The 288,358-nt window shown below is 42.8% G+C and overlaps 2 protein-coding genes, 1 long non-coding RNA gene and 1 pseudogene across 11 annotated transcripts; 2 read left to right on the top strand and 2 right to left on the bottom strand.

The window, feature by feature from the left end:
- Positions 1 to 60,969: 60,969 nt before the first annotated feature.
- On the bottom strand, positions 60,970 to 121,858 carry LOC103793609 (uncharacterized). 4 transcript variants are annotated; one of them, XR_013536626.1, is made up of 10 exons: positions 118,208 to 118,356; positions 105,729 to 105,811; positions 96,944 to 97,093; positions 80,411 to 80,526; positions 78,101 to 78,192; positions 72,470 to 72,626; positions 68,741 to 68,908; positions 65,117 to 65,255; positions 62,209 to 62,263; positions 60,970 to 61,574 (listed from the first exon to the last, which is right to left on the bottom strand). XR_013536626.1 is itself a non-coding variant. In XM_078375997.1 (8 exons), exons 4-7 carry the CDS (start codon positions 96,977 to 96,979, stop codon positions 68,790 to 68,792), a joined length of 363 nt encoding a protein of 120 aa, XP_078232123.1. In that variant the 5' UTR covers positions 96,980 to 97,093; positions 105,729 to 105,811; positions 118,208 to 118,354; positions 121,440 to 121,858; the 3' UTR covers positions 65,117 to 65,255; positions 68,741 to 68,789. The 4 variants fall into 4 exon arrangements, 3 of the variants coding, with proteins under 3 accessions (XP_078232123.1, XP_078232122.1, XP_078232124.1); XM_078375997.1 differs by lacking the exons at positions 60,970 to 61,574; positions 62,209 to 62,263; positions 72,470 to 72,626 and adding an exon at positions 121,440 to 121,858 and having other exon boundaries at positions 118,208 to 118,354; XM_078375996.1 differs by lacking the exons at positions 60,970 to 61,574; positions 62,209 to 62,263; positions 72,470 to 72,626.
- Positions 117,545 to 131,517, top strand: NR2F2 (nuclear receptor subfamily 2 group F member 2). Of its 5 annotated transcripts, none has more exons than XM_008998346.6 (3): positions 117,545 to 117,606; positions 125,391 to 125,918; positions 128,631 to 131,517. In XM_008998346.6, the coding sequence occupies exons 1-3, from the start codon at positions 117,564 to 117,566 to the stop codon at positions 128,903 to 128,905; spliced, it is 846 nt and encodes a 281-aa protein (XP_008996594.1). In that variant the 5' UTR covers positions 117,545 to 117,563; the 3' UTR covers positions 128,906 to 131,517. The 5 variants fall into 5 exon arrangements, with proteins under 5 accessions (XP_008996594.1, XP_002749136.1, XP_035159625.1 ...); XM_002749090.6 differs by lacking the exon at positions 117,545 to 117,606 and adding an exon at positions 122,002 to 123,846; XM_035303734.3 differs by lacking the exon at positions 117,545 to 117,606 and adding an exon at positions 123,760 to 123,920.
- A 14,266-nt stretch (positions 131,518 to 145,783) lies between these two features.
- LOC118154439 (uncharacterized) lies at positions 145,784 to 185,045 on the top strand. 2 transcript variants are annotated; one of them, XR_008481985.2, is made up of 3 exons: positions 145,784 to 145,945; positions 152,474 to 152,621; positions 184,322 to 185,045. It is a non-coding gene; the product is annotated as an uncharacterized LOC118154439 (long non-coding RNA). The 2 variants fall into 2 exon arrangements; XR_013536624.1 differs by lacking the exon at positions 184,322 to 185,045 and having other exon boundaries at positions 152,474 to 153,914.
- On the bottom strand, positions 159,363 to 182,429 carry LOC144576764 (tubulin alpha-1C chain-like; annotated as a pseudogene).
- Positions 185,046 to 288,358: the final 103,313 nt, after the last annotated feature.

Genomic DNA, 288,358 nt, shown 5'->3' with positions numbered 1-288,358 from the left:
GTTACGTATATGGCCCTAGGTTACATAACAAGTGAAAGGTCAGAATCCTAACATCAGTATTCTGACCACTTGTAATGTCTTCTCTAGGCTTACGATAACAAATTAAGCAAGGAATATGTCTTTTTATTTTTCCCTTTTTGTGTTTGTTTACCTGTTTTTTCTTTACTTATTATTGTTGGGGTCTGGCACGTCTGCCGGGGGGCTACTGACCTGCGGGAGTCCCCGAGACCGCCAACGTAGATGTCTCGTTCAACCTGAGTGGGAGAGTGTGCGGAAGTGAAAGAAAAGAGAAAAGCGGAGTCTGGAGGGCTGGCTTAGGCTATGTCCAAGCAGCAATTTTATTTTTGCAATACGTTTCATTATATACTTTTCTGAAGTCGAAGTTGTTTACACCAGATCAACATACTTAAGTTACAGTAAGCAAGTTACGCCCACTAAGTTACGCCCAGTAAGTAAGTTAAGCCCAGTAAGTAGGTTACGCCCAGTAAGTAGGTTACGCCCAATAGGTCAAGGTAAGTAAATTACAGTCACGCCCTATAAGCTATGGTAAGTAAGTTACAGTTACGCTCTGTAAGTTAGAGTAAGTTACAGTTATACCCAGTAAGTTACAGTAAGTAAGTTACCAAGTGTAAATACTTTAAGTTAATATTTTACAATGAAGGTAACAAGGGTCCAAAATGAACACAATCAAGCAATAAACCATAAGAAGCCGAAAGTGGACACATTGCCTCCCAAGTCCTCATATCCATAAAGTAATGTCTGTTAATTATTTAGAATAACGTAGTCCCTCTCTCGGTTCCTGCTTTCCCTCAGCTTGATTCCCCCACCCAACCAGGGATCTGTGTCTGGGCTCAAGCTCACCGTATGGCGAGGCCCATTTCCCAGGGGCGATCCCCACAGATTCCCTCATATTATTGCTATACTAGGCACACGTTAGTAACTCAATGAATAATTCATATTCAGCTTCCTATTAAGCACAGCTCTCTGTAACCTGCATTGGTATACATTTATGGTCAAACAATACTATGTTAATTATGATGACCCTAAGATATTGCAAGATAATAAAGTCACTTGAAGCATCACAGAAAGATAAAAATACATTTATTTGTGCCCTGAACTGCAGATTAGTGATAAGGACCAGAGGCAGGGAAACTCTGGAGAGAAGAGGGCAGGTCCCCATCAGGGGTTCCACCCTAAAGCCAAAAAGCCTAATATTGCAACCCAAAGTGGGAGTACATATCCCTGTTGTCCCACTTGAATGTTGCCTTTTCCAAAACTACACATGGCTTTTATGGGCACCATCTGGCTCAGCCAGCAGAGAAAGGAGAAGCAGCTGGATGCTGGAGTCTATGGTTGGACACTGGAGAGAAGCAGCTTGACTTCAGATGGACAGATTAACAACATAGCCTTGGAAGGAGTCCAGCTGGGGATGACTGGACTCCAAGGGAAGTTCACCCTCCCACTCTTTCCCCTTTTCAGCTCCCCTTCCAGCTGAGAGCCACTTTCATCATCAACAAAATCCCCCACATTTACCATCTCCAATCCCTTCATGTAACCTCATTCATCCCGGATGCCAGGCAAGGATGCAGATGCCACAAGTGCGGGTGCAAAAGGCTGTCATCCTGACCCTCCATTAGCTGTTAACACTTAAGCCATCCACAGACAGGAAAGCTAAAAGGACACTGTAACACACTTACTGAAGCTTGAGAGGTAGTGGGCTCTCCCCTAAATGCTGTCACGAGGCCCACACAAAGTTTTGTTCCTGCCAGTGCCCAAAAGCACTCACCCCAGCTCCTGCACCCACTCACCTGTACTCCCCCTCCCGCAAGGGGTAAAACGCAGCAGGACTGAGAGATTGGAGTCTACCCCTGCCAGCACCAATGTGGCCTGCTAGCTCTAGCACCTGTGTACTCCAATTCCCATCCATGAAGAGGTGAGGGAAATGTCTTGCTTCATTAGTATCACCTGTTGCTGGCTATGAGTTGACCATCTGTGTCTGTATGTTCCAAATTAAATTATTTTTCATCTTCTACCCAACACTTCTCTGTCCAAGCTTCCCAACTAGAAACTTGGGATTCACCTTCAAGTATTTTTATTCTCTCGTCCACCATCCTGTGGTTATAGAGTATCCATTCCACCTTCTAAGTCTCTCTCAATTCTATCTCTTCCCTTCCATTTTCACTGCCTTAATTCTGACCCTCATTTTCTTTTGCCTAGAAAATTTTAACAGCCTCATTACAGCGGGACTTGGGTCTAGTTTCCCACCATTGGTGTTTTTCTTCCCAGGTGCCCAATGTTACCTTTCTGAAACAGAAATCACTTACTTTCTAAAGACTGCTGGCAGCTGCCTCTGCCCTAAAGAAGCACTTTCCATGCTGAGATCCTTGAAACCCTACATGCACTACGAAAAGGGAAAGACAAATAGCTACAGGGCAAGCTCTTGAAAATTTATGATGCAGAGTAGCATATTAAAAGACTCTGAGAAGTCCTGCAGGAAAGTTAACCCCAAGTAACTGGCCTACCCAGTGTTTGCCACATTACTTGGCCTCAGAGGCTCCCTGTATTTCCAGACAACACCAATCAACACCTCGAGGAGCCAGTATTTTTCTAAGGCTAGTTTGAGAAAACACCATGCTACAAGGTAAACTGAGTGTAGTGCCTGCTCTTCTCCACAGAGCATAGCCTTCCTCAACCGATTACACCATGTTTATTGCTACTTTCAAGGCAAAACATACTCTCCTTTTGTCAAATTGAGTAGGAAGTTCCTTCAAAATAGGATAATATATTTCCCCCAACTTTTTCATCCAAGGAACTCTTACTAATAACTTCAGGACCCAGGCCCAGTGTGATTACCTGTCTGATGCCTTCCTTAGGTCATTCTTTGTGCTTGCTGCCAGTCATCTTTTTAATTTTGCAGGCATTTGTTCATAAGTCCACCTTCCCTACAAGATCATTAGGCCCTTTTGTCTTTGGAACTGTAACACCTAGCACAATTCCCAGCATTTAGTAGACACACAATAAAACTGATAGAAGATATACTTTATTGTATTCTAACACAATTGCTTACAAGTAGTTGGTGTTGATGCATATTCATAGAAAATTCCTACAGAGAGGTAAAAGTGACTTAAAAGAACACATAACCTGTTTTCTCACTGCTGCTGAAATAAATGGGGTTTTCCAAAGGTAGATACACATCTGGCCCTGTCCTGTCTCAGGAGGCAGATTCCTCTGGCTAACCCATCTGGTTGTTAGGTTATAACTTTCCAATACCAGCTTTGTGCATACCATCCTCCATCTGTACTTCCCTCGAAGAACACAACTGTCTCCAAAAGAGGAAGAGATAATTTTCAGCCACAGATCTGATTACTCAGTGAAAGGCATTGGTGAGTTCAAGGTATGGTCCTGGACACTCACTGAATGACAATCCATGCCCAGAGGTTTATGGTGCCCTGTGGTCCCCAAGGCTTATCAGCATTTACTGTCTACTGACAGGACAAGGTCTACTGAGAACCAGTTATTAGCTATATGTAGCCCTGAAGAAATTAGTTTTTAAAGGGTTGCATCCAAAATTTGTTAATGATAAGGCAGATCTGTAAATGACTCTGCCCCTTTCCAGCTAGCTGGCGATTTCACGTCTTTATACCACCTTTTCCTCTGTAAGATGAGGATAGATAAATGAGACAGCATTTGAAAACATTTAACACCTTCCTTGACACATAGCAGGCAATAAATAAAAGTGTATAGAATTTGATTCTGATTTCTACTGAATTTTATAGTGTATAAAAATAAAAAAAGAGCTGCTTATATGAAATTAATAACAACTCAAAAATCTGTTACTAAGTATATTTTAGACAGATCGATTTGTCTTTGCCATGTTCAGTGTTAAATTAAAATCAAAACACACTCTTTAAAAAGCCCTCCTAAACAGCAGAACAGCATTCAGAATTATGCATCTGGGCCACACGTTTTAACACTGACTGACTCAATTTGTCACCCAGGGTCTAGCAATTTGAGACCTCAATGTCATTCAGGGAAAGTCTGGATAAGACATGTGCATCAATGGTATGGTTCTGTTATTGAAGAGTTGGAGATGCTGCTTAGAATTGAGTAGAATGCAAACATTTCTTTTGTAAGGTTGGAACCTTTCAGACTACTCCCCTATTATTTTGTAAGGGAGGAAAATGCATGAGGCAATTTAAACAGGCCAGGCCGGGAACAATCCACAGCTCCCAATGGGTATGGGCCAAGTCATACACAATAAAGTCCTGGGCCACCATGGGGTAAAGGCACCAGCTCTCAGGAACGTGGGTCCCCCTAGCACTGGAGTTAATGAGGCCATTGGTTCACTCATTTTCCTTTCCAGAGATTATCATGATCAATTTGCATGATGATTATGGAAAAATTAAAACACTATTCCCAAAGATCAAGTTAATAAAGGCCTTTGAGACTTCAAGCTTCCTGGAGGAGAGAGGTATATTGTTCCAAAAAGGGGGAAATAATTTGAGATAAACTGTAGTTGAGTTCAATGCACCAAGGTTGACTTCTTCCCCTGACTAACCTTTTTATTGGTAGCATCCTCCCCACTCTTGAGAACCTCTCTCCCTTAAGAGCGTGTAACAAATTTAATACAAATTCAAGGGGAAATAAAATGAGCAGGGAAAACCAAAAATGAGTCAGAATGAAGAGAAATGAATATGAATTTGTGAAATAGTCCTGTGGTTGAAAAGCCATGTGCTCCTTGTTCTGCCCAGTGACAGATTCTGCACTTTCTAGATTCAAATTGACAATCATGTCTCCTTTCATACTTCAAGACAGGCTAAGAGATGAAGGACTTCAGGAACTCCTCCTTAGGAGGGACAAATCTAATCCCTAGCATCTGACTCAAGCCAGTCGCTTCATTTCCAAGGAAATTCCTGTTTTCAGTCTGCACTTTACCAACAGAGTGAGATGGGTCTCGCTCTGTTGCCCAGGCTGGTGTGCAGTGCTGTGATCTCAGCTCACTGCAACCTCTGCCTCCCAAGCTCAAGAGATCCTCCCATCTCAGCCTCCCAAGTAGCTGGGACCACAGGTGCACACCACCATGCCTGGTAAATTCGTGTATTTTTGGTAGAGACATGTTGCCCAAGTTGGTCTTGAACTCCTGAGCTCAAGATATCCGCCCTCCTCGGCCTCCCAAAGTGACGGGAGTATAGACGTGAGCCACCACATCCAGCCCCTTTTTAAACATAAAAGGAGAGCCTGCTGTTTTTTCTTCAGGGACATTTCTACTCTACTTCTTAGGAAAAGCACTTAAAGATGTGGGTGAAGGGGAGGAAGACAGCCGATCACACTGTCATGTGTGTACCTATGCAACTATCTTGCATGTCCTGCATATGTACCCCAAAACTTAAAATGCAATAAAAAGAAAAAAAGAAACAAACAGAAAAAAGACCTAACCAAAGGATTTAGAAAGCTACCTTTTAAGTCTGTGGAGCAGAACTTTTAGAACAGGTGCCAGGCACGGTGGCGCATACCTATAATCCCAACATTTTGGGAGGCCTAGGTGGGTAGATCACCTGAAGTCAGGAATTCGAGGCCAGTCTGGTCAACATGGTGAAACCCCATCTCTACTAAAAATATAAAAATTAGCACGGCGTGGTGGGAGGTACCTGTAATCCCAGCTACTCAGGAGGCTAAGGCAGGAGAATTGCTTGAACCCAGGAGGCAGGAGTTGTAATCAGCCAAGATCATGCCTATGGAAGACGACAAGATGACCAGATAGGCATCACAATGTTCAACTTCAAGGTTAGATATTGAAAAACCCAAGAATATGACGACTCTAAGCTGACTTTAAGTCCAGCCACTAGAAGCTTTTATCACTTTTTCTCCCCCCTGCCATGTATACATTTGAAATATTTCCTTGCCAAAATTTTAGACTTGAGTTTTCTAGTGGAATACAAGTGAATTTCCATATATATATAAAAAAAGAAAACTCTTAACCACTTTGGAAGTTGGTTTGGAGGATAAAGCCTATGAAAATAGCTTACATCCCACGTCCCTCTGACAGTTTCTTCTTTTTAGGTGAAGCGGTCAAAAGCCCAGTTGATCAAGGGAAAAATGGCAAGTAAACAAGATCTGCATTCTAAAGATCTCCCTATTATACAACCACAATATGGGAAAAAACAAAAAATCCGACACAGAAGACTGTACAGCTCTCCCATTTATTAAAGATTTTGTTTTTACCATCTAGACCACCTTTAAAGGATAGGCAGAGGTTAAAATAGTTCAACCAACCAATATTCTATATTAAAACCAGCATTTTCTGTGAGCTTTTCTTGGTTTCTCTATTACAGCTACCTCACCTTCCTGGGAAATCCGATATATGTAAAAATGTGAATATTCTTATTTTTTTATTTTTTGGTTTTTTGCAGCGATAAGAGTCTCACTATGTTGCCCAAGCTGGTCTTGATCTCCCAGCCTTGTGATCTTCCCACCTCAGGCTCCCAATGTGCTGGGATTACAGGTGTGAACCACCAAGCCCAGTCTAAATATTTGTCTTTAATTATGTGTGCTGCCTCAGTTTCTTCAAGCTTTTCTCATAACTGTAGTTCATGGGCACCCCAATCAATTTAAAAACACACAACACCCTTGATGGCCAGCAAAGCCAGAAGGAATGAAATACTGTATTCTTTCTCATGATGGACTCAAAAAAGAAACATTTTAAGAGTATGAAAGAATACTGTTGCAGTGACTTTTTACATTTTATCCATAATTTCTGTATTATGCTTTTCTAATAACTAAAGTAATCTCTCTGAAAACATAATGCCATCATTTTATGCACAACAGTGACTGTAATAAATGGAGCTGGAAAACACTTACTGACTATGCACTTTGGGCTTAGCTGTGCCAAGGGCTCCCGGGGCCACCACAAACAGTGGTGTAGATTTTGCCCAGACATGGGAGCCTGGCTGAAGGGGCAGCTGAAAACCATCATGTTCTCCTCTCACCCAGGCCAACACTCTGGTGCTGACTACACCAGCCTAGAGAAAGGGTGGCTTTTTGTAATCCATCTGTCCCAACGGGCACAGTTTCCTGCTAACCCTACGTGATAAAGGAAGCTCAGGGCATAAGAATACAGGGAGCTTATAATCTAATGGAAGATAATTTCAGTGAAGGGCCACATAAATTACCCAAAAACCAGTATTATGAGATGAAAGGCAAACAGTTCAGTGGTCGTCATTACTTGCTTTATAGTTTCTCTATCTGACCAACTTTTTGGTGGCCACTTTCTAAACAGAGAGTGATTCTCTCTGCCATCCCTTCTGCCCCCTCAATTTAAACCAAAATCATGATATGTACTTCCCATATTGTAGAAGTAAACCAGAACTGGAAGAGCCCAGTGAAGCGCTGTGCGTTGGACACACTCAAAACAGATGGGCTCCTGAACCTTCTTTCTCACACCCACTGTGGGTCAAGTATAAGGGCACTGTCTTTCTCAGCTCTCCACTCTATAAGGCAGGTCCTCATCTCCTTTGTCCAGTTCAGGGAAATGAGGCTCAGAGACATGAACACACTTGCCTCAGGCTCCCAGCAGCTAGTAAGTGACCCCCAAGACATGACATCCTCCCAGGACACTAAGGTGGTTTCTTTCCAGAGTAAGGCAAGTGTGGACTGGAGCAGGGAGCCTGCGTATTCAGCATTCTTCTCTAATGCCCAGCAGAGCTCTTGGTACATGGCACTGATACTTGTTAAACTGAACTCAAGAAGGAAGATTGGAGAACAACCCTTTCTAGAGCAGGCACCTCAGAGCAAACAAGTGAGGGCATGCTCTATCTCAGGTGGCCTCACCTGCTTTAACCTGGTCCCCTAACTGCTCATGTGGGAGCCGCCCTGTTTCCCCTCTTTCTACCCCATTTTCCATCTACCTTCAGGGACTTGGGGACTTTTGTTTCCAAGTCTCATGGGTAGACAGAAGTTCAAACTGCTTCCCACAGTCTTCACTCTCACCTGCCTACTGGCCTTTCTCCAGGATCACTGCTGCACCTGCACCAAGAGACACGAAACCCCTCAAGGAAAGTTTCCCATCCATCTTCCTGGTGGTCTTTCATTTCTTTGCCAATAAGGCAATCTGCTTCACAACACACTTCGATATATTTGACATCTGTCATAAAACCCGGGTCAGGCAGATCTGTCTTCTGTTAAAATAAGCCATTCTACAAAGACAGTTCCTCCGCTGTTAGGGCCCCACCAGAAATAATTATTGACATATTGTCCACACGTCCAGCCAACTCTCTTAATAGAAGCCATAAATTTCTGGCGCTGGTTTCCCCTACTCCTATCAGAGAAGCAAGGTAACACTTAGACAGCCAGAAGGAAACCTGAAGAGGAAGCTCTGGCGGAAGTGACTGGCTTTAGACAAATACCTTCCTTTAACATCTTTCAAAAGTTAATGACTGTGGCAACACACAGCTGTTTCGTAGTGATAGAGCATGAATTTTCTCCTACCATTATGCTGAAATGAGTCTTATGTTCACACAGCACAGAAGGGAGCTGATAGAAGTTTCTGCACAGTGGTGATTCCTCTAGATTTAGGGTAGGCTCAACCTTCTAGCAAGGTCCTACTGTACGTGCGGCAGAATTCTGGGCCCTCAGAGTTCCAGAAATGCTGTGAGTATGAGAGAAAGCATTGATCACTTCCAGTTCTTATTGATCCCTTGAGAGGCACCATACAAGGGGCTGGTCTCAGTTTCCCAAAAATCTGCCAGTTGGAAACCCTTTAGAATGGTAATGGTTGGCTGTGTCCTCACCCAAATCTCATTTTGAATTGTAGCTCCCATAATTCCCACATGTGTGAGAGGGACCCAGTGGGAGATAATTGATCATTGGGACAGTTTCTACATGCTGTTCTTGTGGTAGTGAGTAAGTCTCAAGAAATCTGATGATTTTATCAGGGGAAACCCCTATCACTTCGTTCTCCCTCCCTAATCTTGCCTGCTGCCATGTAAGATGTGACTTTTACCTTCTGCCATAATTGTGAGGCCTCCCCAGTTATGTAGAACTGAGTCCATTAAACCTCTTTTTCTATATAAATTACCCAGTCTCAGGTATGTCTTTATCAGCAACATGAAAACAGACTAATACACCCTGTTACAAGATTACTAAGATCACTGCTATGCTCAAAGGTGTTTTAGCCCTTCTGAGCCTCTGCAAGTCAAGTACATGGAGGACATGGAGATATATATATATATATATATATACTTCTTATTACTGATCAGTTAGAAGAACAAAAGCTTGACTTTCATAAAGGAAGGAAGATTTTACAAACACATGTGCTGACTTGGCTATATTTTTGCTGGAGTAAGGGATGAGGACTTCTTTTTGAAGATGTTTACAAGTGTTTCCTTGAGGAAATATTTGACATGGAAGTGACATTTCAGCAGCTCAGATGTGCCACACTGAACAAAACATGTTGGGTGAAACAAATGTTTTACTTAGGGGAAAGGAAAACTTTCTGGCATAGATGAAGCTGCAAAGACTTTCTGGATTCAAGGCTAGCTTGACCATGTGAGCAGCCCAGCAGGTATTTGGTGGAGGAGAGGATGGTGTGGAAAGCCTAGAGCTTCCCAAAAAGGACTTTTAAGAATAGAGATTTGTTCAGAGAGGAGAGAAGCCCCCAAATATAAAATGGCAGTTACAATAAAGTAATAATTTCTAGCTGTAACATGTTTTCCACATCCTTCTTTTCACCCAAACCTTGAATGGGTGCCAGATATTTTTGTTTGCACACACATAACCTGCTTGCTCCATATTTAAATGAGAAATCAACTGTCTTGTTCAAACTGGAATAAATTACTGAAAGAAATATAAGTAAGGCTGGGCATGGTGGCTGATGCCTGTAATCCCAGGAGACTTTGGGAGGCTGAGGCCAGTGGATCACTTGAGGTCAGGAGTTCAAGACCAGCCTGGCCAACATGGTGAAACTCCATCTCTACTCAAAATACAAAAAATTAGCTAAGCTTCATGGTGGCTGCCTGTAATCCCAACTACTCAGGAGGCTGAGACAAGAGAATCACTTGGACCTGGGAGGTAGAGGTTGCAGTGAGCCAAAAATCACACCTCTAAACTCCAGCCTGGGCAACAGAGTGAGACCCTATCTCAAAAAGAAAGAAAGAAAGAAAGAAAGAAAGAAAGAAAGAAAGAAAGAAAGAAAGAAAGAAAGAAAGAAAGAAAGAAAGAAGAAAGAGAGAGAGAGAGAGAGAGGGGGCTTCCCAAAAAGGACTTTTAAGAATAGAGGGAGAGAGGAAGGAAGGAAGGAAGGAAGGAAGGAAGGAAGGAAGGAAGGAAGGAAGGAAGGAAGGAAGGGAAAAGAAAAGAAAAGAAAAGAAAAGAAAAGAAAAGAAAAGAAAAGAAAGAATATAAGTGCTTAAATGTCTTCTTCAGGACCAGGAAATCATCTATCACTTGGACTTTGAGTTGGAGCATTCTAAAGAAACTTGTTCTTTACAGTGGTGCTGCTAAACTAGGAATAAAGACCACTGTTGAAAGAGATGTTTTAGCAGTATCTGGATGAAAGATTAACTCCACAAGAGGCCGCGGAAATCACCTATTTCCCGTTGTCCAACCCATTCAACTCAAACCACCTAAAACTGTCAGTGGATTTGAAACGAGAGGAAGCAGCTAATTTTATAACCAACAACAACATTGATGGTTAAGGATGTTAAGATAAGGGTCATTTAATGCATGTTTCTAACTATGAACAAATCAGTGGCAGGAATCAGAAAAGCATCAGCAATGGCGATTGACTTGAAATGATCAATCTTGGATGTTCCAGACCACAAACTTTCAAAGCAAAGAGTAGTTCATTTTCTCTCAAGTGGGCAGGCATCTCACCATGCAGTCAGAGTTGTACTTCTTCACCAAACTTTAAGCTAGACAAACACGTCAGTGCCAAGCAAGACTTCCCAGCCTCCCAAGACACAAAAGGGCATTTATTTCTGAACTCAGCAAAAGGACTATCATCCATTAGTTGGTCCCGGGTAAATGGTTGCTAAACAGCAGGCCACTAGCAGGCATTCTGAGAGCTGTCGGAGCCCCTCATGTGGGCTCACTTTCCCTTTCATGCATAAAGTACCTCAATACGATGACTGCAGTGAGTTCCGTGCCAGTGGCAATGGAAGTGATGCCAGGAAGGTTGTTCATTTTGCACAGAAGACAGTGGGTGATTGACATACTGTAGAAAATTAAGTACTTTTCACACGAAGGTTTTGGCATGTTGCTTTCTTTGGGAGTTGGGGAGGGGGCACCTTTTTCAGTCAATGTCATCTACATAAACAGATGTGCTATGGAAGAATTCTCTCACCTTCTTGCCAGCTTTTGACATGTTGCCTGATGCCCATGTTTGGAGGGAATCAGTGGCTCTTTCCTTATGACTGAATATAAGGCAACATATCATTGCTCCTTGGGAAATGGCTCACCTCCCTTACAAAGGCGAAGACTTGGGTTCTGATCCCAGGGACTGCTCTGATATTTGCTGCCCAAGTGCAATGAATGAAACAATTTCCTATCTACAAATGATGATTCCTCTTGTTTCAGTGGGATTGATTCCCAATGAACCTTGGCATGCCCCTTGGGTATTTTCAGTTCTGCAATTGTGATTTTGTTTTCATCCTATCCAGCACAAAAAGCAAATGACACATGTCCAGGTTTTAAGTCCTTCCCCTTGACATGCTGATATTTAAACACTCTAAGACTGCACACATTCAGTGTGTTGTCTTCATCTGCTTAAGCCTAAATCTTGTGCCCATAGGTGGGGAATGACTGGATATTATTACCCTGATAGCTGATGATAATATTTCTGCATCCATTGCTAAGCTTCTTAAGTTTCTTCTTCACTTTAGCAGTGTTTGGCATATCATTTTCTAGAAACTGTACTCAATGTGCCTTAGGTAAAAAAGCAAGATTTGATACTCTGTTCATGGGAGATTATCTAGGACTGAGCTGCTGAGCGAATATCTCAGCCTCACTCATCCAGTCTCTCCATAAACGCACCTTTATATGCCGCCTGGGGGTAAACCGGGTCACTTGATGTTGTTTCAGAACATCTGGAAAATAGTCACTGGGGTGGAAGGGCTGTTAAAGCTCTTTGTGCTAAGACTCAGGGGATATAATGAAAACATGGATGTGACACATACCAAATGATTCTAAAACATCCACTTGTTTGTAAGTACCCAAACTACTCATTATCTGCTTTTACTTCAAATAAGAGGGGTTTGGCAAGGTTGCTCAGTTCAGACATGTATTATTGCTCCTCACAAGCTTAAAATCTCTTTTCTGGCATTTTGGGGCAACCAAGAAGCTAAGAGCAACTGAATTGAATATTTTCAGTCCTAACCAAGGCAAGATCCAGAGGGACAAAAGCATCCAGATGAAGAAACTACGATGATAGTGGCCAGGAGATGCCCGTGGGGCGGGACGCAGAGGGGTTGGTGAAAGGGTACAATATTTCAGTAAAGCAGAGTGAATAAATTTTGGAGATCTAACGTACAGAAAGTAACTTAGCTATTAATAATGTATTGTATACTTGAAGTTTGCTAGGAGAGTAGTTTTTGTTGTTGCTGTTGTTGTTATTGTTTTGTTTTTGAGATGCAGTCTTGCTCTGCCGCTCAGGCTGGAGTGCAGTGGCACAAATGTCCACTGCAACCTCTGCCTCCCAGGTTCAAGTGATTCTCCTGCCTCAGCCTCTCCAGTGGCTGGTACTACAGGAGCATGCCATCGCACTGGGCTAATTTTTGTATTTTCAGGAGAGACAGAGTTTCACCATGTTGGCCAGGCTGTTCTTTAACTCCTGACCTCAAGTGACCCACTTGATTTGGCCTCCAAAGTGCTGGGATGACAAGCATGAGACACTGTGCCTGTCCTGCTAAGAGAGCAGATCTTATATGTTCTGACCGCAAGGGAAGGAAAGGTATGATGTGACATGATGAAGATGTTAACTAGCTAGATTGTGGTCATGATTTCACAATGCTTATCAAGACCCCACATTATATGCCTTAAAGTTATAACCCCCTTTTTTTTTTTTTTGAGATGGGATCTGGCTCTGTAGCCTAGGCTGAAGTGCAGTGGCTCAATCTTGGCTCAAGGCAACCTTAGCCTCCTGGACTCAAGTGATCCCTCACCTCAACCTCCCCAGTAGCTGCCACCAAGCCCTGCTAATTTTTGTACTTTTGTAGAGACAGGGTTTTGTCATGTTGCCCAGGCTAGTCTCGAACTCCAGGGCTCAAGCAATCCATCTGCCTCAGCTCCCAAAGTGCTGGGATTACGGGCATGAGCCGCCATGTCCAGCCTAAATATACAGTCTTTATTTGTCAATTACACCTGAATAAAACCTGAGAATAGTGAAGAACAAGCACAGGACAGAGCCATTAAAAACAAGAGCCGACAAGAGACCAGCAAGTTTCTGCACAATGGATCTGACATTGTCTCTATTTGTAGCCATTTCCAGATCAACTGGCAAACATGACCAGTATTAAAAGCGGCCAGCAAATTAACAGCCCTTTCCTTCTTAAGCCACTTCATTCACTGGCTATAAGACTTTTTTCTAGGTAGAGATTCAAAGTTTTCAGGTATGGGAAGTCTTTCCTGGAGCATTTTTAATTCTAAGCGGAGGAACTTCTCAAGTGATTGAGTAATGGGTTTTGTGCTTCTCACTTCCCTTAAAATATTAATTAAGAAAACAAATGAGAGCTTCTCCTTAAGGGGTGAACTGTGAGTTAAACTGGCCTTCAATGCTAGCTAGCCATACTGCACTTTCTTTCCTGATTAGCATGGGTGCCAGGCGGTTCCTACAAATTAAAACAATATGCTTATAGTGATGAGCCGTATTGGCCATCTATCTTCCTTTTGTGATCTGGCTCTCATCGAGCTGAAATGAAGCCATTTCTTCTGCCTGGGGCTGATGAAACACAGAGTAAACCCAGTTCTCTAAGGAGGCTCTAATGATTCTCTGCAGAGCGTGTGTCAGCCCAGCACCTGCAGGCTTCGGCTTCTCTGTTTCCATCATAAAATGAAGCATCTGTTTCAGGGAGGTGATATCTTTTTATCATCCAGTGTATCGCTCTGGTCGGAGTGGATGCAGCTCATTTGGTACACAAGGCTGCTGCACCACAGGTAACAAATGGTCCCCCAGGAAGTTCTGCTCTCATCAGGGGTGAAAAGGGCACAGCTTTGGGCAAAAACTTTTGGTAAAAGTCTTCATGCCTTACATCAAGTGGCCTTCTTTTAGTGAAAACAGGTTAGGAAGCATAAAGGGGAATCCTTGAAATTAGTCCTTTATTCATCAACTCACATATTCATTCATTCAATGAATATTAATCAAGCACCAACTAGGAGCGATGCCCCATGCCAGTATCTGGGGAGAGAGAATAAAGTTGGCAGATGTGGCCTCTGCCCTGCTGGAGGTCAATGCTGGTGATGGACACAGACATTAAACAATAAATGATGAATTAAGCACTTAATTACCACTAGGGAGGGTATCCCAAATCAAAAGGCACCCTGGGAATTTACAAGGGGGGTCTGATGCTTTGGGGGTTCAGGAAAGACTCCCCTGGGGAAGTGACATTTAAGCTGAGATCTCAAGGACAAGAAAGAAAAGTGAGTGAATACAAGGGAGAAAGATTATTTTTCAGCCAAGGAAATGGCATATTCAAAGGCCCTGGGGTGGAAGGATGACACTGTCCCATATGAGAAATGAGAAAAAAAATTCAATGAAAAGGAAAATGGCTAAAGATGGGGTGACATGGACAGGAATCAAATAAGGCAGGCCTTTAGGGTAGCCTTTTATCCCAGGAGCATTGTACACATGGGTGCTTTGTAAGTAGGGAAGTGAGAGGATTGTTACTACCAAGAGCTTTTCTACCACTTATCCTGTAGGAGCCATGTAGCACTTTCACTGCCAGGCACTGCACAGAAATATTTAATTTATGATTTGCAATCAATCTAACATTTTTTCAACACAGATATTTTAGCCACACCTTGTAGGTGAGGAAATTAGGATGTAGAGGGGTTAGGGATGAGCCAGGTGCATGTAGCCAGTAGTATGGGGTGAGGTCTCCAACCCAGCCCAGGCCAGTCCAAGCCCTGACTCTTTCCTCTCTGTGCCATGCTGCCTTCCCACCCATGGACCAAATAATGAACTGCTAAAAATTTGTGATGTTGATGCAACATTGTACTTTTTCCAATTGTTTGACTCTTTTGGGAGAGTTTCTAAGTTACTGACTGATAATATTAAAATAATAATAGCTTTATTTATTTATTTAGACAGTCTTGCTCTGTCACCCAGGCTGGAGTGCAGTGGTGCAATCTCAGCTGACTGCAACATCCACCTCCCAGATTCAAGCGATTCTCCTGCCCCGGCCTCACAAGTAGCTGAGATTGCAGACACATGCCACTGGGACCAGCTAATTTTTTTGCAATTTTTGTACAGACAAGGTTTCACCAGGTTGGCCAGGCTAGTCTTGAACTCCTGACCTCAAGTGATCTGCCCGCCTTGGCCTCTCAAAAGTGCTGGGATTACAGGCATGAGCCACCACGTGCAGCCTATTTATATTATTATAGAACTAAAGAGAGTACAGCAGATTTACATTATCTCTTAGAAAGAATTTTTGACAAGAAGGGACTAAACTAGCACCATTTAAAAAGTAAAAGCCTGAGATTTGGAATTCGATTGACCTGGGTTAAAATCCCAGCTTGTCCAGTTACTGACTGAGTAACCTAGAGCAAGGTGATTACAAATATTGAGACTCAGTTTCATCCCTGTAAAATGGATCTATTCACATCTACTTCAGTTTGTTGTTGTGAGGATTGAATGAAATCGCTATGCAAACCAATTTTCCAAGTTCCTGAGCCACGCAATCCACATTCACACCTGTCATCACCACCTCCACTGCCATCATCTTCATCCCCACTGTTAGTTAACGAAGTTGCCAGGTCAGTGGGACATGGGACATCAAACAGCTGATCTCTTTCCCCTGGCAAGTGTTTTTGAGCCTATTGCAAGTGTGTTGTCCATTTTCCTCATTATTGAAAGGAATGTGAACTCATTCCTGGCAGATAGCTGAGGACTAAGACTACCTAAGAATGCCGTGCAGCCAATGAATTTAAGAACATTTGAATATGGCACAAAGCAAGGACTTAAATGATTCTGCAAAAGGAGATGTGGATGAACACAGCTGGATACAGGGCATTTGCAGGTACCGTCTTTTAAAATAAATGACTATACCAGGTGGGAGGACTTTGTTTTGCTTTGAAAACTGCTTTTTTGTCATTAGAGTTTTTATGCTTTTAAAAAATTATTTGAGGCATCAAACTGATCATTTTTAAATTGAACAAAGAGTTCACATCTAAATATTATACAAGCATAACATAGGTGTGTATAGATGTGATGTAAGTTCCCCTGAAAAGTATATAAAAACATCTAAATTGAGAAAGATACCTAGATCAGGCCATCTGCTCCCTTGATGGTTATCTGGATTTCACCAGAATACCTGCCACACCTCTCCTTAGGCTGCTTGTAGCCAGGTTTACACAAAAAGATCCATACAAATCACTTATTAAATGAAACAATTCTCATAAGGGCTCCCTATCTGGTGCCTGACATATAGGCATTCTTTGATTAATGTTAGCTATTGCAGTAATACAACAATGATACTTTAGGATTGCAAAAGCTTTTAAAGTCCTCCACATTAATGTCTATGTTTCACAGATGATGAAACTATGGTCTCAAGAGGTCATGAAACTTGCACAATATTTCAGAGCTACTAAGACCAGAGCCTACCTGTAAGGGCATGAAGAAGTTTAAGCAATCTGAGATCCGAGATAACCAGAAAGTTTCAGAATGCCTAGCACTCTAAAAGAGCTATAGGTCCTATCTCATGGGATTGTTCTTTCATCACACTAATTCCACTGGCATTCCTTTCCTCTCATCTGTCCCCACTAGGTTCTGTGAGGGCAGGGATGGTGCATGCCTCATTTCCCACCATCTCCCCAGCAGTGGCACAGTCACCTAGCATATAATTATATTCAGTCACCTAGCATATAATACACATTCAATGAAATGTTTGTAAATTGGATGGAGAGTCTCAGCCCATACACAATGCCAAAGGACATGCCAAACTGTCTCAATGTCCATCCCAGAATGACATGCAGGACTTGTCCCACTGCACAGGTTAAGTGTTAACCTGTTATGACTTTGAAACTTAAGACAGTTTTGTTATATAAGAAGGTGCTGAACAGAAACACAAGGTAACGTGTGCCCAGTGAGTAGTTTGTTGTGGCTGGTCCCTTCTCAACACAACTTCCTGGCTATCAGAGAGAGAGAACTCTGTCCACAATAAACAAGACCAGGTTTAAAAAAAAAAAAAAAAGAGGGAAAGCTGAAGCTAGGGATTTAGTAAAGAACTCTATACACTATAGGCATGCTGGTGACAACCTTCAGGCAGAAGATCAACCCACTGGGAAATCTTATTGCCAATCCCACTGAAATTTGTTCACAGTTGTCTTGAATGTGGTTTGATCCTCACCCTGGTCCTAGAGGCAAGGTGCCAGTAGTGATGGAGAAGTCCTGTGTCTCTCTGTAGGAAGGCTTCTATCAGCTCTCACTAGCCCAACCCATAAATTCAAACATACCATTTGTCAGCAGCCCCTTTCCCTGCCAGACTTGCAGGGTAACACTCCTTTCCCTCAACATAAAGTGTCCAGCAGTGGGCCACAAGAAATGGATGGGGTGAAAGATGTGCAGGGAATCGCAAATCGCTCTCTCTCAAATTCACATTCGTCATCTGTAAAATAAGGACTGTAAAGCTTGCCCAATCCACCCCACCAGATGGGTGGAAGGACCACAGAAGGTCACTGACAGACATCTTCCAGAATGTAAAGTTGATACAATGGTAAACCGGTTTTCATTTCTTGAGATCCTCCCACTAGATGTTACAAGGCTAACAAAATTAGCCACATGGCCCTTCCCTTCAAGGAGATTATAGTATATAAGTATGGTAAGTTGAAAAACAGAGAAAGAAAATTGTCACAACCACCACAACCTTCAGCAAACGCCACTCTGATCCATCAGCAGCCATCAAAATCGAGGCAAGACACTCCATCAGCAAGAAGATGATGACTCACTGAAGGCTCAGATGATCAGTAGCATTTTAAGCAATAAAATATTTTAAAATTAAAAAAAAAGAAAAACATAGATAGATACACACACACACACACACAAACACGCACACCTGTTCTTTTATCAAATATTCTTGTAAAGAAATTCAATATAGAATACATTAATGTACATATTAAATAATCTTTGATTGATAAACTACTTTCAATTTCAGTCAAATCAGTATATAAAATTTTACATCTTTTATTTAGAGGAGGAGAATTAAAAAAAAAAAAAAAAAACTTATAGAGTCCTGTATGTGAAATCCTATAAACTCAAAATCAGACATTATTAAAATGGATGAGAAAGCTGTTCTGGAGTACATATCTGCCTCTTATTTCCTGTATAGGACCTTTATTTTCTGACAAGTCTACAAGACCAAAGACTTGATGGACGGAAGTCATGTGTCTTCAATACAGGTAAAGGACTTGCATTCATGAAAAGTTGGGGGTTTTCTCCCTTATCAAACAGACAAGCACACTTGATATTTTGCCAAAACTGCTTAAAGTAGATTATATCTACACTTAACTTTCCAGTAAGTGCAAAAACAAAATCTCTAAAATTTATAAACAAAAGTTTCTTTCTTGCTTCAGGGTTCAAGGCAGAGAACAACTTTCACTGACTCTCAGACATACTACAGCTTGAATCTTATGGGGACATAAAATATATTTATTGTTGCTCTAGCTCAAAATTTCCATCCCACTACATCTGAACACTGATTTGGGGTTTACAAAAATAGCATCAGCAACATTGCCAAGGAGATCCTATAACTTTAACACAAAGTAAATATGAAAGTAGAAAAGAAATGTAACCTTTTTAAAGTTCTCTCTATGCAAATAACATGCAGAAGTCACTGACTACTGAACACTCCCACGCCTCTCCAATATCTGAACCCCCCTGAAAAAACATCATGACAATCTTGTTATTTTGATCTTCCACAGATTTCCTTTCATTCTTATTCACTCTCTGTGTTGGTGTCCGTATCTATAGCCGTCATCTATAGGTAGTAAATTTCTTAGAAGTCTAATACAGTCATCCCCACAAAATCACAAAAGGAGCTTTTTATAAAACCTCTGGGTCTATTTACATTTTCAGATCAAATTGTCACTCTGTGCACGAGTCATCCATTAAAATGAAATATATTAATCGTAGTGCAACATGTGCTAAGACTCATGGGGCTACACACTTCCTACCATGCTATCCCCAAAACACGTATCTGCGTGAATTTACGTCCAACGTTGCTGGGGGTTTGGACTAAAAAGAACTTTGGAAGACAGGGTTCTGGGAAGACTTGGGAAGGCAAGATGGAAAAGAATGCTGTGTGCTTCTCAGACAGTGCCAGAATTTCAGTCTACAGAGAGACACTGCAGATGACACGCAAGGGGATACTTTCATAAAAGCCATTGTGAGACTCAGGTCCAAACTGTACTGCCTACAGGCTGAAGTGACGAAGTGAGACACACAGACAGAGGGACCTGCCCCACACACTCCACCACAGACTTCACAGCTACTCTGTCTTCCCCCAAGAACAGCAGTAGAGAACTGCTGAGCCCAATGGAGCCCAGAAGAAGCAACAGAAGGGACCAGCCATGACGGATGATCTTGCTGGGGACCATAGGAGGCTCTCAAGGCTACTAATGTTTACTTGGCTTCATGTATTCTCATAACTGAGACCTAGGAATATCCAGGTGCCCTTTGCATATGGAATGTTGGATTTAACATGCATTACCCACCTGAAACATGTACATAAAATTTGCTAAGTGTAAATTTAAAATTTGAGCATCCCTTCAAGAATACTTGGCACTAAGGTCCCTAAAATGCTCATTGATAATATGAAGCTGAATAAGAAAGCCTGTTTCTTGGGTTCCTTTCTCTAAGACAGACACACCACCAACACTGACATACCTCTTTTGTGTATTAGCAAACAATTCTGTTAACGTACCTTCATACAGCTTCTAAGAGACCTAATTTATTAATACTCATTTAGTGTAATTGCATAAGCACTGGGAGAATCTGGCTTTTAAAATGCATTCAATATTCATAAACCCTAAGAAGTATGGCTCACCTTCACATAATGATTGGTGTTCATAATTGTGAGTGTCAATATATGTCTAGAATTTGGCATTTACCTTGTAATACACAATGAAGAAAATAGAACTAAGTACTCTTGAGAACATAACAAAGTAACCAGGTGGGGAATAGATTAGTCCCTCAAGGATACAAATGAGGAACACTTACTAACTTAAAATAAAATGTTACAATATCAGAAGCCAATTAGTAACACAGTAGCCTAAACAGAATTTGAAGTTAAATTGTTTCTTCCAGCTTCTGGCCAAAGCTCTGCCAAAAAGGAAACCATCTAAATACAAAAGAAAGTTTCATTGTATATACTTTTTGGTTTTCCTTTTGCTATACAAGAGATTATTAAAATTTACACTTGTAAAATTATATGAATCTTTCCTCCCACACCGTCCTTGTCCTCTTAGCAGTTAATGAAGCAGATGTGTTTTCCCTGAATTGCATAAAATATTATCAAGGTCCAAGATTAAAAGATAAGGCCAGGTGTGGTGGCTCAAGCCTGTAATCCCAGCACTTTGGGAGGCTGAGGCAGGTGGATCAAGAGGTCAGGAGACAAAGACCATCTGGCCAACATGGTGAAACCCTGTCTTTACTAAAAATACAAAAATTAGCTGGCTGTGGCAGCGTTTGCCTGTAGTCCCAGCTACTTGGGAGGCTGCGGCAGGAGAATTGCTTGAACCCAGGAGGAGGAGGCTACAGTGAGCCAAGATCACGCCACTGCACTCCTGCCTGGGTGACAGAGAGAGACTCCATCTCAATAAAAATAAATAAATGATAGAATTACTAACGAAGTTTAATAAATTCTAGAAATTGATATAAAAGAATAATACCGTAGCATCTCCTTAAACAAGGCTACTGAAAAAATTTACCCAGTTAATTCAAAGGCATTTTCCTGTGGGGAAAAACAAATCTTTCTATGAATGAATATTTTAGCATTTTGAAAGCAAGCCTTTGTGATAAAATTCCATAAACAAAGAAAACTTTTAGATGTGTCAAATTCAACAGTCTGCTTATGTTGGTAACATGAAATGCACTAAGTCTTTCAGGAGGTCCAATGTTAAAAATATTTTAAATGACCAACGACATAAAAGAATGAATTTGCTTCAAGCTTTTCTTTTTGATATCAGTGATATGTTAAGGAAAAGAAAATGTAACTTTTAACAAAATAACATTTTATCTCCAATGATTAGTTCTGTTTACAAATGTGACAGTTATAACCAAGGTTTTATTAATTTAGTTAGACTTTAATCTTTATTAAAGATATTCAGAAGCAGGTCACATTTGTATTTTAAATGTTTTTGTTTAACTTCTCTGCAGAAAAATAAAAAAGTATTCTTCTGTCATTTATATGTGATACTAGATTGAGTGAATCCTGCAAAATATTGTGTAAACATTTGAAAAAAACTGCTCTTACCAATTGCAAGAAGCCAAACTGCAAAATGTATGCTGTGTGGCAGTACAGATTTACTGTCTCAAATTGCATGATGCAGACAAAGTACTTTGTAAATGGTAGAGAAAGTTCTGCATGTTTGCAAATTATTCAAAGGTTCCTACATGGAGGTGATGGTGGTGGTGATCATTAATAACAATAGCTATTATTTCCTGAGGGAGTGTGCCAGCCACCATCCTAAGCACTTACATATATTTGCTTATTTATTCCTCACAAGAATTAGTCAAAGTTTGGTTGAAGTAGATACTAACATTGTCTCCACTTTATAGATAAACACGGAAAGTACAAAGAAGTTAGTTTCCTTAGGTCATACAGCTCATCAGCTTATGACTAATAAAGCAGTTATTCCTGCCTTCATGCAAATGTAGTCACAAATGAAAGTGCTGGCACAGAATTTATGAATTACTGTCTAGTTAGATTATATGATCCAGGTAACCCAACCCATGGCCACGTTCCTTTTTGGTTATTAAAGTAAAAGCATACACGCAAACTTATTTAGATACCCAGAGATAAGGCAGGCATCTTTGAACTAAAGCACAGACTTGTTCTCTTTGTTTGAAATTGATTCAAATGAGTCACATGATCTGTGCAAATGCTCTTCCTGCTCTGGAGTAAGATGTGCTAAGTGTTTAATAAGTGAGTGCATGCTTCCCAGTGCAGCAGTGTTTGCCTTTTTACTTGGTGTCTTACTCAGAAATCTGTGGTTTGCTATGAGTGAAAAGTTAACTAAAACCAGCTAAAACCAAAAAGGAGGAACGTATTAGTTCCAATAAGTGAGGAGTCTAGAGAGTTCAGGTTTCAGGTGTGGCTGGATCCAGGTACTCAAGTAATGTCATCATGCCTATCCCACTATTGCTCCTGCTTTGTGCTGCTCTGCTTCTTTCGTCATTGGCATCCTTAATCAGGCACTCTTCGCCTGCAGTTAATGGTTTGTATGTGGCTATTCTAGGAGTGAGCACACTTCTTTCCTCACATCTCCAACCAACATCTCAGGCAAGTCTTGGATTGGCAGAGCCCGGTATCCTGTACCTATCTCTGAACAAATCACTTCCTCTGGAAGAATAAGGCATCTGACTGGCTAATCAAGAGGTGGGTGAAGGAGAAAGGGGAAATAGGAAAATAACATATAGAAGATGATGGTGATAAATGGATGAGTGACAGAAGAGTAGCCTCTCATAGCCCAGAGATGTCTCGCTGACTTTTATCTTCAATGTTATTTCAAAAATTTAGCTTCCAAAAAACAAAAAGAATGGACCATTCCAACCTCCTCTTTGGGTTATGTTCTTTATTTGTGCCTTATTTATTTTATTTAAAAGAAAATGATACAGAGCAGCTTTGAACAAGGCAAGGCTTATATGGATGGTGCCATTTAGGAGGGAGATGGTTTCTTTCTCTGCTTCATTGTACTTGGTGATAATTATGATCAGTGCCATGGTGACTCTTAATTGTATCATTCCAACAAATTCACATTCATATTTAAAATCATAAATTAAGAAAGGTTACTATGAAGCGTGCCTGATTACGCATTTATAATTTCTCAGACGCAAGGAACATAATGGGAGTTTCCCTGCAGTCATTTGTCACATAACAATATCCTTCTGGCCTGCTGCATACAAAGGTTCCACTGATTGGAAGAGCGACTCTGTGTGCAGGGCCAAAGGACTGGGGAAGTTCTCAACTGGTTTAACAAGAATGAGCACCACACCTTCTGAAAGGTCTGCACTGAGAATTGGGAAAAATTAGGGAAGTGCCTTTAGGCAACTAGAATCTGAGAGATCAAGAGTTCAGATAAGAGCAAATGAGTATCTTGGGCCATGACTGAAACTTCTCCCACTGAAACTTCTTCCCACTGTCGAGCGAGAGAGAGAGAGAGAGAGAGAGAGAGAGAGAGAGAGAGAGAGAGAGAGAGAGAGAGAGAGAGAGAGAGAGGAGAGAAAGGGGGGGAGGGAGGGAGGGGGGGACAAGGGAGAGTTACTCCATAGCCACATAAGTGCCTGTGCTCACACCCAGACCCTGAAACCCCCATAGCATTACTGTGAATTATATTCTCCCCCTTCCCTTGACTTTTTTGTTGAAATTTTCTTTTTCTTTTAGACCCAGGACAGAACAGCCCTACTTCTTAACTCATGGCATGCTATGTTTATCAGTTTGTACCAAGCCCTTCACTCATTTGTTCAATAACTTTTATTCCCTTTCCCCTTCCATTTTCCTCTCACAACCCATAAGCAATAGCATTATTGTGTTCAATGGCAGCCTTTTGTATGAGAATTCATAAGACACCCAAAATTTCCTTGTTCTGTCTGTATGTGCACCTTGTATACATATATATGTGTTTATTTACGTAAACCAGACTTTTTTCTGGTTTTCCTCCCTCTCAGTCAGTTTTTAAGTTTTTGTTTCCGTCGTTTATTTTTATTTATTTATTTATTTATTGAGACTGAGATTTGCTCCTGTTGCCCAAGGCTGGAGGGCAATAGCATGATCTCTGCTCACAGCAACCTCCACCTCTCAGGTTCAAGCGATTCTCCTGCCTCAGCCTCCCAAGTAGCTGGGATTACAGGTGCCCAATACCATGTGAGGCTAATTTTGTAGGTTTCTCCATGTTGGTCAGGTTGGTCTCAAACTCTCAACCTCAGGTGATCTGCCTGCCTCAGCCTCCCAAAGTGCTGGGATTACCAGTGTACGCCACTGTGCCCGGCCCCTGGTTTCTAAATTTTAATCAGCACTGCTTCAAATCACTGTATAGCATTGTATGGTGAGCCTCCCCAACATCTCATTACCCATCTTCCTAGTGACAAACACCTGAGTCACTACCATCCTCACCACCATACCCAGTGCTGGGATGGGTTCCACTCCCAGGAACAGGACAGCAGGGTCATGGGACTCATGGATTGGTTTCCATCTGAATTCCCTGCCTTGACTATGAAGCACCCACCATGATGACAGTATCAGGTTCATAGCATGTCAATGGAGGAATCTGGGGCTCTAAGTGACAGGCCTAACTTCACATAGCTAGTTAAATGCTGGAGTCCGGATTCAAAGCCATGTTTCTCCGACTCCCAGGCTCACATCCTTCCAGGGTACCACACCTTCTGAGACGGCCTAGCATAAAGGGATCCCAGAGAACCTCTGACTGACCCACTCACTGGGAGGAGTGTGCACTGGGGTGAAGCCTCGGAAAGTTCTCCTCATTTGCAGGAGGAAGGAGCCTGGCTCCTCCTCTTGGTGGTACCTAGGATTCAATCTGTGAAGTGGGAAGCCTATACCTACAGGACTCTCACTATGCTGAGAATCTCTGTTTTCCTTTTGCCCAATAAATTCCATTTTTCTATCCCTTCAAAGTGTCTGCAAGCCTAATATTCCATGATTGTGTGACAAGATCCCATTTTTAGCTGAACTAAGGAGAAAGTTGTACAATACTCCCATGGAGATCTTATAGTTCAATACTCTAGGGTATAGGTAGCAAAAACTTGGTTAGGAATCTTTCTTGTAAGAAGGCCAGTAAAAGTGTTTCTTCCCTTCATCTGGCATCCATTCCCCGCCAGTGCCTTCAGGCCTGCTGGAAGGCCATTGGATAATCAGAGGTGAAGGAGGGCCCCACTGGCTAGGGGCCAGGGGAACTTAGGCCTTCTCACACCCCTGAGGCAAGCAGATTAACAGCTGCCATCTGGCAAGCACAGCTTCTCCATGCAAACTGCAAACCTCACCCCCGGAGTCAATCACTGGTGTGTCCAATACCAGTCAGGCCCAGTGAAAGTCTGATGGCTCTATTAATGAAGATGAAAACTTGAGATATGCCAAATACAGATTAAATGGCATCTTGGTAACATGATTATCTCTGAATTACTAGCTGCAGAGTGAGATGGCCAAGTGACTAATCTTGGAGAAGGCCGAGTGCTTGGGAGAGAGGATTCCCTACTCCAGCCTTGGGGGCATCATTTGCTGTATCAGAGTGGTATTTTACTATGGGGGACACTCAGGAGCAGTGGTTTCCTCTGCAATAGAAAGTCACTTTGATTTCAGAGAAGATTTAATTTCTTGAAGTTCAGAAATAACAAATGCAGAATGGTCTGAAAGAAGATGACTAGGGCGAATGTCAGGAAAAAACGAGGAAGAATCACAGGAATCTGGCACATATTCCTGTCAATAGCATTGTTGAAATTAACAGAAAGGGAAGGAGAGAAATGATTCAAGGAAAGTCTAAAAGTTACAAACCAAGTCAAGTCATTTTCTTCTGATTTCTTTTGACTTCTGTCGTTAGCTCTCTATTGTTTAGCAAGCTTTTCTTTCTTTTCTTTACTTTCTTTTTCTTTCTTTCTTTTTTTTTTTTAAGATGGAGTCTTGCTCTGTCATCCAAACTGGAGTGCAGTGGCACGATCTTGGCTCACTGCAACCTCCGCCTCCCAGGTTCAAGCAATTCTCCTGCATCAGCCTCCTGAGTTGCTGGGACTACAGACACGCACCACCACACCTGACTACTTTTTGTTGCTGTTATTGTTGTTGTTGTTTTTCCTGAGACAGAGTCTTGCTCTTTCACCTAGGCTGGAGTGCAGTAGTAGTGTGATCTTGGCTCATTGCAACCTCCACCTCCATTGTTCAAGCAGTTCTCCTGCTTCAGCCTCCCAAGTGGCTGGGATTACAGGCATGTTGCCACTGTGCCTGGCTAATTTTTGTATTTTTAGTAGAGACGGTGTTCCACCATGTTGGCCAGACTGGTCTTGAACTCCCAACCACAAATGATCCTCCCACCTCAGCCCCCCAAAGTGCTGGGATTACAGGCGTGAACAACTGTGCCCAGCCTTTTAAGGAAGCTTTTCTATGCTAGTGTTTTCAGTCCATCAGCACATGTCATCTCTGTGAGGTAGGCATTGTCATTTCCATTCTCTATATAGGAAAGCTAAGACTTAGAAGTGTTCATAGTGACCTGGCACAGGGGCTCACACCTATAATCCCAGCACTCCAGGCTGAGAGACAGAATGAGACTCTCTTAAAAATAATAAATAAATAAATAAATAAATAAGTGTTACTGACTTGTCTGACATTACACATCAGCTTGAAAAGGGAGGTTAAGAAAGTTTCATAATCTTTTTCTTTTTTTGAGACAAAGTCTTGCTCTGTTACCTAGGCTGGAGTGCAGTGTTGTGATATTGGCTGTCCACCAATATCACGTCCACCTCCCAGGTTCAAGCAATATTTGTCTCAGCTGGGATTACAAGCACCTGCCACCACGCCCAGCTATTTTTTGTATTTTTAAGAGAGATGATCTTGGCCAGGCTGGTCTTGAATTCTGACCCATCTTCTTTAAAACAGATGATGGGGACTTGTCAAGTGATGGTGATGTTGAAGGATTGGGATTTTAAGTAAATATCTGTAAATAATTTGGGACTGGTACAGTGGCTCAATCCCAGCACTTTGAGAGGCCAAGGCAGAAGAATTGCTTGAGTCCAGGAGTTCAAGACAAGCCTGGGCAACATAGCGACATTCTGTCTCTACAAAAGATAATTTTTTTAAATAGCCAAGTATGGTGGCAGCTACTCGGGAGGTTGAGGTGTGAGGATCGCTTGAGCCTAGGAGTTTGAGGCTGCGGTGAGCTGCTATCACATCATTGCACACCAGCCTGAGTGACACAGTGACACCCTATCCAAGTAATAACAATAATTTGACAACGTGTCTTTTTATTTAACTGGAATTGTGTATGAAAGGCTTCATCCAGCAAATATGGCATGGACTATGAAATCTCCCAGAATCTTAGCCCCTCAGTAGCTATAAATCTCCTTAGAGTTTAGCCATGAGAGGCCCAAGACATGAATTGGTGACATGGCTCACGGTCTAATGTGCATATCGGGTACAGTTATCTAAATACGTCTTGAGAGAGCTCACATTTTCTCCATTCTTCCAAAGTACATTTCCATGCATGGCAGACAAATGAACAAAATGCTCGTTCTAAGACCTCTGATATACTGTACCTGTTTCAATCAGATGCATAACTGGGGCAGACCTGTTATTGTTTACTTTTTACACTATCGCTAGCAACTTTAATTTTTGGTTATGTTCTTGAAATCTCTTTCTGGAAAAGCAAATGAGATCACATTCTCCATTCTCCTGGTTAACAGTGTCATTATCACGCTGCAGAGTCTCAAACAAACAGCTAAATTCCATTGTCATTCTGAATCCCTTCTCTTTCTTTTGTAATGCATTCACAAACGTATTCAGTCTTCTGCCTTCTCAATGGAGAAAATTTTATAGAAACTGCCATAAGCGGTGCATAATTGTAAATGGCTTTAAAAAGCCATATGGAAGGATGAATAATCTTCCTTCTTGTTTCCGCCTTTCCTAAATATTCTTTTGCTTTGTGTTTTGCAATACCTTTTGCACCCAGCTTTGGTCAAAATTGTTGTTGGCCATTTGCCAGTCTGAAATGTCCTACAAAATGAATTGCTTCTTTTGTAAATAAGAAACATCTTGGTAACTTTGGAAAATATTGCTTGGAAATACCATACTGGAGTTATAGCTAGCTGTGAGCATTTTCTGTGGGGGCAAAGGAGAGCAGTGAGTTTATTGTCTGCTCAGCATGTATAAATCATGATCCAGGTAATATTTTGTGCTCGCCTTCATATCTTCTAGCGGCTGTCGTTTGGGACATCGCAAATATTCTTTCAAGAAAACACCACATATTTCCTTCTTCAGGATGGCCTTTCATTTTGGGTTAAATTTTCAAATGACACCAGTACCAGATGGAAATTGGGACAGATTTTTAACCACTGATTTCTTGGCTGAGACTTAATGAGGACACCATGATATTCAAGTGAATAAGCTCACCCACTTGTATTGGCTTCCTTTTCTTAATTTTTACATTAAGAAGTTAATTTATTCATCCTACAATTTAAATGCCAACCTCTTCTAATATTATTCTTACAAGGTAACTTCTGATTTGGCCACTTTTTATCTTTTCTCTTTCTCCTATCACCCTGTGCTTTTCAGGGTAAAATATCTTTAAACGGCACATCGAGGACATATATTAGAGTTGTGAGCTCAAACCAAAGCAGATATCAAAATTAACCCTATAATGCACTGCAGGGCACTTTAGGGTACATTACCATATAGCAAATTATGTCTATAATTTTTAGGAACTTAGACAAAAGGACACTAAAGGGGAATTTATTAAAGTTCACATTTTAAAAGAGAAATAGGTCTCTATTTTTGCCCATTGAAAGGAATTATATACATCTATACACTATGAATCACTGTATAGGATTATTAAAATAACTTTCAATAGTTTTCTTCCCAGTATATGATTCTTCTTGAATCATCAAGCTTAATATAATATTCAAAATTAAGAGAATGACATTTTGAAACTTTATTGAAATGATGGACTCTTTAAGGCAGGATTAGATTAATGGTCACTTAAAACTGTATCTCTACACTATCATTCATGATGAAGGTTGTTTTTTATTTTGACCTCTGAAAATTAGCTAATATGAGATATATTATGCCAAGATATCTGGACAGGAAATTGCCACTAGGTATGAACAAGAGACATCCAAGATCTCCATTCTAATGAAAATGCAATCAGCCATATCTATACTTAGAAGAAAAGACAAAACATGCAAAAGACTTGGATATTTAAATTGCCATTAAAACTCAGCTCATGCATAACCCATAGAGGGACGCATCTAATCAATGAGAGGGAGAAAGTATCAAACGTTGGTCATTTTAAGTCCCTCTCCCACAGACTTTTAATACCATATTAAGAAAAAATCCATTTAAATTTCTACCTAAATTCAGAAAAAAAAATCACATGTAGATATAACATCTTGAATCTCCTTAGACACACTGAAGAGAATACAAATAAAAGCTACTCGGAATCACTAAGAGAAATAATGCAAGTGCTTTATGAAACACTGGGTCACATCATAGCCACATACTGAACAAAATACGGTTAGGAGAGTCTGTTGGGTACAAGACATGGTAATTCTTCATTTTTCCACATGATATCTCACATGGTGTTTCCTCCGAAAGCCGAGTTTTACTTGGGAAAGACTTCATTTTAAAGACCGAAGCCCAACATTACAGAATCTTAGGATTCAACAAAAAAACAGAGAATATAGTTTTAGTGAACATTTTAATTGAGACCAACCTTTGCTGATGTCACTACAAGCAAATACACTATGTCAAAAATTATTAAAATACCCAACCCTCAGACTTTATGTCTGCGTGCGTGTGTGTTCATGGGCACGTGTGTGTGTGTTAATGCACGACGTTTCTACAAAGAGAAGAACTGGCTGCAGAACTTCTCCTTTTTTGTTTTCATATGTGGCACCGTACAGATTTCTATAGTTGTGAACAACTACATTTGATTAAAATCTGTCAGATTTATCTTTTTAGCAGGAGAAAAGAAATATGTGTTTCTCCAGAAAGGAAATCAATGTGTCTTTATGATAGATGCAGAGTGGAAAGCTGGAGACTGTCGCTTTAAGTGATGAAGCAGAAAGACAGGATAGCTATCACAATTGGCTGCCGACAAAATTGTCATGAGGCAAAGCCCTGTTTAATATCATAATCCTTATTTATAGGGTAGACTTACATCCACTGACTTAGTAGTTATTGCTCCAACTTGTTAAGTAACAAAATCTTGCATCTGAGGTATCCACAGTTTGCTTTGTTTAAATTTCTTTAGCAATATACTTTAGCCAGAACTGTGCTCTGTTGCTTTTCTGTAGTGCAAGAAAGATGATTCCCCTCCTCCTAGGAAGGCACCAGGCTTTCAAGGCCCTGTAAACGCACCAAAGAATCTCCCTTCTCAAGGCAAACAGGAGGCACCCAGGCTATGCCAGAGACAGATGAAGCAGGAAGCATACTCAAGGAAGGATAGGAGGCTACTTTATGACAAAAATATGTCCAAAGGGTTCTCCCTTCTGCTGGAAACTGCCTTCCTCCCCAAGAGCTCCAAGGTCTTCAGATAGAGCTATACCAGATAGAAAAGAAAGCCTCTGCGCTTGCATTGTGCAATTAAGAGATTCCCCATTCAGAGATGGTACAACCAGCAGACACTTTATCAAGACAGCCTAGGAAAGTCAGGTGAGCACTGATGCCTTTGCAGCAGAAGTATGTATGTTTCTATGGTTATAGCCAGAAAAACCATTCTGATGAACTTGTAAATCAATGTCCAGATCTATGAACTGGTACATCAGTTCAAATTGCTGTACCTCTTGTCTCATGACATATCTACAACCATACAATTTTTTATAAACCCAACAAAAATAAGCAATGGGGAAAGGATTCCCTGTTTAATAAATGGTGTTGGGAAAACTGGCTAGCTATGTGCAGAAAGCAGAAACTAGACCCCTTCCTGACACCTTACACTAAAATTAACTCCAGATGGATTAAAGACTTAAATGTAAGACCTAACACCATAAAAAACCTACAAGAAAATCTAGGCAAAACCATTCAGGACATTTGAGTAGGCAAGGACTTCATGACCAAAACACCAAAAGCATTGGCAACAAAAGCCAAAATAGACAAATGGGACCCAATCAAACTCCACAGCTTCTGCATGGCAAAAGAAACAGTCTTTAGAGTGAATCGGCAACCAACAGAATGGGAAAAAATTTTTGCGGTTTACTCGTGAATGAAATCTGCCTGCAAAGTATTTAACATGTTTATCTGCAGCCAATTTCAATAATCACATTCTATGCATAAGTCCCTTTCATACCTAATGTCTTTTTAAATGATATGTTGATTTTTGGTCCTCAGTCAATGAATGTTTCTGGAAGGCATTCTATTAATATGAGTGTGTGCTCAGCATATTCCCCCTGACCTGATTAAATCATTAAATGAAAGGACATTGTATGCAGACCTCCCTAGTCAAGGGCTTGGAGCATGATAGGGACTCATCACAGGCCCACTGCTTAGTCACTACTCTTCTCTCTTCAAATTGCATCCTAAAAATTAAATTAATAAGCAGAAATAACTAACACATTTGCCTAAAGCCAAATGACTCTTTTTTACCAATGTCTACTCTCTACCCTTTACCTCACTCCTGTAATCACCAAGTTATTCAGAAATCAGGATTTAAGGATTCATTGATCACCATCACATCCATTACAACTAATTGGAAGCCTTTTATAATTTACTAACGAATTGTAATAACTAAGATACATTCTTGAATTCTGGCAATAGACACTATCTACTAGTGGTGTCATAAGCTTTCAATACACTGGTGAATTTAACTTGCAAAAATCTGTTTATAATTCTTTATTGAAATTGATCTTCAAATTCTGTACTGTCTTTCCAAGTTATCTTCATAAAACAATTTTAATGTCATTCCTTGTTGTGGTCAAATGAGGTTTATATAACACTGCAATTGATTTTTTTAAGAAGACTCTAATGTCATCTGTAAAACCATCTGAGCCTGGTGCCTTTTTAAATGGAAGTTCTTTTACTTTCCAGCTTCTAATAATTGACTTATTTATATTTATTTAATCAACTAATAATTGATTTATTTATATTTCCTATCTTCATGCTAGGACTGATTTCCAGAGTCTGTATTTTTATATTAAAAAAAAAATTCCATTCACTCTAGGTTTCCAAATTTGTTTCTGTGGAATTGCACATAATATCCACCAGTAAATTTTCTTATCTTCCTCGTATCTGTGGTTGTAGTTCCTTTATAACAGTATTTTTATTTCACTTTCTCTCTCTTGATCTCTCCCGCTCTCTTTAGTCATGCTAGACAGAATTGTACCTAGTTCATCAATATCTTCGAAGAGCCTAATTGTGTTTACTTACATCTTTTTATGTTTCTTTTCTATTTTGTTAGTTTAAGCTTTTATCTTTATGAATTCCCTCCTTCCTCATTCCTGTTTCATTGTTACTTTTGAATTTAAGTTCAATATTTTAAAATTTCAGTCTTTTTTTAACCAAAAAAAAAGGACAATTTAAAAATATAACTTTTGCCTCAGTGCAAAGTTGTATGAATGTCTTACATAGTAGGAAATAGTCTTATTTTTATTACTCTAATTCATAACTTTAATTTGCTTATACTCTGATTCAAGGATTACTGAAAAGAGTGCTCTTTAATTTTAAGAACGTTTTCTTGACTTTTTATGCTCACATCTAGTTTTATTACATTATGATCAGATGTTTGGTTCTGGACAAGGAGAAAGTACAAACTGGTAGGAAAGTTTCTTTTCCTGTTACCATCTGCTGAGGCGCTGAAAAGACTGATGGGACACCCAACCAACCAGAGGCAGAAGCTCATCTGCTTGTTTCTGCCTCACTCTTCCAGGGCTACCATGATAAGCAGAAGTAGAGGGTCCTTCCATGGACCACATCCTGATGAACCACATCCCGATGAAGATGCATGAAAGGTCTCCTTCAGGAGGTACACAATCTGCTTTCTTTGCCTAGACCTTGAAAAGAGGCTGGCTTTCTCTTTCTCTGCTCCTTCACCTCTAACTCAACCCTCAGATGTCTCAGCATCCCCCTTAGCATCGGGTTCACTACCCCATTGGTGGCCATGGTACCTAATGACTTAAAGGGGCTGAAAAGGGAAAAATGTCAGGGGTATAGACACTCAGGCAGTATCCCCGAAAGAATCCCCCAACCCTGGCCATGTTTTTCTTAGGTCCTTTTTCTGATGTGCACTGGCCTCATCTTCCCTTTCAAATGGTAAGTTTCCTGCTAGCAGGATCACACCCCCTAGACCACTGCATTTCTCTCTGCAGCTACAGCAAATGCTAAGACACTGTAGACACTCAATAAACAGGGGATGACCTTGACAACAGATCCTGTGATTCTATTTGGTACACTTCATAACCTTTCCGGATAAAAGTCACAGTCGCAATGGCCGGAATACCATATGTGAAACATGCCAGAGTATCTAACTCAGGGAGGCCCATGCTTATCTACCCACTTATCTTCCAAGAATCAGGTGATGCTGGAAAGCTGAATGCTTGGTGGAGTTGGTGCCAGTACCCTGGGGGATAAAGAGAGGATGTGTGGCATTGGATACAGCAAGAGAGATTGGAGCTCCAATTCCAGTCTTTCCACTTACCAGTCAAACGATTTATCTTCTTTGAACTTCAATTTATTCACATAGAAAGTAAGTCAAGAAAATAGTTTACTTCTTTGCAAGGCTGTTACAGGGATTAAATGAGATCATGAATTAACTTGCCTGGTACATAACAAGATTTCAGTAACTGTGAGCCTGTAGCATTCTTGTTATCACCATATGTGACAGTAGGAAGAGGGAGACGGGCTGGTTAACAGTTGAGGGGCAGAAAACAAGGGAAGGGGAGGAGAAAGAGAATGAGAAAGGGAGGACCTTAACTCTGAGTCTTCACCCAGAGATCTTGGAAACCTTGGTTATTTAAGGAGATTTTAATTCCTTTTCCAGCAATAGTGACATTTCTACAGGCTGGGTCTGTCTTTTGTTTCCATTTTCCTAAATAATGTCACATCAAACCTCTTAAGAGAGTGGCTTTCCCATCCAGTTACCTCAATATGGGAGGGAGGAGATGAGCTACGGCAGAAGTCATGCAGCCCCCAGCTGGCCAGCAGGTGCCCATTGTTGGAGTTCTTTAGCTTTAATGGCCATTCCCATTTCTCCCATGGAGAAAGGCAGCACCTCCTTTGACATTCTTTGTAGATAAGGTGAAATCAGGGTGGGATGGGGCGTGGGGGGGCACACAGCCCCATCACTCTCTGAGTTGGCCAGAGAACTCTCAGGGACAGGCTGGGCTGCTGTGCCAGATGGTAGGGGTTCTAATTCCACAACATTGAGTAGTTTTGTGACCTCAGGCAAGATGTTTAACCTCTCTGTGTCTCAGTAAAAGGATTGCACTATTTTAAGGACATTACAAGTACAAATTCATTTAGTTCTTATAGCCATAGAAGGTAGGTTAGGTTTGGGCACTGTGGCTGGTAATCTCAGCACTTCGGGAGGCTGAGACTAGCAGATTACGTGGAGTCAGGAGTTCGATGTCAGCCTGGCCTACATGGTTGAAACCCTGTCTCTACCAAACAATACAAAAACTAGCCGGGCCTCATGGTGTGAGCCTGTAATACCTGGGAGGCTTAAGCCGGAGAATCACTTGAACCTGGAAGGCAGAGGTTGCAGTGAGCTGAGATCATGCCACTGCACTCCAGTCTGAGTAACAGAGTGAGACCCTGTCTCAAAAGAAAGAAAGAAAGAAAGAAAAAAGGCCAGACTGAACAGGCAGAATGTGGTAAAGATTAAATGGTTAATATATGCAATGTGCTTAGAAGCCTCTGTTTGGTATATGGTAAATGTGGCACGATCTGGTGTTGTCATTATTATTACAAATGCTATCTGTTAGCTGCCATCATTATCTTCTTCTCTTTCATCTTCCAAGGGTTCTGCTGCAGTATAGCATTTGAGGACATTTTTTTTTCTCTCCTCATTCCACCACCAAACTCTCCTCATTTTGCCGGGGGTGGGGGGGGTGGGGGCATATCTAAGTTTATTTATTTATTTATAGTATTTATTTTTTAGCAATTTCAACTTTTAGATTTAGGGGCTACATGTGCAGTTTAGTTAAGCAGGTATACTGTGTGATGCTGATATTTGGGGTACAGATGATCCCATCACCAAGGTACTGAGCATAGGACTCAATAGGCAGTTTTTTAGCCCATGCCTCCCTTCCCTCCCTCTCTGCTCTAGCAGTCTACAATGTCTATTGTTTATGTCCATGTGTACTCCAGGTTTAGCTCCCACTTACATGTGAGAACGTGTGGTATTTGGTTTTGTTTCTGTGTTAGTTTGTTTAGGATAATGGCCTCCAGCTGCATCCAAGTTGCTGCAAAGAACATGATATTCTTTTTATGACTGCAAAGTATTCCATGGTGTATATGTACCACATTGTCCAATCCACGGTTGATGGGCACCTAGGCTGATTCCATGTCTTTGCCATTGTGAATAGCTCTGCAATGAATATAGAAGTTTATGTATCTCTTAGATACAGCAATTTATTCTCCTTTGGGTATATACTCAGTAATGGGATTGCTGTGTGGAATGCCAGTTATGTTTTTAAGTTCTTTGAGAAATCTCCAAACTGCTTTCCACAGTGGCTGTAATTGTACATTCCCAAGAGCAGTGTAGAAGCATTTCCTCTTCTCCACAGCCTCGCCAGCATGTTCTTTTTTGACTTTTTAATAATAGTCATTCATACAGGTGTGAGATGGTATATCACCGTGGTTTTGGAGTTACATTTTTCTGATGCTTAGTGATGTGGAGTGTTTTTTCATGTTTGTTGCTTTGCTTGCATGTCTTCTTTTGAGAAGAGTCTGTTCCTGTCCTTTGCCCATTTTTTAATGGGGTTGTTTGTTTTTTGCTTGTTGAATTGCTTAAGTTCCTTATAGATTCTGGATGTTAGACCTCATTGGATGCAGAGTTTGTGAATATTTCCTCCCATTCTTCAGGCTGTTTACTCTGTTGATAGTTTCTTTTGTTGTGCAGAAGCCAACTTTAGTTTAATTAGATCCTGCTTATGAATTTTTGCTTTCGTTGCAGTTGCTTTTGTGGACTTAGCGGAGAATCCTTGCCAAGGGTGATGTCTAGAAAGTATTTCCTAGGTTTTCTTCTAGAATTTTTACAGTTTGAGGTCTTACGTTTACATCTTTAATCCATCTTAAGTTAATTTTTGTATGTGGTGAAAGGTAGGGGTCCAGTTCCATTCTTTTACGTATGCCTAGCCAGTGACCCCAGCAGCACTGAGGGAATACTCTCCCTGTTTTGGAGACACAGTCATTTTAGTATTTCCATCACTTTCTTGCCTCCCCTTGACACTGCTTACCTTTACCATCCTTGTGTTTGGAATCCCTGCTTCTTCCAGCTAATTTCAATGGTTCCGACTCTCCCCAGGCCCACAGTACGCCAAGCATAGTGCTAGATATTCTCACCTACACATAGTCTAGGGCTTGGGGAAGCTGGGTGCAAACATTCATTCATCTCCAAAACCCAGTCCCCACCCATTTTACCAAATTATTTTAAATAATTCGGTAAATTTAAAATAAAGATTCGTGCTAATTTAATGTATTTATGTATGATTCTCAGTTGTCTGTATCTTTTAAATTTTTTAAAAAGACAGTATGTGAGCTGCTACGTATCATGTAATATGTCTTCTTGACAGGCAGGAGGTTCTTATTCAAGCACATAACCCTAAATAGATCTAGTGATATGGATATATTTGATATGTTAAGAGGAAAAGCTGGCTACAAAACATATGTAGAATAGCATCCTATTTTATACGATTGCAAAGATTTATGCCAATGCAATCACAATGGCTAACTTGTAGAAAAGCAAAAATTCTTTTTCAGGGTATTTTTCTTAGTTTTGCTTTTTCCTCCTCTGTTCTGAGTATGCAGTGGTTTTATAATATCACAAAGAAGTACCAGAAACCATATTTTGGTGGGAAACATGGATGGCACTTAGCCAGCTGAAACCATCCTCAATGAAGGCTTTTATTTTTTGTTCGGTTTTATTTTTTTAAGATAGAGTCTTATTTTGTTGCCCAGGCTGGAGTGCAGTGGCAAAATCACTGCAGCCTCAACCTCCTGGGCTCAAGCTATCCTTTTGCTTCAGCCACCCCAGTAGCTGGGACTACAGGTGTGTACAACCATACCAGGCTAATTTTTTTGGGGGGAGGCATGGAGGTGAGTAAAAATGGAGTCTTGCTCTGTTGTCCAGACTGGTCTATAACTCCTGGCCTCAAGCAATCCTCACACCTTGGCCTCCCAAGGGGCTTGGATTACAGGCATGCATCACACGCCTGGCCCCATTAAACCTTTAATCTGCTGTCTCATAAGGCTGTGCACCTGTGTGAAAGACGGCTCTGCTGCCTGTGTCCTGTCATGTTGTTAATTCCTTTGAACTCAAAACATCTGGGTGGCAACGTCTATAGCTATTTAATATTCTTTTTTCATATTTTGAATATATAAAAAGGTATATAAAATATTTTCTGATCATCATGATGAAATCAAGAAAAATCAATCCTATGTGTTGAAGGCAAAATTGACTTCCCCAGCTTGGTGCATAAAGAAAAACAAAAGCTGACCCAAGTCCTCCCACTCTGCCCCATCAGCAGCATCCTAGGATGCAGGGAACACTGAAGGTCGTTGGCCATGCTACAAGCAACCTCAGATGGAGGGTACTTATGCTCCCATCCCATTTTCTTCCTTGTATAACTATGCAGTTTCTTAAACTACCCTTAGCCTCAATACATATTTTAATCACATTCATTAATTTTGAAAGTGCCCGTTTTTCTTATTACTCTAAAAGCACACCTCATGTAGTGAAAGCTAATGAGCACATGTTCAGAAAACAGTGAAGAGCTAAATTTATATTTTTGTTGAATTTATATTTTTTATATTTTTTCTATTTACATTTTTCTGATTAGAAGTATGGCTGGTATTTTGTTTATTTCTACAGGAAACAAGGAGGGTGGTTATGCCTACACAAAACCAAGCATGTATCTGAAAAGTTAAAATTTCAGTTAAATATCCATATATTATATCTTTTTGCTTTTTGTTTTGTTTTGTTTTTTGAGACAGAGTGTCGCTCTGTCACCCAGGCTTGAGTGCAGTGGTGTGATCTCGGCTCACTGCAACCTCCGCCTCCCATGTTCAAGAGATTCTCCTGCCTCAGCCTCCCGAGTAGCTGGGATTACAGGCATATGTCACCATGCTCAGCTAATTTTTGTATTTTTAGTAGAGAGTTTCACCATGTTGGCCAGGCTGGTCTCAAACTCCTGGCCTCAAGTGATCCACAGGCCTTGGCCACCCAGAGTGTTGGGATTATGGGCCTGAGCCACCGAGCCTGGCCCCAGCTATTATTTCTTTTTAATAACAATACATGGACAACTGGGTTGGTGTGTGCTTTGCTCTTTGTTAGGTTGGTTGGCATTATGTAGAATGCCACAGTGGAACTGAAAAGCTCCCTTCTACTTCAAAAATTAGAATAAAATGAATTTAAATTTTTTCTTATACTTTTCTCAGGTGCTTTTGAAAAATATTAAGGGCACCAGGTTAAAGCTGTTAAAAGGAATATGTATGTAAGTAAGAATTGCAAGAACTGACATAACTGAATATTAAGAATTACTTTAAAAGCTAAAAACTTGTAAGAAACATTAGCCTGGAAAAGTAGAGAATAAAGGTAACTTAACAATTAGTTCCAAATAAATAACAGATTGGTAGAGGGCAGGCATCTTGTTGCCACTCCACTTAAGGACAAGGACTCTTGAGAATTGCCTTTAGATTCTGTCGTGTCTTTGATCAGACATAACACAGTGCTAGACATGTGGTGAATGTCTTTCAACACCTCCGATTCAGCATACCTCCCATATGTATGCAGCCACTGTGTGACCACCTGGAGCAGGTAAACAGAGCTGTATCATGCCGCGATAGAGCTGAACCCAAAGTGTTCTGAGAAGAGTCCACTAATAACCCAGGCAAGCATCAAGGAAGAGAAGCTGAACAGAAAAAGCAACATCTGTAGGAGTAGCGTTTTACGGATGAAGAGAGATCGTGCAAGTGAAGAAAAGAGAGAATGCCAGGGATTCCAGGCAAAGGGAATTGCATGGTCAAAGCCTCGAAGGTATAATGTGCCTGGCAGATAGCAACTGCAGGACTAGAGAGCTGGATTTGTGGCAAGCGATAGCATAGTGGAAGCAGGCTCAGGCCACGTTAGCAAAAGTTTTTCTTGTACACCATGTTAAAAGTCTAGGTTTTGGCCGGGCACGATGGCTCACACCTGTAATCCCAGCACTTTGGGAGGCCAAGGCGGGCGGATCACAAGGTCAAGAGATCGAGACCATCCTGGCCAACATGGTAAAATCCCGTCTCTACTACAAATACAAAAATTAGCTGGACATGGTGGCATGTGACTGTAGTCTCAGCCACTCGGGAGGCTGAGGCAGGAGAATTGCTTGAACCCAGGAAGTGGAGGTTGTGCTGAGCTGAGATCACACCACTGCAATCCAGACTGGTGACAAAGCCAGACTCCATCTCAAAAAAAAAAAAAAAAAAAAATTATGAGTTTTGTCTCCAAGACAATTGTAGAACTCTTATAGTAAGGACTTTCTGCAGAGAAATAACATAATCTTATTAACATTATAATGTTTAAAATAATAGCAGCAGTATGGAGAATAGGCTAGTAAGGAATTAATACTAGATGCTTTTGCAAGATTCTAGGCAAAAGAAATTTTAGGAACTGAATTAAGACTGTAGCTGTACAGGTAGGTATGGAGAGAGGGAAGCAGAGTCAGGCAATGATAAACAGCACTGGCAGAACTTGTGAATCACCTTGATGAAGGGGAAAGAGGAAAAGACTCGTCCAGAATAACCTAGGTTCTTGCATTGAGTGACTGGGAGGATGGTGGCCCATTTTCCCCAAACAGGCAATACAGGAGAAAATATGGATTTTGGGGGCTACCAAGGGAGAGATTCCGTTTAGTTTCGTAGTTGTAGAACTTAATAGTACCTCTAAGGAGGCAGTTGCATTTACTAGCCTGTAAGAACCATGAGAACAGGGACCTTGCTGGTTTCATTCACTATGTCTTCAGCACTTAGCACGGTACCCATGATAAATTCTGGTATATCTAGTTGAATACTGGACACATTTTTGGATCCAGGTCTCAGCAATTATTCAATGCTCTTATTTTCTTGTGCAGAAAATCCTGGGACCTCCTTTGATGTCAACCAAGGTCATCTTACATCCAGATTCTGCTCCATGCTCTCAGTACTGAGTTACCAAACAATGACTAAGACTTCTAATGGTTCTCTGACTCTTCGTTAACACATATAAGCAGGGTTAGTTCATTGTTAACTAAAAGAAAAGCAAAAACTTCAATAATAAAATTTGAAGTGGTCAGACAGAAGAATTAGTCACTGGAGTGAGCCTCTAATAGTGTAACAAGACATGTGGCTTTCAAGTTGTCAATGAAATGATGAAGAGGTGAGGCACAGTGGTGCATGCCTGTAATTCCAGCACCTTGGGAGACTGAGGTGGGAGGGAGGACTGCTTGAGCACATGAGTTTGGGAGGTTGAGACTGCAATTAGCAGTGATTATGCCACTGCACCCTGTTCTGGATGACAGAGTGAGACCCTGGTCTCAAAAAAAAAAAAATGGGGGGGAAACTAAGTATAATTGTTAAGAATGACTATGAGCCAATTTTAATTTGATCTTAGAGTACCAAAAACTCTAAAAGAATTATTGCATTAGAACAAAAAAACAGTAAGAAGTACATAGATAAGTAAAAACCTGGAAAAAACTTTAAGAAAAAAGAAAAAAATCTAATAAATGACTCTGCTACTTGGAGAAGTTGGAGAAAATCTTCCTTGCCAGGGAAGCTTGAATTACCTGCCTATCCCTTTAAGCATTTTCATGTACAAATCAAACACAGATGGCCCATTACATTTATGACCTCACTGTCGATTACTCTAGATGGAGCGTGCATTAATTATTGAAATATTTTCATAGTGTACAAGTTTTTAGTGGGCTACATTGCCACAGATAATTTCAACTTTCTGATTAGAAGCTGGTATAAACAATTTTATTTATGAGAATTAATCTTTTGAATGTAGTAAACACTACAAATACAGTAGTGAATTTTTTTTTACCTATTTAACGAAGCCAAACTAGAAATCCTGGCCTCTATCCTTGAAACTCAGCATTATGTTAGCATTGCATACGATACATAAACTCTGCCAAAATCTATTACAGTTGTAGTAAATTTTGATTACTGGAGTTGTTTGCTATTTATGTCTACAAAATAAAGTTAATATTGGGAATAGCCTTCTTCTATTCAATGTATAAATTACTTCCATAAAATATCTTGTTTTGTAAACAGTAAAAAAAAAAGGAAAGAAAGAAAAAAGAAAAAAAGACTAAACTTGATTGAAGCTTCAAATTGTTGCATCTACTTTAGTTCAAATCAATAAACACTTTAGATGATGTGAAAGTCTGCAGAAGGTTTTAGACTTTTGATGGTGCCCTGGTTTATCTCTGGCATAATAAACAAAATGCTGGGGCCATTCACTGTTAAGGAACAATAAAAACATTCCTGTGAAGAAGTGCTCAGAGAGAAGGCACATGAAGAAACGTTTTGCAGGACCTTAAGGAAGACACGTATTTTCTGTCATTCTGGAAGAAAGCTATTCATTCAGCAAACATCCACTGGACACCTATCGTGTGCTTGGGACTTTTCTAGGCATTTGTAGGTGCTTTGGAAGGAAAAACAAAACTCTGTTTCTTCCAGGTATGGATTCCAGCAGAATTGATTAACTCCTTTAGTCCTCTTTGCACAGAGAAGGGAGGCGAGGCTTAGCAAAGTGAGCTAACTTACTGAAGTTGACCCACACAGAAGGCAGTGAAGTCCTAATAAGAGCCTGGGCCATCTGGCTCCAGAGCCCCTATTCTTCACCTACCATAGCTCAGTTGCCTTCACCATTTTCAACCTTTTTCTGGCTCAAAGGTCTATTAATCTGAGTCATTGTGAATTTATGTTTAAATGTAGGCAGCTGGACTTCCTTCAGTCTAGATCTTCATGTTGGTCAGCTAACTTTAAAAAAATAGTTATCTTTATTTCTTCTCTCTGAAATTCACCATAGGAAAGAATGTTCCGGCAAAGAATGGCACAAATAACATAGGCATTGCAGAAATGCCGATTTCACAGCCCAGCGGGATAAAATGCCCCTAGAAGTAGCAAGTAAAGTCAACATGCAATTATTGGTTTCTTTCTCTGGCCAAAGCCAAACGGGTATAGAAAATTATACTTCCAGCAACACACACCTAGAGCACTGATGGCACTGTGCTTTCACAATGGGTTTGCACACACGAAAGAGAGAAATTCCTGCCTACCTCGGGGACAACTAAGGCTGGAATAATATGATCCTCAACCAGAATTGTGCAAGAAGATGGAAATTTATATTAGGTGAGACTCCTCTACCAGTGAGTAATGCTTACATATAAGACACCTCTAGCAAACATTTATAAGACAGACTGCTAATGGAGAGAATTCATGTAAAAATTAATGACATATTAATTAATTTAATGCTGTTCAATTAATTTTGGATATTCATTTCATTAAATTAAAAAGTAATGCATTTTCCTACTGCTTCTAATAAAACTCAAGTTTGTTTAGCACTTTATACATTTAAAAACTCTTTCGCTATTGGTGAAAGAGAGAGGATCAGAGACATCTGACAGCTTGTCTGAGTCAAGTCAAATTCGGCAGGGAACAGCCTAGAACCTAGAGTTACTGATTTACAAGGTCAGTCCCTGGACATTCTTTCCCGTTATTCTTATTTGATGCCCACTAAAGTAGGTATGCTCATGTTCACTGACCATATGAGGGCCTGAGTCTTAGGGATGTAGAATAAGTCAGTGCTCAATTCCATTCCAAAAAATCTAACTGTGCATACAAATTCCATTAAGGGTATGTTGGAAGAGGGCATGGCTATCGGGAGCCAAGGTGTGTAAGAATAGAACATAAAATATGCAGTCATATAAAAGGTGAAGAAGCTGTACCCTAGTAGACATAATTAATATTATCTGGGATTTTTTTAAAAAGGTCCAACCAGTTATAAATACAACTGACTGTAAAAACTATAATGATATTAGCCAGGCACGGTGGCTCACATCTGTAATCCCAGCACGTTGAAAGGCTGAGGCAGGCGGATCACTTGAGGTCAGGAGTTTGAGATCAGTCTGGCTGATGTGTTGAAACTCCGACTCTACTAAAAAATGCAAAAGTTAGGCTGGCATGGTAGTGGCTGCCTGTAGTCCCAGCTACTCAGGAGGCTGAGGCAGGATAATCATTTGAACCTGAGAGTTGGAGGTTACAGTGAGCTGACATCACATTACTGCACTCCAGCCTGGGTGACAGAGCGAGATTCTGTCTTAAAAATAATAATAAAATTAAAAAGAACTATAACGATATTGTGTATTGTGACTGGATATCCAGTGTCTGATGCTATGTTTCCTTATGAAATCGTGCAATACAATTACCTTGGACACTTGAAAACAAGTAGAATCTTGTAGCTATGGACAGATAGTTTGGACATAGACAGCAGGAATACAGTTTTTGACAAGCTGTATTAGGGGCCCACGGTCTAAAACCTTGTCATTCAAAGTATGCCCCATGAGCCTGCAGCATCAGTGTCATCTGGGGGCCTTTTAAGAATGCAGAAACTGAGGCCTAACCCCAGATCTACTGACTCAGAATCTGCATTTTGTTAAATAACAAGATCCCCTGGCGATTTCCTCTAGACCTCCTCACAGTTGGAAGAGACTATAGTTTGCTGGTTGACAGAGTCCCTTTTCTACCATACATTCACCTTATCAGAAACAAAATAAGTCAGCATGAGTTGAGCTGTTTTTAGTGAATCCATGAGGGATCTAAGCGAACTATTTCTATTTCCAACTTCCTTCTCAGTCTAATGTTCTAGATTTCCATCATCCTCTGATATAGGTTTACCAAATATCCAACTAAAAATGTATCCTAAATTCTGTTGAAGCTCAACATCTAATTCATGGGCCATCAAGTGTTTCATTTCCAAAATTCACCCTCAGAATGTTTTTTAAAGTAAAACACCATTTGCACATCTCTCAATTTCCACTAATTCTTCCATTTCTTTTATAGTTCCTCAAAGACTAGTAAGGTACAATGGCAATCCCATTGGCCAGTTTTCTTCATGCCTTCGTAAGATAATTAGTCTATAAAAATCAGGATACCTGGGTGTGTTTTTAGTAGCAGGAATAGCTATGATGAATTCTACCCTTATACTGAGGCTCCAGGTGTCTCTTATAAGAGTTTGCTTAAACTAGTCTCCTCAACTGAAATCAGGGTGGGTTTTTGTTTTTGTTTTTTTGAGATGGAGTCTCACTCTGTCACCCAGGTTGGAGTGCAGTGGCACAATCTTGGCTCACTGTAACCTCCACCTCCTGGGTTCAAGCGATTCTCCTGCCTCATCCTCCCCAGTAGCTGGGACTACAGGCACACGCCACCAAGCCTGGTTAATTTTTTGTATTTTTAGTTAAAGATGGTTGTTTCACTGTGTTAGCCAGGATGATCTCCATCTCCTGACCTCACGATCTGCCCACCTCAGCCTCCCAAAGTGCTGGGATTACAGGCGTGAGCCACTGCACCTGGCCCATCAGGGTGGTTTTGAAGTTGGTTCATCTCAAGTTCCTTGTTGGCAATAGCAATGTATGTTCTCCCCTAGTTTTGGGGGAACCCCTCCAGCTGCCTTTTTGTGGCTAGGAAAAGACCGAATTCTCTTTCTCTGATCCAGCTCTCACCACTCAACTAGGAGCAATACGGCTACTGTAATGCTTAGATTGCAATGTTCATTTAATATAACATTATTTTTTTTTTTTTTTGAGATGGAGTCTCACTCTGTCACCCAAACTGGAGTGCAGGGGCACAATCTTGGCTCACTGCAACCTCCACCTCCTGGGTTCAAGTGATTCTCCTGCCTCAGCCTCTGAAGTAGCTGGGACTACAGGAACTTGCCACCATACCCAGCTAATGTTTGTATTTTTAGTAGAGACAAGGTTTTGCCATGTTAGCCAGGCTGGTCTTGAACCCCTGACCTCAAGTAATCTGCCTGCCTTAGCCTCCCAAAGTGCCAAGGTTACAGGTGTGAGTCAATGCTCCTTGCCCACATTTAAAATTTTTTTAAAGAAATAAAATAACTTTTCAATCTACCACCCTGACAAGTTCACAGACAATATAAAGCTAAGTTTAAACATGGGTTTGCCTTTTCACTGTCCTTAAGATTACCCTAAAACCTTTTTCCATATTAATATAGACTTTATAACATTTTAAAGCCCATATATTTCAATACTGATATGTGTATGGAATCAATCTAGTGTTCTTGGACATATAGTTGGCTTCTAATTATTCATTATTATACATAAATTCTAGAAGCTAATTTTAGAGATTCAATTCAGTATTAGACAGTTATCCTTAAAGAAAAGAAAAAGCTGGTACAAGACCAGGATTCCATGTCTTTCACTATGCTTCTCATAAATGTGTACCATTAGTTACAGGGAGCACAGGCAGAAAAGTGTAGAGAAAACTTTATCAAACAAATCCTTTTTGTCTTAAAAATCAGCTGAAAGTACATGTTCTACTAATAGACTCAAAGTATCATTTTCATCTCTGAACTGGTATACATAATATAGTCTAAATACGTTATTAATATATGTGGGGTTAGCTTCATTGCACTTAAGGGTCCTGAGTTACAAACATTCCATGGGTTATATGGGAGGCCATTTCCTGATTAGATGCCTGCACTAGAGTAGAGCTGAACAGAGGCTTAACTGCAGCATAACATCTTCACACAGCTACAATTCGATTACATTCTCACATTCTGCTTTAGACTATGGAACGGAAAACACATCCATCACTCAGAATGTGTGGAACCCTTGCTTAGGTTATATTGGATCGAGCCATTTCATTTAGGACTGAAGAGGTTAGCCCAACCTCTGACTTCTGGTTTCCCTCTTTCATTTTAATCCCTATCATTGTTCCATTTGGTGGAAAATGAGGAAGACAGAAAGAGCCCTCACCGAGCGGCCTGACTTTGAAGGCATGGATTTCTCTGCAATTGAGAAAAGGGCATTCCAGCCAAGGAAGAGCAAAGAGGCAGGAAAGTTGAAGGAAGGGTAACCATTTTGTTTTGCTAAGTAAAATATCGATAAGGGAGAAGGAGAAAGGAAGTTTTAAAAAACGAATTTGGGAAAAAATCATGGAGGATTTTGAATGGCAGGTTAAAGAGTACGGGCAGTAAGAAGCTAAGTGAAACAATAGCCAATCGAAACCAGATTGAGGCCAGGAAGGAGATTCATGCTTACAATCCCAGCACTTTGGGAGGCCAAGGTGGGAGGACGAATTGATCCCAGGAGTTGGAGACCAGCCTGGGCAACACAGTGAGACTCTATATCCACAAAAAATAAAAAATAGTTAGCTGGGCATAGTGGCGCATGTGCATGCTACTAGCTACTTGGGAGGCTGAGCTGGGAGATCACTTGAGCCCAGGAGCTCAAGGCTGCAGTGAGCTATGATTGTGCCACTGCATCCAGCCTGGGTGACAGAGGGAGACCTGTCTCTCAAAAACGAATAAACAAACAGAAAAACTAAAAACCAGATTTGTACTTCATGAAGATTTAGCAGGGTAAAATGGATGGAAGAAAGAAGAAAGAGGAGAGACAAATTAACATGAAGCCACCAGAATGATGTAAAGGTGAGTCTGAATGAAGAGGCAGCAATCAGATTGGGAAGGAGGACATGGGTGTAAGATATTGTGCAGAGGATCAGAGAAACACCGGGTGAAAGGGACAAGGAAAGTTGTTCCCTAGCCAGGCGCAGTGGCTCACGCCTATAATCCCAGCTCTTTGGGGGGCCGAGGTGGGTGGATCACCAGGTCAGGAGTTCGAGGCCAGCCTGGCCTAGTGAAACCCTGTCTCTACTAAAAATACAAAAATTAGCCGGGGGGGGGGGGTAGTGTGCACGTGTAATCTCAGCTACTCGGGAGACTGAGGCAGGGTGAATCACTTAAACCCAGGAGACAGAGGTTGCAGTGAGCCAAGATCGCATCACTGCACTCCAGCCTGGGCAACAGAGCCAGACTCTGGAAAGGAAGGAAGGAAGGAAGGAAGGGAGGGAGGGAGGGAGGGAGGGAGGGAGGGAGGGAGGGAGGAAGAAGGAAGGAAGGAAGGAAGGAAGGAAGGAAGGAAGGAAGGAAGGAAGGAAGGAAGGAAGGAAGGAAGGAAGGAAGGAAGGAAGGAAGGAGAGAAAGAGAGAGAGAAAGAAAGAAAGAAAGAAAGGAAGGAAGGAAGGGAGAAAGAAGGAAAGAAAGAAAGAAAGTTGTTCCCAGGAGCATCCCCTTCCTGGGTCCTAAATCCCAAATAAACACCACAAATCTCATTAGAAGTCTTCCTACCTTGCTCCCAAGGTTGTCTTTGAAAATAGTAAAAATGTGGAGGCCTTAGCTATAAAACTGGCTGAGACAATTATTTGAATGTGGGCATCAATGTTATGATCAAAACAAAAACGTGTCACTGCCTTTACTGATGCATTTTAAAAAGATGAATAGGCTTTGTTTACTGACCTGATGCTTGCCAGTTTCTGAGTGTCTGGTCACCTCAATGGCCCCAAGCAGCCCCGTTTCTAAACAGCTGGCTATGTTCCTGTGATCAGGCCACCTGGCCCCAGCTTGCCCTAGAAAAGGGAAAGCCCAATGGAAAAGGCATTCTGGATGGTTTCCATCTTCTTGGAGAAGCAGAAACAAAGTGATTAACAGAGAATAAGACTGGCTGGAGCAATGTGTAGGTTTCAGTAGAGTCGAGAAAAGCTATACCAGAGATTATAGTAGGACTTTCATTTAAAATTAAAATTGTTGGAAATGTGGCAGTAACTAGTAAAACATAAAATATACATTCTTATGACCCAGCAGTTTCCCTTTAAGTACCCATGCTAGAGAAGTACTCATGGCATAAAAGTACTGTATTATGCATATGAGCATATGAGAAACACTAGAGCAGGTAAGGAAGTATGTACCAGGATACTTACTAAAGTGCTGTTTGTAATAGCGAAAAGGTAGAAGGAACCTACGCACACATCATAGGGGAAAAACTCAGAGAGCATGGTCTAGCCACATCGTGGGACATTCCCAAAGGGATTAGAAAGAATGGGGTATACCTGTTTCTCCTAACCAGGTACAATCTCCAAGACACTGATAAGTGAAAATAACAAGTGCAGAATGATACATATGATATGGCACATTTTGGTGACTCATTTGGACAGAAAAGGGACTGGCGAGATACACATCCTTGGTAACATAAGTCACATCAAGGGAGGCAGAGAAGTAGTAGCAAAGCACATTTTAGCCTTATCCTCTAATACCTTAATATTTACAAGTAGAATAAGTATGTGGTAATTGTTTAGTGTTTCAAAATTTATTTGAAAATTTTAAATTTCTTAGTTCTAAGGAGTCCCTCTGCTCATTAAATATCAGATGTTACACCAAAGACACCTTTCTTTCAAAATGATTGTTTAAAAAAGCCAAGGAGGCACTGGTGTAATGCAGGACTCAATAGCTGACTAACAATAGAAAGACAGAATGATAGAATGGTTGATATATAGAGAGATAGAGAGAGAGACAGAGAGATAAACAGATCAGCCAAACTACTTGCATAGCCGGTTTCCCTGAGAACTGCCAATTTTATGCAGTATTATCAAGGCAACTCTGTTCAATATAATGATGGGTCCCCCACAAGTTAAATGGTGTGGCAGGATAAATATCAGTGGCATGCCACAGAACTGCCAATACAGGCCAATCCTTGCATATGTCGTATTTAAAAGGGAGACTGAAATATCAGGAGGCTGAGAGGTGGTCCAGGAATGGACCCCATTTAAAATCAAAACTAAAGAATCTAGACTGGAATTTATTCATTGGAATCTCTCTCTCTCTCTCTCTCTCTCTCTCTCTCTCTCTCTCTTTCTTTTTTTTTTTTTTTGAGATGGAATCTCGCTCTGTAACCCCGGCTGGAGTGCACTGGCACTAACTCAGCTCACTGCAACCACCACCTTCCTGCAGCCTCCACCTCCCAGGTCCTGGTTCAAGCAAATCTCCTGCCTCAGCCTCCCAAGTAGCTGAGATTAAAGGCAAACGCTACCACACCAGGCTATTTTTTGTGTGTGTGTATGTGTGTGTGTGTCTATATATATATATATATATTTTTTAGTAAAGACACAGTTTCACCATATTGACCAAGCTGGTCTCGAACTCTTGACCTCAGGTGATCCACCCACTTCAGCCTCCCAAAGTGCTGGGATTACAGGCATGAGCCATCACACCTGGCCTCACTGTAATATTTTTCTAAATATTCAAAAATCAGTGGAAGCAAATTATTTTCTAAATTAGAAACTATGTCTGCAATGCCTTTATACGGGCTCCCAATTTAGAGGACAAAAAAATAGAGCTAATGCAATTTTAATACCGTTTAGCAGATAATGATTATTGGGAAGATCGTCTTTTGCTCCCTTAGGACTTTTTCACTTAAAATCTTGATGGTGTTTGGGGTAAAATGTCATAAGAGACCTTCGAGCACATGACAGAAAAGAAAATATTAACTGGCTATGTAGCCGAGAGATGGATTAATCTTTCAAGCAATTCAAAAAGAGAATTGGAACATGAACTCTAAAAGGCTGTGCAAGTATTCTGAAAACTGCGAAAACAGCTCTGCTTGTAATAGGACCCTTTGGTGGAGCTCAGGTATTTGATCACAGCCCTTCAACTCCTTAATTCAGAAGTTAAGTTTTAATGTGAGTCGTTGTAGTTTTCGTGTATTTAAAAGTCCTAACCACTGAAACCGTTTTTACGAAAATACTTCTTTGAGCCTCATGTTGAACACAGTCTGCATTGCCGAGCATGTGAGAGTCACTCTGGGAAAAGGGTGTTTAATGAATAACTTTACAGTAAAAGGCCTTGAAAACTTCCTCTAAACATTAGACCCGTGCTTTCTTTCTGAAATACATTAACAGCCTCCAGAAGTCTCATAGATGGCTGGCGAGCCCGTTATGCAGACTTTAGAAGTCCCTGACATTTGTGCGCAGGGAGAGGTGCCTGCCTACCCTTCACCCTGCCCCCAGGCCCTCCCCCACTCAGGCAGTGTTTGGAGATCCTGTTGACTTAGAGTTTTGCTGGAGAGAAAGATTGATAAAGCAAAGCAATCGGAGTTATTTCCTATGCATGAAATTGATTAAATGCTTCACTAAATGGCTTATAAATTTGCTTCTCATATTTCTGTCACCCACTGAAAAGATTACAGAAACTCTGCATATAACCATGTTGTATACAATACCAAATTACAAAAGGTTGTAAAAACTAATGTTTTGTTTAAAGTTTTGAGCAGGACCATATGCCTTCAGTGACCTTGAGTAAGCTATTTTAATTCAAAACATTTCAAAGAATATAAAGGGGAGAAATATTCAACTACATAACAAACCAGACCAGTGGTGGGTAGACCTCCGTTGACTGTGTTGAACTTCTGCTCTTTTCTACGAGGGTGTAGCATGAATCCCGTCATACAAATGCCTGTGTCTGGTAAGCTTGGAAGCACATGTGGTATCCATGGGGATATATTTACAAAGGAGATGAAAAAAAGGGCTTTAGGACCTCCCAAAGTTGAATGTGCTCTATTATTTTTAGCTGAGAAACACATCCTAATGAGTTCTGAGTCTTGCATAGACTTGTAAAACTATGTAGAAAAGATGACAAATATTAGCAAGGGTGGTAGCGTTGTTTTATTTTGGAGGGATTTTTGTTTGTTTGTTTTTAATCTTTATACATCTTTCAAACGTCGGCTAAGTCCTATTCTTTCTACCATGTGACAATCTCTTCTAAACTATTGTGTAACAGTTGGAAGGGATGTTAGCATAGAGGCGATTTATAGGCAAGCAGGTGACCTGCAGATGTTCCTGGGGAAACTAACCCTTTTCTTAACATGGCCTTAGAAGTACCTGCACTGCTATAGGAAAAATGATAGTCTTTCATAACATTTATAAGACATCATGTCCCCAGCAAGAATTAACATTTGGTATTAATGCACAGTTCTGGCCATAACTTCAAGAAAAGAAATTTTACAGCCAGTGATATGCTTAAATCCCTCTTGGCCTGACCTCTGTAATACACATCCCCAACCTCCTCTCACCTTCAGAAGTAGCCAGTGTGGGACAAAGATGGCTACCACAGCTATGGCCATCTGGAACCCGGTGTGCTGGAAAAGACCAGGGCAGTATGTCAATGGAGGGGGCAGATGTACTTTCTAACATCAGGCCCAGCCCAAAGCCCATCTGCTTATGCATCCAGTTTCTGGGTACAGGCAAAGGGTTACACGGGAATTATTCCTCATATATGAAAACACAATGTAATCTCACTAGTAAAACCCTGGTTGGTTTCTTTCTTCTTTCTTTCTTTCTTTTGAGTACCTGTTCTGGGAGATATGCCAAAATTTCAGGGATGATTTAACCAAAGCATCAACAACTGGACAACTTCTTTAACTCTTTGGTGGGGGTGACATGAACCTTTTGGCTGGCATCAAGCCACTACATAATGAATCCTGATGCCAGATACAGAGGGTTTGATAAATTAGAATAAAGAAAGAGGCTCCTTACTATACAACACATAAAGTAACTGGCCTCTACCAACGGGTATTTGCCATCCTAGAAGATAAGAATCTGTGTCTCTTCAAAGTCTATTCCTTGAGCACCAATGCTACAAGCTTGTCTCTTATGAAACAGTTTGGGTAATTAAATCTAGTGGAGACCAAATGTCCTGGGGACTCACAGTGCATAGTGATGTGCTGAATGAAAGCTTTGGGAGTCTTGCAAACAATCCTATTTAACTCAGGTTAATCTACTGTTTCTCACTTGACCCCAGACATTTTTTTAAATCAATATTTTGAGCCATGGAATTCTTCTTTCAAATGTATTCTGGAGAACACTGATTTAAATCTACTGCATGGCTGACAAATGAGTCCACCTCTTTTGAAAGTTTAGCTGCCTCCTCAGGAGGACTCTTGGCCGAATAAGGTAAATCCCAACCCAACTGCAAGAGGTCTTTGCCATTCCTCTTCTGATGATATGCTAATCTTGGGCCATGCACATATGCACTTTCTCTTCTCTTTATTTATTTATTTATTGTTTGTTTGTTTATTTTTTTGAGACAGAGTCTCGCTCTGCCGCCCAGGCTGCAGTGCAGTGGCATGATCTCGGCTCACTGCAGCCTCCACCTCCTGGGTTCAAGTGCTTCTCCTGCCTCAGCCTCCCAAGTAGCTGGGACTAAAGGCACCTGCCACCACGCCCAGCTAATTTTTTTGTATTTTTAGCAGAGATGGGTTATCACCACGTTAGCCAGGATAGTCTCGATCTCCTGAACTTGTGATCCACTCGCCTTGGCCTCCCAAAGTGCTGGGATTACAGGTGTGAGTCACTGCACCCGGCCTCTCTTCTTCTAATTAAGACATATTGCATGTTCTGTGGCTACTAAAGACAAAAACTATTAAAGACAAATTAGTAGACCTCACTAATTTGCTCATGAGTTTCATAAATGGCCCTGGTTGCCTAGATAAATATTAGTCATACCTCAAATAAATGCTTCACGTACATTGATTTTTCTTATGGACCCCTTTTCTTTTAAGATTATGTACAAATCCTCTTTCTTTCTACTTCAAATAATAGTCAAAAGCTATGTTTATTCTTCCTATTCTGTAATCAAAGTCACTCATACATCAAGATCATTCAAGAAAGCCTAGCAGTATGCAAGTCAATAAGAGTGGCGGGATTGTTAAGATAATCTTGGATCTACTCTAAGTTTTTTAAGTAAGTCATTTGCAAACTCCAGCACTCAAACTAGTCTAAATAACAAATTGCCCATGAGAAGCCTCAGAGGCTACAGATGACAGTCCTGTGTTGCAATCCCTTGGCCAGGATCTTTGTTCTACAGCCTTAGTTCTCTAACTGCAGAGTGCATCAGATTCACCTGTGGGCTGTGTTAAAACACAGATCTCTGGGCCCCACCCCTAGTGAGTTTCAGTTTCAGTGGGTTTAGGGAGGGGCCCAAGAATGTGCATTTCCAACAAGCCCCCAGGTGATAGGGATGCTGCTGCTCTGGCTGGGGGAGAGCACTTTGGGAATTACAATTGCACAGCAGTTCCTAATGCCCCAGGCCAGGATTACCTGGAAACTTTGTTAAAAGCACTAACTCCCACCCTTAGCCCCAGGCTCTTGAGATGGAATCTCCAGGAAGAAAAGTCAGGAATCTATTTTTATTTATTTATTTTTTTGACGGAGTCTTACTCTGTCGCCAGGCTGGAGTGCAGTGGCACGATCTCAGCTCACTGCCATTTCCACCTCCCGTGTTCAAGCGATTCTCCTGAGTCAGCCTCCCAAGTAGCTAGGACTGCAGGCACACGCCACCACGCCCAGATAATTTTTTGTATTTTAGTAGAGATGGGGTTTCACCATGCTGGCCAGGATGGTCTCTGTCTCCCGACCTCGTGATCAGCCTGCCTCGGCCCCCCAAAGTGCTGGAATTACAGGCGTGAGCCACCACGCCCAGCCAGGAATCTGTATTTTTAATAAACTCGTCAGGGGATTCAAATCCTCCAACTCGGGACTACTTCAGCCTAAGAGGGGCTTGCCTTTTAGATCCGGGCCTGGGGTCTTGACCCTTTGCCTGCCTCCTGAGCACAGGGACTCTCCCTGATGGAGGCCCCTTCAAAGTGCAAGCAGGCTGAAGACATGTGAATGCCTTCTCCAATAACTTGTCCAGTAATTGGTATATTGATTGCTAATGTCATCATGTTTTAGTATATATAAACCCCTCACTCTATTACACAGCCCCCAACAATCCAAAAAGTCATTGTTTATTCATTGTGACTCCCAAACTGGCCCTTGTCAGCTCCTGCTGGAGGGCTGGCTGATAAAAATCAGCAGATGATTGGACGCACACATTCTTAACATGACTGACCCATGACATCTCGGAGGCCAGCTCCAGAGCCTGTCATTACAGTACAATACTTTCCTTTCTTCCTCCTTATCTAGCCCAGATGACTTCGAGATTTTTATTAACTCATTAATGACTGAAGATGTCATTAGAACCAGTGGGAATGGTTTTTTTTTTTTCCTTTCTCTCTCTCTCTTTTTTTTAAGTGGGAATAAGTGTGCAATTTGCTGGGAAGGCGGGAGGGGCTCCTTGATGAAACAGCTAAGACAAACCTAAGTGGAGAGACTCTTGGACTTTATTAGAATCTGAAATCTGATTGACAGGTCCTGGGCCTGAAAATCTGCAGACAGAAATACCGACTTGTTTCAGAAACACATTGGGAAGAATGGGAAAATCTGATCAAGGAAATAGTGACCCATGAAATTCAGTGATTTTTTAATTGTGTTGTGGATCCAATCTTTCCACAAACATAACAGCTAAAGAAACAAACAAAAAAAAAGAGTAAAGCTACTGAAACCTCTAAATGTTTCTTAACCTACACATTCATTTAAACTATATCATTTTTCTGTGTGCCTTTAATTTTCACATCTGCAAAATTGCTTTTAGAAATCAAATTAGATCTTTTGAAGGCACTTACATTGCAGCAACCTTATGTTTTTTTATATACTCTCGGGTTTCAGCCTTCTCATCTGGGTTGTGTGTCCAATTAATGGGATATCTCACGGAAGCACTAATCATTTTGAAAACTTAAGAATATAAAAAGTAAGCAGACTATTTTCATTATAACTGATTGGATTGAGAATAAGCTACAGGGGAAATGTTCAATAATTATGATAACTTTTTTAGAGGAGATCACAAAAAAAGTCAGTCACAGAAGGTGTTTTCATTGCGACAAAGGCTTTGAAGTCCAGTTTCAGTAGATTCCTCTTTGGGGTTCAGCCTCGGGCATGTCAGAAGGCTGCTCTGAGAGTGGGTTTTACACTGATTTTTATCAGCTCCAGATAATTCACTTGGCAAAGAAAACATCTATTACTAGATGTATCTCATATGTTACTGAATGTTTACTAAATTTTACTACTGTCAAAACACATTGTAAATGAACAGATCCTTATAAGACCCAGGGAAATCTATTCCTCCGAAGAGAAAACGATTGTCTGAAGACCTAAAAAGATTTTTGCCCAAGGAAATTATTTCCAGTAAACTATGACCAAGATTTAAATAAGCTTTAAGCCAAGTTTTATGCTTAAGTCACCTAATTATGTCTTTCTTTACTTATTTGCCTAGTGAATAATGTTATTAATTACATGTTATGGTAAATAGATAGAATAGTTAATATTTATAGATTAATTAAATACAATAATTTTATCTAATTCAGTAATAACAGTGCTGAATTTTACTTTTTTGCATTTCTGAACATGATGCCAAACACCCAGATCAAACCTGGGGAGGAGAAGAGAGTCAAAAATCCAGATGTTATTAAAGATCCAGATGTATGGTATTAAGTAAACAGAACATCAAGGATTTTTACTTTGTTTTTCCATTTTCATCCAGATGTTTGGTGTCATATAGACACAGTCTTAATCTGTTCAGTCATAATCACAGCATTCTTTAATATTGTTTGCCAATATTTGACTCCCTTCTTCACAAAATGATCTCTAAAAATACTATGTAATTCATTCATGAGGAAAACAGGGATATTTTCTTCAGAAACAAATATATAATGCCCAGTGGGCTCATAAGACAAGATAACCATCCAGTATAGGGCCCATCCAGGATGGTGCCCATCCAACATTTTCTTTACGTTGGAAAATATTTCATATCTGCATTTTAAAATGATGAAAGTAAATTCAACTTAAACGGTTGGAATGGCAACTTAATTTTAATTGACATGCACATGTGAATTTCAGTCCTAGTAAGTAGCTTTGAAGAATAACAGACTCTAAGTGTAAATGACAGTCATCTTTTCAATGGGCTCCTTTCCCAATTCATTCACTTATCATTAAATCCTAAAATAGATGACCTGTCATTTTAAGAATAGTTTCTGCTCTGCAAGTTTGGGGACATTAAAGCACTGACCCAGGGACTTCAGAACTTGATGTTGAACTCCAAAATCTCATTTTCTGTGTGACCTTGAGCCAGTCACTTAACCACTGAGCCTTAATTTTCTCTTCCTTAAAAAAGAAATAAATAATAGACCTGATTCTAGTGAATCCAAGGATCTAAGAAGAAGAACTTGGGGAGGGCAAAATCCTTTATGAGTACAAAATTATCATTAATACACAGAATATTTTATCATGAGTATTACATATCATTATTACATAAATGGTCTTACTATGTAAAAGTGTCATTACGGTAAAAATGAAATCCAAGAGGGCACAGTAGAGATGGTCATGCTGAAAAGACCTGGTCAACTATTTGCCGTTTACAAATTAAATACAGGAATGACTATAATCCCTGGATGTGCAAAGCAATACCAGATTCTTTTTTTTGAGACGGAGTTTCGCTCTTGTTACCCAGGCTGGAGTGCAATGGCGCGATCTCGGCTCACTGCAACCTCCGCCTCCTGGGTTCAGGCAATTCTCCTGCCTCAGCCTCCCGAGTAGCTGGGATTACAGGCACGCGCCATCGTGCCCAGCTATTTTTTTGTATTTTTAATAGAGACGGGGTTTCACCATGTTGACCAGAATGGTCTCGATCTCTTGGCCTCGTGATCCACCCGTCTCGGCCTCCCAGCAATACCAGATTCTACTTCCTTGTACTGCTGTGCTTTACCAAGCCAAATCTGAGAAACAATTTTAGTGCTACGCGTTTCATGGCACTAAAGACGAATCATAAAGCACACTGTATCTCTGATTACAATAGGACACTTCCGCCAATCTAGGACCCTACCCTTGGCTGACTGGTGGACTTAACTTTGACGGACACATGCACCCTCCTCCCTCTTGGCCAATGGCAAAGACTGAAGCCTTCGCATAGAGCAAATTGTTGCAGCCGAATATTCAAACAGATCTCATGTTTCTATTGTAACAGATTTCTACCTGTTTCATGATAGAAACAGATCTCATGGTTTCTATCATGGGAGATTGCATCCACTTTTTTTCCCCCGTAAGTAATATGTACACCCTAGGAAGTTATCATCAAAGAACAAGCTCTTAGCCAACATTCCTCCCACAATATAAGAGAGTTTCCGAGCGAGAAATCAACCCATGCATTTATGAAATGCTAAGCACTAAAAATCTCTGAAACACTTTAGTTGTATGCTTTTTTTGTAATGGTTCCAAGATTTTGGGAAGAAACATGGAAACTTTTGGGTTGTGCATTTAAGATAGTAAAAGATTCAGGAAGTACAAAAAAGGGAATAAAATAAATTGAAAGGAAGATAATTTAGTTAATTAAAAAAATTTTTTTTAAATCTGCAGTGTCAAGATGCTATGGTCAAAAAAAAAAAAAAACAGAAACAAAAGCAAAAACTCACACATCACGAAATTTCTTTCAAAGTTTAGTCCAACTCTTTGCTCAATTATATGACTATAGAGAAGACAGGATGAATAATCAAGTTTTAGTTCTTCAACTCTGAAGGCACAAATCACTCATTAGCATGTTGCTCTGTTTGATGCAACTTACTTTTGAAGAGCCAGAAATCAATACAAAAGGAAACAATAATAATAAAAGGAAAGATTTCTACTGTCATAATAGGGAAAGGTGTGTGAGCTGGAAGGAAGTATAGTACAGAAGCCCATGACAAGTCATGATAAATGGGTCGTTATAAAATTCATGTTTAGGCAGCACCAGGCCGGGGATAATGCCATTCGTCATGGCAACACGAGGCCGCTAATGAGCCCTCATTGCATATTCATGTTTGTGGCGTTTCTTCCCTCCCTCCCACCCTCAACTAGTGCCTGGAAATATCTCTACCTCAAGCTGAAGCTCAGCTTAGGCCTTCTTCTTTTTCTTCTCTCTCTCTCTTTTTTTATTTGTTATGTTGCAGCAATTACACTGTAAAAGTGCTGCCCAAGATTGATTGCTCTGATCTGTAGTTCAATTGTAAATTAGAATACACATCCCCCCAGGGACACACGGCCCCTATTTGTGATTAAGAAAAAAGCCCCATAATAGACTAATAGCTAAAGTTCTCTCTCTTTTACTTTCAGGCAATTAGCTTGATGAAATGGCCTCTTTTTGTGTACCCTGGAAGTGTAAACCGATATCATAATGAAGTATATGATGTTTATTCTATTATTTTCACCTTGCTGGGTATGCAGGAATGCATAAGTAATGGCTGCTTTGTCTAGTACGTTTACTGATTCACAAGTAAACTATTTCTTAAAGATGCAGTGTATGCTTTCTGAGGCTTGAGTTAAGCAACTCCTAACTGTGGATTAACCTTCACACAAATGCCTACTGCAGGGGAGGAAAATGAATCCCCCAGGTCGGGGGACAGCATGATGCTGATATTCAAGAGGACTCCAGTCAGTGGGGCTGCTGTGGGATGGATGTGGTGACAAAGTACAAGTGCCAGCACTCAGGATCAGTGAAGACAGCAGGAAACTTTGGAAAAGTGTTCGATAGTGGCTTTTTGCTCAAAGAGACTCCACCTGACTATAATGTACCCCTCATCTCCCCCAGTTACTTGTGGAACACCAACTCACTTTCTTTTCTAAGGTGGCTGAAACTCTTCCTACACCATGGTTATACAGTTGTCGCTTTTTTTCCCCCCAGTGGATTGCACCCTCACTCATCCACCACCCAAAAAAAAAGTCTTGTAGTTTCAAGGTCCAACGCATTGGCAAGAAAATATTCTTCAGCTTCTTATATGCACCAGATGACAGAGGTTTTGACCACAGAACCAACGAATCACTTGCAGTTGGTGCATTACCAAAGCCATTTGTGTTCTTCCTCTGCAATGTCTTTTTTTTTTTTAATTTTGAGACAGAGTTTCGCTCTTGTTACCCAGGTTGGAGTGCAATGGCGCAATCTCGGCTCACCCCAACCTCCGCCTCCTGGGTTCAGGCAATTATCCTGCCTCAGCTTCCTGAGTAGCTGGGATTACAAGCACGTGCCACCATGCCCAGCTAATTTTTTGTACTTTTAGTAGAGACGGGGTTTCACCATGTTGACCAGGATGGTCTTGATCTCTTGACCTCGTGATCCACCCGCCTCGGCCTCCCAAAGTGCTGGGATTACAGGCTTGAACCACCGCGCCCGGCTGCAATGTCTTAATATTTGTTCTGTTTTCATTCATGAGGATCTCAAAATTAGAGGGAAAAAAAAGGGTGTTGTGCATGGCAAGATAGAAAAAAAGGAAAAAATAGAAAAGAAGTAATATAAATAGAAGAAAAAAGAAAAATAAAAATATATCTTGGTCTAAAGCATTTTATGGTGGGTAACTTAACAAGATGTTAATTAGTGTTTCAATTCTACATTCTAATTCCCTGCTGTTCATCAGCAACCCAGTTTGTTTCACCCCCCACAAATCCTTTCTGGGTTTGTATTGTCTAAACAAATCCATCCTTGTCTTCTTTAACATGAATTTGATTTGAGTTTCTCGAAAATATAAGGAAATCATATTTATGGCAAAGGATCTCATAATTTTTAATGCTGAGTTTGATGGGCACTTTTAGATGTCTTATATTTTTAAAGTAATACGTGAGATACTCGTTTGTCACATATAAAATGTGCTTGCTTTTCCTCCAGGTACTTCAGCTCCTTCTTGGTTAACTAAAACATTTGGGGGAAATTTTGTTACTATATTCTGGAAAGCAATTCTACTGTTATATCATTTCCAAAATCCTATAAAGTGAGCTGCCAAAAAATATTTCATGAAAATTCACTTTATGTCTTCTTTTCTAAAAATCAAAAGTTTTTATCAGGTCTTATTTGGGGTGCTGACTTTCTCTTTAACTTGTACAACATTGAACTGCCTTCTAAGTTATAAACCTGCAAGACAGTAAATGTAAATTCTCATCCCTCTCAGAAACTTTTGAATGGCTAGCCATGTTGCCGTATTTAAAATATGCTATTTTCAATTTTCAAATGATATTGAACTGGGTAGGTCTTCTCATTCACTTATATAACCTGTCACTTTTTCTTTTCTTGAGATGGAGTCTTGCTCTGTCACCCAGGCTGGAGTACAGTAGCATGATCTTGGCTCACTGCAATCTCCACCCCTGGGTTCAAGCGATTCTCCTGCCTCAGCTTCCCAAGCAGCTGAGACTACAGGCACGCGCCACCACGCTAAGTTTTTGTATTCTTAGTAGAGACCAGTTTTCACCGTGTTAGCCAGCATCTCCTGATCTCGATCTCCTGACCTCATGATCCGCCCGCCTCTGCCTCCTGAAGTGCTGGAATTACAGGCATGAGCCACTGCACCCGGCCAACCTGTTACATTCTTAAGTACACTTTTTCTAGAATAAGAATGCCTCCTATTTACAAGGTGCTTTATAATGTTTAAAGTTTTTTCAAATAGATTGCCTTATATAAATAATTCTATGAGATAAATGAGCCAAATAACACCTTATTATTACCCCAAAGTTAGAGGGGGAAAATTATGACTCAGAGAGGTATGTGACTTGCCGAGTCATAGGTTAGTAAATGCAAAGTTGAGGCTTGTCCCCAGGTGTGTAACTCCAAAATAAGAGCTCTTTCTGGTACGCAATGCTGCCTCTTCACTAGGTGTACATTCCAGAAGCAGCAACTTGCTGAAATCTCACAGCCTCAATATAAACAAGGTTTGTGATCTTTATTCATACGTGCTCAGGATTAACAAATGAGTTGAATGACACTTATATGCATGCACACACAAACACGCACACACACCCTCCTTGACAAATAGGGAAAAAAGTAATAAAATTCATACTGCACTGTTATCTACCAAGCTAAATTTAAGATAATCTATGTTAGATTATAAGCATATGCTTAGACTGGGTACGTACCAGGCACAGAATTGAAGCAATTATCTACGTAATTCAAATTTGAGGGACAGGGGGATTACCACTCTTCTTACAGTCGATTGATTGGGTTTGTATGTTTAGAGATTTGGTCGAGCCTTTTCACCAAACATCTCTTCAGACCTTTGCACGGCTATTCCCTCAGCCCACCCCTACACCATCTCATGTATTTCCATCTGAGTGACTCAACCCTGACCACCAATCTAGATTCAGCTCAAAAAGCACTTCTCCCTGGAGACATTCGCTGACCTCTATCCATCCCTTTATCCCTGTTCCAAATACCTCTTTGGTTTCCTCTCCACTAAGGAGCCTCCTTCATCCCAGTTTTGAAGCCAGTGAAGACAGGATTCTTGAAGCCAGTGAAGACAGGATTTGGATCTAGAATTCAGCAGATATAAACATTTTAAAAGGTGTGGTGGACCTGTCTGCCAAGGTGGCTCCCATGCTCCAGACCCCCTGTGTACCAAAGAGCCGTGCTCAGAGCACTGGGATTAGCAAAGCAGCTGTAGGCTGTTCTTTGCAAAGTAATGGCCACCATTTCCGTCAGCAGTGGGCACCTAACTCGTGGTCTGCCCATTGTTGGAGTAGCCTTGAGATGATAACTTCACCAAATAAAACATCTAGAGCAGAAACCACTGAAGTAGGCAAAATCATGTCGGCCACGATTTTTATGAGAAATTATTGCTGCCTGAACTTGAGAAAGAAATGAATCCAGAAGTAATCCCTAAACACTGTATAGATACTTCCAAATCTCAGGTGTAATGTTACCTAAACATAGGAGAAGTAAGGGTATGTGTCATTATCTCTTCATTTATTCATGTTTTCCTTCATTCAACAAATGCTTATTGAGCCTTGAGGAGATAATCATAAAAACGACATCATTCCGGCTCTCATAGTCATGGAACTTACAGTTTAATGGGAGAGATAAATATTATATAATCACACTAATGAATAGAACATGGCATACAACAATATATACACAAAGTAAAAGTAAGAATAAAGTGGAACTTACAGTGAAGCCTTAATATAAACAAGTGCTTCAGTATAGAAGGTCTTGCAATAGAAACCTGAAGAATGAAGTTATAGATAAAGGTATTAGAAAAAATAAAAGGATTTCCAAAAACATGTGGAAAGGTCCAGGAGTAGGAAACAGCTTGGAAGTTAAAGAAATTACCAACAGGCCATTGAGCTTGGACCACTAGTACCTGGAGATAAAGTAGAATGTGATGAGCCATAGGTGAGCAGAGCCACATCACAGAGCCTTGTAGACCACAGGCTGAGGTAGGAATTTTGGGAGCCACTTTTAAGTCCAGTGCAAAGCACCTGAGGGGTTCTAAGCTGGAAAGGCCAATGATCAGACCCACAGCAGCTGAGAGGGTGATAGTGTTGTCCCATTTTGAATAAGAAACCTCAATTTGTTAGGAAAGAAACACACAACAGCTATATTTTACCAACACCAACTAACCAATTATGTCTAGAAAAACACTTTACCTTCCCTGGGAGAAAACAAACCCCTCTTCACCCAATAAGAGGGAAGCCCAGTGCCAGGCCTGTCAGCATTGAACGGGGATGATCTGATACCAGGTATAATATCAAAGAACTTTTTTTTCTTTTTTTTTTTGAGACTGAGTCTCACTCTGTTGCCCAGGCTGGAGTGCAGTGGTGTGGTCTCAGCTCACCACAGCCTTTACCTCTCAGGCTCAACTGATCCTCCCAACTCAGCTTCCTGAGTAGCTGGGACCACAGGTGCATGTCACCATGACCAGCAAATTTTTATGTTTTTTGTAGAGGGTGTTTTCACCATGTCACCCAGGCTGGTCTTGAACTCCTGAGCTCAAGCCATCCTCTCGTCTCAGCCTCCCAGCATGCTGAGATTACAGGGGTGAGCCACCATGCCTGGTCTTCGAAGAGCTTTTGAGTCAGTTCTGAGAAACACTGACTGCTCTTGTCATAGGAAGCCATCTGCTAAAATGCGATAGTACAACTAGAAGATGCCTTATGGGGTCTGCATGAAATACAGTCAGAGACTGGTTCAAAGATCTCATAAAATAGTCATTCTCAGCGTCTTGAAATGCTGGCCTTGACCTCATAACATGCTCCTGAGTCACTTTCCTACACCCACTGATCTGGTTAGGACCCATCCACGCCAAACCACAGATCCCTGTTAGAGCACGTTGCTGTCATTGCTTGCTAATGGTCTTACCTCCTGCACTCAGCAGTGAGCTCCACAGAACAGGAAGAGCATGCATCTTACTTGCCCCTTTCTCCCTAATGCCCAGTACAGTGCAGGGCACTTTTAGATGCTTAGTCATGTTGATGTGTTTCATTTGTGTTACAGTATGCAGCACTATGTGTTGTCATGGGTGATTTGTTTTTCTATCTGTTCCTGTGAGTTCTTTGCGAGTAGAATCCATGCCTCCATCTTTGCATCTCCAGTTTATCAAAGAGGCTGGCTCATTGTTGGCACTTGATTAGGATTGATTAATTGATCAGTTAATTAACATATGGATAAAGCAATTAGGTATAAAGGATCTTCCTAAATGCAACCAACTCTACCTCTCTTTTAGTCAATCACAGATGCATAAAACCACATTGTCTGAGAATCTTACATGTCTTCAGTATTCATTGGTGAGAGATGTGTTTTATGCTGCTGTTTTATGCATTTCTACATGTGATTATACACCCCAGAAAAGAGTGCATGTAAAACTGCTGAAGCCTGAATAAAGCCTCTAACTGAGTTAACAATATTGAATCCATTTCCTAATGTTTAGAATGTGCTGTGGTTATGTGATATGCTGTCTTTCAGGAAAGCTGGGTGAAGGGTACAGGAGATCTCTCTGGATTATTTTTACAACTTCAGTGAGTCCTTTACTATTTCAAATAAGATGTGGTAATTTTTAAACACTTTCTGATTTTTATGTTTATACTTTTACATATATTTATATATATTTCTATAACATCGAAAATAGTTTAAATGTCATAAATAATAATTAAATGATATTATCATATATTACACTAGCATACAGGAAAGAAAATTCCCTAATGTGGGGATTTGGGGCACTATTCTTTTTGTCTGGCTAGGTTGGCATTTAAAATATACTAGGAGAGGAAGGAGATGCATTACTTTTGCCTGATTCAAGCATATTTTCGAAATGATGTTTTCATAAGCAAAGTGCCAACAGCTATGATCTTATCTTCTCTCTTCTTTGTATCCTAATTCTGGTCAATAATAAGTATTTCTGCTCTCTTCTGCAGATTTTAGGTTTTGGAAGAGAGGATGCAATTATAAGCAACGGGAAACTGTTAGCAAAAAACTCACAAGAAGTCAGAGAGCCTTTAAACTTTTTTCTACCCAGTGTTGTCCTTTTAAGAAATAATGTCAGTTTTAGAGAGTGATGCTTTAAATAAATAAGGCTGGTGTTTACAGTATTACTGGAGTTTTAAATGACATGTTCAAGATCCCACTGTTGGTTACATGGATAACAATGTAGGTCATCATATCTAAACTCCGAAGCATGGTAGGCAATTCTTCTACTCTCTGAGAGATCTGAAAGCCACCCACAAAAATTCCATATGGCAGATTAAGGTAAAATTTCAATATCTCTTAAACTTCTTAAACATGTAAGTTCAGCAAAAAAAAAAGTCTTTTAGCATAAAAAGCTGCAGTTTCCAATACTATTCAATTAATTAGCTTCCAGTAGTAAATCAAATAAACATTCTGAAATAGCCTGTAGATGTCATAAACCTAAAGTCAGGTTCAAAGGATGAATGCCATTCTCCCATACACTTTCTCGTTTTTCAGGAAACTGCAAACTTGTCAGTAGGTACATCTAAGCAGTATACCCTGTAGTTTTATGATAACATACATACACTAAGTTCAGCTCAAGGTATGGCATGGTAGCTTCATCTTACAGACCCACCGGTTTGTCCCAGAGAGATTCTGAAGGAGACAGTATAATAACCAGGTGCAGGAACACAGTGCCTCTCTGCTTGCTGGAAAAGCTCATTAGAGAAGGGCATCCATCTTTACTTCTTCAGGATAGTAAAATAGAGTTTAACCTAGTAAAGGAAAGGGAGAAAAAATGCAAGAATGTTCTTAGGATCTATCATACTGAATCATGAATCAAAGAAGAAGAAACTATAATTACCTCTCATTCCATCGAACAGAGAAATCTCTTCCACACGATCTTTTGTGTGGCAAGAATAAAGCTTCATTCCAAAGAAAATCCAGTTAAAATATTCCAAAAGAGATAAAATACAAGATCCCGCAGCTCTTCAATGCTTGCTACTGGCCAAATCTTGCAATTAGAATCAGTCACTTTAAGTGCTGAAGTTGTATGATGCTAATAGATCACTTTATAATGTGAGCAGTTTTTAAAGTCGTATTTAAATTTCCATCGTTACAGTACTGAATGCCGGTTGCGTCTGTCCATTCTGATATAGGTTCTTAAATCTCCGTAGGGTACGGACTAGTGCTTACCTAGGTATTACTTGATTCTGGCTTTAATTCTCAGAGGCCTGAATTAGAGCTGTAAAATGGACTGTATTTCAACTTTCTCCCTAAATGTGTTTATGTTTATTTTCAAGCCACATGATGAGGGCTCCCTTTGATTTCATAATTATTTTATTTCAAAAAATAGAAATTGAGGTGAGGTGTATATGTCTGAATGTGTGTGTGTGGTTTTCTTTAAGAAAATGAAATGAACCAGAAAATAAGCCCTTAGCAGTAACCTAAGAAATAAAACAAAATCATTTACAACACATGGGATGTTGCAGGGTATGTCAAGATTAGATGGTTTTAAGGGAGCTATCCTGAATGTGGAAGCAATTATAATGAAATTCATGAGTCATTAGCAAACATTCCATATTGTGTTTCTCATTTCTGGGTCAATGTTACTAGGAAATACAGACTTAAGATTTAGATGTTTCATTGACTTCAGCGCTACATTATAGACAGTTGGACTATACAACAACATAGGGCACAAGCTCTAGGGTTTTAAAGTTCTTCACTTCTCAGATGGAGGCAATTTGATCCTAAGATACCTATGAACAAAGTAACTTCAAAAATGTATTAGTAAGAATTAAGTTGGTGATAGAAGGGTTGTCTGTACATGTAAAGAATTACATGGTGCAAATGCATACTGGTGAATGTCGGTGGGGATTTTGCCTGTACGCTGCTTGGTATGCAAAATGGCTGGTGAACTCAAGTACCCGACACTGTAGGTAATGGGAACCAGATGTCTAACAGAGAGAGAAAAATATTTTATAGCAATAAATGTGACATTGACTCTTAAAGGGTTTGCTGTTGTTAAACAACTTCCCATTCTTACTTTCCCTCATATTTTAATGCAGTTTCAAGTAGATTGTGTAAGGAAATTATTTTCATATTTTAAAAGAAAAAGTATTCAACTTACCACTAACTTATAAAATGCAGATATAAGGAGAAATGGTTGGAATAAGATAATTTTGGAATTCATTCATTTACCAAAGCACTGTCCTCAGCAATGTAAAAAAATATATGAAGGTAAATAAAGCATAATTCCTCCTGCCCTTAAGGAACTCAAAACATACTAGATGTGATAAGATTCACACAGCTGGATGGGGACATGGCACAAGCAAGCCCTGGGAAAGACGCACAAAGTGTTCCGAGAATTCCAAGGAGGAAAAGAAAAGGTGATGGCCAGCAGGATCCATGAAGGAGGGTCCTGCTGATCCATCCTGCTCAACGTCTCCCCCGTCCACCCCCTCCTCTGCACAGCACTAGGCCACCTTGGTGAAGGCCCTCCTGCTCTCTGGCTAATGCAGGGGTCTCCAGTAGCTCGGCAGCTTTGCTCTCTCAGCATTGCCACAGTCATGCCCCGTGCAACCCTGACTTTGCTGCCAGGATGGTTGTCCAAAAGCACTAATCCAGCTGGGAAGTAGGGTGCCCTGATGATTAAATTGCAAGCTCTGTAATAAAGCTTGGGGTTCACTTCCTGCTTTGAGGTTTTTTGGTTGTGACCTTGGAGAAGTCACTTAGCCGATCTCCCTCTGTAATAGCAAGTGTCTTATAGGCTTGGAGTCAGCATTTCATGAGGTGCTGCACACAATGTGCTTTGCACGGCACCAGCATGGAGTCAGGGCACTGTTGGAAACTCTTTTAGCTGTGACATCGAATCACGCTTGTTTGTTTGTTTGTTTGAGACAGAGTCTCACTCTGTTGCCCAGGCTAGAGTGCAGTGACTCACTGCAACCTCCGCCTCCTAGATTCAAGCATTTTGGAATTCATTCATTTACCAAAGCAGCCTGCCTCAGCCTCCCATGTAGCTAGAATTACAGGTGTGTGCCATGACACCTGGCTAATTTTTTGTTGTATTTTTAGTAGAGATAAGGTTTCGCCAGGTTGGTCTTGAACTCCTGACCTCAAGTGACCACCAGCCTTGGCCTCCCAAAGTTCTGGGATTACAGGCCCAGTCTAGTTTTTACAGAGCAGAATCCAAAGCCTCTATTTTTGGCATGCCAGACTGTTCATGAGCTGGCACTCACATACTTCTCCAATTCTTTTTCTTGATCCCTTTCATTAAATACTCAACTCTCTTGCCATCCTTGTCAGCTTGTCTTTGTCCAAGCGGGCCTTCTGTGCTCCAACCCCATGCCTCTGCACATGCTGTTGCCGCTGCCTTAGGTGCTCCACTTTCCTTCCACCACTCTGCATTGCAAATACCTGCTTAAACTGCAGGTCTCCCTCTCCCAGATCTTTCTGACTCTTCCCTGCTATCCTGTGAAAGAACAAAGGCCTTCTTCCCATAGGCTATGGGCCTTAAACTCACAGGGCCCACACACACAAATAGCATAAATAAATGAAGTCATACAGGATAAGACTATAGGGAGTGGTGGGGCTGTAGTTGAAAAGGAGAATTCATATCTTTGCTTTTTGAGATGGAGTCACATTCTGTCACCCAGACTGGGGTGCAGTGGAGCAATCTCCGCTTACTACAACCTCTACCTCCTGTGCTTCTCAGGTTCAAGGGATTCTCCAGCCTCGGCCTCCTGAGTAGCTGACTGCCATCATCCCTGGCTAATTTTTGTATTTTAAGTAGAGACAGCATTTCACTATGTTGGCCAGGCTGATTTCAGACTCCTGACCTAAGTGATCCACCCACCTCAGCCTCCCAAAGTGCTGGGATTACAGGCATGAGCCACCACTCCCAGCAAGAGAACTCATTTCATTCCCTGGCTAAAAGATCAGCCATGCCTCACTGTTGCCATGGTGGAATAGGGGCTCGTTATTGCCAATTCTCTCATTTTCTCAAGGTAAGACAGAAATATGTATTTTTACCTAAAATCTCCAGTGTTTTGTTGGTAACAACTTTAGAACAACTGAAACCCCCTGGGGACCAAGTGGCTAACTGCATGTAGACCTTGGCTCTTGGAACGCCTTATTCTGGGATTTCCTTACAGGTATCCACCACCAATGTGGTGAACTTAACTTTGCCCTTTAATTGTTTGCACATCTACTTCCCCAGCAAACTATGCTCTTGAGGATAAGGATCATGTGGGGTTACCTTTGTCTTCCTAAGGATAACAGCATAGGGGGTGGCTCAGTGAAGCATCTCACTCAATTTCATATTGATATTTTCCAGAGCCTTGAAGCCAGGGAAGGGTCTGCTGAAGGGAAGTCGTTCCAGGGGCATCAACAGATAAAGATGTCCTTATTCCAAGTGTCCCTGTCTCTAGAAAAGAAAGATTTTACAGATATTGTAAGCCGTACTCTACATTTGACTTCCTTAGGCCCATCTGGAACTCTTCCTATGATGGCTGCAAAGCCCACTCCATCATTAGCAACACTCCAGCCAGCTCTCCAAATATAAACCTAATCCATAAATCTAGGCTATATATAAACTTAATCTATACCTGACATGTGAGTAGATAGCTAAATGAATTAATTAAATTTACCCCAAAGAGTTTCCAACTCAAATGTCAGATGTGACGTTTTAATTTTGTTGGAAAGTGAACATAGACCATATCCTGGACTCAGAAAAAAAACATGTTTTCTCCAAATCTGAGGCCAAGAAGAAAATGGTTAAGACAGGGATGGTAGATAACACTGAAGATTCGGAGACAGCCATCCTAGTGCATGGTTTTGGTTTGTTTGTTTGTTTGTTTGTTTGTTTGAAACAGACTCTTGCTCTGTCACCTAGGTTGGAGTGCAGTAGTGCAATCTCACCTCACTGTAACCTCTGCCTCCTGGGTTCAAGCATTTCTCCTGCCTCAGCCTCCCGAGTAGCTCGGACTACAGCCGCATGCCACCATGGCTGGTTAATTTTTAATATTTTTAGTAGAGACAAGGTTTCACCATATTGGCCAGGCTGGTCTTGAGCTCCTGACCTCATCATCCACCTGCCTCGGTCTCGCAAAGTGCCAGGATTACAGGCGTGAGCCACCACTTCCGGTCCCGAGTGCATGTTTAAAAAAATTTTTATGTCCATAATCTTTGATCCAATAATGCAACTTCTCAGCATTTTTCTCAAAAAATTATCATGAACAAATATTTGACTGTAAGGATGTTCACTGCCGTTCTGTTTATAATGTTGAAAATAGAGGCAGGGCATGGTGGCTCATACTTGTAATCCCAGCACTTTGCATGTCGAGTTGGGTAGATCACCCAGTGTCAGGGGTGTAAGACCAGCCTGACCAACATGGTGAAACCCCGGTCTCTACTGAAAATACAAAATTTGCCAGGCGTGGTGGCGCATGCTTGTAATCCTAGCCACTTGGGTGGCTGAGGCAGGAGAATCGCCTGAATCCAGGAGGCGCAGGTTGCAGTGAGCTGAGATCACACCATTAAACTCCAGTCTGGGCAACAAGAGTGAAACTCCACCTAAAAAAAAAAAAAGAAGAAGAAAATAGAAGGGCTGTTACAGGAGCAATAGCAGAGTACTGGATTCATGATTATAAATAATGACAGGTGAAATCTACTGAACCCTCACTTACATGACAGAAAATTCTGCAAGCTTTAAGAATCATTAAATCATTTAAACTTCTTGTTGTGCCTATCTTACAGAGGAGGGAACTGAGGCACAGGGTGTTTAAATAATTTGCCCAAATCACATAGTCAACAAGTGTCAGGGCAGGCAGTTGAACTCAGTACTGTTTAACACCAGAGCTCAAGCTTCTCCTACAAATTGCACTTCTCCCATCAATATTGAGACATCCACAATAGTCACTCCAAAAAAAAGATGATGTATTCTTCAGTGAACAAAGCCTGTGCCTGTCATCCTGCCTAGACATTACTAGATGAAAATATCGGAATACCATAGACACTGCTTCGTTAAAGACAATGTTAGGTAAGGATGCAAAGCCATTCACAGAAATCCCTGCAGGGATCGGTGCTAGGATATAAGAAGTCTCTGCCCCTAGAACTCCGCCATCTCTTCCTCTGCTTCTCACTGCCTCCTCTGCTCATCTCTTGCAAACCACCTTCTCCACTAAAGCTTTAACTTTCAAGGTACAAATCCTTTTTTTTTTCTTGAGATGGAAGTTTTGCTCTTGTTGTCCAGGCTGGAGTGCAGTGGCGCTATCTCGGCTTGCCACACTCTACCTCTCAGGTTCAAGTGATTCTCCTGCCTCAGCCTCCAAGCTGAGATCACAGGCATGTGCCACTAAGCCTGGCTAATTTTGTATTTTTAGTAGGAATGGGGTTTCTCCATGTTGTTCAGGCTGGTCTTGAACTCCCGACCTCAGGTGATCTGCCAGCCTCAGCCTTCTAAGGTGCTGGGATTACAGGTGTGAGCCACCACACCCAGAATTCTAATCCCATGTTAATATGGTTTAGCTGTGCCCCCACCCAGATCTCACATTGAATTGTAATAATCCCCATGTGTCAAGGGCAGGACCAGGTGGAGATAATGGAATCATGGGGGCGGTTTCCCCCATACTGTTCTCCTGATGGTGCATAAGTCTCATGAGATCTAGTGGTTGTATAAATGGGAGTTCCCCTGCACAAGCTTTCTTGCCTGCCACCATGTAAGACATGCCTTTGCTTCTCCTTTACCTTCTGCCATGATTGTGAGGCCTCCCCAGCCATGTGGAACTGTGAGTCCATTAAACCTCTTTCCTTTACAAATTACAAAGTCTTGGGTATGTCTTTTTTTTTTTTTTTTAGCAGTGTGAGAATAGATTAATACATATGCCAATGTGATATTATAGCACCAGTCCCCCATACAATCTGGTTTAATTCCAGGGCAAGAGCAGGGACTAGCCCAGCTGGGCCAGATGACCACACCTGTTCCAATCAGCTGGGGCCAGGGAATGGAGTTCTGCAGAACTGGCTCAATAAAATAGGAAGTGGCTTGGATGAAAGCACAGACCATCTAAGTGATAAGACTACTTTTTTGGCTACAAAAAAACATAATTAGGCTGGGTACAGTGGCTAACGCCTGTAATCCCAACACTTTGGGAAGCTGAGGCGGGTGGATCACGAGGTCAGGAGATCGAGACCATCCTGGCTAACATGGTGAAATCCCATCTCTACTAAAAATACAAAAGATCAGCCAGGCATTGTGATTGTTTTACAGACATGCCTGTAGTCCCAGCTACTCAGAAGGCTGAGGCAGGAGAATTGCTTGAACCTGGGAGGCGGAGGGTGTAGTGAGCTGAGATCACACCACTGTACCCCAGTCTAGGTGACAGAGAGACTCTGTCTCAAAAAACTAATAATACAAAAAGTAAAAACCATAATTAGAAAGAAAAACGTTGCAAAGGGTCCACATGAAGGTATTAACGATGCTTCTGTCTACAGTGTTTGTTTTCTTATTTTTGCTTGTCTGTGTGTTCTAAATTTTCTAAAGTGGACATATATCACTTTATACTAAGAGGATAAAAGAGACCCAACCAAGGGACATCAAAAATGAATGTCCCTTGGCCAGGCACAGTGGCTCATGCTTGTAATCCCAGCACTTTGGGAGGCCAAGGCAGGCGGACTGCTTGAGGCCAAGAGTTCGAGACCAGCTTGGCCAACATGGCAAAAATTAGCTGGGTATGGTGGCACAGGACTGTAATCCCAGCTACTTGGAAGACTGAAGCGCAAGAATCACTTGAACCCGAGAGGCAGAGGTTGCAATGAGTCAAGATTGCACCACTGCACTCCAGTTGGGACAACAGAGCAAGACTCCATCTCAAAAACAGAACAAAACAAAAACAAAGAATGTCCCAAATGGGTGCTATTTGGAGACTAAAGGTCCAGATCAAGAAAAAAGTAATTTCAGTGATGATGGAATGTAGTAAATGCTTACCAAAGAAAGGTTAGCAACTGAACAGCAAACTCTGCCTGAAAGCCTTTGGATTGGAGCAAGCTTCATCACGAAGATCTCAAAGCTGTATCTGGTGGAGATGCCGGACATGTGACACCAGGGCCCACTGTCCCATGACACTGTGCTGGACAACTGGCTCCTGGGATAAGACAAGTCAGAGCAGAGAAGGGCATGAGTCATGTGAAATATAAGATAGGATTTGAGGAGGCAAGACAATGGCCATAAAGAAGGAAAACAAAATGAAAATGTGTATTTCAAGCAGCTGAGGAATGAGACAAAGCAGAGAAAAGTTCACTGGTCTGAAAAATTGCAATAGGATAGCAAGTAAGTAGGGAAGGAGAAGGGGGCGTGAATCTTTCTCATGCACAGAAAGGAAAAAGTCATGGCAGAAGAACAAAAAAGGGAAGGTTTTTGGACCATCACAGAGCCTGTAATGCCAGCACTTTGGGAGGCCAAAGCAGGCAGATCATTTGAGGTCAGCAGTTCGAGACCAGCCTGGGCAACATGGTTAAAACCCGTCTCTATTAAAAATACAAAAATTAACCAGGCCTGGTGGCACACACCTGTAATCCCAGCGACTCAGGCGGCTGAGGCAGGAGAATCACTTGAACTTGGGAGGTGCAGGGTGCAGTCAGCCAAGATCGCACCACTGCACACCAGTCTGGGTGACAGAGTAAGACTCTGTCTCAAAGACAAAAAAAAAAAGGATCATTCTCAACCTGATGTTCTTTTGGGACACTCATCTTTGGAGTCCTGAGTGGCCATCTAAGAAGTGCCAGGATGAGATGCTGTGAGAAAGTTCGAACTACATGGAGTGACCCTGTGAATGGGTTCCAGCTGAGGTCGCAGCCACGGCCAGCATCAAGGAGCAGACATGAGATTGAAGCAGCCTCAGCGATCACTTCAGCCTTGGCCACTCCCAGACCTCATTCCTATCCTCATGAAAGCCTGTGTGGGAACCACCCAGCCATCCCAGTCAACACTCAAAAGAATGACAGATCATCATAACCTGATTGTTGTGGTTTTAAGTTAATAAACTTCAGGGTAATCTGTCCTGCAGAAGTAGACAACTGGATTAGAAATAGTTGGTTCTCAATAAGTTTCTATTAAATTTAACCCAATAGCAGATAAGGGAAGGCAACATTGATCATTTTCTCCCTTTTTCTTTAACTCCCTGCGATTTTGTTCCTTGGCCAGTCTCTCCTTACTTCATCTCTCTCTTTCTCTCTTCTCTGTCTCACTTTCTCTCTCTCTGTCTCTCTGCAAATTCAGAATTCTCCCATTTGTTGTGTGTGTCCAGGGAAGTTGGAGAAACCAGAGCTTCCATCCAGACAGCCAGGGCTCTCTCTATATCTATAAAAGGCCTCTGTTTTCTCTCTTTTGACATAAAGAAACTCAATTCTTTTTTTTTAACTGCTCCCATTTCTCTGTTCTGTACTGACTTTATTCCTCCTTCCTGAGTGATCTTTGAGTCTTCTGTGTACTTTTTAGGTTGTAAAACAAAGAACAAGACACCCTACCCCAGGGATGATATTGGCTATGACACTACCCTCATCTGGAAAGTGCTGTTATTTTTGGCCACCTTTGGATCTTCTTGTAGCTGTTCTACTCCTCTGCTGCAGCAGTTCCGACTCACTTCCCCGGGCAGTCCAGGGAGTCTGCAGACAGCAGCTGCATTGGGAGCCTGAGTGGGAAGATAGCAAACTGGGTGGTCAGAAGAATTTCTGTGAGGATGCGGCTTCAAATGAGGCAGTGTAGGCGGGAATGCAGGGACCCTGTGGCCTGCAGACAGCCTGGCTCGCCTTGCCCAGAGAGGGAGTGACTCATAGAATGGTGGCTGAGCAGCTGATAAAGTGTGGAGGCTGAGGGAGACCCAGAAACTGGACCGGAAATCTTCCCCCACACCCAATGTGGAAGGATGTCTGCTCCATCTGCGCTGCCCCTCAGAGGTGGCAGGAGTGTCAGCCTGGGGCAAGCCTAGGTGGGCACCCATCGACTGGTTCACACCCTTGTTCAAACACACGGTATCATGTAGGAGCACAGAGCTGTTTGCCAGAAAGATGAAGAAGCCAACCCCCAGGAATGGCAAACACGTTCAAAAAAGGACCACGTGCAAGGTTGGCCGGGCACACTAGTAGCAGGCCAGGCAATATCATCTCAGGTCAAGGAGAAAGCCCCATGGCCAAAAATAGCTGCCCTTCCCAGTTGCCGCAGTATCTAAAATTATACCGTTGGAGATTTATTCCTTTGCACACCTCACCTTTGCTACAGGGCAAGTCTGGGGAGGACCCAGGAAATGTCTTCACATTAAGGTGCAAAAGGCCTGGAAGCCCCACAGAGTTATTTGGGGGCAGGAAAGGAGGGAGGTGTTACAAGGGCAGTGAAAAGGCGGAGGAAGTGCTGGGGAGGGACACCACAGGGCAGCTTCTCCTATTTCAGAGTTTTACCCTGACGGAGCCTAGCTGGCAGCTACATCATAAAACTGAGGCCTAAGCAATTTGCCAGTAAATTTGAACCATGCATGTAAACAATTCTAATGATTTACTCCTTGAAATGCTTCGGATGATCCATTATCACACAGAGCTACACGACTCTACTTCAAATAGTCTAAACGCTGAAAAAATGTACATTAAGGGGCAATTAATAACAAGAGGCAACATGAGGAAACTGTGTATGCAAAAGCTAGTCCTGCTGGAACAGAGGGAAGCTGAGGGCAGCCACTCAGGCCACTGCAAGCAAAGTCTGGGTTTCTAGGGGAAGATTCCTTCAGAAATTCAGGCAAGGGCTGTCTTTATATGTAGAAGTTTGGATGACCTGATCCCAGAAGATCAAGCAATAAACAGAATAAAAGAGAACAATTGCTATTAGAAAGCTACATCCAGTCCATTGCATCAATACACGATGGCTCTGTTTTAAAAGTTCCTAAGATGTAGATAAGAATTTCAGAAAAGCGTGTTCACCCTGCTGAAGCCCCGCTCTGGGACAGAAAGCTAAGTACCGTGGATGCCGCTGGTGAGCTAGGCAGGGGCAGGGATTACACAGGGAATAGAATAGAAGGAAACTGTCAGCTGAAATCCCTGCACGGGGTCACTCCATGTAGCCTGAGCTTCCTCACAGCATCTCATCCTTGCACTTCTTACGTGGACACTCAGGACTCCAAACATGAGTGTCCCAAGGGAGCAAGGTTGAGGCTGATGGTTCTTTTTTTTTTTTTGAGATGGAGTCTCATTCTGTTGCCCAGGCTGGAGTGCAGTGGTGTGATCTCGGCTCACTGCAACCTCCACCTCCCAAGTTCAAGCGATTCACCTGCCTCAGCCTCCCAAATAGCTGGGATTACAGGCGCCTGCAACCATGCCTGGCTAATTTTTGTATTTTTAGTAGAGATGGGGTTTTACCATGTTTCCAAGGCTGGTCTCAACATGAGGAAGGGAGAAAGGAAGGAATGAAAGAGCAGAGCCTGACATTGGGAACAGCTGGTTCCCTCAAGAATAATCACACCTCTACACCATTTGGCAGTTTAGAAAGAACTTCCGGGCCGGGCACTGTGGCTCACGCCTATAATCCCAGAACTTTGGGAGGCCGAGGCGGGTGGATCACGAGGTCAAGAGATCAAGACCATCCTGGTCAACATGGTGAGACCCCATCTCTACTAAAAATACAAAAAATTAGCTGGGCATGGTGGTGCATGCCTGTAATCCCAGCTACTCAGGAGGCCGAGGCAGGAGAATTGCCTGAACCCAGGAGGCAGAGGTTGCGGTGAGCCGAGATCACGCCATTGCACTGCAGCCTGGGTAACAAGATCGAAACTCCGTTTTGAAAGAAAGGAAAGAAAGAAAAGAGAAAGACAGAAAGAAAGAAAGAAAGAAAGAAAGAAAGAAAGAAAGAAAGAAAGAAAGAAAGAAAGAAAGAAAGAAAGAGAAAGAACTTCCATATTAACTTGGCCTTGAGGCCTCCAACTCCATGAAGGAAGGAAGTTTACTCTGATTTTTATAAAGGAGGATTCTTTGGATGAGAGCATTTAGGTAAGTTGCCAAAGGCCACACAGCTGGTAAGCTGGGGACCATCGTTAGGTCTTGAAACCCGGTCTAACAAACTACTGTCCCTCTTTGTTTATTTCAACAGCATTGGGAGTTACAGAACATGAAGATTCAAGAAATGATCCTCCTGGATCTACTGAGTAACTTCCTGGTGATTTTGGTAGCTAAAACTTTCCTCCTTAACTTTAATTCATGTATGCACTTAACAAATAATGATTGAGCATCAAGAACTACTGGGCATTGTTCCAGAGCTTGAGTTCGCCTGCATGGAGATTTTACCTAGGGGGGACTCCTTGACAGCTGATGGCAACTGTCCCCATTTCAGAGAGCCATTCCCTGACTGTGCAATGCAACGAGTTTCCGGCCACTCTTTCAATCTTATTGTCATACTTAATACCATCTAAAGCCATGTGGTTCGCAGATTCATTCCCTATCTTACTGTTTATCTCCTTTAGAAAAGTAAGTCCTTCAGAACAACGACCCAGTCTTATTTGAAGCGGTCTTTCCAAAATTAGAACACTTCCTGTACATAATAGGTGCTCAATAAATATTTGTCCAATAAATGGCATTGAATACCAAGGACAGCTTTTTACCAGTGCCTACTATGCTCACAAAAGAGTGTGAGCCTACTTCCATAAATCATTTCATTTAATCAAGATTATATATGCCAAAATAGGAACTATATGAAGAAAATAGTGTTTTAATATTAGTGAAGAAAGTGCTTGTACGAAATAAGGGTCAATTTGAAATGTTTCTATTCTGCACCACTTAATACAAGAACAAGGGCTATTTTGTGACATTCAAAGGCAACAAATTTAAAGCTAAGAAAAGGAGATACTTTTTAAAGCAGCGTATAATCTACCTGTGGAATTCAGCGCCCCAGGATATTACTGAGGCAAATAGTCTAGCAAGATTCAAGAAAGGATTAGACATTTTTATGAATAGAAATAATATTGGCAGTTACACTAACTAGGTTAAAAAGTTACAAGGCATGTCCGTCCTGGGCTCCAGGGCATAGCTGTTCACCAGCTGGAGTGAGGAAGGAATTTCCTCCTGGGATGGAGCACTGCAGAACTGGCCAGATGCACGATGGCCCGTATTTTTGCCGACTTCTGTGACATAGGCAGAGACCATTGCCAAGGGGAAGTTTCTAAAGTAGATGGACCAATGGCCTCTAAACCTGGTCTTTCTGTCTTCTCCTTGAACTGTCCTGAATAGGAGATGGAGCGTGCACGTAACGCCTTTTGGGATTCGTACCTGAGAACTTTTCAATTTCACAAAACAGAAATGGTAAAAATAACTTCCCCCTTCCCAATGATGAAAATATTACACGGAATGAAATCATGTCCTGCCTGTAATCTTATTAGCAACACAGCCAATAATGCCGGGAGGCTGCCTGAGCTCTTCCAAACCTCAAAGCAAGAGTCCTTGTCAAATCTCCAACAAGGACATTATCTACCCATGTTTTACATCCATCTATTACTGTGCCTTATGCACATGTGCTTAACACCTGCGTTTAATGAAAATGTATTTCTGCCGATGTGAAAAAAAACCTTTCATAATGCTGTCCACTCACCTAGCGAAGCTTCTCTCTTTATTACAGAGTCAATTATACTGCCAGGCACAACCTTTGATTCTTGATGATGTATGCCATGTATTTTTTTCATTCTAACGTGAAAAATCCAAAAGGTAGTTGTTAGCTATGCAACCAAATACAAGTGTTCACAGTGGTATGGTATCATATTAATGAAAACATAGAAACTAAGTTATGCATTATTCTTTCTTACTTTACTGACTTCAGTTTTCCAGGTGTAGACAACACTCTGAAGAAATTGTTTTAGTATTTCATTTATTAGAGATACAGGCCAGGTGCAGTGGTACATGCCCGGAATCCTAGCGCTCTGGGAGGCCCAGGCAGGTGGACCACTTGAGGTTAGGAATTCAAGATGACCAGCCTGGCTAACATAGTGAAATCCCCATCTCTACTAAAAATACAAAAATTAGCCGGGCATGGTGGCGTGCACCTGTATTCCAGATACTTGGGAGGCTGAGGCAGGAGAATCGCTTGAACCTGGGAGGCAGGGGTTGCAGTGAGCCAACTTCACACCACTGCACTCCAGCCTGGGCAACAGAGCAAGACTCTGTCCCCGGCCCCTCAAAAAAAATTATTAGAGAAAGGGCTTCTTTCCTCCAAACTGAGATATAAAGAACATTCTGCAAGCCAAAGCAGAAAGGAAAATTTTAGTTTAAATCTTCAAACCAGCAATAAACCTAAAAGTTTTCAAAGTTTCCTGAAAAAAAAAGATAAAATATATACAGCAAAATGTTGTATAAATGTTAATATATGTGTTTGTCTGGAGAGAGAGAGAGAAAGAGAAACCATAGATTCCATTAATATCTTCAGATGCATTCTCACACAATATAAGACAAGAAAGTTAAGAAACACTAATCTAGGTCCCCAGTCCAAAAGAAAATTCTCACCCAAGTCTGGACGAAGTGCTTTCTGGACAAAGTCCTTTGCAACTATACGTAAGACTTATTCCCTTGAACTTTCCTTAAATTAGCAGAATAATATCAACTGATTCTCTTGGTCAAAATTCATTGATTTAGTGCCTAGATCCCACCCAGAGAAGAAAAACCCTTCAAACATTTAAGTGTTGAAGGCCGCTTGCTATTTTATTAACTGGTTGCAAACAAGCTTTTTTAGGTTTGGCCATTTTCTCATGGTCCAAGCTTTCCTAGTTATTTTTTCATGTGGTTATTATAAGAGAAGAGCTTGTCTGAGTTTTATATGTTGGTGTGGGATTTTTTGAATTTTTTTGGTTGTTGATGTTTGTTTTTCACTTATAACCACATATTATGAGAAACTGTAAGGTATAAATTAATAGTGTAAGCTCTGTAGTCAACTAGGATGGGCTGAAATCTCACACTAGACTCCAAATAAACCAATTAGCCTTCCCAGTCCTCTCTTTTTTAATCTGTAAAATGAAGACATAATAATATCTACCACACCAAGTCTGTGTACAAAATAAATGAGACAATGCCTATAAAACATGTGGCATTGGCTGGGCACAGTAACTCACACCTGTAATAGCAGCACTTTGGGGGACTGAGGTGGGTGGATCATGAGGTCAAGAGATGGAGACTATCCTGGCCAACATGGTTAAACCCCGTTTCTACTAAAAGTACAAAAATTAGGTGGGCGTGGTGGTGCATGCCTGTAGTCCCAGCTACTCAGGAGGCTGAGGCAGGAGAATCGCTTGAACCCTGGAGGCAGAGGTTGCAGTAAGCTGAGATCTTGCCACTGCACTCTGGCCTGGGGACAGAGCAAGACTCCGACTCAAAAAAGAAAAAAAAAATGTGGTATTGTGCTTCTCATATATTAAGTGGCTAATAGATATTGCCTATTAGTATGATTATGCATATTTCACCTCTGTATTTATGAGCATAAAGAGTGCATATGCTGTTTCCTGATTATCAGATCATTCTCATACATTTTTATGGCCCTTGATACATATTGCAAATCAATTTCCAAAAGGGTTTTGCTAATATATCCCCTCACAGCAATATCACAGTGTCAGTTGTACCACTCCTTGGTTAACAATGGGAATTACTGTTAACCAGGTATAAAAGAAAAAGGAAAAAAAAAAAGATGGAGAAGAAAGGAAGCCAAAAAAGAAAAGAGAATTTAAATTTCTTTTTTGCCTGTGTACATGTAAGCTATTGTGTTTCTATATCTAGGAAAAGAAATCTGTGAATGGTCAAATTTCCATTCAGCATCAGCCAGTTTCTTTCCAAACACTTTCTCAAAGTGTTGTACTTCACCTTTCAAAAAGCCTCACCCCACAGCCACACATCTTGTAGTTTTCCAGCTGAGTAGACTCACAGAAGGGAAGAGTGGTTTTCTGGTTCTCTGCCAGATGTCCAGTGGTCCCACGAAGGCGAGAGATCCACCCTTGTGAAGATGTGGTGTACAGGATGATTCCCAGAGGAACAGGGGACCTGGTGAGGCCAATATACAAATATTTTCTTGTAAGGTAGGATAATGCAGAATGGCACAGCCCACATCTGACCACAAGTCATGGAAGGTGTAACCCAAGGAGGCATATCACCCGAGCTCTGAAAGAGATAATCTGGGAGGAACAGTTGGTTTGTGAAGCCTTTCAAGCGACTTAAATAATACCTGGTTTTGTGGAAAGAGAAAGAAAAGAAAAGAAAGAAAGAAAATACTTTAGTCTTTGGTATGGGATTTACTGCATGTCAGAGTGAGGAGACTGACAATGTTGACCTGGAAATATTCTAATTCTAGGCAACCAAATGGAGCCTTTTCCCCACTCTCTCCACATCAACATCTGGCTGGCCCCCTCTTTCTCTTAAAACAGTTCCTGAGGAGGCCCAAAAGTTCATTTGATGTCTGTGTGGGCACTGTTCTAATAAGAAAACTGGGACCTCCCTGCTTATTCACACAAATCCCCTGATAAGAACTCCCTTCTAGGTGGACGTGATTAATAGGGTCGATTCAACTGCTTCTCCTACTTCAATTACCATGAAGGACTCACATTAAAATGCTTAGGAAAGATTAGAGTTGGGTTCTTTTGACATTTGTTGGGGGTGTGGATCATCTTCTATATTCCTGATTCTGGTCCTGGCTAAAGAGGTTGAGAGGATTTGCATTCCAAGATGGGGACCACTGGTATGACCTTTTCCTTGGCTCTGTGGTCAAGCCACCCACTGCTCTGCTTACTACCCGAGTGACCCTGGGCAATCATTTAATCTCTCCAGACTTCTGCTGCTAATCCAGTATATAGGGATAGTCACACCTGCCTTGCAGCGTTATTGTGAGGGAAGCACCAGCTCCTGGTACATGGAGATTTTATTTATACATGAACACATATATGTGTGCATACATACAGATGTATACTTCAGTTATTGAAAATTATCTCCATCTTTATAGCTCACAAGGTGATTTTTGAAAAGTCGATCAAGAAAGAAAGAAAAAAACCATTTTCCTCTCCAACAAGAAAAAGCAATTAAACGTCAAATATTAACTGTTCCTGGGAGTAAATTTTTTTAATGGGTTAAAGGCTTGGCCATTATAGACCTCCAATATGTAATTTCTAAGAAAGGACCAGGTAATATATTTTTTTAAATTAAGTGGAAGACAAAATGCTGGAACCAGTGAATCCATTCAGAAAGCACTTTTTTATCCATTTTCAGTAGCTTCCCAATTGCATCATGCCTTTTAAGAGGCCCAATTTGTTTAACAGCATTTTATTTTAAACCTTCACTTGTGAAAAGCATTGATTTATGATGGGGCTGATTAAAGCAATGGTGTCTTAAGCAATAATGATTTCAATTACAGGACTTTCACCAGTGTGCATTATTCTGATTTGCTCTCCATTCTTGCCACATTTTTATTCACAATGGAAGGGGTATGGATAGGTGATGTAATTTTGAAAAGTCCCTGGACAAATTTAATATCAGAAAGGAATGTATAGACAGATGGACTGATGTACCTTTTTGGATGATGTGAATGTATTGTATTTTAATATGCTCTGACAAACTCTTCAACAGCTCCCTGATGAGCTCCTACTTGGTATCATTAAGGTTATTTAGTGCTTGGATTCTGCTCTATTCCCACTGGAGCCTGCACTGAGGTTGCTGAAATGTACACACTACAGATTCACTCCAAGCTTACCACTTAGAGTCTTCTCTTCTCTTTTTGTGAAGCTGGAGAAAGCAATTAAGCTCACACTTAGATCTTTAACTTGTTTGAAGCCAACAGCCGTAGAAAGACATACCAAACTGGGCGTGATGGCTCACTCCTGTAATCCCAGCACTTTGGGAGGCCAAGGCAGGTGCATCACTTGAGGCCAGGATTTGGAGACCAGCCTGGCCAACATGGTGAAACCCTGTCTCTACTAAAAATTAAAAAATTAGCCAGATGTGGTTGTGGGCACGTGTAATCACAGCTACTTGGGAAGTTGAGGCATGAGAATCGCCTGAACTCGGGAGGGGGAGGTTGCAGTGAGCTGAGATGAGATTAAACTACTGCATATAGAGACATGGTGAAACCCTGTCCTCCTGACCTCGTGATCTGCCTACCTCGGCCTCCCAAAGTGCTGGGATTACAGGTGTGAGTTACCACACCCAGCCAAAGCTTCTTGATTTTAAAGGGTGGATAAACACTGGCCAAATTCGGCCTGCAGGCTGCCGGTGCAATGCTCCCTAGTTGATGCACAACTAGGCAGTCCATCAAGTTATCAGACAGAAGACTGGCCACAAAACAGTCCCATTCTCTGCAAAAGCCTTTTTTTTTTTTTCAGAGACGGAGTTTCGCTCTTGTTACCAGGCTGGAGTGCAGTGGTGCAATCTCGGCTCACTGCAACCTCCGCCTCCTGGGTTCAGGCAATTCTCCTGCCTCAGCCTCCTGAGTAGCTGGGATTACAGGCACGTGCCACCATGCTCAGCTAAGTTTTTGTATTTTTAGTAGAGATGGGGTCTCACCATGTTAACCAGGATGGTCTCGATCTCTTGACCTCGTGATCCACCCGCCTCGGCCTCCCAAAGTGCTGGGATTACAGGCTTTAGCCACTGCACCCGGCGTGCAAGAGCATTTTTAAAAATTGTCAAAGTATTTCAATTCTTCTACTGTGCAAACATTTAGTGGAAATCTATTATGTGCTAAGAACCATGAGTGGAGGACTGAGAACACAAAAAAAGAATAATATCCCTTATCTGCCCTCAAGGGGATAATAATCTATCATTTACATATATGAACTATAAAAGATTTGGGGTTTAAAAAAACTAAGGAGGCTGTGCGTGGTAGCTCAAACCTGTAATCCCAGTACTTTAGGAGGCTAAGGCGCATGGATCATGAGGTCAGGAGTTCAAGACCAGCCTGGCCAAGATGGTGAACCCCTGTCTCTACTACAAATACAAAAACTAGCTGGGCATGGTGCCAGGCACCTGTAATCCCAGCTACTTGAGAGGCTGAGGCAGGGAATTGCTTGAACCTAGGAGGCAGAGATTGCAGTGAGCTGAGATCGCACCACTGCACTCCAGTCTGGGCAACAGAGGGGGACTCTGCCTCAAAAAAAAAAAAAAAGAGAGGAGAAATGTAGTCTAATTTTGAGGCCCAATCCATCACATTTATTTTTAGTTAAGAACCTCCTTTGTTACCATTTAGGTAAATTAGTTTGTTCCTGTGCTGTGCTTTAAACCATCATTTTAATTTGAGAGCTAGTCCTGTGAATACCAAAGTCCGTGTAGGATATATTTCTCTTAAAATCCCCAGCAGCAGTTGGAAGGTAAAATTCCAATCACACCTTGATAGAATTTTCCTCCATCAAATCAACTTTACAGATTTCTTAATTAGGCGCTGATATTAACTCAGCCCTCACATGATTTAAATCTAGCTTTTAATCTCAGCTATTCTATGCTGCCATAGTTTTTATGAGAGCTGACCAGCAAATGCTTTATGCTTTAATCTCTCTGGAAAATCACCTGAATAATTTTTTAAACTTTTGTGGGGCAGAGGGGAGGATGTGGAATAGAAGTCCCAAGAAGCAAATGAAGGCATCGGCTATTAGAATTTGTGGTTTAGCATTTGAAAAATCATGTGCTAAATTGCTTTACAGAAGAAAATCAAATCAAAGTTAAGATCCTCTCTGTTTAAAGTTTGTAATTATTTCTCAGACTCCTGTTTGAAATGCCTTAAAAGTGCCTCCATTGAAATGTGTATGAACTTGTTCTCTCTTCCTTTCAATATGTTGTTGCCGTCCATTTCCTTCTCTGATGGCATGGCCTGAAGAGAAAACTCTCACACATCACCACTGTGGGCAGGATATGGAAACAGCCAAAACAGGTGGAGCACTGTGCTAAGAACTCAGCACTGAATTGATTTAAACACAGTATTTGATACATTCTCTACCTTAATAAGAGGCAATTACAGGAGACCTCATTTCCTTTGTGGCATGAAATTCCCAGCCAAACTGGAGCATACAGTTCCCTTTTCCTTCCTCTTCTTCTCAGCCCATCCCTGTGAAGTTCTTCCCAGCGAGCATTAAGTCATAGGAAACGTGTTGTACCTGTTCTCCACACTGGATATTACAGAGCATTGGAATCTTTTTATTTGCTTTACAGGGATGACCATTCTCATGGGGCATTGACTTTCTTAATTAGCAGCTACTTTGACAATTCTTCTCCAAACCCTTTATGTGACAAGTAAAGGAGAAAAGACTGGGAGAAATGAAGTGACTTGCCCAGAGTCATGAAGCCAGATTCTGTGGCTTCATGGTCTAGCATTCTCTCTACCTCATCTCTCAGCCATCATAGGGATAACGGTTCTCAAACTGGAGTTTTACGTAGGCTTCACAATCAACACTTACTTATTATAAAAGTATGAATGGGCCCTTGTTTTATGCCAAGTGCCATGCCCATCTTCAGAGACTCAACAATGAACTAGAAGCATTCTAATTCTGATCCAGTCCTGACCAGCTAATGACTCTTTCTCGCTGAATTGCTTAACAGAATTGGCTGAATATTGCACAGAGTGTGAACGTGGAGAGGAAACTTGGAACTTTCATCTCAACTCCTCCTCATTTTATAAAGGGAACACTAAGGCCCCCAGAGGTCTTAAGAGTAAGTTCACGTTAGAGGTTGGTCTAGAACCCACAGTGCTGACCACTCAATGAAGCTCTTTTCACTTGAGTACATTCATCTAATTCAGAATGTATCTATCATGGGGCCCACTCTATTGCATTTATTATACAAATGTCCTTTGTCATCTTTCAGGTAAGTTAGTTTCTCCCTTTGGTCTGCTTGAAAGCTCCATTTTATTTTTTATTTTTTGAGACAGAGTCTCACTGTTGCTCAGGTTGGAGTGCAATGGTGTGCCGTCTTGGCTCACTGCAACCTCCGCCTCCTGGGTTCAAGGGATTCTCCTGCCTCACTCTCCCGAGTAGCTGGGATTACACGTGCCCACCACCACACTCAGCTAATTTTTGTATTTTTAGTAGAGACAAGGCGTTGCCATCTTGGCCAGCCTAGTGTTGAACTCCTAACTTCGTGATCCACCCACCTTAGCCTCTCAAAGTTCTGGTATTATACGTGTGAATCACTGCAGCCAGCTGCAAGCTCTATTTTAACCTGAGAACTAGTTATTTAAATGCCAACATTGACATAGGATACATTCACATTAAAATCTCTAACGGCAATAGGACGATGGTCCCTGGGACCCAGAGTTTAGGCACTACAGTGACTAGCAGTATCCCCGGCAATAGCACACACTCATACCTCTGACAGATTCAGGGCAGATCTGAGGAAGTGGTGTCATAAGCTGTGGTCAACAGAGATACTATGATAAGTGTTTGGACTGTCCTCATACTAATGGATTGTTTGGACTCACCACAGATATATTTAAAATACTAGCTACAGTTTATATATTTTTTCAATGATCTTGTAATTCAATCACGTTCAATAATCTCAGCTGAAACAATAGATGGAAACTGGACCCATTAAAGAAGAAGTTAGATCTTCTATTTTTTTTTTTTTAATGTGATCTTCCAGTAAGCTGCCTCTGGACATAACTACAGAAAATTAACACTATAAGTAAAACATTACAGAACAGCTATTAACTGATTATGATAATAAAAACCAAATGGGGGCCTTAATTCTGCCCCTCTGGGAAAGCAGGACAGATAAAATAAACAATAGGGGAAAAAAAGCATGGAGTAAAGGATAATTGATTTTAAACAATAATAACACAGATACCTCCCATTATGTTTTAAAAAAATACAGATCTCTATCTTCATTTTGGGAATGATGGGGGTAAATTCTTATTTCACCTCATTAAAACTTAAGTTTGATACTAATAGGGGTGCTTTCTAGGCTAAGAAACCAGAAAAATTAAGGGGTGCTGACAAGGAGATTCTTCAACGCCAGGCACATGGCTATAATGATCAAATTTACTGTTTTGCCAAAATTAGGAGCCCTTCCAGTCTCCCTCAGAGGAAGACGGAATCTAAACATTCACAGTTCATGCTCCATCAGGGTGGAACAGGAAGTAGGGTCCAATAAACTCAGCAGTCAAGGCAAAGGCCAACCCTGACAGAGGAGAGAAGAGAAGACAGAGTTTTCGCTACCTTAGGCAGAGGCTGGGGAGCCCTTTAATGGCACCCCAAGTACAGTAATGCCTGTTGGCTAAATCCTAAACTTCCTGAGCATGTTTGGGGTTAGTTCTATGCAGGAATTCATAGTAAAGTCTTCCCATTTGTTATCTAAAACGTGGGCCATATTCCTGCCTTCAAACCTGGCCAGAACCTAACAGCTTCTCTTTTTAGTGCCTGCTCAGGAGCCAAGTGTCCAACTATTTGCCTTCCAGAAGTTGTCTCTGATTCTTACATTATCCTTGCAGGAGAAAGATACTCAATTTAGAGTTGAAAAAATGGAAGCTCAGGATGATGCAGAGATGTGTTTGAGATCTCACAGTTTTTAAGCCTTAGCTCACCCCAAAGGCCACCTCTCCTTGGAGAGGTTCACCATTCTACCATGTCTGGTCTCCATGTATAACCAGACACTCTTGCTAACTATTGCTGTTTTCCCCCCAGTCTATTTTCACATATTGTTCTAACCAGTCTAATCCATGGAACCAGTTCTTTTTGCATGGCATATGCAAAATCCCAGGTTATTTTTACTTTTCCCTGGCAGGAAGCCAGCATAATTCAAATGAAATGACCATTTCTATGTGAGAAAAAAGTTTAGCATTTTCTTAAAATGGAAAAATAAAAACTCTTATCCAAGACACTAACTTTTAAGGTGGCAGAAAATAGCAAGTAATTTCTTGTGATCTACTAAATGAATCAAGGGTGATCCCAATTTTTATTGTTTTGGTCCAAGAATTGAAGGAGAGCTCTCCTACAGTGAACCATGGGTGTTCTGACTCAAAAGAAGCAATAGTAACTAAGTAATGAGGCTGTGTGCATAGAGATAGAACAGTCTTGTATACGAAAAGGGTAAGATTTATTCAGCACTGAGAAGATAGGACTGGGAGCCATACATTGGGACTATGGTACAGAAGGTTAAGAGTTGAAGCCAAAAACACATCTAAGAGCCAGAGCTTATCAAAAACACAATGTATCCTTAGCAGTGAAATATTGAAAGCCTTCCTAAGGAAGAATATTTTTAAATAATTTGGAAGTTCTAATCCTTTGCAATAAGACAGGAAAAATAAAGAAATTACATAATTTTGGGAAAGGAACAGAATGATCATTAATTGCAGATAACAATGTTATCTACCTAGATGATTCAAGAGAATCGAATTGACAAATTATTTGAATAAGAAACGAGTAAAGTGGCAAATATAAAATAAAAATGCTTAAATAAGTAATGTTGCTCAGCAAAATCATGAAATCAAACAGGGAAACTGCATGCACAATAGCACTGAATAAAGGTGAGATTGTGTTGAGAAACTACCTGGTGGAACAACAACTTTATAGAGGTTCATATGAAAAGATCAATGAGAAGGCATGGTTTATTTCTACATGAGAAAACCCAGTTTTAAAAAGACCTTGGCTGGATGTGGTGGCTCACACCTGTAATCTCAGCACTTTGGAAAGTACAGATGGGTGGATCACCTGAGGTCAGGAGTTCAAAACCAGCCTGACCAACATGGTGAAACCCTGTCTCTACTATAAAAAACAAAAACAAAAAAAATGAGCTGGGCATGGTATGTATCGTATGTCTGTAATCCCAGCTACCTGGGAGGCTGAGACAGGAGAATTGCCTGAAGCCCAGAGGCGGCAGTTGCAGTGAGCCAAGATCATGCTGTTGTACTCCAGCCTGGGCAACAAGAGTGAAATTCCATCTCAAAAAACAAACAAACAAAAAAGACCTCAAATACACATACATTAATGTATAAATTGTACTCTCTTTCTCTCCCTTTTTTTGAATCAGAATCTCTCTCTGTTGTTCAGGCCGAAGTGCAGTGGCTATATCATGGCTCACTGCAGCCTTAAACTCCAGTTCTCAAGTGATCCTCCCACTTCAGTCTTCCAAAGAGCTAGGATTACAGGAGTAAGCCACCAGACCTGGCTTAAATTGTATGTTCTAACATTTGAATTTGATGTATTCTTATGGAATAAGAAACAAAAAAGCATCATCCAGAATACCAGTCTTAAAGAAGAAGAGTTTAGTTCACTTGTCATAAAAAAATATTCTTGAATTATAATAATAAAAAGGGAGAATTTTGGCAAAAATGATGGAGACAAAAAGATAATGAAATAAACATGAAAACACAGAAACAGGCCCAATGACATAGATTTATATCAATAAAGAAAGAAATTTTATTAAATAGATTCTTATCACATGGGCCAAAAAAAATTCCAGATCAATAAGAGATTTAAATGTTTTTTATAAATGAAAGGAGGACAGAAGCACTAGTAGAAAATATAGGTTAATACTGATTTCACTCTGGGGTGGGCAAAGCCTTTTAAAACACAAAAGAAGAAAGAATAAAGGAAAATATTTATGTACTTAAATTCATAAACATATCCATTACAAATTAAAAACCAAATGACAAAAATGGAGAAAATGTTTCCAATATATGATAGTGAGAGAGTTAATAAACTTAATATGTAAAGAACTTTTATAATTTAATAGAAAATTAATGAAAACCTCCTTGGAACCACAGGGCAAATGTCACATAAACAAAAAATTTAAAAAGCACGTAAAACCACCTATACACAAAACAGACAAATAGTCAAGAAACATAAAGTTAGCATCACAAATAATCAACATAATGCAAAACACAATGGGATGCTATGTTTCTTATCTTTTTTGGGAAAGAGTTAATGATGGTTCCTGAAATTTGTGTTCCCATATACTGAGTGAGAATATAGATCAGCAACTTTGGAGGGCACCTCAATGTAGCCAAAAGTAAAACAAAAAAAAAAAAACAAGAAGAAGGAAAAGAAGGCTTTGACCCCTGATTTTCACATATAATAATTTATCCAGAGGAAGCGAAGATACACAGGAAGATTTTATATGGCAAAAAGTTACAAATGGTATCAATATCTAACTGGAAGTTAGAGGAATAAATGAGTTACAGCCCCTGCAAATAAGGAAATGCAATGCTGGCATAGAAATCATGTTTTGGAGACCGGGCACAGTGGCTCACACCTGTAATCCTAGCACTTTGGGAAGCTTGAGGTTGGCAGATCGCTTGAGCCCAGGAGTTCGAGACCAGCCTGAGCAACATGGCAAAACTCCATATCTACAAAGCAAATAAACAAACAAATTAGCTGGATGTGGTGGTGTAGGCCTGTAGTCCCAGCTACTTGAGGGAGCTGAAGTGGGAGAATTGCTTGAGCCTGGGAGGTCAAGGCTCTAGTGAGTCCAGATCGCACCACTGCAATCCAACCTGGGTGACAGAGTGAGACCTTGTCTCAACAAAAATAAATAAATAAATAAATAAATAAATAAATAAATAAATAAATAAATATGTTTTGGAATAGTTTTAACAACATGAACAAATATTTACTATGACATCAAATGGGAAAAGCGGTCTGCAAAATAGTACACCAGAGCAGGGCCTTCACTGTAGTTTCTAAACACACAAATATATGTGTGTAAAAAAAGTAGAGGAAAAAGATTAGAAACTGTCTATCAAAGTATTCACCATGATTATATTTAAGTGGTGAGATCAGAGGCAATTTTTATTTACTTCTTCATGCTTTCACCTAATTTCCAAATGTCTTACAATGGCCATGAATGGTCACTCTTAACCACCGTACCTTTTTGCAACCAAAACCCAATATTTTCTTGTGTTTGTTTCAGCCTACTTTGACAGAAATGTGCAGGTATCAGGTGGACTGCCTGGAGAACATGCTGCAGGAGCAAGGGAACCTGGACCATGAGGCCTCTTGAGCTTGTGAGTCGATGCCTTCACCTTATTCTGGCTTTTTTCTTTTCTTTCCTTTTTAATCTATTCTCACAAAGTTGGCAGCTTCCAACACCATTTTATTTGCTCCTCCTGTGAGTGACAGACAGGAGTGTCCCAAGAATACTTAATGTATTTTGTGTCAGGGGCCTGTGGGTCAGTAAGGTTATTAATAAACATCGCCTCTTGTTCTAATTTAGGTCCCTCCTCTCCTTCATGCCTCTCCTCCTGCCCTGCTTTTCCTTTTGCTTCTCTTTCTGTCTGACCCTTTTCCCCTTCTCCCTGATATAAAGGATTCGGCCTTCATTTTAGCTCAGCTTCTGGCACTTCTCCCATTATGCTTTTTCTATGGTGGTGGTGGTGGTGTGCTGTTATGTTTTCATGGGGAATTTAATTTTGGAGGAAATGCTTACTGTCCTAAATCAATTTGATGCCGGCTGATATGATGCTATAATCTGACAGGCATGGGATGGTGGAAGGGTAAGTAAAATCAAGGCAAAATGTGGATGAGGAGGGAAAACACCTTGTTTTTAAAAGAAATTTCTGTTTGACAAAATTTACTGACCACAAAACTAGCCCAGAACTTGAGAGGCCAATATCATCAGCCCTGCATAGAAAGAAGTGAAGTTAGAAGGCAAATGGCATATTTGAATTTTGGTATTTTAAAATTATCTTTAATAAGACAAAAATAATTTAATGAGTTTATCATGTATATTTGGATATATGCATATCAATTTTATGTTCTATTTAGAGTTTGATTGACCACCTCAACTTATATTTAGATAAGACTTGTTTTATTTATGCTGATTTTATTACACAAATGGAAGTAGCTACATTGCTACTATCACTACCAAATTCTCCCACACACACTCTTCAAAGTCCCCAAATACTGTCCAAATCCTGATCAATTTTTTTTAGCTCCTATCAGTTTCCGACTGCAACTTTAACCTGGAGATTGCTTTGTAAACCGAAGAAAGTCAACTCCCCACCAATACACACATACAAAAGAAAACTGCATGTGCGTGTGCTTTTCTCAATTTGTTGAACTTCATTTGTTACTTCCTTCTAAAAAGCACAGTATTGCATCTCTTATATGGGCTCTAAGGGAGTTACAGGTGCCAATGGGAGTTGACTTAAAGGAGGAAATATTTTTTATATAGGAAAATATGTAAAGAGAAATGCATACTTTTGTATGCATTTATTATTTATACTTTTCAAATTAACCCATTGTATTTTTTCATATTCAAGAATACATTCATTTTTAAATGTGACATAGACTACCATTTTCAGAATGAGTGGAGTGACGTCATGTTTTAACACATAATTAATTTGACTTCAAACTAGGGTCCTCATATTGTGAACTACTTTTTTTTTTTAATGAAGAAATGACAAGAAATCTACATGTATTAAGGAAAAAGATAGCTTTCTTTAAGCTCATTATCATGAAACATACTAGTTTTATAGAATTAACAGAATTGCACCTAATTTTTCCTCTTTCCACAACTGAGAAAGAAAATCTATGGGAACTCTGAATGAATCCGGCATTCAACTTCTCAGTGGTCACCCTTAACCACTGTACCTTAACAGCCAGAGAGGCAGGATCCTAAACTCAGCTAAAATCTCCCCTGGAAATAGCCATTAATCAGACTTGACTGAATGTCGAATTTGGTTCTTTGTTTACTCTTTATTTTTCCATGTTTCTTTCAATTAGGTCATTCTTACCTATTCCATACCAATAATCAAAGGGTGAGTATAGCTTTAAGTGTGTTCTGTTAATGCATAGTCATTTGTTATTCATGAAATAATATTTAAGTTTTTTAAAAGGTAGTATTTTTCTTGATATTAAGAGGCTTGCATAATAAGCACTATTAGGATACTGTGGGGAAGAAAAGATGAAAAAGAGGAAGGAGGCTGGGCACGGTGGCTCATGCCTATAATCCCAACACTTTGGGAGGCCGAGGTGTGTGGATCACAAGGTTATGAGATCCAGACCATCCTGGCTAACGTGGTGAAACCCTATCTCTACTAAAAATACAAAATATCAGCTGGGCTTGGTGGCAGGTACCTGTAATCCCAGCTACTCTGGAGGGGGAGGCAGGAGATTCACTTGAACCGGGGAGGCGGAGGTTGCAGTGAGCCGAGATTTCGTCAATGCACTCCAACCTGGGCAACAGAGGGAGACTTTGTCTCAAAAAAGAAAAAGGAAAAAGAAAGAAAAAGAGGAAGGAAGCTTTTATTGAGTAGCGACTAAGTAGCACACACTGCAACACTTGCAGGCATTCACTCATCGGTGCATGTATGTCACACTAAGTGCTGTCTGATGTCCTCACAGCATCACTATGAAGTTACTGTCTTAACCTTAGGATATAGATGAGAAAAATGGGACTTAACAGCAACATGCTCAAAATACACACTTCGTGTGGCACAAAGCAAGGATTCAAACCCAGGCTTTGCTTGCCAAACAGCAGCGCTTTCAACGATTAGGAACAGACTTCATTGTTTACAGCTGTGAGGGCAGAGACTCCAAGGAGAAGGATTAAATCCTGGTGTTTGTTGCAACCAGAGCTTCTAAGCTGATCACTTAGAAGATATTATTTGGGGATGTCCAAGGGGCCAAAAAAGACCTTGCAAAGAATCACATGAGATAACATACTGGAAAACACTGTGAAAGATTTAATATCGCAATGGTCACATTAGCATGACAATATATATGGGATACATTATAACACCCATAATAAATGTGATTCAACTTGGATGTACCAGTGACTTTCAAAAGGTGAGCATCACTGTGCCTTTGTTTTATGTATTTTAAATGTTCTATATTTAAAGGTGAATGGTTCCAAGATGTTCCTTTAAAATTTTGATAAATAAATGTTCTGAAGATCATCTGTGGGGAATTCTTCCCTTCACATAATAAGGTTGGATGCAAAGCACAGTTTTATGCCCTGTAGCAGACTTTTTTTTGTTTTTAATGCCCACTCTGTTTTAGCTGCTTCCAAGTCCCAGCCTGGGATCCGCAGGTTGTGCGACAAGGATCAAGAGTGTGGTGAGTATTGGGCTACAGTTCTCAGTGCTCGAGGGATAAGATTTCTTATGAAAACTGACAGCTTTTTTGTTCTTCCTTAGTCTTTTTAACACACAGCCAGGTCTCTCTGTTCAGCTGCACCTGCTGTGGTTGTGACTGTACCGGGCTAAATTTATGCCACTGACAACCCCATTGAAGTGTCTCAGTGGCACAGAGTCAGTGGGAGTTACGTGTATATAAGCACCAGCAGACCTTGGCCCGCTGAGCGTAATAGCATATCTGCCTTGGGAGATTACGGGTATGATACGGGCAATGCGTAATGGATAGGGCAGTCTGTGTACAAATTTCAAATGACTTGCTACACCCCTTTAGGATGGTTGCTGTCAAAAGTATTAGCACATTACACACACAACAACCACATATCATATTACCCGTGGCCCCTGCTCCTATGGTATGGCTCCTCCCACCTCTCGCAGTAGGTAATTGCTTGAGGAGTACCTATTGAACACATACAAAGGAGCACACACTGGTGAATTTTATTCTTTGAGCTTGACTGTATTAATATAGAAGAAGGAAAATACTGACTGTGTTTAAATTAGCATGGACAGAAGTTCAAAGGGAATTATGTGTAAAAGATATCTCTGGAAGATTTAAATTTTCAACCTGATGAGAACTGGCTTTAATATACTGAAGCTGAACCGGGGGGAGGGTTATGTGGCTATGCACCTAAAACTCCAGATCTACCCTGATTGCAAGGCTTCATTTGTGATGCAAACAAAAAGGTAGGAGGATGTAGGAACTTTCACATAGTGATTGATGTCTAAAACATTTATTTTTTTAATCATAAATTTTTTGAATGAGTCTGCCTCAGGCCTAGGAATCTGCAAAATTGAAACAAAATGAAGATCTGATCAGGAAACACTTGCATTTTTTGGTTAAGCTTGGCTCAAGCCTGTAATCCCAGCACTTTGGGAGGCCGAGGCAGGTGGATCATGAGGTCAAGAGATCGAGACCATCCTGGTCAACATGGTGAAACCCCATCTCTACTAAAAATACAAAAAATTAGCTGGGCATGGTAGCGCATGCCTGTAATCCCAGCTACTCAGGAGGCTGAGGCAGGAGAATTGCCTGAACCCAGGAGGCAGAGGTTGTGGTGAGCCGAGATTGCGCCATTGCACTCCAGCGTGGGTAACAAGAGCAAAACTCTGTCTCAAAAAAAAAAAAAGTAGACAGCATCCCCTCTCAGACTGGTGCAAGCACAAATTAGGCAGAATGAATTTTCTTTTCTGAGTTGAGTTTAGACTTAAGTCTTTTCTAGTCTTCCATGATAATGAGAGGCACGATAGATTACATCAATAAAGACACTGATGCTATTGTCGTTCACAGAAAGATTAGTGGCCAAGTGATCACATGGTGATCACTTGGTGATGGTTGGAGGTAGAATGTACACAGCTTCTCTTTCCATGGTCAGGACCTCTTTTTTATAATAATGTTGAAAACCTGTTAACATTAGGAGCCATAGCATTGATTGTGGTATCTGCTTACATGTGGTGTCTACAACACTGTGGAAGCCCATTCATCATATTCTCAATAGATTAGCACCAAATGTATTCCAGGCTGAGCATTAGTCTAGAGCTACAGATATAAACAAGACAGTACCCTAACCTTAGGGATCTTGTTTCAATTTATTTTATCTTCATTATCGAATAGTGCAGGCTATGTGCCAGGCACTGCTCTAAGTGCTTTATGTATTTTAACTCATTTACTCATCAAAACAGCCACATGTGATAGTTACATGATGATACCCATTTTAGAGATGAGGAAACTGAAGCACAGATAAGTTAATATGCCCAAGACCACATACCTGGTATATTGGCAGACCCAGTACTTAAGCTCTGACAAATCTAATTCCAGAGACCCTGCTATTAACCACTACTTGAACTGAAGAAATAAACATGCAACTATTTCAACATAATCACTAGTGACACTGAAGACCCAAGAAACTCCAGAAGCTCTGGCATCTGCTATATTTAGTTCAAACACTGGGGAAAACTGTAAAAAAAATTTAAAAATGCTAGTCAATTTGTAAAGGAACAACATATAAAAGACAGATTCTAAAAGCTGCCAAAAAAGCCAAAACAAAATGAAATTTAATGGGGATAAATGTGAGATGTTCTTAAATGGAATAAATCCCTTGTAGAAGCCCCAGGTGATTAAGATTTGACTCCAAGTTGTGGGGCTCTTCCTTGATGAAAGGCTCCATTTAAAGTTAATCACATGGTACCGTGGACAGACACTGTCCCTGCTGGTCATGTAACTTCTGAGTATTTTACTTGTTTTGGGACACTTCTTTTTTTTTTTTTTTGAGACAGAGTTTCGCTGTTGTTACCCAGACTGGAGTGCAATGGCATGATCTCGGCTCACCGCAACCTCCGCCTTCTGGGTTCAAGCAATTCTCCTGCCTCAGCCTCCTGAGTAGCTAGGACTACAGGCGCGCACCACTATGCCCAGCTAATTTTTGTATTTTTAGTAGAGACGGGGTTTCACCTTGTTGACCAGGATGGTCTGGATCTCTTGACCTCGTGATCCACCCGCTTCAGCCTCCCAAAGTGCTGGGATTATAGGCGTGAGCAACCGTGCCCAGCCGGGACACTTCTTAAGAGACTGGTGGCCGGGTGAGGTGGCTCACGCCTGTAATCCCAGTACTTTGGGAGGCCGAAGTAGGAATATGACCTGAGGTCTGGAGTTTGAGACAAGCCTGACCAACGTGCAAAAACCCAACTGTACTAAAAACACAACATTAGCCGGGCGTGGTGGCGCCTGCCTGTAATCTCAGCTACTTGGGAGGCTGAGACAGGAGAATCACTTGATCCCAGAAGGGATTACTCCTGTAATCCCAGCTACTTGGGAAGCTGAAGCAGGAGAACCCCAGGAGGCAGAGGTTACAGTGAACAGAGATCATGCCATTGCACTCCAGCCTGGGCAACAAGAGCAAAACTCCATCTCAAAAAAATAAAAATAGAGAGAGAGAGAGAGAGAGAGAGAGAGAGAGAGAGAGAGAGAGAGAGAGAGAGAGAGAGAGAGAGCCTGTCAAAGTAAGGCCAACTCATGGAAGAAAACCTCTCGAGTTTATGTCATTTGGGGAACTGGGAACTTTAGCTACTAAAACAAAAGCAGTAGATTGAGGGGCATGAAAGTTTTCAAAGATTTGAAAGTCTATCATATGGTAAAGGGATGAGATTTCATGATATTCCTTCTGAGGATAGCATCAGACAAAAGAGAAAGATATTGCAAATACAATGATTTTTGCTTTCATACCAGGAAAAAAAGCTTTCTAAAGACAATGTTCCAAAATGGTAGCAATCTTGGATAACATGAGCCCATTCCCTCCATCTCTCTGGCTGGCCCTGGCCAAACCGGCAGCCTTCATCCAGACCTTTGCACGTTTATGTTACCTTCCTTGAATCTGCAAGTCCTGAAAATTGCTCCATCTGCACCTGATCATCTGCCCATCTTCAGAACTCTGGGTTCAGTGGGAAGTTGGACCAATGCCCTCCAAACTTCCAAGCATAGGATTCCATGACTTCTTGATTCCATTATGGAGCCTTGAATTCCAAAAAAATTTTTAAAACAGATTATCTCTGTTTTATCGCTGTAGAAATGTCAGAGTGCTGAGTAACCAGCCAGAATCAGAGGCAGACAATGACTCCCTCTCACACCTAGATTCCTGCTCACACTTGCCTAACTACTTCTACACAAGGAACCTTAACATTGTTACAGAGCAACTTAGCCCTAACCTTATTCTAGAAAATTGGTCTGCTCCCCAGTGACCACTTGATCATTTAGCTGAGAGCTTACTATCATTTCCAAGTTAATTTGTGAGTTAATTGTAAATGTCAGGAAGCTCTGACATTGCAGAAAATGGTAAATTGTTGAGATAAACTAGGATCTGAAAAATCCTAAATTGAATAAAGTTTGTTTTTTGACCAGTTTTTATCAGAAATATATGCTGACTTGTGAAGGGTCTGGAATGGCATCATATTTGAGTTGCCTCAGAAGATAGCCCGGCATTAAGTGCATGAAGGATGATAGGATTCAAAAGTGCTTTCCAACTCCCAGATTTGTACTTTACTCCACAATCATGGCCTCTGTCTTGTTTTTATCTAAATGGCTGTCCAACCAACAGAACTTGAAAAAGAACAATTCAGTCTCTGCCTGTGTTTACTTCCAATTTGATGGTCTAAGATGGTATTCTTAAAATACCACTTAAAAAGCCACTGTGCCCAGTCTTTTTTTTTAAAAAAAAAGTGTGGTTACTTTTTTTTTTCTTTGAGACAGGGTCTCACTCTGTCACCCAGGCTGGAGTGCAGTGGTGTGATCACAGCTCATTACAGTCTTGACCTCCCCAGCTTAAGCCATCCTCCCACCTCAGCCTCCCAAGTAGCTGGGACTATAGGTGTGAGCCACCACATCTGGCTATTTTTTTTTTAAAGATGGCATCTTGCTCTGTCCCATAGACTGGAGTACAATGGTGCAATATGGGCCCACTGCAACCTCTGCCTCCTGGGTTCAAGCAACTCTCCCATCTCAGCCTCCCAAGTAGCTGAGATTACAGACACTGGCCATCATGTCCAGCTAACTTTTGTATTTTTGTAGAGACAGGGTTTTACCATGTTGGCCAGGCTGGTCTTAAACTCCTGACCTCAGGTGATCCATCCACCCAGGCTTCCCAAAATGCTAGAATTACAGGTATGAGCCACTGTGCCCAGTCTTTTTTTTAAAAAAAAAAATTTATGTAGAGATAGGGTCTCACTAAGTTGCCCAGGCTGGTTTTCAACTCCCAGGCTCAAGTGATCCTCTCACCTCCTTCTCCCAAAGTGTTAGTATTAGAGGCATGAATCACCCCTCCCAGCTCTGGTTCCTTTTTTTTTTTTTTTTTTTTAACTCTGAACATATATGCATAGCTACAGCTACCGGTAAAATCGTGACTTGTCTTTCCAATGCTGCTGTGTTGGGCAGTCCTGCTCCTTAGGAATAGATACCTCTTATTTTTTTTCCTTGTGGCTTGGCTTTTTCCTCCTGGCTAGGTCAAGCCGTTAACACCAGGATTATGTTAAAAGAAAGACAAATATTTTCGAAAACTTCCAGAATTATCAGGGTTATGCAAAGTGGAGGCTTGTCTTCCAGAGGGAGAAACCTGTATCTCCATCCCAAATGGTTCGAATCTCTATCAACTTCAACTCTGGAGTTTTGGCCAAACGTTCCGCATGTCTCGTTTTTGCCCATATCTGTATTTGCCACAATCTTATTTCTGATCATTCTCAGCAGCAAAGTTCTCCTGGTGATAACTTCACTTTCTACCATTTGTGACTGATTAATCCACAGTGTATCAAAAATTGGAGTTAAATTGGAATGCTATGGTACTTAAGCACAAGATGGCAGGGAGCCTTTATTTTCTAACTTCTTTTAAAAATACCGTTTTTGAGGAGTGGCAGGTTGAAAAGCCATCTCCTGACAGTCAATTAGACTCTTCCTGAGTGACAAAACCCACGCCTTCATGGCGGGGGAGCTATGTGCCGACTGTGCTACCTAGAAGATGATATTCAGTTCCCCATCCATTGACATTTTAGGGAAAGTAACACAGGGCTTTTGCTACATGCCTTCCTCTATACTCAGACACACAGGTCAGAAGAGAAGTCAATGATAGGCTGAAATTCCTATACATTACAATCTCCAGTTTGTGGACCAGAGCCAAAGGGCTCTTGGCTACAAAGTGTAAACAGATCATTGTTGCCTCTTAATCTGGATAATTGGTCCCAAATGCTGTTGCCACTTTTCAGATCGATGGTTTTCATACTTTTAAAAGAATCTGGAACTTTTCTTCACTGGCAGGGAAAAGTTTGAAGTGTAATTCAGTCTTTTCATCAGCACTAAGACTCCTATAAACAGCTAAGTGATTTCATTTGGGGCCTGCAGACACGAGCGGTTTGGAGCCTACTTCAAGAGTTCCCCTCCATTTTCCCATGTCCATTCAGCTCTCCTTTGCTCCCATAGTCAAGCCAACTGCTTTGTGTTACTGAACATGCACAGCTTCTGAAAGAGCTGAGGAGACTCGGCCAGATTTCAGAAACAGGGCTATGTCTGATTCCAACATAATGTGCTCTTATCAGAACATTCCTTGAGTACGATGCACTGTCATCAATTAGGCCTAAAACCAGTTGTCTCGTGATGTCATCTCCTGAGTAAAATCCCAGGGACGTCACATGAAAGAAGACGGTGTGGTGTTCTGGGAAGAGACCAGGCTTGGGAAGCATTCCTAGGGATACTGACTGTCTGACCCTGGGCCCCCAAAACCTTTGTTTCTCTATCTGTAAAGCAGAGATAATAGCACAGACCTTGTAAATTTATCATGAGGATTAAATGAGATAGTAAATATAAAGGTTATTACTTCAGCCTGACCAACATGGTGAAACCAAGTCTCTACTAAAAGTACAAACATTAGCCAGGCATGGTATCATGCACTTGCAATCCCAGCTACTCAGAAGGCTGATGCAGGAGAATTGCTTGAACCCTGGAGGCAGAGGTTGCAGTGAGCCAAGATGGCACTATTGCACTCCAGCCTGGGCAACAGAGTGAGACTCCATCTCAAAAAAAAAAAAAAAAAAAAAAATTATCACTTTTAGTGGGATATTCTACATATTATCATTATGTAAAGCATTTTTAACTGTATTTTTTAAGCCTAGCTTTCTGCTTCAACCTACACAAAGGAACAAAATTTTCTTTTCCTGTGAAATCTCTGGCTTGGACTTTAGTATTCCAAGAAAATATAACTTTCATTGTGAGTCTTGCAAGACAATGACAAAATCTAACAGTGTTCTCTTAGTTTGTTTTTCTCTGAGACCTTCCTCTGCCTCTTTCCAACCTCCCTAGTGACGTTTTTAGGCCATTGTTTTTCTTCTAAATACTTCTAGAACAGTATTGAGCTCTCTATTAACTATTACTTAGCCAATGTTCCACTTGTCTAGTTCTTTTTATCTTTCCCTCTCACCCTGTCATTTCTGTATTTTTTTTCTTTGAATTCCACTCAGTTTATCTCTGTCTTGAGGACCAAGGCATCCTACGTAATGTAGTTTTCCAAGTGGAAGCTCAGCAAGGACTTACAGGAGATTTGGGAAACCAACTCCCTTCCTACTTCTGGGATAAGAAGATTAGACAAGAATGAGCTTGTCAACTTTGACTTTCTCCATTAAATTTACTACTGTCCTCAGTCATTAAAAAATGGGAAAGCATGCCTCCCATTCACAGCCTGCAACCGTTTGTTTTCAAACAACATTGCGATTATATTTTCTCTAGAGAGGAGGTATGGCATTGTACTTAAGTACAGAGATTCCAGAACCAGACATCTGGGGCTCAAATCACTTTTACAAGAAGTATAATCTTGGACCAGTCATGTAACTTCCCTAGGCCTAATAGTCTTGCTCATTTTTGCAAAATGGAAGTGATAATACTTGCCTACGGTTTTTATGGTAAACCAAACTGAGTTAATACGTGGAAAATGCTCAAAACAGTGCCTGATTATCATAAGAACTCAAGAAATGTGAGTTCATAACATTTCATCCTTGTTCTGCTTTTTAGAAAACCCTATGTATACTTAACATCCAAATACTGCTAAGTTTCCCTTTTAGATACTCATATATGGTCATCTTTCCCTGTACATCATTGAAAATGTGCTTCATATACTGTTCTTCCCTGATCCAGAGCATTACAAAAATTGATAAAACAGCAATTCCAAAGCATCTTCTAGTCTACTCTGTGCAGCCCAGCATCAATTTATCATTAGCTAAAGTGGAATGAAAGTTTTATTATGAACCCAAAATGCAACCGTAGTTTACCCCAAAATTAGTAAGTCTGGGATAGTTTTAAGAAAACCTGGTTTGAATTTTAGGTGAGCCTCCTTTCTACTCTCAAATGCTAAGAGAAGATTTATAGTTTCAGGTGGATACCAAATGAAATTTGGTAAGTTCATCTATGTTTTACTTTGAGTTTGTCATTTGAATGAATCAAACTTCATACAGCTTAATCCTCATATTTACAGTTTTTCTGCCATTTTCACCTCAGTTGATACAAAAATTAAATAAGAATTGAGACATGCTGTTCAGTATGTGAGCAACATGCAATATTACAGAATGCATACATTCCTTTGTCTCAGTGATACATAATTATGGGAAAAATATATTATTGGTAAAATGTGCTTTGATGAGTCAAACCATTTTTGCAGAATATTCTCCTTTATCTACTAGGATATTTATTTGCCATGAAGTTCCAAATGGAACAGATAATTAGCAAAATTGTCTGTTTCCATCAGCATTTAAAAATCTGCATTTTGCATGTCAGTTTTATCCCTGGTTCAGTTAAACTGTGACTTTAAAATCAAATTTGTATAATTTAAGCTTTCTTCATTTTTATATTTCATCCCCCAGAAGTCAGAAGCCCAGACTTTAAGCTAGCTAATTTCCTAAAATTATATGCTTGAGGTTTGGGAAGATTTAAGGATAGATATTTTATGTCAAAATGATAGGTTCACAGTTTGTGACTGATGATCTTGTACATATAAATGATATATGCCCATTAGACATGGGGGTCTTCTAGGATGAGGAGCTTAGGCAAAAGTGAGCTTAGAGAAATTTCTAAATCCTATGTTTGCAGAGACATGGGCAACATGCTTCCAGTTTCTGTTTTATTATAATACGAAATAATCTTTAAAAACTTACACATGAAGATTAGTATATCAATGAGCTCTGAAAAGATTATTTTGTCTGAAACTGGCTGTTTCACTCCAACAGTTAAGCAGAAGCTTTGTAGCTACATTACGCTAAATGCCTACTTTTAAATTTAACTAAACCAAGTTATACTGGGATAAAGTTTTTCCTTTAGAAATGTATACTATATAAAATTCCCCTCAAACACCACTACTATCTTTTCATAAGTTAACTACACTTTATACTATTTTAAAAATTAAAACCTGGAAACATAAAAGTCATTTTTTTCTTTGAATTTGTAGTCCCAAATCTACTGCTCATAAAAATAAACTTTACAACATCTTTGAGAATCCAAAAGAACCCCGGTCAAGATTTTTTTGGCTAGAAAAGAAAGCAGTTTTGATATTCAGAAATTTGGCTGCTCTTAGTCAATCCCCAAAAGGGAAAAATCAGCTAATCTTAGCAAGATGGTAAATTTAAGTGATTCTGTAATCTAACGTAGTCCTAAATCATGTTTTAAAATATGATCAAACAGTAGAGACTGGGAAAAGACAGAAACTTTAACTCAAAATAGAAAAGTTGAACATTTCTTTAAGAGGCCTTAATTCTGTTTCTAAATTAAAGCATGAATAGCATCTTACTGAAAAATAACAGCAAAGTTTGTGCTGGCATATCCCACTTAATAGCAACAAAAAAGGTTCACTTAACATATTCTACTACTGGATCATATAAAACTGTGAAACACCAGATTTTTGTTGGTCAGATATTCTGGGTGTCATCCTAGAGAACAGGCCAGCTATGGATGCACCCATACACAGAGACTAACACTCATGGAATGTAGAACTCTGCGCGCGCGCACACACACACACACACACACACACACACACACACACACACACAACCTGACCAGGCTCTGCTCTGGATGCTTGATAACTCTGGCATATTGTAAGCCCTGGAAAGAATTTTCATCTACATGGTTTGAAAATAGGGGCCTTTTAAATATGCTGCATACAATTTGTGGTGGTCATCTCTAAAATGCTGCTCCATTATCCTTTTCCATTTTGAATGAATGAGGCTAATTAATTTCAGGCCATACTTGATGAGGTCAGCACCATACGAGGGGTGTGCGCTAGACATTGCTAATCTCTTTCAGCTGAGAGTGATGAATTAAAGATGAAGCATGCCTTTGCAGGCCTAATTTAGAATGTATATCAAAAAAACCTACAGCAAATAATACTATACCCTACAACAAAGGAAAACTTGTTCTCTCAGGCTCCCTGAGTTGTGTTGATTTTAAAGACATTTTCAGTTGTCTTTGGAATTCCAGCTGTGGATGGATGAACCATATCAATAAAATCAAGCCATCTCTCACACATGGCCATGTGGACAAGAAGTGGGATTAAAGGAAAGAAAGAAAGAAAACAAAAACAAAATACAACAATCTGGGTTTGATCTCTTATGTATTAAAATTCCACCTACACATTAGGCTCATTTTTTTTCCCCGGAGCTACCAGACTAATAAAGATCCCAAATTAGCAATACCTGTATTCAGGCAATGACCACCCAGCTCTGCTGGGACATTTCACAGCAATGTGCTAAATGAGGCAGCCTTGTTTTTAAAGCAGATATCCTAATGAGGCTTATTAGGTTTTTCCATGTCTGTATTTTGAAAGCCAATAGAGATTGACCAGGTAGATAATGTGATACCTTTTATTATGCCAAGAAAGAAATTGTAATACAGATGCCTTGAGGCCAAAATGTTCTTATGAAAGTTAATGCTAAGCCAGCTTCTGAGTTGGGAAAAGGGAGGTACTCACTCATCTGAACTCTAAAGAGAAAAACGAATTAGTCATAATTTCTCAAAGATGACTATGACCTATTACAAGGCCCTAAGGGTGGCAAGGAAGGTGGTTTAGCCCAGAGACTGGGGAATATAGCTTGCAAAAAGTGTTTGCAGCCTATCTAGCAAGAGAAATCGTGATGGGTTATTCTAATGCATTGGAATTTCCAGCTACCTGGTGGCACCACGGCTCCTGACTTTGTATCCCAGTAGCCCTCATTAGACAAAGCTGCTTCGAATTAGGTCCAATCTGCATGCTGAATCAACCTTTCATCCCTTTGATTGCTTCTGAAAATATTTATATTTCTTAATAATGCACATTTTGTCTTGGAACTTCTGATTAAACCCAGACGGGGGGTTCCAAAACAGGCAATGGATATGGAAGAGTGACTTGGGACAGGAAAAGATAAATAAAAAATGCAGGTTTTTCACAATTGAGGAAGCATCAGAGAATATAAATCTAGCAATTTGGGTGATGGAGGCATCAGAGGAGTGTTGTCATTAATACAGATTGGAATATTACTGTGACTTCATGGAGATGACAGAATATTCTTATTGTTGTGTGATTCTTCATTGCAGCCTCCATTACTGAATGGTGAATTTAACAGGTTTTATAAAAAACTATTGTGAGAGAGACCTAGAAAAATTTCATATTACAGCCAATAATAACTCACTAAAAGTATCACATCACAAAATAGAGAAATGGTTGTAATAGGGACATGATCAGATCATCTAAAGTGGGTTTTTTGTTGAGTGTAAGGAAGATGTTTTCAGGGGGTGAGGATTTCTGGTTTGGGAGCCAAAAGAAAGGGGTCCAGTTTCAGCTGCATCATCAACCAGCTCAATGACCCTAAGTCAGCCCCCTATCCTTTATAGACCTCAGGTTTTCCTTCTTTTACTTGGAAAAGAATGAAAGTAAGGATTTTATTACAAGTTTTAAATTCTATGGTTTTCTAAAGAACTATCCCTGTTTTAAGTATTCAGTGCTCTCTGGAGGCAAAAAAAAAAAAGAATAGGAGACCTCCTTTCATGCTGAGTGTCCTCAAGACAGTCTCCCAGAAGTGGGAGCCACACCCTCTCGCAGTGCATTGTGTCACATGCCCCTACTCACTTCTGCAGAGATGGCTGTTGCCTCTCAGTTCCTCTTTTTTCCTCTTGGGCACCGTAAGTGACAGAAGCCCCCAAGTGCAATGTTTAGATTGATTTGACCCAACCACCTCATTTTAGAGATGAGGACCTCCTCCTCATCTCTAGGTTGAGGTCACCTACTTAGTAACTGGTAAGGCTAGAATTTAAACTGAGGTCTCCTGATTTCCAAACCAGGGTCTATTCTGCCATGACACACAGCCCAGAGTCTAAGGAATGTTATATTCTGAAAAGAAGTGGGGTTTCCTGTGACCATTCAACACAATTTAAGACTTCTTGTAATTGGAAACACAGGAACATAGGATAGGGCAGTAGCTTTGAATTCTGACTTCCTGGGTTTGAATAATATGCCTTCACCTTACTAGCAACGTGAACTTCGGGCAGGACCATTTTGTTTGCTTTTCATTGTTTTTTTTCTCTTGGATAATGGAAATAATAGCAGTATCTACAGCAGAGAGTTGCATAGAGATTAAAGTAACATAAAGGAATGCTTACCACAGTTCTGGTATACCGTAAATGTTAGCTGTGTTAGTATCATCATCATCTTCTTTATTTATGTAATGACGAGTGAAAAAATCCTGAAAGAAACCCAGGAGAAATAGGTTCAAATTCTGACTGTGCTCCTATTAGCTCTATTACCTCAGATAATTATCTGAGCCTCAGTTTACTCATCAGCAGAATGGGAATTGAAAATCTCTTCTTGAACAGGACTTTGGTAAAAATTAAATGAATCATGCACATGACCACATTTTTTAAACAGGTAGAGTCCTATACAATACAAGTGTTGATGGTTTTATCAAAACGTAATTATCCCTAGGTTGGAAAGCCTCTGGATGTTCAGGATTGGTTAATAAATGATAAAATGACGTCATGCCCCTGTTTTCTCAGATAAATCAACTTAAAAAAAAAAGATATCTAAAATACCATTGAATCACAAAAGAATAAATGCACCTCCCCAAGTTGCCATCGATTGAATTCAATTCTACTGTTCTCTACTTAAACTTCTAGTTTTTTCAGAATTTGATCTTACCAAAGAATTAGAGGACTATTAGGTCACAGGGCTTAGAATCGTAACCTCACTCTCTTCTTTGCCTTCCAAGTAAGGGAGAGAAAGATCTAAAAGTTTAAACACACACGCACACACTCACACACTTTATCAAATGTTACATGATGACCTCTAAGAAGCCTTCATACCCTCTCTAAAATACTGTCAACCTTTGCTATTGACCAGCTGCCTATTGTGTATAAACTTAAAAATATGTTTATTATTGAGATATAATTTTGTTTAAGCTAAAGAAGCATCAGGAAATAGAGAATTGTTTTGTACATGGGATTATTAAAGAGTTGGGGCCTAAAGGTGTATGTCTATTTTAAAAAGAAATTTTCTGATTGCAGATAACTTCTCAATTTGATTTAGTGTCGAACGATAGTGATGGGGTTGATAAGTGAGCATTCATCGGTAATTCATCTTGTGCTGGTAGAAATTTACAGCAAAGCAGTGCTTTCCCAACAGTGACAAGCCCTATTAATCTTCTTCAGACACATTTCAATAGGTGTTCCCATCTGTGGCCAACATCTAAACACTCTGGCAACACTGGCGACTTGAAGACACCTTCATTTCAAGTTACACTAGCGAAAATGTGATACTAGATTGTACTCTATTTTTTAACCTAATTCTCTCTCTTCATTCAATTAGCCTTTCTTGCCTGGATTTTTCTGCTCGTGTGTAACGTCATTTCCCAGGGAGAGCGCGCAAAGATTTGGTTTCTTAGAGATGCACAATCTCCCCCAAGGTTAGCAACCAACAACTTTTTTTTACAAATTAAAATTGCACAGATTCCAGTTCTGACAGTTGTTGGCCTCTGATCATGCATGTCTTAGAAAGTAGAACCTGTTCAAATAAATCCCTCCTGTGCATTGAGAGCGGCTGAGGAAAAGGGGAAGGTTATAGAATCCATTTGTGTTCACATTCAAAGGGCAGTTTACTATTCTGAACTATGATGTAAATTTCAGTGTGAGGGAATGCTGAGAAAAGGAGAGACAATCAAAAGAGGGTGTTGAAAAAGAAGCCCAGGGTTCAAAATATGTTTGCCCAATATATTCGGTCTACAGGATGAAATCTCTCTCCTGTCCTTCTGCATCTGTTGGAGGACCTCCCGTTAGAGAGGGAAATAAAATAATCACTGTAGTAATAGATTATTTCACTTAATTTGCCTTTATTCTACCAGCAGCATGCTCTGTCCAGCTGCAAGTTCAGACTAGGTGAAAAATGTGGAGAAGTTGTTTGATTTTGGATTGCACCTAAGTGCTTTTTTTTTTGTGCCATTTTCAACCTCATAATGGGTTTGGTCTTGCAAAAAAAAATTGGATTTGAACAGCATTTTTCTTGTACACTTTAGAAATCTTTTAAAAGAGAAAGTTCTCTGACACCTTATTTAGGAAAGGTTAGATATGTCTGCATAATGGATAGACTTTTTTAACTTCACTGAACTTTTTTTGTCATATGCAATCTGAATATATATGTTTATGTACATGTATATATACACACACACACACACACACATATATATATATGTTGGGAGAGTGTGTGCACATGCATGTATACCCCTATGTGTTACTGGTTTGTATGTGAATATACTTACATATGATAAATATAAGCATTTTCAAAAAATGTCTTCCTCCGTTCACACAAACTATTTTTCACAATGATCATTTGAGTTTGTGGGAGAGCTCAGTAACCTTATTGTAGGTGGCAAGTTTAAATGTGCCATATTAATAACTTGTTATCCAAGACAAATTAAGTTCTTATGTGTCAAAAGCACTCGGCACTGGATTATCCACAAGACAAGTATTTATTGAATAAATGTTGAGTCCAATTTCATTTTAACATGACTGACTGTACGTTTCAGCCTCTTAGGCAGAGATGAAAACACTCAAACCTATAACCGTGTTGCAACATTACACCTAACTTGTCTATTTCTATTATTGTCTCTTAACTTAGAATATGGAAAGAAGGCTTTCTCTCTCTCTCTTTTTTTTTTTTTTTTTTGGTTGTTGTTGTTGTTCTGAAGAGCAAAGAGAAAGATAGAAAAACGGCTGGCATTCAGCCTAAAGAGAAATCATTGAAACAAATTAATCCTATGCTGTTTAAATTGACATGGTAATCCATCATCAGAGAAGGCAAACTCTGAAAGCAATCTAGAGTCTGCCCTGCTCTTTTGCTGGCCCTGGAGGCACAAAGATAGATAGTAAAGGAAGGAGGGGGGAAATCATAAAAAGTTAGGAATGCCTGAGAAAAGAATAAAATTGGTGATACCAGCTCTCACTGTCCTGCCTCTGCAAACCTCCTTTGGAAAGGAGAGGTTAACTCTCAACAGTTGATTTCCCAGCTTTCCCTCTAAGTGGTGGGTCTCTGGAGCTGGGCTCTAAAAGTCTGCCTCCCTCTCTAAGCTGCCAGGCTGCTCACCTCAGTCTAACCATTGCCTGCCGCATTTAAAAAGTTGACCAACCAGGAGCTTGACAGTACCCAGAGAAACAATTTAGTTTGCACAGAAACTTTCCCAACGTGGTAAGGGGCTTCTTTTATGGGGTTTAGGATTTGGGTTTCTTTTTATTTTGTTTTGTTTGTTGTTGTTCGGGGTCTTTTTTGGTGGGAAAGAGTGAGGAGACTTTTCTTCATTTTTATTTTGCACTTGATGAAAAAAGCATGTTGCTGTAAGTTTTAAGAGAAAAATTTTGTAACATCCCTAAAAACTGAGGCAAGATATCATGCCCTATCACTTTTATTTTGGAGGCTGATTTTTCAAATCTCTCTGCACTTCAAAAACCCTGGCATGTTAAAATTTGCTTTTAAATTTAAAAAGTATATAAACTGTAAAAGTGAACTGTCCCCTTAGTATATAGTTAAGATGGAAAATGATAAAAAAATTTTAAAAACTTAGTAAGAGTTCCATTGTTCCAACCCACTGAGTCATAAGAACTGTTTTTTCTCTTGAGCTTAATTTATGTAATGTGTATTTATTTATTTATTTATTTTTAGGGGAGGAGACATTTTACAGAAATGCCTTTCTCATTATTGCCTGGACATACAAATTTGAACAAAAAAGTGAATATTATTTTTTCAATGTAGTAATGTATTCAACTACAAAGGCGAGACAATTTGAAAATATTTTTAACTTCAAAAATTCACTCTGTTAACAATAGATAGTATGTGAAGACAAAAAAACAAAAACAAAAACAAATATCTTTATACCCAAGACAAAAAGGTAGAAGGATAAACCATACCCAACAGCTGCTCTATTTTAATTTATTTAGGATAGCGTTCCTTCTAGTTTATTAAGAAAACTTAGCATGCTACTGAAACTTCAGAATAAACATCACACCTTTTTTCAATAACTAGAATTTTTATTCACTGCTTTTTAAAAGGGAGTGAATAATTCTTGCATAGTGACTAATGCTTTTTAAAATACATAAGCATAAAGACAAATTAAAGGCATTTCCAGGGTAAATAGGAAAGGAGAGTTAAAGACTCATATTAGATATTCATTCATCCACAGCCATGCCAGTTACAATTTTAAGAGTTGTTAGGAAATAACAGGTTTAGGTGTTTGTTTTTAATAGAACCTGGGGGGTTGAAATAGTAGCTCTTCCATAACTGAACATTCAAATTGCACTTCCTGAAAAAGATTTGATACTTTGGATTTTGTTTTCAATTTATATACAACGTAGACTTTAGCAAAAATAGTATCTAATTTTAAAAACCATTAAATTAACCAAAATCACGTGTAGGAAAATAAATGAGTAAATAAGCATAGGTTTTTATCACTCAGAAGGAGGCTAAGGAGAAAAATATCTTTTAAATCCTCACTACTTAAATATCACAATACCGCCTTCTTTTTAATTGCTTGGTAATGTGGCAACAAAGTATATGCAAATAAATTGCAACATATCTTTAGAAGTAAATAAATAAGTTTTAACAAACGTTCTACAAAGAAATGGGCTTCTCCAATTTGCTAACTTCTTCTCCCTGACATGTGATGTGATGTGGTCCGGCCAAGAAATGACCAATGTGACATTTTTCACTGAAGTCAATATTCCCTTCCTTTAATGTTCTCACTTTTCCTTTAAACTATTTAAAGTGACTTCCTCTCAATCAATTTACCTCAGTCAAGTACATAGAAATCTCCTAGATAAGGTGATTAATTTATTGCGGATTGCAATAGATGGATAGGAAAAGTACCTTTCTCTGCCTTGTATTCAAACTAAAAAGAAAAGTATGCATTTTATTTAAACAATACACTTTGTAAAGTCTCAAGCTAGTACTTCCTATGGTCAAGAAGCTGAATATGATGTTAAACAGCCTTCTCTTAATTTTATACAGAAGTTCTTTATTTTTAATACACACCTTCAACTTTTCAAGAAATCAGGCTTTTAAGAGGAGAGATGAGGTTGTAATTGATTTGTTCATGTTTCCCTATTAAGGCAGTCTGTCTGTCTCTGTCCACCTACTTACTCCTTCATATTGAAATTGCCCCCCAAAAAACCTTATAAAAACCAATAGGATGGAAATCATTCCTTAAATTATTTCTCTCCAACTGCAATTCATGTTGAGTTTGTATTTTAAGAAAATTAAATTATATCCCTTTTGTTGTTCTGCTTGTATTTTCTTTAAATACTACTGATGCCGCTAATTAACTATATTAATTTATCTGGGTATTTGCCTTACTAACACCTTCACGTTTAAATGAGTGGTACTTGATAGCATTTGATTAATACTTTTCTGGACATACCAAAAATTAAATGTCATTTAAAAGATTTTATTACCAGGCTCTTGAGAAAGAGAAAAATATAGACAGTAATTCCTCACTCTGTCCACTACTAAGTATGAACTGATGTCCTCATGGCTTTAGATGTCTTTGGAACTTTCTCAGCAGGATTTGCCTCACAGTATAATATTAGTATTAAAAGCATGTACAGCTCACATCAGACTTGGTTAAATGGGCAGAGAGCCCCCTTATGCCATCATCTCTAGCTATAGCCTATTCTCTTTTCATTCTTCAATCCATTGAAAAGTGAAATAGACCGAGTAGCATATCCCTGAATTTTTAAATAAATATATTTAGGCAAAAGATGCCCACCTTTTATTTAAATGTCCTGCCAAAGCTACCACACTGCAAAGTTGATGGTTTTGCTTTGAAGTGTCTTTCTATGATTTTGCAAGCCACAATAGCTCTACCATAGCTAAGTTGCTTCAGCTTGTATTTCAACAATGGTGATTCTAAGGAGCTCATTCAAAACTCTTTTTTGCACTGCCTTCTGCCTTTTTGCCAGTACACATGAGTGACAGCCTCTATCTAGTGCTTGAGTATATGAACTTTTAATCCATCAAGGAACTTCTAACACCATAAGAATATACACAGCCACGTGCAAACACCTTCATGCCTGTAACTATCATACAACTACCCATTAGAATGCCTTCAGGTTTGAAACCAGCAGAATATATTTTTCTAATCTCATCCAGATTTTATGGCTACAATTTGGCTACTGGCAAGATTCTAGAATTAGATTTTATTTAAATGAAATAAACCATGCACTTTCTTTTTGATTTTTTAAAACTCCCTGCCACAACAATCCACTGTTGTATACATGTTAGAAATATTTTTTTTTAAATGGACTAGAAGGTCAGTTAAATACAAGAAATATTTCACTACATGGTATTTTCTTATTCCCTAAAGTCCATTTCCATGGAGTGTGCTGCGGGTGATGGATGAGACTGCTGTCTCTCTGAATGGAAACCTGCTTTCATAGGAAGGGTGGAGGTGGGAGAGGACCAGTGAAGGGCAGAGCTCTAAAATTCTGACAACTAGAGTGAATACACCCTTTCCTCCTTTCTTCCTCTTCTCCCTCCTTCCCTCACTTCCTTCTTGCTACAGCTACTTTTGGTAGATTACTGTAGTTAACCTTTGTTCCGGCCAAGACCAAGAAGGGTTAATGGACACCCCGCTCCTGACACCCTCCAGGTCAGTGTGGCGTGCTAACTTCCAACGCAGGAATTAGAGGATTACAGAGGAAAGAATGTGAGGCACCCGATCGCCTCACACCTGAACACGGTCGCTTCAATCCACTGGGATTTATACAGTCTTTTTTTCTTTTTAATAATTCTCTTGGATCTGTGGCTATATTTCCTGTTGCACCCAAGAGCCAAGCAGGGCATCTTGGATTGGATCCCTCAAGCTGCCAAGAAAATTGAGCAATTGTAGGGTGGTGTGGGGGTGAACCTTCCAACTAAATCAACACACGTAGGTAGCTATCAGTTGCTTTACGGAGAGCAGATTTTTAGGAAAAGGCCAGGAGCGGGAAAAGGAAGAAGAAACGAAAAAGATTCTCCCCTTTTCTTACCTTTCGCCCCTCCTTTCCCCTCCCGAAATTTGCGCCTACTTGATTATTTGCAGCCGTTTCGAACCTCAAGGTTTGTTCACAGTAGCGAGCGAGACTTGCGCTTGGAGAAGTGAAAAGCCATTTTCGCGCCAGGACTTCGCTGCTTGAGTTTGGGGGTGTTTTGCTTTCCCTCCCGGCAAATTCCCCTCAAAGCCTTGCTAACTTCAGCGAGCCCTACCAGCCTTTACTTGTGGCCACTTGGGTTCCCAGCACCCAGCCTAAGCGCCCCCCCCACAGGTTTCCAACACTGGGGGAGGTGGGGGGGGGGTGGCCTGATATCCCCAAAGTGGAGTTCCCGCCTTGGAGAGGACGGAGACTTCCTGGGTGTCTGTCACCCTGCCCCCTGCCTTCCTGCTCGGCCTCAGAGGTCGTCCCACCTGCCCACGAGCAGCGAACCTAGAATCCACTCGCCCCGCAGTCCCCAGCGGGTTCCGCCACCCGGCGGCCGCCCTCGACACCGAGTGTGTGGGAAGAAGAGGCAACTGGTGGGGACGGGCCACTGAGACCTCTTGAAAAAAATATGAAAAGACAGGATAGGTAGAGATTTTTGCGGGAGAAAGTTCGAGGGTGCTTCGGATCGCGGCGGGGAGTATCCAAAATGCCAGCAGGAGAAATGCAACCCGCTTAGGCCACACCTTTCCTCCCCGAGGCTGTTTGGAGAGACAGCGTGTGGGGGACCTGCACGCATCCCCATGCCGCGTCTGCAATCCACTCCCGCAGCCACCTGGCCACGGCCACTAGCGGCGTGAAACCAGTGGCTCCCGAGCCATCGGCCCTGCGGCAGCCCGCACAGCCGTCACCCAGCGGCAGTACCACGAAGCCTGGCCGCGGCGGACTCTCCGCAGCTTGCTGCGCCCTCGCGTCTCCCGTCGAGGAGGGAGGGATGGAGGCCTGGGCCCGGGAGCTCCCTGGCGGTGGTTGGGCCGCCCCCCTAGAGGCCTGCGCCCCCCTCTCAGCCTCGCCAAATCCCTGAAAGCCCAGTCCCCCTTCGTCACCCCGGGGGCTTCTAATCACTCGGTATCGATTTCCCTAACTCTTTTCATCCTGTTGAAGACACATCTTAAAACACTCCAGCCCGGAGTGTGCTCTGGGCTTTATCCACACTAATAAAATGATTTACCCTTCTCTCCGCGCTCTCCTCACAGAGGAAAATCGTTCGAGTCTCGGCTATTTGTGTGTGATCAGTAAATATTTAGTGCGGTGACATCCTCAGCTAGGCTTCGGATCGATTCGGAGCCCACCGGGAGGTGCGCACGGTCCGGGCGGGGCCGCGCAGAGCTCGCCGAGGGGGCTCCTCCCGCCCTCGCCGCCGGCCACTGATTTACGGCCCCTGCAACCAGCAAAGGGGGGCGAAAGCGCGCCTGGAAAATTGGCTTTTCAACCTTTTACTTTTGACATTCAGCCACTTCCCCAGGCTCTAATTCTAGCCCCACTTCTCCCTCCCCCGCTACTAAGGGTTGCCCTGTGCGCCCCGAGAGTCCTTCCCGAGGCAGCGCGCGGCACTCGCGCCCCCTCGGCCCGGGGAACCACCTATCACAGCCCTGAGCTGCGACGCGGGGAGGCCCGGGCCGCTACTCTGGGGGTCGGCTCCTTCCAGGAGAGATGCTTTCCGCCCTCCCACACCTCTGAGGGAGGAGAGGGGGTGGAGAAGCCCAGAGCTGCATCAGCTGAACGACGAGCTGCGCTCCATGCTACCCTTTCTTCGACCCCTCGGCCTTTTCCCTACTCTAAAGACCGATCCTCGACGTCCAGGGGGTCGGATGGCGTCAGGTGGGAAGGTTACTTTCCTTGCAGAAAAGCTCCCCTTTCCTAAGACAAGAAAAAGCGCTTAGCTTGGAGATGTTAGGTGGAGGCCTCCTGCCCTGATACTGGCTGTGACACCATCGGTATCCCCTGGCCCTCCTGGCCACCCCGGGGCGCAGACGATTTCACTAGTGCAGAGGCGCACCCAGGACCTGAGCCTTCGGGCAGTAAGCTAGACATGGAGTAGGGCACTACAGGGTCCTGCCAGGTCCTACTGGACCCACCACCTTGGTCTGCTACGTTTCCAGAGTAAGATGTGAGGAATCCCGATCCGTCAGACTCCACCACTCTTGGGCCAGGGCTTCCGGCCCGAAAGTCTCCGACAATCTCGCCCACCTGTAGGCCAGCTGGTTCCCCTCTCACCTGGGGCCCGGGGCCTCTGAAATTCCCCTGGGGCCCAAGGAGGACGGTGCATGACCTTGCTGGGTCTAGGCATCTCTCCAAAATGCTAGCGCCCTCTCCTTTGTCCTACACATGATTTTCTAAACAACCTTATCTGCAGACTATATCTTTATACTAATGCATACTTAATTGGTCCGTCTTGACTGTCCATATAAAACAATTTAATTAGGGTGCTTTCTTGCTTTGGAGAGCAAAGAAAAAAAAAAAAAAAAAAAACCTGCCCAGTGCTTATTGTATTTAGCACCAATACAGGCAGAAAATGTAGCACAAGTTTTTGGTTGAAAGAGCACCTCTGTGCCCATTGAAGGGCGTTGATCCGAAAAGACAGAAAGGACAAGTAAAATCGATTTGAAGCGACCCTCTCTGTCCCTTTCACACCATTCAGAAACTCCATTCCTTCTAAGACAAAGACCAGCGCCTTGGGAATTCTCAGGGAAAAAGAGTACTCTAGTCCCACAAGCCTAGGGCACTTAAAAAAAAAATCCTCAATATTTCACTTAAAACTTACACTTGACGCTGTGCCCCCCAAGTATGGGTTTCCTAGATGCCCCTTCCAAAGTGTCAAGCTGTAAGGCTGACAAAACCCCACTCCCCTGCCCTGTCAGCCTTGTGGCCAGGCCAGCACAACCTTTTAGGGTCAGTGCAGCCTTCACCTTTGACCTCCGAGATCGGAGTGGATGCCAGCACTACAACTCTGGCGAAAGTTAAAAGAAAACCATAACAAAAAATTTTCTCTGCTCCCAAACCCAGGGAAACCAGTTCTGGTTCAGCCGCCTGAGCCACCTTACCCAATAGCAACCTCCATCCCTAATATTTTTTCCCCTTCTTTTGCAATGAACTGCCTGAGCCATCTCTGAAGAAGGGAATTTAAGTTGTCAGGGCATGGTTGGGTTGTGGGTGGGGTGAGTTTCCTGGTCTAACTAGTCCTCCATTAGGAACCCCCGGATGCCAGGCTATCCCACTGGTGCCCAAGCTGGGGAAGGCGGTCATCGATCAGAACTCGCAGGAAAGGGAGGAGGGAGAGAAGCGAGGTGGACAGGGAGGGAAGGGAAAGGCCAGGCTGTGATCACCTTCACCTGCCCTGAGCTCGGCCTTCCTGTTCAACTCTTCCTCGACCTTCGGCTGGGGATGAAGGGGGCGGGGGCGAAAGGGAGGGGGCACCCCCGAGTTACACAAGTGGCCTCCTTCTACTAAGAGAATGAGTTCACCACCTCCCCAGAGGAGCCTCACCATCCATCCACTCAGTGTAACTGATGAGACAAACCGCAAGGAAAAACTTCTCTAGCCCATATTTATGGTATTAATGAATAGTTAAAAAAGATTTACACTTCTTATGATCAATATTCTGAGTTATTTTGCTCAAAGTATATAATTACAGTGTCTTCAGAGTTTTCATCATTGTTTGAGGTGGCAAAACCATTTGTAATTTTCATTAGCCAGTAAACATGTAATTAACATTCAGCACTGTGTTTAACTTAATTCCTGTTTAAGACAAGGACAAGAAGCAGCCGAAGAGCGTTAGTTCCATTTGTCAAGTCTGACATACATCTTACCATAACAGTTTCCTAAAATAAAAGATCAGCATTTCCCCATTATTCTTCTCTTAAAACAAAACAAAACAAAAATCCATTAGTTAAAATTGTATTAAACTGTGAGAGCCAGCATAGTTTATTCTCAATTTTCACTAGTTACTGTATTCCTGCTTCCTTTATTCATTTTGGGGAGTAGAGAAAGGGAGGGGGTGAATTAAGCATTCATTATCTGAAGGCATGAAATGGGGAACCCCTCCCCCCAAAAGAAATAGATTTCCTCCTCAGGAAAGTTCTAGAATGAGGACCAGAAAGGGGGAGGCAGAAATCCACAGGGGAGAGGGGGAAAAAATCACTTAGGGAGACTTGAGTTAAAAGTAGAAAATGAGGATTCCAACGGATTCCTAGGAAAAATGTTGCCCTCCTGTTTCAAGTTCTATCTTTGATCCAGGGTGAGGGGAGCCTGTCTGCCAGTCTGCGAGGCTGATGCATTTTCCCCCTCCTCTTCCACCTCTGTTTTTTCCCAACTTGCTTTAGGATTAGCCTGCATCCCTCTCGACCCCAAACAGTGGAATTTGGCTGTGCCTTGGGTTGTCTTGCTTTGCAATATCGCCTATAGTGTTGGCGGTTTTCTGCTGAGGCTGAGCCGTTTGCTCCAGCCTCCGACTAAACTCATTAAGTTGGGAGATTTTTTTCAATTGGACGGGTGTTTTTAAAGTCTCGTCTTTCCAGCCCCAAACAAGGTGTAACAACGCACTCTTCCTTCTAAGGAATGAGATGAGAGACAAGGATCACTCCAGACATCTCCTACCTACGGTTTGGGGTTTTTTTTCTTAAAGGCGAGGCTTGCATTCCTCAGCAGCTATGTACAAAGCTCCCTGAAACCTTGTCTCTCTAAAGTTAGTGTGCAGGGTTTTCCAAGGCTGAGAGAGCCTAATACATGGGGAGGCACTTCCTTGAGGTGGAAGATCTCTCCCTTCACCTTTCCTCTTTTTCCCTGCAGGCTAGTGCCTACTTTTTATCAGTTTGCACAATCGCTTAGATAAACACCGAGGAGGAGATTCTCTTTAATTATCAAAGACACATCTTTTCAGGGGGCCAACAAAGCATTTATTTCCCCCGCCAAACTAAAGGAGAGTTATTCCAGTTTAGAAGGAAGATGCAAGCTGTTTGGGACCTTGAACAAGGCAAATATGGTTTTGGTATGTTTACTTACAGTATTTTTTCTCTCTCTTTCCTTTCTTACTTTTCTCCTTATGCTGTGTGGGGTTGGGGATGACTTGGGGCTTTTCAAAAAATCGGTTTGCTAGCGTGTATGAAATGCCGAGGACTGTGGTTTAAGGGGTCCGGGGAAGGGGGGAACAGAGTCAATTCAATGCATTGCCATATTTTATTACATGTGTGTGGTAGGGGAGATGGTGAAGGGGGCGAGGGGGAAAATACAATTGCAAAGCTGCCAGAATATGATTAAACCGAAGCGTTAAGACTGCGGAGCCTCCTATCTCCTCGTCCTGTCTCCTCAAACTCATTTCCTTCCATAGAGCAAACTAAAAACCAGTCCTATAAGCGTGGTTTTCCAAGCAGCAGATGACTCGGTTTTCTAGCAAAGGAGCTGCTAGGCTCGCACTAAGTATCAGAATTTACTGTTTGCTTTGCCTCTGCGCTTCGTTTTGCAACCTTGTGCAACTGACAGCCAGGCAGGCAGGGAAAGAGAAAAGCCTCGCCCGGCGCCCTCGGCCACGGTTCGGGTAGGCGAGCGCTTGGTTAAGCTAGGAGGAGAATCGCGACGAGAAGGGTACTCACCATCGGGCGGGGTGGTGGAGCTGGCGTGCGGATTTCAGGCAAACGTTTACCTTTTTGCTGTCTATTGCAACCGCGCCGGGCTGACTTAAGAAGCAATTCTGTGCTCTGTCCAGAACGTTCGAGGAACGGTTCCTCATTTTTAAAAAGCTAGCGAGAGAGACGACAGAGACAGAGAGAAAGAAAAAGAGAGGAGGGGGTGAGGGGGACGCACATAAACCCAGTTCAAAAAAAAAAAAAAAAAAATCAACTCTTCGCCAGTGACTTGGGAAACGCAGAGGTGGCGAGATCCGAGTACCGTCCAACCAAGCCAGAGCCAATTAATTTTAAATCCCGAAGAATTATTCAGATTAAAATGTACAGAAGTTTCATTCTCCTATGCCTACGTGAGCCCAAAGTCGTTTCCCTTTAAGAGCTCCTTTTCTTTTAAAGTTGAATTTTAGGCAGCGAGGACTCTTACACTAGGGGGCAGACAGATACTGTACTTGCTCCAATCTTAAGCAATTTTTTCCCTCCCAGCATATGCTCTGATTTAGCACTGTAAATTTTTCAGAGGACCCAACTCTGACAGCCCCTGGTGATTTTCAAAGTACCACAAGCCAGTGGTTAAAAATTGCATTGACTTGGAAGTTCAGAGGGACACAATGGAAGCCCCTTTCCCTATTCATGGAGCTCCAGTGTGGTGGAAGAGAAAAACACACACGGACTAGATTGAGGGAAAGGAGGAATTCAATGAATCCTGGAGGACGGAACTGGTTTCTACTGAGTTCAGAGTTAAACTCGGCATTTGCTGGGGTCTGTATTCATATTGTGATTTAATCTGTAAAGAAATACAGCCCATCAGGCCACTTTCTGCAAGAAAATTATATTCCTAGGTGTTGAGTTTCTTTCTTTTCTTTTTTAGATTAGGGCAAATGTTTTCCCAACTTTCTCTAGGCAAATTAAAGCTTGCCATTCCTCTCATTAAAATAAATTTACATCTCCAAAAAAAGACTGAGTCCGATTTTTATGAGACAATAGTAATATATTGATTTTATCTTCTCAGAGCTTTTTAACCTTAGCGCCACAGCAAGTGAGCGTCTCTGGAGAAGACATTTTACAATATTTTTGCCTCATTTTTCTCTCAATCTGTAGTCTTGTCTCCTCTTCTATGCATTAAAATTAAGTATCATTTATACTGTGATTTTTCCACCTTGTAACTTGCATTTTCATAACTGAATGAGTCCAAAAATACAGAGCAAAACACCCCTGACTTCATGGCAGCCCTGTGATCATTTGCCTAACAGGCTTCAATTTTTAAAGATATGGTTGGGAAATACTTCATTTTCAATCTAAGGCCATCAGAACATACTTCCAATTCCAAAAATCTCTAAGTGAACCAGGGAAGCTCTTCCTCCTCGATATTGTCCCTTCCCTGTTGGTAAAAGGTAATCTGCTATGGAAGTCTCCCCATTCAGGAGGTGAGATTAAGATTTCCCTATAATCAATTATTTTCATCCTGTATTAAATTGAGATGGGAATACCCATTAGATTTGCTATCTCAACCCCAGCATCGTCACATCTCAGCTGAGCGTGTCCCTAATCTACTGACATTTGTAACATTAGCAATTCCTAAATCATATAGGTTGAAAGGAAAAACAACAACAACCAAAAACCTTCTCCTCTGTAATGATTTCTTTTCCATTCTTCTTATCCTCTTTAGAAGAAAGTTATATTGTATCTCTAATCAACCTGAAATTCTCAGCTTGGCTTCACTCTGTGGCAATCTTATTACACACCAGGTTTATGATAGTTCAGTGTCCACTATAGGTTTGTTGGACTTAAAAAAAAAAAAAAACAACTTTCAAATAAACCGAGAACCTTCAGCTTTAGTGAAAGACATGATTTCATCAGAGAAAGAGTAAGGGCCGAGGAGGTTTCAGAAATGAAGCTTAAAGAAGATTTTTCTTTCCTAAAAACAAGCCCCCAGCTGCCCAGATATTTAGTCCCTACCTCATATTCTTCCTATGTGTGTAAAGAGAATTGAATGGAAAATGTAATCTATACATGTCAATTATATGTATAGTTTGTTTTAAAAATATCTTTAGTCTGTCAGTTTTTTTCAGCTACCAAGGATGCTTTTCTGTAGTCGTCAATTTACTCTTCATATGTGTTCATTTTTTTTTTCCCCTGGAGCTCAGCGTCTTTTGTGTAAAATATTTTAATTGTTCAAAAACCTGGTTGGCTTACCGGCATAAGGTTTTTTTCTTGGTGCAAAGTGTGTACAAAGGAGACACAATTTTCTTATATAAATGTGGAATAATGATAATTCACTAACTGGTCACAATGAAACAACAAGGTTACTGCATTGGAATATAGCGTGTTCTGAGAGCAATTCTACATGTTTGATGTTTAAAACCAGACACCCTGGAATTCAAAGACACAACTGTCTCAATTATTTTAGCACATGGAGCAGAATGGCAATCGTCTATGAAGTTGTTCTTTTTGCAGTGACTTCTGGAGGTAGAACATGGCTTGTGTGTGGTTCTTGTGACCTGTACTGGTATTATTTCCCATTTGGGGCAGAATCTCTGGGTGCCTTTTAATGACTATATGAATGCTTAAAAGGAACTTGAGGAACAATGAAGTCCGTACTTAACTGTTCTATGACCTAGAAGCATAGTCGGTGAAGTCTTTGTCTGTGTACATTGACAAATGTGTATCTGATACATGTGCGTTTACATGTGTGTACAGAGGGTATGCACAGGGGAGGCTGGGCAGCTGCCTCCTCCTGCCCATCAGCGGGCAGAAGTCTTTCCCCTCTCACCATGACTGGGTATGTGGCAGGATGTTGGCTGGAGAGTTAGCTAACACCAACGAGAGAGGGTAAAGTTGAGAAAAATTGATTTTAATTGCGTCATGACAATGAGGTGAAGTCTACTTCTGCTCCTTAGCATCCGAGACGCTTTATTTGGGCAATTAAAATGTCAGGCCACATACCTGTGAAATGTTAACCCTACAAGGAAAATACAGAAACAGAACGGCCTTTATCCTCTTAAAAGAAATATATATTACATATATACATATATATATATATATATATATATATATATATATATATATATGCCACCAAACCGAACAAGTGATCAGAGTTGATTAAGAGAAGCGTTTGCTATCACCTGGATTTGGCCAAATCTTTCGTTTGGGAAATGCCTGCAAGCTCAGTTCCTGGCACCTTCCCCTCCTCACTCCCTACCTCTCTGCAAAGAATCCAGGGAACTTTTCTTTGGCATTGCGGGCACTAAGATGCGCCAGGAGTCCCGGGTGGTGCGCGAGCGGCGGATTTAGTGACATCGCCAAGTTGCGAGAGGCGAAGTCCCGGATTCCATCCAAAGCCTCTCGCGGAGCCTTTAAGAGACGTTGTGTGTGCGCGCGGCGCTAGTCTCCCCGCCGGGGCGGAAACCTCGGGTGCGGGCTGTGGGGACCGCGGTGGCAGGGCTCCCGGGGCCAGCCCGGGCCCATCCGCCGTTCGGCGGCGGCGGCGCGGCCACCCCGTCCCCGCCCCCCAACCCCCGTCCCCCGCGCGCCCAGCGTCGCGCCTGCGACGCCGCTCGCGCTAGGACCGGGCTGCTCCTGCAGCCGCCATGGCGGGGCCGCGGCGGTCCGGCCAATGACGGCGAGGGGGCGGCGCGCGCGCGCCTGGCCAGGCCAACCCCGGCTGCTGCCTTATAAGGCGCGCCGTCGCCATGGCAACGTGCGCTAAGTTGCAGCAGTCGTGTCAAAGTTCACTATATAGAGAGCTCAGTGAGCTGATCGCGGAGAAGCCACTTCTGCCAGCCCCGGCGCCTATAAATCGCATTCCCTCCCGCGCCCCCCTTTTTAGCATATTTGATCACTTTGATTCTCTGTTCTTTTCTCTCCGCGGTGTGTGTGCGTGCGCGCGTGTGTGTTTTCTCCTCCTCCTCCTCCTCTCCCCGAGTTGCCTCCTTTCTCCGGGTGCCGAGCTGCCTTTTTCCCGTCTTTCATTCTTTCTCTCCGTCTTTCTCTCCCCCCTCCGCGCACGAAGGATGTGCTTCTAGGTGGTGATCTGCCCTCCTCTCTCTCTTTTATCATTTCTCCCCCGCCGCCGGCGAGTTGACTCTTTCCCTATGTGTGTGAGGCGGCGGCGGCGGCAGCAGCGGCAGCAGCGGCTCCGGCGGCGGCAGCAGCGGCAGCAGCGACTTCAGCGGCGGCGGCGGCGCTAGACGCGGCGGCTCCGGGCCCGACCCGGCGGCTTCGGCGGCGGCTCCGGCGGCAGCGGCGGCCCGGGCGGCCCGCAGGGAACGGCGAGCGGCCTCCACCCGGCGACTGCGGGCGGCGGCGGCCGGAGAGAGCCAGGCGCGCGCCGGACGCCCGGGGCAGGCGGCGGCGGCGGCCCAGCGCCAGGACGACGCCGCGCAGCGCCCGACGCGGACCACTTTCATGCTGATTCCCCCGGACCCGGGCAGCGCTCCGGCCACTCCGCGGGCCGCCGGCCTCCGCCCCGGCCTGCCTGGCTCCCTGGGCGCGCCCGCACCCGGCGCCTCCGATCTCCTAGTCCTCCTGATTTCGATGGCTTTCCTGAATGGCTGACTGTGGGCTGCCCTGGACTTGGCCCCCGGACAGTCGCCTCTCCTCCTCCTCCACCACCTCCTCCTCTTCCTCCTCCTCCTCCTCCTCTTCCTCCTCCTCCTCCGCCAACTCCTCGGCTGCACACCAGCTCTAAGAGCGAGAGAGTGAACGAGAGAGGGAGGGAGTGAGTGAGGGCGAGCGAGATCTTTGGAGAGATTTTTTTTTTTTGCCTCCTACTTCTGTCTTGAAGCCAGACAATCGACTTCAGCTCTTCCTCCCCTCCCTCTCTCTCCACGTTCTGCTCCCACTCGCTCTCCTGTCTCCTTCCCCTCCCCTCCCGGCGGAAAGCCCCCCGAAACCAACAAAGCTGAGCCGAGGGGAACAAACAAAACAAACACACCGGGCCAGACAAGCAATCGACAAAACTTTGCAAAAGCAAAAACAAAAAAGGAAAAACTAACCAACCTCAACCAACCAGCCCCCGAGCCACCCGGGGCGCCCTCCCGCGCCCTCTCGCACCCTCGCACACACAAAAGGCGGCGCGCCGGAGCCCGAGACCCGGGGAGCCGCCGCCGCCCCGCCGCCGCCCGCAGCCAGGGGAGCAGGAAGTCCGGACGCGGCCCCCATAGATATGGCAATGGTAGTCAGCACGTGGCGCGACCCCCAGGACGAGGTGCCCGGCTCACAGGGCAGCCAGGCCTCGCAGGCGCCGCCCGTGCCCGGCCCGCCGCCCGGTGCCCCGCATACGCCACAGACGCCCGGCCAAGGGGGCCCAGCCAGCACGCCGGCCCAGACGGCGGCCGGTGGCCAGGGCGGCCCCGGTGGCCCGGGCAGCGACAAGCAGCAGCAGCAGCAGCACATCGAGTGCGTGGTGTGCGGGGACAAGTCGAGCGGCAAGCACTACGGCCAGTTCACGTGCGAGGGCTGCAAGAGCTTCTTCAAGCGCAGCGTGAGGAGGAACCTGAGCTACACGTGCCGCGCCAACCGGAACTGTCCCATCGACCAGCACCACCGCAACCAGTGCCAGTACTGCCGCCTCAAAAAGTGCCTCAAAGTGGGCATGAGACGGGAAGGTATCGGCCTCTCATTTCTCCTTCCCTCGCCCTGGGTCCCTGGGTCCTGGGTACGTGTGGCTAGCCTGCTCTGGGTAAGGACAAGAAGCCCCGAGCTCTTCTCTTCGTATTGCAGCGGAAAGGGGTTTTATACTAGCAGCGAGTTCTGCATTGGAACGCAGACCCCCAAATCCGCATGCTTTGGCCGACTGATTTGCTTCTCTACTCTGTCTTTGGGCTGTTTTCATTTCCTTTGCATTGATTGTGAGTTCGCTGGAGTCCGCCTTTCTGCAAGGGATTGGGTGTTTGATGTTGTTATTGTTGTTGTTTTAAAGCCTAGTATACTTCTCTCTATCTCCTCTTGTTTCTCCTGCATGTTCAACATGTCCCTTCCTCACCCCTTTCCCCAGCCCCCACCCTCTCAAAAAAAAAAAAAGTCCCCAACCTGAGATTGTACTTTTGTACAGGAGGTTCAAATTACAAATGGCAATTTTATGCACTTCGTCGTATTAACGCTGCCGCCCGGGCAGCGCTCATGTGACCCTCCGTGGATTAACATTCTGCTAAAAAAAAAAAAAAAAAAAAAACCTCTGCTTTCCTTTTTCCTTTCACTTTTGAAACGAAGAGAGCGCGATAGGAAGTAGGAAAGGGTGGGCGAGGGGCCCTGGGCGGTTGCTTTCGCTCTGTGCGAGTTGGGTCTTTGTGATATAAAATTCGCCGAGCGCCGCGAGCCGTGCTCTGCCAATGGCGCGCTCGGCGCGGGGCGCGGGCTCCGGGTTGGGGCGAGCCGACGCCGGGGTTTCTTTGTGCTTCTGCGAGAGCGATTCTCCCGGCCCGGAGTCAGATAACAGGCTGAGCCCGAGCCTAGCCAGCTTGCCCCGGTCCTTACAGGCCCTGCCCAGGCTCCGCTAGTGCCGGCTGCCTGCTCCCTGCCTCTCCCGACTTCCTCTCTCCTTAGCCGGCCTCTTTCTCTCCGCCCTCTCCCTCCGTCTCCTTCTCCGAGCACACTGATTAGACAGACGCCAGACCTCCGCTCTCTGCTTGTCTCTCACTGGGGGTTCCCCGCCGGGCTGGGGCTGAGGCTTCGGGGTTTGGGGGAGAGTCGTTCCGGAGTGGTCACAGGCCGACTGGGGTGAACCCCTGTGCCTTTTGCAAAAGCGTCTCACCCTCCCCCCAGACTCGCCCCTCCCGTTCCCTCTCCTCCAATCAATAAGAAATATCAGCTGTTTAGCAGTAAAGAAGAAAGATGCCCTCAGAATGCTACATCCCGCCCACAGCGCCAGGGACCCCAAGGCAAAGTGGCCAATTCTGGGTCCTCGGCAGACCAGCCCCGAGCGGGCCTTGGAGGCAAGTGTGCTCCTCTGGCCCTCAGAGCTCGCCTGGGTGGTGGTTTGGAAGGCGTAGTGCCGGGAGCCTGGCGACTACAGGTCTGTGGCAGGCCTGCCTGGTTCTTGCGCTGCTCAGGGCCTGGGTCAGGTGGGGGTCGGGCTGGGGCAGTCCCCGCCGGGGCGCCTGCGGTCTGAGGCTGGTCATTAACTGTGAAGTGTCTCCTTTCCTCCCCGCAGCGGTGCAGAGGGGCAGGATGCCGCCCACCCAGCCAACCCACGGGCAGTTCGCGCTGACCAACGGGGACCCCCTCAACTGCCACTCGTACCTGTCCGGATATATTTCCCTGCTGCTGCGCGCCGAGCCCTATCCCACGTCGCGCTTCGGCAGCCAATGCATGCAGCCCAACAACATCATGGGCATCGAGAACATTTGCGAACTGGCCGCGAGGATGCTCTTCAGCGCCGTCGAGTGGGCCCGGAACATCCCCTTCTTCCCCGACCTGCAGATCACGGACCAGGTGGCCCTGCTTCGCCTCACCTGGAGCGAGCTGTTTGTGTTGAATGCGGCGCAGTGCTCCATGCCCCTCCACGTCGCCCCGCTCCTGGCCGCCGCCGGCCTGCATGCCTCGCCCATGTCCGCCGACCGGGTGGTCGCCTTTATGGACCACATACGGATCTTCCAAGAGCAAGTGGAGAAGCTCAAGGCGCTGCACGTTGACTCAGCCGAGTACAGCTGCCTCAAGGCCATAGTCCTGTTCACCTCAGGTAGGAAGGAGCCCTGTCCTCTCGTGCCCACGGGCTCCTAGCCCACAGTTGGGGCTCCGACAACTTGGGAGTCCACAGGGGAAGCCCAAACTCCTCCTTGAAAGGCCAAACTGTTGAGTGCAACTTGAAGTGGGAACTTTGTATAGCTGCTGGGCACCACCAGGCTGTCCTGGGGAGAGGAGAGGAAGGCTGGGCAGCAGGAAGGATGCTTCAGATAGATTCCCCTATATGGGCCACAGGGCAGCCTCTGGTGCCTATTTCCCCCACCTGCAGAATCCAGATTGGGATGCACTCTCTTGCTGCCTTTCCTGAACTCAGGCCCTCTGGGCCTGCTGGGTCTTGGGGAATCTCCTCAAGTCCTCCGTTTTCTCTAGCACCCTGGCTGGGCCTCCATGAGATGCCCCTGGGCACTGCAGCAGCTCTGACATGGTCTCTGTAGGGGAAAGTTTGCCTGCTAACTCAGTAGGAGTTGGAGCTCCAGGTAAATCCAACCTGAGGGCAGCAATTTTCAAAATCATATTCTTATTGAAATAATGCCAACTGCCAGGAGAGGGGAAAAGAGCTGTCAGGAAGGGGCAAGAGGAGGAAAGGGACCATCATAACTCTTCGGAATGTCTGCAGGAGGTTGAAGACTCTGGCCTCTTGCTTCACCTGCCCAAGCAAACACTCAAGGCAATTTTCAAACAACCCAAAGTATATGCCAACTTGGGCTGGATACGAATGTTGCTAGAGATATAAAACCATCATTGACTGCATTATGCAACCTAATTAGTTTGCATGTAGTTTAACCTGTGTGAGTAATAGATCTGATATTAATTAACTCTTGAGGCCAGATGATTTTTGAAAGTATCTGGCTTTCCATTTGGGGCCACACCTGAGCCTTTTGGCTACCTCCAGGCTGTTCAGCATAGCCTAGGTGGATGGAAGTCACCACTCCCCTTTCACATTCTTGAACTAAGTTGTCAGCTGATCCCTTTGTCATGGCTGAGAGGGGAAAGGGGTTCCCGATTAAGTATAACAAACATTTGGACATTAGCAAGGCTTGGAACCTAGTCACCCACTACAATTTTTTCAGCTTGTAACAGGAAACGAGGAGAGATGTGTAGTTTATGTGGCAATCATAAAGGAGGTCCACAATCTCTTCCTTATTGTTTGAAAGAAGTCTGGGGAACCAAGTCGTTAGCAGAATGGCTTGCAGGTTCTGAGTCCTCAAACTGCTGTCTTGTATATTGCTGCTTTCCACATAAAATCTCCTGCACAGCCACCCTGAATTCTGCCTTTGGAAGTCCTTAGGTAATCAATGAAAGGTCAGTGTCTGGGCAGGGAACCTGCTTGCAGAGGTTTGGATTGGGATTATTTTTCTTGAGAGCCCCTCATCTCTAGGACATTTGCCTGCTGCAAATATACAGGCAGGATATTTCCCTACCTCATAGCCACCTTCACCCCATCCCACAACACAACACCCTGCCCACCTTCTTGGACGATGGAGGTGGTTGTTAATTTCTTTGTATCATTGTTATCTCTTAGCCTTACTCTGGGTCTTTCAAGGAAAAAAATGCCTGATACTGTCGTTAACAGTTTAATTTATGACTATTTGCAAAATGTGAAGGCCTGTGTGGAGAATGCAAACCACCTCACAAAGAGATAAAGGTTCCTGTTATCTGATTCAGAGGGAGACACACAGTTCCGATGATGCTGCCGAGAGGAGTCCTATGCAAACAGATCTTTTAGTTCCTGACCACAGACACTTCTACATTCTGTAGACAGGCAGAGTCCTAGATATACATAATGAGGAGGTTGCCTCTGTGTTCTGGTTCTTGGGGTAGAGGTGGTGGTGGCTCTTTTCGAATATCTGTTTTAATGATTCACAATATGCATGTGTTAACCCCAGTCTTGTCTGGGGAGCCCTGAAAGGTCAGGTCACAACCTGAACCGCCTTTACCAAGAAGCCTCTCATTTCAAAGGCACTTATTGTGTTTTCACGTATCAGAAAAAGAAAAGTGTTTTCCTGAAGATAACAGGGAGGGGGGATGCTTCTTGGAGGGACCTGGGTTTTAAAAAATAAAGAGGGGGGGTGGGAGAAAAAGGGAGAGAGAATAAAAGGGGGGAAAAGAAACAGCTCAAATGAACAGAGAGATCACAGTTTGCATGGCTGCCCTTCAATAGGCTAAACTGACAAGATCAGTTTTAAAGGGCCACTTAAATCAGTTTCAAAGACTGGAGAAAAATGAGTCGCCCTCTTTGGGGAGAATCTGAGGCTGGGTCGTGGACGCCTTTACGCAGGACAGGGCCAGGTTGTCCACCCTCAACCCCCACCAACCCCTATATAATTATAAGGCAAACTATTATTTACAGAGGAGGAGGGGAAAGAGTGCTGGCAGTTTGGGTTTCTTCTGTTTACCGACTTGGGCCAGACAGACCCAATGCACTTTTGCTTGAGTCTCTCAATGACCCAGGCTAAGCACTCGGGCAGTGAAAGCCTGTAGCACACTGAGCATGTTTTATTTTAAAGCAAACACTTCAGGACCATCTCTTGCTCTTCCTCCCCCCCCACCTCCCATTTAAGTTTTCAGTACATAGGCATTTGCTCCAACTCCGGTTGGGGCAGTTTGACAGAGCTCTGTGCACACACCTCATGTGACCCATTTCAAGCCTCTTAATCTGATGACTGAATTCTTCTTCTTCTTCTTCTTTTTTAAAACTTTCTTCCAGATGCCTGTGGTCTCTCTGATGTAGCCCATGTGGAAAGCTTGCAGGAAAAGTCTCAGTGTGCTTTGGAAGAATACGTTAGGAGCCAGTACCCCAACCAGCCGACGCGATTCGGAAAGCTTTTGCTTCGCCTCCCTTCCCTCCGCACCGTCTCCTCCTCAGTCATAGAGCAATTGTTTTTCGTCCGTTTGGTAGGTAAAACCCCCATCGAAACCCTCATCCGGGATATGTTACTGTCCGGCAGCAGTTTTAACTGGCCGTATATGGCAATTCAATAAATAAATAAAATAAGAAGGGGGAGTGAAACAGAGAAAGAAAAGGCAAAAGACTGGTTTGTTTGCTTAATTTCCTTCTGTTAAGAAAGGATATAAAAAGATGTTTCAAGTTTGCTAAAAGAAGAGAGGGGAAGAATTTAATGGACTGTGAATTTCAAAAAAAAAAAAAAAAGACTGTCAAATGAACTTTTACAGAATGCATTAAAAAAAAAAAAAAAACTCCTGTGTCGGTCAGAACAACTTGCTACTTATCATTTTTGTATAAAAAAGGAAATTAGTCTTTTTCTTTTTTGGGTAAATTTTTGAAAAATATTGCTAAAAGTGCATTTAAGGAGATTGGGAGACAATTAGCAGAATGGAGAAAGTAAGTCTTTTTTTTTTTTTCCAAATTATTAATTGTCCTGTGTCTATGTACTTCTAGCTGTTCTTTTTTGTACTTTTCTGGTTCCAAACCAGTTTATTCTGTGGTTCTATAATAAGTTTTGATATAATCTTGGCTTCTTAAAAACTGTGTATCATTAAAATATATGTTCTGCAAGAATTAAAACTGAGTCCATGAAAATATCATAGGAAGACATAAAACTTTAAAAGGCAACTCAAAGATGATGGAAACGCACTTACAAGTGGTGACCAAAAATTTTAGGTGAAGTTGAGCACTCTAATTAGAGAACCGGAGGAACCACATATATCACTTAACTCCCTACCCTGCCCCTCCCCAAAAGACACCGAGACAAACCTAGCTTTTAAAAAATATTTTAAGAAAGAGAATGAACTGTGGAATTTATTGGCAGCCAAGGAATGTGTCCAAGACACATGCTGAGGTTTTGAATAAAAAGTGAACTTTTGTAATTTGAATTGGGTCCCGCTTAGTTCTTGAATTGTTATGAAAATCCTATATCTGTTTGTATATTTGCAAACCCTTTGTATTATAATTGTTGATATTTTCCCTTTTTAAAAAAATACCATTGAAATCAGCATGACAAAAATAACACTGTTGGCACTTATAGGTAACGTGATTGATTCAGTATCTTAGAGTTTACAGTTTGTGTTTTAAAAAAACTGAAGGTTTTTTTTTAAGTGCAACATTTCTGTATACTGTAAAAGTTATAATAACTGAACTGTTTGGTCGAGTCTTTGTGTGTTATATTCCAAGGAAAATTGAAAGTATTCAGAAATTAAAATATTATTTGATATCTGAAACCTGGCTGTCCCCACTCACTGTCTACATCCAGAAGAGCCCCTGTGAGCTCTCGCTTAGTCGGCCGGGGGGAGGGCCCCATTTGTTTACTCCCCTTAGTCAGTTTGTTCAAAGGTGGACTAGTGTATTTGCCTGTTTAATTTGGGTGTGTGTGGGGGGGAGCTGAAGTTAATGGTTTATCTATGGTTTAGGAAGTGCCATACTGATATAGTAAACCACCCCCATTCACCTAATCCTCCTTTTAATTAAAAATGGATTTTCCAGGAAAAAAAAAGGCCCTTATATTTGTCACACTTAAGTGCCTGCTTAGGGAAGGTATTGTGAAAAAGTATTAGAAATCTTGAGATCAGTATCTATTTTATGATCAGAAAAAAATACTCTTTTGTAGATTTCTGACAGTTACTCAGAAGATCGTTCAAGCAAGCTAATCACAGCATTGTAACTAGAGGGCAGTTGTTTGCAATGAGTTTTTCCTTAAGTAGGTGAGATTTTAAAAAATATTCTGTGGTTCTGCTCTAGCGTGGTTGTTGAGAGGATTTCAAATTCAGTGATACAGGTTATAAGACTGAAGGGTCTGTTTTTTATGTATATATGATAACTTGCAGTTGAGTTCCCTCTCCCCTCCCCCGCTTTACCTTCAGTCTGTGAGAGCATGACCACAGGGTCAAGGGAATCTTTTCCATTGGAGTTATGTACATAAAAACACATCGACATTTTGACATTTCAGATTGTATAGCTACAGTCTGTACTGCTCTTGGGATCCTTTGTCCTTAGAAGCCAAATTAAGAAAGAGAAGAGAAAGCAGGACAGAGAAAAAGAAAGAAGGAAGGAAGGAAACTTTACAGGGTGTGCTGATTTGGAAGTAGTAACTATTTCTTTTGGAGTCTTTTTTCATTTTTCCTCTTTCTCTTTTCCTGGTTTGGAGGACGCTCAGTGCTGGGAGCTTGCAATTTTGTTCTTATTCAAGGTTTCCAAACTCCCCCCTGCCTCAGTACTTCATCATGTTTTGGTTTAATTTTAAGTGGGGGGACTAGTGAGGGAGGTGAAAGAAAAGGGATAATTTTGTAAAGTGTATTAAACTTTAATATTCAGTTCCCAGTCAATACATGCAGACCAGTAAAATCTGATTTGTGCAGAGTTCTCCATCTGACTCTCACTTCTTTCTGTAGATATATACATATATAAATACAAGTATGTTCTTACGGCACAGTATTGCTGACCTTTAGTTCGAGGTTTTGTTGGTTGTTGTTTATTTTCTTCCTCTTGCAAGTGGTATCCATGTGAGTGTGTGAAGTTTCTCTAATAAGTAAAACACAGGCCCCTTTCCTTGTTTGTTTTGTGTTAGTTTATTGTAAACAGCCATTTGTTGTAAATTATTATTGGCATTAAATTATAATTTATGATTTTCAAAGCAAAAGACAATCCCTGTTTTATTATGCTTTAAGCATGTGTTCTGGACGTTGGAAATCTCACACTCTTAAGTTTCAGCAATGAGCTTGGGGTCTGCGAGGCAGAAAAACAGGACCCCAAATTTTTCAACCGGTTAAAACAAACCCCCTTGTATATGTTTAGAGTGGCCGGAGGAGGATCTGTTTAGAGTCTTGAGTTCGGTTTAAGTTTATTGCATTTAAAGAAAGTTTTTCTTTTCACGCTGAGTTAGAACAAAAGATCTTTGCTGCGACTGAATTGGACAAAAGACGAGGGCTGGGACCCAGCGAGCGCGTTCTGTGTGAAATTGACGAGATCTTTAAAAAAGCTGCTAAACATGGCGACTCTTTCCCTTTAAGTGTCTCTTTTTCCTTGCTTTTTTTTTTTTTTTTTTTTTCTCCATCTGATCTGAGCTCGCTTTATTTCTTTTCCCAACCCCGCTCCCCCTCCTCCTCGTGGCGCTCGGGGGTGTGAGAGAACCCAGTTAGACGCGAAATGCAACAATAGTGCAAGGAGAGAGAGAGGGGCGCTCGCTGCTTCTAGCCACTTTCAAACAAACCTGGGGGAAGATTGAGCCCGGGGGGGTTTCTAGCCGGCTCGCTCTGCTCGCGGTCTCCCAGCCTCGGCCTTTCACTATTAGCTCTCCCCGGGCCGCGAGGAGCTGGGGCTCAAAGTTAGCGGGCGACGTCCGAGACTGGTTCCGCGAAGACGGCTGGGTTAGCATCCAGCCGGCTGCAGGGACGGAGGCCTGGAGTTGGTAGCAGCTGCGGGGAAAGTGCCTGCCCCCCAGCCCCCGCCCCCACTTACGTGCGGCAGAATTCCGCCAGCGCCCCGGGAAAGTCCGGGGTGCCGGGCGCGCGGAGCTGCACTCCTGGGATGTGCACGAAGCGGCGGCAGGCGGGGGTGGGGTGGGGGGTGGAGGCGGGGGCGGGGGGCGGTCAGGGGGAGCTCGAGCGTGTGAAACTCTGCCTCGAAGCTCGCTTTTGACTTGGTCCTATGAGCTGAGCCAACATGGCGTCTCCCATTGCACCGCGAGCGCCGGCACGGCAGGGCCGGGTAATAGAAAACACATTGGTTACCAAAAAGAAAAAAAGGGGGGGGGTTGGGGGGCTAAAGGCCATTTCGTCTGCAGGCAGAAAACCCTCTTTTAAACTCTTGCTGGCAAGTGAGTGCGGTCCCCGATTCTTTAATTAAAGCAACAGAATTAGTAAGGAAAATATTGGTAACGCGGTACCCTCTCCCCTCCCCCTCCCATATTCAGGAGAGTTGATTTCCTGTCTCCTCTCCCTCCAAGAACCAAATTAGAAAAATAAAAAGTCTGTATCCGCAAATGATCTTAAATGTTTGAATGGTATAGGGGGAGGGGGAGAAGACAGTCTTTACAGACCTCGGTCAGTTCTCGCGCTCATTAATGCAGGGGCTGCGCCGGGGTTTGCGCGGGCCGGAGTGGAGCTGGGGCGGGGCGGGGGGGGCGGGAAGCGAACCCCGCTGGACTTGAGCAGAACTTGCTACCGGCATGTCAAAGTTGTGGGAAAGGTGGCTTTCCGGGCGGAGGGTCGATTGGGGGGTGGGAGGGTCGAGCGGGGGCTGAAGGCTGTTTCCAGGCGGGTGGTCGCAGACCCTAGAAATGTGTGAGCCCGCGTGCACTGTGCCCCTGGCGGGAGGGCCACTGCAGCGGAGGATCCTCTTTCTCTAATAGGTTGGAGAGCGGGCAAGGGCGGCGGTGGCCTCCCAGAGAGGGTCTTCCGAGGGCATCTGCAGAGACTGTGGATCCGGGCCCAGGCCCGATTCTCCGGCCGACGGGGAGATCGCAACCCTAAGTGCAGTTGTACCCCTAGCCCTGGTCTGGACAACCCTATCCCTCAGCCGCCTGGGAGGGGAGCGAGGCACTCTTCTGAATTCCAGGCCTCGTCAAGATTTATTGAAGTTGGGTTTAAAAAACGTGCTTCAGATGATTTTTCTCATTTTCTCAGATTTCAAAGGCTCCCTGCAGTGCGGCTGCCTAATTAATGGTGAAATTCAACTAAATCTAATTATGCAGTAATTTTAAAGCAGTTAGTGCTGGGCGTTGGTTTGTAATAGGACCCCAGTTTTTTAAAGTTTGCTTACTGTGTTGGTTTAGGGGAAAGCTATCTTTTGTATGGTAAAGAAAGACCGGGAAATAGTTCTGCTGTAGGAACCAGAGGGCTGAGAACCGCTCCCCACCTCACCTCTGTCTTCATCCCCAAGTCTATCTCGTTTTCCTTCTCTTTTTTGTATCCCAAAGCACACGGTAAAAAGCTGAGCAAGTTGCTAAGCCAATAAGGAGACCCTGTTTCATAGTCAAAGGGGAAAGGGAGAATCTTTCATATGGAGACACAAAGGGCTTGGTATCTGTCCTGAATGCCTCTATAAATGCCCCCAAACCCGGGTGAGGGACTCTCATCTCCTCTAATAGAGAACAGATTTCCTCCTCTTACCATCCATTGTCATTAAGGCGCAAAGCTGACTCTTGGAGTTATAAATCTTATCGTCCTTCTGATAACACACTTGTAATAAGTTAGCGTCCTATTCAAAGTGAATTGTAAAACTGCCTCATTTAATATGGCATCTGTGTCATTAAAACTTTTATTTTTTTCCCCCCTCGTGTCTTGCAGGTTTGGCCTTGGGGCTAGCGCTGAAGTCTCTGCCTCTGGGGCCTCTGGGGTAGGGCTGAGGGGAAGAAAGGTGTGAAAGACGGGCTGCCTGGATTCAGCCTCTGGATCTTAGACTGGGGTGAGAGACCTGAGGCAGAATGGGCCTTGGGGGGTGGTGTCCCCCTCTCCCAATCCCCCCGGAGCTGCCCGCTCGAAATGACGTTCCTTGAAAGAAACATGCTTGTGATTAGCTAAGCAAACACATCTGCTTTCGGAGTTGGGCCTTCGTTAATTAGCTGAACAAAGGGCCGTTTTGCTTTTTACCTTTTGCTGGGGGAGAGTGTGTTATTTCAGGAGTGTTGCGGGCCCTCCTCTTTTCAATTGCAGCCACGACGTTAATTTTATTGGGATTACTGATGGGAAATGAGGTGGCGCAGGCTTCCGAGAGGAAAAGCTTGATCATTACCCCCTTTGGAACTATATTTTTCCACCCAACCTCCTGCTTGGGGGTGGGGGGAACTGCGCAGCAAGTTCGGAGCAATTGGAATCAGGCTCGCGGTGCGCTGATCTCGGGTGACAGAGCGTGTGTTGAAGCTGAACTCTATAATTTGCGCTTCTGTTCCTTTATTAGGCCTGGACAACGAACTAATGAGCTTTGGCCCAGTACAATGTCACTTGTATTTATTTTCTTATGGCAACTTTGAGATAGCGGAAGTGTTCTTTACCAAGAGCCAGGGAGGGCCCGGAGTCCTGCCGACTGCTGTCCCGGCCCGGGTCGGTGGCTGCGTCCCCGGGGAGCCAGGGCGCGGTGAGAGCGCGCTGCAGAGCTGACAAAGCTCGGGGACTGGGCTTTTAGGCGAAGCTAATGGAGCCCTCAGGAAGGTGTTTGGCCCTTTGGAAGCCCAGACATCCCTATAGGACTGGCTCCCTGAGGATGAGGTCGAGGGGCGCGGGGCAAGTCCGGGGCAAGTTCCTAGGCACCAGATGATCAAAGGCGCAAAGGTGGCATGGCTCCCTCCTGGCGCAGAGCAAGGGGTCCTTCAGCAGCAAAGCCTGCCAGGCCAAGGGAGCCCTTTGAGCGAGCAGATCTACCCACTCTGTGGCCTGGGCGTCTCCTTTGTGCTGCAGGCGGCCTGGCCCAGCTCTCTCGCTGTCTGGATTGGGGGTGAGATGGGGTGAAGAGGATGCTTTAAAGGGGTTCTTGGAGTCTTGGGCGTGCGGGGGACTCCCTTCCGTCTCTTTCTGGTTTGGCCACTCCAAAGTGTCGCAGTTGGAGAGGCCTGGGATAAAGTGAAAAAGCAGTGGGGGTTGGGAGGACAGAAAGGGTCGGCAGAGGCAGCGCGGGCGTCCCTTGTTCCCTGGCAAAGAGAATACAAGCCCACAACTCGGGGATTGTGGGTGGGGGGCAAGGGAAGGGAAGCCCCGGGAACTGCGAGGGGAGCGAGTATTTCTCTCTGCAACCCGCCACTTGCCGAAGCTCTCGCCTCGCTCCCAGCCAGGCAGCCCTCGTTAATAACGCCTAGACACCGTGCCCCCGCCCGCCCCAACTCTCCTCGCCTCTCCTCACTTCATCTCTCTGCCTTACCACCCCCTCCCCACCTTTTCCTTCCTTCCTGCAAATGGGTGTTAACGTGGGTCTTTATGTTCTGTCTATAACTAGGATGTAATCACGCGCCCCATGCCTCTCTCTAAAAGCATTTAATAAATGTCTATTAAAGCGCTACAAATGTAAGATGAATTTAGTGGCGCGGCTGCCTCCCTGAATCCGAACGGTAATGATGGATTTATCAACGGGGATTCGCCTTCAGCTCAGCGAGGGAGGTTTACTCAGCAAATATGTCGGCGAGCACCCACCCAAATGCAATCATTTGACCCCCTGCGGGCGATAGCTGCTGCGCCCTTTCCCACCGCTGGTCCTGGTCAGCCAGGGTCGCTCGCTCAGGCCAGCACCCGGCCAGAGAACCAGAGAAGTGGCCTCACGGATCCCTTGGCCTCTCGCCCCTTCCTGTGTCCCCTCCTGTCAGCCAGAGGCTCTCCTGGCAAGGGGGATCTGGCATGTAGGTTTGGAGGGGAGAGAGAGGGTGGTGGCGGCTCCAGAGCACACGATGAAGTGTGGGCCGCCAGGAGATATCGGTGGGTGCCTTTCTTAATATTGAAGGGGACAACTGTACCCAAGTCTCCGAGTATGAGTTTAAGTGCCCTGCTTTTGACCAAATCTTAGGGTCTGGGATATTGGCTGACCCAGCCCAGCCCTGGGCCCCATTGTAGGACAGGCGGCTGGAGGACAGAGGCCTCTAGTCCCCAGCCCCTTTGAGGGGCTCAGGTGTTCCCAGAGCAAGTGCCTTGTATGCCCATCCTCTGGGGCTTCCCAGACTCCAAGCCAAAGCAGAGATGGCTGTTATCAAAGGTTGAGGAAGAGGCTCCAAGGCACGGGCAAAACTTCCATTATCTCTTCCCCCCAAACTGATCTGGTTTCTCCCCCACCTGCTCCCATTGAGGCCACCTGGCCATTTTAAAGTTTAGTGGCTGTGGATTTTTAGAATTTGGTTTGGGCTGTGATCCTTAACGAGCACAGACCCAATGACCACCACCTCTTTCTTTTTGTCTTTTATCTGCTCTCCTTTCGAGGGGGAGGAAAGTGCTGGTCTGTTCCATCAAGCCCAGTTCGCATTTGCTTTAGCCTCTGATTTCTCTTTCTTCTTTGGAAATTTCATTGAGATGTCTCTGTACTTCGCTTGTCAGTTATCTTTGTTCCTTTTAAATAAAGGGCTTTTAAATGGACTTATTGCTCCCAGCGTGGGTTCCTCTCTCTAAATGTTAGAAAATTGTGCCATCTACCCGCTATGCTGAGTACTGTCACACTTGGAGACCTCGGGGACCTCCGGGCAGGCTTCAATGCTGCAGTGTCAGGGGCCGCGGGCAGCAGGAGGAGGGGGCGGCTCACGTGGATTTTTACAGATCTCCGCCTGCAGCCGGCCCGCGTGGCCACGCCAGGGCACGGCCCGCAACGCGCGCAGCCGCCAGCTTGATGGCGGCCGCGAACTTGGCTGCAGCGGCGGATACCCGACCAAATCGCAGGGGTGGCTGGGACTCTTCACTTCTCTGAGATGCCACTAGCTGAGGGGGGAGCCGCGGCTGGTTTTAGACCCCAATAGCCACTGGGCGGTCAGGGATAGCCGAGGACAATGGGAAGGAGGAGAGCTGCCTAGGAGGGGGAGAGGAATGGATTTCGCCGCGCTGCTTTGGAGCGCTCCCGCGGCGTCTCCAGGCCGGTCTCTTCCCCTGGGGGATGCTAGGCTATGGGTGGCGGAGAGCGAAAGCTGCGGAGTGGCTTCCCTGTCTCTTAGCCAGAGAGAACTCTGGCCAGGCAGTTCGGCTGCAACTTTCAAATCCTTTTTCTCTGGTGGAGATATTTCTGGTGTCTTTTTGTAGACCAGACTTCTTTCCTTTAGGGGAGTGTGGGTTGGATGGACTGAATTTGAACAAGTCAGGTGTCTCATGTGGGGTCTCTTCACCCAGACCCCGCCTTTGCAAAACACCCATCCGCAACCGCAGGTTCTTTTGAATGAGTTAAAATGGATTAACAGTTTAGATTTTATTGTGTGACTACCCCTCGAAGATGCCTTTTTTTTTCCTTGGTTTTGTTTTAACCCATTAGGAGTATTAGCTAAGATTTCCAAGTGTCAGTTGGATATTTATGCTTGTGGGGTGGGGAGGGGGGAATCTCCGATACGGTTTATGACTTTTATTACATGCTTCACACTGTTCGAGAAATGGAGTTTTAAGCAACATACAATTAAATCTATATTGCTCTTTGGAAAAGGGCCAAGGAACTCAGCAATCAATTAGTTTAGATCTTTTGATACTTGTTGCTAAAATCAAAGTATGAAACTACAACCCTGGCTATACCTAAGTATAGCTTCTTTCCCCATTTTTTTCAAGTTGTGTAGCTATCACGTAGGAAATGGCAGCTGCTCGATTTCCCCAAGTTTCTTTTTTCAGATTCTTCTGCAAAGATTAGTCTTTGAATAATCGAACTATTTTCTCCCCCCTCCCCTTTTCTCTCATTGCAGTTTCTCATCTTCTGCTTTTATCTGCCTGGTTTAAAAATACATTTTAATACAGCTTTTAAAAATACTTTTAGTTGTAATATGTATTATTTTTAAATAAATCTTCCATTATCCTCTTTCTTCCCCCTCTCTTTGCCTGGCTGTAAGAAGGGAATCTATGTTGTTTAATAATCACAATAATACAGTGGCTTCTAGACAAAGGCAAAATTATATTTTTTAATAACCACAACAAGAAGGGAAGCCCTCTCTCTCTCTCTCTCTCTCTCTCTCTCTCTCTCTCTCTCTCTCTCTCTCTCGGTCATCTCTGTCTCTTTAAATAAGCAGCTTAGGAAATAATCTCCCGCATTGAACAGAAACTGTTTCCTCCTTGAAAATGCCACCGTTCCCACCTCCCTGGCCCTCTCTGGGCCAATCCCCTGGGCTGTCGGCTGTCGGCCTGTCCCTGGCCCTTGTTGGGGGTGGGGGTGCCCCTATGGAGATCCAGGGGCGTAGTGAGAAGGCGTTGGGGTCCCGCCCGCCTACAAGCGGCTGCTGAGGCGGGGCTGATAGCAAGTTCTAAAAAGGGGCAGCTAATTTATTAAGTAATTCTCACTTCGCTTCAGCATCTTCTTCCTGAGGCTCCTGCGAGGAGGGGGAGGGGTCTGGGGCTGCTCATCCCCCTCCTCCCCATTTCCTTCTCCGCCTTCCAGGCTCCGCCAGCCCCTTCACCAGCCTCATCACTAATTAAAACGCCCTGTGGCTTTGGGACTGAGTAGTCCAGTCGTTGAACTGTCATCTCCGTTGAACTGTCATCTCCGCCAGGATGGGAAGTCTAGAACATCCCCTCTTCTGCAAAAAAGGTTCCCAACCCAGTGAAGTGATGGGGCGGAGTGTCATTAATCTCTCTCCAGAAGCTTTCCTTTTCCTCCTGGGGAGTGAGCATTCCGGCCCCGGCCCCCACCCAGCGCAGTCGCCCTGCTGGGCCCCACCCTCCCGGCTGTAGTGCCTATCCGTACGCTGCTGCCCTGATTGTAAGGAAGGTCTGGGAAACATTTTCTTTGCGCTAATTCTATATTTCCCCTTTCCCCTTTGCAACATTAAACATAATTTTGTGCTGTCACTGTCACTAAGATTGTGGTTTGCTGATGTCTCTACTTGGAAACACGACCCCTTCGCCTCCAACAGGGAGTCCTCCCCTGGCTTGCAGTCTGTAGTGCGGCCCCGTCTCCAGCGGGGACTTCAGAGCTTTTATGAAAATACTGGGGTTCGGGGTGGGGGTGGGGGGAGGGGGTGGAAGTGGGGAGGTACTGATAGTAGTAAAGGCCAGAAGGGTCCCTCCCAGAACCCTACTATCATTCCAAACCCTCTTTTCCTATGACAGCAGGAGAAAACGTGGTTTTGATGTGCGTTTGCTTGTTGGCTTGTTTGTTTAATGAAATCCCTGTGTATGTGTATGTGTTTTAATGTCTCCGTGCATGTGACAGGAAACCACTTTAAGAATTTCCCTTTGAATTTCTGTTTTGTTTGTTTGTTTTTGCGTCTGTCCTCCTCAGCTTCTCTCTTTTCTTGATTCCCCTCCCCACTACATTTTCTCTGGCTAAGCAATAATCCCCTGGCCCAGTGGCCACCCTCCTGGAGATGAAATCCATTTATCCCTGTGTTGCCTCACCAAGGCCCGGTTATCGAGGGCCTTTGGTGACACACTGGAGCCAACAGAGAGGAAGATATTTTTTCATTTTCCATACCCGCTCCTCCCTTCCTTCAATGTGCCAGCCTGGAGGGGCTCTGGAGTTGAACAAATGTACCCACAACTACAGGTTTGCTGTGGTGCCTGGTTGGGGTCCTAGTTGCTATTTGTTTGTCTCTTTGGAGCAAGGTGTTAGTTACCTTCTGCTCTCCACCACAGTCTAAGAGCTTGCTTGAACCAAGGTTGGTAGGTTTCAGAGCCATTATCTCATTTCACTGGTGCCGAGGGAAGCTGCTAGCAGCCCCTGGATCAGACATTCAGTGGAAGGCCCATGTCACAGACTCAACCCGAAGGTTAATTTTCCCTCATTAGCATCTCCATAGTCTGCTTCTTGCAAGGGATCTCAGGTCCTTGCTGCTATTTTCTCCCTTCTCACTCTCTCTGACCAATTCACTCTCACTCGTGGTCTTCTCATCACAATCTTACATTCTGCTAGGTTCCTATTGAATCCGTAGACTGATTGCTGAAAACCCATTTCATCAATTTCCAACCAGTATGCCTATTTTTAATCCTAGAGCCCCTCTCCTCCATCTGTAACTCTCTGTCTTCCAAGCACCCCATTTACAAAGTGTTCTGCTTTATCCAAATTAGTTCAATTCCCCCCTTTTTCTTTCCTGTACCCCCTCATTCTTTCATTGAGTTCTAGCAAAAGCAAAAGATACAAAATGGCAAAGTTTGATGGGTTGGGGGAGACCATCCCAGCCATCTACAAAGAAGCTGGAGGTTTGTAATGACGGAAAAAATGTGACAAAGAAAAGAGAATTACATTTGTGGCTTAAGTGGGAGAATGTGTTTGTGTGTCTATATCTCCGTGTGTTTTTAAGATTTCTTTGAACTGCTTTTGTGCTGACCCAACAAAGGCATTTGCCGAAGCTAGTCACGGTGTAGGAACTTTGAGTTAACCTCTTATATCAAATGAATCTTTTCATTTAGAGACCAATAAATCTCAATCTCTAGCTACTTTTTGTAGACCCAGCTTGAGTTCAATGAGACAAAACTGGGGCTTATAATAAAGGCCAGATAAACTTTGCCAAAGTTGCATTTTCCCCCTCCATCCTTTTTCCACCAACCTGAAAAATTCCCCCATCCAACAAATTAAAGCTCAACGAATAAAAGTAGCAGCTCTTCCTCAGTGAGCAGGAGGTTGGGAATTTCTTTAGCATTTCACAGCAAGCCTTTTGACTGAAATGGTTTTCCAAACTCAGAGGCCAAAATGATTTATAGTTCTTCAACAAGTCATTATTTGGGTGTGCTTTTTAGGTGGGGCTGAGACAATCTAATAATCAATGTAAGATGGGTGGGTGGGGAGATTGGCTGTGACCAAAAGAAGAGTTAACACCAGAAACATGAAAGCCAGTCTGGTCTCCAGGGACTGAATTTGGGAAAGAGCCTGCACACGGCTGCTCCTGGGCCATAAAGAATACATTGTTAACAACAAAACAGACAATGCCCTGAGCTCTGCCTGGATTCAGAGCTGAGCTACTTTCAAGATATTTTAGCAGCACTGTTCATTTTGATGGGCTTTCTGGGCCATTTGAAATTCAACCTTTAGCCAGCCTGCTCATGGAGTATGGTTACACAATTCATTTTCTGATTTACTACCCCTCCTCCTGTATTTTCTTTATTTCCTGATGGCCTCCCATGGGGTTAATCTTTTTTCCCTTTCTTTTATATTTTCCAGTTTTGTTCTCCCCACAAACAACTCAGTGTTTTTCCTGTTTCTACTGATCACTCATTTGCTTCCTTTCTTTCCTTCCTTCTTTAAGAGCCAAAGAAAAATAAAAAGAATGGGAAGGGGATTTCCAAATCGTTCTTTTCTAAGCATTATTAATTACGGTTACAAGGCAAGAGATTTTTAACCAATAACAAAGTTGTAAATTACCATACCACTGACTTTCAAATATTTCTCATTTGTCAGGTCTGATTGATTTGATTAATATTCCACTCTGAAATAATTTCAGCCGCACTTATAATCATCTACACTCATGAAGCAAAGAGCAGACTATCCCTGCTGTATGGGATCTGACCACTCTGCTTTTACTCTTAATGTGAAGTTTGGGGTTTTGTCCTGAGGCGGTGGTTCAGGGAAGGTATATGGGCAGTTAAGTTTCAGGGATGGAGTGGACTGGCATGTCTGTGTATGTTCAATTATTTACATGTAATCTTGAAAACTTTGTTCAGAAAACTAATTGTAATGAAAGAACAAAACGGCATCATTTCCTAGGTCTCCCGAACATTTTATTTTTAAAAACTGACTGACGATTCAAGGTTGAAGGAATTCTAAAACAATTCCTAAATCCAAGAAACTTATCAAAACCCTATTAATTCTTATCCTACAGGATGACATTTCTGATAAAGAGTGGGCCTACTCTCTGCTCAGACCTATGGACCTATGGGAGATTCGGGTTACTACTGGGGAAAAAGAGTGTGTGCCGGGCAAGAGGGTGGGAGGGGCTCAGCAGAAGACAGGGGCAGCCAGAAGACTCCACTTTTAGAAAAGGTGGTTAGAGTTTCCCAAGGTCCTTTTCCGTTCCATCATCATATCCAGAATGCAATTTTTGAAGCTATCCATCCCCGCTGCCTCCAATACCTCTCGAGTTTTAATCTTAATTATATTATTAAGTGAAGTACTGTGCTGTCAGGGCATTGAACATGATTTATGACGTCTGCCTATTAAGGGATCGATTGTGAATATCGCTACTATCATCTATCAATATTCTCAAGCCGGGGGTATTTCTCGCTCCATGGTTGTTATTTGTAATACCGAAATGATAGACTGCAGGCAACGACTATTTCTTCTTCAGAGGACTAGCTTTTCAGGCGCTGCAGAGAGTTCGTGTGGTGAACCAGGAGACTCCAGAGCTCCAACCACATCTCACACCCTCAGAGAGAGTTTAAAGGTTTTTTTGTTTTTGTTTTTGCTATTTTTGTTTTTTACTTTTGTTTTTTAATGTAAAAACCAGTGGATTCTCCTTTGGATCTAGTAGAAGAAAGCAAGCCAGAGTCGTTTTTAGGGAAAGGAGTAACCTCTGCAGGTCAATATCAGGGGGCGAGCATTTCTAGCTGCCAGGTGATTTGCAATCAGACTAGAAGGAAAAAATCCGGCAACCAGGCGCCGCTTCACAGGAAGATGGCTGGATGGGGGCTGCTGAGGGATTCTGGGGCTAGACTGTGTATTTCTGCAGCAGATGCCCGGTCGTACCTACGGCTGTGGATTCGGAGGTGACCAGTTTCTGGGATCAATTAAGACTAGCTGGCTGAGCCCCGCTGCATCGCCGCTTTCACCTGCTCCTACTTCCTCTGCAAAGGTGGAGGCGGGTGCGAAAGACGTAGTGGCCAGGCCCAGAGGAGCCTGAACGCAGAGGCCTTTTGTCTCCAGACAGAGCGCAGCTCCTGCTTTTTTCCACTCTCACGGGGCACGGCGCTGGGTCACTGGCGAGTCTCAGCCTCCTGCATTAGGGGGATGGGAGGAAGAGTCGGAGAATGGAGCCAAACTGCCGCTCTGACGGCCTGGAGCTGGAAGCTGGAACACCCCAGCGGGGTGGGGCGTGGAGAGCGGCCTAAGTGCCGCGCCTGGCCCCTGCCCTGGGTGCGCACCAGGCCGCGAACGCCGGGGGCCGCCTTCTGGGCTGCTGAAGCCCAGGAGCCAGTCAAGCGCCCTCTGGCACCGCGAGGGAGGCGCACCTCGCCTGGCGCAGCGTCGCTGCGACCTGGGCGGGAGAAGGCAAAGGGCGCCTGGCCCCGGGCTTGGCTGTGCGCTTGGCCTCGGCGCGCTGATCGCTCCCCACCTGCCCGAGCCTGGTCTCCGCGTCCCTCTCGGCTAAGTCTATGTTCCTTTAAGGACTTCAGCGCGAGGAAGAGCGAACAGGGCTAGAACCAGGTGACCTCCCTTCTGACCTGAAAGCCCGCAGAGTTGATAGCCACTGGGGACGGACTGGTGGTCAGGGGACGACTACGGGCAGGTAGGGAGGAGGACTGGGTCTGGCCCTTGGATGCCGGGAGCCCCCACCACCCCGGGAAAGGGAAGCAGAAACCTTGACTCCAGCCACACAAGGACACCTACCTGGCTGTCTGCCTGCTCTGGCCCAGCCACCCAGCTCGGAGGCCCACCCTTGGCCACAGTGGTTTGCCCTCAGACTTGGAAGCCCCAGAGACTTGCACATAGTAAGCGCTTAATAAATGTTAGGTGGCGACGTCAATCATTATTAGGCACATCCGATTTCCTCCAGGAGCATCTCCCCTCTCACACATTTATTCCAGGCCGGCAACTGCCTACCTAGCCAGGTCCTTAAGCACCACCACTCATACCCAGAGGCCCACCAGCTTCCTCTGCTCCCTTTGAGTCCTGGAGCTGCAGCCCTCCACCCCTGACATGCCAGAGGCCCCTAGAGTTCCCCCCTCAGGGTGTTTTTCAGGCATGGGCCACCTGAGCAGAAGACACAGAGGCCTGAAGAAGGGTAAGCAGGTCTCTGATATGCCTCACCCGGAACAGCACCAGAGGAGGGGAATTCCGGTTAAACAAGAAAATTCTGGACAAGAAGCTGATGGTTGGTCAGTTAAAGAGAGAGACAGAGAGAGAGAGAGAGAGAGAGAGAGAGAGAAGAGGAGAGGAGAGAGAGAGAGAGAGAGAGAGAGAGAGAGAGAGAGAGAGAATCCTTTAGTAAGAGATGGATGTGTGGGAAGAGTGGAGGGCACCAGGGTCAGGCTGATACAGAAGCAGCAATAGAGGCTGAGTCAGAGCATCGCAATGACAACTTTTTCTTTCAGAAAGAATTCTTTAGTTAAGCCCTTAATTGGCCTTCTGTGAGCAGTGAGTTGTGGGAGGTAGTGCCACTAAATATACATACAATGTCCATGTGATCAGATTTTTAATCATATATGAGCTTAATAAATAAATATGCTGTCTGCTAATTCTTTTTATTATCAACGATATTAATACTGTCTTGTTGTTGTTGTTTAAACTCGATTCTGGTACCGGCCAGTCCCGGGAGCAGCTGCAGGAGCCCAGGACTACTGTCACCTCCTGCGCTTCAGCTCAGACTTCAGCCTGTTCCTCTCCTCTTTCCTCTTCCCCAGATCCCCCAGGCTGATGGATATCCTTCGGTCGGGGCCCTTTTTAAAAATGACCAATGCCTTATCAATACAGACTTTCCATCCTCTCTTCGTTTCTAACCATTGTGCAGTTCGAAGAGAGACCCCGGCGCAGGCCAGGCGGCGCGTGTCACTCGGCCTGAATTGCACGGTAATCGCCAAAACCTTGGCCTAATTTGCAGCTAATGGATCTCGAGCGAGGCAGTCGGGAAGAAACCAGTGACTTTGGAGGGATCGGAAATTAAGGGACTGGAAAGAGGATGTGATTCATATCATTCTCCTCCTCCCCCTCCTGCACACAACCCTGTGTCTCCCGGCTGGGCCTTTGGGGACACGGCCCCTAGCTCTCCACGGCCTGTGCTCCTGTTGTTCGCTTCTCTCCCTGCGGACCACTGTGTCCAGGGCGCCCTTCCGTGTGCTCAGACCCCGCGCCCTCCGACCGGCTTCTTTCAGTCCCCGGGAGGAGGCGCTGGTGCCCGGGTCGGCCTCTGGTCCCTCCCAGCCGACTTCCTGGAGCCCCCATTCACAAAGCCCCTCTTGGAAGAGGCGACACACACACACACACACACACACACACACACACACACCGCACTACGAGAAGGGGAGTTTGATCTTGTCTCATTGGCGTCTCGGGTCTGAAAGGAAAATCGTTTGGGTAAACAGCCAAGCTTCCAGGCTTAACGCCCGGCTCCCGCCCCCGCCCCTCCATCCCCACCAGCTTCCCCCACTCCCCTTCAACCCCACCCGCCACCCACACTCGGCTCCGCAGCCAGGCCCCGAGCAAGCTCCGGGCCTCCAGGCGGGAGCCGAGGGCTCCCGGGGTTCAAAGGGCCGCAGCCCCGAGGGAACGCCCTTCTTGCCGTGCTCCTGGGGGCAGAAGCGGACTGCTGGGCGGTGGGACCGGCCTGGGCCACGGTAGGAACCGCGAAACCTCCCGCTTCCCTAAATAGAGCTGGTCTGGGGCGGCGGGCGGGGGGGCGCCGGGGAGTTCGGAGCCCAGAGGGCCATTTTCGCTAAGACCGATCGGAAGCCGAGCCTCGGCGGCTGGCTGCGCCTGGGGGTTCCACCACGGGTTCTATGGGGCACCCTGGGCCCCACCAGGCTGTCACAGGCGTTTGCACATTTGTGTGCATGATCACGGGCGGGGGCGTTGAGCCTCGGCTGGCCTCCTCGGGCCCCGCACACCCATGGGTGATTACCCGGCCCCCACCTCCCTCCCAGCGACCTCGGCTCCAGGAAAAGACTTTAATCTGATATTAAGCGTTTTCCGAAGTTTCTTTCCAAAAGAGAGTTCTTCACTTAACTGGCTGTAAACATAATTAATAGTTATTAACGTGCAAAAAATCCTTTGTGGTGTTTAAAAGGATAATGGTCTCTCTAGCTCACACTCTTAAGCATGGAGAGAACCTAGAAATTTGAAAATATCCTGATTAGATTATTAGAGCTGATTATACAGTGATTTTCCCCATTCTCTAATGAAATTCTTCTCTTTCCTCCCTTCCTCTGTCTCCTGTTCTCTCTTTTCCTTTTTCTCCCAGTCTCAATCTCGCTCTAATCCAGGAGTCATTAGCAGCACCCTCTGGCTACATGTTTTGCATGAGTGAAACATTGTGACATAGTTGTAATACAAACTCTGCCGCCTTGCAGTGCATCTTGCGGTGGGAAGTGTAATAGCAATAAAAATCATTTTTCATCTCCAGGCATTATTGGGTGGGGAAAGAAAAACCCAGAAAACCTGAATGTGAGAAGAAGAAGAGGTGAAGGAGAGAGAAATGAAGGGAGGGAAGAAGGGGGTGGAAGAGAGAAAGAAGCAAAACCTTTTCCAATTTAGAACACCATTTCCAAACTGTAGGAATGCACATTCACGCATGTCATTTTCTATGCTTTATTCTCCTCCATTTTTGTCCCAGTTTCTCACTGCTGGCCCTCAGTGGGCCCCATGATGCTCTTGGGAATTCCCTCTGAGCTCCCATTTTCTCCCATCAGCTGCCTTCTCTCCCGGTCAGCACCAACCCCCATGCCCAGGCCCCAAGACCCCCAGGGCTGGGGCCACCCCTCCTTAGCTGGCAGTTATTAGGGTTGCTCATTCAAGTCCTGCTAGGAAATTAGGTCCTCTCTCCTGTGTGGTCTCAAAGGAATCTTTCCTAGTCTGATGGAGAGGAGACAAGCCAGCCAGAAATCCAACCTGGCTATTTTCCTGGTGCAGCCATGTAATTTCTGAGCAAGATCTGAGAGCTCCTAATCAGCAAGGAGGAGCCCTGGTTACAGGGACAAGGGGCACTCACTCTGTCCCCTGTCTGCCCTTTGGAGGCTCGTCCTGCTAACTCAGGGGTCTGCCAAGTTTCAAGAAACGGTCTCTATGTTGAGATTACTCAGGCAGGGAAATACAGGGGCTTATACAACACCACACAAACTACCTCCACCCTATGGTCTCCAGGTCAGCTCTCACCGTTTGTAGGATCCACGGAGCTCCTTTCAAAAAAGGATATGAAATTTGTACTCAAAACTGCATTAGGTAAAAATCCCGTACCTCCCATCAAAACAAAGAAACCACAGAAATCCTCACTTGTCCATGAGAGAGGTGCTCCACTTCGAAAACCAAGTTTGGCATGAAACATTTGTTTTAACTTACAACACCCATCTCCAGGACTGTGCACTTTGAAAACAAATGGAAGTAAAGACTCACCAAATAAGTGGGTTACATTTTCTGTATATTTTGTGGTCGTGTCGATATAAGATTGGGGCAAACCTGTTAAGTTGTCAACTGGATTGAATACTGTCAAGTGCCCAGTTGCACCTTGGAAAGAAAGGCTGTGTAATTTGCAATTCTTGCCAGTTGCTACTTTCACCTGTGGATAGGTGTACATGTTGGGGGCTACATTTTGTGGTCATTTAGTCAGCAACACCGAACACTGTGGGTATGATGTCTCAGCAGGCTGGCGACTGGCACTGCAGAGCCCTTCTAGTGCTGGACTGACCAGAATGAATGCATTCTGTTGGAAATCATAATTGAGAAGGGATAACTTTATAGGCACCACCTCATGGGAGGTATCTGCATTGGCCTCAGCTGAATGACCCGAAATACACGGCGGCCGGAACTAGTGGCTTCCTAAAGCCCATGTCTCATTCATTTTATCGTTTCTAGGAAAGCAGCTCCCCAGCTTGAGTGACTCCTTTAGACGTGGTGAAATTATGCCTCTATATTTTTCTCCTCCTGTTACTTTCCCTTCATCCCAGTGCAGCCACTGTGGGATCTGTCGGTCGCAGATAATGGTTTTGAACCCGTCAGAAGGCCTGTGCGTTACGGCTTCTCTGAGGATTTCAATGAGGGAAAAAGTCCGGGTGACGTTCAAGTTAGGCTGCAGCAGGCTGGGAGGCTTGGCGGCGTCATTCCAGTTTCTGCAGCGAGGTGGCGCTCCAAGGTACGGCAGCGCTCCCGGGTTTTCGCCACCGAGCGCATCCGCCGCCGCGTCCCCGCAGCGAGGCAGCGGCCACCGAGCAACGTTAACACGGGGTTCTTAAACCTTCGGCGATGAAAGTCGGGAGCGCTCAGACCTTCCTAGGCCGAGCGGTCAGCAGTGTGGGCGAAGGCCCGAGGGCACGACTGGGAAAGGCTGGAGCCGGCGGGGAACGCGGTGGTGGCGAGGCCGCGGCACCCTCCACGCCACCGCTCGCGGGGGAATCTTCGAAGTTCCCGGGCGGGGCCGACGCTGGGGCTGCGGGTCCCAGGCTCAGGGAGCCGCGCGCTGCAGTCAGCCTCTCCCCGAGCGCACCAAGCCAAGCGCCCAATCCACCGCAAGCTCAGACGCAGCTTAGGGTTTTATTGTTGTTTTATTTTTCAAAGAAAAAAAGAAAAGAAAAAAAAAATGCGTTCTATCGTTGTTCCCCAAACTAAAAAAGAAAAAAAAAATCACAGTTTTTGGTTTTTCCTTTCCTTTCTTCTTTTCTCTCACTTCCTTTTTCTTCCCTTCCCTTTCCTTTTATTTTCTGTAGGTTTTTTTTTTAATTCTTCCCTCTACCTTCGTTTATTTTTTCTGTACTTTCCCCCTATTTCTTAGAGCTGGTGTGTGTGTGTGTGTGTGTGTGAGAGAGAGAGAGAGAGAGAGAGAGAGAGAGAGAGAGAGAAAGAGAGAGAGAGAGAGAAAGTGAAAGTATTACCACCGGCTGGTAATACTAGAAGACTTGGACAAATGGCAGCAAAACTGGAGAAACTATTTCGATAGATTGAACCGACTCCAGTGCGTATGATTTCGTCTCCACGCTTCTGCTCTTTCTGGGTGTCTCACAAGCTCTGAGTCAAAGATGACTGGGAAAAATGGCTCTCACCCCACCACTCCTCATCTTCGGTTGTAGGGACCCTTTAAAATCATTTTTGAAACAGGGATAGAAATAATAATAGTAATAGTCCCAATGAATAGCGTTTCCTTCTGGCATGAATTTTCTCATGGTTTTGCAGCTTGGTCAGCGGGACCCGAGGAATGCGGACGGGTGGCGCGGCTGCTAGGCTGGGGCCCTCCGGTCAGCAGCTGGTTCCACGGGAATCCCCTGACCCCTTTTGCTGTCCCCTTCTCTGTGGCCCTGGGTCTGGGGCCTGGGCCCTCGCAGCCGCCGGAAGGCAGCCGCTACACTTCTCCCTTGAGCCGAATTTCCGGCCACCTCACATTCCTTTAAGTTTTCTAGTATAAATGGAGGAATTTTCGGCCCAATTTAGAAGTCTGCAGAAACTCAAGGGTCAGGTCATTAGGAATGTTAACGCGGCCACCAAGAATTATAAACATGATCTGAAAGTCTCTTCCAATTCATTTCTTCAAGTATTTATTTGAGCTAAGTGATGAAAAGTGACAGTTGTGAAATAGACAGCTTTTAAAAGTAATGAAGTCAGATGAAGCTTTAACCTGTCGATTGCTATAAATCAGCTTTGAAAAAGAGGAATGAAGAATGTTATTGGAGCTCCCAACCGCCAGCATTTGCTGTGCGGGAAGTGGACCTGGAGTTGGCCAACGAGCACCCCCAGGAGAACGGACCCAGCAAGGCCCTGTCTCTGGAGTGTGGCCCTCAGGTGACATGCAGGCTTGGGGCCTGCAGTGCCCCAAAGGTGACATTTTGATGTGGGGGGGAGGAGGGCTCCATTTCCGCTCAGACTTTGCTCATGGGTTTGGCTCATGCAACGTGTCTGAGCAGGTGACTCCTGCCCTTGACAAAGTTGGGAATTCAGAGAAACTGTCACCCATGGGGCTGAACCTGGAAATATAGACCGGCACCCAGCCCAGCTCCCCGGCTGGCTGAGGGTGTCTACTTCCTTCTAGTCGGTTGGGGAAAGGCCAGGGCCTATATGACTCCCTAACTCTTATTAACCCTTTAGAAATGGTGGCAGCAGGGTGAGGAAGATGAGCAGACTCAATTTTCCCAGGGATGGGTGGGTTGGACCCGGGTTGAGTTATCTGTAACATTAAATGACTCTCTCTTGTGAGTGAAACCCAGGAAGGAGGGCTCCTGGGCTTCTGGGGGCTGAAGTCAGAATAAAGCAGGTGTCTGAAGTTCTTGGGGGGGAGGAGAGAAGGGTGGCATTCCCAACCTGCTCCCATCCAGAATGCCTTCTGAGAAACATGAACAGGTTGGGTGTTTTAAAGTAAACTTTATACCCTCTTTTGGAGATCTCAGTTCCCTGCAACTACAATTTCAAACATAGCCGGGCCTAGGGACCCTATCCTTTTAGCAGTGACTTCACCCCACTCTGTCCCTGTCTGCACTTCAAGCCTAAGGCGTGGAGAGTTCCCCGGGCCTCGCGCCCTTTTTGTCTGTTAGTCTCTTTCCCCCAAGACTCAGCGAGGTGGGGAGAGCACTGGTGTTCTTTGGAGAAATCAAGGTGTCCAACATTCTCCGAGGCGAGGCTGCTTGAGCTCCAGCAACAGGTCCTGCCGCTCGTTTTTCCCTGGCTCCTTCACTCCGCTCACTATCCAGTCTCATTTCTGGGGTCAAATGGGAAAGAAGAAATACTCCTCTACCCCTCTCTCCCTTGACTGTCCAAAGCAGCCCGAAGATGGCAAGGAGACTGTGCCTGGTCTTTGGGTAAATGCCCCGTCGGGTGGTTCCAGAAATGGCTTGTGACCTGCACTCCCCTCGGAGAAACTCCAGCTCGTGGCGGAAGACTCCCACTCAGAGGAGTCCTCTGAAGATGCGCCCCTGGAGAAAGTGCACCGCAGGGAAAGTGAAGAGAACCACGCCTTCCCCCGGGCGCTGGCCAGCGACTCCCCGGCCAGCGGGGCCGGTGGCTCCATTCGGCTCCACCCCGCCTAGTGACTTTCTGCGGCTTTGGCGGGGTGCGGAGAGGTGAAGCCGATCTCAGGCAGCGCCCCTCCCCTTGCAGGTCTGATTTCCCCTCTCTGGGGACATGGACGCAGGAAACTAGGCGCTCAATTCCGGTATAGGAGGCTCGGGCTCCCTTGGCGTCCAGCCCGCCCTTGGGGTTAGCTGGAGCTGAAACCTGCCGGCCTCGGGTGTCCTCAGCAGGCTGCCGGGCCACCTCCCTCCGCGCGTCCCGCTGGCGCCAGGGGTCCCCGCTCCCCAGGCTGGGGCAGCGAGGGCGTGGGGGTCTCCTGGAGCGGCCCGGGTGACGGCGGTAGGGGACCGGCCACTTCCATTTTCCAACCCCGAACACAGAAACTCAACGGAGGGGGCCGGTCGAGACTCCTCCTCCACTCCACCCCGAGGCAGCCCAGCTAGGCTAGCGGCGGGTCTCCGCCCGCCCGAGCGTTTCCATAAATCAGGCCGCTGGCAGGCTGCTAATTAGTTCGAGCCGAAAAGAATAGAAAGAGGGAGAGTTCCGTAGCGCACTGTGGGGTGGGGGTGGGGCTCAGTAGGTGGGAGATCAGAATTTCTCCAGGACCATTGGGGACTCCCTGGGGTACCTCAGCAACACCTCCGCCCAGGCCACCGCAGACCACCTCCCCCCAGCCTGGGCCTCCAAGCAGGGGCCTCGCGCTCACAAGCCTTCCGCACTGCGCGCACCCCCGCATTCGACCTGGCCCGCCCACCCACGCCGAGGCCCCTTCTCCCACTCACTGAGCAAGCCCGTCGTTAATTGACTCCCCTCCTTGCCCCCTGCAAGATCGAAAGACTTTCAAAACTCATCTCCAAGGGTTTCCTCTTTAAGCCTAAAGCTTGGAACCGCCGCCAGGCAAAGAGGGGAGCTGGGGCCGAGAGAAGAGTCGGTCACCTCTGGGCTTTGGGGCAACAAAACTTCCCCAACGATTGTGTAAGTTGTGGGATGCGAGGCAGCAACCCTATTCCTCCTCCGCCAGTGAAAGGCAAGACGGTCAATCAAGATTAGAAATAACATTAAAGTTGGATTATTGATTTCCATGTAAATTGCGAACGGAGAGACGTGGCGAGTCAGAGAGACTTCTGTTTATTTTCTCTTTTCCTCCCCCATCCATCTCCTAGCTCCGCGCCCCTCCCAGCCTTCCCGCCCTCAGCCGGGAAAGGACTCTGAGATGACATCACCACAGAGACCCGCGGCCTCCCCGCCCCCGGCCCCGGGACCCCGGAGCGGAGATTGACAGGTGTCGCTCGCGAGGACAATGCCTTCCAGGTGCCACCATCACAGTCCTGTCCTTCTTAACCCGCCCTCTTTGCCCCTTCCCTGCCCACTCTCATACCTCCCCCCTTTCTCCTCTGGGGGAAGTTCTCACATTCCCACTCTCAAACCCCAGCTCCTCGCATCTGGGCACAGGGCCCCAGGCCTAGAGATGCGGGCAGGGGGCCGGCACCGAGGGGCAGGGGTGGCGGAGGCTCCGCCTGCTGCCTGCCGTGGGCCGTTTCGAGGTGCCAGGAACGCCCGTAAAGGTCCCGGCGGTGGCAGCCCGGGAGTGGGCAAAGAGGGAACATGCGGGTATTTTAAAGGTACCAGCGCGGTCTCTGGACTTCCCTGTCTTCGCTCTCCACCCCCGCCCTCCCCTCCACAAACATAACAGACGCGAAGATAATCCTGCCATCTGGCAAATCCCAAATTTGGCGACCAAGCTCTGAAAGCAACAGCGACGGCTCATCCCGGCAGTAGGTGGCTGATCCTGCCGGACTCTCCGGAGCTGGGGCAAGGGTGGTGGGCTCTGCCCGTACCTGCCCCCACCTCTGCCCCATCCCTGCCCTGACCGGGTAGACTGTGGGTTTTTTCTCTCGCACTGGGCAGCAGTTCTGGGGGTCTGAAATGGGAGAGCTGAAAGTGTGGGGCTCCGGCCCCACTTCCCACCAGTGCTGCCTCAATGAGCTAAAACCCAAATTCGGTTTCATTATGGACAACCGAATGTAATTTATAGCTAGGCTGCCTGTCCGCGGCTATTTAGATCATTTGGTGATAAGGATCACAGTTATTAGATTTCTTCAAAGCCGATGGGTTTTTTTTTTTCTTTTTTTTTTTTAAGGAGGGCATTTGTGCTAAATTGCCCAGTGCTGGTGTGATAACTGTCAAAAGTTTGACATCAAAGGAGCTAATATTATTCAGTTACCAGAGAAGCTGTCTGTCTAAATAAGAATATCTTAATTACTGCATCACAAAGGTAGAAAAGGGGTCGGAGCTGAAAAGGGGAGAGGCATTCAGCCGCTCCTTTTGATGCGCTATCTATATTAGACCGATGCGCCGCTCTTAATCAGGCCTAGTCCGATTTCCTTTCCTCTCCCGGCCGGTCCTCTGAACTTTATAACTATATGTAAACACGTTGTCAGTGGGGACATAATCTTCTCAGGTTCTTATTAGAAGAAATTTCCATCCTCTCCGGTTCTAGATTAGGCAGTGGAGTCCGCTCCATCAATGAAGGGACTAAGGTTTCGTGGACAATAACGTGGCAATTGTTGATGGTTTGTGACCCATAAAATGTGGAGGTGACTGTTCTGGCTTTGGTATGTAATTATGCAAAACACTTTCCATAAAGACTTGCCATTCGATCTAATGGCAGTCCCTGCGGTCTATTTCAAAAAGGGAGGGTCTATGTACAGAGAGAGAAAAGTAACATTTGTTTTAACACAGGTTTTATAGGGGGGATGCATAAATACAAACACATCACATCGCCGCCCAAAGTATTTTTTCGAGTCAAATTAAAATAATTATCAGGGGGTTTAATAAGTTAATCATAGCAACACGGCTCATCCAAACACACAGGGGAGGAGGGGTTCAGGCTTCAGCCCACCACCTCTCGACCTGGGACTGTGCTTGAGAGTGGCGAGTCACCTCTGGGTTCTGCAGGGGTGGAGTCGCCTCTGTCTCCACTCAGTCCACCTGGGTGCCCGGCTGGGATCCAAAGCCCCGATCTGGGGCTGAGGTTGGGGGAGGGGTGGGTGACAACTCGACTCCAAAGTCTTGTCCCTGGAATTATTTGGCATGGGGCATTTTAACAAAGCAGCCCTCTTTCAAGAAGCGCACCCCCCGCCCCAATCCTATTTCCCGCAAGGGCCCTCAAGCTCCCAGGATTTAGGTACCCACAGAAAGCCTAAGTCCTGAGACAGGAATGAGTCACTGATTCGGGTGAAATGTCTAAAACCGGCGCCCAGGCTCACAGGGCCAGCAGCGGGGCACATTCCAAACAACTAAAGCTGCCCCCAGCACTTTCTCAAGCCACCTGAGGGTTTGTTTTGTTTAAAAAAAAAAAAAAAATTAAAAGTAGTAAGGAGAATTTAAAAGGCCTGAAGGAGAAAGGTGGAGTGATATGGGAGGGTCTTCACTGGCTTGGACCGAGCCCTGGCCTCTAGCTTAAAAAGCAAGTCTTTCTTTGGCATCCTACTGGCCCTTACCTTGCCTGGAGACGCGCCCCCACCCCGCACTCCCAGAACTGCTGTGCGTCGAGCTAGGAGTCCTCGCCATCAGCCGCACTGTGACGTTGCCGTGTGAGCCCCGCAGTCGCAGGCAACAGGGGATTTTTCAAGGGGGAAGTGATGATTAAAAGAGAGAATCATCTAAATATCAAAGTGACACATGCGGAGACCTGGAAGAAATGTTTAAGCTAATGAAAAGCAAATAAAGAAGCAGACACTTAGGCTGGGAAATTAAATATTATGTTTAAAATGATGCTTTTGTGCGGGCTTGAAGATTTCCGATTCATGTACACATAATAAACACTCAGGTTTGTCATCTGGAGGTGCAAATCTGAAAGATATTCCGACAAATGAAGTGCTGGCAGAGAGAGGAATAAAGAGATCGGTGCCTGTCAGGGGTCAGGCAGCCTGAGATTGCTTCTAGAGATCTTTTGAAAATTTCACACGATTGAAGGCTTAGGGGCTTCACTGCGTTCGCATTTCAAACTCAGATCAGTGGAATCACAATCAAAAATAGAGGTCTGAAAAATTTTGATGCAAAGATGGCCACGGGCTGCAGGGCTTCTCTCACTAGCTGGCTCTCTCTTTTTTTTTTTTCTTTCCAAGACAGACACCCTGACATGGCTGTGATCCTTTGGATGACAGAGTTGTCAGAAAAGAAGGAGAAAATTGCATCTTGTCTGGTAACTTCCTTTCAGTCAAAAGGAATTTAGAGTCTTATTTCCAATAAAAAAGAAAAAAGATGATTCATTTCTAGGAAGCATAGGATGCTCAAAAGAATCTCGGATTTCATAATTAATGATCTACTCCTCGACATTTAGGTGTGATTCACCTCTTCATTTATCCAGATTAAGATAATTTCTCACTCACTTTACACTCTGGCATTACAAAATTTGTCTCAATTTTCAACACTATCATTTGTATACACAGTCAGGTGTATGAACGTGATTACATGCATATGCACTTCAACATTTATGTGCACTCACAACTTTAACCCCCAGACCTGGACATTGGCCTGTTCGTCTGATCTTCTATGAGCGTTATTGCCCACCCCCCAAGATGTCAGCACTTTCCAGTTTGAACAGGACACAGAAAAATCAATTGTCTCTGTGATTGCTCTGGAGGGTGGGTTGGAAATAAGAGGACCTGGCCACTGGGATTCTATAAGACCAAATCAAACTAAGGAACTCTGGAATGGAAGCAGGCTGAGTAGATGTAGAGGAGCTGGCAAGACAGCCAGCGGACCAGCTGGAGAACACCTATTTGCTATTGGCCTGGCCAACTTTAGGGTGAGCAGAAAAAGGACCAATTTAGCATCAGTTTGTAGGTTGTATTTTTTACCTGACTGTTTTAGACAAATAAACAAGGTTTCTTAAAAAAAAAAAAAACCAATCTGAATGATAGTAAGAGTTTCATTCACTTTCAAACCAACATGCACAGATGTTGGATTCCTGAAACCTCTCCTTAAGTGCATACCTTAGGGGATCTCTTTTGAGGAGAGACCCCTCAGTGAAGAAAGACGACACTTGTATTAAAAAATGTCTCCTGTTTCCCGAATTACATACTCAAATCGTTAATAATATGTGTTGTTTCCACACACGGTCAGTAGGGAAAAGTGTAATAGTTGCTCTAAGTGGATTTATAAGTTCAAAGCTTTTACTCTTCCAGCTTCTTCAGGCTGGGGCAGTCACTACAAACACCTAGGAATTGGAGGTAGATGTAGAACCCCAAAAACTGCTTGGCAGGCTGGGCGGGGCCCAGACAAATAGCTCTGGTATGCCAAGCCAGGGAGGAGAACTTGGCCCTGGCACCCTGAGTTTGGTGACTCCAGGAAGAGGGCTGGGGAGGTGGAGAGGAGTGTGGGTGCACCTCAAGTCTCACACTTAGAAACATCCCAGACACCCACAGTTGCAATTCTGGTGGAGAAATTCCCACTCTGGAGCTGTGGAGGAAAGCAGCCAATGTCAACTGGGCAGCCACGATCCTCAGATCGGCTTCTCCATCCCGCCATACCGTCCACAGTAAAGGAATAGACAGCAGGTTCTAAGTGTGACTTTAATGCACTTGAGCAGAGGTATAAACGAAGGATAGTCTTCTCTTCGATGAAGGGCCACCCACCGGGCGCTCAATTTCGCTTTTTCTAAGTCTCCACGAAAGACTGAGGCCCCTAACCGGGCTTTAAAAGCGGGGTTTTCTGCAGTGAATACGATGGGGCCCGTCCTAGTGTCGAGGAGATGCACTAGAAGAGAAAAACGGGCGGCAGGATGACCGCACGGGAGCAGGGACAGGTAGGAGGGGACCCTCGGCCGAATGGGGACTGTGCCGCCTCGGAGCCCGAGCCGCGAACTGGCCCCAGCAGGAAGGCCGCGCGGCCCGGCCCGGGTTCCCTGGGATGCACGCCCCTGCGGGCGTGCGGAGTGCCCGGGATGTCCCCTGAACTAGGCCGGAGAAGGATTCAGATCCCCTCTGGTGAATGTGGGAGGCCTTGGGATAACTCTTCGTGAGAATGCAGAACTGGCAGGAGACTCGGTTAAAACACACACACACACACACACACACACACACACACACACACACACACACACAACGAGCGGTCCTGAGGGCCTCCTACTTTCCCCACAAAACAGGGTTTTTCTCCAGCCAGGAAGGGCGGCGAGACCCAGGCAACTTGGACCCGGGTAGGGACCTGCGCGGGTTGTGTTTTCTGAAACTTCTTACGTAGGAACTCCAGGGGCGGGGACGAGGGCGGCAAACCCAGATCACAGGCTCTCGGCGACCTCCAGTTATAGTGATGGTCCGCTTTTCGTGCCATCGCCAGCCCAGGGAGCCGAAGACTCGCCAGTAACATTTCTCTCTCCATCCCATTCGCAAGGTAACCCGCCCCCATAAAAAAAAAAAAAAAAAAAAAAAAAAAAAAAAAAGTCAGGGTCCAGCGGAGAATTGCAAACATGAGGTCAGAGGCTGAGCAGAGCTTGAGATGAAACGGCGCCTGTAGATTTAAAAGCAAACAAAGCCGAAAGCAATCCTAACTATTCTGGCTGCGCCTGGGCCGGAGCGTCTCCGGTGCGCCGGGGGCGGGGCGGTCGCAGCACTCCCTGCTCTGGGTCAGGAACTAAATCTCGGGCTGAGCCCCAGCTCGCTTCTGTCTGGCTGGCCCCGAGTCGGGACACCCCGAGTGCAACCTTCTTCTTCTGTGCTCTGCCCTCCTGACCCGACACGCTAGTTGTGGGGGGCGCCACTGGTAGCAAGAAACGCTCCAGGCGCAGGTGGACCGCCAAGCGGGGCTAGAGGCTGGGCAGCCGTGGCCCAGGCCAGGTCCCAAGTGCGGTGCCCTGAGTCCTGCCCCCTCCAGGAGTCAGACACAAACACACTCCGGGTCCTAGCCAAATGAAGAATCGGGAGAGAGGAACCTCCGGAGGCATCTTCTGGCTGTGTTACCCCCCGCGCGAGAAAACTGAGCATTCCGTGGCTGTCGGGAGAGGGCTGCCGCCCTGGGGGGGCTGCGAGAACGCAGTGGGACACCTGAGTTGCCATTTTGGCCTTTTCTAAAATAACGTGTTTTTTGTTTTTTTTTTAATTACGAAACTAAAAACTTTAGGCGAGGCATTGCCTTTCTTCTCGTTTTGATATGACACCCACTAAATAAAATCTTCTTTTAAGCCATCTTCACTCTAACTTCAAAGGAGCGAATGCTAATGTTACCTTTATTTAAATGATTGCAGGGGCTGACTTGTGAGGGATCCTCCCCTTCCTCCAGCCTTCCCTCCGGATTTTAAAATGTGGAGTACAGTCAGGATTTAGCGCCACTCTGGAAAGCCAGCCACTACCTCCCCTATCCCCATTTTGCCCCTTTCCCCCCCTTTGATTGATAATAATTTCATGGAATACTATTTAAAGTTTACTATGAAATGTGCATGCTGTAACACAAGTGGCCAGTTATTGCCAACGAACTGGGAGTGGAAACACATCAGGAGCAGGCTTGACCTTTCCTTGGATGCCTGCAGACCACGCCAAGTGGGCACCATCTCCCCATAGGAGGCTTCAAGATCTAAGCCCAGATCTAAGCCTGAATGACCACACCCCCAGGAATCTTTGCCACAGAGGACTGAAGCTGTGTTCCTTGAAGGCAAGGGCTTTAGCCAAGGAAAGGAACGCGAGGAACTTCGGGCAATCTTTTAGACGCCACGTTCCATTTTTAGGATCTCTTGCCAATTTCTCAGTGTGTTTCTGTCCAGATAGACTAAGCTCTTCGGAGTTAATTAACCTGTGGTAGAGCCACAGTTAATACGGAGAGAAGACAGAAAGGGGAAAATTCAGAAGGAAGGGGGAAAATTAAAGTCATGTGTGTCTAGCCGTATTCTTTTACGCCGCTCTGTCACAGTTAGTTACCGACTTTCAAGCTGCGAGGACGATGCGTGCCATTTATTGTAATTGAATTGCTGTTATAACATCTTGCAAGGGGACAGCAACGGGTTTCAAAAAAAGTTGCGTGCACGGCCAGCAGCAGTTGCCTCTGCTCCTCCTGGAGTCACTGGTTGCCTGCTAGATAGAGCTGCCTCACGGGGATGGGGACACAGGGCTCGGAGGGTCCTCCGCTGGGGCCCGAGGAGCTTGGTTTCGGGTGAATTCGTTCCTGGCATTCGGTGTCCCTGGGCTTGCCTGGGGGTACCAGGGACTCTTAGTGGGCCGGAACCCAAAGCTAAACCTGACTAAGGGATAGGAGTAGGACCTGAAATTGCAGATACATAAAAAATGAATATATGGTCAGGAGTAGACTCCGCGCGGCGACCAAGGGCTCTGCCCTCCCTCTCTCAGTCGATTTGGACGCAGGGAAGCTGCCCGCCGTGGGGTAGATGGACAGATCCAGCTTCCCCACCCCCTTTGCCCTGCCTTGGTGGGGCCTCTCCGGAAACAAACTCGCCTTAAGGAACTAGGAGAGCTTCCTGGCCCAGAGCTAGAAGCCCGAAGTTGGGGCTCCCTGCTGAATGAGACATTCCGTCCAGTGCTCCTCGACCCCGCCTCAGGCGTCCCGCCCTGCTGGGATCCATATCCCCAGCCTGGGTTTCTTCTCTGCCAGCCGGAAAAGAACCTGGGAGCTGCAGGATCCGCCAACTCAGTTTTTCAGACACAGCCTCTGATCCCTTTCCTTGGCCTGTCAAACCTGTGCTCACCTCTCCCACTCTTTGTCTCCTCTCCTCTATCCCCTAGCAGTGTTCTCTTTAAACAAGAGGGCCCAGTCCTTTTCTCTAATACTCCTTGCCCCTGGCTGACCCCTCTCAGTCTCCACGGAGCTCCACAAGCACAGAGAGCAAATCATAGACTCCGACGTGCTCCAGGACAGCCACGGGCTCCCAAGTTTCAGCACCACCTTGGGGATAGTCTCCGGGAGTGCAACAGGCTGAAAGAAGTCGGTGGGGGGTGGAGGACGGTCTTCAAGGCTAGCTTTAAAAGACCGCAAAGGAGGCTGTAAAAGAGGTAAGGCAGGGCCAGGCGACATGGCTCTCGCCTGTAATCCCAGCACTTTGGGAAGAGGCGGGCGGATCACCTGAGGTCGGGAGTTCGAGACCAGCCTGGCCAACTTAGTGAAGCCCCCATCTCTAGTATTAAAAAAAAAAAAAAAAAAATTAGTCGGGAATGGTGGTAGGCACCTGTAATTCCAGCTACTCGGGAGGCTGAGGCAGGAGAATCCCTTGAACCAGAGAGGCAGAGATTGCAGTGAGCCGAGAATGCACCGTTGCACTCCAGCCTGGGCCACAAGAGTGAAACTCAAAAAAAAAAAAAAAAAAAGCTGTAAAGGCAATGAAAGAGTTAGAGGTTAAATGCACCTCACCAGCACTAGGAGGGTATCCAGAGTGCTGCTGAGAAGAGTGCATTGGCCCCAGAGGGCACTCCATGGACTTGGGGGTGCTCAGTCTTGCCCACACAGGTCTGGTGGAGAAGGCAGTCTTTCACACCCAGCTGGACCCCCTGCTAGGTGTGTGGTAGAAATAAGGGAGTCTCAAAAGTATTGTCCAGGGTAGTTGAGATTGCAATCCCATGGCAGGGCAGGGAGAAGGAACAAATAGTCCTCAGGAGAAAGAAATGCCCAGGAGCCTAGCCCTCAGCAGCCGGGTGGGGAAGCTATGTGGCTGTCGTTTGAGATTCGCCTATCATGTGTGTGTGCCCCAGAGTGCCAGGGCCAGTGAGATGGATGGAAGATGGTTGTGGAGGGGAGGGGTTGCCATCCATTACACTCCAATATGACTCCAGTTGGTCTCTTTTCCCAGGGGATTCTTCAGCTTCCTTTATTTGCTAGACTTAAGGTTATTTTTGCAACCAAAAAACCCTTTGGTCTTGGAGGCATCTGCAACTGAATCTCTTGGGTCCTGAGAGCTGGAGGGCATGCTGTAACCCCAGGCACCCACTACCAGACACCTACAGCTACTTTTCTGCAAAACAAAGTTCTGTTCCTTTCCTGTGTGACTGGAAGATGGGGTGTGGGAAGATTCTTCCCTGGCTTCCTGCAGAGTGGAACAGGTTGGAGGTGGAGTTGGAGAGGGCGGTAATAACTGCAAGAACTCAAGAAAGCTAAGCTCTGGCTTTGATGGGGAGGCCTTGAGGCCGTGTGGGAGGTAGATTGCTTTAAGGCTCAGCTGAGAGCAGGGGAAAAGCAGGTCCCACCCAGATGCATCGGGACTCTGTTTTCTCTGTGGGGAGCCGCAGAGTCTTCCATTTGCACCTAGGTGTCTGAGAGGTGAGACAGGCTGGCAGCTGCTTCTTTGAAATGTGGTGAGCACTAGCGGATGCCCCAGGGAGAAAGTGCTTCCTAGTGCGTTAACTTCTCGAAGACCAAGCCTCAAGCTCTCATTGGGTCAATAGCAGGGCCATGGTGGTCTGGTTGACCTGAGAACCCCATCACCCAGAACTTCAGCCAAGGCTGGGCTTGTGCTCCCCAGCCAGGGCTCCCACCTCTCTGCACTGCTCCATCTATCCTGGATGCTCATCTCTGCTCCCCAGGTCCTGACGTAATCCACTCCCTTCCATTTTTGACCTTCCCGTCTCTAGACTTTCCTCTGCAGAGAATTTTCTCTAGTCCTAATGTTTGCCAACAAAGTTGTCAACAGCTACGAAGATTCGTTTGGAACAGATAGAAAGAATAATAGAAAGAAGGAGAGCTGAATAAGTCAGGAATCTTGCTCAAAGCTAAGCTACTTACTTGCCTTATCTCTATCTCTCTCTCTCTCTCTCTCTCTTTTTTTTTTTTTTTTTTTTTTTGAGATGGAGTTCCACTCCATCACCAGGCTGGAGTGCAGTGGTGCCACCTCAGCTCACTGCAACCTTCGCCTCCCAGGTTCAAGAGATTCTGCTACCTCAGCCTCCTGAGTAGATGAGACTATAGGCACATGTCACCATGCGCAGCTAATTTTTGCATTTTTCATAAAGATGGGGTTCCACCAGATTGGCCAGGATGGTCTCTCTCTCTTGACCTTGTGATCTGCCTGCCTTGGCCTCCCAAAGTGCTGGGATTACAGGTGTGAGCCACTGCGCCCAGCCCTATCTCTCTTACAGTCTCACAACACCTACAAGACAGAAATCCTACTATAAGTCAACTTTTTGCTGCTGGGAAAATGGATGCTTAGCAAATTTAAGAGCCCTGACCAACCAAACCTAGCCAGCTAGGAACAGGCCAGGCCTGGATGGAACAGGGTTGGCCCTTCTAGGTGCCAGCTGTGGTCCCAGACTGGACTTAGGAGAGACATCAGATCATTTGGATGGCTAAATCGAGCTTCTTTCTGGGGCAGAACAGAGCTCATTCCAGGAGAGGTATCCTAGCCTCCAGGGAGCCAGGCTGAGGCTTCCTAGCAGTCTCTAGTGCCATGACCGCTCAACTGAGAGGTAGGAGCAGGAGGGCAAGCGATCCCTTTCCATGGCACAGCCTGCTGCTTCTAGGGCACTGAGTCAGTGTGACCTTGTTCTTTTTGCATCTTAGAGATGAATGAGGGGTACTTGCTATGCTTTGTCCCCATTAAGCAAGTATGTCCCCATTAAATTTTACCTTTGTGAAAATCCATTAAAAGATCACTTGCATTTGGAAGAGGGGGAGAGGGAAAGATACAGGAAAGCACCTATAATATGGGGCAACATGTTACTCCTGGGAGCTGAACACAGGTTGGTGGATGGTTAATGGTGCAATCTGTCCCATAGAAACAAGCACATTTCAAACACTCCAACAGGCTTCCTGTTATGATGGGGAGAGACACCGATGGAAACACACACGGGAGAATCTTCCTGGTCTTAAGACATCCCATTTTCCTTAGGGTTCCCAAGGAATCGTGTTGTCAGGGTGGGCCACAGCGCTGTCCATTTATAACCACCTGTCTGCAGGTGGCATCGGAGGGACAAATGGCAAAGAGGACATCTTTCTGCTTTTTCCTTTCATGCTCTTTTCACAGGAGTTTTAGGAGGAATTAAAGACTTTTCAACTTTTTTTTTTTTTTTAGCTAGGAAAGCAGACTAAGCCTTTTGGGTAGCAACAGATTTGTGTAGTAGCAAGGAGAGAAAGCCACTAATTATCCTACAAAATTGGTGTGGTTGGTGTTCACCCTAAGATTTTGTTGTTTTTAGTGTTTTGCCTTTTTCATCTTTCTCATGAAGGTGGTTTCTTAGGCTGAGGAGGTCCATGTTTAGTGAATTTAAGAAAATACCCTCTCTCTTTCTCTATATTATACACACACACACACACACACACACACACACAATAGCCTACAAGTGTGTAAAACGCTTCACAACACTTACAAAATACTACTATAGTCGACTTTTTGCTGCTAGGGTAACTGAGGCTCAGTGAGGTTAAGAGACCAAGCCCAGTCAGCTAGAAACAGGCCAGGCCTGGATGAGACAGGGCTGGGCCTTCTAGCCACCAGTTCTGGTCCCAGACTGAACTCTATATATCTATATCTTTTTATTATCCATATATTACACACACACATATATATATTTTAAAAATACCCTACAAGTGTGTCTTAGCATATATATATATATATATATGTATATATATATATATTCATTCAAATAACAAACAAAACCCATGGCTATCCTGATATGAGCCCTGTAGAGCCAGGCAAAGCCACTGGAAGCAAGTGAACCATATCAGGCCGATTCTATCTGTACCCTATCACTTCTCATATTAAAACCTATAGCATCAAGTATTACCTCTAATCTGAAAAACCTCTTAGCTGTGTGATCCAGGCATGCTCCTACTTTATTTATTTGTCATATAACTTAACTCTTGCAACTGCATGTGACAGAATTAGTTATATTATCCCCATTTCATAGATGTGAACACTGAGGCACAGAAGTCAACTCACATGCCCATCATCATACATAGCTAGTCAGTAGCAGAGGCAAGGTTTGAATCAAGGCCATCTAACCACAGAGTTTCTGCTCATAAAATCCATATCACAGGCCGGGCACAGTGGTTCACACCTGTGATCCCAGCACTTTGGGAGGCTGAGGTGGGCAGATCACCTGAGGTCAGGAGCTCAAGACCAACCTGGCCAACATGGCAAAAACTCATATCTACTAAAAATACAAAAATTAGCCAAGCTTAGTGGTTGTGCACCTGTAGTCCCAGCTACTCAGGAGGCTGAGGCATAAGAATCACTTGAACCTGAGAGGCAGAAGTTTCAGTGAGCTGAGATCGTGTCACTGCACTCCAGCCTGGGTGACGGAGAGAGCCTCTAAAAAAAAAAAAAATCCGTGTCACAAAGTTTTACATTTCAATCAAGTCTGTGGAAAGGCTATATGCGAAGACATTTCTTGTTTCAAAAATACATTCTTTTAGTGGGGATTAGGTGGATTGAAAGGCAAGAAATGTGAAGATAGTTGTATTCCCTCTCCCGCCCCAAATTGCCTCAACTCTTCATTCCATAAGTCTGTCTTCAAAATCTCCACTGCCTTGGAAGATTCAAATGCTTTTTCTGTCTCAGGTGTAATGCCATGTGCATCATTTTTTACAAATGTTCAAAAGGCTGCTTGTTTTCTTTCCTGTTTTGCTGCCTGTTTGGAATCCTTTTCTCCTCTGTGAGAAGGAGTTTTGCGTGCCTCTCACAGGCATGCTACTGCTCAGACAGACCTACATGGATGCAGGGATGCTAAGGAGTCAGCACCTTGTTCTCTGGCTCAGGCTGGTTCTAACAGTGCCTATTGATGCAAACCAGAATTTTGGAGCTTGGTTCACAAGGTTGAGACAACTGTAGCTTTCTTTGTTTTGGTCAGTGGGTACTGGAAGCCACCTGAAAGTATACGTTCAACCAGACTGAAGGGAAAATCTACAACAAAGTAAACTGGTGACTCAGATTCAAATTTCGTGGCTGGATGCAAAGCAAAAGTCACTTCTCCATGAGGCTAAGCATCTAATATTCCTAAGGCCACTGTGAAGCAGAAATCGTGGTACCTAGTTATTTTGTTGATTCAAAGCAACAGAGAGCTAGTATTCAAATCTTCAGCTTGTAAAAATAAACCATTTAAGTGTGTGTTACTCATCTGGCCATTCAAGTGTGTGACCATCTGGAGATGGTCAGCCTGTCCTAGAGGCCTATTCAAAGTCAAGATCAGTGGTGTCTACCTGGTTATGCCCCAGGCCTATTCCAGATTTACAGCTTCCTGGCCTGGGAAGTGGGTCATGGGATATTTGGAGGAGGTGGAAATGTGGGGGGAGCCAAGAGTCTGAGCATGTGGCACAGAATGCAGGAATCTAGTAGGTGAAGGAAGATTCTTCTCCTACGCAAATGGAAACTTGCTCATTTGTGCATTTATTTAACATCCACTTATTAAGCAGGCAAGATGTGGCCAGCATGGTACCAGGCACTTGTGGATACAAAGGTTGGTAAGTCACAGTCCCTGCCCTCCAGCAGGTTTTAGGTCAGTGAGGGAGAGGCAAGAAAACCAATATGATTTAATATAATACACCTGGGTAATTGGTACATAGAGCTTTGGAAGTTCGATCTCGTGATCACTCCTGCTGTCAGTAACTGGCTGGGAAAGATTTCACAGTGCAGACGATTTTGACTTAGGCCTCAGAGGACAGGCAAGGTAGGAGCAGAGCAAGGGATAGGCAAGAGACAGATGGCAATTCCACTGGAGGGAAGCACAAAGCAAAGGTGGAGGAGGTCCGACCTTTTTTTTTTTTTTTTTTTTTTTGAGATGGAGTTTTGCTCTTTTGCTCTTTGTTGCCCAGGTGGGAGTGTGCTGGTGTGATCTTGACTCATTGCAACCTCCGCCTCCCGGGTTCAAGTGATTCTCCTGTCTCAGCTTCCCGAGTTAGCTGGGATTACAGGCTCCTGCCACTACGCTTGGCTAATTTTTGTATTTTTAGTAGAGACGGGGTTTCACCATGTTGACCAGGCTGGTCTTGAACTCCTGACCTCAAGTGATCTGCCTGCCTTGGCCTCCCAAAGTGCTGGGATTACGGGAGTGAGCCACTGGGCCCAGCCCAGACCATGTTCTTATTTATCTTCAGGGGCACAATCAAAGATACTGGAATTTGTGTAGATAAGCTATAGGTTTCTCACACTGTTCTTTATAGATTCCCCACCCCCCACACACAGAGTCTCACTTTGTTGCTCAGAATGGAGTACAGTGGCATGATCATAGCTCACTGTAGTCTCAAACCCCTGGCTCAAGAGATTCCTGGACTGCCTTGGTTTCCCCAGTGGGTGGGACTACAGGCACACACCATCATGCCTGGCTAATTTATTTTATTTTTATTTTTTATAGAGACAAGATCTTACTATGTTGCCCAGGTTGGTCTTGAACAACTGGCCTCAAGTGATCCTCCCACCTAGGCCTCTCAAAGTGTTGGGATTACAGGTGTGAGCCATCCATCAGTTCTGTCACATTGTTCTTCATTAGGGTGTGTCTTATCCCTGCCATGTTTCATGGGGAATAAAGAGAGAAGTGGATTTGAAACAGTTTCTAAGAAGGTAGAGTTTCTTTTTGTCAAATTTAGATTTCCATTTAAAGGGAGTAGATTCAGCTCTTTGTGTCCTGGGGATTTACCTGAAGACTTTAGGCAGAGAGAAGGGCATATAAAAGTAGACAAGGTTGATCAGAGAAGATTAGTATATGGAGAGCTATGGCAAAATAAATAAATAAATAAAATAAAAAATCCTGCCAGAACGGATTCCTAACTTTGCACAAATGCAGGAAGTATTGGTTCCTCTGTGGTGCTTGTGCTGATCAGAACAGACACAACGTGCTGTTTTGGTTAGTTCACTATGTGCCTCTCTGTCCCTCCAGGCTGGAAGCTCCTTAGAGGCTGGGAGTACAGCTGATCCACTTACGTTCCCAGCCCCTGGAATAGTGCCAGGCACACAGGAGCTCAGTTCATTATGAATGTATGCATGATGCAAGTTTAGAATATTGATTTTTAATTTGTGTTAGTGATCGCTTAAGGATCTGAATATCTTTTCATGTTTGCATTCAGGGTTTTAATTGGGATGGCATAAAGTAGCCATTGTCCAACTGGCTCTTATTTATGTTGGGACCAACCTGGCGAAACCGAACGGCCTGGATGCAGATGTGAAGCTTTATACTCTCCCTGGACCTTGGACAGTCACCTCCAAGAAACTCAAGCATACCCAATCTGAAAATCACTGTCCAAGAGGCTTTAAATCAATGTTGTCACATTTGTTGCTGGAGTCACTTCTCAGAGTGATGGTAAAGTCTCAATCATGCTCTTTGTATTGGTTTTTCTACAGTTCAGAGCCATAATAGGATCTCACAGGGCGAAAACATAACCTTTGTGCGTACGTTTTCTTCTTGTAGTTGTTATTTCTCGTTTTATATATAGTCTAAGCATGAGTCAATTTACTTTATTAGTCGAACTAAAGAGTGGGTTTAGAAGACAGTATCTGACCTTGCTAGGTGGCTCATGCCTGTAATCCCAACACTTTGGGAGACCAAGGTGGAAGGATTGTTTGAGCCCAGGAATTCGAGATCAGCCTGGGCAACAAGATGAAACCCCACCTCTACAAATAAATACAAAGATTAACAGGGCATGGTGGCATGCACGTGCAGTCCCAGCTACTTGGGAGGCTGAAGTGAGAGAATAACCTGAGGCTGGGGAGTTGCAGGCTGCACTGAGCCATGATTGCACTACTGTACTCTTTCTTTGCCCCATAGCTTCCATATAAAGTTTGGATAACTTAGAGGATGGCAGTAACCTGGTTTCTTAATAGTTAGGATCTTATGGTACTGTCCCAGGGAAAGGTCAAGATCTATGTAGGTAGAGGAATTCATCCAAGAAGTTCTGATGCTCTTGTTTTCACCATAGCTCTGCATTAGTTAACATTTTCCAAGGTAGACACCAATTAGATCTCAGAAACAAACTTGAAGAAAAGCATTACATGAGATCAAAACAGGATCAGCTCCCTCTGAATTCTACCTTATGTTTTAGACACTCTATTGGCTCCCTGGCTTGGAGTAATTTCAAATTCCCACTGGCTCAGTGGCAAGACATCTTCTTACTCTTCTTTTCTAAATATTTTCTTCTTAAAAAAATTATCCTCACCACTTTCTCTCTCTTATGATTTCTCCTTTAAGAATTCGAATTGCAAAGGACTTCACAAGTGAAATAGAATACAGTTTTTAGCATTATGTTTACTGCTGTTCATAGCTCTAGGGAGCAGTAAACATTTTCAGAAAAGAAATTTACAGCTTTGGTTTGCTTTGAGTTGAAAAGACCATGTTAGCCTTGATAATCATTTCAGAGACGCTGGCTTGTGTCTTCGTGTCCAGACAGCTGAGATACTACACAAATACCATCCAGTCACAAGCAGATGACTGACAAAGACAGGCCAAATTTTGAGGGTTATGGGACTCCAGTAACAAGGACAGAATCAAACTCTCTTATTATTAATACTAAAATATGACTTCTGAGAGCCTGTTACAAGAGACTCAGATCAGATTAAACGACAAAAATGCAAAAGATGGGAAATCTAACTTTTGGTCAATCGGCAATCCTCCTGTACTGAGTGACAAGTCTATAAAAAAATGGATTACTGCCACATGAGGTGGCTCACACCTGTAATCCCACCACTTTGGGAGGCCCAAGTGGGAGGATCACCTGAGATCGGGAGTTTGAGACCAGCCTGACCAACATGGAGAAACCCCATTTCTACTAAGAATACAAAATTAGCCTGGCATGGTGGCACATGCCTGTAATCTCAGCTACTTGGGAGGCTGAGGCAGGTGAATTGCTTGAACCTGGGAGGCGAGGGTACTGGTGAGCCAAGACTGCACCATTGCTCTTCAGCCTGGGCAACAAGAGTGAAACTCCGTCTCTAAATAAATACATAAATAGATAAATAAATAAATGGATTACCTGGGCACCATGGCATTTGCCTGTAGTTCTAGTTACTCAGAAGGTTGGGGTGGGAGGATCATTTGTACCCAGGACTTCAAGTCCAGGCTGGGCAACATAGTGAGACCCCATCTCTAAAATGTCTTTTTCAAAAATGACTAATCTTTCTCTTTCTTTCTTTCACTTGTTTGCTTGCTTTTTGAGACAGGGTCTTGCTCTGTTGCCCGTACTGGAATGCAGTGGCCTGATTATAGCTCACTGCACCCCTGACCTCCTGGGCTCAAGGGATCCTCCCAGCTCAGCCTCCTGAGTAGCTGTTACTATAGGTGCTTGTCATAACATCCAGTTAATTTTTAATTTTTTGTTGAGATAGGGCCTCACTATGTTGTCCAGATTGGTCTAGAACTTCTGTGCTCAAACAACCCTCCTGCTTCAGCCTCCCAAAATGTTGGGATTACACGCATGAGCCACTGTGTCTGACTGACAACTTCACTTTCATGATTCTAATACGAAGCCAATATAGTACCCTCTGCCACCTTGGAGAATTATGTTCACACACAGATGTCTATACCTAGGAATCTAAATTATTATTACAACAAATACATCAACTTAATAATCTCAAAGCAAACGTTCCTAAGAAATAATAAGAATGTTGGGGCTAGGTGCGGTGGCTCACGCCTGTAATCCCAGCACTTTGGGAGGCCGAGGCGGGTGGATCACAAGGTCAAGAGATCGAGACCATCCTGGTCAACATGGTGAAACCCCATCTCTACTAAAAATACAAAAAATTAGCTGGGCATGCTGGCACGTGCCTTTAATCCCAGCTACTCTGGAGGCTGAGGCAGGAGAATTGCCTGAACCCAGGAGGCGGAGTTTGCGGTGAGCCGAGATCGCACCATTGCACTCCAGCCTTCTTAACAAGAGCGAAACTCTGTCTCAAAAAAAAAAAAAAAAAAAAAAAGAAAAGAATGTTAGTTCTGTTATTTCATTGTGGAATAATTACAAATACCATCCTTCAACCCATAGCTGTATTTATTGGATACAAAAACAAAAAGAGAGGAAAATGAAACCTTCATTAATCATAAAAGGTACAAATATCTAGATGTTTGTGAGTTTGTACCTGAATAATGGAACACAGTTCCTACTTTGCAACCATAGAACTTGGCCCTGTGCACACAGATTCAATCTGTTTTCCATCGAGGGACAAAACAGTGGAAGAACTGGAACTATTCCATCACTTGCTAAGAAAGATAAAGCTGAGAACAAAGAGTTAATATTTACCTGTCAAGAAAGCCAGCATTTTAAGCAGTGAGCTATTACCTTGGCATAAATATAAAACTGAAAAAAAAAATACAGAAGTTGGGTGAATTACAGACCTCAGGTTTTCTTGAATTTACCCAGCTTTGAGAAAGAAGGGCTATAAAAGGTGAAGTATATCCCGTGGTTGGACTGTCTAGAGAAGAATTTTGTGTGAATGGGCAATTGTGTAAAAACTAAAGTTATACATTTACAAATTGAAAAGATACAAATTAGTTTCATTTTAAACACAGGATGGCAGGAAACTTCCTTTTGTGTGACGTATGGCTGCTTGAGCTGTCTTTACTTACACAAGATGGCCTTCAGTAATCTTCTATGGTAGTCAATGAAAAGATTCTTCCTATGTTGCCAATTTAGTGAGCATAAATTACGGGGAACCTTATATGGAATAAATTACGTTCTTAAGCCTTCTCAGATGTGAAGCCAATAGAGATTTTAAAGCAGAAAACGAAATGCAAAGTGTAGCTCGAAGGGGCACTGGTGTGTATTTGGAACACTCTCTGGAGCTGTTTCCTCTCCACCCCTGTGAGGGGATTACAGGGCCACTTTCTAACCTCAGGCTTTCTTAGCCACATGTGGCTCTTCAAAAGCCTGCATGCAGGTTTCTTCTTAGACTCAAATAAAGCGACAAGGAATATCGCAATGTTGATGTGGCAGTGGGCCCGAGAAAAACACTGAAGAACTCCGCTTGAGTCACAGACAGGATAAATAGGGAAAGTATCAGTGACCCCAGATGTGCCCTTACCTGACTTGCGAGCCTTTGTTGAGAACCCGGCACTACCATAACCCTTTTGTACAACCATTGTAAGTGCAATTCATGGGTACTCATAAACTCGAGGTAAGTTTAATTGATTTGTGGCTTTCCACATTGCTGACTATGAAGTGGTTCTTGGCTGTTGAAAGGTGAGAGGGACTTGATTTCAACACAGAGATGAGATGCTGCATTCTCTAAACTGACAGATGGAAATTCTGCTTCGGAATTCATTATTTCATGTAAAGGACAATGATGGAAATTTGAATCTTGGAAGCAGTTCAGCAGGTCAAAATACAGTCAGACCCTTTAAAGTTAAATGAATTGGATGTTAAAATTCATTGGGAAATACATTTATATGGCAGTTTCTAGGTTCCCTGAGAGCCATTTTGATGGCCTTTTCTGTATCATCTTGTTTATTCCACTCTCTCTGCACTACTGAGGTAGGCAACCTTGCTGGACTTTTGTGTCTTTGCGATACCTTGACATTGGAATGGAAAACAGCATCCCTTATCAAAAGATTACAAAGATCTCCACGAGAGATTGAAGCTTTCTTGGCCTCCTATGGAGAGGGTGAGAAAGGAGAGGAAGATCAACCCATCCCTGACCCATGTCTAATTATCTCCTTTCTCATCCTAAGTATACAGCTATATACCGTCTATTAATAAAAATCAGGTTACAAAATTACGTATGCTAATTATACTTGGTTGAAATATTAAACAGTATGCGAATGAATAACATTTAACAGTTTCCCCTTCTAATCAACCTCCCCTCCATAGTTTCTTGTTTTTGTTTTTTTTTAAATATATAAATCATTTTTTGAGAGACAGTCTTGCTCTGTCAGGCTGGAGTACAGTAGTGCCATCATAGCTCACTGCCATCTTGAACTCTTGGGCTCAGAAGATCCTCCCGAGTAGCTAGGACTACAGGCATATGCTACCGTGCCCGACTAATTTTTAAATTTTTAATAGAGATGAGGTTTTATTACGTTGCCCAAGTTGGTCTCAAACTGTTGGTGTCAAGCAATCCTCCTGCCTAGGCCTCCCAAAGTGCTGGGATTACAGGCATGAGCCACTGGGTCTGTCTTCCTCTTGGTAGTTAAAAAATTGTACCCAGTAATTCTCTGATTCTCCCTACTTCAAGCAGTGGAGCCTAAGAACTGGAAGCGACGCTGTACAACTTCGGAGGTTGTGTAGGTAATAAAAAAAATCCATTCTGGCTCTGGCGAGGGTGCATGCTCTTTCTCTTTCTTCCTGTCTTGGATGGTTGGCTCCGGGAAGCCTTACAGAAAGGCCCACATGGTGAGAAACTGAAGTCTCTGCCAATTACCAGCAAGGAACAGAGGCCTGCCAACTGTGAGAGTGAGCTTGGAACCAGGTCCTTCTCTCGCAGTCGACTCTTGAGATGACCTCGGCTCCACCCAGCAGCTTGACTGCAACCTCCAGAGAGACCCTGAACTGAAATCACCCAGCTACGTCATTCTCAGATGTCTGACCCTCAGGAACCGTGAGAAAATAAATGTTTGTTGTTTTAACTTGCCAAACTTTTGGTTAATTTTTACACAGCAATAGACAACCAGCACACCGCTACAAGTAAAATTAGTACCGTGTCTGGTATTGACTGGAAAAGGCACTAAATAAATATTTGTGGAAGGCATAAACTAAAATGAATAAATAAAAAGTTTAATTTATGTCTTTCTACACCTTTCTCATTTTTATAGCCTCTTGGAAAGTAGCTTAACAGAAGAGTGTTTCTGAGAGAGGATGTTTAATTATTAAAAGTTCAATCATTCAACAAATATTTATTGCTGCTACTATTTGTCAATGAACCACTTTCTTCAACTATGAAATACTTGTGAGCCCAATTAAATATCGGCCAAGCTTTCATAAAAAGATACCTATTGAATCTCTCTCTGAAAGGCTCTCTGCTATGGAGGTTAAAACCCAGTTGTTGGGCTAGTTAGATATAGATGGCCAAGAAAGGTGAAAGGTTAGTGAAAGGAGAGAAGTTATTTTAATACTGGCATTCTCACCTAAGTAGCCGTCGGGGAGAATGAGACCCATCACTGAACTAATAAGCGGTAATAAGGATGGATGGCAATGATACAAGGCATTCAACAGTTACTGGGAACAATTTGGGGAAAATGTAGCTCACTGTCTCTGCAGTGTGAAGTGTGGCCAAATTGGTTTGGGGGTCAGATGATCTGGGTTAGAATCCTATCTCTGCCGTTACAAACTGAGAATTTATAGAACTCACTGAATCCTTTTGACCTTATTTTCTTCGTCTATAAATTGAGCAAGTAAACACTATGATTTAGAGGTTTTTTTTTTGTTTTTGGGGGACAGAGTTTTCCTCTTGTCGCCCAGGCTGGAGTGCAGTGGCTCTTGGCTCACTGCAACCTCTGCCTCCCAGGTTCAACTGATTCTCCTGTCTCAGCCCCCAGAGTAGCTGGGACTACAGGTGTGCATCACCATGGCGGCTAATTGTGTGTGTGTGTGTGTGTGTGTGTGTGTGTGTTTGTACAGGCGGGGTTTCACAATGTTGGCCAAGATGTTCTTGATCTCCTGACCTTGCGATCTACCCACCTCAGCCTCCCAAAGTGCTGGGATTACAAGCGTGAGCCACTGTGCCTAACCAGGTTTTTGGGGTTTGTTTTGGGACAGAGCCTTGCTCCGTCACCCAGGCTGGAGTGCAATGGTGTGATTGTGACTCACTGCAGCCTTGAGACTTCCTGGGCTCAAGTGATTCCCCCCCTTAGTCTCCTGGGTAACTAGGACTACAGGCACACCCCACCATGCCTGGCTAGTTGTAGAGATTTTAAATTACACAAGGAATGCAAAAGGTTTAGCTTATTGCCTGGCATATAATAGGTACTTGAAAAACTGTTAGCTCAAAGAAAAGAAAAAAAGGCTGGGCCGCAGTGGCTCACAACTGTAATCTCAGTACTTTGGGAGTTCAGGAGTTTGAGAACAGCCTGGGACACATGGCAAAACCTTGTCTCTACAAAAAAGTAGCCAGGCATGGTTGCACATGCCTGTAGTCCCAGCTACTTGGGAAGCTGAGGTGGGAGAATTACCTGAGCCTGGAAGGTCAAGACTGCAGTGAGCTGTGATCCTGCCATTGCACTCCAGTCTGGGTGACACAGTGTGAGACCCTATTTTAGGGGGGGGAAAAAAAGAATTAGCTACTTTTTCTTCTTCTTCTTCTTCTTTTTTTGAAATGGAGTCTCAGTCTGGTGCCTAGGCTGGAGTGCAATGGTGCGGTCTCAGCTCACTGCAACCTCCACCTCCTGGGTTCAAGGGATTCTCCTCCCTCAGCCTCCCAAGTAGCAGGAATTACAGGCATGTGCCACCGTGCCTGGTTAATTTTGTGTTTTTAGTAAAGGCAGGGTTTTGCCATGTTGGCCAGGCTGGTCTTGGAGGTTTTCAAGTCCCCTACTTTGTTACACTACTTTCCTGCTAATGTGCACCTCCCTCCTTCTACCTAAACCAGTATGGTGGAATTGTCTGAAAATCTAGAGTCAGGAGGAATATTGGAGTTTTTTATTGCTGGCCTTCTCAGAGGCTCTAGGAGGAGCTTGCTGAGATGGGATAAAGGCAACACGGACACAGTGGCAGTGTCTAGGGCTGGGCTCTTGAGATGCTGTGTCCTCACACTCCACATGGCCTTCCAGCCCACTGTGGTCCTGCCCGTTGGTTGGTCTCTCTTAAGAGACCATTTGGAGACTCCTCTCGCACCAAAGTGACCTTGACGGTGGTTCCTGCAAGTCTCTAATCTATGCTTCTGAGGTGTGAGGTATAAGGGCCATTGCAGAAATAGCTCAACTGAAACATTTCAGGGCCATTTAGTGAAAGAGTCAATAAACGTTTTCTCGTTCATTAGTTGACTGCCTCACCTTAACTTGACCATGGTTGAAACTGTGAGCCTCTCTGCATTTCCCTTCTTTCTGTTTATTTTACTAAACCTTCTCACTTTGCCAATTTCTTTCCCTACTTTCACCCACCCCAATCAATTTTCTTTCTTTCTTTTTTTTTTTTTTTTAGATGGGGCTTCACTCTGTCACCCAGGTCTGAGAAAATACAGAAATTACCAGTACTAGGATAAACCAGATTATTGGTCTATTTGTAGACCAATGCAACAGATAGAGTCCTGAAATAGATCCACACATATATGGTCAGTAAATTTTCAACACATACACAAGGTGATTCAATGAATTCTGTGTGTGTGTGCCATCGATGGTCTGGAGCAATTGGCTATCCGAGTAACATTTATGGCACCAGTATTTCACATAAAAAAGCAATAATTCCAAACTGACTGCAGATCTAAAGTAAAAGCAAAAATTACACATTTCTAGAGGTAAAAAAGAGACTATATCTCTAAGAACACAGGGTAGGTAAAGCTCTTTCAGGCAGAAGATAAAGACAGTTTTAAAAAGACAAAAATCAGGCCAGGCCCGGTAGCTCAAGCCTGTAATCCCAGCACTTTGGGAGGCCAAGGTGGGTGGATCACCAGGTCAAGAGATTGAGACCTTCCTGGCCAACATGGTGAAACCCTGTCTCTACTAAAAATACAAAAATTAGCTGGGTGTGGTGGCGTGTGTCTGTTGTCCCAGCTACTCAGGAGGCTGAGGCAGGAGAATTGCTTGAACCTGGGAGGCAGAGATTGAAGTGAGCCAAGATTCTGCCACTGCACTCCAGCCTGGCACCCGGCAATAGAGCGAGACTCTGTCTCAAAAAAAAAAAAAAGACAAAAATCAAATACAAAAATTATAAATTATACCTTATCAAAAATAGAAAATCCCGGGCATCAAAAAACATTGTTAAATAAATGAATAGGGTTAGTTTTTCTCCATTTTTAAGAACCAGAGGAGGAGGTTGGAGGATCACTCGAGCTTCGGAGGTTGAGGCTGCAGTGAGCTGTGACTGTGCTACTGCACTCCCGCCTGGGTGACAAAGACCCTGTCAAAAAAAAAAAAAAAAAAAAAGAAAGAAGAAGAAGAATGACCTCACTGTGATTTCCAGGCCATATCCATCCAGGCCATGATCAGGGAAATATTCTCTCTCTTATTCAGGCAAATGTGAACCTTTGACATTTACTACTACTAGTAACAATATCGTGCATGTACTCAGAACCTGAAACTTCTCAAAGCATTTTCACATATCTTGCTTCACCATCATTTATCTGAGATGCGCAGGTTCAGTGTCACTGACTTAACTTTATCCATACCCAGGGCAATGACACGATGTGCTCAAACTCACAAAACCAGTTGATGGTGACATTAGGATTAGAATCCAAAGCTTTGCACAGCCATGAAGAAGAGTGAAATCATGTCCTTTGCAGCCACATGGATGCAGCTGGAGGCAATTATCCCGAGTGGATGGATGCCAGAAAGAAAACAAAATACCGAATATTCTCACTTACAAGTGGGAGCTAAACACTGGGTGCTCATGGGCGTAAAGATGGAGACAATAGACACTGAGTACTATTAGAAGGAGGAGGGGAAGAAGGGGACAAGGGGTGAAAACCTGTTGGGTACTATGCTCAGTATCTACGTAATAGGATCATTCATGCCCCAAACCTCAGCACCATGTAATATACCATGTAACAAAAAACCTGCACATGTACACCCTGAATCTAAAATAAAAGTTGATATTATTAAAAAAAAAAAATCCAAAGCTTTGATCTTCAAGACCAATGCTGGAGCACAAGCCAGTCAGCCAGTCATTTCCTTCACTTTTCCTGATTGTAGATTTATTGGTGTGAACAAAAATAGGTGGATGACTTTTTTCAAGCCCCAAAAGTTCTTTAGTAGCAGGGTAAGGAGGATCATTTGGCTCCTAATCTTGAATGTTTTTTCTAGATTCTTCTCCTTATTAAAAATCTTGAAGCTGCCAGGCGTGGTGACTCACACCTGTAATCCCAGCACTTTGGGAGGTTGAGGTGGGTGGATCACTTGAGGTCAGGAGTTCGAGACCAGCCTAGCCAACATGGTGAAATCCTTTCTGTACTAAAAATACAAAAATTAGCCAGGCAGAGTGGCATGTGCCTGTAATCCCAGCTACTTGGGAGGCTAAGGCAGGAGAATCGCTTGAACCTGGGAGGTGGAGGTTGCAGTGAGCCAAGATTGTGCCACTGCACTCTAGTCTGGGTGACAGAGCACGACTCCTTCTCGGAAAAACAAAACAAAACCTTGAAGCCTTTACTTTTACTCTTTCATCCATTCCCTCACCCATGTACTGATGAAAAAAATATGCGTCTGGCATACATGAGATCAAACTTGTGGTCCAGGTGAGCCCAGGCCTCAGCAATGGCGATGGTGTTGCTCAGCATACACACAGCTCTCTGTACCTGGGTCAGGTCTCTGAGTAGCACAGTGGGAGGCTGATAATTGATGCCATCCTTGAAGCCAGTGTGACACCAATTTGTACAAACTGGACACTGTGTTTGGTCTTGATGGTGACCATGCCAGCACTGATATATTTGGGAGCCATGTCACCATAGTACAACAGGCAGCAAGCCATGTGTTTACCATGGCAAGACTCACATTTACCATCGGATTGGCTGGCTCAAAGCAAGCATTGGCGATCTTTGCTGTAGTAAGCTGTTCACAGTATGCTTTCTCAGCAGAGATATAAGGGGCCTATGTGGGCAGAGGGAAGTGAATGTGGGGATAGGATACCAGGTTGGTCTGAGGTTCTGCCAGATCAATATTTAGGGCTCCATCAAGTCTGAAGGAAGCAGTGATGGAGGGCACAGTCTGGCTAATGAAGCAGTTAACTTTAGCACCCACTCAACACTGGGTTCTCAGTATTGAGATTTCTATGGCAGTTGTCATCAATGGCCTCATTGCCTACCATGAAGCACAATCAGAGTGCTCTAGGATGGTATGTGTGGTGAGGATGAAGTTGTGGGGCTCAGCTACAGCTGTGGAAACCTGGGGTACAGTGGAGTTGGGTAAACAGAGAGCTCCAGCTTGGACTTCTTGCCATAATAAACAGAAGTTGTGGTGTTGCATGTGCTCTGTGTATAAAACACTCAAAACAATGGGATGATCAGGAACAGAGAAGGAAATGAAACATAAGGAGTAAATCAAGCTCTGCGTATTTTCTTTCTGTTTCTACTTCCTATTCCTTAGAAGCTATTGGGGTCCTGACAGACTATACATGTAAAAAAATATAAATTTTGCACAACTGATACATTATTTTAGATTAGTGAGATGACAAGTCTCACTAGAGACTGGCCTAATTTAAAAAAGAATGTATTAGTTTATGTAATGAAAAAGATCAGGGAAAGAGCTAAGTATGCAAACGCAGTAGGAAACTATTTTTTTTTTTTTTTTTTTTTGAGACGAAGTTTTGCTCTTTTTACCCAAGCTGGAGTGCAATGGTGATATCTCAGCTCACCGCAACCTCCGCCTCCTGGGTTCAGGCAATTCTCCTGCCTCAGCCTCCTGAGTAGCTGGGATTATAGGCATGCGCCAGGAAACTATTTTTTATCTTTTGGCTCTGCTTTTCTTTGTGTTGGCTTCATTCTCTAGTAGATTCTTTTCAAATGTCAGTGCAGATGGCTACTAGCATTTCAAAAGTTATATCTTACTAGTTTCGCCTCTTTCTCAATAGTTGCATTAGAGATTTCAGAGTTGATATCTGTAGGTCTTGATTGGGTAACATGTCCAGCCTTGAAAAAATTCACCATCATTTTGATTGGCTGGGCTTAGGTCACCTGCCAACTGCTGGAACCAGTGGGTGGAGTTAGCATAACTTAAACCTTAAGGACCAAAACAGGAAAAAGGGAATGGTACCCTAAAAGAAAATCAAAGTGTTATTACACAGACAGGAAATGCACGGTGGGCAGAGAAAAATTACAGATCCTATTCTAGCACTCAACTACATGCTTCAGTACTCAACAAATGCAGGAGGGAACAAAAATTATTACAGTCAAGGGTGACTTGACTTGGCTTAACTGAAAGCAAAGAGGGTTAGGATGCTAAGGACAGGTGGAAAAATCTGATAGATGAAACGTTTTCAAGTTACCTTCTCTTACACACTGCATTTCCCCAGAGGTTTGCACTTACGGTAGGATTAGAACATTTACATTAGAACATTAAAACATTTTACAACCTTGTAATTAATCAGTGTTTTTCAAATAAATAGATGTTTGGATATTTATTAATATATGGATGTAAAGATGCTGGTCTGTTCTTTAGATAAGATTATTTTGTAACTCTCGGGAATCCCTGTGATCCACCTTTGCTTAATCTTCAGGCAGTGTTGATTCCAACCAAGCACAAGTATGTTTAGAATGGGAACCTTATCTCGGTGTCCTATTTTTCTACAGGTAGCAATTACTGTTTCCACAAGCCTGCAGTGTATGGTTATGGGACAGCCACTTCCTCCTTCAAATCACATCCATTAATCTGTGTGGGCAAAGTCCATCACTGTCACCTATCGATGGGATTTGACTTGGGTGGAACAGATTTTCAACTGTCACAAGTAAAAGACTCCCACAGACCAGCAAAATTCATACAAACTTAACAGACTATGCTTTTTTTTTTTTTGAGACAAGGTCTTACTTCTGTCACCCAGATTGGAGTGCAGTGATGTGATCATGGCTCACTGAAATTTCCATGGCCAGGGTTCCTCCTACCTCAGCTTCCCAAGTAGCTGGAACTACAGGCATGTGCCATTATACCCAGTGAGTTTTTTGTCGTTTAGTAGAGATGGGGTTTTGCCATGTTGTCCAGTCTGGTCTCAAACTCCTGGGCTCAAGCAATCAGTCCTCCTCAGCCTTCCCAAGTGCTGCGATTACAGGTGTGAGCCACCCTGCCTGGCCCAGACTATGCTTTTAAATACACTTTATTAACTGATATTTGTATAACACATTCCTGTTTCTTAACTTCTTGCATGTAAACCATCTCACCTGATTATCATGGAAGCTTTGGAAGGCAGGTAGGACAGATAATATTATTATTTTCATATCATAGATGATGAAATAGAGATCCAGAGAGATGAGGTGAACTACTCAAGCTGATATGAGCAATCATTAATGTGAGTCTTCAGATTCCAGATCTCAGGTTTTTCTCAGGGTGCCTGAGTATGGGTGAGGGTGGCAGTGTTGGCTGGAAGTGAATGGGAAAAACGCTGGAATCCAAAGACCAAGGGTTTGAAGCCTGGTTCTACTAATTGCTGGTTGTGTGACCTCAGGCAAATTTCTTAATCACGTAGCCTCAAATTACTCATCTATATTGTTAAATCATTCTCTACCTCATAGGATTCTTGTGATGATTAAATGAAATAACACATGAATGGGACTTAGCAGGGCCTCGTATATATCTGTCATGCTTGAATATACCAGTTATGTTATTGTTGTTGCCTATGTCTAAATCCAGATTCAACCTGCATTCACAAAGAGAAATGAAGAGCTGAATTATTCATCTGTACTGTACCAAGCTTCTGCCTCTATTAAATATATCTTTCAAGCATGGGTAGGAGGCAAGGGTGACTTACCCCAATCAGTTGTTTGCCTCACTATGCTTGCCTCCTGATAGCTTTTCTCACCATTCTGATTGTCCACTACAAAGCCAAGTATATGTTTGTTTGCTTGTTTTTTGAGACTGAGTCTCACTCTGTCACCAGGTTGGAGTGCAGTGGCAGGATCTCGGCTCACTGCAACGTCCAACTCCCAGGTTCAAGAGATTCTCCTGCCTCAGCCTCCTGAGTAGCTGGGACTACAGGCATACACCACCACACCGAGCTAATTTTTATATTTTTAGTAGAGACGGGGTTTCACCATGTTGGCCAGGATGGTCTCGATCTCTTGACTTCGTGATCTGCCCACCTTAGCCTCCCAAATTGCTGGGATCACAGGCATGAGCCACAGCTTCCAGCCAAGTATATGTTATATATGCTCCAAAAATTGTAAGAGTACAACTATTTAGTATATTCTAAGAGATAAATGTAAACTCTGCAATTTGATTACATCATTAAGTATAGCCATGTTAAAAACAGTGAACAAAAATGCCCATCTGAGTTTTTCTTCTTAGACTACATAAGCTCCAATGAAAGCATTTCTCCTATTCTACTATTCTATTATTTTGAACTTTCCTTGTTTGTAGTGCATTATGGATTTCTCCCAGTGTTAGTTTTATTAGAGATGAACCAATTATTTGCATATACCTCCAACACTGGTTCTTCTGTAATGTGGGCTTTGAATGCAGTAATAGTCAGAACATCAATGTCCTTTGGGTAGACCCTGGTGGTTTTGAGCAAAGCAAATGATAATAGCATGTTCTGGGAAGGTGCAGCTTTTCCTATTGACCTTAGTTGATTCCTTCATCCATTCAGGACCATTGAACAGCCTATGAGAAATGAGAAACTCAGTGGAAGAGCGAGACCAAATCCCTGCCATGTGAACTTGCACTCTCATGGGGGATACAGAAAAGTAAACAGGGAATGAAGGATGGTGATGGAAGTATAGGGGAGAATTTGAGCACAAGTATGAAGAACACCAAACTCAGATTGTGGGAACTCTTCTCAGAGATGGTGACATCCCAGCAGAGGGCTGGCCAATGACTGTGAATTAGCAAGTCAGAGCTTGCTGGGAGGAGGGAAGAGGCAACTATTCCAGGCCTAACGAGAAGATGCAAGGGCTGCGAAGACGGAGTGAACTTGGCTGGTTTATAGAGTGCAGAATTCTAAGAGAAACCTGGCAGGAGACGGGCATAGGAGTTAGGGCCAAAATAGGGAGAGAGTGCAATGGTGAAAACTTCTCCCATGGCTACCCACAAGTCCACGAAAGTGGAAGTGACCCCCACTGTTCCTCCCTCTCCCAGTAGAAAGATAAATTCCCTTAGCACCGGGCATTCTGGATATTAAATGAAAGTGACAATGACTGAGTACTTCACTACGTGCCAGGCATATTTCTAGTGATTTTATATCGATTTAAACTTCTAACAATCCTATGATGTAGGCGATATTGTTCTGCCCACATTGCAGGTGAGGATATTGAAACAAGGGGAGGTAAATGACTTCCACAGGGAAACCCAGTTGATGAGAGGCAGAGCCAGAACTGGATCCCAGGTGGTCAGTCTCCAGAGAGACCCCCTCCATAAAGATGGCTGTAGCAGTTAGGTGTCCTGTGAACTGATTCAGGAATGCCCTGCAGAGCTTGCAGTACAGAGCCATGGCAACTGTCGAGCACTCCCTTGACATTTGCATGGAGAGAGCAACCCTTTCATCTCTTTTTTGCTGTGTGAGGGACATGGTGGAAGGCGATGGTGGCGTGGTCAGGACAACGTTTCACTAAAACATGCTTATCAAAATAAGCACGTCTTTAAGCCACAAACTGTAACAGTTACTGCCCATGATGGTGGTTTGCCACGGAAGAGATTTCAGACTCCCCTTATCTTTGCTTCTGTTTTCTCTTTAACATAGGTAATGACATCAGACCGGTCACTGTCCATTAACATCTGTAATGCTTCCCGGTTCTCAAGAAGTGAAAGAGAAACATTATCTTTGCCTTTGCAGCACAGCTCCACTTTATTCAAATTCAGAGACTTCTTTTTACCATGACTTAGTCAGGATTTTATTTCGTTTGTCATTTTTTTTTTTTTTTTTTTGAGACTGAGTCTTACTTTGTCGCCCAGGCTGGAGCGCAGTGGTGTGATCTCGGCTCACTGCAACCTCTGCCTCTCCCATTCAAGTAATTCTCCTGCTTCAGCCTCCCAAGTAGCTGGGACTACAGGCACATGCCACCATACCCGGCTAATTTGTTGTATTTTTAGTAAAGACAAGATTTCACCATCTTGGCCAGGCTGATCTTGAACTCCTGACCTTGTGAGCCACCCACCTCGGCTTCCCAAAGTGCTGGGATTACGGGTGTGAGCCATCACACCCAGCTGAAGCTTTAAAAATAACAAAACAAGGCCTGGTGCGATGGCTCATGCTTGTATTCCCAGCATTTTGCGAGGCTGAGGTGGGTGGCTCACAAGGTCAGGAGTTCAAGACTAGCCTAGCCAAGATGGTGGAACCTCTTCTCTACTAGAAGACTATGTGAGATACTCTGCCCCCAGATGAAAATGCGGGTTCCAACCATACCTGACATGGCTTTTTGGTTTCTCTTTCAGAAGTTCATAGATTAGAATGCCAAAGACACGATATTGGCTTTGATGCATTTGCAGTAGCACAAAGTGAAGTCCTGGAGACCTTATCCTATTTTCATAAAAGAAAAAAAGTTGAAGAGATGAGGAAGATAACAGCTAAGAAACAACCAGAAAGCTGAATCCAAACTGTGGTGGCTTTATCAAAGGACTTCACTACCGACATTCAACATCATAACCTCAACATTAACATCGCCTTGCTAATATCTGTAGTTTACTCACAGCTTTTCAACCACACTCTACTCTCTTTTGGGGGAAAGAAAGTTATACACGTTAGCTGTTCCCAAGTTTGGCAGATGTGCTTTGAAAATACTTGTTGGAGAGTAAGATTAAAAACAAAAACATTGTGTAATATTTCCATTACCAGGGACAAAATTGCTTCTATGAAAACATATTTGAGGAATATCTTTAATTTGTTGCTGGCATTGATTTTTGTGTGTGCGTTGCTTAATTTTCTGTTCTGGTCAAAAAGCTGTCACATTGGGTCAGGCCATTTGATCCCATCCCATTCCCAGTCTTCTAGGACCTGTGAGCATGGGCAAACACTTTTTAATGATCCTGATCAAGTGTGGGGAACATCCTTTTGCTGACCCCACTTGTAATCAACTGTGATTGCCTAGAAGCAGGTGAATTGATTGCTCCTGTCCTCCCCAACTAGCCAGAAGAGTAAGTCATACATTATCCTGGCCCTTTGAAAAATCCAACTCGGTGATTGATTTTACGGCTGCCAGTGGCAGCAAATTCCTCAGCATGAATTCTGCTAAGTGAAGAAGTATTTCCTATAACTTGCTTTAAATTTCCTTAGCATTAACTTCCCTGAGTGGCCCAGTCTCTCATGGGACAATGTAATAAGGATCTATCAGTTTTACTGCCTAGTACATAGCCTTAATGCCTAAGTAAATCTCTCTTATTTTTCAGCCCGGGCTTAATAATTCTGACTTTTGAAATCTCCTGTCATGAATGAATCTACACTGCACTCTATTTCTTGCCCTGCCCTGGAATTCAGCCATTCCTGCACTGCATTTCTTAAGGTGAAGAAGTGAAAGAGGAAGACCAATCCAATTGAACATGTATTATTCTCTTCCATAATGCTATTGTATTATATTCTCTTTCCATTTATTTTTTTTTTATTCTTCTGATTTCTCTGCACAAAAGAGGGAAATTCATCCAAAGCTATGGAAAGTTTCCTTGAAAGATTTTTATCGAGTCACACTTACATACAGTGCAATGTGCGTCTCTTACAGCATTATACAGTTTGGGATTTGTTTTTAACCCCATGAGAAATGCCGTATCAGTGCTTTGGCATATATTTGTTCCAATTTCTACATTGGTTGGGGAGGGGGAGAAGCTTTCTTTTTATTAAATAAAATACACATCTGTTTCATTAAATAGACACTTCAAGCATGAGTTGCTAATGGAACGAAAATATAAATAAAACATGGAACTATCCAAATGCTACATGTTCTCCACATTTGCCCCCAAAATGTGCCTCATCTCCCTGTACCTCCAAATAATATTTCTAATGTTTTCATTTTATTAGTTTTGCAATGTCACTCACTGTCAAGGTAGAATTACTGGATGGCTTAAGACGACTTTTGTAAAATTTTCAAATCCTAAATTAAAAAATCATCTTTCAATAAAACAGATCTTGTGATTTATTTATTGGGATGTGTGTGAGAGGGACCTACCGATTCACACTCATCCAGTACATGGGCTCTGAGATATATTTGAATTTGTGGAGGCAGGGTGTAGAATGACAAAAACAAACAAAACCCCACGGTACAGACCCAACTGTGGTACACACAGACAGGTTGGTTTTAATTTTATTTTAATTTTGGAGCTTCTGTGAAAAGAAGAATGAGGAGAGAGAAAAAAGGGGAAGAGTGAGAAATAGCATATTTAGGGTATGACAAATTGGGAATGGCTCTGCAGTGATCTCTTTCTTTCTTTCTTTCTTTCTTTCTTTCTTTCTTTCTTTCTTTCTTTCTTTCTTTCTTTCTTTCTTTTGTTGTTGTTGCTTTGAGACATAGTCTAAATCTATCACCCAAGCTGGATGGCAGTGGCATGATCCTGGCTCACTGCAACCTCCACCTCCCGGGCTCAAGCTATTCTCTTACCTCAGCCTCCCAAGTAGCTGGGACTACAAGTGCATGCCACCATGCCTGGCTAATTTCTTTTTCTGTCTTTGTATTTTTTTTTTTTTTTTTTTTTTGAGACGGAGTTTCGCTCTTGTTACCCAGGCTGGAGTGCAATGGCGCGATCTCGGCTCACCGCAACCTCCGCCTCCTGGGTTCAGGCAATTCTCCTGCCTCAGCCTCCTGAGTAGCTGGGATTACAGGCACGCGCCACCATGCCCAGCTAATTTTTTGGTATTTTTAGTAGAGACGGGGTTTCACCATGTTGACCAGGATGGTCTCGATCTCTTGACCTCGTGATCCACCCACCTCGGCCTCCCAAAGTGCTGGGATTACGGGTGTGAGCCACCACACCCGGCCCTGTTTTTGTATTTTTAGTAAAGACGGGGTTTGGCCATTATGGCCGGGCTGGTCTCAAACTCCTGATCTCAGGTGATCCACTTGCCTTGGCCTCCCAAAGTCCTGGGATTACAGGCAAGAGCCACCGCGCGCAGCCCTGATCTCTTTTTCTGTCCTTCCTCTCTACCTTCTTGCTTCCCTTGCTTCCTCTTTTCCTGCCTTCCTCCTTCCCTCCCTCTCTTCCTTTTTTTAAATTAACTTTCACCAGAGGTTATTGAGTCCCTCGCAGGTATAAATCTTTTGCTAGGCACCAGGGTACAGTGATAAGATAGACGTGGTTCCTGAGCTTGCAGAGGAGAACAAGGCAGCCAAAAGCATGTGTATGAGGAGTCATCTAGGAGGAGCCATAGATGCCTGGACAAGGAGAACATATGGCTGTGAGAGTTTCCTGTGGGAAATGATGCTAAGCGAATGCGTGAAAGGTGGGTGGAAACGGCCAGGGGGAGGAATTACGAGATGAAAACAAAATCATCCCCAAAGCAGAAGGAGCTCATCACAGAGGAGCTGAAGAAGCCCAGCAGGGCTGATGGGCAGGGCTCCAGGTGGAGAGGGCTCCAGCAAGGCTATGCAGGCTTGGAGTGCTGGTCATTACTTTGAAAACAAAACTAATGCCAGAACTCAGAAAACTATTTGGGAGAGATAGGGTGTTTTTTTTCCTAGATCTAATGATGATTAGGTAAAGTTGGTATCCTTAGAATAAAATTATCTGACATGGCTACAGAATTCCAAAGAGAGGAACATTAGAAATTCAAGAATATACTAAATGTCTACATCCCTCTCTCCTCTCCCTAAATGAGGACATGAACATGTGACCTGGGCATTCCAGTGGGATGAGCTGAGTGCAGTGGAGGCTACTGAGGTTGCAAATTGGCAAAGAGACTGACCAGCTACAGAGAGATTTGTCTTTAAAAGTTCTCCTCTCAGCATTAGGGACATATGACTTAGTGATACCATAAAAAACACTTTTTCAAGTACTTGATACTTTTAATTTTAATTAAAATTACTGTTTTAAGATACAGTCTTACTCTGTCACCCAGGCTGGAGTGCAGTGGCATAATCATAGCTCACTGCAGCCTTGAACTCCTGGGCTCAAGTGATCTTCCGGCATTAGCCTCCCAAGTAATCTGGACTACAGGCATGCACCACCACACCTGGCTAATTTTAATTTTTTTGTTCAAGTAGGGGTTCCCCAGGCTGGTCTCAAACTCCTGTCCTCAAGCTGTCTTCCCGCTTTGGTCTCCCAAAGTGTTGGGCTTACAGGCGTGAGCCACTGTGTCCGGCCTTAATACTTTCAAACTTTCTCTCGATCTCTCTCTGGCTTTCTCACTCAGTAGCCAAAGCCATAAAAGTCACAAAAATTAAGCAATTTGAGATTTCCCACCCAGGGAAAGGGTCACTCTGTTGACAATGAGAGGAAATTAAAGGGTGGGGTCATGTTCTCTTTGCTCATCCTTCTATTAGTGCAGAAAGATAATTGCATGGCTCTGATTGCATGGGGAGATAAAAGCCCAGCTCACCCCCCACCCCCACTTTCCTTCACCATGTCTCTAGGACTCACAGCAGACTGAGGGACGTTTGGCTTCAAGTGGGGAAGAAAATTTGCCAGAGGCCTCCTCAAAGCTGGGCAGAGCTCTGTCTGATGGAGGCCTGACTTGCTTCTAAAAAGAGTGCAGTCTGGGCCCATGCCCTTTTCCCAGATCATTTTAAATCTTGTTGAATCAGTTCAACTTCAAATCTAATTGACTGTCTCCTTATCTCTCTTAGTTGAGCCTTCAAGTCTCTTTCAGTTTGGGCTAACCGAGGGGAATGGTGAGAAGGGATACCAAGCATACAGATTCTCTTTTGCAAATGTAGGGATATATTCTGGGGCTTGATTGAGGGAGTCAGTGTAGGGTCCTCAGCCATTATCCAGTTTCTGGCCTCAGCACCTTTTTTTTTTTGAGGTAGAATTTCACTCTCCTTGCCCAAGCTGGAATGCAATGGTGTAATCTCTGCTCACTGTAACCTCCACTTCCCGGGTTCAAGTGATTCTCCTGCCTTAGCCTCCCAACTGGCTGGGATTATAGGTATGCACCACCACACCTGGCTAATTTTTTGTATTTAGAAGAAATGAAGTTTCACTATGTTTGTCAGACTGGTCTCGAACTCCTGACCTCAGGTAGGTGACCCACCCACCCAGGCCTCCCAAAGTGCTGGAATTACAGGCATGAGCCACCGTGCCCAGCCAGCACCTTTTTATTCACAGAAAAAATTAAAGATGAAGCAGAACCTATGTGTCAAATTTTCAAATAGCCATGACTCGGTCATGTTTATACAATGGCAGACAAATGTTTTGGATGCAAAGGGACAAATGACATTCAGTCAGTGTTCTTAGCTTAGGCAGATATGTTGCTTAAATTTGGAATAACACTTTTTTCAAAGGGTATAAAGAACAAAACTCTTTTGCTTAGACATATTTTAAAGCAGTTTGAAAATAATATTACAAAAAGTTTTAAGCTGAAGTTTTTTATTAAACTACTATATATATTTTGGTGAGGGCAGGGGTCAGGATGATTGGTGTTACTTCAGATTCAAAGAGGCCCATCTTTGATTTTGAAGTGAACTTTATACAACAGCCACTTGAATTGGATGGCAATGCTTGTGGAATCATCCTGGGCAGCTAATGTGCTTATCAGGCCTGACCACACCACATTCCTCTGTATCCCTCCATGTTCCCCAGAACCCCTTTTGGAGTCTTCTGCAGAGAAAGTCCTCAAACCTGAATTAAGTGGCTGACCTAGCACAGCTGAAAGCATCTAAGGATGCCAGCATCCCCAGCCCCAGTGTCCATGTTTGAATCTGGCCTCTAATGCCTTTTCTATTTCCTGTTTAGAAAACTATTCCATAATGGGGGTAGTCAATTCAGAATAGCAATGACTACAACAATAATGTACTAATGACCTAGACTGAGTGCTCACTATGTGTCAGACTGTGCTAAGCATTATTATTTTATGTCCTCCTTACAGAATCTGGGAGCAGTATGTTCCTATTTCACATTTCTTATTTCTATTTCACAACTAGGGAAGCTGAGCCTTAGGGAAAAACTGCTCAGTCACAGGGTTAGTGAAAGGCGAATCCTGGGCCCCACGTTGAGTTAGTCTGATTCTGGAGAGTGTGTCATTACCCAGACTCACAAGCCTGGACCTTAAGGCACAAAAGGTTCTAGAAAGTGGGGGAGATTGGGAGGACGGAGTCTTGCTCTGTCACCCAGGCTGGAGTACAGTGGCACAATCTCAGCTCACTGCAGCCTTCACCTCCTGGGTTCAAGTCATTCTCCTTTCTCAGCCTCCCCAGTAGCTGGGATTATAGGCCGGCACCACCACACCCAGCTAATTATTGTGTTTTTAGTAGAGATGGAGTTTCACCATGTTGCCCAGGCTGGTCTCAAACTCCTGACCTCTTGATCCACCTGCTTTGGCCTCCCAAAGTGCTGGAATTACAGGCATGAGCCACCGTACCCGGCCTCAAAGAGAAATTTTTCTGGACTCTACTATGCTCAGAGCAAATTTAGGGTGAGAGGCCTGTCCTTGGGATCGATTATTTTCCTGTTTCCTTTGTTCTTCCTTTTCCTGGCCTCACAACTCTTTCTTGAATTGTACCAGAAAATTGTGACGGACACCTGAGTGTGCTAAGGAGACTGAACGAGAAAGACTGCTCCTTCGGATCCTCTGCCCTCTTTCCATTCTCCGTCCTACAGGACGAATGAGCTGAACAATCCTAAAACCTGGCTGTAGTCGTGGCTTTGGAGGAGGCCTGCAGACCCGTCTCCTGCAAATTTTCAAGCCTACTTTGTAATTCTTAGGCAGAGTTCTGAGCTCTGATGTCATCTTTCAGTTTCACACTTATTCAAAATATTTTGATCCCACTATGCCCTTGGTGCCATGCTTTATTAATGCAGATATAACTCATATTAGTGATGTCTGTTTTGGAGCCATTTGCCCTGCATATGTTATTGGGTTTCATTGTTTATCTTAGTTTTAAAAAAATTCCATATGCTCTGACCTCCTGACACCTAAGCCTTGCCTGTGCGGTTAAAATAGGAAAACTAGTTATTTGATATCATGAAGGCAATTCAGCTGGTAGACACGCTCAAACGTTTCCATTTCCACTGGGGTGTCCGCAATGTAGGGAACCATAGATTATTAATCAGGGATGCTCAGGAGAAAAATGGTTTCTTTTGTTTACTCGTTAATTTCCAAAAATGAACCCCATGCAAAGAAGATACCACCATGGTGCATTTATTTTTCATTGTTAGCACCTATCATTATGACATTGTGTAAGAACTGCTCAAGTAAATTGTTCCAAAATCACATGGATGGCTTTATGTCCCTTCTCCCACCCGCCCGTGGAGTTGCCTGAAAAAAGAAAAAACATGAGTGTCAGCCCGGTCATCGGGTGAGGAAGCTGCCCACCGTGTGGGGGTGCCAGGCTAGCCTGGGTGTCTGCAGTCAGGCTTTGGCAGGTCACCAGAGACAGGGCAGCTTACAGCCCAGGACTGATCCTAAAGGATCCTGAGCTAGCAAGTCACTAATGGGAACCAGGGTCGAGGGTGGAGTGCGAAATGTGTTCTGTGGACCAAGACCTCCGAGGAGGAAGCAATTTCGCTTAAGGACATTTTCTTCCTAGTTTTAATTGTCCTTCATTTTAAGTGCTACACATTTGTGACTCACCTGATTCCTCAGCATATCTAGTTGTCTGTCATGGGTGGTCCTGGATGCCCTGTCACATGAATTTATCTCTATGAACATATTGGCTGTTTTGGGAGAAAGATGCTGGTTTATGTCATATGATATAAAAATGGCTAACCTTTTCTGAGCACTTATTTGTACCAAATGTTGCACTAAGGTGTGCATGGAATATTTCAGGTAATTCTCAGAACCTACTATCTGGGTGCTAATTACTGTTGAGAAAACAAAAGCATGAAAAAGGTAGGCAATTTGCCTGAGGTCGCAGACCAAGTAAATCACAATGCTCCCCTGTAGCCTGATGGAGTTCATGCTCCTCACAGTCACCCCCATGTTCCTCTAGATGGAGGCAGCGCTTGCCCTGGTGTCTGTCTGGAGCTATTAGGAGGCTCTGCATCTCCATCTCTGCTAAGTAGCTATTGTGCTAAGTTGTACTTGCAAACCACCGAAAGGGGCATTGGGCGGCAAAGCAAACTAAACATCCTCTTACGATATGATCTAGCAATCACACTTCTTGGTATTTACTCAAATGAGGTGAAAATTTATGTCCACAGAAAAACCTGCCCATGAATGTTTATAGCAGCTTTTTTTTTTTTTTTTTTTTTTTTTTTGAGACAGAGCTTCACTCTGTTGCTCAGGCTGGCATGCAGTGGTGTGATCTGAGCTCACTGCAACCTCCATATCCCGGGTTCAAGTGATTCTTCCACCTCAGCCTCCTGAGTAGCTGGGACTACAGGCACGCACCACCACGGCCAGCTAATTTTTGCATTTTTAGTAGAGAGGGGATTTCACCATGTTGGCCAGGCTGGTCTTGAACTCTGGACCTCTTGATCCGCCCACCTCGGTCTCCCAAAATTCTGGGATTACAGGCATGAGCCACCACACCCGGCCAGCTCCACACACTCTTTTTTCACTCCTGAGAGACTTTGCAGAGAGCTTGCTCCAGTGGTCCAGTGTTTGCACTTTGAGGCTGATGAGGTGAGATAGTGTATGAGAGGAAAACAAAAAGGCAGAGAAAAAGAAAAGAACAAAGAAAGAGGGAAAAAGAAACAAAGAATGAAACGAAGAGGAGGAGGGAGGGAGAGAGGGAGAATCTAATGTTGATGGGCAAATCAGGAAGTTGGTGTGGTCTCCCATTAGGGTCCTGGGTTTGGCAAGTGAGTCTCAAAAAAAAAAAAGAAAGGTACCTTCATAATTTTCTAGCAAACAATGAGGTTGGAATTTTTCCTGATTCTTCTCTACTTCAAACCGTGGAAGGAGCATTAAACCAAAAAGAGGACTCGCTTGTATATGCCACCATTTCCTGCGTCCCCTCCACTAGGCCTGGGAGACGCCATTAATCACACAACGCGTCCATCTGTGTGCCTGTCATTTGGGCTGCTCCCTACGGTCAGAAAAGCAGACAACAGCCACATGCCAAACACTTGGCTGTATGGGTCGTCAGTGAGGACTGGTAGAGAAGTTACTTCTCTTTGCCTGCCTACCTTCTACTGTTCACCAGATCCAATTTACTCTTAGAGAATGAGGCAACTATGTTTAGAGAAAATGGATCAAACCCAATTCCATTTGGCTTTCTTGCTGAACTGAAGACATTAGAGATTTTAAACATCATTGAGCTGTATTGATACAATTGAAACACACACACACACACACACACACACACACACACACACTCCAAATCTGATGCAATTGGGGCTTTCTGAACAATCCATTTTTCTATCTAATCAGTTGAGGAATCCTTGGTTTTAAATATAGAATCAGTCAGGACAAGACTCTTACTTAGTTGTGTTACACATAAACGGCTTTAGAATGGAAATTTTCAGTTTTTCTTTTCACCCCAGAGGGGGATTATATTCATGTACTCTGATATAAGAGGGGATTTCTGAAGCTATGGAATTTTTTTTTTTTTTTTTTTTTTGAGACAGAGTTTCACTCTTGTTACCCAGGCTGGAGTGCAATGGCGCGCGATCTCGGCTCACCGCAACCTCTGCCTTCTGGATTCAAGCAATTCTCCTGCCTCAGCCTCCCAAGTAGCTGGGACTACAGGCATGCACCACCATACCCAGCTAATTTTTGTATTTTTAGTAGAGACAGGGTTTCACCTCGTTGACCAGGATGGTCTCGATCTCTTGACCTTGTGATCCACCTGCCTCGGCCTCCCAAAGTGCTGGAATTATAGGTGTGAGCCACCGCACCCGGCCTTGGAATATAATTTTCAACATGAAATTTTATTTAGGATATATGGACTCCCACAAAAGCTTCAATAAAATTTAACTATTGACTCAATGTAAAGTTTCCAAAGAGCCAAAACTGACGACTCTTTCCCAGGCAGAGAAAACTTTCAGAGAAGTGCCTGATTCTTCCCACAGGGGCTGAAGGCTGCTGGCTTCAGGGTGCCTTTGGATTCCTTTAAGAAGAATCTTTAGATGGCACCAAAGTTGCTATGCAAATGCAAATATCAGAAAGGTGTGATCCTCTGTCTACAAGCGAATTAATAATATCAGAGAGTAAGCATTACACTAAACTCGCTACATCCTCCTTTTGATTCTAAGACAGTGAAACATGCACCCTGAGTTTTATTTCATGCAATTTATTTTTCAGGAACAGATGTGGACTTGGGTGTCTGCCCCCACCCACTCTTGCTAAGGTGTCTCACTACTACCCAGATGTGTAAATTCATGTGACATCTGGTATGAATTGTGGCCATAGGACAGAGTAGGCTAACCAGGCATGATTCTCAAGTCTGACTTCATTCCTGCCATTTTCTACCAACCAAGCCTCTAGAGTCAAATTTGAAGAACTTCAAGTGGAACTCTTGAAGAATGGACTTTCTTCCCAAAATGAATACTTCAGAGATTTTCAGTGGTTTCTTGAATAAAGCAGCAACAAAACCCCCACCCATTTGCTGAAGGCTCTGCTTCAGCCACTACGTTAAATGCGTTACACACTTCAACTAACTTCAATATTGTCTATAACCTTTTGGGTGTTGTTATTTCTGTATCATGGATGAAGGTGAAGATATTGACACTTTGAGGTTACAAAACCATCACCATCATCAACAGCAACAATGGTGCTTACCTCTGATTGAGAACTTACCCTGCTCCAAAACATGGAAGGGATATTACAAATCTTCAAACAACTGGATAAGCACGTCACAAATTTTCAAACAAGCTTGTAAAATAAGGACTGTTAACATTCTGATTTTACAGATGAAGAAATTGAGGCCTAGAGAGTTAAATGATGTGCCGAAGATCACAAAATGCATCGTATAGAGGTGGAGGAGTCAGCTTCACGCCAACGTCTTTGATCTTCATTGCTATAATTTCTGGTCGTGTAGTAGAGTAAAAGTGAACTGAACATTCATGTCAGGTTTACACAAATTATTTTAAGAAATGAGGCCGGGTGTGGTGGCTCATGTAATCCCAGTACTTTGGGAGGCTTAGGCGGGCAGGTCACTTGAGGTTAAGAGTTCAAGACCAGCCTGCCGACATGGTGAAACCCCATTTCTACTGAAAATACAAGTTAGTCAGGCATGGTAGTGTGCACCTGTAATCCCAGCTACTTGGGAGGAGGAGGCAGGAGAACTGCTTGAACCCGGGAGGCAGAGATTTCAGGGAGCCAAGATCGTACCACTGCACTCATGCCTGGGTGACAAGCAAAAACTCCATCTCAAAAAAAAGAGAAGAAAAATGTTAGGACAAACGAGAAGAACTATAAAATCTTATGACTAGAAGCTTATAAATTATAAATATTGAAAAATTAAACATTCCCAATAACTGCAGATAGCCATAAAAGGTTGCTCAAAATTAATTAAGGGCGAATTTTTTCAGTGTCAACAGTAGTGACAGCATAGTGACATGGTCATAGAGATTTTTCTTATTATTGTTAACATTTTCCAAAATTTAGCACAATTTTACTACATGTGAAAGTGAAGCTTAGAAAATAAAAGTCATCAGATCTTGGGGCATTACAATGAGTTTTTTAAAAAGTGTCTTATCATATATTGCTTTGTAACAACACTCAGGAAGCCAAAATCATTAGCATGGTTAATAACCTGAGATTGTAAGGATTATATGTAAATGTGAAAGAAGAGAGATCCTCTAAGGGCAAGAGGGCCATTTCCTGCTTTGGATTAGGCATTCCTAGGTGTGATTCTTACAGTTACCTCTTCCTCACATTCAGTATTTAAACACTTCTAGTTCATCTGCAGGAATGAAAATAAAGATATTTTCTTTAAGAAAGATGAATAGAAATATTGCTGATATAACCAAGTGCAGAAAACCTTATTCAATTTTATTTGTTGAGATTGATATGAGTATGCTGAGGGAGACTAAGAGCCCTTCACAGACTATTATTTGTGCACTTAGAGCACAATGTGGATAAGCAAAAGTTGGGATCCGGGAGAGGTGCAATTGCCTATGGTGCCACTCAGAACCGAGGGGCTTTAGCCCTTTATGTTTTATGGACCTGTATCAATCTTTCCGCTTCTCATGTTTCCGCTTCTCCCTCCTCCCCACTGCCAGCACTCACCCATGTGTGCACAGTCATCACAGGAGGGAGGGAAGTTCATTCTCCATAAACAATTTGCTTCTTGGCCACTCCGAGTCTGCCAACCAGGTTGCCAATTCTGATGTAGACACCTGTCCATTTGGAACAGGAATGAAAACAGCCACTCATTTTCTAGAAACCATCAAACACCCTGTCAGCAAACAACAGCTCTCTGTTAACTGCAATCTGGGCAAGACATGAGTGGGTCACATCGGTAGACAATTACTGATCCTCCAAGCCATTCAGTTTTCTTCAAATTGATGAAAGTTTCTGATCTCTTCCCTACAATGCAGTCTTAGGAGAGGTATCTTTTAATGACAGTGATAATAAGCTGCCAAAACTTTATTTTTTGTTATGCAAGGGAGTTCTTAAAACAATGCTCTCAAGAACTTGCTGGCCAGGCGTGGTGGCTCACAGCTGTAATCCCAGCACTTTGGGAGGCCAAGGTGGGCAGATCTTGAGGTCAGGAGTTTGAGATCAGCCTGCCCAACATGGTGAAATCCATCTCTATAAAAAATACAAAAATTAGCTGAGCGTGGTGGTGCACGCCTGTAGTCAAAGCTACCTGGGAGGCTGAGGCTGAAGAATCGCCTGAACCTGGGAGGTGCAGGATGCAGTGAGCCGAGATTGTGGCACTGCACTCCAGCCTCAGCAATAGAGCAAGACTCCGTCTTAAAAAAAAAAAAAAAAAAAAAAAGGAATAAAAGATCTTGCTAATGAGAGTATATGACCAATCCATATTTTAAGGTGGCTTCCCAAATGACATTTTCATTGTTTTAATAACAACAAAAATGATTTCCAACCACATCACTATTGGATTCTGAAAAATTTGCATACTTTCAAATAGAAGCAAGTATACTTTCCTCTCTCCTCCCCAGAGAGAGAGAGAGAGAGAGAGAGAGAGAGAGAGAGAGAGAGAGAGAGAGAGAGTGTGTTGAGTGTGTGTGTGTGTGTGTGTGTGTGTGTGTTGCAGGGCTCTCTGGCCCTTCACTTTGTTCCTTGTCTAATAAGACACTGCCCTGGTCCCTCTGACATCCTCACAAATCTTGGATGAAAAATATTTTAGGTCATTGCCGCCTGCTACTTTCAGGTGAAGTAAATTGTTGCCATTGAAGTCAACTTTCTGAGAAGCCTGAGTTCTGTGTTTAGGAGCTCCTGTCTGGGGAAGACTGGGAACTAATGTGGGTTTAATGTTGTTATGAGCCAGGCGGCTGGAGTAACAATACAAGTCTGTTGGACATGTCTTCTGGGTTGTCACGTTCAATTTGCACATGACCTCCTGGCCAAAAAATGGGAAAGAAATGGTAGAATGTGGGACTGAAAGCTCATATTATTGCTTTGACAGCTTCACTCATCTGGAAGTAATGCAAAATGCAATTTATATTTATACACTCTGACCTCCTGCACAGAGAGGGAAAGTATCTAATGATGGGCCGAGGTAGTAAAGGAAGAAACAGATCTCAATACAGCTGGAATTTGTCTACATGTTTGCTTTTCAACCATTCAATTACAGTCAAAAGATAAATGAAACACAGTCCAGTGGTGAGGTAGTGACACAATTATTTTATAGTGACTGGGTTCTGGCTTTGAGTCTTGGCAAAGGTGGCTGCATCACGCCTTATTTCACTGGAGACAGATAATCTGCCTGCTCCCACCGGACAAAGGCCCCTCTGCTTGTAGGTGCGTCATTATGCCCATCAGAGAGGAAAAAAGACACCAGTGAGTCAGTGACACTCTGGATCTGCATTTAGAAATTCTTGAGAGTGGCTGACACGTTAATCCTATTAACCAAGATAAATCAAGTCAGGCCTGGTGGTAACTGGGGCATTATTCACTTTCGAGTGGAAATAGGCAGTGGGCAAAAAAGCACCATTTTCTTTTGTGCATCAGGAAATTTACTGGTTTTTATACGTCCCTAAATAGCTTCTCTTTGAATAGAAACTATAAGCCAACTGGAGAGAACGGATCCTCAAATATATCCTGAGTAATTCTGACCAGCATTTTAAATGAATACCATTTTCAGTAACTGCAGCTTCATAGTTTCTACAAAGGTAGGTCTCACAGGGGAAAGGGATTCTGGCTTTTTCCAGAGATTAAAGGGGACAGAAATAATCATCTTCATAAAGTCAGCAGCACCTGTACAACTGATGGTGAAATACCACTTTAAGATCCACTTCAAGAGACCAGCTTGAGACCCGGAGATCAACCTTGAGAAATAAAATAAGAAGAGAAGTGAGGGATCACAATAGAAAATGAAGTATGGTATTCCTTGACCGATTGGTCCAACGCAAGTGCATTTTTCTATATCCTTTCTAATTTTTTCTTCTTTGGGGGATTCAAAAACCTTCTACTGCCTGTTTTTCAGATATTAAACTTCTCCTTACTAGATCTCACCTTTGCCTACAGATGCAGAAGACAGAAATGTTTTTTTTTTTTCTTTTTACCTGAACAGAACGGACTTCTTTGTGGAGGAATATCAAATAACCACTACTCTCAAATTGAATCTCTCTAGGCTCCCTCTCTTATCACAGTTTTTGACACAAACTTTTCCCCCACCCCCAATTCCCACTCTTCGGTACCTCAATGGAAGTCATCTGCGGAGTTCATCTGGCCAATTCCTCCAGGTTTCCTTTAGAGAACAGAATGTGTTTGGGGTTTTGAAAGTATTGTTTTTAAGGTTTTGCCAGCTTCCCAGGCAGAAGGAAATTAGCAGAAAGTGTGTGAATTGGGTGAGAGGTGTGGGCGAGGAGGTATGAGGGGCAGGCAGTCTGATTTTGGCATACCAGGTGGAGAGCGTGAGCATCACTCTTGGGGGAAGATATCCTGAGAAGAGAGGGTGGCCAGCCTCGAAGCCAGGCCAGGGTAAGCTGTTTCCATTTCAATGGCTGGCTGAATGAGAACAATCTCCTAGTCTCCCTCCTCCTTTCAGAGGAGTTCCCGGGTTGGATGTGAGTCCTTAAGGGTCAGGGAAGAGACACCCTGACACTCTCTCCATCAGAGGCTGCCCCACTTCCTTCTTTATTTTTATTATTTTATTTATTTACTCATTTTTTTGAGACAGAGTCTTGCTGTGTCGCCCAAGCTGGAGTGCAATTGTGCTATCTCGGCTCACTGCAACCTCCACCTCCCGGGTTCAAGTGACTCTCCTGTCTCAGCCTCTGGATAAGCTTGGATTACAGGCACCCACCACCACGCCCGACTAATTTTTTGTATTTTTAGTAGAGATGGGGTTTCACCATATTGGTCATGCTGGTCTCGAACTCCTGACCTCAGATGATCCAGCTGTCCCGGCTTCCCAAAGTGCTGGGATTACAGGTATGAGCCACTCTGCCTGCCCCCACCTCCTTTAAATAAACAAACAAAACAAGGCGCCAGGAAGGCAGCTCCTGAGGTTCAGTGTTGGCTCCCCTCTCCCAGTCCCCTGGCTTCTTATTCCTACCCACGTCCTGTGCCCCCCACCCCTAAATCTTGGGTGACTTCGAAGCCCTGTGGAAGACAAATGGAAAAAGTCTGGGAGACTCCCAGGCTCCCAACAGCGACCTTAGGGTATTCTACGGAGACTTCTCTGCGGGTGGTCTGGTAAGAAGAAAGTGGGGATGGGGATCTTCTAGACCGGTGACAGTGGCGAGAGAGGGGGTGTCCTAGGTACCGAAGAACCTCTTAGAAGGAGGCAAAGCCAGACGTCCAGCTCAGGGGTGCTCAGCCAATCTGAGGACCACGCACCTGGGCCTCGCGGTCCTGGGCCCCACACTGAGCTCGAGGTCCCTTTGCAGGGGCGGGGGAGAGATACTGAACCCCGCATTTCCACGCTCCCCCACAGGGCCATCTGATGAGCGAGTCATGTGAGTTAGCCCTTCACGTGCACACGTGGGACAGAAAAACTCCGACAAACCTTCCTGTTTGAATTCCAGGTTTATGAACATAATCATGATGGGTTTCGCTAATGAGGAAAACGGTTTGAACCAGTTACATCACCGGCCCGGTGAAACGCTGCCGGGCTGCGGACTGCGGTGACCTTGGTATCAGTCTTGAATTTCACTTACCCCTTGTGTTGCTCTCGGTCAAGTCCCCCTCTAATCAGAGAAGAAGAAAAAGGAAAAGTGCAAACAGGTTCCTCTATTTTTTGAGGAACGCAACAGGGCAGCACGTGTGTCTGCAGCCCCAGAGGCCCAGAACGTTCTCCCCGGGCAGCAGGAATCCCCGTGGGGCAGGGCCGGGGAGCTCGGGACGCGGTGGCCTTTAGGGTGGCGGCTCCCGCCGACCCCGGACCCAGGAGCCGACGGCCGGCGCAGGGTGAGATCTCCACGGCCGGTCCCGCAGGAGTTAAACCCCCAGGCAGACAAAAGGGAGGCCGCCGCGGCTCCTTTTCTCGGCTGTCAGTGGAAAATAGAACCGCTGCCCTCTGGACTTTAACTCCCGGCGGAAAGGGAGTTTTATTACAGGTTATGACAAGTTGCCGAGAGACACGGAGAACTCAATAAGGAGGAGCGGCGGGCGGAATCAAAAACGCTGGAGATGTTTGGAAGACAGAGCGAAGATGGCTTCAAATGATAGGTGTTAGCAGGACTCCAGATGGCCTCTCCGGGCTCCTCCGGGTGGGAGCCGCTCCGCGGCGCCGGGTCGGGGAGGGAGCGGGACCTGGGGAGGCCGGGGGTGTCCCCGAGCGCGACCCAACTGCCCGGAGCGCGGCCCGGAGCCAACCCCGCCTCCTCTTCCCAAATTCCGAAGTCAAGGCCGGCCGCAGCAGACCGTCCCAGAAAATCAACTCCCTCTGCTCAAATTTGCTACTTTGTGTGTTAGTTCCAGGCAGGAAGTCTACACTGCGCTCGGTCCTAGGCTCCCGGTCTTTCCGGATCCACAGGATAATGGAGTTGTTTGAATTCTAGGTCTTGCCTTCTAGCTCTTCCACTTGATTTTTTTTTTTTTTTTTTTTGGACTAGTTTTGGTTTTTCTCTGAGTGTCCCTCCTCTCATCTAAAAATTAAATCCCCCCCCAAGACATATTTCCTGCCAGGTGGGAGATGCTTCTCTTGGGATTTCTGCTAAGTCAGAGCAGTAGTCTGTACAGCGGTCCACCCAGGGTCCCTCTGACCGAGCTGATCTCGTAGGGCAAGGAACACATCCTCCTCCCCGGCAGCTTTTCAAATGTTTTTCATCACCCAACGGCAGTGGAAAATAGTTCTGTCTGCGGGAGTGCCCAGACCTGCAGAGCCTTGTCCTGCCCTGAACCCAGAGTGGGGTGGAGAACCCCTAGAAGAACTCAGAGCAGCACCCCAACTGTCAGTGAAGCTTGCAGGATCCAGGCTGGCCTGAGGATGCCAACTTAGTGAGGGGAAGGAGGCGTGTGGAAGCAACCTTGTATTCCGAAAGGGGTGATATGTGTATCCCAATCCCACTCCATCGCCCTAATCTAGAGAAGACATGATTAGTAGTTTCACCAGTAAAGCTCCTTACAAAGTTCGTTTTCTAGAAGGATTTGAGCCCAATCAAAGCCGGAAATAAGAACGTTTCTATCAGTTACATCGCACATTATGGCAAAGTGCTTGAAAACAAACTACATAATCTCCTTTTTTCTCTCCACCTTAAAAAAACCTATGCAAATAAAATGTGAACAACCTTGTCTAACTTCACCATGGAGGAGGCAGAGAGAGTAGCTATATTGCAAGTATATAGCTAGTGCTCATCAGGAATTTGCTGAAGGACGGCTGGGTGCTGCCCTAGTTTGAAAAATTGCTCAAGCACTTCCCTGCTGGTTTAATCGGTTAGAAGGTAACAATCAGGAAAAGTTTTAAATAGCTGTTTCAAGGAGGCTGTTTCTTGGAGTGACGATTTTGGACACAATTACCCTCCCCCCACCCCACCCACTGTGCTACAGACCAGCACCACTCCAAATTTGTTTTCCCAACGCTGACCCATCTTTTACTATAAATTTCTTTCAGAATTATTTATTCTCCTCCTGTCAACGTGTGCCTGATTTTTATAAACCTTAGTTATTTGCCCTCCCTCTGGAATGCTCCGTTACACCTCCCCCCAACAACTTTCATCAGACGTAGGAGCAGACCTCCATCTCAAATTTGTGACAGAAGTTGAAGGTTTACATTAAAACAACTGAGCCCAAAAAGCAAGCCCTTATCATCCTGAGCAGAGCAACTGCTGCAAACACTGAGGCTAAGTTTGAAAGCCATGGTGCTAAGTGAGTGGAAAAGGCCTCCAGAAAAGAAAGATAAAGGAGATTTTATAGCAATGGAATGAGAGATACTATTTATTTTTTCTGTCATGATGTGCCACCAGTGATAATTACACTTGAAGATAGAACTCTATGTCCCAAATGACTGATTTGTGTTATTTTGTTTTAACATTCTTCAGAACTAAAGAAAAAAGGGAAGAAAAACGAAAATAGTTGTTCTTCACATGGCTATCCATTTGCCACTAATCAGGAAACAGATTTGCGAAACTATAGGATTCTTTTCATTAAAGTAACACATGGAAAAGTGTTAACTTTCACGATAGAACACCTTCATCTAATATTTTGCTCTTGAGATGATGGGGAGAGAGAAATTGTAAACGAAATCACTCCCCTGGCTTGATCTGTGTAAATTGGGATCCTTAAAATTCTGATGGGACAACCTGAGCAATAGGGAAATGCAAACTGGATGAAGCAAAAATGCTCATTTCTACATTTGGGTAAAATCTGAACAGGTTAGGCTCAGTCTTTATTTATCCTTGTCTTCTGTCTTCCTTTCTGGAATATGACTGTATATGAATTCATACTCCAAAATCGAGCTCAAATATGCTTCAAGCTTCCTTGGTTTCACCTGTTCTTGTCTTGTCTATGTGTACCATGTCCCTCCCCCTTCCTGGAAACAGCAAATTGTTGAAAGTAAAACAAAAACAAACAAAACAAAACCCCAAACCGAAAAAACAAAAAAAACTACACACATCTCAAACTTTCCCTCACACCCTTGTAAAAAGAAAGAGAATAGAAAGATTTAAGTCAAAGGCATGTGAAACTGTCACCAGCAATGCTACCCCCCCAAAAAAAGCAGTTGTAAAAAGAAGAAATGTCATCCATAAGAAAGTTAAAATAAGAGCTATTGTCTGCAGGTGAAGCTGCCCTAGCAACTTCAATAGTGTGGCAAAAAGTATGAAGAGAATTGTCACTTTGTAATGTATAAGAACGAATGTATCGGTAAGGAGGAAAGTGGACAAATCTGTAAGGTGGGGTGACTAAAAATAGGAAAAGTTCCCAGGAATATTTTTGGCACTCCCATCTTTACAAATCTTCCTGGCACCTTGGAGAAGTGCGGGACAGCAATGTGAGGCACAGGGGGCCAGGAACTCTCAGGAAGGTTTGGGTTGCTTTTACCCCTTTGTAAGGAGAGTGGGGGCATCTCTTTTTACAGTTTTCCTCCCCTCTGAGGCTTGGAATAATAAACTCAAGTGGCCGCCCATCAGCCCCTATCCATCTTCTTTAGCAAACTCGACACAGTGGAAGAAATATGACACCTGAATTATTAAAGAGGAGCTAGTTGACTTTTAACCCTGGTTGCTTTTCTGAGACCCCATTACCTGCAAATTTATCTGGCAATACATTGCAAGAATTACAGGGCATACAGAATAGGAAGAAGAGAGGAGAAAGCAGAGCGAGGCTTTGTGAAAACATCAGGGAAAGGCAGGATGCTTTACCTTACTCTTTGCACTACTCAAGGAGATGAGTAATATGTTACAGAAAACAAACCACTCCTCTCAAGGAAGTTGGTTTCTCTGTCCACGAAGAAAGCAGACACGATTTCAAAGAACATTCAATGCCACCCCTGCATCTCTCTGATTCCCACTTCCTTCAGTGTTTTAATTTTTTTAATCTTTAACTTGATTTAAATTAATTCTTAACTTTGTGAACAAGAGTAATATAATAAGCTCTTTTCCTCTTCCTCACCTTCCTTTTGAATACAATTCTTATTTTCACTCAGTTTCAGACACTTCTCAAAATAAGAAAAAGAAAAAAAGCCCATTTTCTGTGGATTCTTAAAGATAGCACTAAGTTAGACTCTTCCAAACTTAAGAAAACACACAGAGACTACTTAATTTGAGCCATTGATAGGATTATAAAAATCAGCAATAATCATTCAGGCATTCAGACAAACATTTGTTTGTGCTAATTAAGCAGCCATTATCCTGTGGGGTTGAGTAACTGGGCAGATGTCTTCAGAATAAAACAGGAAGAAAGGTATTGAACCCTTAAGAGATTTCTTCTTTAAAATAGACAAGAGGAGAAATGCAGTAAAACAAAAAAATATTATTACGTAGTTATTTGGGCATAGATTTGTATATCCTGTTGCCAAGGTGAAGGTAATAATTGAATCTATCCAAAATCTGAGTGATGGAGTAGTCAGAAATGACTCCATCTGACAGAAGAGCCAGGAGGCAAGTGATGGATACTATTGTCCAAACGTGACCCTCCATTAACACCACCTATCAGCATCTGGATCCTGTCACCGTGTCCCATCCCAGAGCCAAGAGGGCTGCCTGGCATATTCCAAGCCTGCTTCCAGGGGCTTCCAAGCTGCGCTCAACCCCAAATCAACTAAATGGGTGGGAAGCCTGACCTAAACCCTGCTCTCTCAATCTCCACTCTCTTTATTACCACTCTTCAGGCCCATTGTTTGGTAGATGCTGGCAATTTGCTCCTTATCTCCCCTGTGTTTATGATAGCTTTTTATTAATAACAAAGAGAGAAATGGTATTAATATTAATTAACACAATAAAATGAAACAGTTTTGGGAATCCACCAAATGAATAATCTCATCGTCTAATTGGAGCTGGAAAGAAAAGGGAGGAGGAGGGGAGGAAAGGGGAGGGGGGAAGGGGGAGATACAGATGACCTACTGGGTGACAGGCACAGGTTGGAAGGGTGACATTTTATTGTAAGCCTCCCAATGAAAGGAAGAAAAGGAAGGGACCAGTCAATTTAATGCGGGGACCAAGAGTGCAAGAGTGTTGCTAAGAGACAGAGATGCTGTAAAGTTCTATCAGAAGCACTTACTCTGACCTTATGCAAATAGAGGCGGCCAACTCTTTGTGGAACGGCTGAAAATTCCACCCCCTGTGTCACCAATACCTGGCATCGAGCCTTTTATTCAAATGCTCTCTAAAAACACACACAGAGGATGTGACAAAGCATGACACATTTAGGGGCTTTAACAAAAAAAAAAAAAAAAAAAAAAAAAGCCAAGAAAATGGGAGGGGGTGATAATAATAGTAATATTTTTTAAAACCCAGAAAAAAAATCAACACCAGATCTTCCTATGGAAATGTCACCCATCTTTACCTTCTGGCACTGTCATTTTCCTTTAGCAGGAAAGTAACCTAAGGATTCAGAAATTGCCCTCTCAATGCGGAAATAGAAGCTTATTAAGACACCACAGTGGCGCTCAAAGTACTGTCATTAATTTACACTCTGAGGAGTGTGAGGCGGGGATGGTGTGAGGGTGGGTGGGCAGGCGATGGGAAAGTTTGATGCAGACGAGAGAAATTACAGCATATTCTCCCACCCCAACAAAACACGCGTGCTTTCCTTCTATTTTATCTGCCGTCCACTCTAGGGCAAGGTTACCTGCAAAAAGCCAGAGCATGGGAACTCGTTGGCTCTCCCAGGAAGTTAAATGTCCTTACAGGTAAAGTGGGAAGGCCCAGCGCATCTCAGAGAGCCAGTGGCAATCAGGCACCTGCTGTGGAATGGCTCCAGGCCGGTGTCCAACTGGACTAGGAGGTGGGCATGACCATGGACGCGCCTGCCAGCTCTTGCAGGAGAGGATGCTCGTTGGCTGTGCCACAAAATGCCCTTGGAGCTGGATGTTGCCACGTGTGAGCTTGTGGCTTCACTGTGCAGCCCTTGAAAGGTCAGAGAGAGAAATTTAACTCCACCACTCAGTGTGGCCCAGCCTGGAGTTTGCCAGCCTCTTGGTCGCTTTAGGCAGTAAGGCTTTGGGCTTGGGCTTTGTGGACGAAAGCTTCTGTGTCCAGGCCACATTCCACTCTCTTTTTCTCTGTTCTTTCTCCCCTCTTCAGTCCAAGTTAGCCTTAGTCCCTCTGCAGGGTTGCACATCACATGGAAAACCCTACCCCTGGAAACCACCTGATCTTCAGGTGCCAGTCCTGAAAAGTTGAACATCACAGAGGGAGAAATGGGGGATTCACAGTTCTTGGCAGAATGTATCCCTTGGAGTCACCTTCAGGACTGGAGCTTTGGGAACTTCTGGTGCCCAAGGCTGGAGGCCAGTGGAGGGCTGAAAGGAGGGGACAGGAGGGAAGGGGGCAGGGACTTGACCACTGCCATACATCTGCCTGTCCCGGCAGTCCTCCAGCCTCCACTGTGACCAGATCCCAAAGCAACCTGTACCCTTCTGCTTGTTGAGCAGCAAAGTGGATGAACAGAAACATCTATACATACGGACAAAGATTTTCGCACACAGAGAACTTTGCAAACTCAATTTAGCCGGCCTGCTTTTTACCCACTTGATTTCCTCACTCGCTTTTGATTTCAATATCGATAAAATACCTACTGTTTTACATCTCTATGGTAATAGTTGCAAATGAATACAGTCAGCGGCTTGGGGGGCGTTTTCAGTGTTCAGTGGTGGGTAACTTCCCTGGGCAACTTCTCCCTAGGACCTTCCCCCGCCCTTCTTAATGGTGGGACTTTTCATAATGTGCACAATACTATTAAAATTTCATATTAGCAGTGTGTATGGTGAACTTTGTAATGGGAAATTCAATCGCTGCTGTAAATATTAATGGAATATGAAATGAAGCCACAGCCTGGACCAGCCCTGACAGTAAAACGGAGTGAGCATGTGGCGGCCCCGGGGCAAGAGAGGCCTTTCCTCTTGTCGCTCTCGCTTTATTATATTAGCGCGGGCTTCCCTGCGCCGGCGTGGGCTCAGAAGCCGAGGGGACGGGTCACCCATGACAAATGTCTCCGTGTCTCGCCAACAGGCCCCACCTGGCCCTGCCACTCCATCTGCCCAACAGGCCCCCGGAGAGTGCTTGCGGGTGTCAGTTTCAGGTAAAGAGCTCTTGAAAGTGCAAAGTCTCCAAAAAGGTTACAAGGGTTCTAGCGCCTCCCCAAGCCACCGAAGCCTGGGCCTCCGCTGCAGCAGGAAGGGTTCGTACTGGGGCGGCGGGGGTGGGGGGGGGGGGACGGGGAACAACCCCAAGCGCTTGTGTTAACGAACCCCAGGCGAATTTCTGGGCTTTCCGGCGCTACCAGAGCAGCCAGATTCCTACCTTCTACTCTCACCTCCTTGCCTTCCCTCCACTTGCCGGCCCGACGGGCCTCGGATTTGGGAGGAGGGCTGGGTAGGGCGCCTGGGAGGGGCCAGAAGGGGCGGATCCGGTCGGGATTTGGGGCCAGGTACCCCCGCCTGCCCGCGTCCAGGGGTCGCGAGCTGCCTCCACGTGAGCCCAACTGGCACCGTTCGCCCGGGGGAGCCTGCGAAGCGAGGAGCCCTGTTTGCAGGGATCCGCGGCCTCTCAAACCCTAGGCCCCGGGGCCCAGCGCTGCCCCGGCGTGGATCATCGGGGAACCCGAGGGGAGGCCGGTGGAAACCCGGGAGGAGCTGCGCAGACAGGGGCAGGGGACGCCCAGATCGTTTAAGTCTCGAGCTCCCGTCGCCCCCGAGGAGGGCCCGGGGAGGCACGACGCGCTGACAAACGTGGGCGTCAACACCTCGAGCTGCCCCGGCGAGTTGTTTCAACAGGCTGGGAAAGATCCGTACTGTTTGAGTGGCAGGCGACGCCTTTCCCCACTCCCAGTATTTATGTTGTACCGACGGCACTTAGGAGAGCTTAGTGTTAGATGGGGCATTAATCTTCACTTGTTAAGAGATAGCCTGTCAGCGTTTAACCAGGTTCTCCCACTCTCGACTTGCAACACCCTCCCCCAGCGCGCGGCCACCCCCAGTCTGGTCCTCACAAAGGCGCGCGGAGTGGCGCGGCCGAGGAGCGGAGCCCGGGGTTAAACTGGAGCCCCGCGAGCGAGCTGCAGACGCCAGGCGCGAGCGGAAGGTTAAAGTCAAAATCCACTGGAGTCAGAGCTCAGCCTGGACCAGCGCTCAAGACCGCCCTGGCACCAACCCCCTTCATTTTTGCCCGTTTGCAAGTGGGGAAAGTGAAGTCCTTAATCATAGCGAGGAGCTTTTAAACCGCAAAGCACACGGGCGCAAACATCCTTTCTGCTAACTCAGGGTAATTGTCTTCCTGTTTCCTTGTTACTGACCCCCCAGTTTCACCGGCGTGAAGCCATCGACGATCTCCCTTTTACCACAAGCTCTACGGGATCACTTTTCTCTTAAGCTCCCTGGGAGGTTCCTCCCTTTTAAATTATTTCCTGCCCAGTTATTTTTCCCCCAATTAATCCAGAATAGTTTTCTCATCTGCTCCAGCTGCACGCACACTGCAGAGCTGAAATGAACTGAACTAAGAGCGGAATTGAAAGGCACCAGGGGTCTCACTGCAGGAATTGCTCCAACAAGGTATCCACGGTTTTTAAATCCGTTGAAATGCTTCAGGTGTGGTTTGCATTCTCACCGACCCTCTGGCCAGTTTCCTCACCCCAACCGCCGTTATCTGTTCACTCCCTACTTCAATAGTGGTGCCTCTCCGCTTCCTTGGCGCCATTAAATCAGCACCACGCGCCCCCGCCAGTTCTGCAGCTTCTCCTCCTTGCCCTTTAGAAGAGTTACACTTTCTAAGAAGACTTAAAAAAAAAAAAAAAAAAAAAGGGACAAGAAATGGATATAGGTTTTGTAAGTGTTAAATAACTTTCTCAGCATGTATTAAAGGAAGATTGTATTTTATCAACAGCTGATTGATGCAGCCGTGTGATCCTGTCGGTTTGTCTATGGTATCATATTTATTTAACCTGCTGGGGGACTGTGTTCAGGGGCAGCCTGCTCACGCTGACAAGAGCATGCACATTACACACTACCCCAGGTATTTTGATTGATTGTTCCCACCCCAAAGCCTTTGGTTCATAATTTAGCACAGCAGGTTCTGCATCACAGACTAGGTTAAAAAAAAATCCTGTAAGAGATTTCAATGAACAACTACTGCCAAGAAACCTTTCTCCACCTGCAACCCCCAAATATTTTAAATGCCTCTGGAGATGGTTGAGTTTGTATAATTAATAATTACAGGGCATGCAACCTTGATTTACCCTAGTTCCCTGAAGTGTGATCAGATTATTCATTTTAAATCTATGGCTGGATCAACATTTCCTTGACTGGGAGGTGGAGGTTGGCATGGGGGTTGAGTGGTGGTGGTGACAATATCAAATAATGTGGGCTTCTCTTTTCTTCTCTTTCACTCTCTTTCAATAGCAGGCTTGGGGTGTGGAAGCAGTAGAAAGGTTGACAAAATGATTCTTTTTTTACAGACACTCTCCTGAGATTGCTTTGGGATTTAGTTCACACAGTTATTTGGCAGCAAACCGGATTTATACTACCCCTACTCATTCCCAACCCCATGGGTGAGGAAACTTTTTTTTTCCCCAGGTGACAAGTGTTAAGTGTGCAAAATAAACTTTCATAATATTTGTGTCTTTTCAAATAATTAATACCAGTGGCCTGGGCACATCCTAGCAATTCTGAAAGTTGTGACCTGAAATTAGCAAGACTTAATGCCAAAACAATGAATAATTACTTCCTGTGAGGTTTCTAAAAGGTGGGAGCCATCTCCTTGACAATTTTCTTTTTCTTTCTTTCTTTTCTCTTGCTTTCTTTTTCTTTCTTTCTTTTTTTGTTAACTCCAACAGTGCACATGCTTCTGTAACAACTAATGTGTGTTTTAAAAATTTATTTGCTGAGATAAAATTAGGAGACATTTTTCTTTGCATCATCTTGGATTACTATTATTCTGGCTAGCAATATTATTTTTCTATGTGTGCAAAAGTGAAGTTTCAAGCTTGTGCTGATTTCCGGTGACAGAGATGCTACTTACTGTGCCTGGTGTTTTTACATTCGTCTTTTGGAGACTCTTAAAGTCTAAAAAGACAATCTTAGCGCCCACCGGTATGTGTCCCTTTGCCCATTAGAGTTGTATTTCATCATTCTAGGTCAGATGGGAAGGACGATACCAAGGTGGTTAATTTTATGTGTGTATAATGTTGTACTGGAGGGTGGAGATTCACAGCATTTAAAAAAAGATGTTAAGTATATAATTGCTCCACAAATAAACCGACACATCTAAAACAGTTCTTTTTCTTCTGTCTTCAGCTTTTAGGTTAATATTTGGAGACAATGGCAACATTGATTCTTAAAAATTTGTTCTTCATTCTTGAACACTGTTATTCACCAAAGCGTAAATTTTGGCTTGATTGTGTACCTGAAAATGATGCATACTTCCCATTCCAGTTAATATTTTCTTTTATCGAATGTCCCTTATTTGTGCTGGCACTGAAGCCTTTCTCTTATTGTCTCATATTTGGGGAAGGTTTGGGAAATTCTGATAGTATGCCTTCTTTGCTGATAGTATCATGTACAGCAACTCTTTTTATCCCTAGATGTTGCTATTTATCCTTAGATGATGTTCAATGACAAAGCCCAAAATATTTGCAAAACTCTGAAAGATGTGCTTCTCTGCTGAGAATCCAGCCATTAAGCAGAAGCATGTACAGATACAATATCCAGAGAGAAGGGAAAATGGTAGGCTGGTAAGGATAATGTTTACCCATAACTCAGTGACAGCCAGGGGTGCTAAGGCAGACCAAGCTAGGTGAAAGAAAGGCCAATTTGTGGAGTGCAAATTTTACACATTTTAATCACAGAAGTTTTGAGGTACCACATTAATCTATTTGTAATCATTTACCCAAAAAAAATTAGAAATCATTGGTTTGCATTGAAATGTAATCTTCTAAAGCCATCACCTAGAAGATTTATTTAATAGAATATTATGTACATTACCCATGATAAAGCAGAAAACAATGTAACATGTTGTCTCCTGGAGGGTCAAACTGATTTAGCAGGGCTCTACTTGTTTTCAAGGAAACACTTTGACCGTATTTGATGCATGCTCACACATAGAAACACATGCAGTGAACTTCTTAGAGGTTTAGCCACTTCCTGGTTGTGTGCCTCTGGGTAAATGACTTAATTCTTCTGTTCTTCAGTTTTCTCAACTTGTAAAATAATAATATTACCTACAGCAGGGGTTGCTGTAAGGATTAAGTGAGTTAACTCACGTGAATCTCTTCAAGTGGGCCTGGTATGTAGCAATTTCTAGATATACGTCAGCTTACTGATGGCCCACAGTAGGCATTAATGTCTTGCAAATATTATTATTGTCAACAGTGTTTTTGTTCTGATCATGTAGAATGTTGTGACCAGACTTCAAAACGTAAACTCAAAACTTGAAGTGGTTCTATGAAGACCTTGTTCAAATATCTGCCGATTTGCTCAGCACTGAGCTGAAGCTTCAGAGTTACAAAAGTGTCCCGAAGAAGCAGTGCTCACTGTCTTTCTTCCTGCCCCTCCAAGCCTTGGATAAACCACATAGCCTTCTACATAAACACCAAGCTAAAATGTGACTCCAAGGAGTGGTGGGAATCCCATGGCAAAGTCTGTATTTCAAATCACTAGAAAAAGCTACTAAGGGCCCCTAAAGAGAAACCACAATGTGACTTGCCATCCGGCCACTTTATTTGGTAAGGGTGTCAGCATTCCCCTTCCTCATTATTGCCTTATGCTAAGTACCTAAGTCCATTGTAGCATGTTTTCAACATCCTTTGGGTTTTAGGATGTGTGTTTTATATGTGCCAGGCACTGTCTTTTATTAGGTTGTCCAAGTTTAAATGTATTTTGAATGGAAAGATGTATGTCCTGTTAATTTGTTAGAATATTGATTTAAACTAGGATCTTGATGTAAAAATGAATGGAATGAAAATAATAAAATCTTTCAGGGTTTGATCCCCATCCCTCATGCTGGCTTTTGTAATGAAGACAAAAACAGTTTCGTTTGGGAATGGTATCAGCATTACCTCAACTATCAGGTGTCTTTCTCTCTGGTTTTGAGCTTCTCTGCACTTGAGATAGTAACTTGAGACCACAGCTCAAGTGAAACCAGGGTGTTTGAAAGGCAGCAAAGAGCACTCTCCCTTTCTCTCCAGGTCACCCTTCATGGATATAAAATATGCCTCAATTTTGTTACATTAGATCACAGAACCTCAGATATGAATAGTTTTCATTTTATTTCACTCCCCCAACTAACTTAGGAAAACAAGCCCAGACGGGAGTCAGTGTTTTCTGACATGTGTTCATGTTAACCTTGCCACTTGGAACCACACCCCTCCTCTGTTTAAATCAGTGTTTCACATCCTACTCACATGTTTCCCTTTCAACATGTTCAACATTGTAAGACAGTCTGTTTCCACTTGGTACGCACGCCAAACATTTGTGAAGTTCTAAAAAGATGGAGTTTCTGTGAGGTTTAGATGCCTCCTGAATGTCATCTGTCTTTGCTCTACTTCATAGACAAAGTGAATTTTTAGCTGCTTAAACTCAGCTTCAGTGGTAGCTATTTCCTTACTTTTTACTTAATTGATTGATCCTTTCAAACAAAGGTAAAGTTAACTTTTGTGAAATATACATCACTTCCTATCGTGTCTTTTCATGGTTACTCCACAGGCGTGAAATAAATCTTTGACTCTCTCATATTTGGACTAATAATCTCTTCAAACTTGCGCCAAAGACCCTAAACAAAAATATTAGAATATTTTTGGAAAGGAAAATAAGCCACGGTGATCCGTTGCTTTCTGAATGTGAAGGCTGAGATTTGAGAAAATATGGTTCTCCTTTAAGTTCACGTATAAAAAATTTTGAAACATTGTTCCTTTCGAGATTTGGCAAATAGTTAAACTAGTTTACACAGTTCTCTTTTTTTCTTCCTTTGAAGCACACCACTTAAGTAAGCAGACACTTTAACGTGCCTCCCTATTAGACAGCTTTTCTTCACTGCCTTTCCATAGCATAGCTATCAAAAATAAGATAATACCCAAAGATCTGGGACCTAATCAGCTTTCTAGCTGGGTTTAAAGAGTCTAGAGGCTGTTTAAAGGTAGCTCTTGTTATGTGTGCAGGCCCACTGCAGTGTTTGCTCTGCCACGTTTTGATGGAGAGGGTAATGTGTTTGCTAGATAAGGTGAAAGGAGCAGCCAAAAAAGCAAGGCTCTGTTTGATAAACCCTGACGTATTTAGTCATTTTTCACATACATGAAAGGAAGCTTTAAAATAGAGGTGTCCATTCAAGCACACTAATGTTTATCAAGACAAAAAGGTAAATAAAGAAAATTGGCATCTTGTAGTCTATTAAATTAATTAGCTCTAGAGCTTATCATGAAATTGAAAAGCGGGATAAAACACAAGTCTATTTCTTGTTGTCGTCTAATGTGGAAGGTAAGTTCTTTAAGTCAGTGTACACTGGAAAGACAGTTATTTTGTTTGGCTTGTCTTGCTCTGATGTAAGGTTTGAGCCGTGTATAAAACAGCTCATGCATCAAAGTTAAACTTTTATAATCCCGACTGCCTGGACTTGGGATGAGGTCGTCATTTGAAATTAGTGTCAGAAGACATGATGACGTTCTTCGTAAAGTGACCTATAGCCTGAAAGCAGATTGATAAAACCAGAATACAAAATATGCCACCTCGAATAGACTTAAAATTAGAAGTCAGAATGTTTTAAAAGTCCCGTTAAAATAAGTTCATACAGAAAGATATTTGAAAACAACGCAGCTTTTTAAATGTTGGGGGTGAATTCTTTATTGCTTTATAATGATTCTCCTTTCTAGAAAAAGTAAAGGAACAAACATCTGAAAGTTACACAAAATACGGCCTTCTTTCAAAAATAAGGATTTAAATGATGTAAGTGTAAAGATAATTTTGGGCTTGACTTTCACACTGTGATGACTTCAAGTTAATTTAAAGAGAAATATCAACTTTAAATCAATATCCTAGTAGAATTTTCTGTGGTTTTTTTTTTTTTTCCTTAAGAAAGATACTTTTCTGGTCTTTTTTTCCCCCTTAAATCAAGAAATATTTGATAAACTGAATAAATTGTCTCAAATGATTAGTTCATCTATAGAACATTTTAAAATATAATCACTCAAACCTCTAGAAATGTGTTTCATCTATATATTAATCATTTTAAACATTTTTTATGCCTTGGTATTAATAATCTATATGAGTGTAGATTTTTAGATGAATTTAATGTCAACTAGGGATTAATGTGCATTAATTAAATTGACTGTATCTCCTTTAATGAGAAAAAAGGGTTTAGTTTTAATACTGATGATCTTAATAAAGCTCTGTCTACTTATCTGTATTTTCTCAACATTAGAAATTATTTTTATTAAAAGGTGAATTAATTTAATAATGGCAGGGTGACAAAACATGAAATAAATCAAATGACTGCAAACTGGCTTTGTTTTGTTATTGAGGTTGAATCATCAAATCACATAAGTTTCAATTAAAAAGAAATCAATTCGTATCAGCTATTTAAAAATAAAAACATAAATTGAACTTCCTGTTCAATTTTCTTTTGAGTATTATATAAAATGACTGGCTGTTTGATAGAATTTATAACAGTATCTGGGGTGGAACATGTTCAACACACTTGACTCAGTCCTCTACACAGTATAAAATTCACCTCTGATAAATGCATTTTCAGTAAAAATCATTGTCTTAAAAGGTGCAGTACCATAACATAAAATCCTACCAAAAATCTGTGAAGTTTCTGAAATTAATCACTATATTGACAAAGAGGCACAAAACTCCAAGCAGGGGAGTGCATAAGGTTTTACGACGTCTCCTGTCCCTGTAGACGATTACATTTAAAAAGATGAGACCAGGCACATGGTGGCTCACACCTATAATCCCAGCACTTTGGAAGGCTGAGTTGGGCGGATCATGAGGTCAGGAGATCATGACCATCCTGGTGATGGTGAAACCCCGTATCTACTAAAATACAAAAAATTAGCTGGGCATGGTAGCATGTGCCTGTAATGCCAGCTACTCAGGAGGCTGAGGCAGGGGAATGGTTTGAACCCAGGAGATGGAAGTGAGCCGAGATGGTGCCACTGCACTCCAGCCTGGCGACAGAGCATGAATCCGTCTAAAAATAAGGAAAAAAAGGAAGAAGAAGAAGAAGAAGAAGAAGAAGAAGAAGAAGAAGAAGAAGAAGATTAGCTGAACACTTCAGACCACCCTGTACTTGTTATAATTTATTTGAGAGAGCATTCATTGGAATTATAAGTTACTGCTCCTTTTACAATTATTTATGTATTTACTTATTATTTTAAAATGGGGGAGGAGAAAAACAGGAGAAGAGGGCCTGGCCAAAGCCAAACCAAAGCCAAACCAAAGCAAACAAACAAATCCCAGGCTCCTTTCCCTCTGATCCCCTCCTTTCTTCTTCACATTCCATATACCATGCATCCTTCATGTTTAGTGTCTGCCACCCAGCCCCCCATGAAAGCTTGTCATGAATGAATAATTAGTTATTCTTCCCTGATTCTGTCAGGGCTCTTGCTCATGTTTAAGGGCCAAGAGACTCATCCCCCGACGCCCATCCTTATAGGTGGGTGCATGCGATGGTGTGTTGGTCCTCAGTAAGCCATTGTAGACACCTTGCAAGGTTCCCCTTCCACCTGGTTGATATGAGGTTACGTCTAAAACAATCTATGCAAAGACTTGTTTATTAACTTTAACGCGGAAAGAGAGTATTCTAGACCAGGAAGCTTCCACTTTAAAAAAGAACATTGTGCCCACTGTTGCAGCACTGTTCACAATAGCTGAGATTTGGAAGCAACCTAAGAGTCCATCAACAGACGAATGGATAAAGAAAATGTGGTACATATAAACAATGGAATACTATTCAGCCATAAAAAAGAGCAAGATTCTGTCATTTGCAACAATATGCATGGAACTGGAGATCATCATGTTAAGTGAAATAAGCCAGACGCAGAAAGACCAGCGTCAGATATTCTCACATATTTGTGGGGTCTAAAAATCACAGCAATTGAACTCATGGACATAGAGAGTAGAAGGATGGTTACCAGAGGGTGGAAAGGGTAGTGGGAGACTGGGAGGAGGTGGGAATGGTTAATGTGTACCAAAGAAACAGAAAGCATGAATAAGATGTACTGTTTGATTGAACACTTCGGTGACTATAATCAACAATAATTTCATTGCACATTTTTAAAAATAACTTAAACAATGTAATTCAATTGTTTTCAACACAAAGGATAAATGCTTGAGGGGATGGATACCCCATTTTCCATGAAGTGATTATTTTGCATAGCAGTCCTGTATCAAAATATCTCATGTACCCCACAAATATATACACTTAGGAGGCACCCACAAAAATTAAAAATTAAAAAAAAAAGTCGTGCCCAGATCCAGCCACCAAATGGTGCAAGTCCAGCACAGTTTTACTAGCACAATTGCCTTGGTCCCAGTTCTGGCCTTGGCAGTTAGATAATGGGTAAATAAATCCACTTCTCCAGCTTGTTGAGAATATGGGAGAAGGAATCCAAAATCCCTAACGCTATGCCTGTCCGAGAATAAGGTCTCCTTAGGGGATGAATTTCATTATTATCTCTTGAGATTGGTGACCACATTGGATCTCAGCGTGGAAACCAAATCACTTACAGAACAGCTGAGAGACAATTGGGTTGGGACAGGCAGAATGCAATGGATTTCGAAGGGAAGTAGTTAGAAGACAGGTATTGCAGGCAGTAGATTTTAGCTCAATATAAGGAAGTACTTACAATTCAACCAGCTTGAAAACATTTTTAAAAATGATCATGCCATCTGTCAGGGTGGCAGGGAAGATAATTGGATTATGTCACAGTTGCCCAAATCATTGTTTTCCAAACCTGGTAGCATAAAATGGAATCACCTGGGAAACTTTTAAAATACCTACATTACCGATACCTGAGAAATGTCTTCTTTTGCAGACACAAACATGCCATTTGCAGGTGTAATTTCTGGTGTTTGTTAGAAATGAGACACCTTGACTATGTATTGCCAAGATGATATCCAGTCATTGTGAGAGCAAAATTGTTTGCTTGTTTTCTTGATTGGCCCCCAAGAAACTCAGCAAATCTCACTGTCTCTCCTTTTTCCAAATAACATTCTGTTGTGGATGAATGAAAATGAACATGAAGGTGAGTGACAAAGGATAAAGATGCAGAACATAGTATAGAAGGTATCACAAACTTAGCATTCCAGTTCAAATTATTTTTCTTTTTAACAAATGATATTGTAATAATAGCTACAATTTCTGTAATAGGTTCTTTGGCTCTTAACTTGCTAACTGAATTTGCTTAAACTCCCTGACCCGAAGTGTACTTTCCTAACTGGGGGATGGAGAGGTTGAACTACATCAGAAGTGGCCAACGCAAGTGATCACAGTGGGGCTTCCTGAGACTAGAGTTGGACGTTGTGGAGCAGGTAGAAAATAAGAGGGACCGGTGGGGACTATGGCAAACTAGAAAGTTCTGTTCTAAAGAGGTGCTCTGTGATTTAACTCTTGTTAAATGCAACTCTGGAAATGCAGATGCAGTGTTGCTACCCTTTTGCACTTTGCAAGATAACCTGAAAATTCAATTTCCCAAAATGTGAAAGTGGCCATTTAAAAAATCATTTTGCAATTCCAAATGAGTAGTCCTGGGACCTGGATCCAGCCTGGGTGTTACTGGCTCCTTCTGGCTGGGCTGGCTGACAGCTAAAAGTACCCTCTAACATTACTGTTTTCCAGCAGTGCTTTTCAAGAATCATCCAGAGAGCTTGTTAAATTATAGGTTCCTGGGGTCCAGAGTAAGAGGTTCTGATTCACACTTTTTACAAGTTTCCAATTGATGCTGAGACTGACCCTGGCCAGTGAGCATGCAAGTGAGGCACCTCCACTGAGTCGGCATTTGTCGGGTACTCACTTGAGGAATGATTCAGGGGTCTTTCTGACTTGTCTTCTCTTTGCTCTTCCTATTTCCCCCTCTTCCAGTGTCAATATGACATCGCAGGAATGGTCACAGCTTGCACTTTTGCATTGAGACAGGGAAATAGTGGAGTGTTGATACTGCTAGATTCGGTCTGGTTGACTCGGCAGGAAATGCTCAATCCTGTTCAGCAGATAAAATCATCTCTAAATACATAGCAGATGACCTGCTTCATAGATAAGCACAGCTAATACATGGGTAACTACTTGGTGGTAGGCAATGTACAAAGTATTTCACCTGTACTACCAAGGTGGATACATTCTCATCCCTACTTCACAAGTGAAGAAACTCAACCTCAGAGAGGTGAATAGCTTGTCCAAGGTCACACGGGTACTGAGTGGCAGAAGAGATATCTAAAGCAGGGCAGTACGATTCCAGAGCCTATTCTCTTTTGCCATACTCCCAAATTGTATGCCCTGACATTAATTATATTAATTGATATAACATATAATATAAATCATACTTTCCTGCATAAAGAAATCAAAGTGATGAAAATGCAAATCATCTTGCTAAATTTAAAAAATTAGAAGCAAATAAATCAAGAACATAGAGTACAAAATGGCATTTCATAAAATATATTTAATAATGCTTGAGTAGTCATGAATTTGACTCTGAGCCTATAAAGAAAGAGCAGTCTCTAAGGCACCATGCTACATCTTTGTTAATATGGACCATGTGAAGGCAGAAATGAAGTAAAACAAGATGAAGTTGTCTTGTTTCCCAAATCCATCCTGACCTGGTCTTTAGGATGCTCCCTTGGGCTAGTGACTACCTGAGATGGGCACCTTGGTGCTCATGGGTCTACCAGCATCTGAGGGCAATGGAGAAAATACAGATGATGATGCTTACTAAGAACACTCATTTTATTGACCTAAAGCAACCTGGGTGGTATTGTCAATCTGAAGTCAGGCTTCTTGCCTATTTAATTCCATTTGTTTGCTATGTGCCCTAGCACTGTAGACTGACAGGTTCTTAGTTAAAATAGTACCATCAGATTGATAAAAATGCTTCAGATTAGTTACCTTAAACCAAATGTAAGATCATGTCCTTCACATAATTTAACACTTGAAGTCCTTCATTGATCTTCCAATTTGGTTTTTTTTTTTTTTTTTTTGAGACGGAGTTTCACTCTTGTTACCCAGGCTGAAGTGCAATGGCACCATCTTGGCTCACCGCAACCTCCACCTCCTGGGTTCAGGCAATTCTCCTGCCTCAGCCTCCTGAGTAGCTGGGATTACAGGCACGCGCCACCATGACCAGCTAATTTTTTTGTATTTTTAGTAGAGACGGGGTTTCACATGTTGACCAGGATGGTCTCGATCTCTTGACCTCATGATCCACCCACCTCGGCCTCCCAAAGTGCTGGGATTATAGGTTTGAGCCACCGCACCTGGCCTTCATTTGTTTTAAGATTCAATGCATTCAGCTATAATCCCAGCACTTTGGGAGGCTGAGGCAGGTGGCTCACTTGAGGCCAGGAGTTCAAGATTGCCCTGGCCAACATTGAAACCCTGCCTCTACTAAAAAATTCAGAAATTAGCCAGGCGTGATGGTTCATGTCTGTAGTCCCAGTGACTTGGGAGGCTGAGGCAGGAGAATCACTTGAACTCTGGAGGCAGAAGTTGCAGTAAGACAAGATCGCACCACCGCACTCCAGCCTGGCTGACAGAGCGAGACTCTGTCTCAACAACATCAAAAGAAATATACAGAGGATTTTAGGATAGATAATTTCAGAAGAAGAAACAAAAACAGCCATGGGAGAAAACAAGAGAAACATAAAACAAGAACATTCCTTGCTTAAAGGCAAGAAAAGTATCTTGCACTTAGAAATATTCCCAGAGAGCCTAGTATAGAAGTTTTCTCATCTGAAAACAAGGAGGCTGATATTCAGCTGATCTCTAAGGTACATTTCAGCTTTAACACTCTGGAAGATTATTAGTTGGACTGTGATTTGGTGGAATCATAGATGGGCAAAGGCCAAAGTCATGCTCAGAACGCCAGAGCCAAGTGTCCATCTGAGATGTAGCCAAGCAGCTTCTGAAGCAGCCCTGTAATTTGCAGGATACAGCCGACTTTCTGATCCCATAGCTGTACACTGTGGGTCCATAGCCAGCCAGCTCCGGGCCGAGGCAAACCAAAGCTGAAAGGCATTTCCAAGGAATTTAGATCTTCTGCCAACTGGATCACTTGAGTCGTATCTCAAAATCACATTCCAACTGCAGTGCTTACGTGGAGTCACCAGGCATTAATAGGGAGACTGGCCTGGGTTTTGCAGATCTGCCGCATCTATGGTTCATAACTTTATCTTGGTTTTCAGAAAACATTTGGCAGAAGCCATTCCATCAGCACTTGCTTTTTTTTGAGACAGGGTTTCACTCTGTTGCACAGCCTGGGGTGCAGTGGTGCCATCACCACTCACTACAGCCTTGAACTCTCGGGCTCTAACGATTCTCTCACTTAGCATCGCTAGTAACTGAGACTATAAGCACATGTCATGATGCCCAGATAAATTGGTTTATTTTTTGTAGAGATGGGGTCTCTCTATGTTGCTCAGGCTGGTCTCAAACTCCTGGGCTTGAGCAATCCCCCTGCCTACACCTCCCAAGTTGCTGAGATTTCAGGCCTGAACCACCACACTCCGCCCCCCGCACTTGCTTTTTAAATTAAGCTTCCATGCTAGGCATGGTTGTTCAGGCCAGGAATCTCAGCACTTTGGGAGGACCAGGCAGGAGGATAGGTTGGGTACAGGAGTTCCAGACCAGCCTGGGAAACACAAAGAAATCCTGTCTCTGCAAAAATTTAAAAACAAATTAGCTGGGTATGGTGGCACATGTCTATAGTATGAGCTACTGGGGAGACTGAGGTGGGAAGATCCCTTGAGCCCAAGAGGTATTGACTCCAGTGAGCCATGACCACACCGCTGCATCTCAGCCTGGGCGGGGGGGGGAGGGTAGAGTGAGACCCAGTCTCAAAAAAGAATTAATTAATTAATTAATTAATTGAGCTTCCACTAGTGACCTCTCAATCCCATCTCCTCAATTTGAAGACGTGTCTTTGCCTAATTCTGTTTGACCTTGTTGGTTGACTAATATAAATTTTTTAAAAAAGCAAGCAAAGAAACAAGTACCTTTTGAGGCTTCCTCAGGTGCAATAGTCTTCCTCAGAAGCAAGATCGGCCTCTGGCTTCTTGGATAGCTGAGTTGGCCACAGTCTTTAGCAGACCATGGTCTGGGATTTTTTGGGGCTCTCAGGGATCACTGTGTAGCTGTGTCTCTTTCACATATTTCACTCTGGGTGCTATTGTTGGTATTTCAAAGTCTATAAACAACTCAATAGTTAGAAAACACATTGTAGGCCGGGCGCGGTGGCTCTCGCTTGTAATCCCAGCACTTTGGGAGGCCGAGTCGGGTGGATCATGAGGTCGAGAGATTGAGACCATCCTGGTCAACATGGTGAAACCCCGTCTCTACTAGAAATACAAAAATTATCTGGGCATAATGGCATGTGCCTGTAGTCCCAGCTACTCGGGAGGCTGAGGCAGGAGAATTGCCTGAACCCAGGAGGTGGAGATTGCGGTGAGCCGAGATCATGCCATTGCACTCCAGCCTGGGTAACAAGAGTGAAACTCCGTCTCAAAAAAAAAAGAAAGCACATTGTAAACTGAACGTGTCTTTTCAAAAACAGATAGCATTAAACACAAGCCAAATCAAGCATGTATAACCTCCACTTTGTCTAGGTTTGAGGCCGTGTTGGTGGAGTGGTACGTATATGCTGTTTGATTTACCCAGAATCCTTTCAACTTCTTCTAGTTCTAGTCCTGATTTTCCTGGGGCAGAACCTCTTCTTCCCAATCAGTTCTTGCATCTGTGGAGGTACCTGGTTCATACATGATTGGCTACAATGATTCGTCAAGGGTTCAGCAGAGTAAACAAGGCTTGCGTCAGTTAGGGTTAGGTTTGGTCTTCAGTAAAAAAGATCTACAGTGCAAGTGGCCTTAAACAAGGTATTTTATTTGCCCCTCATGGAAAAGTCCAGAGCTAGACTGTTGCTCTGCTCCAGACTTTTTGTTTGTTTTTAAGAAATTGACACACTGATTCTAAAATGCATATGAAAACGCAAAGAACCTAGAATAGCCAAGAACATTTTGTAAGAGAAGAATATAGCTGGAGGATTCACGTTACCTGATTTCAGGACTTAGTTTAAAATGACAGTAATTGACCAGGCGTGGCAGCTCATACCTGTAATCCCAGCACTTTGGAAGGTCAAAGAGGGAGGATCACTTGATCCCAGGAGTTCAAGACCAGCCATCGCAAGGTAAGGAGATCCCGTCTAAATAAATACATACATACATACATACATACATACATACATACGCCAGGTGCCTGTATTCCCAGCTACTCAGGAAGCTGAGGCAGAAAGATCACGTGAGCCCAGGAGTTTGAGGCTGCAGTGAGCCTGAGTGATTATGCCACTGCACTCCAGCCTGAGTGACACAGTAAGACCCTATCTCAAAAAAAAAAAAAAATAATTAAGCAGTGTTGCCTACTGCAGTGTTAGACAAGTACACCAATGCAGCATAGAGTCCTGTTAATTTTCAGCAAGTGCACAAAATAATTCAGTGATTTTTTGTGTTTGCTATATACGGTCAGGAACAATTAGCTATGCAAGTGAAAATTGTGGCACCTATATTACACATAAAGAAGCAATAATTCCACACTGACTGCAAATCTAAAATGAAAGCAAAAATTAGGCATTTCCAGATGTAAAAAGACTGTATATTTAAGAACATTGGGTAAGTAAAGATTTCTCAGGCAGTGCATAAGGATATTTTTAAAAAGATAAAAATTAGATATAAAAATTATAAATTATACTTTATCAACAGTAGAGAGTTCTTGGCATCAAAAGACATTGTTAGGTAAATGAATAGGTTTAAGTTTTCTCCATGTTTAAGAACGTTGGTATTATTTGAAATTTTGTTTGTTTGTTTGTTTGTTTTTGAGATGGAGTTTCATCCTTGCTGCCCAGGCTGGAGTGCAGTGGCATGATCTCAGCTCACTGCAACCTTCACCTCCAGGGTTCCAGTGATTCTCAGCCTCCTGAGTAGCTGGGGTTACAGGTGCCACTATGCCGGGATAATTTTTGTATTTTTAGTAAAGACCAGTTTCACCATGTTGGCCAGGCTGGTCTCAAACTCCTGACCTCAGGGGATCTGTCCATCTCAGTCTTCCAAAATACTGAGATTATAGGCTTGAGCCACTGCACCTGGGCTGAACTTTTCTGTTTTCTTTTCTTTTCTTTTTTTTTTTGAGATTGAGTCTCACTTTGTTGCCCAGACTGGAGTGCAGTGTTGTGATCATGGCTTACGGTAGCCTCAAAGTCCTGGGCTCAGGCAGTCCTGCCTCTGCCTCCTGAGTAGCTGGGACTACAAGTACACACCCCCATGCCTAGTTAGTGTTTTTTTTTTTTTTTTTTTTTTTTGTAAAGACCAGGTCTTGCTATGTTGGTCAGTTTGGTCTTGAACACAGGGCCTCAACAATCTTCCCCTTGGCCTCCCAAAATGTTGCAAAAACAGATGTGAGCCTCTGAGCCCAGCCTCATTTAGACTGCTTAATATTTAGCAAAATATATAGATTTGTAACCTTTCTTCCAAAAGATATGGTGGTTTAACTTGCTTTCTTTTTCTTTTTCTTTTTCTTTTTTTTTTTTTTTTTTTTTTTGAGACAGAGTCTCACTCTGTTCCCAGGCTGGAGTACAATGGTGCAATCTCCACTCACTGCAACCTCCGCCTCCTGGGTTCAAGCAATTTTTCTGCCTCAGCCTCCCCAGTAGCTGGGATTACAGGCACCTGCCACCAAGCCTGGTTAATTTTTTTTTTTTTTTTTTGAGACGGAGTTTCGCTCTCGTTACCCAGGCTGGAGTGCAATGGCACAATCTCGGCTCACCGCAACCTCTGCCTCCTGGGTTCAGGCAATTCTTCTGCCTCAGCCTCCTGAGTAGCTAGGATTACAGGCACGTGCCACCATGCCCAGCTAATTTTTTGTATTTTTAGTAGAGACGGGGTTTCACCATGTTGACCAGGATGGTCTCGATCTGTTGACCTCGTGATCCACCCGCCTCGGCCTCCCAAAGTAATTTTTATATTTATAGTAGAGAAGGAGTTTCACCATGTTGGTGAAGCTGATCTCGAACTCCTGACCTCAGGTGATCCACCCGCCTCGACCTCCCAAAGTGCTGGGATTACAGGCGTAAGCCAACTTGCCTGGCCTTAACTTGCTTTCTTGTATAACATTTCCTTGACTTTCTTTTCCACTATTAAGCATATTCATTACTTTGTGGCTTTTGCCTCTGAAACCCATCTGTTAACTTCAGAATCATTGGAATATTATTTGTCTTTCTAACATGCACCAAGAGTCAGAGCCGATTCATTCCCTCTATGCCTTTACCTCTCTGTCTATAAAGACCTCTATTGGGATTTCCTTGGAAATATTTCAGTGATAGCTTCATTTCTCAGACAAAGGAGACCGAGTGAATAAAACATTTCCTGGAAATATGACAATCTCAGCATTGAAAAGTTAAGCACCGTAAATTTACCAGATGCAAACAAACTAGTCCTCTTAATTCTAATGTCAGAACATTCCCTGAATTCCTGTTTGATTGCTGCTTCAGAGACAGCCTTATTAGAAAGCATTTTCCATTCTTAGGTTTTCTTTGCAGTATCTGAACATTGCTAATTCAGCCTGGAAGGGAACTACTTTATGAATAGCTTTAAAATATGAGCTGTGTGTGTGTGTGTGTGTGTGTGTGTGTGTGTGTGTGTGTGTGTTTAGCATACCCTGAGGATACATATACGTGAATGACTATCTTAAAATTCTTCCTTTGCTGTGATTAAAACAAGATACTGTCAAAAGGGAAGAGAGCTGTTATATAGGGAAACAATGGTTCTGAGGAAAAAACGTCCTATCTCCAACTGACTGTATGTAAATGTGGTGTCTGCTTTTCTAACAGACATCTACTGATACCAATATCACTTTGCATTCACAGGGTGTGCTGTATTTTATGAAGGCATTTCATAGACATGGTTTTATCTAATCCTAAAAATGTTACAACTCTGCTAGTTTATAATCGTCTTCTGGGTTTAGGTACCTTCCTCAAATGAGAATCCTTCAAAATATTGTGTTTTCTAAAGCTCCCCAAATGGGAGGTTATACCTGTGTTCTTTCCAGTAACATTAGTGGAATTGTATTTAAGCTTCACAAAGTTTCATAGATTCTTCATGTATTTTACTGTGACAATTCCATAGTCTTAGCCTGTTCGGAATCCATTTACACGTCTCAAAGAGCTCATCTGCGCAGGGTTCTGGAACTGGTATTTAGTTATTTCTCACCCACCAGAGAGATTTTATGGGACCAATCTTTCTTTTCTCTGTCCCAGTACAGACCGATGTACAAGATGAGCCTTGCCAACAGATGGAGAAAGGGGTAAGACCTCATTCTCCCTGGAGGCCAGCTCAGACCAGGTGATTTCTGCAATGAGGATGTTCCTTGTGGGTCCACATCCACTCTGTGGAGCTGTCTCTGTTCCTGCCTGGTTTTAAACCTGGTTCTCCGGCCCTTCTGAAAGTAACCTGGGTTTCTAATATCCCGCCAAGGGGTTTTACTCACTTCACATTAGCCAGAATATTTGTTGTTGTCGTTTCTCCTCAAAAAAACCCATCTATGTACATTGCCTTTTGGAAGCGTGATCCCATAGTTACCAGAAGCAGTTTGCAAATCGAACTGACAAACTTTCAGTAGTAATACCTTGGTTTTCTTTAACAGAAAGAAGTAATCAATCAGAGGAGAAGACTTTTTAGGACCTTTATGAAAAGAATACTATATTCCTGTTTCTATTCTTCTATTTTCCCTACCCATCAAAGAGATGAACTTGGTTGGTTGTATAAATGGTATCACAGAATTCTGATTTAATACCAAATTATGTATGAATTAGACCATTTTCCAAACTGGCTAGACAATAATGGAGCCCAGGATTTTCCAGATGTCAGGGTTATAGTAAACACTCTCCATGAATGATCTTATTTAATTCTGACAACCGCTCCCTAAAGTTGCACTGTGATTATCTTCATGTTACCGATGAAGAAATAAACTTAGAGAGGGTAAGTTGCACATTACAGCTGCCAAGTGGCAGAGCCTGCATTCAAACTAAGGAAAACTAGTTTATACCAATATACTAATTATGCACCTCCGCATAAAACTTGTTTTCTAATTACAGAGATTGTGAATATAGATAATTTTTACTCTTAATGTTTATTCTTATCTCCAACCACACATTTAATTAATAGATTTCATGTTTATTTCATTTGTTTATAAAAATATGTTTTGCTTTTATGATTAAATGATTAAGTGGTAGGGACTATAAATTAATTACATATTTCTTAATTAGTGGTGTATTAGTTAATTATATGAAGTTAATTTTTAAAATTAAGTAATTTTATTTTATAACATGTTGCTGTTCTAATGTCAATCATGTTTCTCTGTTAATTTGGACTCAAGCATTATTAAATATATAGCGAATTTTAATGCTAAAATTAGTACAGTTTACTAACAAGATTTATACATTTTATATAGGCATCTATATACACACATATGCACATATGACACACACAATTCAAATCTATTAAAATATTTATTTGTAATATGCACAAATACATTAAATATGAAGAAAAACACACAAGTAGCTTTAAAAAGTGAGACTCGGTTTTGACATGGCTTGGATATTTTGTAATTTTAGTATTTCTTGGTCTCAGTATTCCGCTTTATTATTTTAAGTAGAAACTATTCTGTGTTGAAAAAGCTACTGTGAGACAATGACTTAACTATGTTGTCGGCTTCTTTAGGACAAGGCCATGGTTTCATATTTTTCCTGTGGAGTGGCTTCTGGCACAATAAATGTTTGTTGAATTTGAATTTTGAATTTGAGTGAAATGATGCTGAAAATTTTACATTAGCTACAGCCATCCATCTGAATTTAAGCCAGCAGTTGCTATCTTGCATAGGGGACTCATTAATAATGTGGTTTCTGGTGGGATTATTTGGTGACAGTAGAAAATGAGATATTTTCTCTGCTTTGAGTTGTTTGTTTCAATCATGCATTGCTAAGTCTTCAGGGTAATGTTTTTGGTTCAAGTGAAAATTAAAACGTATATTACCATTAAGGTCTCTGATACCTTGTGGGACAAGAAATTAATAAACTTAATTCCACCCCCTATTTTTGTTTTGATTTAGCAATATAACACAGGAGTCTACTACCAGAAGTAGCTATTGAGGGTAGTACTTCTGCATCTCCATTGAGTATCTCTTCTATTGTGCCTCCCATAGAACTTCTTATTACATAATTATAAATGAATTATTATTATTATTATTTTTATTATTTTTGAGATGGAGTTTCGCTGTTGTTATCCAGACTGGAGGGCAATGGCACGACTCTGCAACTTCTGCCTCCTGGGTTCAGGCAATTCTCCTGCCTCAGCCTCCCGAGTAGCTGGGACTACAAGCGCGCACCACCATGCCCAGCTAATTTTTGTATTTTTAGTAGAGACAGGGTTTCACCTTGTTGACCAGGATGGTCTTGATCTCTTGTCCTGGTGATCCACCTGCCTCGGCCTCCCAAAGTGCTGGGATTATAGGTGTGAGCTACTGCCCCTGGCCGAATTATTATTATTTATTATTGATCTAATCTCCTCCCTACTAGTCAGTTCAATGAAAACAAAATTATCTAGTTTTTAGCAAAGAATTTACTGTGAAATATTTGAGACATTTCCAATATTCAGCATGAAAAGAGGTTAGTTATTCAGCACACTGCTGTGGAATTGTAAGTTGGCACAATCTTACTGGTGGAAATTTAGTAAAGGATATCAACACCCTTAAAAAGCATATTCCTCTTAATCCATTATTTCATTTCTGGGATGTTATGCAAAGAAAATAAAACTGGCAAATGTATTGAAATACACACACAGCTATATACACAAGATACTCATCATAGCATTGTTGAAAACAGCAATGAATTGGAGGCATGCTAAATGTTCACTAATGGGGATTGGTTATAATACATATTTACCATAGATATGCAAATAAAATACAGCTCTTCTATTTCTTGGTACCTTGTAGAATGTTTTTATGAAGCTTTAACTTATTGGAGAGCACGGTGATGGTAAGGTTAGCGGTGGATGATTGAACTTTCAACATGCTGTTTTATATAGTTAGCCTTGTCTGTTTTAAACTGGGGAAAACTTAGCCTCTTTTGGGCAAATGCACAGTGTTTTGGGCTTCCTTCCTTTCCTTCTGCTCCTTTCCGAGGTGGCATCCAGGATTATCCTGTGGTGGCTGGGGATAAGGGCAACCTAGCTTTGCACGACACCCACTATACTAGTCTCCACTGAGGAACTGCACATACAAAGGGTAACTGGGGCCCAGCACAGTGGCTTATGCCTGTAAGCCCACCACTTTGGGAGGCCAAGGCAGGCAGATCACTTGAGGTCAGGAGTTTGAGACCAGGTTGGCCAACATGGTGAAACCCTGTCTCTACTAATAATATAAAATTTAGCCAGGTGTGGTAGCAGGTGCCTGTAATCCCAGCTACTTGGGAGACTGGGGCAGGAGAAGCTCTTGAACCAGGAGGTGCAGTTTGCAGTGAGCCGAGATGGTGGCTCTACACTCCAGCCTGGGCAACAGAGTGAAACTGTGTCTCAAAACAACAACAACAGAAGGCAACTGGTTTCATCTGGCCTTTTGGGAATAATATTGTTGAGTTACATGTTGGAATTTATATTCTCGGACATTTGGTCCTGCTCTCAAAATTCCTTCTCCCCTTCTTTGATGGTAAGGAAGTTAGGCATGTGGTGAGCAGCCAGAGACTTTCTCTGTGTTCTTTTGCAACTAGATATGCTCATGTGAGTCAGAGTGGGAAGAGAAGTGATGTGTGCCATTTCCATGCATGGGCCTTAAAACACTGTTTCCACACTTCTCTGTTTTATTTTCTTGTCCTATAAGCCAGAAAATGAATGTGGCTGTGATTCTGTGGTCCTTGTTTTTCTAGGGTTGAGACATTTCTTAGCTATGTGAGCTGATAACGAGATCTAGAGATCTGACTTATTATTATTACTTTTTAAGTAAAACCTAAGAAATGTCTTTTATTTATGTTAAATTAATTTCTTTGATTTTTAAATATTTATTGTTATTATTATTTTGAGATGGGGTCTTGCTCTGTCTCCCAGGTTGGATCTTGGCTCACTGCAACCTCCGCCTCCCTGGTTCAAGTGATTTTCCTGCCACAAGCTCCCCAGTAGCTAGGATTACAGGCATGCAGCACCACACCCAGCTAATTTTTGTATTTTTAGCAGAGACAGGGGTTTCACCATGTTGGCCAGGCTGTTCTGGAACTCCTGACCGCAAGTGATCTGCTCACCTTGGCCTCCCAAAGTGCTGGGATTATAGGCGTGAGCCATCGCACATGGCCTAATTGTTTTCTTTCAGTTGTTTTTGGGGTGCAGGTAGTTTGTCGTTACATGGATAAATTCTTAAGTGGTGATTTCTGAGGTTTCAGTGCACTCATTACCCGACCAGTGTACACTGTACCCAAAATGTAGTCTTGTATCCTTCGCCCCCTTTCCAATCTTTTCTTGGGCCCCCAAGGCTCCAAAGTCTGTTATATCATTCTTAGGTCTTTGCATCCTCATAACTTAGCTCCCACCTAGAAGTGAGAATATATGATATTTGGTTTTGATTTGACTGTGGAAGACAATAGAACATTAAAGCCATGTGGATTATTCTAGAAGAGAGGAAAGCCCCCCCAAAATTTCCCAAGGCCTCACAACTAGTTTTTGGCTGATCCAGATGAGATATTCCAGCATTCGTTATTCTAAACTGATGCCACAATCATTTATTCTATCTTCTGTCTCCAAATAATGCTACATGACTTGATTGTCTCGTTGCCTCAGATAAATAATGGCTGCCCTTTGTCATTTTAAAATGGAGAAAAATCCTCTTTCCTCAACAATCTTTTCTTTATTCAAAAGGTAAATTAATACCAACAAGCCCTCTCAAGCTGGATTCTTCAGCTTTGAGGAGAACTTTCGCTGTTGCACCCACTTCAGAAGCGTTTACTTATCGTCAACATTAAGTATGACAGTTCAAAGCAGCATTGCCTGTTTCTAAAAATCAATTCCACAGTAGCCTGTGCTGCCTCCGCCGTTTTTGGACTAATGCGTACGAAAATAACTGGTTCCAGCTTCAGAAGTCCTGGTTTGGGGTCCAGTTTGTCCACATAATCACTGTATAAACTTGTTCCGGTCGTTTAACTTCCTCTATTATCTGATGATAAAGTGCTAAATCATCACAAAACGTTTCCTTTTCAATTGCTTTATGCTTAAACTCATTATTTTTTCTATGGATCTCCCAATTTTTCTTATTACAGCAGCTTAAGTATCATGTTTCCAAAGCAGAGCACTTTAAACCCTCTTTTCTTTGCTCCCCTGCTCGCTCGCTCTCTCTCTCTCTCTCTCTCTCTCTCTCTCTCTCTCTCTCTTTCTCTCTCTGTCTCATACTAATGTGCTCACACCTTCACCTCCTCTCTCTCCCTTTGTTTTGGAATACTCAACTCCAGGGTGGCCTAAGTTGCCATTTACTAATAGGTGCACCTTGTGTGAAAGGGTGAGCAATTTGAAGAACCAGACGGAAACTCAGTTGGAAAAGCATAGGAAGCCTCTAAATGAGAGACAGCTGAGTTGGGACAAGCCCACAGTGAAGACTAAACTACGCCCATGGAAGGCGCAGGTGGATGGGCCACATCCACATGGATCCTCCTGCTTCCTTTGCTGGTGCACTGACTGCAGGGCACTGTCTAGGATTAGGCACAATGGTGCCTGGGGGGAGGGGTGAGGGAAGGTGGGAATTCTATCTGGTTGTTTCTAGGCTGTGTTTGCCTGGGGGAGTCACATTTTTCAAATTTGTACAAAGGTGTCATGTGGATTAATGGGAGTCATGGTGGAATTAGCTTCCATTTCAGCAAAAATGACTATGAGTAAATATTAAGTCACTGAGAAAGATTACATCTTATTTATTATTTTTTGAGATGGAGTCTCATTCTGTTGCCCAGGCTGGAGTGCAGTGGTGTGATCTCAGTTCACACAACCTCTGCCTCCTGGGTTCAAGTGATTCTCCTGCCTGAGCCTCACTAATAGCTGGGATTACAGGTGTGCACCACCACGCCGGGCTAATTTTTGTATTTTTAGTAGAGACGGGGTTTCACCATGTTAGCCAGGCTGGTCTGGAATGCCTAATCTCAAGTGATCCACCTGCCTCAGCCTCCCAAAGTGCTGGAATTACAAGCGTTAGCCACTGCACCCAGCAATATTTTATATTTTATTTTTAGAGACCAGGTCTCTCTCTTTTGCCCAGGCTATCATACCTCACTTCAGCCTCCCACAACTGGGGTCAAGTGATCCTCCTGCTTCAGCACCCCTAGTTTCTAGGATTACATGCATGAGCCACTGCGCCTGGTGATTTTTAATAGACAGCTCAGAAAATGCCTACATTATAGTTGGGGTCTAGGTTACACAAAGGTGGCAACTCTGATGGATCTGAAAGAAAAGATGGACCATCTTTCTAAGATGAGTCCACATCAATGCAAGGCTTGCTTAATAAACCAAAAGACTTTTCTGAGACCATGGAATAATTGCAACCAAACTCCATTTTTTTCTAGCCTTCTCATTTGCTTAATGAAAAACCCAATGATTCTTGCTATTGAAACAGCAGATTGACATATATTACTGAAAACTTATGTACATAAATGTTCTGGGATCAAGTGACTCTAAAATATCGTAAGAAAATGTAAAAACCAGGCTGGGCACGGTGGCCCACGTCTGTAATCCCAGCACTTTGGGAGGCCAAGGCAGGCGGATCATGAGGTCAGGAGTTTAAGATCAGCCTGATCAACATGGTGAAACCCCATGTCTACTAAAAATACAAAAGTTAGCTGGGCATGGTGGTATGTGCCTGTAATCCCAGCTACTCAGGAGGCTGAGGCAGGAGAATCGCTTGAACCTGGGAGGCAGAGGTTGCAGTGAGCTGAGATCACGCCACTGCACTCCAGCCTGGGTGACAGAGCAAGACTGTCTCAAAAGAAAGAGAAAAAGAAAAAACAAAAGCCAGATGCAATTAATGCTTAATTTTGCTTGATTTTTGTGAGCAGGGTTTGGAGGGTCTTCCTCTCTTACTCTAGGCCTAACGTCATTTCGGCTGTCCCTTGGCCCACTTCCATTGACCTCCAGTCTGTGAAAGGGGCCATGGCACACTTTAGATAGGAAACAGACAAAATAAGGTCAAATAAAAATCAGAGTAAGGTGGGCTGCAATTCTTCTTCTCATGCATTTCAAATTAAGAGGGACTGTAAGGGTTAACTATAAAGTATTCCACCTTGAACCCCCACACTCTCTTTATCTAGCACACCATAATAAAAGATCAAGAGTTCCTGCTTATTATCTTATTTTTCCTGCTTGCTCCACCAGGCTAAGGCCCAGTCTGGTTATGGATTAACACGGTGATCAATAGTAAGCCTGCTGTCTCTCTCTCGGCAGGGGAAAATGAACTCAAAATGCAGTCAAACTCTTATTGATCAAGGATATAGGTCTCACTTTCATTACCTCTGTCTCCTGATAACCCACAAATAATGTGATGAGTTGCTAATCTCTCTGATTTTCAATGGACCCTTCACCCTTCCTGTCTGCACATTGCAGCTTTTATTTTCATCTTGATACACACTCTGTGTAATTCATGTAGCACTAACTCTCACTCTCTTACCGTCAGTCCTGGTCAATCAGAGTTAATAATATCGCTCTTCACTGGGGATGGAGGCTTCAGCCAGTTCAGAATAGAACGTCTCCAAACATGGCAAGGAAATGCAAAATGCAGACGGCTCCTTTCAAGGACAGAGAGATGTGAAGTCTTCTCGGTGAAGCAACACTCAAATTGGTAGTCATCTTCTCAAGAGCTGACCTGCTTCTACCAAAGTAGAAGATTCACAAACTTGAATGTTCAAGTGTCTTGCTAATTTTATCTTGGCTTCTGTTTCTCAGAGGACCTGAACTGACTGATGGAAAGCTTTTTATCCTGGTGATGCTAGGAGCGGGTCCCCTTATTCTTGGCGTCTAAATGGTCATGGAATTTCTATCAAATAGTTGTAGAGAATACCATGAGAACCTAAAAGGAGCAGACCATTAAAATATTGTGTTCTTCATTTTATTTATTTCTTCATTTATTTATTTATTTTTCTGAGACAGAGTCTCATTCTGTCGCCCTGGCTGGAGTGCAGTGGCACCATCTCCGCTAACTGCAACCTCTGCCTCCCGGGTTCAAGTGATTCTCCTACCTCAGCCTCCTGAGTAGCTGGGATTACAGGCATGCACCACCACACCTGGTTAATTTCTGTATTTTTAGTTTTACTATGTTGGCCAGGCAGGTCTTAAACTCCTAACCCCTCCCAAAGGGCTGGGATTATAGGCATGAGCCACGGCACCCAGACTCTTTATTTTTTATCTATCTATCTTGAGATACGGTTATGAGACTAATTTCTTCTTCTTCTTCTTCTTCTTCTTCTTCTTCTTCTTCTTCTTCTTCTTCTTCTTCTTCTTCTCTTCTTCTTCTTCTTCTTCTTCTTTCTTCTTTCTTCTTTCTTTTGGTAGAGACAGGATGTCGCCATGTTACTTAGGCTGGCCTTGAACTCTTGGGCTCAAGCAATCCACCTGCCTCAGTCTCCCAAAGTGGTGGGATTACAGGCGTGAGCCACTGTGCCTGGCCTGTATTGATTTCTTTAATTAAAGGTAGAGGAGTGTAACAGAAGCAATGTGGCTTTTGAGTCAAAAGCTCTACTTTAGAGTCTTAGATCTTCCACTTACTCAGGCAGGGAAATGAAGACATTGTGGAAAAAATATATCACTTCACTTTTGTTTAGAAAATTTTTGTCTGCTTTATGAGATAAAAATGATCTTACTTTCTAACTCAGAGTCGGCAGAATGGCTTCCACAAAGAAGGATGGTGAGAAGAGAAAGAGCCGTTCTACCATCAAAAAGGTGGTGACCCGAGAATACACAATCAACATTCACAAGCACATCCATGGAGTGGGCTTCAAGAAATGTGCCCCTCCGGCATCAAAGAGATTCGGAAATGTGCCCTGATGGAGATGGGAACTCCAGATGTGCGCAGTGATACCAGGCTCAACAAAGCTCTCTGGGCCTAAGGGTAAGGCCGGTTGCCTCGCCAGGAGCTCAGACACACCCACCCATCTCTGCGCCCGAAACCTAAGTCACATCTCTGCGCCCGGAACCTACCTCACATCTCTGCGCCCGGAACCTACCTCACATCTCTGCGCCCGGAACCTACCTCACATCTCTGCGCCCGGAACCTATCTCACATCTCTGTGCCCGGAACCTACCTCACATCTCTGCGCCCGGAACCTACCTCACATCTCTGCGCCCGGAACCTACCTCACCTCTCTGCGCCGGGAACCTACCTCACCTCTCTGCGCCTGGAACCTACCTCACATCTCTGCGCCCTGAACCTATCTCAGCAGAACATGCTCTCCTGGAAGGATCTGGTTAATGTAACCCTAGCCGGATCTTGTGTTGGGAAATCCCGCCCAACAATCTACCTACCAATAGCAGCTTGCCCCGTCTACGTCCTGCTCCCCCATAACCAATCAGAGCACCCTGCTCCTCCCCACTCGCTATAAAAACCCTACACCTCAGGAAGTCAGCGCGACTTCTCTGGCCCCTTTCCCTGGGACCTTGGAACTTTGGCCGGGAGCTGAATAAATTAGCATTTAATTGTCTCATACTGGCCTTAGTTTCCTTATTTTAAACTCCGCAATAACCGTTACACTAAGGAATAGGGAATGTCCCATACCGTGTACGGTTGTCCAGAAAATGTAATGCGGTTGAAGATTCACTAAATAAGCTCTATACTTTGATTACCTACATACCTGTTACCACTTTCAAAAATCTATACTTAATGTGGATGAGGCCTCATAGGTCATCGTCAAATACATCAAATATAGTTACAAAATTGCAAAAAAAGAAAAAAAAGGACCCAAATCAGTTTTAGGAATAGGGTTCCTGTCACAAGTATGGTTATGTTTTTCGTTTGTTAATGACATAACTTTACTACTTTTTTGGGGGGGGGTAGTCTGTGACAAGACTTTTTTAAAGCAAAGCAAAAACCCTCAAATTTCATAATGTGCGATATTGCTTAGGCATTTGGCTTATCAGAGATCCTCAAGTATAACATGGCATTGAACACAGGCATAAAAAGGATGACTGATAGTCACTATTTTCCTTTCTGAATTGTTAGAGTTGAATTCAAACAATGGTTGCTTGTACCTCTTCCACATACAACCCAAGAAGGCTTACCTACCTGAATCACTTTTGTGAGGAAAGTCATAATGTTTTCTGCTGCCAAACTGATTAAAATAAGTTAACGCCGGACGCAGTGGCTCACGCCTGTAATCCCAGCCCTTGGGGAGGCCGAAGAGGGTGGATCACGAGGTCAGGAGTTTAAGACCAGCCTGGCCAACATGGTGAAACCCTGTCTCTACTAAAAATACAAAAATCAGCTGGGCATGGTCACAGGCGCCTGTAATCTCAGCTGCTCGGGAGGCTGAGGCAGGAGACTAGTTTGAACCTGGGAGGGGGAGGTTGCCGTGAGCCAAGATCGCGCCATTGCACTCCAGCCTGGGTGACAGAGTGAGACTGTCTAAAAATAAATAAGTAAGTAAGTTACCATGAAACAAATCCTGAAGAAGATACAAGATGACCAGCTGCAACTAAGCAAATCCTTTGCTTGCCTTCCGCCTGTAGGGTCTGAATGCTGTTTTCCAGCTCCAGTCCAGACAATTTCTACACCTGTTGAAGAGAAAGCAAAATATGACAGTGGTACAAAGTCCGGGGGATTAAAGCGATTTTCCCTGAGCTCCTAAAGCTGAGGTAATTGCCGGTCTCATTTTCTTCTTTTGTTTGGCAAAGTCGCATGTGAAATTTGACAACGAAGTCCTCGTCCCCGTTTTTTGCAAGGGACCTGGTGGAAATTTCTCCAGTTTTCCCCCTTTCCTCTCTGCTGAGTCATTTTTGAAGTTCTCTTGTTTCCTTTGGCTTCACAGGATAAGATAAAGGGAAAATCACTCCAGGGCAGGCTTTTGTTTACAGGGCAGATTTTGGAAGCACCTTTAGAAACATGGTTTTTTACCTACTGTTTTAAAATTCCGATATCAGAAAGCTGAGAGAATGAGAGGCCCTTGGTGAAGGCTGGTGAGAAAGCTTACCCTGTTTATTTTGTAAACACAGGAGGAGAAGGCACTCAGGGAATGCTCCCTCTTTTGGGTTCTCCATGTTCTCATGGTGTACAGTGTCATATACACACAGTCTCTGATTTGCTATACTTCCCAGGCTCAGCATATGCTGCAGCATACCCTTGATATTGCCATAATTGTGTGTGTGATCTTCAATCACGGATGTCATCAAATTTTATTAAACTTAATATAGATAAAACCAAGACATTATTGATTAGTTCTGCCATGCAAACCTCCCAGGCTTCCTCTTCGAATGGTTTTCTTCTGGGGAAGCTGTCTTTATCCTTTGGATAAATGCTCATGCCCTCGGAGCCACTGTGGCTTCTGAGTTTTCTTTTGAAGCCCACATCAATCATATAATTAAAACATATTAATACAACCGCAGCAATCTTGCCATATTGGAAGGCATGTTCTCTGGTCTGCTGGTGCAGGTTTAACTCATGCCCCTCTTTCATGTGGGCATAATTACTGCTGTCCTTATTTATGGTTTGTCCTGTATTTTCTGTTAATCCAGATTTATCAGATACACCCCTATTTGGGTTTAAACTTTTCTACCAAGATTAACTGGATTCTGACAAAGAAAGTAAGATTCTCTTTCCCCTTTGCAGACATCTCAGCCACTCTCTCCACAAATGCTGTCTGGTGGCATCCAAGCACGGGCCAAACATTCAGATGGAAAATGAAGAGTCCAGAAAATCTCCCAGGTGACCCAGGTGACCAGATATTTAGTGTCAGGTAGGCAAAGCATCCAGATCACTGAATTTTTCTTAAAATTATTTTCCAAATATTGCTGTCTGGGAATTTTCGGCATTAGGCAAACACATGCGGTTTCCAACCACCCCGCCTCCATTCTACTGCCTGCCTTTTCTCCCGTGCTTTTGGCTAATCTTGCTATCTCTGTTTTTCTCCACTTTCTCTTTCCCTGTATTTGTGTGGCAGGTTCAATTCTTAACATCTAATAGGAAAACATGGAAGGATGGCAAGTGGGGGAGCTCGAGCTTGGGAATAAGATCTAAGTAGGTGGCAGTTCTAGCTGGATTTCTGATCAGCCGTTTTTCTACTTTCTAAGACATGCATAGAAAAGCTTTGCTTTTCAACCAGGTATCTGCATTCTTGGAAAGCACAGAACCTAATTTCAGATGAAAACATCACATTTCTCTAAAGAAAAAGCCTTTGGTTATGGTTTGAAGAGGGCTGGCCTCCTGCTGAACTCGAAAACAAAATCTCACTTTTAAAACACAAGCAACAGATGAATAAGATTTTCCTTCTTCATGTCTTGTGATTAAAGCATACGGTTCTCAGCTTAAATAAGATCATAAACTATCTTCACTATAGGTTCTTGTCTGAGAATTATTTCATGAGCTGTTGGCAATTCAGCAGCTGCTAGAGGTTTGTTCAAACATCTCATATTCATGGAAGATTTTAGATTTTTTTTTAAATCTCTGGGCCATTTTGCTCAGTTTCCTGGAGTAATTAATGCCTTCCATTGTACATCAGTGTTGGGAACCCAATCTCTGGCACTCATGAATGTCCAGAGGGGAACTGTGCATTTGTACAAAGTATTTGTACTGCTTTAAAAACATTCTAGCTCAAAGTGGGTGTTGAACAATAAAAACACATGGACACAGAGAGGGGGACATCACACACTGGGGCCTGTCGGGGGTCGGGGACAGGCTGGGGGAGGGATAGCAGGGGGTGAGGGGATTGGGAAGGGATAACATTAGGAGAAATACTTAATGTAGTTGACGGGGAGATGGATGCAGCAAACCACCATGGCAAGTGTATTCCTATGTAACAATCCTGCACGATCTGCACATGTACCCCAGAACTTAAAGCATAATAAAAAGAATTCTTGCTGACATTAGTGACTTTTTCACAAAAACCTTATTAAAAAGTCATACACTACTTTCCTACTTGAGTTTTCTTCCTAAAAGTTTTGTCACTGGAAACAGGTACAAAACTTTTAGTGAAAAAGGAAAAAAGAAAACTGTTTGCCCAATTCATGTCCTGTTTGGTCTCAGCCAACAGGAATCTGTTTCTAATTTTGTTACCAGTTTTGAGCATCTCAGGGACATGAGAGCATCTGTTTCCTTTGCTACATTTGGAAAAGTGGGTTTCTTTTTCTTTTCTTTTTTTTTTTTGAGATGGAGTTTCACTCATGTCGCCCAGGCTGGAGTGCAATGGCCCGATCCCGGCTCACTGTACCCGTTGCCTCCCAGGTTCAAGCGATTCTCCTGCTTCAGTCTCCCCAGTAGCTGGGATTACAGGCATGCACCACCACATCTGGCTAATTCTTTGTATTTTTAGTAGAGATGGGGATTCTCCATGTTGGTGAGGCTGGTCTCGAACTCCCAGTCTCAGGTGATCCACCTGCCTCCGCCTCCCAAAGTGCTGGGATTACAGGCATGAGCTACTGCACCCAGGGAAAAGTGGTTTTCAACCCTAGCAGCATGTTAGCATTATTGGAGCAGTTTAAAAATACATACTGAAGATGGAGATCTACCCCTAGAAATTGGGATTTGATTGAACTTTGGCTCATAGCTTATTTAGTAGACCATTTTGGAAATTGGTGTAGTACATATACACAATAAATGCACTACATTAAACCTTATGTTAAGAATAAGACAGGATTCACATACATTTATAAGGTTTAATGTAGTGTGTTTATTGTGTATATGTACAAATAAGCAAGCAAAGTAACTAGCGGTTGGGTCGAGGACAAGCCACTTAACCTGTGTGGCTTTGCTTCCTCATTGTAATCACCCCGTTCCCGTCTGCTGTAGGACATCACTGTGATCTCGGGTTCTCTGCCGTCTCTCCCCCGTCCTTGGTCTCTCATCCCTCCAATTGGTCCAATCTTCTGCTGCTCAGATAATCTTCTATGCCTGCTGTTTCCATTCTCCCTTTCTAAAGACCCTTAAATGACTTCCCATTAGCTTCTGGGTCATATTCAAATTATTACCTATTGGTTTCAAGACCTTAAGTCAGGCAATCCCTTTTGATGTCACTTTTAATCTCTTCCCTTCCTGCTTCCTTTGTGCTGTCAGAATCATCTTCCCCAAGCAACCCGTGTTCCTCTCTCTCTCTGTCTCTGTCTCTCTCTCTTCTTCTGAGCCCTGCTTGCTTTAGCCTATCAGGGAAAACTTTCTAGATTATGCCCACCTGGCTTCAACCATTCTTCCCATCATTCTAATGTTTAACCCTTCCTGCAAACCTCAGCTACCTACTGGTGATTTAAAACCCTGTAACTAGGTTTTTTTGACCTGAAGAAAGTCAGAATTGCTGGGCAGTTGTCCAGGGGATGCTTCTCACGCAAATCATGGAGAGATAACCAAACAGAGGAAAGTATTTGAAAAATACAAATGGAGTCATTTATATTCTTTGCACACTATCCACATCACTTGGTGGTTCCCCCAAATCACTAATCAATACATTGTCTGTTCTCTCTTCTTGCCTCTGTTTCCTAGCACTACTCAGTAAACCCTTAACATGGACATAAAATCCAGTACCCTAGATTTGGAGAAAATGTGTTTAATTGCTTGTTGTAAAATATGTCAAGAAGTAATGGAAGAACCATATTGCTATTTTAACATTATTTCAGATCTCTTAAGATGTATTTTCTAGCTTATAATTGCAATTTACAATGGGTCACCAAGTCTTTCACTTTAAGTTAATTTTCCAATCATCTCTTAGATAAAAGAGGAAGAAAGAAAGGCATCATACATATCTTATAGCCTCTTCCCTTTATGCATACTAAGCATTCATTACATATTTTTTGGATGAAGTAAAACTAGCCTCAAAACTTCTTGACAACTGGGTGCAGTGGCTTACGCCTGTAATCCCATCACTTTGGGAGGCCAAGGTGGGCAGATCACTTGAGGTCAGGATTTCAAGATCAGCCTGGGCAACTTGGTGAAACCTTATCTCTACTAAAAATACAAAAACTCAGCCGGCTGTAGTGACACCTATCTGTAATCCTAGCTACTCAGGAGGCTGAGTTTGGAGGATAACCTAAACCCAGGAAGTTGAGGCTGCAGTGAGCTGAGATTGTGCCACTGCACTCCAGCCTCAGGCATGGGAGTGATACCCTGTTTCAAAAATAAACAAAAAACAAACAACTTTTTTGTTTCTTACTTCTTGGACTATTTGTAACAGAACCACCAGTTAGGGTGTGTGTGTGTGTGTGTGTGTGTGTGTGTGTGTGCATGCATGTAGAGGGTTCCCTGTTAAAGTAGCTTGGGTCCCTCAAACTAGATTTACTAAATTTTAGCAAGCACCAGGGGATTTTTATAGACACTAAAATTTGAAAGCCACTGCCTTATGATAATATCAAGAAATACTCTGTTATAAATTTTAGCTAGCTTTCAAAATCTATCAGCTCAGTGTAACAAGCACCCCATTAAGAGACAAGAGGCTTTTTCCTCCAGCCTTCACCTACGTCTATATCTTACAAAGTGCAATTTCTAAAGCTCTGGGAAGTCAGTCTCATGTAAATCCTTTGTTTACATCATTTATCACATTAGAGAAATGATATCATAGTCAATTTCACAATAGTCCAGCCAGCGAATGAGCTATGCTTGTCATTAGTTCTCTCTCAGTCCTGTGCATCTCTCTTTGACCATAAAATGAAAGAAATAAAACAGCATGCTACGGGAAGTAATTTAAACTCTTTAAATTCATGGAAACTTCATATTTAGAAAACAATGTTTGGAAGTGGCAATATATTCAAACCTGTACTGATTCCAAGTGAACCACCACCAATTGTAATGCAATAATAATTAATGTATGATGAATACAAATAGATTCTGATTGGTCTAACAAAATGTTCCTTTTTAGGCTGTTCCTTGAGTGGATCATGATAAAGCAAACATTCTGTCTTAAGGACCATGGGGTCAGTGCTTATGCTGATTTCTTTCTGGCCTGTGTTGGGCCACTGGGGACCATGCTATAGGATGGAGGAGAAGGATGCCACCGGGAAATACAAGGGGGGAAGTAAAAGGAGCCAGACAGACGCCATTCACACACATTTACAATGATTTTACTAAAACTTTACACCCCTTAGAGATGTTGATAGTTTGCATTTGAAACAGCTGCTCTACGCTTTTGGTTATTTTTTTCCAGAGTCCTTGGAGGATTGACACATTTGGGGGAAATTTACGTTGCGTGTTCACCACCCAAATGGGAAGTTCACGGTTCACCAGTGGAATTTTACTTTCTATAGTTAAGGGTTCCTTGAAGCCCTTTAAGATCCTGAAGGAAGAGAAAGCCAGAACCAAATATGAGCTACTTAAATAAACAGTTTAAAGGATATTTGATGAATTACTAAGTTTTTAGGTGAGGTGTCAAATACAGCATCTCTCTCTCTCTCTCTGGAATTATAGGATTCTTGTGAAGATCAGTAGAGGTAATCCATGGCAAAGTGCCCAGCAATGTGCATAGTGTCTAGTCTCCTTATTGCTGTCTTTAAGGCTATTCCTATTAACTATATCTTCAACATATAAAAACATACAGTAGACATTGTTCAGTATAATTTAAAGCTATGTTAAATTTTAAAATGGAGTACTTGAAAACTTTAACAATTGGCTCCCAAGGCAATCCTAGATTTGAGTTTCATTGGTCCGGGAATGCGGTACACCCTACAGGGCCCAATCACCCTTCACAAAGTTGATGAAATCAGTTGCTTGCTACCCCTGGAGGAGCAAGCAGAGATTTGACCAGGTGGTCAGAAAGACATCTTTGGGTTCTGGTTCTACCTGACTTAAGGTGTGATTGGCTTCCTTGGTGTGGGGATTAGGCCACCAGAGGAGCAAAACTTCCTCTCTTTTCCAAGCCTAGGCCCCTGGACAGAATGACTTTCCATTACCAATGAATTCTTTATAGTCTTCTTTTATTTTTTTTTCAATGAGTTGCTTTTATTTTTGTCAACAAAACTGTGTCATTTGATGACACATTTGCCATAGTAAGAAAACTCCTCTTGTCCCAGGTCTTTATCAGAGTTCCTACAAATCAGGTTAATTGGTGATCAACAGAGCTTTTCTGTCTTTAATGAGGCCTAGTAGCCCAAGGCAACCCCTACCTCTTGATAAGGGACTTTCTTTTTTTCTAACTCTGAACTCTTTGATCACTTAAAAAAAAAAAAAGGGAAAGCAAGAAACCAGGAAGAACAACCACCGGGAATGTCATTGTTTTTTAATTGCCTGATTACCCAATGTTGGAGATAAAAGATAGATGTTCTCAATTAATAACATTTACATAGATTAGCATCACTAACAAGCCTCATTAGTAGCTGCTGATTTTTGTTTAGATGGTGTCCCAAGTCATTTGCTCTCTCTCTGAATGTGCGATCGAATGCACCTTTAGTATGACAAAACATTGCCTTCTAATCTATTTCCATTAATCAAACTGTAAGGCATTTTAATACACAGACAGGTTTTTAATTAATTAAAAGTTAATATTACCTAGTGTCGATCTAACAAAAGGTATCATGTGTTAATAAAGTTTCACAAACTGTTTCTAAACTCTGGCTATATTTTATAGAATGTAAACACCTTCATCGGATTAATCACAGCACAAACACATCTCCATTCACATAGATGAGCATCACAGAAATATAGTCCGTTCATCGTGTGCCTGCCATGTGCCTTGAATTTTACATAGACCGTCTCCTTAATCTGCCAACAGTCCTGTGAGGGAGGTAATGGAAGCCTCACCAATTCGAGAGCACACACACACACGCACACACACACACACACAGTGAAGTTTCAGAGTGTAAGTGAAATGCCCAGGCTAACTCAGACCTACCTTTGAGGCAAGAGTCTATGCTCATTTCCTGGACTTTGAAATGATACCTTCTGCCTTTCACATGCATCCAGAGAAAGAATTAATTGATATTTTGAGCAGAAGCAAATGATTGAGATAACCTAAAACTAGCCATCAATCATATTTCGAACTGTGCTCCAGGGCCTGTCCTTAGCCTTTCTGCTTTGTGTATACCCTCACCCTAGGTGGTCTCGTTTGTTCCCACTCTCTAGGTACCATCTAAATGATAACCACTTCCAGGTTTCTCTTCCAGGCTTGATCTCCCTTCTAAGCTCCAGATGTATTATTTAGTTGCTTAGTTTACATCTTTTTCTGTCTGGCTAATAAGGATCTCAAACTGAATGTGTATAAAACATGTCTTGAGTTTCTACCCTCTTCCTCAGTGACCCCCATCCCTGTTCTCCTCCAGTCTTTCCTGTCTTAATAAATGGTTCCGACATACACTCAATGTGTTAGGCAAAAGTTATGATTCGCCCTTGGTTCTTTCTTCTCTCTCGCTCCCTTGTATTCAATCCCTCATGTAGTTCTATCCATTCCACCTTCAATATAACTGGACTACTTCTTGTCATCCCAACCACTCTCCTCCCAGACTGGACCAGAACTATACAGCCGCAGTGGCTCTTTGACCTCATCTTCCAGCTTCTACTGCGGTCCACTTGCAATCTCTCCTCTAATAGTAGAGTGAACTCGCAAAGATCCAATTCTTTCTCCACTGGCTTCCCATCACCAGCAGAGCACCCCTTGATGGCAAGCCCCTCATCCACCACGTGCTAATCCCTGCAGTTCCTTCTGCTCCCACGTGCCTGGTGGGCACTGCCCTGCCGCCTCTTTGCCTCATGGCACTCTGCACCTCGCTTCCCCCACCTGCCTCTGCTCAGACTGTGCCTGCAGTTCTTCCCATGGCTCCCTGTTTCCTACCATTCAGATCTCTGCTCACTTTCTGGAGATGACTCCTGAGACCATTTTCTCCTTAGTCCAGCCCCATATTGTGCCTTGTTTCTAAAATGACACTTATCACTGTCACTTTTTTGTTTAATCTGATTACTCTAGTACCTAGAATAATGCCCGACACCTCATATGTGCTAAATAAATATACAAACAAATAACAGAATTATCACCAAGTTAGAGATGTGCAAATTAATACACACAGAGGTTGAGGCCCTCCTGAAGTTTCCATGATATGGGGAACTAACTGTGTACCTACCTCCTGTCTCAAAGGGCTTCCTTTATGTCCATCTAATACTCAGTGGTTGAGGGCCTGGATGCTCCGGGAAGTCCCCCTGAAGCTCTGGGGAGCATGCAAGCTCTGCCTTCCGCCTCTCCCTGCCATTCCAAACCCTCTTACTGCTGTGAGCTTGCATTCTCCTTTCTAAATGGTCAGATGACACTAAGCTTGCACTATAGACTGAGAAATCAGTGTCCCACACTTCAGCCCAGTAGAGCAGTTCAGACTAATTGTTGGACTTAGTTATACAAGCATCTTTCCACCTGGCTTTGACATTTCTATAGGGCTAGGCTTTTAGATTGATGGATTCCACGTCAAGTTAGAAAGACAGAATATTACACTGGGATTTCCAACCTCCCTTACAGTGTTCAAATGTTAGCCGTAAGTTTTGGCTATGGTGCTGAGTTAATTTCTATTGCTTTGTACTAGATTTTCTTTATTAGTATATAGTAGAGCACATTCTTGTTTTAAATGTATTGCAAAATGTATTATTACTTGTTTTTACTCTTAAAATTTGTCCATAAACATTGAAGTATATTTTAATTGTAAATAAAAAATCATAGCTTTTCAGAAACAAAAGAAATCCAAGAAATGGTGTATTTCAATTAATTCAATTTGGTATTTATTTTTTAAAAACAAAGTTCTTGCGTTATTTTGAAATCAGTACTTGCTCATTTTACAAAATGAGAAAAAAACTCCAGAAATAGAAGGATCCCTTCCGCTAGTTATCTTGTATACACACAGTCACTATTACATGTATGTTCATTTCCATCTCTTATTTTTGCTATGTGTTTGAAGCATAATTGTAATTTTCTCATATACATATATAACAATACAAACAACATATACATTTTCTGAATAGAAATATTATGCATAATTATTGTATAACATTTTGGAAATAAATACAAATCTATGTTTTTAATTATAAAAGTTATATATAATCAGAACATACTGAGATTTCTTTAAAAATGAACATAAAAGTCATCTGGAATTCTACTCAATGGAATAATTATTATTTACATTTTGATATATACCATTTACATATTTTGTGTTGTATATATTAATTATGTAAGTAATAAATATAATATATATTTACACATACATAAGACATATGTATGTTATTTGAGCTCTAGAGGGGAACATATAATGTATATGAATATTGGAGCATCATTTATACAGCAAAATCCTTGAGTCTTATTCAAAGATTATGTTAAAAAGAGCTAAGTAACAGAAATATCTGCCAAGGATGAATTATTTGCCTTTTCCAGTTTAAACAAAAACTAATGGAGTAGTTATACAATATAAGGTTTAACACTGCCGTAAATCATTACTCAAATTCCTTGGCAGGAATCCTGAAAGTAACTCTGTTTTATGGTAGGGAAAAGAATTATTTTCTGTCTAATGATTCACTTGGCACATTTTTCCAATTAATTGAGCCATTGTTAGATTATGGCTTTTTGTAAGGCACAAAATGTTTAGAAAATTATAAAATATATTATATTTTTAAAAAGTTAAAACAATGTAATGTTAAGGGCAATAACTGGGCCTTTTCATTTTTGTATTTCTAGAACTTGGCCAACACATATTTATTGAAATAAATGAGTCAAATAAAACATCATTTGTAATGTGCCTTCATATCTTTACTGTTCTCTTTTTAGTTGTCTTAGCCCATTCTGTGCTGCTATAACAGAATGCCACAAATTGGGTAATTTCGAAGAAAAATGGTTTATTTTGCTTATTGTTCTGAAGGCTGTGAAGTCCAAGATTGAGAGGCTGTGTCTGGAGAGGACTTTCTTGCTTGCCAGATTGAAATGAAACAAGGTAGCACATGGTGAAGAAGATGAGTGAGAAAAATAGAAAATGGTGGCTGTCCTTATCTTTTTATCAAAAGCCCACTCCCTCTGTAAGTAACCCACTTGACTGTTAACAGGGTTAATCCATTCATGAGGGCAGAGCCCTCAATACCTAATCATCTCTTAAAGATCCCACCTCTTAATACTGTCATGATGGCAATTTAATTTCTATATGAGTTTTGAAGGGGAGGGGACATTCCAGCCATAGAATTAATGAAAAATTAAAATATGCCTGTTGCAAAATTGTAGAAAGTACTAACATTTAATCTGGAAGACAAAAAGACCTGTACAATTAAAGTGTGACTGCTTTTGTTTCATTTCTTTCATTTTAGCTCTACTAAGTAGACAAAAGAGTGGATATCTCAAGAGTTTGTTCCCATTTTAGCTTTGCCTTAGCAGCTGGGCAGCCACAGATACCGAAGTTCACCAGCAGGACTTGCAGATGAACCCATCAACCTTTGAATCAGGGTCTTTGGGTCAGAGAATAAACCACTGTCAAAGCAAATGGGAAACTTCTGGCTCAGTTTGTGGCCTGAAGATACACAGCTCAAGCTCCTCTCTTGTTTTTTCTGACCTTAGTTTTTCATTTGTACAAATATTCTCTTTCTATTAAAGGAAATGTAATTTTTTTTTTTTTTTTTTTGAGATGGAGTCTTGCTCTGTCACCCAGACTGTAGTGCAGTGGCACCATCTTGGCTCACTGCAACCTCTGCCTCTCTGGTTCAAATGATTCTCCTGCCTCAACCTACTGAGTAGCTGGGGATTACAGGCATGTGCCATCACCCCCAGGTAATTTTTGTATTTTTAGTAAAGATGAGGTTTCACCGTGTTGGTCAGGCTGGTCTTGAACTCCTGATCTCATTATTCTCCCACGTTGGCCTCCTAATGTCTTGGAATTATAGGCATGAGCCACTGGGCCTGGCCTTTTTTTTTTTTTTTTTTTTTTTTTTAAGAGACAGAAATTCATTTGATATAATCACTTACGTGGGTCTAGGCTGTTATACAGGTACAACAAATCTGTTTACTTTTGTTAAATAAAATGAGTAGCTTTTGTGACAAAAGTTACATCTAAGATTTCTATATATTATGCAAACTTGAACGCACATGTGCAAACACCTAACCCTTGAAATTAGCTTGCTTTTAAAATTAGTTATTTAATAAAGATACCAATCCTTATTCTTAGACCATAGTGTCAGAGATAAATACAGAAAAACCTTTTTTTCTGATTACTGAATTTTAGTTTTTGTTTTACTGAATGATCAATTACTTTAAAACGAGCTAGTTAAATTGTTTCTTAAAGAAATATCTACATGAAAAATAGAACCACACAATCTTCTAAAGCCCCAAGAAGCTAAATGGGTTGCTTAAGTTCACCCACCCAAGACTGGGACCCACTTCTCCTGGCTCCTAGACAGTTGCATCATTGATTCCACCATTGTGATATTTGCATTAATAATGGCTGATAACTAAGTCTTGAAAATTTCTAGATCCATCACCAGGGTTTCTAATGCAGGCTGTGATCTCCAAGCTAAGTATCCTTATAAATCCATTAGGAAGAAGATTTAAGCTGGCTGGAAAGTTCAATGCTGTTAGAAAATATTCATTTTGGTGAGTACTTTCTGAATGTTGTGTGTGTGTGTCAGTAATGAACATATCAGACTATTTTTTGTCACCAATAGCTATAGTTTATTAGCTGGGCAATCAGATGAATATCTTTCTATAATCTTAGCTCCATTTACTTCCTTGGGATTCCCCAATTCAATAACATTCAAACGAATAGTTTATACTATTCTATAATGCATTAATCTAGATTTGTAGACTCAAATTAAAAAATTCAATAGAAGAGGAATCAGTGGGAAACTGTAGTGTGATAAGCCTAGTTCCGAGCACATTGTGTCAGGAGTTGCTGAGTGAGTCTTTGCTATGGTCTTGGCCTTCCATTTATTATGTATTGGGGTCATAATTTTGCACTTGTACGTCATATGGACTGGAGTTGGACTTCCCAGCTTTTTCACTTACTAGATGTGTGACCAAAGAGAGTTATTCAGCTTCCCTAAGTCTCAGTCCTCATCTGCTAGTTGGGAGAGTAATAATATCCATGGCAGAGTTATGGTGAAGATTAAGTGAGACATGGTGGATAAAATGCTTAGCACAGTTCCTTCCATATATTATTCATTCAATGAACAGTAGCTGCTAATAAATAGCAATGGATGCCTCTACATAGTATTAATGTAATTACACATTAAGATATATGAGACGATTCTAACTGCAGCTAACTATGGAGACATTGGTGAAAATATGCTTTGGGCTGAAAACTGATTATAGGGATCAATTTCTTGTACAATTATGGTGGAATTTATCAGATGAATGGGTTGCTGCTGCCCTCTTTGGTATGGAAAATTGAACCTTCCAGTCTCTATGATCTCCCTCTAGTGTTTGAAATTTACAGAAGCTAAAATATAATTAAAATTAGCTAAAATAATTTGTATTCTTTTCTAGGCATAGCTGCCCTTGCTCTGCTTTCAGATCATGCATATCTGTGACGTCCATGAGTGCTGGTGGTGCACACTTCCAGTCATTTGCCTGATAAGTGTATTCACTGATGGCATCGGATTCAGTGGTTGGAAGTCTTGCCTCAGGCCTTGGAGCTAAATACACTGAAGTCACTTGAATATGAAATTCCTGAAAATCGTTTAACTTACTTATTCATTAATTTCAGATATTTGGAAAGAAAATGCTAATTTGGCAAGTTTTCTTAGAAATTGGGTACATTTAGTTCCGAGTACGACTCAGCAATTTAAAAAAAAAAAGAAGAATCACTCACAATGTCGAGAAATGATCCCACCGAAATACAAAGGTTTAATTTCATCAGGGAATTTCTAATTAATGATGTTTGAGCGGGTTTTAAATTCCCCAGCCACATTCCTACCATTCTTACTCCCCACTTGGGGAAGGTTTAAGCCTCAGGGCGTCTTTTAGATGAATACTAGTAGCCACATTTATGCTCAATGGAATAGCATCAGTAAATGCAATTATAGCCGAAAAGAAACCTCGCATTCCCAGGATACACACTCACACTTTGTTACAGTGCCCCATCCATGTTTCTTTGTTTCATTGTGCTAAAGAGTGATAGCAAATGGCTAACCCAAAGTATAAGACAGTCTTGATTCGATATTTTCCTCGGACAATCTAAGAGACACTCCCTTGCTTTTATATGGGTGTTGTTTAGGATTAGTATGTGCAAGTACTTTTCCAAAAGCAAAGTAGGGAGGTGGTTTCTCTTGCCTCTGAAACCATATTGATCCTTCAGTCCCATACCTGGGTAAGATGCTTTTGGTTCACTCTGGGATTCCACTGTGAAGTGCAAGAAATTAATTCTGGAAGGGTCTTAGTGTCTCCGGGAGCCGATTTCACCCAGCAGGGTGAGTAACTCACACACACAGGTCAATTTACTCACCCTAGGACTGGCTTTCTAGTTTGGCTGCCAAGAATCTCTGAATCCTCTTACTGTGCTGGTACAGAAGAGGGTTTCCTTAAGTTATATGGAGACTCAGCAGAAATGAGATTGTAGTAAAGAGAAAAAAGGAGATAATGGTTTAAAGGGCTGCAGAACATAAGAAGCGCGTTCACATATTCTTCTATCTTCTCAGCATCTTTATAGAAGGGTATTTTTGGAAATTGCCATGTTTGTTACCTTAAACATCAATAATTTCCAGTTCAGAGACCCCAGCTTCATGATATCCTGAATTATCTTCTTAATTCATCACAAGAGTTCTGTGAAATTCTAAAATTCAAGTGTAACTTTAGTGAACTCTATGAGTAATGTGTATAGATCCACATGAACTTATAATACATTTTAGAAGTGGGAGTTTTTTCAGAGCAATCTAAGATTTACTGATAAACTGCGGCGGCTTCATAAAAATTGGGTAGCAAGTAATCCCAATATAGAGAGATGATTGCATGGCAATAGGACTAGGATTGAATAGGTGATTACAGGTTTCAATGCTGCCATTGCTGTGGAAGTGTAAATACAGCACTAAAATACTGCAAGTGAAAACATGCTATTTAGACATATTATATGTGCATATATTAGTATGCCATGAAGAAAGAAAATCCATGTTTATATTACTTATTGATAGGGGAGTTAATATTGACAAAGAGAAACTTCAGATTCTGTAAAAGTTACCATTTTTCACTTGCTTGACACTATCCTAAAAGATGATATTTTACGATATCAGTATTTCCCAAAGATGTCTAAGATCTGGAATCACTCGAAACAATGTTCTAAAGATTCGGTCACAGGCACCGCATTCATAGAAATCCTGACTCAGAAACGGGATAAAAAAAGGAATGGGTATTTTTTTGAGAAAGTTTCGCAAAAGATGATTCTGATGTGTAGTTGGGTTTAAACTCTTTTGGAGCTTGCCTATTCCCATCAAAAGCTCAAACATAATTCAGTGTTTGCTTAGCAAAAAACTTTAGATGGCTGAGCAAATCTACTTCAAGAGCTCTTCGGAACAGCAGAGTAGTAGTTTATAGTGGCCAGCAAAGGCAGGCTTAGTATAACGTTTAGGTAAGAAACATACAATGTTTTTGTTTTATTACTTAGAAAGCATTTACTGGTTGCATTACTGCTTGGGTTAAGCCATTTGCTTTTTTTGAGCTGCGGTTGGTTTCCTCATCTGTTGGGAGGAGGTTGGTCTCTTGAGTCTAAGATAAAATTTTTTTTAAATGATGGAAAAATGCAAAGTAGTGGCTGCATTTATCTAGACACATATTGGAAGGGAATCAGGAGATGATGTGCCTGTTTTGAACAGAAGATACCTACAAGAAAAGAAGGAGGAGGAGATAGCCAAAAATATATTGAGCACTAATTATAAGTCAGGTCCAGTGCTAAGCAATTAGCATAAATTATTTAATTTTAATCTTCATGTAAACCCTAAGAGGTTAGATAGGACTACAAAATGAGGAAACCAAGGCATAGCAAGGTGAAATCTATGTTTCTAAGGACATGTGAAGGAAAGGCAGACCAGGAGTTTGAACCAGGAGGGCTGACTTTGTGCTTTGAATCACATTATTTTCAGCCTCAAAATATACATACATTTGACAATGCAGACTGGATTCAGTCTACATTATTGAATCTGGATAGATCACTACAGATACTATCCAGTGTCCCTTCAGATAATACTGCTTTTATTTATTTCTCACTCTGCTGTCAGGCTGGAGTGCAGCGGCACAATCTCGGTTCACTGCAATCTCCACCTCCCGGGTTCAAGTGATTCTACCTCAGCCTCTCAAGCAGCTGGGATTACAAGTGTGTGCCACCATGCCCAGCTAAATTTTTGTATTTTTTTAGTCAAGACGGGATTTCACCATGTTGACCAGGATGGTCTCGATCTCTTGACCTTGTGATCTGCCCACTCAGCCTCCCAAAGAGCTCGGATTACAGGCGTGAGTCACCATGCCCGGCAGTACCATTTATTTTGAAAGAACTTCGTAATTATTTTACCTGTAATTTCTCCTCTCCTTACTTCCTCTCAGATACCTGGTAGCTGTGGCAGATGACAAGGTTCAAAAGCAGGCCTTAGTTTGAAGCTTATCAACATAACTTCAAACACCAGCATTGTTATAGTGTATCTTGCTGCCAAATGCCTTTTTAACTTTTCTTTCCATCTGTAAGATATTATTTACCAGGGTCCCATCATGGGTTTGTTAAAAGTTTCATAACTTTCCTTTTAATAGTTATGCTGACATGATATTCCAAATGACTGAAGAAGTCAAGAAGTTAAATAACATGGACATCATTGAAGAGGAAAAAAATTATTTAATACTTGAGTACCCTTTCTATTGTTACTTTATTTTCAAGTTCTATGGAAATAGACTCCCTGCCGTTTGCAGTTTCTTGCTATCTTTATTCACCTCATTATTTATTCCTTTTTACCCCTCTCTCTGCTAATCAGCCCCAGTGTCATGGGGTTGGAAGCCTGGCTTGATTATACGTTCTCTTTTGGATTCTGGGTGACTAGCAGACCCAGGCAAAGAGTCAGCCAGTCCCCAAGGTCAAGGATATACCTTGTGAACACCGCAGCTGCATCTCACAAACAGTTTATGCAATGGTTACACTTCGAGGTCAGAGTTCACTGAGAATTTCCATAAATCTGATGGGTAATGTGCCAAATGAGATTAGAGAGGGCTTCATGTGATCATGGTCAAATGAAAATATCTTATATTAATTTCCTAGTACAAGCTTGAGGCGGGTAGTTAATACTCCTTTGTGAAGAGCTAGAGACACACACTGGGAAGAAACACAAGCTGTTGTCTAAATAGAAAGATGAAGCATGTGGAGCTTCTAATAGAGAAAAATGTAGATTCTGGATCAGCAGAATTTTACTGCTAGGTTTGTGTCTGTTCCCCTATGTATTCTATATTATCTGTTAACTCTTACCCTAATTGTTACTTTAAAACACATTTTTCCGTCAATCAATTTAATAAGTTGCATTTATATCCTTAGATGTCAATACATTCTTCAAGTTATTTTGTTGCAAAATACAAAACCAAGAAGGACAAAAGAGCATCAGGAAATGGAGGGTTGTTTACAGATTTTAATCTCTGTCTACTTATCCATACACGCATTTTTCTTTTAAGCTTTGACCTGAAAAAACTCAATTCAGAAACGTGCATTTTAAGCCATCCTTCTTGGAACTGATACAAAATACGGACTCTACTTGTATTTGAAAATAAAATAGCATTAATATTTCAAAGCAATTTTAAGATGAGCACTGAAGATAACAGACTTGTCAGCTATCCTAGCCTCTGGTCACCCAACGTAGCTGAGAAGTCAGAGTCATAACCATAGTCTTACATCTTCATTGGATATGCTGAGAAATGCCCAGGTGTAAATGTAATTCAAAAAATAAATGCAGGGACTTAAAGCATACATTATTGATGATCAGGGGCTGTTTGTTACTGTTGTAGAAATTCTATCCAATTTAACACATTTATTGAATGCCTACCTGTCTTTTACCAGGCCTCTGGGATAAGTGATGTTGGGGAGAATCTCGAGAACAATCAGATGGTTTCTGCAGAAGCCCTGTAAAAAGTCATTAGGAAGGCAAAGTCTTCCTGGGGAGCAAGTGGGAAATGATACCAGAGGGCTTGTGATTCAATGATGAAATGGCGAATCTAGGCAGGAGCACTCAAGGTCAAAACCAGGAGGAACTGGTGGAGCTCAGTGCACTTGGGGAATAAAATTTTAGAATGGCTCTGGAGGAAGGGGCAGAATTTGGGGAAAAAGGGAGGGAGAGCAAGGACACTTCAAGTGGCAAAAATAGCCTGAGGTCATGAGAGGAAATCGGCCTACTTCGTTTAAGGGTCTGCAAGCTAAATAAGCAAAAGATGATTGGAGGCAGAAGACTCCAGTTCCTATCTTGGGTCTGACACATCCATCCTGCATGATCTACTTGAGTTAATCTACTTCCTCACCAGAGAGATGAGAGCATTAGGGCAGCATCTTCAGTGTCCTTCCCAGTCAAACACTCACTCAGCCTTGGAGCTTACGGGCTCTGATTTGGGGTCCAGAGTCAAAGAGAATTGAGTTCTACTCTTGGCTTGAATTAATTGTTTTAACTATCTTCCTAACCCCTGAAAGGCTTTCGTTGAAATAGAGACCATAATGGCACAATAGTCGTTGAAAAAAGTGGGTATGCTTGGCATACAGTAAATGCTCAGAATAGGTTAGTGATTTTGTGAATTCTGTGTAGAATGATTTTTTTTTTTTTTAACAAAGAATGTCCGGAGAACTTAGATAACACTTTTCAGTATTATCTAAATAATTATCATAATAATTCACAATCATTATGAATTATTGATCAATAGATACCGATTATAGGTTGAGTAAGATGACATTTTTGATGGTTACAAAGACATTGGTTGTCTGTAGCAGACATTTGGGCTGTAAGTAATGGGAAATGAGGCCCCATGACGGTTTAATGGTACTTCTTACAAAGAAAGTGAAATTTTAGAAAGATTCACCTGGAGGCAGGGTTATACGTGGATTTGAACAGGTGACCTCTAGATGTGATTTACTAGAGGTGGCATATGGTATTGAAGAAAGACATGACAAAGGGAGAACCTGGCGACTCCTTAAGTGACAGGGAGACAATGCACATCCATGATTCAGAGCCCCGGTAGCCAGAAGAGCAGTGAAACCGGGAACAGAGATGGGGAGATTTGGAGATGAATTCACGATAGCTCAAGTAGAACTGCGGAGAAAGCAAACTTAGACGTGAAACCACTGAATTTCAGGGAATGGCAAGCATGTCTATTGCCTGCAAGTGGTCACAGATATGCAACTCCTAAGCTTTGTGAGGAAAGGGCCAGAGATGGTGGTTTCAGGCCTTTATATACAGGTGTTCATGGAAGCTGAGAAGAGAGAGGAAGGTGGAAAGTCAGGCTGCCCTACCTGGCTGCCCATGGCCATGACCTGGGTGGTGTTGAAAATACCAATGCCTGGCTGGGCGCGGTGGCTCACGCCTGTGATCCCAGCACTTTGGGAGGCCGAGGTGGGTGAATCACTTGAGGTCGGGTGTTTGAGACCAGTGTGACCAACATGGAGAAACCCTGTCTCTATTAAAAATACAAAATTAGCCAGGCGTGGTGGTACATGCCTATAATCCCAGCTACTTGGGAGGCTAAGGCAGGAGAATCACTTGAACCCAGGAGGCAGTGGTTATGGTGAGCCAAGATCATACCATTGCACTCCAGCCTGGGCAACAAAAGTGAACTCATTCAAAAAAAAAAAGAAAAGAACCAACCAAACAATCTTGGCCGGGAGTGGTGGCTCACTCCTGTAATCCCAGCACTTTGGGAGGCTGAGGTGGGCGGATCATGAGGTCAGAAGTTCGAGACCAGCCTGACCAGCATGTTGAAACCCTTTTCTACTGAAAACACAGAAATTAGCCGGGCGTGGAGGCGGGTGCCTGTAATCCCAGCCACTCAGGAGGTTGAGGCAGGAGAATCGCTTGAACCTGGGAGGCAGCGGCTGCAGTGAGCCAAGATTGTACCACTGCACTTGGCCTGGGCGACAGAGCTAGACTCTGTCTCAAAATAATAATAATAATAACAACAACAAAATCTCGAGTATTCCCAAATGCTCATGACTGCTCTCAGATGCGTATTTAACCATATATGTTCTCTTGGAGGAGGAAACAGAGGTTCAGAGAGCTTAGGCTCACCCAAGATTACAGAGCTAGGTCATGGCAGTGCCAGGGTTCTGTAACAGGTTTTTCCTGCATGGGCCATTATGTTAGGAGGGAGCAGCCTGATAACTTCAGAAATCCCCAGGGCATCATTACATCATTTCATATGATGAGAAACATCTTATGCAATGAGCACCTCCTTTGATGTCAAGGTCCTGTTAAGTAACAGTATACTTATTTTAAAGAAAAGAGGCAGTCTCTGATACAATTTTTAAATAATAAGCAAAGCCTGTTTTTTTTTTTTTTTTTCCGAGATGGAGTTTCGCTCTTGTTACCCAGGCTGGAGTGCAATGGCGCGATCTCGGCTCACCGCAACCTCCACCTCCTGGGTTCAAGCAATTCTGCTTCAGCCTCCTGAGTAGCTGGGACTACAGACATGTGCCACCGTGCCCAGCTAATTTTTATATTTTTAGTAGAGACGGGGTTTCACCATGTTGACCAGGATGGTCTTGATCTCTTGACCTTGTGATTCACCCGCCTCAGCCTCCCAAAGTGCTAGGGTTACAGGCGTGAGCCACCGCGCCCGGCCAACAAAGCCTGTTTTAAATAATTAAAAATTGTATTAAAGACAAATTATTTTAATACCGAAAGGCAAATTCGTTTTTGTTAATTTTTATTTTTACTTAATTTTTTTATTCTACTTTAAGTTCTGGGATACATGTGCAGAACGTGCAGGTTTGTTATACAGGTTTGCATGTGCCATGGTGGTTTGCTGCACCCATCAACCGGTCAACTACATTAGGTATTTCTTTTAATGCTATTCCTCCCCTATCACCCTACTCACTTTGACAGGTCCCGGTGTGTGATGTTCCTCTCCCTGTGTCCATGTGTTCTCATTGCTCAACTCCCACAGGTAAATGCTTTAGTTATCTGGAAAGTTCGCTTACTTAGAACTTTGACAAAGGAAGTGCAAAGTTTTCATTTGACAAATAAAAAAGAGAAAGATTCCCGAGTGTATGGATTTCTTAAGGCTGCAGTGTTTTTAGGAGTGCTCGACGCTCTCCCAAAGCCTGGGCCTTTTTGATTGAGGGGTGAGAGGTTTGGCACACAGGCCAGGAGGAGATGCAGAAACACGGGGTGGAGACATGTGTGGGGCTCCTGTCACCAGGTGCCTGCTCGCAGGCTAGCTGAGAAGAAGCGTGTGTGTCCTGTTCCTGAAACTCTCAGATGGTGATTATAACCGATTACACAAGATGCCATGTTCCCTAATCATATCACTTGCATTCTTGTGAACAGCAGTGACAAGGGTTTGAAGGGAGAACATCACAGCTGTCTAATAAAAAAAAAGAAAATCAGATAAAGCAGACTGTTGCAGGCAGGAGATCATACACCCGCCTGCGAAGGGTGCTGGGTGCAATGGAGTTTTGCTCTTTCTAACCCAGCATGACCCCCGCCCCGTCTCCTGTCTCCAGAACCCCCAATTCACCTCGTGACAGGAGTCATGCAGGTGTGGCTTGTCCACTCGGACTTATTGATTTATTATATGATTAGCTCATGCTCACTGTTCTGTGAAGTGAACATTGTCACTTTGGTAAATTTAGAGCTCGTCACTGCCAGAATCTAGGCAGCTCTTGTGAATCAAAGAAAAGCACCATGAACAGCCCCTTCCTGTTCTTCTCTGAAGCGGCTCTAAACTCAAGACACCAACTCTCTCTTCTGACACTCCGTTTTTAATCTGTCTTCAAAGAGAAAGCCAACTGTCTTGAATTAAACACGAGGAGGCAGTTCTTGAAGTCATGTGTGATGAAAGTGATTAAATAATTAATTCAAACAAAGGTGACTTTCTGAGTCAGGTTGGGGGTCAGAATGAAAAAAAAGTCTTGATTTAAAGCAGCGTTTACTCGGCATGCTATGAAAAAAAAATACTTAATGTGATACGAAATTGCTGTGCTGGAGACCACTAACCTGTCTCCCTTGCTTTCCCAGCTCCAGGCACTTTAGCCTCTTGCTGTCCCTTGAACAGACCCAGACTTTTCCCCCACCCCAGGGCCTTTGGACCTTCTAGTCTCATTGCTTGAAGTCTCCTCTCCTCAGTATTTACGTGGGTCATTTTGCAAATCTCTGTTCAATGTCAGCTTCCCAGAGTCCTCGCTATAATACTGCCCTACCTCCTCCACTCTCTAGCCTTTCCCTCCTTTTTATTTCTTTGTAAGATTTTTATTGCTCGGCATTTTATCATATATTAATCCGCCCCCCGCCTCCCGCCGCGGCTTTTTGTAAAGACAGGGTCTCACTATGTTGCCCAGACTGATTTCAAAGTCCTGGATTCAAGCGATTCTCCCTCCCCAGCCTCCCAAAGTGCTGGGATTATAGGCATGAGCCACTGCACCTGGCCATTAATTCCTTGTTTTATTGCCCTTCTTCCCAACTGGAATGTAAGTAAACTCCATGAAGACAGCATTTTATCTGTTTTCTCCCACTGCAGTATTCCTAGCACCTAGAATGGTGTTTGGCACAGTGTACATAGCAGTAAGTAGCTGTTTAATAAATGAATTTATGAGTGAACTACAAAATAGAAATGCTTCAACCTTCTCTAAGATCAAAATTAGCTCCAGGAAATTCTTTTGATGATAAAAGGTGCTACACATACTTCTAAATGATAAGACCCACCCACTAGAATGTTAAATTCAGATTTAGGCACAGACTGAATCATTACAAAATACAAAACGAGGCCAGCATGGTGGCTCTTGCCTGTAATCCCAACATGTTGAGAGGCCGAGGTGGATGGATCACTTGAGGTTAGAGTTTGAGACCAGCCTGGGCAGCATGGTGAAACCCCACCTCTACTAAAAATACAAAAGTTAGCCAGGCATGGTGGCGAGTGCCTTTAATACCAGTTGCTTGGGAGGCTGAGGCAGGAAAATCATTTGAACCTGTTAGGCGGAGGTTGCAGTGAGCTGAGATTGAGCCACTGCACTCCAGCCGGGGCGACAGAGCAAGTCTCAAGAAAAAACAGAAAAAATACAGAACAAAATAAAATTAATACATTGAGCTGATTGCTTTCAGGCAAACCATCGGCCTTTTGAAAGTTCTTCTCCAAAGAGTCAAGAAATGTTTATCAGAAGGTATGTATGGCTTCTATTTTGTGATCAAATGTATCCGAGGAGGAGCCAACCTCCCTGGGTTCTCTGCTGGGTGTGTGTATCTGGTTTATAGCAAGTTATCTGAAGTAGACAGCTCTTGAGCCAATGTTGTGAATATAAGTGACAATCATCCTGATGGAGACTAAATTATGCATGTGAGCCTGGCTATATCCAGCTGTCTGGATGCACTTGTTTGATAAATCCTTGACCTGTCACCTGTCCAAAGTGGCCAATGTCAAAGTGAGTTTGTAATGGTAATTATTGTGAACATTTCAGTCCTCCTTTCTAATCTCTGCTATCTCTAGACAACTTGTTAGATTTTTCCAAGAGCCCAATCCTGATGATAAAACTTGCAGTCCCAAACTTCTCTTAAATCAGATGTTCTGAGTAGTTAGATAAGGCTGAGTTACAGAGGTAAAAAAAACATTCCTCTTGCCTTTAATGAATTCATCTGAGTGATATTTTATTTATAACACCGAGCAGCAGAACAAGCCAAAAAAACTTAGATAAAACAGTAATAATTCATATGCAGAAATTAGCTGCTCATCAAAAAATGAAAACACAGGGTGCTTTGATATTTCAAAGCAACTGTCTTAATTTGAGTGGGCTTGAGAGCAGGGCATTCTGGGAGAAGTTGGAAGCTTGGACCAGACAGTAGAGGGATATAGGCATAGCTGCAAAATGTGTGAAGGGCTTTGCAACTATGTTAAAATTAAATTGACATAGTTTTTTTTTTTAACATAATTAAAAAACAATGCCTGTTTTTTAATTCTGCTCTCCCTCCCGCCTCCTCGGGTTTCAATCCCGAGGTTTCAATCCCGAGGAGGCTGGAGGGAGAGCAGACTCCCTTCAGGTGTGTTAGGGAGGTTTCCATCCCGAGGAGGCGGGAGGGAGAGCAGACTCCCTTCAGGTGTGTTAGGGAGGTTTCCATCCCGAGGAGGCTGGAGGGAGAGCAGACTCCCTTCAGGTGTGTTAGGGAGGTTTCAATCCCGAGGAGGCGGGAGGGAGAGCAGACTCCGTTCAGGTGTGTTAGGGAGGTTTCCATCCCGAGGAGGCGGGAGGGAGAGCAGACTCCCTTCAGGTGTGTTAGGGAGGTTTCCATCCCGAGGAGGCTGGAGGGAGAGCAGACTCCCTTCAGGTGTGTTAGGTAGGTTTCCATCCCGAGGAGGCAGGAGGGAGAGCAGACTCTGTTCAGGTGTGTTAGGGAGGTTTCCATCCCGAGGAGGCTGCTGGGAGAGCAGAGTTAAAAAACAGGCATTGTTTCCATGGCTTGTGAGGAGGATGAGTGATACTCTAAAGGTGGAGCCCTGGTCTTCAGAGCAGAGGTGAGGACAAGCCAGGCTCTGAGTCAGAGCCCCAGTTACTGGGAGGATGCTGGGGGCAAGGTTCTCATTCTGAGAGCTGTGGAAGTGCCAGTCAATTCCAGGAAACTAAGGCCAGCAGTCAGTCACCTATCGCTGCAGCCAGCGTCAGGTGAGGTTGGAGAGTGTGAGCTGGAGGCAATGCTCATAGAAAGTGATCATGTCTGACTCGTGGGAATCTTTGTCTCTGGACAGGGGATAATTTTAGTCTGTACTAGCTGTCAAAGCTCTTTCAACTCAGAGTAAAAATAATACATGCACAGATAAACTCTGTTAATCAAAATAGCTGATTAAATTGGGTCTACCAGCAACTTTTCTGTGATGATTTAAAATTTTCAGTAAATATTTGTTAATTTTTTTGTGTAGTATGACATCATAATTAAATGATTAGATTTAGGTTGTATGTTATGGTTGTAACTACAAATACAATTAAAAGAGTAACTAAAAATTTCAAGACCAACGAATAAGCTTCATTTTAACATTGTCTGTCTTTAGGAGAATTTCAGATAGAAATAGTGTGGTTGGAAGAAACCAGAAATTGTATGAATGTTATGATATATAGAGAGATAATTGCTGTCAATGTAAGTAATGTGGCTTTGCTGAGTAAAATAAGATGATTGCTTAGGGTTTTCCCAAACCCCCTAAAATTGCTTCTATACCACATGTAACCACATGTGGTATAAATAAAATGTGAGTCAAAGGAATGAGGAAAGATAAACATATAATTAAAAACAGCTCAGTAGATACTTGGGCTCATTCATTTCAATGCTGGCATCTGCAGTTTATGGAGCGGTTATAGACCGGCAATGGATCGGCGTTGACTACATGCCATAAAACACATCAATGCAGCTTGGGCCCGAATTATTATACACAAACAATAAATCCATCCTGTTAGCAGGATAAATATGATAACTGTTGATAATGGTGGAAAGTGACAGCATGTGATCCCTAAGTAAATAGTTTTGCATTCTTAAGAAACGAAGATTACTTTAGCTTTTAGTGACTCCTGTGACTTCCGTTCTCTTATCTGTAGTTTGAATTAAAAGAGAGATTTTGGCCTTGAAAGCATCTATGCTGATTACTGTTTGTGAGTCTAATAAAAGACATCAGTCCAACCATTTATTTGTGAAAATGAAATCTTCACATGTTGAAGGTCAGTTTTAGTGGAAGTTATGTAATAAGCAAAAGTCAAGGTTCTTTTGCCATGAAAATTACTTGTGGAGCACATCTTCTTCTTCTACCCTTAACCTTGAATCCTGCCCTGTAGTTGTAAGAAAAATAGTAAATGGATGTCAGAATATCATGATGGAATCATCATGGCTATGAGTTTTTCTGTAGGAGACAGCTAAACCTCTTCTTAAACATTGTTATGTGAAATAGTCTAATAAAATATATTGGGCTGTAGATTGAGAGTGTTTCATGAAATATAGTCTCATTTTGTCCTCTAAGAAATGAAAAAAAATTCACTATCATTTATATCAAAAGCTTGAGTCAGTAAGTATTCTGGGGTAGATTGTCACAGAAACTCATTTCATACACCATTGGGATACAGAAAATATGTAGGTATCATATTTGTCTGTGTGCAAAGTTATTGGGTATTACACTTTACAAGGGCAGGAAGCAGATAAGTGAATAGACTTTTAGATCAAGACATCACTTTTATGGGTGTTATCTTATTTTGGTTAATTGACACCTTATTCTGCTTGGAAGGAAAAGTTTAATTCAAACCAGGTGCAGTGGCTCACGGCTGTAATCCCTGCAATTTGGGAGGCCGGGGTGGGTGGATCACCTGAGGTCAGAAGTTCGAGACCAGCCTGACCAATATGGAAACCCTGTCTCTACTAAAAATGCAAAAATTAGCAGGCATAGTGGTGTGTGCTTGTAATCCCAGATACTTGGGAGGCTAAGGCAGGAGGATCATTTGAACCCAGATGGTGGAAGTTACAGTGAGCTGAGATTGTGCCACTGCACTCCAGCATGGGCAACAGAGGAAGACTCTCAAAAAACAAAATGAAAACAACAAAAAAAGTCTATATATGTGTGCTGTATATGTACACATATGTATATATTGCTGTATATTTTTCTCTGTAGATTTTCAATTTCATAGAAATGTAATTTACATATAATAAAATTCACCAACTTAAAGAGACAACGTGATGAGTTGTGACAAATGCATCTAGTTATGTGGCCATCACCATAATCATGATTTAGAACACTTCCACCACACCAAAGCATTCCCTCAGACTTCCATATCATTAACATCCTCCCCTTCTAGCTTGTGTCAACCACTAATATATTTTTTAAATTTGATTTAACTTTTTTGAGAGTCTCACTCTGTCACCCAGGCTGGAGTGTGGTGGCATGATCTCGACTTACTGCAACCTCTGTCCCAGGGTTCAAGCGATTCTCCTGCCTCAGCCTCCCAAGTAGCTGGGATTACAGGCATGCACCACCATGCCCGGCTAATTTTTTTTGTACTTTTAGTAGAGACGGGGTTTCACCCCCAGTCTCGAACTCCTCACCTTATGAGCTGCCCATCTTTGCCTCCCAAAGTGCTGGGATTACAGGCATGAGCCACCGTGCCTGACCTAATTTTATTTTTATTGTACATATTTAAGGTGTATAACATGATGTTCTGATGTATATATACATAGTTAAATGCCTACTGCTGTCAAGCCAGTTAACCAATCCATCATCTCACATAGTTACCTTTCTTCCTGTTTTTGGTAAGAGAGCCTAAAATCTGCTCTCCTAAACAAATTTCCAGTGTATAATACAGTATTATTAACTGTAGTCCTCATGCTGTATATTAGACATCCTGCTTCACTGCAACTTTGTACTCTGACTTATGCCTCTCCATTTCCCACTTTCCCCATCTCTAGTAACCACCATTCCACTCTGTTTCTTTATATATCTATATATTTTACTTTTTTTTTCTAGACGCCATATGTAAGAGCGATCATGCGGTACTATCTTTTCTGTATATGGCTTATTTCGCTTAGTATAATGTCCTCCAGATTCATCCATGTGGTTGCAAAAAGAAAGATTTCTTTTTGAGGCTGAATAATATTCTGTGTGTATATGTATATGATATTCTGTATATATGTGATATATGAATATATATACAGAATATATATGTGAGTATAATTCCATATAATATACAGAATATTCTGCGTGTGTGTGTGTGTGTGTGTGTGTGTGTATGTAAAATTTCTTTACCCAGTCATCTGTAGTTGGACGCTAAGACTGTTTCAATATCTTGGCTATTGTAAATAATGCCTCAATGAACATGAGAGTGCAGATATCTCTACGAGTTGCTGATTTAATTTCCTTTGGGTACATATCCAGAAAAGGGATTGCTGGATTCCTGGGTCATATGGTAGTTTGGCCCATTTATTTTAAGGAGCCACTGTACTGTTTCCATAGTGGCTGCAGCGATCTGCATTCTCGCTGATAGGGTAGGGTACAAGCATTCCCTTTTCTGAACACCCTCACCAACACGTGTTTTCTCTTGTCTTTTTGATGCAGTTAATACCCATTCTAACAAATATAAAGTGATACATCATGTGGTTTTGATTTGTGTTGCCCTGATGATGAGTGAAGTTTCTGTCACTATAGTTTTGCCTTTCCCAGAATTTCATATGAATGAATTCTTACATTATACAGTTTTTGTGTTTAACTTTTTTCACTTAGCATAATGCTTTTGAGATTAATTGATGAGGTTGTGTGTGTCAGTAGTTTCCTTTTGGTTGCTAAGTAATATTTTATTGTACGGATGTATCATAGTTGATTTCCATTCACCGATCGATGAATACTTGGCTTGTTCTCAGTGGCTATAATTCATGAAATTGCTGTGAAGATTTGAATGCCAGTTTTTGTGCTGCAGATGTATGTTTTCATTTCTCTTGAATAAATATCTAAGAGTGGTATTGCTGGGGCATAGTGTGCATATATGTGTAACTTCACAAGAAACTTCCAAGGTCTTTTCCGAAGCTTCTATACTACTTTATAGTTCGCCAGCAATATATAATACTTCCAGCTGTTTCATATTCTTACCAATGATTGGTATTCTTAGTATTTTTAATCGTAGCTATTCCAATGAGTGTGTAGTGGTATCTTATTGAGGTTGTGATTTGCATTTCCTTAATGCCTAGTAACGTTGAACATCATCATGTGCTTATTGGTTATCCATGCGTCTTCTTCAGTGAAGTTTTTTCTATATTTCAAAAATTGTGTTGTTTTCTTATTACTGAGTTGTAAAAGTTCTTATATATGCATATACATACATAATTTATATGTATACACTTTATGCACATATATACATTGTGTGTGTGTGTGTGTGTGTGTGTGTGTATTGAGACTGGGTCCCATTCTGTCACCTAGGCTGGAGTGCAGCAGCGTGATCATAGCTTACTGCAACCTTGCACTCCTGGGCTCAAATAATCCTCCCACCTCAGCCTCCCAAGTAGCCGTGACTATAAGCACACACCATCATGCCTGGCTAATTTATTTTTAGTAGAGATGGGGTCTAGCTATGTTGCCCAGGCTGATCTCAAGCTCCTGGGCTCAAGTGATCCTCCCTCCTCAGCCTTCCAAATTACTGGGATTACAGGACTGAGCCACCACACCTGGCTTATATATATATATTTTTTTAAATTTTTTATTGGATTTTAGGTTTTGGGGTACATGAGTAGAGCATGCAAGACAGTTGCGTAGGAACACACATGGCAGTGTGCTTTTCTTTCCTTCTCCCCTTCACCCACATTTGGCATTTCTCCCCAGGCTATCCCTCCCCACCTCCCCCTCCCACTGGCCCTCCCCTTTCCTCCCAATAGACCCCAGTGTTTAGTACTCCCCTTTCTGTGTCCATGTGTTCTCATTATATTTTTGATAAAAGTTCTTTGTCCTACATATGTACCCTGTTTTGTGGGTTTTCTTTTCGTTTTTTAAGTCTTTTGAGGAAGATTTGAAAGAGTTTGATGAAATCTAATTTATTTATTTTTTCCCCTAATAGTGCATACCTCCTTGTCTTTTCACCATTGTGTTGCCTAGGCACCTCTCAAAAATTCTTTATCTGGTTCTGGGTATGTTTCTGGATACTCAGTTCTGTTCCACTGAACTCTTTGTATAACTTCATTTCAATATCATGCTGTTTTTATTATTGTAGTTTTCTAATAAATCTTTAAAAGAGTTAGAATAGGTTTTCTAAATTTGTTATTTCCTACTACTGCTGGAAGAGGCTTCTCCTCTTTACCCCACTTGAGTTTCTGACTTTTTCCATGAAAAGGATGTGCCCCAGGTAGCCATTGCTCCCGTAGCCTGGGTTGCAGAATGAAAACCTGGAGAGCAAATCTCCAGTTGACCCAAGGTCTGCAGTCCCTGAGCTCAGTCAAGGTCAGCAGAGATCGGCTGACCCTCAGCCCAGTCTACACCATCTGTGTGAGTGTGAAATAAATTATGGTTCTGTGAGCCACTGAGATTTGGGGTTGTTTGTTACAGAACACAGTTGCAGCAGTAGCTGACTAGTACATTAAATGTGTGTTGTAACTACTGCAGTATTCATGGTAAAAACAAGAGTCTTAGAGCTGCTAATGGTCTTCCTTAGCTTCAACCAAAGGAAGGTGGCTCAGATCAGTTTGTCCCCTTCAGATCTTTTGTTCTCTTTCCTCAACAAACTGTTCTTTCTCTCCTCCCTCACAAGAGGAACACACCTTACATTCTTCGGTCCATTATTCTTCTTTGTTGCTGCTGCTGTTTATAAAATGGTACTGTTCTCTCATGAGACCCACACTGTGGCACAAGTGAAGGGAATGTTAAGTATACAGATTGAGATGAAAGATTGCCTACACATTTTCACATTTTTAGTGTTATTTCTGCGCTAAATTATATTGTGAGCCAGGACTGAAAAACATGTTTTTTCTGTTTTGTGGAAATATTGAATTTAGCCTTTCAAAATTAGCACTGTATTATGATGTAAAAACATCGTCCAGAGGTGTTTAGTTCATGAAATAAGACAGATGGGTGATTCACTTACTTTTACTTCCTAGTGAGGTAATATATTGATTTTCTCCCTTTTTCCTTTTAAATCTAAAGAAAAACTTCAAATAAAACCTAATTGCATCACTCTGATTCTGAACTCTTCTGGAAATTACAGAGCTATCAATATTAAGTACACTTTACACCAATTTGGAAATCTATTTTGCCCAGACACATGCCCAGCGCCACTCTGATTTTTGTGTAATTGAGCTCTAAAAGGTGGTATAATGTGGATTTTCTAATTAGCTTATGCTAAGTTAGTTGGGATTTTAAAATGTGAAATGGGAATTGGACTGACACTTAAAGGTGAAGGTATTCACATACGAAAATGGAAAGAAAGTCAACAGTAAGGCAGCTCTGTCGAATTAGACCAACCCAGAGGATACGGGTTTTCAGATAAATGTGGATGTTTGGACTATGGGAATTGCAGGGAATTTCCAACCTGCCACTTGTACAGAAATGACCCCTACCCCCCAGTTCTTTCAGATTCAGGTTTAGACGACTTCCAGGGAAAATCGTTTCACAACATTGAATTTGAAAATGAACTGGGGCACTTAATCAGCTGCAGTCAAAACACCACCACAGACTGCTCCTCCTCAGAGCTCTAGGACTGTGCTGCATGCTCACGGAGGCCTTGGGCCCCAGTTCCCCCTTCCGTCCCCTGTTCCAGTTCCCTAGGAGAAGCACACCGAGGGGAGAGAGAAGGTGGCCTATTTTTTTTTTTTTTTTTTTTTTTTAATAAAGAAATCTTACACTTGACAATTGTGGTAGAGTTCTCATCTCAGGGAAAAAGAGGGAGGGGAAATCATCATGGCTGAAAAGGAGGAGCAAAAGGCTGGAACCTCACGGTCTGCTGACTACTAATCCTGACTGTGCGCTGTCTCATTAAGAGACATTAGGCAAATCCTCCATTAGCTGCCTTTCATGAAGGGGAGGAGGTGCTGAGAGACAGGAGGCTGACACGCACAGCCCCAGCTTTTGAAAAAGGGGAAAAGGGATTTTGCGCACTATAGACCTGCAAGCTTAATGTCAATCCTCAGTGAAACTCTAGAATGGATTATTAAGAGGATGGTTTGGGAGTTCCTGACAAAAGGAAGTGGTGATCTTAGAAGTCAGAATGGATTCACTGAGTATAAATCTTGCCAGATTAATAACTTCATTCTCTTTTTGGATAAGGTTACGAGTCAGGGAGATGAAGTGCCTATGAACTTCCTTTTTTTTTTTTTTGAGACAGAGTTTTGCTCTTGTTACCCAGGCTGGAGTGCAGTGGTGCTATCTCATCTCACCGCAACCTCCGCCTCCTGGGTTCAGGCAATTCTTCTGCCTCAGTCTCCTGAGTAGCTGGGATTAAAGGCACGTACCACCATGCCCAGCTAATTTTTTGTTTTTTTAATAGAAACGGGGTTTTACCATGTTGTCCCGGATGGTATCCATCTCTTGACCTCGTGATCCACCCGCCTCGGCCTCCCAAAGTGCTGGGATTACAGGCATGAGCCACCGCGTCCGGCCCTTGTATGAACTTCTGAAAGATAGTTGATGTGGTCCGTCATGAGAATGTTGTAAAATAAGGTGGAGAAATGCAAATTACATTTTAGTGATATTCGGGGCTGAAGGATGGATTGCTTAGTAGAGAGCGTTGTATAAAGACATATTGCTTAGTAGAGGGTGTTGTATAAAGACGTATCGTATAAAGGTGGTCTCTAGTAGGAGGGCCACAAAACTCTTTTTAAGCCATTGTCATAGTGAGGATATAGATCAGGCCTAGCTTAGTTTCTGTTGGTGAGAATGGCTAGACTGGGTGGCTGTTGGATTTAGGGCTAAACTTATTGAGATGAGGGCAGGACAGGGTCAGCAGACCCGCCCCTAGGGGCTGGAAGAGGAGCAGGCGAGCTGTGCAAAGGTTATAGCAATTGAAGCTCAGGTCAAGCAGGGATCAAACTCTGCAGTTGGGGGCTGGTTAACACAAAGGTGAGTCATGACTAGAGGACAGTCACCATCTGTGGCCTCCCAGCGTTCGTTCACTCTCCTGTCTGGAACAGCCCACATTTTCATACAAGGAACTACCTTATCTCTATTTTACGTGTATGCGGTTCCTGCAGAGCCCCAAATCTGGCTTCAGGAAATACATGATCCAAGTCTGGCCACTCAAGGCACCAGATCTCATAAGAGACAGTCATTAGTTCGGGAACGTGCACCTGATTGCATGGGTTAATCAGAAAGAACGAGACATACATTCAGCAGTTTTGGCTGAGCTGTGTAGGAACTAGACTCCCTTGTCTCTCTGCCCCAGAACATGCCTTGATGCTGTGATGATGTGAATCTGGTGCCCTCAGCACCTACCGTGGGAGTGTTGAACGAAGCCAGCATTAGGATGGTTGTAGCTAAGAGATGGGAACAAGTCCCGATGACATTGTCTAGCTGTGCATGCAGAACCTAATCTACAGCTGAGCTTCATTGTTCCATGAGATAGTAAATTCCCTTTTCTACTGAAATCTCTCTGTGGGGATTTTTCTGTTATTTTCACAGGAGTCTTAATTGATCTTCTGAGCTTGACAGTGAGAAATCTAAGAAGAGGTGACAATAAGATCTATGGCAGACAGGAGGCTTCAGAAAAGTAGCATCCTAATTACCGTGCTCTGTTTGGGGAGGAATTTAGTCCCAGAGAGGAAAAGGAAACAGAAGGCAACCATTTTAGCAGAGACAATGGTCAATGCACGTCAAGTCCTTTGTCATTTTTCTTATGCAAGAGACGTAAAAATCTACATTGCTATTAGGTGAGGGCCTTTTTCCAAGTTCTGACCACTAATCTATGGGAAATGTGTGTGTGCTTTCTGGAAGGAAGCATCAGAGAGCAAGGGTGAGTTTGCTCTGCTTTCAATTGCCCTGCGTTGGTGATTGTGAGGGCTTGAATCGGCAGCACTGTGTAGGGTAGTCGGTCTGGAAGTGAACTCTCCAACTTTGCATGAAGTGTAAACTTACAGGCTGAGCTTTATGGGCTTGTTTGTTGCTGCAGCAGAGCCTTGCTGAATTGAACAAAAATAAACCTCATGTGACTAATGCACTAGGTTAGTCCAATCCAATGACTTGACGACTGAGGAATTAAGCAGGTCAGTCGGTCAGAACTAGATGACAGAGGGTGACCTGATGCCTAGGTCTTAAGTATGAAGCTCTTTCAAAGTCATTTTTTCAAGGATCAGGATTTATTCTGGATGTAGGGATGAGGATTATCTGCTCATGGCCAGTGAAAAGGATATCTTTCACTTAGTGGGAAAAGAGCGCTTAAAAGGAAAACCAGCCGCAAAAGTCTTTTCTTCAAGGTAAGGCTAAGATCATAGATATCTGGCCTCCCAAATTCAATAATAGAACAAAGTCAGAAAGGATAATGACTTTTTGTGATAGACTCCAGGATTCCAAAACATCTTAGCAGCTAGGCCATGAGCTTACCATGAGCTTTACCAGGGATGAAGTCCTGTACCTAGGTCCAGAAGCTGCTGTCGCACCCATAGATTATGCACAGCCCATGCAAAAAGACCTCGGAGCTTGATTTCCCTTGATTTTGGCACAAGTCAGCAAGGTTATCCAGGTGGTCAAAATCCCATTGCCATCCTGCGCTGCATTCAGAGTAATATAGCACTTCCCGGGCAGGATGTACAATTCCTACACGGCTTTAAAGCCAGATCACGCATGGAGATTGTATTTCATTTTGGCTCCATGATCTATGAAGGATTGTGAAAAGTTGCCAGAACTTTAAAGACATTCAAGATGTTTAACATCTGTTGAACACCTACTACTGAAAATTTGTTGATCACCTGCTATACCTGTTAGTATTTGTATTAGCCCATTTTTACACTGCTATAAAGATACAACCTGAGTAATTTACAAACAAAAGATGTTTAATTGACTCACAGTTCTGCATGGCAGGGGAGGCCTCAAGAAAGTTATAATCATGGCGGAAGGCAAAGAGGAAGCAGGCACCTTCTTCACGGGCAGCAGGAGAGAGAGAGTATGAGCAAAGGGGAAGTGGCACACTTTAAAACCATCAGAAACCACCCCCATGATCCAAGCACCTCCCACCAGATCCCTCCCTTCACATGACATGTGGGGGTTACAATTTGAGATGAGATTTGGTTGGAGACACAGAGCCAAGCCATATCAGCATTTATTGGGGAGTTCACTTTTTGCCAGGCATGGTACTAGGTCTTGAGGATGTGGCATGAGTAAGAAATGGTGGTTGTGCTGGAATAGCATAGGTTCCAGAACCAGGATCTCACAGGAAATGTTGAAGAAAACAAATAGGAAAAGGGAATGTAGCTTGATGTAAAGAAGACTTAAAATGAGAGGCATAATTACTGTCTCCAGAGGGTTTCAGAGTTTCCATACAAAAGACAGATCAGGCCTGTTCCAGAGGATCTCAGCGAGCAGAATTTTAATCAAAGGGTGAAATTTCAGCTCACTTTACGGAGGCCTAAAGGGAACAGTCTTAGAATAGAAGTAGCTGCTTTGGGTGGTAATAAGTTCCCTGTCATGAATAGTATCCAAGTTGATACTGGCTGAGCCATTGGGGAAGTAATAGAATGTTGTGGCTAATAGCCCAACATTCAGCATTTAAATCCCAGCTCCTCTTGATTTGCCAAGTCATTGACTTTCTCAGTTTCCTCATTTGTAAAGTGGGCTGATAACTCCCAAATTGCAGAGTTGTTGGAGAGATGCAGTGGACCAACGCTTGAGGAGGGTGGAGCAGAGTGACTGTCCAATTAGTGTTCTGATAATGCCCATGCTGCCGAGGATGCCAGCTGCCTGCTGCAGAGGTTGATGGTGATGTGGTCTGGAGATCTGAATATCTAAAGAGGCACGAATTGGACCACACAACTTCCAAGATCATTTTAATCCTGAGCTTCTATGATTTTATCAGTCAGTACCCTCAGTTTGCTTATCTGTAATAAGGAAATAACTCTTGTCAAGTCCTGCAAACCAAGGCTAACTTTATTATTGCCTAAGTCCTGCAGAGGCAGCACCCCACACAGGATGTGTATCCTATACCAAGTATTCCCTCAGACGTCAGCATTCTCTGCAACTGGCTTAGCTTTGCCAGACTGAGCCTGTGTCTGGGAGTGGACATTGGCTTCAGAGACAAAGTTTCGCTCATGTTTTTTTCTTTCCCAATAATGCCTTCTTAGTCATTTCAAAAAGCTTAAAACACCAACGGGTTTGTGTCAGCCCATACTGGTTTGGCCAGAGGGAATCACTCATTTGGTCTATTCTTTACAGCAGTTTTCTAGAGAGAAGTTATAATCTGAGCTCTGTCCAAGAAGCCCTGTACATTAAGGGCAGACGCTTCAGATAGAAGCCCTTCAGTTTGGCTTTTTAGGAACTGACAGAAGCAAAGGGCAAGGATCTTTAACTTAATGTAGTGGTCATCAACCTCTAGGATTCTTTGCCTCTGAGACAAAGATTTTCACAGTGATATTTAATTTGAACAACAGCAGCAGGAGATTTCAAGATGCCCGAATTTGTGACAACCAGTGGAAAAGCGGGCTGATGAAAGCTTCTTCTCATCACATTACAATCCTGTAAGTTTAACTCTGTTAAACAAGCTGCTGTTTGACATTTGATTGTACAACCCTCAAATCAGCACACCCTGGGCTTCCCTCCCCTGCAATGGTCTCTCTCATTCTCCAGTGAAAAATCTAAGCAGTCAGTAGACAGCCAGTGCAGGCAGTTCCAGCACATGGTGCAGAAGACAGTTGAATCAAAGGCTTAAGATAAGAAAAGTTCTCTTTTTCCCATATGTTGAGGTTGTCTTCAGCCCAAGGAGCAAGTTTCTTTCAAAGCTAGAAAAAGTACCTTTTGAATTCTTTTGCTGATGAGTATTGTACATTTGCAAGCGATCTGCTCCTTAAATAGGAAATGTTAGAAAAAGATTCCAAGTGCCATGGGCACCCAGAGTTAACAATAGATTTCTTAATGCCAAAAGCTGCTTGTTCAGCAGGAAATTCAACATATATCATCATATATATATATATATATATATATATATATATATTTGTCTGTGTGAATTATAGTTATAAAATGTTTGCAGGAGCGGAGTTGAATAATTTTCCTTTCACTGTGCTTTATAATTCTCAAAGGTGGTTATTAGTAGGTGTCAGTACAAGGATCTCTTTTTAAGCTCACAATCCCTGCAGCAATGCCTCCTGGCCCTTGATTGTTTAGGTCTGCTAATGTAACCACACTGGGAAAATGTTTTAAATGCACTAACGCTTCTAAACGCCATTTTCTCATCAAAATATTTCCCCTTATTTGGTCCACCAAGCTAATGCATTTATGTGACACCTACATTAACACTACAGTCTCTTCACACCTTGACCCCTTCGCTGTAGTCAAAGCACACTCCAGTGCTGGAGGCTACAGCCCTCTGAGAAAAATGGAGACAATTAGATAAAAAGTAATACCTGGGTTTGATGGGCTTTGTTGGCTGAACCAAGGTGGTTTCTGAACTCCACGTTATATTAGGCAACAAGTGAGAAAATAAATTTCTGGAATCCATATCTACATCTATATCTAATGGTACCCTGTGTTAGTCATTTCAGTCCTGTCTGTAAGAGAAATTCCTGGGACCCATTGTTTAGCATCCTAATCTCACATGAACTCTTGAGCACTGGATTTGATGTTCACTATCCGTAACTTGTAACTCCAGTATCCTCATTGAGCCAGAAAAGTAACAACGGAAAACATGTGTGCAGAATTGAAATAGGATCAGATATCAGATGTAATGCAAAATATAAGCCCTTCTCTTTTCTGTTGGCTTTGTGTTTGGTTTTTGTGTGGATCTATGTTGGCACGGGGTGCTAGGATACCCTGTTTGTTTGCTATAAGCAAAATGTCAATATTGTCTGAAGGGAGAAAAATGAAGAAGTGGAGAAACAGTTGGAGGTAGTAAGGAGAGAGAGAACAAGGCAAACTCATCATCCCCCAGGTTTTTACAGTTTAGTGTCTCCTGTATCCCAGGGTGTTTGAAATACAAAGAAAAATAAGACGAAGACAAAGAGACCAAAGTCTTGGGTAAAACGAGTGATTCAAGTGGGGAAGAGAAAATTAGAAATGGGAGTCTGGAGGGAATGGATAGCACAGCAGGGGAGATTTGGAATCACATACCGGTTCTTTGGTTGTAAACTGGCACACTGGCATCCTAGGACTGCATTGATGCCAGTGTGCCAGTTTACAACCCAGCCAGACGTGGGGCCAAGATGTCAGGAGTTTAGAGAAGAGTTTCATGAAGGAGCAGGCGTTGGAGCCTAGAATCACTGGTTAAGTTTGAATGTGGAGAGAGGGACGTCTAGGTGGGAAAACTCTGAGCTGGGAACGTGTTGGGCATGTACGGAGAATGAAAATAGGTACTTTAAATCTCAACATTATAAACCAAATTAGTAGATATTTAATTGAATGTGTACGTTGTAAGTCTGAAGGGTCAAGTGAGATGCTTTCTTTTCCACATATTCTGCCAGAAACTTAAAGGGAGCTGAGGTTGTTTTTAGAGTATTAAACTGTTAAAAATTCATGGACAATAAACATGATGAATGATATGTGAGACTGTATCAAGGCATTGTCTGCAGAGGTGAACAGAGTAGCTGGGAGTATGGGCGCACCACTATGCCTGGCTAATTTCTGTTACTGTTTTGTAGAGACAGATGCTTGCTATGTTGCCCAGGCTGGTCTTGAACTCCTGACCTCAAACTATTTCCCCACTTTGGCCTGTCAAAGTGCTAGGATTACAGGCAGCTTGATGCTTTTTAAAGTAGGTTTGAAAAAAAAAGAAGCATAAATAAGAAACCTACTAAGACCCAGGCTTAGGTGGGTCAGAAAAAGAGTGGATTGGATTCTGAAAGAAGCATTGTTGAGAACTCACTGAAGAGTAAAAAGAGAAGAATCAAAGCAGCAAGCTCTTAAACCAACTATATTAAAGGCTTTCACTTTTGTTGATTGCTTTTTTACCTTGAATAGCTGACATGTCAGATTGTGATAGTGTACAAACTAAGTCTGACTACATTTAAGAAATATTAGCGCTGAATGTGTATCTAAGCTGTGTAGGAGGCCAGAGAAGCTGGAGTTAAGAATATCAACTTTGAAATAGGACAGATCAGGATTCAGACTCTGGGTCAGCAGCTTACTGTCTCTGTGGGCCTCAGTCTCTCACCCGGAAATGACAATATTAATCCTTAACTTCCAGGCTTGCTGTAAGGATTAAATGAGAAGATGCCTAACTCACAGCAAGTGCTCACTAAATGTTGCCGCTCTGTCCTCTGTACATTTTTATTTTTCTCTTTTCCATTCTGTCTTCATTCTCACTCTGTTACTTTCCATCCTATATTCTTTTCCTGCAGCCTCCCACCCTCCTATCCCTGTATCACCTGAGAGTCTGACCACTGCCCTCGTGATGCCTTTTTGCCCCAGTCCACAGGATGAACTGGAATTTCCTGCCCAGTCCTGGGTGGTCTGTAGTGCAGGGGAACCTGGAAGGAACAGTGAGCCAGAGAGTCTCACTGGAATTTGGATGTTCTCATGATGGCTGAGTGTCTCTTTTGCCAGATTCTCTGCTCTCCTGCTCATGATACTTGGTTAATATTATAACTTAACTGGAGAAGAGAAGGAGGCCAGAGCAAACTTTAAAAATAAAACTTATGTTTTTAGTTTCTGGCATTTCCTTTTAATTTCCTTTAATTTTTCTTTGTAAATGATAGTGTGTGGCAGCTGAGGAGCAAGCAGTCCCTTATGAGGAAAGTGTTCACTGTAGCCCTGTGTACAATAGCAAAGACCTGGAACCAACCCAAATGCCCATCAGTGATAGACTGGACAAAGAAAATGTGGCACATATGCACCATGAAACACGATGCAGCCATAAAAAATGATGAGTTTGTGTCCTTTGTAGGGACTTGGATGAATCTCGAAACCATCGTTTTCAGTAAACTGACACAAGAACAGAAAACTAAACACTGCATGTTCTCACTCATAAGTGGGTGTTGAACAATGAGAACACATGGACTCAGGGAGAGAAGCATCACACACTGGAGTCAGTTGGGGGGGGGGGTTGGAGGGGACAGTGGGGGGTGGGGAGGGATAACATAAGGAGAAATGCCAGATATAGTCAAAGAGGCAATAGAGGCAGCAAACCACCTGGTTATGTATGCACCTATGCAACGACCCTGCATGACATGCACAGGTACCCCAGAACCTAAAGTAAAATGAAATGAAAAGAAAAGTGAAAAGCATTCTTAGTCATTTCTTTAGGTAAAGTTTTTTTTTTTAAAAACCAAATCAATAATGAAATATGAAATGGGTATAGTGGTGTGCACCTGTAGTCCTAGCCGCTGAGGAGGCTGAAGTGGGAGGATCACCTGAGCCCAGGAGTTTAAGATTGCAGTGAGCTGTGATTGTGCCAGTGAACAGTCACTGTTTTTCAGCCTGGGCAATGGTGCAAGACCCAGTCTATGAAAAACATAAAAATAACAGTGAAATATGGAGAGTTGTACCCAGGTGGGAGAGAGTCTTTCCTTCTCACCTGGAGACAGTAAATAAGATGGGCTTGTGGCAAGTTGGTAAAGCATGAATCCCAGGAGAGATGAAAGGGAGTTTTCCAAGTATGGTTTCTGAGACGAGGAATAGATTTTCTAGAGGCAAATTTAGACATAAGCAAACCAGGAAGAGAATACCAAGTGTTTCTAAAAGATAATTTTCCCTGAAACACAAATTAGAGAAACTGGGAGCAGCAGGAGAAAATTCAGCAAAAAAAGTTATACTGTACATCTAAATCATATCATTTTTCCCCTTTCTTCTTCTTCTTTGCTTTTTTTGAGACAGAGTTGCTCAGGCTGTTGTGCAGTGGTGTGATCTTGGCTCATTGCAACCTCTACCTCCCGTACTCAAGCAATTCTCCTGCCTCAGCCTTCCAAGCAGCTGTGATTATAGGTGCCCGCCACCACACCTGGCTAATTATTGTATTTTTAATAGAGATAGGGTTTCACTCTGTTGGCCAGGCTGGTCTTGAACTCCTGACCTCGAGTGACCCGCCCTCCTCAGCCTTTCAAAGTGCTGGGATTACTACAGGTGTGAGTCACTGCACCCAGCCAAAATTACATCATTCTTTATGATTTCCTTTGACATAAACCCTGCCACTTACTAATCTCCCTTGAATCTGCTAAAACCTTGTGAAATTAGTATTGTCTCTCTTCTACAAATAAGAAAAGTGAAGCTCCTTAGGTTCAGTTAATTTGCACAAAGCTACATAGATGATAGCGAAGGTTGTAACTAAACTTGTTCTTAAGGAATGGTTTGCCTGGTATATTTTATTGCTTAAATTTTCCCTTTTTTTCTGCCCTGAGTGGCACATATATGCACAATTATGCATTATACACATGTTTCCTGGTACTTCTTATGGGCAGAGAAGCTAGCTACTTATACTCTGGGACCCACTGTCTTAAATATTACAGTTGTTTGCTTGCTACGGGCTGAAATGCTGACCAACGTGGTCCTAAATTGTGGAGAAACCAAGGTCTTACATCTGAATGCCAGATAACAAGCTGACATCTATCATGTGTTTACCACGGGCCAGTCACAGAAGTTTTATGTACATTAACTAATTTAATCCTGGTAGTAACCAAGAGGTGGGTATTGTCATCATCTCTGTTTCCTAGGTGAGGAAAAGGAAGCACAGGCAGGTAAAAGCGTTTTCTAAGCACTCATAGATAGGAGGTGAGGCTGGTGGTGGTTAACACCAGGCGGTCTTGTTCAGAACGTGCCATTTTCACATGCTTGGCTCCTTTTTATTAAACCAGAGTGCTGGCCAATTTATTGGGCCATTTTCTTGGCAACCTCATCTTGAGGAGAAGAGGCTTAGGCATGCAGTGATGTGAGCGCATCAAAGCAGAGACAGACCAAGGAAATGGAGAAAGACATGGGTACACTGGCTGAAGGGGATGGATGGGTGTCAGGTGGGAAGAACTGATGAATATTTTAAGGAAGTGGCATAGATCAACAGATTTTAAATTGGTGTTTTTCAGTCTTTCCTAGGACTTGGATAAATATATACATAAAATTAATTTTGTTTGTTTTACCTGATACACACTGGAGTTCCAGAATACAAATTGAAGAAAGTCTTAAAACGATAGTCTGGGAGAAGGATTAAGGGAATTTACTGGAAACTGTGACACAGAGACACGATTCTTGCTTTCGACATTTTTAGAGTGGCTTTGTGGGGCTGTGAAAATGATCGGGGAGGCTAAAGCCCCTGCCACCCTTCTTTGGTGCCTACATGGTATCTACCTGTCAATACTATTCCAATTTTTTATTTCTCATAAAACATTCCTGGCTTTGTTAGAAGAAAGTAGTTGTGAGTTGCATGTTTTCAATAAAAAATGATTTACTTCCATTACATATGAGTTTGTGGAAGCAGTATACGACCTTGAACAATCTTCAGCAGCATGGAATCAAGCCCTTTGTATTATCTATGTAAGTCTTTAAATTTGGTATTTAGGTTAAATACAAAATACAGTTCTTAGCATTATTCCAAGGTCACTATTCACGATGGAAAGAATGTTAAAAGCGTAGAAGTAATGCATGAAAAATCCATTATTAAGAGCGGCACCCCCTTATCTACAATAGCAGTCACTCTAACATGATTTCCTTGCATTGTAGTGCCATACTATTACCATCGTCCTAAAGCTCTGTTAATGTTTCCATTATATATCTCTATGCAGCGTTTCCACAGGTTTATAATTCACTGCATTTCTGGGCTAAACTTTGGTTTATGGCAATCTCAGTTTAGAAACTTCCCCGAAGAAATTAAAAACATATGAATGAAAATGTGCAGACCATCCTGTTTCTTGTGCACAGGGGAGCAAAACACCTTCTCGTTTGGGGGATTTGAGTGGGAAATTGATTTTTGTCTTTTAATCAGTTGTGACCAGGATTATAATGCTATTAATGCAGACGCATGCTGAACTAATTAAGAACCAGAGAACTGGAAAGGATCCTAGGAGGTCTCCAACAGGCAGGGTTATATCACAACTTTCCAGACAAATGGGGTACAATGTCCAAAGAGCCCTGGGAAATCCATTCCACAATTGTTATTGCTAAGTTGTTCCATTGTTTAACAACCCCTACTGTCAGGAATTTTTTCCTTATGTTTAACTCAAATCCTTGCATTTAAGCCAATTTCCCGCTGCTTTTAGGGGAAATGACAAACAGCTTTTTGATATTGTAAGAATAATAACTTCTTTTATTTTATATACACCACTATTGGACCCCTCAAAGGCTCAACCTTTCCAAAAGAAGACTTTTTTTCCTAGTTCTGGTTTAAAAGCCTAAATTATTGTCTCTATTTTCTTAATTATCGGAACCCTGTGATAGGCCTTAGTTGAATAACTAGCATTAATCTGCCCTGTCCATTAATGCAGAAATACCTCATGATTTTTACAGGGCCAATTAAAGTGTTCCAGTCCTTTTCTTGTTTTGGAAAATAAAATTATTTCACTTGAAATTGCACATGAATCCCAAATCATTCTCTGCATCATTTGTAAGAAGCAGTTTGGCTCCAAAACGTGCAGATCTGACCTGAATGCAGAGACATGATTTGAACCCAGGTCTGTCTGCTTTCAAAGCCCTTCTCACTGACCAGTGATGGAGGCTTCCCAATTTCTACATAAGAAAGATTAAGGGAAAGAATATGCTTGGCAAGGAGAACATGAAGACTTGTCTTAGAGAGGCATTTGCTTAGTAAGTATATGGATTTTATATAAGCAATTTTCTTACATGAGATTGGGAAAATAACTGAAATTACAGGATGAAGGTAAATGGAGAGTTTCAGGAGGAACTAACACTCTACAAATTCCTTTCAGTGCCAGCACTGCCAGCACTGCCATTACCCTACAAACCTAAAATGATCTGGTGCCTCTAAAATGCTCAGAGGTGATGGTGATGAGTTGCAAGACAAGTGTTTCTAAGGCACAGAGAGGTTCAGAATCTTGCCCAAAGGTACAAAGCTAGTCAGTGATGCAGCCAGAATTTTAACTCAGGAAGTGCTATTCACTCTTCTGTATTCTTCACTGCTCTGCTATGCTGCCTCCCCATGATAGACATACAGATAATAGAGGGCAAGTGAGGCCAGTGCCAGCCTCACGGTAGCTCAAAGGTATGGCGCATTTAAATGTTACATCATGAGAGGTGAGCTATTAGGATAGAAATCCGACATGGTCCCATATCAGGAAAGAGAATGCTTTATTACAGATCAAGAGGGAAAACAGTCGAAAGATTAGCCATGAAATACAACAATCTGAAAGTGCAGAACAGGAAAAGGGGCCACTGAGAGAGGAATGTTCAAGGAATGTTCTTGTTTTGAATGCTGGGATTTCAGAATGCTCCCACTTCCACCTTAGTGAGTATGTTAGTTGATTTTCACACTACTATAAGGATACTACCTGAGACTGGCTCATTTATGAAGAAAAGAGGTTTAGTTGACTCATAGTTCCATATGGCAGGGGAGGCCTCAGTAAACTTACAATCACGATGGAGGGCAAAGGGGAAGAAAAGCAAGTCTTACTATGGCAGAGAGAGAGAGAGAGAGAGAGAGAGAGAGAGAGAGAGAGTGTTAAGGGGGAACTTCTAAACACTTAAACCATCAGATCTCATGAAAACTCACTATGATAAAACCAGCATAGGGGAAACCACCCCTATGTTCTAGTCACCTCCCACCAGGTCCCTCCCTTGACACTTAAGTATTTGAGATGAGTTCTAGGTGGGGTCACAGAGCCAAACCATATCAGTGAGCTATATTTATAACCAGAAAAACAGGAAATAATGCACAGAGATTACCTGATTGGTGCAGTTCCCTGTTTGCCTTATTTGGGCATACTTTGGCAGATGTCAGCCTGGGATTGGCTGATGATTTGACTGTTATGATTTGCCAAGACTCAGTTGCTCAGTTACAAAGATAAATACTCCCAGGTTAAATTACACCTTGTTTACACATGGAGCTAGGGTACAGTGCACCATGTGCTGAGACTACTTAGGGCCAAGCTTTATTACCAAAGTATGGAAGCCAGTTTAGGTCAAATATATCTGCTGGGGAGGTAAAGTCAGTCCTGGATTACCTGGAAAGACTCTTAAGGGTTCTGCTGTGGCAGAAGCATTACTTTGTGCAAAGAAGAGCTCTTTTTCCCAAGCCACCAACATATTTAAAATTTTTCCCAATAAAATTAATCTTTTTTTGGGAAAAATTTTAAATATGTTGGTGGCTTGGGGAAAAGCCACCAACTTCCTTTCTTTTGACAGAGTCTTGCTCTGTCACCTAGGCTGGGATGCAGTGGTGTGATCTCAGCTCACTGAAACCTCTGCCTTCTGGGTTCAAGCGATTCTCCCACTTCAGCCTCCCAAGCAGCTGGAATTATAGGTGTATGCCACCATGCCTGGCTAATTTTTGTATTTTTAGTAGAGACAGGGTTATGCCATGTTACCCAGGCTGATCTTGGACTCCTGAGCTCATGCAATCTGTCTGCCTGGGCCTCTCAAGGTGCTGAGATTATAGGTGTGAGCCACTGAAACCAGCCTGATTATTCAATTTTAAGCTCACCCACATCTTTTGTATATCTTTACATATAGTTATTTTGTAATTTTGGTTAGATCAATATTCTAAGTTTACATCACTGAGACCATACAAACACTGTTTTCAGGATGTCCAGAATACATCACCTATTCCATCCATTTGTCTTTGCTCCTGGACCTGCCTCCTTCTGGTCTTGTTGCCATCTCCACCTGAGGCTCAGCTGTCATCCTGGGATCTCTTTGCATTGTATCAACTGGGAAATTATCTTTGCTTCTCTCCTATGTCAGATCTTGTTTTCTCTTCTATTTTCCTCCTGCTATAAAAAACTGCCCAAGACTGGGTAGTATATAAAGGAAAGGTAATATATAAAGGAAATTGACTCACAGTTTTGCATGGCTGGGAGGCCTTGGAAAGTTTATAATCATGGTAGAAGGCAAGGGAAAGCAAGCCACCTTCTTCACAAGGCGGCTGGAAGGTGAAGTGCCAAGTTAAGTGGGGAAGAGCCCTTTATAAAGCCATTAGATCTTGTGAGAACTCCTTCACTATCACAAGAACAGCATGGGAAAATGCCCCCATGATTCAATTGCCTCTACCTGGTCTCTCCCTTGACACCAGGGGATTATGAGGCTTACAATTTAAGATGAGATGTGGGTGGGGACTCAAAGCATAACCATGTCACTCTTTCCCCTACATCTTCCCTTTCTTGGTTTAAAGCCTCATTCTGGTGGTGCACATCCTCTGGTAGCTTCCTGAGTTCCTCAGCAAGGTATAGGAGGGAAGACATTTTGAGCCCTACTGTGTCTGACAATGCTATATTCATTCTTGTATTTGTTAAATTTGATAGAATTTTAGGATGATTTTTTTTTTCTCTCCAGTGTTGAATACATTATTACATTGGTTTCTAGTTTCTAGTCCAAAGCTTTCTGTTTCTGATTCTCTGTACATGACCCATAATCTGCCATCCTCAGATGGTAAGTTCTCACCTTTGTCCCCACCATTCTGAAATTTCATGTTGATATGCTGGAATTTGGGCCTATTTTTATCTTTTATGCTTGGCAATCAATGGGTCCTTGATATCTGGAACCAATGACCTTTTATTCTAAGAAAATTTTCAGAATTATTTCATTGATGATCTCGTACCTTCTAATTTCTGTTTGCTCATTCTGAAACTCATGTTTTACAGATATTGAAGGTCCTATATTGGTCTTGTACATTCACATATCTTTTCTATTTCTATTTCTTTGTCTCTGTCTTGCTGTTTACGTTTTTTGACTTTAATTTCTAACCCTTCTATTGAATATTTTCTCTCTGATATCATGCTTTCAATGTCTAAAAGACTTATACTTTTAGTTTGTTTTCTAAAATTTTCTTTAAAACATAATATCCTCTTTTTGCTCATTGTTATATTACTTTCTCTTATTTTTGTGGGAATATGAATGATAGTTTGACTATTTCTGTCCTTTCAATTTGCCTTTTCTCTTCATGTGTTGCCACCTCTGTCTCTCATGCTAGAGACTTTCCCAGTGTTGTAATTTTCCTTTGTTTTTTAGTATTTGAAAGAGTGAGATTCTAAAAGCTTATTGGAGCTTGCCTATTAGAAACGAACCTTTTGGGGGATATGACTGGGCCACTTAGTTGGGGAAGGTACCACGTTAAGATTGTCCAGTCTTTCATTTTGGGGGAAGGTGGTATCCTGTGAAAAAACGTCTTTTAACCTGTTTCCTAGAGGTGAAGTTGCCAGAGTTCTAGAGCCACAGGGAGAGATTTGGGGAGAGAGAGGTCGGGAGACGTTAGGAAAAATTGGGGGCTGAAAAGTGGGAGCTATGGGTTCCACAGCAGCCAAGCCAATATTAGAATCCACTGGTTTCTATATGACACCACTCAAATATGACTGGTTTTCCATGCTCAAATATATCTGGTGTTTCCCTCAGCAAAAAGGCTTTTTTTTATTTTCTAAGACTGAAACTCTGACTTTCTTTTGCCTGGTGGATGAGGAGCAGTTTGCCCTGGTATGCAGAAAGAGAGAGGCATTTGGCTTTTTGACTTCTTTTAAACACACTTTTATTTAATTCTACTTGTTTAGCATCTCTCATTCCCATACATTTCCAGAATTATATAATAGCACTAATTGCTGAGCCTTTTGGGCCACCAGTTTTTTGCTTTCCCCATGCTATATCCTGTTTTATTCTGGCAGCTAAGTCATTTTCATTTTTCAACTTGCCTTTCAGCTTTGAAAAATTTACTTCTAGTGTATCATCTTTACTTCTTCCTGTTCTTGTGGATTAAAAAAAATCTACAGGGATTTCTTTTACAAATTTTATTTATTGTCTATCAATGGGAATAGATGCATGCATTAAGTCTAGCATCTTTACCCTGAAGTCCATTGCAGTTTTCTCATTTTTCTTGCATAGTAAGACCAGAAGTTAGAAGATAAGAGAGAGAGAGAAAGAGCATTCAACCCCAACCTTTAGTATCTCATCATTTAAGGAATTAAAGATGTGTTGTAAAGAGTTTGAGTGAGCCATTACCTATTGTTCTTCAATTTAGGCAAAACATGATTGTCACCAAGTTATCAGTGGAAGGTTTCTGTAGAAGATTTGGGTTTTCCTGTGTATAGAAAAGACCACTGGGAGGAATGATACCAGCAAGAAGGAGACGTAGGAAATCTCAGTTTCCACTCTCACCACAGAAAGTTCAACTATTATAGCAACTACCCACAAACTAGAACATTCTTTTGAAAACTGTAACACCTAGAAACAGCCTGACACATCCACCTGGTATGTAGAACTGACATTCAGAACATGAAATCTGAATTTGAATGGTAAAAAGAACAGTCTTACTCCAACTGTGCTCTCCCCCTCCCCCAAGTTGGCACAATGCCAGATGAAGAAAATTTCCTTGAGCTCACCATTTTTTCAGAGGGGAAAAGAGAACTTGCAGTCATCCAGCTTCCCTAGCAGGGAAAAGGACATGACTTGACCACCCGGAAGTCATGTAGAAACAAAAACAATGACTAGTGTGTGCATCTTGGTGGTGCTACGGTGTTGCTGCCAACTGCAATAATTGATTAGGGATATCAACCTAAATGTTTTTGCCCCTAGTGGGGCTACACCAGACTCAGTGAGGCAGCCACATAAACCTGTGCATGCTAGGCTACTAAGGCATTTACAGGCATCATTGATGTTGACTACAGCTGAAGAAACTTCATGGAGATTACACTACTGCACCCACTTGCAACCAAAGCAATGCACCCTACCCAATTGACACCCTAGGAGACATCTGCAGACAGAAAACTTTTTATATGACAGCTACTCATTAAATTGGAAGAGGTGAGCTGACCATTTCACTAGATGCACAGATGTTAATCCAGGGACATAAGAAATATGAAGCAGTAAGGAAACATAGTAACATTAAGGAAACACAATAGCCCCCCAGTAACTGTCCCCAAAGAAAGGCAGATTTATGAATTGCCTGCAAAAGAATTCAGAATAATAATCTTGAGGAAAGTTATTGAGATACAGGAGAATATAGACAAGCAATTCAATAAAATCAGGAAAGCAATTTATGATCTGAATGAGAAGTTCAACAAAAATAATGTTATCATTAAACAGAGAAAAAGAATTCTTGGAGCTGAAGACTTCAATAAAAAATTAAAATTTAGAGCTTCAAAAGCAGGTGAGTTTAAGTGAAAAAAGGAATTTCTGAGCCTAAAGACACGTCTGTTGAAATAACCTAGTCAGAGGAATAAAAAGAAAAAAGAATGGTAAAGGTCAAAGAAAGTCTATGAGACCTACGAGAGATACCATTAAGCAAATGAATATTCACATTAAGAAATTTCAGAGGGAGAGGAGATGGAGAATGGCACATAAAACATATTTGACAAAATAATAGCTGAAAACCTCCCAAGTCATGGGAGAGATATAGATATCTAGATCCATGAAACTCAAAAGACCCCAATTATGTCAACCCAAAGAAGTCCTTTTTGAGGCACATTACAATCAAATTGTCAAAAGTCAAAGACAAAGGATTCTAACAGCAGCAAAAAACAAACATCAAGTTGTATAGAAGAGAATCCTCCTTAGACTATTAGCATATTTCTCATAGAAATCTTGTAGGCCAGGAGAGAAATCTTGTAGGCCATACAAGAAATCTTGTAGGCCAGGAGAGAATGGGATGTTATATTCGAAGTAATGAAAGAAAAAAGAAAAACCCTGCCATCCAAAAATACTATACCCAGAACATCCCTCAAAAATGAAATAGAAATAAAGTATTTTTCAGACAAGCAAACACAGATGGCATTTACCACCACTAGACTGGCTTTACAGGAAATGCTTAAATAAAAACTTTGGAAACTGCAAATACATGGAAGTTAGACGACATGCTCCTGAACAACAAATGAGTTAATGAAAAAAAGAAAATTTGTTGAGACAAATGAAAATGAAACATAACATCTCCAAACTTATGTGAGACAGCAAAATCAGTTCTAAGAGGAAAACTGACAGGCAGTAAGTGCCTACATCAAAAAATTAGAAAGGTCTCAATAAGCAAGCTAACATTGCACCTCAAGGAGTTAAAAAAAAACAGAATAAAAAAATAGAAATAATAATCACCAATGCAGAAAACAACACAAGGGAAATGCTTAATGTCATTTTTTTGGGGGAAAGACTTTTTGGACAAGAAATCAAAAGTATAGACAATAAAAGCCAAACAGAAAAATGGGGTCACATCACACTGAAAGGTTTCTACGCAGCAAAGAAAACAGAGTGAAGGGACGACTTTCAGAATGTAAGAAAATATTTGGAAACTACGCACCTGGCAAGAGGTTTATATCCAAAACATAAAAGGAACTCAAACTACTCAACAGCAAAAATCGAAATAATTCGATTTAAAAATGGGCAAAAGGCCTAAACAGCTATTTCTTAAAAAAAGACATACAAAGAAAAACAAATGGCCAACAGATATCTGAAAAAATTTTCAAATGACTAATCATCGGGGGAATGCATAAAAACTGCAATGAGATATCACTTCACCCCAAATAAGTTATTATCAACAAGATGAAAACCTAACAAATGCTGGCAAGAATGTGGAAAAATAAGAACCCCTGTATATTGTTGATGGGAATGTAAATTAGTACAGCCCTAATAATGAAAAATAATGTGGAGATTCTTTAAAAAATTAAAAATAGAACATCTATATGATCCAGAAATACCACTGTTGGATATTTATCCAAAGAAAATGAAATCTGGATGTTGAAGAGATGTCTGCCCTCCCACATTTATTGCAGCAATATCCCCAATATCAAAAATATAGAGTCAACCTAAGTGCCCATCTGCAGGTGATTGGATGAAGAAAATTTGAAACGTCTACACAACGAAATACTATTCAGCCACAAAAAACGAATGAAATTCTATCATTCGCAGCAATTTGGGTATATGTCAATGGTATTTAAACTAAAATAAACTAGACACAGACTAATAGTACATGATCGAACTGGTATGTAGGGCCTGTAAGGATGCTCTGATCTTGGACCAAATGTGTACTGGATGGGGAAAGGAAGAGATGAGCCAGTTTATTGACACTTGTTGAGTTCCAGGTTGTTCTGTTTTCTGGGAATGCAGCAGTGAGCAATGCAGCAGCAAACTGTGCCTTCCTAGAGCCTACCTCCAAAGCTTCTTTAATCATGTGGAGACTACTGTAAAAACTTCTTTCCCATGCTCCTAGAAACATCTTACAACAATAGTAATGTCACACCAAGTCACAGAGAACCCTGGTATACAACTGTGAACAGCGCCCCCAGTCTCCAGTGTTCCCTTTAGGTGAAACTTCCTGCTCGCCCATTGGAAACCATATTGTTTTCATGGCTCTCCAATTTCGTTTATTAGATGCTGACTTTGAGCATCAGCTTCTAACATGGCCTAGGGAGGGGAAATGGATACACATAGCCTGTTACCAATCTGCAAGGAAAGTACCCCATCTGGACAGTTCTCCGGGCTAATGCCCACCATCAGCTTCCTCATCAGGGAGCCTTGTAGACAACTTATTGGCTGGCCTGTATATCCTGCAAAATAATTGTCTTAAAGCAAACCTTTCAGAAAAGAAGTACATACTGTCTAAGGAAGAAATGGTCCATGGATTTGGGCTAGCGACTTGTGAACAAGGTAACATCACTTCCATATGTCTCCTGCAAATCCTCGAGAAACTCATGCTGCTCGCATCAGGACTCTGGATATTATATGATTTGCTGCTCAGTGGGAAGACATTTAAAATTCCTGAAGGAAAGTACTTGGCATCAATAATCTCAAGTGTGTGCTACACGGTAGGATGGAGCGCAGAGAGCTGTTTTGCTCAGGGCTCTCTTCTCAGGTGGTGTGTTTCTTGCAGCTGTTGTCCTGCATTTTCTGCAGCTATGTAGAACAAGAGACCCAGGGTGGTGGGAAGAAGGCGGGAAACTGGTACACTGAATATACCCAGTGTCAGGAACCATTTGCTCTTGGATGTCTTCACAGCTTGCTCCGTGATTGAACAGCAGATGTGGGGCCACAGTCAGTGTTTATCTATTATGTTGAAGTGCATCAGCACTACCTGTGGCTTTGAGGCTTGGACCTCTTATATCCAAGGATGGGCTGCTCCTGTGCCTACCTTTGTGTCTCTGAGAAGATGCTATAAATGCATGTTCATGTATTGTCTGCATCAGTAGGGGAGTTCTAGTACCCTGTGTTGAACAGTTAAAGGAGCAGATATCTGCTCCACCACAATATCTGGTCAGGGAAAGAGCAGAAACTAGAATATGAGAAGTGACAAGTGATACAGTCCTTATCTTTATTCAGTCCCAGCCAGGGCCATATACAGCTAGATATCCCACTGAAATTTCCAGTAATTTATCTGCCATCCTAGTGGATTACAAGTTATTTGAGGCTGAAATTACAACAGGTTTACTCTCATATCTCTTGAGAGTGTCTGGCTCTGTATGGGCTAAATGAATATGTTATTAGCAGTAATCATTGTGACAACAAGAGCTTTTTGTGTTGTGCAAAAAGTACTGAACTAGGATCACAACCACACAGGTTCTGGTCCCATCTTTGCCAGTCAAAAGCTGCTAATTTGGGCAAGTCATTTCTTCTTTGGCCTCAGTTTCCTCTTCTGAGGAAATGAGAAAAAGTGACCCCTCTGGTTTTGTTCAGCTCAAACATTCAGCAGATTAAGCTGCAGGTCCTGATGTGAATTTGTAAATATGTCAGGCTCACACAGTTCTTAGTCTGTAAAACCAGAGAAAAAAGAAGGGTGTCAGTGATTTAAACTCACACAGTAGACCCAGTAAGCAGGCATCATGTCACACTTTAGTTGTACAAAGTCAGTAGTTGTTAAAGATAATGATGGTCGTTAGCTCCCAGCCATTGGACCACCTTCCCTGCCAATTCCAAGCACAGGGCTAGATGCAGCCTTGTAACTTCCCCTCTAGTTGGATTGGCTTATCTCTTCCGTATGGCTGAGGACGTCTTCAAAATGAATTGGAAAATTACTTTCTCCTTCTCTCCCAGAAAGAGCAGTCTGCTGAGGTTCTACGTTCATGATATGATTGTTGAATAATATGTGGTCTGATCCGAGACAGCGAATTGTTCTCCCTGGACAGAGAAACTGACTCTGTCTTCCAAAAGCACTTCCATCTCTTGCTCCTTCCAACCCAAATGCTTTCTTACCCTGGTATCAGGGTTCAAGAGAGAGAAAGCCACTTGGGCTTCCACCCACATGCTCACACCCTTCCACTGTCAGGTCATTGTGGAAAGCCCCAGTCCTGCTTAGGCCATCATTTTGCTCACAGAGGCAACTTTACAAGTCTCGGTTGTATCAATTAAAGTGTGGCTATGTGAGAGAAGGCTGCCTTTTCTTTCTAAGGTCTCTTAACTGGGTGAAATATGGACTTCTCTATGACTCTTGGCCCTCCTCTGGGCTCTCTGTGCATCTCTCATCTGTATCTTGTGCGTGGTTCTGTTAGTGCATGCTTCAATCACAATTTGAGTGATATGCCCCTTTGACTGTTCACTCTCTTATGGGACAGTGAACTCCTAGGCTCCTCTAGGTAGGGAGTGAGTGAGCCTCATTCACGTGTGTGTGTCCTGTGCCTGCCACAGCCCAGTACGTATTTATTAAACCGAGTTAATCCTCCACGTCACCCCTACAGTCATCTTCCAGACTGCACTGGAGTTTGGACACCTTTTGTAGTCATCCTAGAATGCCTGTAATTCTTAAAAATGTATGTCTCAGTGAGAAAAGAGAATACAAGTAAGAAAACAACGCAGCAAGCACTCTGAGTTGTCAGATAGACTTGCTTTGGTTTTATTGAGTATCTTCGAAGTACCATCAGATGTTCTTACATGTAGAGTTTATTTTTTTTTCTTTGAACATTAGGTTATCTGTAGCCTAATCTTTATTTCTGTATTTTTAAGATAATGTTCTTCAGTTTTTAAAGAATGTCATTTTAATTTAA

This window comes from Callithrix jacchus, chromosome 6 (assembly GCF_049354715.1).
Source record: "Callithrix jacchus isolate 240 chromosome 6, calJac240_pri, whole genome shotgun sequence".
In the NCBI taxonomy this organism is placed as follows: Eukaryota; Metazoa; Chordata; class Mammalia; order Primates; family Cebidae; genus Callithrix; species Callithrix jacchus.
This window is presented reverse-complemented; position numbering and strand designations above follow the sequence as displayed.

Bases quoted from the DNA above. Each gene is read 5' to 3' on its own strand.
- NR2F2 (XM_002749090.6), top strand. From the start codon at position 123,405: ATGGCAATGGTAGTCAGCACGTGGCGCGACCCCCAGGACGAGGTGCCC. The intron at 123,847-125,390 runs GTATCGGCCTCT...TCCTCCCCGCAG, and splicing joins AGTGGGCATGAGACGGGAAG to CGGTGCAGAGGGGCAGGATG. The intron at 125,919-128,630 runs GTAGGAAGGAGC...ACTTTCTTCCAG, and splicing joins CATAGTCCTGTTCACCTCAG to ATGCCTGTGGTCTCTCTGAT.
- LOC103793609 (XM_078375997.1), bottom strand. From the start codon at position 96,979: ATGGAGCAATTTTCAGGACTTGCAGATTCAAGGAAG. The intron at 80,527-96,943 runs GTAACATAAACG...TGGCCTCACCAG, and splicing joins GACTTGCAGATTCAAGGAAG to GTCCCCTGTTCCTCTGGGAA. The intron at 78,193-80,410 runs GTGAGTCTACTC...TTTTCACGTTAG, and splicing joins GAAAACCACTCTTCCCTTCT to AATGAAAAAAATACATGGCA.